This window comes from Corvus hawaiiensis, chromosome 5, assembly GCF_020740725.1.
Source record: "Corvus hawaiiensis isolate bCorHaw1 chromosome 5, bCorHaw1.pri.cur, whole genome shotgun sequence".
NCBI lineage: Eukaryota > Metazoa > Chordata > Aves > Passeriformes > Corvidae > Corvus > Corvus hawaiiensis.
The window spans coordinates 59820686-60067396 of NC_063217.1; the positions used below are offsets into that span (position 1 = coordinate 59820686).

At 42.0% G+C, this 246711-nt stretch overlaps 5 protein-coding genes across 12 annotated transcripts; 3 read left to right on the forward strand and 2 right to left on the reverse strand.

Moving 5' to 3' along the window:
• The first annotated feature begins 15726 nt into the window (after positions 1 to 15726).
• LSM6 (LSM6 homolog, U6 small nuclear RNA and mRNA degradation associated) lies at positions 15727 to 21709 on the forward strand. 2 transcript variants are annotated; one of them, XM_048303334.1, is made up of 4 exons: positions 15727 to 15796; positions 16727 to 16836; positions 19930 to 20043; positions 21534 to 21709. In XM_048303334.1, exons 2-4 carry the CDS (start codon positions 16743 to 16745, stop codon positions 21566 to 21568), a joined length of 243 nt encoding a protein of 80 aa, XP_048159291.1. In that variant the 5' UTR covers positions 15727 to 15796; positions 16727 to 16742; the 3' UTR covers positions 21569 to 21709. The 2 variants fall into 2 exon arrangements, with proteins under 2 accessions (XP_048159291.1, XP_048159290.1); XM_048303333.1 differs by lacking the exon at positions 15727 to 15796 and adding an exon at positions 16070 to 16194.
• Positions 21710 to 29121: 7412 nt separating this feature from the next.
• On the forward strand, positions 29122 to 39249 carry REELD1 (reeler domain containing 1). The gene is made up of 7 exons (XM_048303324.1): positions 29122 to 29145; positions 30341 to 30561; positions 31355 to 31577; positions 33203 to 33354; positions 34066 to 34360; positions 35015 to 35078; positions 37161 to 39249. Exons 2-7 carry the CDS (start codon positions 30342 to 30344, stop codon positions 37752 to 37754), a joined length of 1548 nt encoding a protein of 515 aa, XP_048159281.1. The 5' UTR covers positions 29122 to 29145; position 30341; the 3' UTR covers positions 37755 to 39249.
• Positions 39250 to 45337: 6088 nt separating this feature from the next.
• On the reverse strand, positions 45338 to 55051 carry LOC125325832 (acrosin-like). Of its 2 annotated transcripts, XM_048303326.1 has the most exons (6): positions 53567 to 55051; positions 47906 to 53128; positions 47453 to 47659; positions 46851 to 47116; positions 46467 to 46612; positions 45338 to 45999 (listed from the first exon to the last, which is right to left on the reverse strand). In XM_048303326.1, exons 2-6 carry the CDS (start codon positions 47974 to 47976, stop codon positions 45532 to 45534), a joined length of 1158 nt encoding a protein of 385 aa, XP_048159283.1. In that variant the 5' UTR covers positions 47977 to 53128; positions 53567 to 55051; the 3' UTR covers positions 45338 to 45531. The 2 variants fall into 2 exon arrangements, with proteins under 2 accessions (XP_048159283.1, XP_048159282.1); XM_048303325.1 differs by lacking the exon at positions 53567 to 55051 and having other exon boundaries at positions 47453 to 47998.
• A 1092-nt stretch (positions 55052 to 56143) lies between these two features.
• Positions 56144 to 198832, reverse strand: SLC10A7 (solute carrier family 10 member 7). 6 transcript variants are annotated; one of them, XM_048303328.1, is made up of 12 exons: positions 198496 to 198747; positions 195042 to 195124; positions 190878 to 191014; positions 186632 to 186707; positions 152142 to 152180; positions 106401 to 106436; positions 94339 to 94422; positions 83267 to 83432; positions 80312 to 80363; positions 78721 to 78794; positions 61976 to 62150; positions 56144 to 58741 (listed from the first exon to the last, which is right to left on the reverse strand). In XM_048303328.1, the coding sequence occupies exons 1-11, from the start codon at positions 198593 to 198595 to the stop codon at positions 61978 to 61980; spliced, it is 1020 nt and encodes a 339-aa protein (XP_048159285.1). In that variant the 5' UTR covers positions 198596 to 198747; the 3' UTR covers positions 56144 to 58741; positions 61976 to 61977. The 6 variants fall into 6 exon arrangements, 5 of the variants coding, with proteins under 5 accessions (XP_048159285.1, XP_048159284.1, XP_048159287.1 ...); XM_048303327.1 differs by having other exon boundaries at positions 62005 to 62150; positions 198496 to 198741; XM_048303330.1 differs by lacking the exon at positions 198496 to 198747 and adding an exon at positions 197437 to 197552 and having other exon boundaries at positions 62005 to 62150.
• A 27960-nt stretch (positions 198833 to 226792) lies between these two features.
• On the forward strand, positions 226793 to 228867 carry POU4F2 (POU class 4 homeobox 2). Its single transcript, XM_048305277.1, has 2 exons — positions 226793 to 227367; positions 227831 to 228867. The coding sequence occupies exons 1-2, from the start codon at positions 227062 to 227064 to the stop codon at positions 228770 to 228772; spliced, it is 1248 nt and encodes a 415-aa protein (XP_048161234.1). The 5' UTR covers positions 226793 to 227061; the 3' UTR covers positions 228773 to 228867.
• Positions 228868 to 246711: the final 17844 nt, after the last annotated feature.

Genomic DNA, 246711 nt, shown 5'->3' on the forward strand with positions numbered 1-246711 from the left:
TCATTTACAAATCTCCATGGTTTGCCCAGGATATTTTTTTCCAGGAAACCCAAATGCTACAAAGTTTAGCAGCCTGTAAGACTTGTAGTAGTAGTAGTCCATTTGTTACCTTCTCAAAAAACCCCTGCAGGGTGTGTAACCTTCTTAAATTCCCTGGCTGTTTTTCATTTTCATTTCATTTTTTTCATTTCATTTACAAATGGAGAAACTGAGAAGGGTTTTGCCATAGACAATATTATAAAGTGTTCAACAATATTATAAAGTGTGAGTGACATAAATAAGTGGTTCCCAAACAGAGGTGCACATACAAGAAGCTGTATAGAAATAAATTCTGGGTGGTAGATGATGTAAATTTGCCACTGGCAATGAATGGACTTTGATGATTGTTCTGAAGTGGGGTACACATAAGACAGACCACTGGGATGAAGGAAGAAATTCTTTATGTGTGTACTATTGATAAATAAATTATTAAAAATTATTTAATCTATTTCATTTTCAACTCATCCTTTTTTAAAAGTTTCTATTTTGTGCATGTTTTATAATATATAGAATTTATTAGCACAGCAGTACATGTATATAATTTATATATAAATAACTGATTGTACATAGAGTGGGGGTGCATTTTTTTGCTGATAGGGGTACATGAGAAAGTTTGGAGACCAGCATTTAAGGATCAGCCCCTGACTGACCAAAGTGGGACTTCCATTATATGACAATTCTGCTCTAAAAGGTTGACAAATGTCTCTTGGGACTTCTTGCAAAGATCAGTGAAACAAACTGAAGCCTTTTGTAAAAACTTCAAGTGGATTTGGATCAGGCCTGTAAGAATTACAGCTGCAGAGGTAAGAGGAGGTATCTGTCACTCCTGAATCCTGTTCCTACAGTGCTGCTGGCATTGCTCTCCACAAAGTATTGTATAAACACAAAAGAAAGAAAAAGTGCTTATGTGTAATTCTGCATAGCAAAGGAGTGGTTTTGTGATGAATAAAGTACTGATATGGGGCAAGATAAACATTTCTTGGATCACAGTAAAGGTTACAGTTAGCAAAACAAATTTAGCTGTCAGCTCTGTACTTTTTCTAGCATTACACAACACAATCATAACACTTGACACTGCTGTTATAAAATAACTGAATGCACAGCCCACTAGTTTTGACAAACAATTGCATTCTATCATCCTAATAAAGGCAGCCATCTTATTCCTTAGCCCATGACTTGTCCACTCAGAGCACAGCATTGCTGCTAACAAGAGGTGCTTCGTGGTGTGAGCCCTCTCCTGGCATGGATTTCCTTTATTATTGGCGGCTCTGTCTGGGTGGCATTGATCAGCACCAGCTTCTCACTGACCTTGGGCCCACAGCCTGGACAGGAGGTGTTCTCATCCTTGATGCCAATCACTCTGTCCCTCAGGCAGCTCAAAGGCATGTTCTTTTCTCAAATCTGAATGATTAAGAAGGGCACCTGAAATACAGCTATTGCTGCCGCTGCATTCTAGAAATGTGGCAATGTAATGCAACACTTTTATGCACCAGAAATGATTCTATCACTAGGAAAAAAGGTGGGTGTATTTATTCAAATGTCTAAAATCAATCATCAGCTACCCGGAATAGATCATGTCTGAAAAGCTACTGCATATCCTCCTCAGTTTCAGTAGTGACTTCACTGGAGGTCTGTCTCATGCCTAAGTGAATGGGAGGGTCAGAATGAAGAAATTTACAGCATCAGCATATTTTTCTTGCTGTGAACCTCCCTCCACTAACTGAAACTTCTTTCCAGTTCTCTCAGGTGACTTTTGGGCTCCATATGGATCTACTGCAGCCCTCTCCATTGTACCATATGCAAAAAGATGACTGACACTTCGAGGACATTTTTAATTTAATAAAACACATGGTTATTAACGATACTTAAATATAGAGAATATCATTGAAATTGCATTAGCTCTAGAAAAATGCACAAATATAAAACCAGGGCAACATTTAACATGGACACACTACTAGCCCATTTTTGTTAGTATATCAATAGGACATTGACTGATGGGTCTGCACTGGACTGTTCTCCAGGCACTGCCACACTTGTGCTGTGGCTGGTGCAGTAATTTCAATCTATACACAAGGGAGGGACTCAAATGATTTCAGAGGGTGCAGAGGGGCTCATTCATTAGTCTGGCCTCATAAAAACTTACTCTACTGCAAACATCGAACTGGCTACACCTATTTTAATGCAATTAAAAGACTGCATAAATCAATGTCACAACAAGCATTCCCCTTTAGACATCCACTAATGATCTTAGCTCTTAGGAGAGAGCTTTGCTTTCCTTTCCTGAGTGTCAGGTCACTACATCTGGTTGGCCTTCCATAGGCAGCAGAAGTCAGATCCTGGATAGCCAAGTGGTTACAGGTACTTTCTGGCATCACCAAGCCATTGTAGCCTCGGAAGCTGTTCAGCAGACATGCTTCTCTCCACGCTCCTGGCAGAGCAAGTGTGGTGCTTTTGGCTTGGGGGGCTTAATTTTTTTCACAGTTAGCTGATATCTATGTTTTGGGTTCGTGCTGGAAACACTGCTGATAATACAGGGATGTTTTTGTTACTACTGAGCAGGGCTTACACAGAGCCGAGGCCTTTTCTGCCTCTCACCCCACCCCAGCAGCGAGGGGGCTGGGGGTGCACAAGGAGCTCGGAGGGGCCACAGCCAGGACAGCCAACCCTGACTGACCCAAGGGATATCTCATAACACATGGAGTCATGCTCAGCATGTAAAACTGGGGAAGAAAGAATCAGGGGGTGATGTTCAGAGTGATGGAGTTTGTCTTCCCAAGTCCCCAATACACAGGATGGAGCCTGGATTTCCTGGGCATAGCCAAATACCTGCCTGTCCTTGGGAACTGGTGGATGAATTTCATGTTTGGCTTTGCTTGCACCTGTGGCTTTTGCTTTACCTATTAAACTGCTTTCATCTCAACCCACGAATTTTCTCACTCTTACCCTTCCAATTCTCTCCCCCATCACACCAGGAGGGAGGGAGTGAGTGGGGTTGAGTTTCTGGCTTGGGTAGCACCACAACAGCAGGCACTGCTGACGGACCTGCATTTCACTGCCTCAAAGATCACTGCTATTGTTAGTGTAGCAAAGAGGCCCTGGCCCTGTCTCCAAGCCCTTTATAATGACAATACATGTCCCATTATGCACTTTTTATAAAACAGGAGTCACAAAGTGCTTAGGTGGCTTATCCAGGATCCAAAGCAGCATCAAAGTGTTAATTCTTATGTAACTCTTGGGGAAAGCAGCATATTTGACTGAATCATGATGCCTCCCAACCATAAATTCTGATACTTGGATTTAGCACTTCCAGATCTATGAGCTGTTTGGTCCCTGACTAACGACTAATGAAAGAAACTACTTTTATCCTCCAAAACTTGAAGAGAAATAGGGTATATTTCAAGCTTATTTTATGAGTGACCCCATTGTGGAACACATAAAAAGGTGGTGGTTCCCAGGAAACTTTTCATTATAAGCCTAACTAGGTAATTTTCTGGAGAAATGCATATGATATTAAAAATAGGAACTCCAAGGAAACAGAGACTGGCAGAATCACACCATGCAGAAGAGGGCTAGGTTAAAGTCACACATCCCCATCCACAACCAAGAGCCCCCCTACAAAGCCCCATGGGCTGCACATTAGGTAGGGCAAGGCTGCTGAGGCTCTGGAAGGAGGTCTGTCACACACAGACAGGTGGATCCCAAAGCAGAGATCACTCCAGGTTCATCCCTTCCCCCTTCACCAACAGCATCCCGATCTGCCATTCACAGAGGTGAACAAGGGGAACAGCACAAAGCCCACTGGACACCTTCATAACGTTTATGTTTCTCTGAACATGGTTTCTATCATTATTTTATAGTCTGGAGCATGTCAACAGGAGATAAAGAGGAAAGATGACTGAGGAATTAAATTATCTGTAGTGCTGAGCAAGCCCTTTCCAGCCCACTGTGGTTTGAATTTTTCACCTGATATGATATGGCAGAAGAGGTTATGTTACACTTCAGCTCAAGATACACCTGCCTGGGAAGGCCTAACACCCCTGATTAAAGGGGACACTGCTTGACCCAGCACCGAGGTTAATACCAAAGTGTTCCCCTGGAGCCAGGACTGTGGGCCCTCGTTACCATCACCCTCTGGATGTTTCTCTGAACACCGGCACCCCACTTGATAAACAGAATCAGTCTGTTTCAGACCTCAGAGGCAAGCAGCTAGAATTTGAGATAGCTATCCTTTGATAGGCAAGGAGGGCAATTTTTATTTTTTTCTTGTGCACGTTCGGTGTCGGCAGAACTTAAATCAATCTTCCTGTGATGCCAATAGTTCACAGATAGAGCTGCAGTGCTTTAAGGAAATAGGTTATCTTTTCCCACTGTGAGCTGCTAGTTCTGAGGAGTGTTTGATACAAGTCTGAAGGAACTGCTCAATCTGAATTTGAAAGGACCATTAACCAGGAAAAATTAACAACATACTTAGAAATGACTAAGCTCGGCTGGCCAGTTTTCTAGCTATGACCTTTAATTCTCCATAAAGAGAAGGTGCTTAAAAAAAATCAGACATTCTCACCAATCTGGTTAATTAAACAGAACAGCAAATGATCCCATGTGTGGTAGGAATCCAAAAACAGTTTGGGTAGAAGAAAAAAATTGCAGTTATAACCCAGTCTTATTTAAAGAAAAGAATAAATATTTAAGCATATGGTATAATATTTCATGAACCTGCGAGAGTAGTGTAAATATGTAATTGCACTAATCATATATAAATATTGCACTAGACATTATAAATAAAAATAAACTGAGAACGAAATAACTTTTTTCCCTAAAAAATGTTATCAGAATACTCAGCATATTCATACATATATTTAGGAAGGGAGTGTAAGCAGGCTAACCAAGTCTTGTAACTTGTAAGCCACATTAAGTTACTTGTATCAGACTCAAACTGATTAGTGCAGATTATCTGGGCACATGTGACTGTCCTGGTTGAGCAAGGATGTTGTCTGACTGTGCAGCCCGAGAAAAAATGAAACCATAGGCACTGCCAAGTCAAGATGTCAGCACTGGATTCTCTTGGTAGCTTACTGTCTCCAGAGGTGAAATTTGGAAATGAAATGTTCAAAAAAATAAAGCTTTGGTACAGGCAAACTATGGAGTTTATGTCGGAAATAAGTGGCTGCCAGCCTGTTGATCCTATTGATTAATTACAGGCTCAGGTATAAATTGAGTGCCCCTTTCCCTTAATGTCTTAAGAAGGATAACAGGAATACAGTATGAAAAGTGATTAAAATTGGCCTATTTCCAGTCATTGCCCTTAAACCTGACAGAATGAAAAGATAGGATCTGGACGTCCTGTCACAAATTTGAAATCTCTAAGTTATTATATCAGTCAGCTGTGTTCTCTAGCAGCAAACCATAGCTAGTGTTCATAGAAGTTGTGTTTGTAGAAGTTAATTTCTTTTAAGATTATTTAAGAGATCTCATGATAACTTTCCAAACTTCACACAGGACATGATCTAGTCCTGAACCGTAAAAAATAAGTCCTGCTTCTGACTGCACCCTCACACTGCCATGGCACCCTGCTGCTAATACTTACAGTGCTAAATCTAAGTTTAGGCTTGAAGAATTAGATCATACTTCCTTTTCCCTTTCATCACACTAGAAGGTCTGTCCACCTTACCTAAGTACTTGGTTAAATATCCCCTGGCTGTTCAGCAGGAGCCCTTATGTTCTCTTCCATCAGCAGGAAATTATGAGCTCCTGGTTCAATATGCAATTATTTAAAAACTGTATTATCATAGCACCTAATGGTCCCAGTCATGGACCATCACCCTCTTGCACTTGGCACTGGACAAGCATGTGCAGAGGCAAAGTACATTCCCCAGATAATTTTCAACTCAGTTATGAATAAAGATAAAATGGAGGGATACATCATGGAAAGCACAAACAAACAAGATTGGTTGATGTAATACAGTAGATTGAAAAATGTTGCTTTGATGGGGCTCTTCTTTCACATTTCAGTCTTCCAAGAATCATTTAAATTAGCTAAAATCCCTTGATTTCTTCCCTAATAATACTTTCCCAGGTGACCATATGCCACAGGGATGCTGCATGATCACAAATGGGAAAAATACCAAAGATCATAAGGGGAATGAGTCATGAAGCACCAAGACATGTTCTAAAAATATTTACAAATCCTTAGTTAGAAGAAAAAAAAAAAAAAGGCTGCTGCAAATAGCACTCCTTGGACAACAGGAATCTTTGTATGGACAAACAGCACATGTACCAGAACAAATGGACAGCTTTTCATGTGAGACCAATTTTCAAAGAGCTTATGAATGTCTCTCTCCTGAATTTCTTCTTTGATTTTTACTTAAACTATCCTGAGTCTTACATATGGAGAAGGAACAAGCTTAATCGGGGCAACTGTAAGCCTTTCATCAATTCAATTATCCGGTAAAGGGCTCACTTGTTGAACTCAGCCATAAAATGTTAGAGTCGCAGCGCTGCTCCTGTCTATCAGCTTGTGTTCCTGAATTCTTTGTACCCTTAGGGATGTTTTATCTTTTGAGAAATGTGACAGTCTGCCTTTGGAGACTGGCCTCGGCACAGCTCCATAACCAATATATTGACAGATAGAAGGTAGTGTGGAAAGCGAAGCAGTTCACGACTTGTGTCTGTCAAGCTGCTTTCCTCTGCAGACACGGGACCTTTAAAAGTTATTACAGGACCTTTCAAACCATTACCTTACATTAATGACATCAGATTTATTTTTTCAGGGATCTATGGATCTACAGCAGTACCACATTTTCTCTCATTTCCCAGTATTTTTACTTTTTGGGAAATAGGATTAAAATATTATCATAACGCTAAGCATACACAGGGCTTATCTTATTTGCTGTTGGAAGGACAGGCTTAAAATAGAAGGAGAATTCACTGATACTGCCAATATTTCTGACATTTTCTACTGAAATGTGACTTGATTATTTCTATATGTAAACTTGAATCTGCAGTTTCTCTTCCCTCCATTTTGAAGAGGGAGGAAGGGAGACCACTGTTTCAAAGCAAATGATAACCAATCACATCACCTCTAAGAATATACTAATCTATAAAAATTAATTCAGAAGAACACAGGACTGGCTGTGGAATATTACAGGCATCCTCATTTCTGATTTTGCAGGACACTAAGATATGCAGCCGTATTGACATCAGTGCTTCATTTTGGAGATAACACTATACAAATTGTTCAATGCTGTGATTTCCTCCTTGTTTTGCTCTCCCTGACTATCACTGTTTCTGTGCCCCAGCACCCTGGTTAGGAGAACATGAGTCAGAGTCTCCTGAAAACCATTTTCATTTAAAATCAGGATTTCTGCAAAGATAATAGAAAATTACGTAATTACTTCTTATGTTTTTCTTTTCCTCCTTATTGCAATCCCTTCAAGATCGAACTGCCAAAATACCAAAGGACATAATATCCAGTTGATTTTCTGAAACTTTAGTTTAGAGGAAGCAACTCTCTTGAAGACATAGCTATATCTATATATACGACAACGTATTTTAATTTCCTGTCTTTAACCGAAGTCACCAGCCTAATGCTAACACAATGTACTTATTGGACCTTGAGATTTTTTGCTATTTTATGGCCTTTTAATCTTATGTTCTTGCATATGATGTTTAAGAATGGTGCATCTTCAGGACGACATGATAAAAGCTTTCAGTCAGGAGCTGGGAGCGCATTTAAGAAATGCACATTTTAAATCAGCCTTTAAAATCAGTGGCAAATATTTCCTAGACAAAGTAGTAAATTCTCTGGTCTAATGTAGAATGAAACAGGTTTTGGTACTGGGTTCCTGTCCTTTCTCTCAATGAAATAATCATGTGTCCAGGTAATGGTGGACTATATTGCTGTCAATATCACTTTCACGTTATTAGGTTCAATCAATGCTGGATAAAAGGAAAAAGGGTGGTCAACAGGCAATCTGGCTTTCAGTTTAACACTCCCTTGAGGATTTTCATTATCCTTTCCTTTTCTGTTCTCAAGGTTAGCTCTAGCTAGACTATTTGTAGCTTCAGCTTCCTGGAGATAATGCACATCCACAATAGCCTTGGTCCTCCAACGTCAGAGTGCCCTTCCACCTAAGTAAGCAGAATCCCGTCTTTTTTCTATTATTTGTGACCTTTTCCTGGGTTAAAAGGTGACTCCTGAAGCAGACAGGTTTCACTTCTTATGGTGATTGCAGTGCAAAAAGCACGCTTCTACCTTGTTAGAAGTGACATCACTGTACATTAAAGACATCATATCTCCTTTCATATTAAAATGCCTGTCAGTTCTGCTGCTTGCAGGCTGTAAATCTGCCACAGTATCCCGTGCTTGGGAGCTTTCATTATGAAAATATGGAAGATAAGCACTCCACTTTACTGTCAAAAGGAAAAAGTAGTCTGGTAGTAATGAGGTTACTTTAAAAATAAATACACGATTCCTTAAACATAGATTACTTGATGTGGGGCAGCTTTTGAAAGCAATATTTTTTATTTTAATTCCTAAAAAAATTCAAGCTTAAAATATAGTATGAGTAAAGCTTGCATACACAGTCCTGTAGAATTTATTAATGCATAGATTTTGCACTTGCTCATGCAGTAAGTCATTAGATTTTCCTTTGACTTTGGCCCTCCAGCCTTGAGAGAAATGACATACTAGAATTTAACCTGTTTTTCATCTTTATATCATATAGATACAAAAAGACTTGTATGTTCTGCAAGACAGTGACAACACTCAGCTGTTGTTCATTTGACTGTAGAAAATATAGACAGTAGATAAATACCTCCTAAACAGCAAAGAAAAATAGAAATAATTATTGATCATTTTCTCTCATGACATCATTAGGATCTTAGTAATACCTTCCCTATTACATAGTTTTAATCCATTGATCTGAAAGCACTTTATATGTATCATTCTTTTCGTTTTACAGAGGAGAAGGTTAGACAGAGAGGTGAGAAGACCTGTCTCAACACTTGAGAGCAGCTCAGCAGCAGAAGCCAGAACAGATCCTCCCTCCCTGGACTAACTTGTCCCACACTTGATTTGCTCATTTCCAACTGGAAATTTGCATTGTTTGCTTGTGTAACCCTGAGTTGTTTACACAGTGTGTGATTATTCATTTATTATTCATTATTCATCAATGGGGTAAAATTATCACAGGTATTTCTTTATTATTACAAAAAACAAATTAAAAATCTCCTTATCCATTTTGTGCAAAAACACTAACCCACTGTTATTCCCCATTTCCACCAGAATTCCCTCCAGCTGAGGAGATTTCAGCATGTGAGCATAGCATGTGTATTTTCACATTTCATCTTCCAAATGACATACTCCATTGTTGATACTCTGTTTGAGGAGCCAAAATGAGCAGTTTAAGAGTTATTTACGGGCAATGAAGCCTTTCACCTCCAAGGCATTGATTTTAATGTCCGAACCCTATACCCAGAGATAGGAATATATATTTAGGCTGTCCTGTGTGCATTATGTGAAATCGATTGGTAATGTCAGTCCCAAGTAGACAAGCGCACAGGTGAAAGCCATGGGGGAAAGACCCCAACAAAATAAAAACAGAAATAGGAAAAAAATAAGGAAATTATTTGGATGAGGAAGGCAAATGTGTAGGAAAAATGTAGTAACTGAGAAGGTGATATGGTTGGGATATGGTCTGATGAGGCAAGAACAGAGGATTGCACGCATGTCATAGAGGACACCAAGAACGTGTGTCACTCAATGGAGCTGGAAGCAAAATGAAATGAAAAAGCGTGTGAACGCAGTGTGCTTCTTCACCTTCCAGTTTCTGCTGAAAGCAGAGAGGATTTTCTTCCTCTTCTTTGTAGAATGAAGTCCTCTGCTGATGTAGAGCAGAACAGAGAGAAGTAATGAGAGCTGTAGTTCTTTAATGATCCAAGTCATAAGGATTTATAACCCGTTTTACAGCAATGTTGCCAACACTTTCCTGGCCACAAAAGCCTGCAAGGACTGAGTAGGCTCCTGTATCATCTGTCTTCTGCTCACGAGAGGCTTTTGAGCCTCTGCAGTTCCACAGTCACAAACCCTGTCTATGCAGAGTGCTTTCGTAGCATTCTCCACTGTTTCCAACAGCCAGGCAAGTCCAGCAGCAGCAGCAGCAGCAAGGGTGAGATTTCTAATGCCAGGTGGTCTGGATTGCTACAGGCACTTTATGCTACTGCCCTCTCAATTTTCCAGGTAGGATCAGGTGAGTGAGAAAAGATGGGTGTTGCTTTTTGCCCTAAAGCTCCTACAATTCCTAGGAGTGGTGGAGCTGCACTGATGGCACAGATGGCAGTTTTTGCCTGCAAGGCATAAACCAGACTGTGGAACAGTGAGTCAGTTGCCCTGCATCATTCCCCTCTCCTAGAAGATAACATTCCTCCAAACCTGTTATTGCAGATCTGGAAGAGTTAGTACCTAACCTTCAATATTGTTTTATATAATTTTTCCAGGAATGTATTTTTTCTTGTAAAAGCAGACAAGACTAAAGTATAGAGGAATATTTTCTGGCATGTGTGAACACCAGGGAATCAGATCTGAACATTGTGTTTGAGGTTATACTACCTCTGAAACTGCAGGCCCTGGGGACTGGGTAACAGGCAGTCACACCAGATTGACAGATCTATATTTATAGATAGAGTCTTTATTTTCACTAGTGTATCCATTGAATTTATAATAGAGTTAAAAAGACAAGAGTTGTATAATGTACTTTGTGAAAAATTAACTTTTGACTTAATATGGAACATTATGCTACTGTTCTATTCCTAACAAAACTGTTTATTTCATATATATACAACTTCTCATCCTCCCTTTTGATTTTACCCATTTTTGTTGTTATATTACAAAAGAATTGCATTCTATTTCATTCCCTTAACCTCAGAAATAATGTTTTTTTAGTCAATGGCCAAAAATTGGAGCCCATTGGAAAATACCAGCTCACAAATGCTCTAGGAGTGACCTAACATTGACATTAAATTGCATTTTATTTCTAAAGAAATTGAGCTCTTCTGTTAGCGAAGGCACACAGTGACAATAACATAACCCCTGTTATTTTAAATAATTAAGGTGGCTGAACACTCTTTAACCTTCATTTTTCACTGAAATTCAGGACAAGGTATGTATTGTTCTTACCACACTACAAATTAGATCTGACTCATGTTTGCTTCATATCCCCAACTCTGCATCAGAAGCATTTCTAGGGAGCTGGGAACTAACTTCGCAGATGATTTGCACCAGCAGGTCAATTTAAAGTGACCACCTCAACTTGTGTCTGTGCTTAAACTTGATATCAGAGTTTTCAACCTGAAGTACTGAATCAGCTTCATCGAATTGGCTGTGGAAAAGTTTACATTGAAATGTCATCAGGAATTGATACTCCACAAAGAAAAAATAAAGAATGCGTGTTTACACTAATGTAAATATTCTATAGAGTCTAAGCACAAAAGGCTTTGTTCCAACTCCATCATATTTTACAAAAAACTCTAGCTAAGTGGTGCAAAAAGGAATCAGGTGGGGCTTCCAGCCTTTACTTAATACAAAGCACAAGTCTGACATGATCTGTCACACTGTATTTTAACTGGACAGAAAGTAAGAGACACAAACAGGTGACAAAAGGTCATTGTGTCACTTAAGCCATACAGGAGGAGATGAACATCCCAAGGTGGTGGACACACTGTAAGAAGCTGAAGACAACAGAATTTTGTTAGGCTCTTGTATCTAAAATCTGTAGCACAAACCTAATACTTTTTTGAGTAAGGTTCCATTCAAAAATACATTAACTTTTTAATTGAGAACATGGCAGGATATCAGCGGTTCTGATGATCTTAGCACAGCATGGGAAATAATGCTGGATAACTAAGCATCCATTTACAGGGAAAATATCTTCAAAGTTTCACTGTATGGGCAAAGACAATCATTCAAATGCTGAAAGGCTTGAACTCTCTCATCCAAACGCATGCAAAGGGGAATATCCAACCTCTTAATGCTCATGAAAAAGCTGGTCCCTTGGGAAGCCAGGGAGTGCACTCCCAGGAACTCGGAGGGGGTTAAGTGAACTCTGAAGGCTTCTGAGGATATTCCATTTCTTTTTTACGGAACTGAAAGTATAGGAGACAGAGAGAAAGCCTCAGGCTGAGTTCTTACATTATTCTCCCCAGCTCCATTGAAGAGCTGCTGACAGTTCCCTGTTCACCAGGAAGTTTGCAGAGCAGGAAAAGGAGGAAGGTCCCAATACTTCCTTTCTTTCTCTTCCTTCTTCATGCAGCCTTCAATTCCTTAATGTCCTATTCCTCACACTGAGAACATCAGAAGACGACTTCTAAGAAGCACAGATAACAGGCAAAGAGCACAGCTCCAGAAGGAAAGTTTTGAGACCTCAGCTGTATTTTCAGTAACTTACAGAGGCATCCTTAGTACTGAGAAGTAATTGGAAAAACTTCTGCTGGCTTCAGTGAGAGCAGAGTTTTGCCTTCCACCTCTCAAACCCCAGAAATGCACTATTGTGTTTGCTTCAGGGCCCTCAGGAAACGATGCAATAGCAGTGCTAATCTTGAATCGCGGAGCTTCTCCACCTCAGCACTATTTCATGGAGGCTGATACCTCCTTCCAGCTCCCCATTCTCAGAGGCTCTGAACAAGAAAAGTTTCCCTGGATTTGGAACTTGAGCTTGGGCTCTTATTTTATAGAATAATTTTTTTAAATTATTTTTTCCTTTTTTTCTAACCTAAGAAGGCACCAAAGTTAATTGTTAAAATCATGTGGTATGCTCTGATTGGGGCCGGAATGGATTTGTCCTCTCTGACACAAGTTTTAGGTGAGGACTGTTTAAAGATTGTGGCTTTTATTCATCCGCTGGGTGTAGCTGGGGATTGTTCAGGCTGAATTCAAAATGTGCCACAGACATTCTTTTGTCATCTGGATTGTTGTTCATCTGCACTTATATAAACGATGTGCAATTCACAGGAGAAGGAGAAACTGGACACTCCTTCTGACCCATTCTGTGTTCTGTAGCCATCTCACTCTGAAAATTCTTTTATTTCAAGTATCTGGGAGAGAAAAACCTTCCTAACTTTGAAGTGGGTTTTATTGCATTGATAAGAGAAAGAGAGAGAGAGTGAGAGAGGGTGAAATCCCATTTCATTTTTAAAGTTAACGGTAAAGTTTTAATTAGGTCCTCTGAACAAGGATTCTGTGATGCTTTATGTTTAAGAGTTAGCAATAGTACAAGATCCACAGACTTCCATCTTAAAGTTCAGATGACAAAGGCCAACACACCTCTTTTCTTTGTAACTCTGTAACCATTTATGTTTGAGGTGAAGATGTTAATATGGAAATTTTGTGAGCTGGGAACGACTACAAACTCTATCATTGTAATTTATGACCTTTCATCTGAGGCCAAATGTAAAGGCAATTGCAATTGTTCTATATCTCAAGGCCAGCACATAGCAGATGTGTGAAATTTGGAGCGCTAGACATAAACTTTTATTACCAAATTATAAATAATTTCTATCACTTACAATGTTCACCTTTCAAGTTCATCTTGATTAAAATGCAAGGGCAGCATCTCACTGATTTCCATGAGTTATACAGCTGAAAAAGCTCTACCATGGTACACTAGGAAAAGATAAAGCAATGCAGCATTTAAAAAAATCTACTGAGAGCAAGGTATGCAACATTTTAGAACAAAATATGTTTTAATCTAGAGCACAAACAAACAAAAGATAATCATTAGTCAATGACACCTGAATTATATTTTCACTCTTGGAGATTTGGAATCCTTAAGGAGTCCATTTAAGGCTAATTTACCTCTGGGAACAGCACATGAGACTGCTTTGAGACCTGTGGCAAACCAAGGAAAATTACCCAAGATTTGGGTTCATGACTTGGTCTCAAACTATGGAAGAGGGGAGCTAAAAATATCGACTTTGCCAATCTCAATGCCCATGATTCAAATCCGATGTGTTTGTGAGGTTCACAGGCTGTGAAGCAGGAAAGTACAAGGATTTTCTTGACTGACAGCAGACAATCAAAGTATCCACACACATAGAAACTGTAATTAAGTATAAGCCTCAGCGAGCTAGAAAGCAGCCTATTGAGCAGAAGGCAAAACAGCTCATCAGTTTCTGATGGCTCAGAAAGAAAGAAATACAAGTTCTGAAGACAAACTCGTAAGAAATAAAACAAAGAGGAAGACTCACAAAACAAAGTGTCCCTGGTTGTATTTGCAAAATTGCCATGCAAATTTTCCAGCCCAGGCATGAAAGTTTTATTTGCCCAATCTTTATACTGGAGATTGATAACAATGAAAACAGGAATATTCCCTCATCAAAGCATTACTCACTGAAGCCAGGCAGCCAAATAAAACTTTGCAAGTCTGCTCCCTGGAGTAACTATTTTATGTTCCTTTTCTGCTTCAAGTACTAGATATAATCAAGCACAGTTGGATGCTCCTGATTAACATGACGGTTGCCTGGAAACACAGGCACAGTGTGGCCAAACTTCCCTGACCGAGCCTGTGCTTGAACTCTGGGACAGGCAGGTGAGTGAGGTCGGGTTTGCAGCCCTTGCCTCTTAAAGCCATTTAGTCTAAGCTTTGGAGAAAAAATTGTTACTGGACACGTGTTCAAAAAGAGAAGATAACTCTAGAAAGAAGCAAGAATACAAATCTGTCTTCTGAAAAGCCATGGTATATTTTCTTTGTATCATGAGAACTGAGAAGTTTGGAAAGATACTAAATCAATAATGGACGAATAAAAAAACCCAACAAAACAAAACAGTCCAGAAGCTTTCACAGATGATTAACTCCTGTCACAGTACTAAATCCTAAAAAAAAAAAAAAAAAAAAAAAAAGAGTATTTTCCAGACATCAGGAGATAGCTGGGAGAAAGCAGGAAAAACAAGTGAGATGACAGGGAGAAGTAGAAGAGTAGAAGGTGAATTCGGCTTCTCCTTGTGGCAAGTTATTCCCAGGTGACTTAAAAAAAAAAAAAATCTCTTAGGTTTCTATGTTCACCAATTCCTCTGCGAAATGAACTGAGCGGCACCTTCAGCACTTTCGTGTCTGCTCCTGGACAGGACACCTGCGAGGTGCTCACTGTGTCTCCAGTAAGTACAAGATTATTTGGGAATCAACAGGATCTCATTAGAGTAGAATACGATAATGTACTGGATCGTATCGGACATTAGGAGGAACTTCTTCACAGAAAGGGTGATTAGACATTGGGATGGGCTGCCCAGGGAGGTGGAGGAGTCACCTCCTGGAGGCATTTAACGAAAGACTGGATGTGGCACTCGGTGCCACGGTCTGGTTGACATGGGGGTGTTGACTAGCAGGTTGGACTCGATGATCTCTGAGGTCTTTCCCAACCTAACTGGTCCTGTGGGGTTTTTCCCCACAAGACATCTTTTTCCTGTAAGATTCTCTCCGTAAGAAACCGATGGGACGTTATATTGTGTGGAACTCTAAGCAAGACACAAAAAACCACCCCCATGTCCGTGAGGGACCGGGGCTCGTCTCCCGCGATCCCCCCGCAGCGCGGCCTCAGCGCCTCGGGGGAGCCTCCACAGGCAAGAGCAGCGCGCCCTCAGCCCCCGGCCCCGCCCCCCGCTCCGGCCCCTGCGCGGATTGTCCCGCCCGGCCGCCGTAGCGGGGCGGGGCCGCGGCGGGCGGGGAGCGCCGGGAAGGGGCGCGGGAAGCGCCGGGAGAGGCGGCGGGCGGTGAGTGTGGGGCCGGCCCGAGGCCGCGCCTGTGCCCTCCGTGGGGGCTTGCCATGGAGCCGCGGTCTCCGGCCGGGACCTCCCCCGGGGCGCTGGGGCCGGGCTGGAACACGAGGGTTCCAAACGGGGGGAGCGGCTCCAAGTGCGTGTGTGGTCCGGGAAAGGGACCCAGCCCTTGGGGCGCCAGCATCGCTGGTGGCAGTGGGTGTTGGTAGGGAAACAGTGAGGATCCCTGGATTCACGGCTGGAATTGCCCATTGCGCTTTGCCCCAGGAAGCAGCGAAATGAAGTTGGCACCGTACGGGTGTTTTCTGCCTTAGACTGAAGTCACAGAACAAAACGATGTTAAGAGCAGAAGTCAAGCGAACACTGACAGAGGGGGTCTTGCAGCAAACTGGGTGCGTGTGCTGCGTTTTTTAACCACAGCATCTTTTCTCTGTGGTTTAATCACAAGCCTTAACTTAGTGTGCTGTGTCATCTGAAGGCATCCTTTTAAATTTATGCTTTTCTTGTATTTGTGAGCTGAGATCAAAACTACTCTTCCTCTTCCCGCACAGACATGGATGGACTGCTCCCTCCGCCCCTAAAGACATGCAACACCTACTTATGGCTTAGCCCTCTAAAACCATTTTAGCAAAAGGTTTTAGGGACGATGAGGCCTTTGGCGCTGTTGAAATTTAACAGATGCACAGTGGGGCAAACAAGGATTTTTAGTTACACTTTAAGAAGTAATAAAAATGCCAAAGGGAAAGTTTATTGCAGTGACTATAGGAGCTCTGTCTCCCCATCTCAACCCTTAAGATTTTGCTTTTATCTCCTTCAGCATTTTCTCCTGCTGAAAGCGTGACAGATCAGGGGTCTGCCTGTCTGTACGGAGGATTTAAAACAATGTGGAAGCATGTCTCTTATCCTAATGTTTTCACTTCTCAGCTAACCTGAGATCAGGATGAGTCTACGGAAGCAAACCCCCAGTGACTTCCTAAAACAAATCATTGGAAGGCCAGTTGTTGTAAAATTAAATTCTGGAGTTGATTATCGAGGTAAGTTCTCCATCTGTCTCTCACAGTGAGTAAAGTAATTCATTGGGGAAACTGGAATAGATGCATTGATTTTGAAAAGAAAAACAGTGTGATCCAGAATCGTGGAGTGTGAGAACAGAGATCTCAGAATGGTGACAGTAAAGGAGAAAGTGATAAAAAGGGGGGTAACAGTGGATTTAGAGATTTAAACTACTGATCTAAATCATTAGTGTCCTTGGTCACAGATGACTAAACTGAATGATTTGGAGTTTCTAAACTGATACTGGGAAGATTGTTTGGAATTACAACTCCTGAAATGGCCAAGCTGCCCCCTTTAAGCACCTCATGTTGGAACTAGACTTTTCTTCACCTTTCTGTTCTCCATTTCCTAGTATAGATCTTGGGCTAGAAAAGCTTCAGAGTAAACCATGCTGTCAATCATAACAGAATTCTTACACGAGGGGTAAGAGCATTATTGACATTCTTGGTTAAACAACTGCCTAGACCTGTGTTGGATCAAAACTCACAGAGACAGGAAGAACTTTAGTGTAGCTTTTGCCAACTTCATTTTAACACAACCCATCAGTTTTACTCCTGATTTCTTCACCCTACCAGTATACCTATGTGGACTGTATGTAGGATTATAGATGTTTTTCAGTAGCAGATTAAACTTCTCTGTGCAGTGAAATGTCCTGGTCCTGCTCCCATTAAGATAACAGTATCAACCTATCCAATTTTTTTAGTAGTATCCAAACTCAATTAAAACTAATCATGTATTTTCTATTGTGCTCTATTAAGAGATTTTATTCTCTAATTACTTAAACATGATGGTTTTGCAACACATCCCTACTTCAGAGAGGTTTACTTCAACTGGCTTAGCTTAGCACTTGTGAGAGGAGACTTGTTTGTTCTGTGACAAGGAATCTATGCTATGACAGTTTTAATTTGTTTCTGTTCACTGGTGGAGTGTTCACTGGCACTTCCTGTTTCTCTTCAGTGTTACTCAGCTTACAAAATTTGCAGTCTCTCATTTCTTTGAGAACCACGTTGTCTGAGCACTTCAGGTGGGGTTGGTGGCTTAAAAAGTTCACTGCCTCTGTCAGTTCTTTAGTGCAGGAGAATGAAGAGAGCTCATTAAAGTCCATTAAAGCGAGTCATCATTTACCTGAGGGTACACACGAGGCAGGGCCAAACTGGATTTGGTTTTTTTGCTGTACTTCCTATTTCCTTTGAGACCATTGCTACCTTTCCCTTGGTAAGATCCATTTATAAATGCTGTAGATGAAATACTCAACTTTCCCCTCAGCAAAGCTAGTTTAATGTGCCTTCAGTCAAACACCACATTAATTGAACAAGAGTTCCTTGAACACCCGTATTTGTCATGGATTTTTCCCCCCTTCCCTTCCTTATTTCCCTGTGCACCCTTTAGATCTTGTGACAGAAAATCTGTGTAGTGTTTTCATTTGAATAATATGCACTTAGTTTTTTTTCTGCAGAAATGTGACCACCAGTTGTAAAAGCCAAACATTTACAAAACAGCATCTCAGACTATTGTTGCAGATCCGTCCAGATTCTCCCCCAGGCTGTGTTGCTGATTTTTTTGTTGCCTCCACCCTCTGAGGCCCCACACGCACCACCGTGGCCTCATGCAAGTGTTGATGTGTAACTGTGAAATGTTTTGAGTCGTTGCCAAGTGCTGCAAATATTCAAGGCAGGACGCCCTAGGAAATAATCAGGGATACATTAATGTATGATTTCTGTGTGTAAAGATGGGTATGTACATTAAAACATCTCTACATACAGATAAAACAGATAAATTGCTAGCCAGGATGGGCAGTGATCATATTTGATGCTATTAGTGGTGTAAGAGTAAACACAAAGAAAAGGAGGAAGAGAATGAAACAACCATGAATGCACTCTAGGAACAAGAGTTTGTAAATACTGCATTTATGGCCCACTGAGTGGTAGCTTGGGTAAATCCGCATGGTCCAATTCTAATTTTGGACAAACAGATTTTTGTTTTCTGTTGTGTGGATCCCTCAGGATTACTAGAGTGGAAAAGAATCCTGACTTTGGTTTGGGTTTTTTGGTGCATTTCATGACACTTTGTGAGCAGTTTTTCCTCTGTCTGTGGAAACAATAGAGAGAAAAACAGAAAGGAAAATAATAATCTTTAAACCATGACACATTGGCAGAAGAAGTTGAATTCCTGATTATTAACTGGAAGATCCTACAGTAACACTTCCGAAAAATGAGAATGTGTCCTGAGTTTTCTCCCTCTTCCTAAGTACAGCCAAAATACTATTATTTCAAGTTTGACTGCTAGATAAATAGCTAGGTGTTTTTCAAACAGAGGGAAAATTATTTAAGTAGTATTGTCTCTGCAAGGATGAAGTCAGGAAAACCCACAGGCAAGAGGAAGATAAAACAACTTGCAAAAGCTGTATTAATTGCGTGCTACTAAAATGCATGTTTTCCTGATCCAAAAAATAATCTAATATTACAAATGACATTTTTTTTTTCTTTATTGCATTATCTAAACGGTGTAATTTTATTTTTGTGGGAAGATTTCAGTGCCCTTTGTTGAAAAATACGTAGAATTTTGTTGACATCAAAACAGAGACTTGCAGCCAGTGTTCTTCTAGATCTGTAAGCATGAAGACAAATACGTGTATGGTGTCCTGTATTGAAAGGGTTGTTTTTCAGCTATATCCTTTACAAGTTTTGCTGATAACTCAGTTTACATAGCTTTGTCCTTAGGTTATCCAGTTACACTTAATATCACAGGTTCTTTTTGGTGGGTGCTTAAAACACAAGTGAGAAGAGACAACTTAAACATTCAAAGTGGAAATTGTCCATCTTTTGAAGTAATACCCTAATAACTTCTTTTTTTACTCCCACAACTCTTACACCAACTGATAACATTGCTACCAGAGTGCCTGGGATTCCTCTCTCCCAGCTGAATTCTTTAAAGATACCTCTCCAAGCTTGGATTTTTAGTTTGTTAAAAGATATAGGGTGGGTTTTTTTCCTGTACTGTTCAAACACAATGCATTTTTGTTTATTTTAAAGTAAGTTCAAGCTGATTCTCTTTTAAACTGCCACTGTTTTCAGGTGTCCTGGCTTGCCTGGATGGATATATGAACATAGCTCTGGAGCAGACTGAAGAATATGTAAATGGACAATTAAAGAACAAGTACGGGGATGCATTTATCCGAGGAAATAATGGTAATTCCTACTCCTTCTGTTGCTGCACATTAGCAAATTGTGTTTTGATATTCTGAATCTGACGGGTGGTTGAGGTGCAAGTCAGCTGCCTGTAAGCCTAAAACTAATATCCCGTCTTGGAAATCTTAACAGTATTTGCTTTTTACAGTTGCCAGGGTCTGTGCTTTTCTGCATTCCTGTGGTCCATTTTGCTTCTGAACTTGAAGTTCATTTAGAGAATCATGCTCTTTTCTAGCCTTCCTTGGAGCTTATTTTCTACTGTTTGACAGGCTTACTCTTTTGCACTTACTGCTTGCTTAGATGGCCTCTGCACCATAAGAGTTTGTGTTTTCTAGGCAAGCTACTGCATAAATTTATGCTACAGTGCAGCTATTACAGTGACACTAATATTTTCTGGTGAAGCAGTTTTCCAGAACTGAATGAATGCTGATCCTTAGTTCTGGAGGCTATTTTCATCTCTTGAGTAAAGATTTTACCACCAGTTAAGAAAATCACTCATGCTTTAATATCAAGCCTTTGAATAGCTGAGTGCAGTAGGTGGATTTTAGTGCACTTCAAGGACAATCCCAGGCTCCTGAAATGACTCCCTGGTATCAGGCTGTAATAGCAGGACATGCCAGGGAGAAGAGTATCTAAAAATAGAAAAGGTTCACAAGTCGGATGTGAAGAGACTTGAAGAGGAGGTAAATGAAGCAGAGTTTGACTGAGTTGCTTGGGAAGAAAATGGAGGGATGGAATAAAAAGACACAAGGACCAAATCCCATGTTAGAAAAAGAGTCAAAGAGGATGTGGTACCAGTGTAAAAGCATTTTAGGTGGAGAAATAATCCTTGAAACAAGGCCCACCCTTGCTTTTTGCAAGGTATTTGGATTTGTTATGCTAAGGACTGGAGTGACATTACAGCTGGAGGATCAATTAAGGAAATAATCTGTTATGAAAGTTAAATGGATGAGAGGCAGAAGGCTCAAGAACCGGCTGGACAGAGAACTGAAGACATCCCAGGTTTAGTAGCACAGTATCATGTTGTGAATGGATCTGTTCTGGGGATATCATCAGCCAAGCAGGAGGAGGATGTGTGTTCCTTCATAACTAATCATTAGTTTTGCCTTAAGTGCTTGCGATTTCCAGCTCTTATTGAAAGATCACAGCATTAGTGTCTGACACCTGTAATTCTGCTGCTGAGGAACTCTCTCATGCTCCCCTCAGTAATACTGCAGGGCACTACCTTTGTTCTCTGTTCAGCCTACATCTGCTGGAACATCGTTGGGCTATGAATAAAATAAATACTGAACCAAAGTAATACATAATGTTTAGATCTAATGGCATTTTTTGAAACCTGGAGTTAAAAGTTGCCTGGCTTTGTTTGTGCTGAATGGGATTTATTACAGCGTCGGTTTACAAGCCATGGAAATAAGATGTTTGAAATAAAAAGGCTTCTGTGTGTTATTTACCAGTGCCCTCTTCTGTGTGCCACTTTCTCTTTTCCACAGTGTTGTACATAAGCACCCAGAAGAGGAGGATGTGAAGATGCCAGAAGGAGGCTGTTTTTTTGTACTTGTGAACCTCTTTGAAGTGATGAGCCCTATTTGATTTGTAGTTCATAATCCGCAGGTGAAATACACAAGTGTTTAAATATTTTTTTTAAATAAATGTGAACGGGTGTAAACTGCCTGAATGTTTTTGTTTCAAAGCACTGCTTTGTTCCATGGTACAGAAAAAAAAAAATAAAAGAGAAGCATGTAATAGTACTGCAAGACTAATTTGAAGCAACAGCTCATTTAATTATGCTAACAGTTACAAAAATACGGATTGGAAGGTAAGCAGGCATGGAGTAATTGCAAATCAGAGCCCTTTATTATGGCAAAACAATAGGTTAACTGATGTTGGGAAGGGAAATGCTAATGGTTTGGTGACAATGACCTGTCCCCTTTGGAAAACACAGGGTCAGCTTTAAATGCCAGTCTAGTAAGAGTCGTCGGGTAAAAAGTTCAGCTGTCCAAAAAATCGTGAATTGTGGATTGAATCAAGAGATGTAACACTGACACTTCAACAGTTAGGGGTGGGGAAAGAATTGAATCAAATGGAAGAAAAGCCTTAAGGGTGTAAAGAAAGCTCTGTGCCAGCTGAGGAAGTCAGTCAGAGGTGAAGAGCTCTCAGTTGGTATGTCAGTACAGCCTAGTAGCTACTTCACCTCCTGCCTGTGTACCCCCCACCCTTCCTCTGCTTGGGGTGACCTTTTTCTTGTGCTTCTCTACCAGACACAATGGACTTTTTCAGTAAAAAGCCATTTTAACTAATACCTAAAGCTACTCCTGAAAACACACTAGGAATCTGAAAGCTTTTGTAAACATGCCACATGTGTCCTCTCCAGCCAGTTCCCTCTTTCTCCCATCCATTCCCCCCACAACCTGGTACCATCTCTATATTCTCTGTGTCTAGCCAGAAATGAGAACAAAAGCATTAGAGTATGGGGTATGCATTAGTGAGGGGGAGCCTCTGAGCAGACAACAGGGAGGGAAGTTGTTTGTGTGTATTTTGCAACAATGCTCCCAGATAATCAAAGCACAGTGAGTAAATCCAGCTCAGTTTTACATGGATACTTATTCCAATTTATAACGTGTGTTTTCTCCTTTCACATGCAGTCAGCCAAGAAAAAAACCCAAACCAACTCTGAACATTCAGATATTCTTTGCCTGAGTGTTTCTGCACTTAACATCCACACACTGAGAATGTTCTCTTGTTCTTTGTGACAAAGTTACAAGTTAGGGTAATGTACCTCATGGTGAGGTTATTGAGCCAATTTTTTAAAGCGAGCTTTCTGAAGCCTTGCTTTACTCTTTGGACAGTTTATAATGCCTCCAAGAACAAAAGTACTTCTAGTTGTGGATGGATTAACACAAGACAACTATGTGAATATAACATTATTTCGTTCTTCCCAAGTAGCAGTAGCTCTGATGCAAGCAGGGAATAGTAACATTCCAGTTATCAAAGGGAGAGAATGTGGTCTGCAAATTTTTAATTTTACTGTTTTTTGAGATGGAGAAATAATTCTAAATTATTTTGCAGTCAGTAGTTAACCTTTCCACAGTAAGCACTTCAGAAGCCATGACAGAACACACAAATAGAGTTGCTACTGTACAATATGCTTCAATAATTTATCATTTTGTGACAAGGGTTGAAAAAGGTCCAGGATATAAGACAAATCACCAGCTTGCTCTTCTGTAAGTGACTTTTTTTTAAAAATGAAGATGTACCTCCAAGTGGGGCATGCAGTTTTTCATTTGCCTTGTCATCTATATGTAGCTGGCAGGTTGCTGTCTGCTTTCAGTCCTGGAAACTGTCTGGATTTTGTTGTTTGGTTTTTTGTTTTTATTTTAATACAGGGTTAAATTTTTCTCCCTCTCCACACACCTACCCACGTATAGCAACACATTTTGCAGACTGATTTAATGTCAAGAATTTGCATTGTTAACTTTTTAACTGCAGTTCTGTTTCTATAGAACAGTTGTAATCTGCTACTTCTGGTGGTCTAATCACATACTAAACTCTCTATAAATATAAATACTATGTGGTTTACATGCCAAGGGGTTTTTTAATGTATTCTAGGTCATGAAGTCGCTATTACTATGTGAGGTGGACAGGAAGATTTGCCTTGAAGATCAGCTGTTGTAATTCATATTTAAATTTCAAAAGTAGCAAAAGAAATGAAGCATTTAATTCCCACAATCACTGACTTTCAGTTTATTTTACAAGATTTTACCCTCGAATTCATTTTTCGACCCCAATGTTTAAATCAAGTAAACATTAAACTTGATTTCAATTAGGCAGTCCAGTGTTCAAATGTAGCCTGGTTTTGGTTGGATAAAACACTCATATTGGATTTATTCTACTTATCTTTTAGATTTTGACTTGCACATATTGTGTAGGACAACATTACATTTGCAAGTAAATCCACAGCTTTCAGAATGTCACCTGGAATGCTATCCAGAGTTGCATGGCATTATATATGTACATCAACATCAAAGCAGAAAGGTTATGTTTCACAAAGTCTTGATGACCCAGCCTAATTTATAAACTCTTTATCCCACTGGGAGATACAAGTACACTCTTATAAACACAATACACCTTCATACACAAAGGACAGCAGGAGATACTAGCACTCGTATCCTCTATGTTACATCATTTACCACATCCTGATGCTCTTGCCCCAATACCTGTGTATAAAACAGTTTCACTTGGGGATCAAGCTCGTTGAGATCAGAATTGACAATGAAATATAAGTGCCTTGAACAACCTGCAAGCATTTGTCCACTTTTCTTGGAAGAATGTACCCAAAATTAAGTAATCCAAAACTAACAAACAAAAATTACTGAATTTCAAAGACTAAAGCTGCACTCAAGTTGATAGTACTTTTATGCAATGAGATCCCACCATAAAACCACAGCCATTCAACCACTACCCCACCCTCAGCTACACATTCAGTTCACAGACAGATTCTAGGAAGAGCAGTAACTATGAATTTGCTACCTGCCCACACCACATCCAGCACAAGTTCCTTGCACTTGAAAAGCCAAACTGAGCCACATCTCCTTAAACAAAAGCCTGGCTGGGAGCAGCAGCACAGCATACCTCACAAAAACTAGAGAAAGTCTGGAAGAAGGCAAGTACTCACTGCATGGTGAAGCAGCCAAAGCTAAAGCCTGCAGTGCCCTGGAGTTGCTCCTATATAAAGGGAGCAGGTCATGCTAGGAAGGTTTTGTTTTAAAGGTATATACCCTGACTACCACTCACTTTTACAATTACTTTCCACCTGGTTCCTAGTTCAGAGGGAATCTACTGCTAACCACTCTGAACATCATTCATTTGAGTTCTTTATATCTTTTTTGTGATGTTATGATGACAAAACAGCTACTCAAAACCTTTCTGAGTTGCCCATTAGTTCCTCAAGCTTTTTCACAGTTCTGAAAACCAGCTGTGCCCCACAGCTGTGTTGTTCCTGGGAGATAAGAAAGCATGAAAGTGTTTGCAAAGTGACAGCCTTGCAACGTATGACTGATGGTACCAGAGCAATGCCTGATCTTTAATACCCCGACTCACACCTGTGGCCAGCTCCAGCCCTATGTTGGTTTTGAAAACAAGCAGGCTGTGGAGTCAGCAGTTTCAAGTCTAGGATTCCTGTGCCAAACTGTTCTCCAAGGCCTGAAATCAGATGGGAGGGGGCATTTTCTGGGCTGCTGTATTGACCCTGAGCGAGGGACCCTCGGCCACAGGATTCCTCTGCCAGGTCATTGTGACGGAGCTCACAGGCAGCTCCCACTCGGTGCTGTGATCACACCACCTGCCTGGCCTTGCCTTTATCTAACAGAGCAGCAGCAAGAGATCATCCTTTAGAATAGAACTGGGTTTGTGTATGGAAATTATAAAATAGCTCAAGTGACAAAAACGGAGAGCAGCTCTCCATGGATGATTTGCATCTGTTCTGCTCAGCGCACTGTGGGAAAATCCATGTGGGTTCTGTCTGTTGCCACAGGAATGTGGGGAGCCCAGCATCTGAGGGCATGTTCATTCTACTTGCTGTCTGTACACTTCATAAAGCAATCATTAAGCTGTTTGTTGCTAAGCCTTATCTCTCTCCCTCTCTCTCTCTCTCTTTCTCTCCCCCCAACCCCTCCTCTAGAGCAGAACAGCTGCCCAGGTTGCAGCAGTTACCAAATAAAATAAAGGGTTATTTTGTTTTGAATTTGTGAGGGAAGGAGGCTCACACTGTATGTTGCATGCATGTGTCAGTTCATTCCCAGCAGTGACATTTTAGTCACTGTCACACTTCAGTAAGTGACAGAAGAACAGCAAGAATAGTCAACTGGATAAAAGGGAAAGGACCTGCCAGTACTTTTGCCAACCCTCTGCCTAACTAGCATCAGAAAAACATCCTGGTCTCCCCTAACACAGAGGCACAGGCAGGCATAGGTCACCCTGAGATGCCAGTTTGTAGAGCTTGTTCTCCATTCTCCGTGTGGACTACCATGGGTTTTTAACCACTCATCTCACAGCTGGCCACTGCTCTTTGTTTTAAAGATAACTTGAAATATTCTTAAATAAGGTGGTGCTGCCAGCTTTGCTGGTTTAATGATCACTTCCTTGTGGTCTGGGCTCAACTGTTGCCACCTTCAAGCTCTCTGCTTGATCAACCTGCCCACTCTTTCCTAAGCCCCCTCAAACTTTGTTCACAGGACTCAGGTGGCTGCCAGCTGACCAGGAGGGACTTCTAATTCATTAAAACCGTTATTATCCTGCAGCAGCAAAGTATTTCCCAGCCTGTCAATGAAGCAACCAGCTTGCTCTGGAGTGTCAGCTCTGTGTTTCTTACATCCATGCCCATATTACATACTGATCTCTACTGCACCTGCTCCACATCTGCTGTCCCTGTTGTGCCCCAGTGGTGTGGAGATGTAGAAGCAATCTGCAAGAAGGACAGAGTTTCTGCACCAAAGAGCCTGCAATGTTACTGGGTTTGTAATCCTTCTGTGCACTTCAGCAATCAAATTTCAAGTTATATGGTTTATATTCTACCTTAATTATCAAGGTATTATAGAGCATGCACAGTTTCCCCCAGTGCTATTTTAAATTCCTAACTGTAGTTTGTGGGGCTTTTTCTTCTAGAAATCCACTAACAAATGCTGCTGGGAAAACAATAGGCAGGGTGTAGGTTGTCTTACGTCCCCTTCTCCTTGCCAGCTCCCTACGGACACAGACATTTAGGACAGGCAAAAGGCAATCCTCTCTCCAGTTCCAGCAGTGCCTGTCTGGGCCCCCTGGTCAGAGCGATGCGCTGAGCCCAGCTGAGCTCGAGTGACTCCAGCAGGTCACAGCCCTGGCCAGAGAAAGCTGAGGCAATGCTGTCCTGGTGGGTGATGCAACCAAAGGCTCTGAGAGGGCTGTATTTCTTGCTGGAAACATCTGCCTGTCACTTGGCATTTGAATGAGCAGTTGGAGGCTGCTGGTAGATGCTTGTGTCACGGTAGTGACTGTGACAGGCTTTTTCCACCTCTGAGGAGGAGATGGTTGTGACATTTGCTTTGACTGTGGCTTTGAAGCCACTGAGTTCCTGTGCTTGAGAGCAGGCAGTGAGGATGAACGCTGTGTAAGGCTGTACTTCAGATCAGCCCAGCAATTAACACTGTCCAGGCAGTGCCATCTGACCCTTGCAGCTGAACCTGTGAACAGCAGCATGCCCTGCCCTGCCAGAGGCTGCTGCAGCCTTGGAAGTGAGGGTGGACAGTTCAACACTGCCCTACATCCTATGCTGTTATAGATGGGTTGGATCTGTTTGAGCCTCTTCTCCCCACAGCTTTGCATGGTGCTCCAGGGGAACACTGAACACTGCTGTTTCAGGGTCTGCACTTGGCTGCTTTTCCCTATTTTCCAGGTGAGAGTCAGTGGAGAAATGGTCCTCACTGGAGCTGGCATAATGGAATCATGTGCCCAATCCATGACAGCAGCTGGAGAAGACCATGCAATGCTGTAACACAATGCAAAGACCCACACCCACATGGAATACTGTTTTCAGACCTAGCCACCATGCTGGAATGGTTGCAACGTGTTTGGTGTTTCTCCTGCAGATTGCCAGAGGTCTGGAGCTGCTGCTTAATTACAAGCAAAGGATGCTTTATTTTAGGAATAAGTTAGGAAGGAAAACCGTAAGAGACTGGCTGATTTCAGGAAAGGATTAGTCATCAACACAGCATAAAGGTATTCTCTTTTGTATATGAAGGATGGGCAATTACATACTGGAACAGAATCAGTAATTCAAACTTGTCCTCCCTCCCCCTGAACTATGCTCTGCTTCCACTGAGAAAACTACAAGACTTTCATTATATCTTGAAATTCAGTGATTTTAAGGCCTCTTTCAAATGCAGAGGAGAGCAGGCTGATGAGAGCCCAGTACCACCAGTTTCCATACTTTCCAACCAGTTAAACAGCTGAGAGCTGGGCTGTCAGCAGCAGAACCTCAGCACCAGCCCAGCATCTTGTGTCTCTTCTGAAGGACAGGCTGTAGAGCAGGGCAGGCTGATGGGAACAGTGCTAATAAGTGAAGCATCTGCAAGCTTGCCCCCTGTTTTTTGGGGGTGCCCTAGGCAGAGGTCACCAGGATTGCCCACTCTGGACAGATTCCCACACTGGTCAGATCCCAAACAGGATTACAGATAAGGCACCACTGGCAGAAATGAGCCACTGGCAGGGAGCAGGGCGAGCCTAGTGACAGTGGCCAGGGTCATCAGAGAGCCCTGATCACCAGAACAGTCTGCAGTGACAAGGTGGATCTGAGAAGCTGGGAAACCCAGGGACCGACTGCCAGCACAGCTGCAGCAAAGCTCGGGCAAGGAGCAGGGCTGACAGCCAGGACGTGAATACAGCTCATGTGCTGGGGGACAGTCACACTTATCAGATGTTTGGTCCCCTGTGCCAGCTTCGGGGGATTTGTGGGGTGTTGATGGCTCCTTCTGGCAAGGCTGGCACATGTGATGAACCTTCCCAGCCTTTGTAGCAAAATTCTGCTTTTACTGACAAAATTAATCCCATGTAAGCATCAGAGATGGGCACACTGCTCAGGGGTCATGGAGGGAACTCATGTGACTTGGCATGGAAGGGGGGATGTATGTGTGGGGAGGGTAACAGGGAAGAAAAAGTCCCATCATCCTGCGCCTCTGCACAGGAGTTTCAGGGTGTCCCACACAAACCCCATGATTTGCTGTGGGTCTCCCCTCCCTTCTCCACTAGTTGCCTTTGTTTGCATTGAAGAAGCTTGGAGAGTTAGCGCGCACACACGCACGCACACACGCACACACACACGAAAAAAAAAGAGAGAGAGAAAGAGAAAAAAGAAAAGAAAAAAAAAGGTGTAGGATATGAAGAAAAAATCTAACATGATTAAAGCAGGATTTGGGCACTGGCAGAGAACTGCTGTGGGTGGTGGGTATTAGCAGTAACAGCTGCTGCACTTCCCATTAGAGGAGCAGGCGAGGAAGGTCCCTGAAAGGATGGGTCTCCGGCAGGCTGGCAGGGCAGTGGTGGCAGCGAGCCCGGCAGCGAACGCGTCCCAAGGTAAGCGCCGGCGGCACCGGCAGCCTGAGCCCGGGCAGCCCCAGGGAGCAGCGCTGCTCCCCTGCGGGGATGGGCACAGGAGGGCGGCTGGGGCTGGGATGGGAAACGGCACAGCCGGGGCAACACCCAAGGGAAAGGGCTGCTGCTCGGGGCCACTTCCATGAGCTCCTGCGAGAAATCTTATCCAGCAAGGGAGGTTTAGGTGTACCCAGAGGGGAGGCTGGCTCCATGAAGAGTAGGCATCCTGCCGCTGGTCTAGCAGGGCTGGGAGAGTTAGCAAAGGCTCCCATGACTCCCACGAGCATCTTCTGGCACACAACTGGTTGGAGTGGCAGGATGCTTGGCTGTGGAAGGTTAAACTGCATCCATCTGCTTGCTGCTTTAGGCTGGGCATGAACTGTTTCGCACACAGTGGCGCTTATATTAGTCAGCTGGCAAGTTTCAGAAGTGTTTGAGAGGGAGGTGTAAGCTAGACCTCCTCAGCCTCTGTTGCCTCTGAATTATTTACATTTACTCACTGACTAAGTGTAATGACATCTAAGGCAGGAAAGGCTGCATGTTGAAAAGAAGATGTTAGTGCTACATTAAAATCAGAAGCACCTGCCTTGCGATACCTACTGTAATAAATAGCACACACTCATCCTTCAGCTTCACTTTGAAAAGTGCATTTTGAAAAAGCAGAATGGCACAACACTCTGGTCAATCTGGAAATGTGTTTTGTGCTGTCACCGCAGGGACGCAGCTCTGTGACACCCAGCGCCGGGCACCAGCCCCACATGTGATGGGGCCTGCAGCAGCTCTGCAGGTCCAAGGGGCAGATGTTTCCCCCATTGATCAGGCTGTACATTTGGGCTGGGAGTGGTGGAGGGTGCTGAGTGTGGCTGTACAGAGCCTGCTTCTCCTCCTAAAACCCACAAGACTCTTTAGAGTAAATCTTTTCTGGCTGCTCCCTCCATGGGCAGCTTCACAAGAAATACATCCTCTTGTGGGGGGCTCTTCTCTCCCACAGCCTCAACAATTTACTTCAGAATGTGAATGCTGCGGATTCCCAAAGTGGCTCCAGGTGCCACAGAAATCACTTATTCCCTTTTGTATAAAGCCAGGGGGGAGGGTGACTCTGGAGATGAGATAAATCAATGGTACCATTCGGGAAGCCACTGCTTTGAAGTGAACTGCACGTTGTTTCCTGCTGTAGGATGGAGGATGGTGGGAGAGCCCACACTGCCATTGTTGGCTGGGCCTGCATGACACTGTGCTTGGTCTCCTACACGGCCGCCTTCTCGCAGGGCGCGAGCCTTTCCGCCTGCACCGACATGATGCCCAGGCACCTGAGGGTGCAGCTGCACAGCTCCAACAACAACTACGTCACTGTCCACACCAACGTGTCCTTCTACTTCCCAGGAGATAAGGTGCCAGGTAAGGAACAGCTTCTCATTCCTGCGTCTGAAAAATACATGGTAATTAATCTCAAGCAATGGAATTAATCTCTCTGAGTTCTGGGAAGAGGGATAACTGCTCTGAGTGAGCTACAACACCTCTCGTCATGAGGACATATTTACAGAGGAATTCTGTTTGCAGCACGGGTGCTTTGCATGGGATTCATTTATCTCAACTGTGTCTCAACCATACCAGAGCTCATTACATGCAATGGCACATGAGAAGCACCTCCAGTGGGTGAAGTCACCCTCCCAGCCCCTCTGCACCACTCAAAGGGGTCTGGGTGATTCACCTGACTCTTGGGCATGGTTGGCAGCATTCGCCATCCCTGGCATTGCTGCTCCTGAGGCAGATGCAGACAGAGCTGAGAGGCATCACTCCCCAGCTTGGCCACTTGCCTGTTCATCCCTGTGCAAAACAAAACCCCTCTGAGAGCAGAACATGAGCTTTTGCATACATACAGAGTGGTGTCCAAACCTCCTTCCTTAAAAATGGCTGTATGCTGCCAGATCCAATATGGTTAACAGCTGATCATCAAGGAGAGATGCGGGGGAAGACTCAAGCAAATCCTGTGTGCAATTACACACTGAAAAACCAAAGGTAAAAGTCTGGCCTTCTGTATCCAGCATGTCCAAGACAGACTGTGAGGACAGAGACAGTAAGGTGTTTTCAGTAGCGTTGCCCCAGGTTTTTTTTCTGGGAACTCCATTGCAGGCAATTCACTTCATAACAGCAAGACAAATGCCTTTGTGTCCCGTGTTTTGTCTTCCAGTGACAGTGAGAAGCACCCGGGATTACATGGGCTTTATGCTGCAAGCTCGCAAAGTGTCCAACAACGAAATTGCTGGCACATTCATCTTCCTGCCTCCTGGTTCAAAGCTGCTGACTTGTTTTGAAGATGGTGACACAGTCACCCACTCGGACAAGTCACTGAAGAGAAACCTGTCCTTCGTATGGAAAGCACCAGACCAACCCATTGGAGACATCAAGTTTTTGTAAGGACATGCTGGCTCCTAATCAGAATTTGTGTCTTCTCAGTAACAGGCTTGGCTTTATGGTTCCATCGTACTTGTCCAGCACAGTGCTTTATGTATCTTGAACCCAATACAGCTAAATACTTACCAAATGCTGCAGCAGTATCGCAGCTGGTACGTAAATCACCATTAATATCTGCTGGGTAGTGCTGCTTTTTATTTACACGGTCACTGTTTTCTCAGAATAGACACACTGGAAGATGACAGCTTAAGTATTTGAGGAAAGAGAAATATTAAGGCATAAAGTGAGAACTGTGACCATGTAGCCTGTCTTTGTAAATAACACAGCCCATAGGACTTCCCTGCCTATATGATAATCTCGTATCTCACTTCTTAAAAAAAAAAAAAAGGATAGTTTTACAAAAAGTTAAATGTAAACAGAATTACTCACAATAGAAAGAGAGTGAGCACCGTCAAAACTCGACATCTCTGTTTTGCACCAAAGTCCCAACCTGTCCAAGTAGTTTGGTTCTGATTTGGAATGAAATTAAACATCTTCTGACTGCCTTAGAGGAAGCACAGTGGCTTTTCATTGCAAAAGAGATTAAATTGTTATATTTCTACTTTACAAAACCACTTAGAAACTGCTTGGCCAGATCATTGGCTGCTTCCCAAAACCTAAGTGTCCTGTTGAGTACTGTGGCTTGAGCATCTCGTCATGATTCAAGAAAAATTCATTGAAAGAGAAATATTGCTGCTTGGTATTTCCAATTTTTGGCCATTGCTTTAGATCAGAAAATACCATTAAAGTTTAAAAAATTACTATTAAACTCACAAAACCCCCAAATAAACCCAAACAAATCCCAACAAGACCTAGTCCTAGCTACCCACTCTGATACTTCCTTCACACTCTGGCTTTTGACCCTCCAAGCTGGTATCTGACAGACTCTCCCTATTTACACTGTCACAGCATCTGGAAAAATGCCTTGTTAGGCTTAAAAATGCCTTGTAAGTGTCATCTGGCACAGGAAAACCCAGGTTGGTTTCCCCTTAGATAATTCGCAGAAGCAGCTGAGCAATCTGAGCTGAAATTCTCCCAAAATCTCCAGCTTAAATAAGGCTCTCTGGGTGAAGTTAAAGGTTGGCCAACACAGTTTTGGCACTTGACAAAAAGCAGAGGATTAGGCAGGCTCAAATATCAGAGGGCTGAGAAGAGAGACTTTTTCTTCCCCTTACCTATTCTGCTGTTTGTACAAGTTACATTGGTTTATTTTAATTAGTAAATACCACTCTTGTTTCCCTGCCTACAGAAGATTATAAACAGAGCTAGTCCAAGTTTTACAAATGTACTTCTATCAACATGATGAATGTAATACAGCTTTTGACTTTGTAAAAAAATTTATTTAAGTTCCCACACATTTTTTGGCTGATCTAAATTATGAATGGTGATTCTTCACCCTGAACCTTTCTTATGGGACGTGGTATCTTTTATTTGTAAGAGAAAACGTATGACAGACTAATCCTTTAAAATACTTTTGCGTTGGCTCTCTCTTCAGATTAAGGCAGTCTTTGTGATTAGCTAAACAGTCAGACGTTTTATTAGTGCTATCAAACCAGTAAATTCTTGCTTGATTATGTTTTAACAGCATCTCCATAGTCCAGTCATACTTTGTTTACTGGGCAAAGATTGAATCTGCTGTTGTGGCTCAGGGAGGACAAAACAAGACTCTTGCTGACGAGAAGCCTGACGTTGTAGCCTCCACACCCTCACAGGCACCAGCTGACCCTCACCCTACAGGTATGCAAGCAAAACCCTAGGTTTCTTACCAGCACCCCTGCAGAGTAGTTTTACAGCTTATTCTGGACAAATGTCCGACACAAGTGGCCCAAACAAGCTGAGGGGACCTGTTTAACTCCTCTGGCTGTCGAGGAGATCAGTGATGGCCATGGTGAGCTCATTGAAGTGAGGGCGTGGGTCAGCATTTGAGGTGATGGAGCCAGTTCCAAGGAGGGCACCAGAAAGTTAAACAGGGTTGCCAGATCTTAGGATTTCAACGCAAACCTTAAAATAATTTACCTAAAATCTCAGCTCTTGAAGAGAAGGAAGTGCAATTAGCAATGTTGCCTAAACAGAGGAACTTACTTGTCTCTAAATGTGACTATTGCCCTCCAGGTATATATTTAGTTGTATTTATGCAGCCTTTGGTCAGTAAGATGCTCCAAGAATTTACTTGTACCCAATTCAGATGTATTTCTAAGCATTTTTGGCATGGCACCAAGGCTGAGTTTTAATTATTTTACTTGACCACTACATAGGCAGAAAGCTTTGCTGCTTTAATTTCCATGTGGGTTCCCTTGTAAAAAAAAGTGACATGAAAATAAAAGAGTTACTGTTATGAACGTTCCTGGCAAACCTTGGCACCGAGCGGGATTTGAAATAAACAAACTGAAGACAATAGACTTCTGCTCCTCTCTCCCTGCTTTTTGTTTTGTCTCCCTGCTGGACAAGGTCCCACCTCTCCTGCAGCTGCCACTGGCTCCCCGCTGCCTGCCAGCCCCACTGGCATCGTGGCAACACCAGCACCGGAGCCAGGTTTTGGTGTGGGGTCGGACACTCATCCTGTTACTGAGCCAAAGCAGCCGGCCCAGACTTCGCGGGCTGTGTCCGGCATCCGGTCCAGAGGCATCCGGTCCAGAGGCTGGGGGCTGGAGCCATCCCTTCCCACCCAACGTGTTGGAATGGTGGATGCCTTGCAAGGTTCCCTCTCCCAGGACAATGCCTCCAGCTACAGCACCTTCAAAGGGTAAAAACTGCATGGTGGGAAAAGCTATTTCTCCAGTCCTTGTGGGGAAGGAAAATAGTATTAGTTTCCCTGCAGATGAACAAGGAAGATGTAGGAAAGTGTCTGTGTCTAGGGGGGAGGTGAGAGGGTGCTTTTTGCTGAGATTTTGAGAAATAATCCTTTGGATATTGCACACAACAGACAGTGACAGGGAGAAAATCCAAAACTCCTAAGAACCCAACACTGCATTGCTCAGCACAGTGGGGGACTGGCCAGGTGGTGGAAAAATGTGAAAAAACCTATTGACTGTTACAACATTTTTCTGAAAGTGCATACAAATATTCAGTGAAACAGTGAACTCAGCCGAACTATTTCTCCATCTGCAGGGAAAATGAAAAAAAAAGGATGCAAAGCAATTATGAAACTTGGGCTTGAGGATGTCTGCTCAGAAGTCTTAGAAGGTTTGGGCTGCATGAGCTTTCATGCAACATTTCATACTGTGGGTATGAAAATGATGGGGATAGGAATCAGTGATCAGGTGTAATTAAAAATACAGCTTGTTTGATCTGCATTGACTGCATGCATTCCAAAACTGCTCTAAGGAGCAGGACTTCTTGGTGGTGTGAGCCACAGGTGTCACTTGCTAACCCTGCCTTTCCTCTGTCCATATTTCAGAGCAGGAAGTATTACCAGTGCTGCCACCCCACACTTGTGTTTGATGTGTACAGGCAACAGGAAGGTAAGCACCAGGGGCGGGGAGGACACTTCCTCCAAGGACAGAAAGGTCTCAGAGGAGATGAGGGTAAAACCTCTCTACTGTGTCACAGCACCAAGCAGCCCATGTAGGTGTTGTAAGTGGCTACAACTACATTGAGACTCTTAAAAGTTTTAAATTTTTTACCTTAACTGGAAATTGGGGTTTATATCTCTTTCTAATTTAGCTTTTTTTTGAGCCCACTGCCTGGGTTTTTAAGAGGCCCACTATAAAAAAAATTGCTTTCCCATATGTAGACATGACTACAGGCTGCTGGAAATGTGTGCGTTTAGAGATATGGGTTAGAGAGTTAACGGGGTAAATCCACTATGCAGGTGATGAAGAGAAGAAAGATACAAGGAGAAAGAACTGGATCTGGTTTGCAGGATGCCAAAAGAGGAAAAGAAATAATCTCACACAAAATAAAAGCAAAAGGGGACATACAGCACAGAATGAGGCAGAAATATTTAGGAAGGGGCACAGGACAGAGAACAAGTAAAGGAGAGGTGTACCATGAGCACGTAGCATAGCCATGGAGAAAAGTGAAGAAATGGCAGTAGATGGAAACCAAAGGAAAGGAAGAGTTATTGCACAAAGCAAGGCCAGAAGAGCATAATGAAACAAAAATACCGAGAAATTAGGCAAGAATGGAGAGGAATATTAAAAGAAAGGAGAAATGAGTTGAAATAGAGCGAGGACTTGTGAGGCAGTTCCATTTTCTATCCCAAAGACCCAAATCCTGCAGTATATCCTGACAGTATGGCGTTTGCATTTTGAGGGCAAGTGATCCATACACATGCAATGCTAACTTTGCCAGCCAGCTACTCTACAGTTTGCAGTTCAGCCACTGGAAGTCTTCTATTTACTACTGTATTTTAATAGCACCTTCAGAAACCACCCCTTCCACAAAGGATGCTCTGACCCTCCACTACTTTGCTTCACAGTTTGCCAGGGCTCCTACCTCAGCTTTGTGCTCCTGTCACACTGTCTTCCCAGGAAGCTTTAGAAATCACTAATGATGGTAGAGGTTGAGAGTTTCTCTGGTGTAATTAATGGATGTGTGAAAAAGCCTGCTGGGCTGGACAGGCTGGAGAGGTGCCAGCTACTGAGGGCCAGATCCAAATCTCAGTGGAGCCAAATTAAAAACTCCAGTACATTTTGCAGGTTTTGGATGGGGGCTCAGGTGCATAGTGGGAATGGAAAAATTCACTGGGGGCCTCCTAAATTGCATGCTTGTTTCCCAGTTAGTCTTGGATGATACCTGCAGCAAAGCCTGGGCTGCAGAACTGGCATGGAGCAGCTGGCATTTTGTCACAGTTAAAATAAGGTGCATGGAACCAGACAGTCCCTAGAAACAGGCGTGGGCAGGAACTGTCACTCCCACTAAAATGGGTGGTTAAGCAACACGGAGAGCCAAGGCAGATTTCTAACTGGCTGTGTAAACTGAGAAAGCGAGACAGGCTTTGGCGGGGGGGTTTATAGGTTGTATGTGAATGCCCCAGAACTGCTGATGGCAAAGATCATCCCAAGTCTCCCATGTCCCTCCACTCCATAGCCTCAGAAGGGCAATACTGAATCCCAGTGGGTCCATGTGACCCTACACATGCAGCTTGGCTGAGAAAATCACACCTGCCCTTTCAGCACGACCCTGGAGCCACTCAAGGTGGGAACTGTTTATTAAGTGATTTCTTTTTGTGATAATGATGCCTATGAAAAATACCACAACAGGAACCGCAGACCTTTAGTTCAAGAAAGCTGTGACCTTCCTCTCCATCTGTGCCCTTCACCTTTGCCCCTCCAACCCACACTGCCTTTGCCCCTGGAACCAACTGGAGTGCCTTGTCCCTCCCATGGCAGTTCTGGTATGGATGGAGCAGGGTTGCATCTGCTTTGTTTTCTAAAAGCCACTGAGTAAACAGGGAATAGAGAAGAGTTAATCTAAAGCCAGAGGGAGACATGGGCATCAGAAAGAGAGTTGAAGTGTTCCATGAGGTAAGTAGTGAAAACTTAATCAGCCTCCTTTTCTCTTCCTTCACTGCACATTTTGGTGTGTTTTTGCTTTCAAAGGGCAGTACCGAGAGTGGGACCACCTTGAAAGCCTCCCTACGTGTGACAGGGTCTCCCTCTGCCCTGCACATACACACTCACCTGGGTGACACTGCTGCAACCACAGCCTGGTTGGGCGATGCCAACGCTGCCAGCAATTTGTCCTCGGCTTCAAGGCAAATAGCAGAAAGAGAGCTGGCACCGCAGCCAGAGGAGGCAGGGACCGGAGGGGAGGAGGACAAGGATGAGCAGGAGGCAGATGGGAATACCCTGCCATGGGTGACCAGACCAGCTCCTGAATCTGCTGTTCCTGGGAAAGGGGAAGGCCCTGGCAGAGGACCCCGACTCCTTGCAGCCCAACTTGGCATCCTCCTGGTCGGCACAGCCGCGCTGGGCCTGGCACTGGCAGCTGCCGTGCGCTGTGTCTGTGCCCAGCACTGCCACAAGCGGGCTGAGGTGTCCTTCAGCGAGCCCGACCCCGACGTCATCACCGTCACAGAAAATGGGGAGGTGATGCACTTCCGAAAGATCCGAGAGAACAGCTTCGTGCTGGTGCAAGCCGAGTACAACTGGGTCAGCCCCTCGAGCACTGGGAAGAAGACAATGGTGGTTTAGAGCCTCTGTGTGCTGCCATATAGGCAAACAAACCCAAAGCAGGCAGTTCAGACAGAGGTGTTAGGCAAAAGTATCCAAACTGCAGCTGCTGAGAAAACAGAAGCTGATAGATTGCTCAGTGTGTTACACTTACTGCAATTAATATTGTATATCTGCTCATTAGCTGTCACTGTGGCAATGACATATACTTTCTCTGTTGCCTTAAGGGTGTAGCCAGAAATAGAAATTCTTCCTCTCCACTGTGGTATTGACTCCTGTTTAATCTCAGAAAAAAAGTTTCTAGCGTTATATTTCTTTCTAGGAACTACAAACCCGTGATATAAACCTAACCATTCTCATTTAGGAGCTTATAAGTTTGACTCTGTGCACTTGGCATCCCTCAGATGACAAATATTTGCCACAAGATTTCAAGTTTCAATTTGAAAATAAAAAGCAATAACTCATTAGTGGAGAACATTGATCCCAAGAACGCTGAATTGATCCATGGGAGTGAAACACAGGATGGCAGACACCAGCTTTTGGGGGAGAAACATGCCTCCTCATCAGGTGCAAATGGAAGAAAATCTGTCCTGTCCATTTGCACCTGATGAGGAAGCTTGTTGAAACCTGACAGCCAACATTCATTTAGTCTTTTACTTTGAGTCAGCTCAGTGACACTGTGCAGAAACACGGACTGAGAAGTACCCTTCTCAGGTCACTTTGGAGATACCCTGCAAAGGCTGCATGGGAAGTTAACAGCATCCTTGTGTTCTGAGTTTGTGCAAACTTCTCTCTGACCATGTGGTTTTCTGCAGGAGGCCCCTAAAGCAATCCTTGGAAAAAAGCATGATCCTGGACACCTCCTAAGAAGGAGAGGTGACAACAGCAAGGGTAAAGTTTTATTTTACTGCAGCTTTAAAAGAGCCAGAAATAGACCTGATAATGATCCTCTTGAGATGTACATTTTAGAGCCTTTCAGAGAGCAGCAACTGACCCTTCTGGTGTCCTTTTCTAGGGTGGATCAGCTCAGAGCTGATCACTCCCAAGCCGTGTAGTGGGGGACAAACTTACATTTTGGTGATGCAGCCTAATTCACAGCCCAGAGCAATCCCCCTGAGCCAAGCAGATAATGATGGGACTCTGATGGTTCACCCAGCCAGCCTGGTGACCACCTCCCCTCTGTCAGGAGGGCCCTGTGGCCATCTCCAACTAGTTGCCCATCTCCATGCTGGATAGTCAGTCACAGCCCTGCTCTCAAATCCTCCCTTACCTCACCACTGACTTCAGAGGAGACAGGTGAGACATGAGTTCTCCTGCTCCAGCTCCAGCATGATGCACAGATGCACAATGCTAATAGTGCCTTCCATTAGCATTCAAAAAGAGCTGGTTTCTGCTGCACCATGATCAGTGACATTTGTGCTGCACACATGGACAAATTTCTGTCAACTTTACTTCTAGGCCCAGTAAGCCCTGGGCAAAATAAATGAGTAAGAAAAGAAGTGTACTCACAAATGCAGCTTGCAGAGATGAACTTGATGCTCTTGACCATTGCACTTTGAAGAGAAGGGCAACTGCACCATAGCCCCCTGCTGCAGAAAAAACAAGGGTAGTGCTGTAACTGAAAAGACAAAGTTTGGTTTAGGACTCAGAAGGATGCCAGGTGAATGGTTTTATATTCACTAAGTTGAGCTTATGCCCTACCTACTAGTAAGTCTCCAGGTTTTTAAGCACACATCTAGACATTTACAATGGCATTCCTCTCCTGTGTCATGTGCCTTAGAAAGAAATCATGTTTCTTTAACCCAGTGTAGCTGAACTGTGTAGTGACTAAAACAGACTGCATTCAAGTCATTGTTAATGCAGCCAAAAAAAAAATCCTAATTAACTGAGAAAATAGGTCAACAAACTCTTAAATATTTAAAGAACTATCACATATTATTTTAAAAAGTTTCTTATGATGGCATAGCTGTTTATGAATAAATTACAAATACCTATGGCCTCTTTCACTGTCTCTCTAGGTTTAATGTTACCAGACTGCTATGGTTATAAAACCAGAACCTTCCTCTCCTCAGATCTTTTCCCACAACCCAGCACTGCTTCTTACCAGGCTGACTGGAGCAATGGAGGTGTTTGATTGGGAGAGTGGCACTTCAACTCAATTCTGCCTTCTGCCAGACCCTGCCTTCTGCTAAATTCCTGTGCTCCAGTATTAATATTAGTAAGATCAGTAATGGTGAGCTCTGAGGGATACAGCTCCTCTGAATTAGTAATGAGTTTTGCTACTTTGCGGCTCTCTTGGCTGAGACCTAAAGTGCCTGTGTTTTTTTCTTGACTTCCGAATGATGTTCCGCTTGTTGTAGTTGCCATGACAGGAAGAATGGAGGTCTTATCTCTTCTTAAAGCTGTTAAAAACATGAGCACTGGTTAATTTATTAAAAGGCAAACCATTCAAACATCCCCATTCTTAACTGACTTGCCTTATACAGAAATTAGTCTGTGCTCATGCTTGGAACAGATTTCTGAGAAAAAAATGACAGAATTAGGAAAACAAAGGCACAAACCATTCCAATATTTACTGGAGACACAAGTGAAAAACTTGCCTTGCTTCCCTCTCTAGGTGCATGACTGGGCTGGTCTCAGACATTCTGCTGGAACTGGGGATCACAGTTCCTCTAGGGCAGCTCAGCCTGCAGTCACCTATGGCCCATGTCAGGCTGTCATCCTTCAGCAAAGTGATGTGGTTTGGGGTCAGAAGCACTGAAAGCAGCTAATGCACACCTATCATCCTGAGCCTATCTCCCCACCAGACAAAAAGGCATCGAACATAGTTTTGGCAGTGAAAATGTCTTTGCCTTAAAACCCAATGCCTTTGCAATGCTTGAGCTATCCTAACTCATGAAAAAAAAAATTTAGAAAAACCAAAATGTAACGTGGAGAGGTTGCACTAAGCAAGACAGTTCATCCAAAGCTTGGTTAAGTCATCATGGACATTTCCTGCATTGAATTGTCACTAGTAAGCAAAAAAGGCCAGACATGCACTGATTTGGTCAGCTCCAAAAAGGGTGACAAGACTCACAGGAGATGCCCTAGGGCCCTGTGGGCCCAGCAGTCATGGTCAGCAGGGATGTGCGAGCTCAGGCTCTCCCAGATCAGTGTGGGATGCGGCCCCAGGCATTGCAGAGATCTGGCTGGCTGGCTTGGCCGGACCTTTTGGCACAGTTTCTGCAACTACTCAAGACCACACAAACCAAGGAAGGCAGAGCAATAAGGTCAGGAACCCAGAGAGTAAAACATTCAGCAGATGCATGTGTTATTTATTCACTTAGATTTAAATAATAATTACAAATGCCTGTAAAAAAGAAAAGGAGATGCTCTAATGATTCCTGCCACATTCAGCTCCAAAAAAGACAGCTGCTTAGCAGCAAAAACAAATGACAAAGTAGCAGCCTGACCTGCAAAGCTGGTAAACAGCAAAACAGACCCCCACTCCTCCTGGCAAGCTGGACCCTTCCACTGCCCCTGCCAGGCTCTTAAGGCTCATTGTGTCTGGACAGCTCTGCAGGGCTCCCTTCCATCCTTTGCCTTCTCCTCTTTCCTGCCAGCTCGTCCAAGGCTATGAGAGGGCAGAGAAGGACTTGGGGAGTCACAACTTCCCCTGGGACCAGGAGCTGCTCAGAGATCTCTCCCAGCCCCTTCCTACCACCAAACCACTTCCCCTGCACAGGTCTCATCTCAGCAGCCCTCTTTCCTCATTAGTGTGTGTGTGACTCTCAATAAAACATTTTGCTACATGATGTATGAAGGACCGTGTCTCAAACCACATTTTACTGTATATTTAAGTGCATGTTTTGCTGATTTACTGCTGTTCTAAAGAATGTCTCCCTCCCCGAGCAGGGCAGGCCTGTAACAGATACATCAGCTCTGACTAATGATTATTAGTACATCCCAAGGTTATGTCCCACAATCAAATAACGTGTAGGAGGGAAGAGAGACTCCAGCTTACTCGGCTGAGGACAAAGATCACAGATAGTCTCTTTCAATCTTCAGATTGCAATATCCATTACAGATTGCCACCTTCTAATGTCAAAGTATAATTTGTTGTTGAGAAAATGTGTCGCTGTTCCAAAGGCGAGTCAAAGATCAGCCTGGCTGTATATCAGCGCATGTTGATGTACATTAAGAACTGACGGCCAGGTACCAAGGACATCGGGCGACTGGTGCAGAGGGAATGGCAGCAGACGTGACTTACTGATCCTTCCTGTGCAAACACACGGCCCGGAGTGGGAAAATATTTAACCCAGTCGAATTGAGGTGTCACCAGTAATTTCCAGTGTCTAAGGCAGCACCAACACGACGTGTCAGAGGCAGCGGCTGCCTGCAGCAGTCTTTGCCCGCGTGGCTCCGGGCAGGAAACGTGCAGTACTTGCGTTCCCGGGCAGATCCATGCAGGCCCACGCCGCTGGATCCATCCCCAGGTGCTCCCGGAGGGCAGCGCTGGCCGCTCCTCCCTCCCGCTGGCCGCCACCAGGGGGCAGCGTTGTCCCGGCGATGGCGGCCCCGCTCTCCCGGGCCGGTCCCGCCGCGGCGGGGAGCGCTCGGGTGGAGGGAGGGTTTGAAAACCTGTGCACTCATCAGTGAAATGTCAACTTATATCGTTTACACTCTGTCTTAATTATCAAGGTATTATAGAGCATGCACAGTTTCCCCCAGTGCTATTTTAAATTCCTAACTGTAGTTTGTGGGGCTTTTTCTTCTAGAAATCCACTAACAAATGCTGCTGGGAAAACAATAGGCAGGGTGTAGGTTGTCTTACGTCCCCTTCTCCTTGCCAGCTCCCTACGGACACAGACATTTAGGACAGGCAAAAGGCAATCCTCTCTCCAGTTCCAGCAGTGCCTGTCTGGGCCCCCTGGTCAGAGCGATGCGCTGAGCCCAGCTGAGCTCGAGTGACTCCAGCAGGTCACAGCCCTGGCCAGAGAAAGCTGAGGCAATGCTGTCCTGGTGGGTGATGCAACCAAAGGCTCTGAGAGGGCTGTATTTCTTGCTGGAAACATCTGCCTGTCACTTGGCATTTGAATGAGCAGTTGGAGGCTGCTGGTAGATGCTTGTGTCACGGTAGTGACTGTGACAGGCTTTTTCCATCTCTGAGGAGGAGATGGTTGTGACATTTGCTTTGAGTGCAACTTTAAAGTCACTGAGTTCCTGTGCTTGAGAAGAGTTTCTTCCTAATATCTATTCTAAACCTACCTTCACTTTAAAGCCATTCCTTCTTGTCCTATTACTACTTGCCCTTGTAAAAAAGTCCCTCTCCAGCTTTATTTTAGCCCCTCTCTTTGCAGCGGCTCCCAGAATTTCCTGCTGACAGCTCGCAGGAAAACACCCTGTGTGACATCACGGCTTCTTTGGGAAGTTCATCGCCACCCTGCTCTCTGCAGCTGCTTGCCAGCAGCTCCCTCCCAAAAAACACCTGGTAGAGCACATGGCTCCTGTAGACAGCATGCACGTGTCCAATCTGGTTACAGCTGTGGCAGGCGAGCAGTGCAGCACAAGCCAAATCTGCCAGAGGTACCCAAGCATTGCCACCCTTCCCGTACAAAGCACGAGGAACATGGATGCAGCACAGTCCATGCTGGCCACGTCAGCCACAGCAACACCCTCTGGGAGGCTCCCTGTCCTTGCTGTCTATGAGGCCTAGTGCTGTTCCAGGCCTACACTGACAAGGGCAGTTGTGGCACCTGGAATGCGAGGCCAAGGATGCACAGCAACTGGAAGCTGTAGATGGAGAAGGATGATCCTGCTTTCAGCCTGTCAGAGACTGAAATAGTTTGTGCCTCAAACATTGATATAAAGTTTCGCTCATTATAACAAAAACTGTATTAAGAAGCTACAACCAAAGAAGCCTCCCAGAAGATACCTGACTGGGACTTTGGACTGTGAGTTAAACCACTAAGACAAAGGAAAAACCCATTCTTTCATCATCTCAGGCCTAGGAAGAAACAAACAAGGCGAAGGAGAGGAATGCATCCACAAGAAAGCCAAACACAGCAGAGATTCTTCCCTGGCTGAGTTTGGGGTGGGGGAGACCACAGCACACAGAAGCCAGGTTTACACAGACTCCCCCACCCCAAAATGAAGATGTGGGAAGAGGTTTCACGTGTAACCTCTGGTCAGAGGCAGTGAACACCCATCCTCCCTTACACAAACTGGCCCAGTTGTGGAACCCCCAACCCCACAGGCTACATCCACAGGACATTCATGTGAGAGGCAGCTGAGGGGGTGTCATAATCCATCAAAGGCCCTCCAAAGCGCCCCCCAGAGTCATTCCTGAAGCTTTGCACCACAGGACTGCACGTGATACAACAAACCCAGAGTCTGTTGTGAATGACAATGGCAAACTCCCCCCCCTCCCCCGGGAGGTGCCTGGGTTTTCCTACCTAGCCTGAGCATATATTAACGCATCGGATTCTCTGCTTTTTGGTTTCACCAGCAAGAAGACCAGCTGGAGAGGATCAGTGGAACATCATTGGGATCCATGGAGTGGTGATGTTTTCCTTATTCTGTATTTGTCACACTCTATCCCCCCCACCTATTTTCTATCTCTTTCTTTTCTCTCTCTCTCCCTCTCTCTCTCATATTTACTATCAAATAAAACCCATACTATTGTCACTGGCATATGGTCTTGTTTGCACCTTACTTTGGGCAGGGGAATTTCTAAGAACCAGATCATGACACAGCCCCACCTGCCATTCTCCAGGAACTGGACATATGTCTCTACATTGCTCTACTGCATCAAACCCAGGGTGAAGAAGTCTCTTTCCCATCCTGTGGTGATTAGGTGCAGGGCTCAGTCACACAAGCAAACCAACAGTCATCTTGCATCTGTGAGACTGGCTCCTTGATCCTCCCTTCTCCCTATCTGCCAGGTTTATACATCCCCCTCATTTTCTTTGACTCTTCTCTTTCTCTGCCCTTTTCTCCTCCCTGCTATCTTTTCTCCCTGAATCCAAGGTTTGTCCCACCTGTGAAAAGACTTGGTGTTGCAGGTGCTGTTAACCAGCTCACTTTGGCCTTTCATAGTGTTACCGTGCAGTTTCCTGGGTCCTGCTGCTCCTACCAGGTTCTTCTCCCCAGAATGACCCCAACTCTTCCTTCAAACATCTCTGAAGTGTGGCCACCTCACACATCAATGTCCCTTTGCTACCTGTGAAATCTTGCTCTTCCTTAGGGCACTGTAGCTCCTGTCAGTTTCTCCCTGTCTTTATGAGAGTCAGCAATTTTGCTTGTCGTGCTCAGGAGTTTCCCAGGTCTGCTCTGTTAGCTAAGGCTTTTGCCAGGCCCTAGTCACCAGCTCGTGCGCCTCAATGCATTCCCTTCAAGGCGTCTGCATGTGGCATAATTTTCTCCTGTCCTCTTCCTAGCCTTGATGTGCCAGTCTTCTCCATCCTGTGGTGGCTCTGAGCACTCTCCTCTCTGACCAGGCACAGTTCCAGCCCTTTGAAGTGATTCCCTTTGTGCCCAAGTGGCCTAGCGCAGCCTCATTTTGCAGGTCCTGGGCAAGGAAGTTCTTGCCTTGCCCAGGAGATCAAACTGGGCTGAAAACATGGTTAACTGCAAACATAGGCAACTTTATTTCAGCAACTAAGTCAACGTTAGCATTTGCATACATGCAGAGGAGCAATGTGGGCAGGACAGAGCAGGTCTTTGGCATTGAGGCGGCCTTTGGATCAGCAGCCATTGCCTCAGCAGGAAAGAGTCGTGGTCCCATGCAGCCTGCACTGGATTCTGTCCATTCTCCTGCTCAACCTGTAATTCCCTTTAGGTTCTTCAGGAGCTCCTTGATCTGAGCGAAGAATTCCACCAGCAACTTGACTGGAAATGGGCACTTGTTAATCTCTTTCACTGGTGTTGGTATTGGACTTAGGTTTTGAGTGGGGGTTGGTTTTGGCCATGGCTTATGAGTGGGGAGTGCTGTTGGCCATGGCTTATGAGTGGGTGGTCGGGTTGGCCATGGCTTCTGAGTGGGCCATGGGGCATTTGTATGATGACTCCAGGGTTGCGAGGCGGTTGTATGACTCCATGCCCGAGAAGCCTCTACTTGTGGAAGCAGTTCCATCTGGACCAGAATCCAGTCATAGAAGTGCTGAACAGAGGTATATATTCCAGGCTGTTTTGCTCTGGCACAGCCTCTTCCCCAGCTGGTCACTCCGACGACCCAGAAGAAGTCAGCGTTGTTGTCTTTGCACATGAGAGGACCACCGCTGTCACCCTGCAGAGGAGCGAGAGGATTAAGGACTGGGTGGCCCCTGTCAGCACTGGGGCTGCCCTCCTCTCTCACAGCCCCTGCCAGAGCTGTATTCCCAGCAAAGCAAGGCTCAGCTCAGGTGCTGGAGCCTCCAGAAGCTTGGCTGGGAGTGGACTGGGGGCCTGTGAAGTCAGGCTCTCTCTCAGCTCTGCACAGGGATCCTGGATGTGCAGAGGACAGATGTTCCAGCATCATCATCTGGACCTCTGGGCTGCCATGAGCACTAGTAGGGCTTTCTGGGCAGAGTGCCAGGCCTCTGGGACAAGGGAGGCACTGGGCAATGCCCTGCAGCTGGGGAATGGGTGGGAAGCCCCAGCAATGGTGGGGAGCCAGGGCTGAGAGTGACTGGCCAGGGAAAGCAGGCACCAGGCTGTGCTGGGGCGCTGCTGCCCACGTTGCTGGGAGCTGAGTGACTCATCACATGCTCCTACCTGGCAGGTGTCGATGCCACCCTCCGGGTAGCCAGCACACAAGTTGTGGGTGTGGATGGCCCCTGCGTACCACTCGCTGCTGTTGCAGACCTGGACACTGATAAGGTGGACCTTGGCCTCCTGCAGGACATCGCTTGATTTTTGAGCTGTGAGCACAGAAAGAAATGAGGACACAGCAGCTCACTGCCACTTCTCCTGCCCTGTCTGGGGGTGATCCCCTTCCCTAGGGCTTGGCTTTGCCTCTGCAGAGGTGCTGGAATGCTCTGTCCCTGCTGTCTGCTTTTAGGGAGCGGGCAGCCTGACTCTGGCTTTGGCCTCTGCTGTCAGGAAGCCCGACCCATCTTCCCAGTGTGTCGAGCTTGCCCTCCATTTTTGGAAACTCACATCTTGCAGTGGTGGCACCCCAGCCAGCGACATAGCAGGTTTCCAGCTCTGCCACATTTAGCGTGGCGTTGGGCACACAGACCAGCTGGATGTAGGGGCTGCACAGGACAGGCTCGTTCAGTTCCAGCAGCGCGATGTCATTGCTCTGGTCAGAAGCACCGTATTCCTTGTGAACCAGCAGCCGCTTGATCAGGCGCACCTCGGCCCCAGGGCCCGGCTCAGTCAGCTGGGTGGCCCCGATCAGCAGGCGCATGGAACTGATGTTCCTGAAGGCACGTGGAGAGAGGGGTGAGAGGGAGCAGAGCCTGGAGCTCTGGCAGCGCAGCAGTGACCAGCCTTCTGCTTCTCAAGGCAGAAAGAAAAGCAGTACTATGGAGGTGGTGACTGCTCTAGCATGTCTTAGGCTCTGCCAGTGTCAGCTGGAGGCTGCTAGGAAGTAGCGGCATGTGCCCAGACTTCTCCTGAGCAATCTCTCAGCTGGGCTCTGCATTGCCCAGGCACTGGGCACACTGCAAAGAAATGAGATGGGAGCAGCATACGGTGCTGCTGACAGGGCACCTGCTGATGTTGTGGGGATATCCCTGTTCCCTGCTCCTCCTTACCTGGAGTCGGCAAAGCAGTGGGCTGCAGTGAGGACCCACTGTGTGCTGATGAGGGACCCTCCGCACAGATGCCCCGTGCCTGATACTGAGGGATCTTGGATGCTAACAAGCCAGGGCCAGGCCCCTGCCTTGGCACTTGTGCCACCCACGACGCGTGTCATGCCTTGCTCATCATCAGAAGTCAAAGGCCGGAGCCCACAGCTCCCTCTGCAAGCAGAAAGTAATTTCCATCCTGCTCCATGGCTTGCTGCTGCTCCAGCAGAAGCTCCCCACAAGGTGTGCAGGGACAGCAGGCCAAGGAAGGCCATGGCGTGTGTGTCTGTCCACAAGGAACTGAGGCTTCCCCCACAGGGTTCGGGAAGCTGTGGCCTGACAACGGAGGACAAGTGGGCCCTCTCCAGGGAACCCCTGAAATGTTGCCCAAGCTCCCTCCCAGAGCCCAGGGCTGCTTACTCGCAGGTGTTCCACATGCCCTGCACGGGCCTGCACGTGGCCAGCAGGACAAGGAGCCAGAGCAGCAGCATCACTGCCCGTGGCTCGTGTCAGCTGGGAGAGCGAGGCCTCTGTGCGCCAGCACAGCCACAGTGCCCGCAGCACCCACGGCACCCTCGGCCCCCGGGGCTGATGTCACAGAGTGGCCGGTTCCGTGTTCTGGGCACTGCGGCCTCTGGCACAGGGAGCAACATGGAACCATAGAATGGTTTGGGTCAGAAGGGACCTTAACAATCACGCAGTTCCAACCCCTGCCACAGGCAGGGACATCTCACACCAGAGCAGGCTGTTCAAAGCCCCATGCAACAGGGACTTGAACATTTCCAGGGATGGGGCGGCCACAGCTTCTCTAGGCAACCTGTGCCCATGCCTTACCATCCTCACAGTTGAGAATTTCTTCCTTATACCTATTCTAAACCTGCTCTCTTTCAGTTTGAAACCATTCCCTCTTGTTCTACCACTACTTGCTCTTATAAAAAAATCCCTCTCCAGCTTTTTTGTAGGCACCTCTGCTTGAGAGATGAGGGTGTGCAGGGTCTGGGGCACAGGAAAGTGCAGATGCATTTGACGGCAAGATGGACAGTTTTGCTTTCATTCTTTAAAATACGAAAATTTGACTGACTTTTCCTATCATGTAGTACCTAAGTAAAAGTCAGTTTGGTCATGTATGTGTGGTATTTTGGCCTGAACATCTTAAATGGAAGATACCTGTGTCCCTGCTCTCCAGGATGACTTCTCAGCTGCAGTCAGCACCCTCCTTGAAGGACTATAAATGCTAAGTACTGCCTACAAAGAACAAGGCATCGAGAAAACACTGATGAAAGCACATGGTATTAAGAAGCATTGATATATAACTGATAAAACCTAGTTTTGCTTCCCATGCCAGCCCATATATTCTGAAAACCGCCTGAAGAACCTTAACTAAACAAACAAAAAATATGTAATCAAAATGGCATCTAAATATTAACCTGTTGACTGATACAGATGTATACAATTAATATTAATACACGTATTATTCTAGTCCCATCGTGCCTTCTACCCCTTTTTCTGTTTTCAGACAGAGCAAGGAAAAGACACACACAAAGAAGAAAAAAATGAGAAACTTGAGAAAGAGTCAAAATCTGTATTCACAAACCAAATTAAATTTTTGGACACCTCAGTGTTTGAGCACTTCCTTTTCAATCTTATTAGACATGCCCAGTTTTCAAAGAGCACCTGTCCTCCCAGAGCGATGGTTACTGTGACGTGTCAGTGCTAGCTGAACATCTGCCATCACTTCCTATTTTGGGAAATGTAGGCCCCCATGAGTTTACACTTTTTGGATTGTCAATCTCTTTCAAGGAGTTGGCGAAAGGTTTGCATTTGCATTGGTTTTACTTGTCTGAGTCATTTTCCCATTCTTATGATAACCCTTTTTCTCAGTGAGAGGTTGAATTTCTGGTGTAGTAATATCCATCCACATAAAAATGAGGGCTCAATACATTTTAAAAGAGAGTAGTTTAATCATTGATGAAGGTACAATATTTTGAGTAAGTCTTAAAACCAGCAGAGGTCACACATGGGTTTCTTCCTTCCCCTTTTCCTCTTCCAACATTTTTTTTTTTTTTCTTTTTTTGCTTGTTTGTTTTCTGCTGCCTGTACAGCTGGATTTTTGATACTACAAGGCAGCTAAACTTCATGGGTGGAAGATACTGAAAAGTAACTGTTTGAACAGACCTAGTGATTCTAACACATATTTTCCTGTGAAAATTTATGCTGTGCCCAGAATATGAAATGATGCTGGTTTGCACAAGTTGGCAAAATTATAATGCATCATTTTAGTGACAAACAGGAGAAATTAAAAGTATGTGCATGTGCGGTTTTTTGTTGTTGTTTTTGAGGTTTTGGTTTGGTTTTTTGGTGGGTTTTTTTGGGGGGGGGGTTGTGTTTTTTGGTTTTTTTTTTTTTTAAGATGGATACAGCAGTCAACACATTCAGAGGAATCTCATACAATGTTAGTTGAGTAATGTCAGCCAGAACCACAACTTCTGCTGACATAAGGGTCATCTAGAAAGTTCTCTTACTAGTGAAGATGCTGAACAGCTGAATATCTGAATGGGATATATGTCTCATGCTGATTAGAAATTTACTAGAGAAATACAGACTTTGGATAAACTACATTGTTCCTATCTTCTCATTTCAGCCTGTAGTAGCATCCGGTGTGTGTGGGTATAAACACTGGTATCTAGGACAGATGTTAAGTAGATATTAGTATTTGTTAATTCATAGAGTTTTGTAGTAGCATGTCTTGCAATTAGTTGAGACATGTTTCAACTCTAAATCAATTCCCAAACAACAAAAAAAAATAAACGAGGGTACTTAAAAACTAGTTGGAAGTGGGTGATCAGACTCTTCCATTAATTAGGAAAAAATCAAAGAGACAATGGAAGCATGTACTGCAGAAGCACCAGTGACTGCACCAAATTAGCTCAAATCAACAAAAAGCTAATTAAGTAAACATAATAATTACCTACAATGTATTCTTAAAAGGTAAGAGGAGCACAAAGTATCTGCAACTTCCAGAACAGCGGGAACTGAAACAGTGGAAGATGCTGGAATACTCCAGGACCTGGTCCAGGCCCTGGCTGTGACACACAGACAGGCACATGGACACAGAGGGTGTCCAAGCTGAAGATGTTCAACTCCACTGTCAGCTTTGGCTTCTCAGGAGACTTGGGATGCTCCATAATACCGGGCAGGGATAAATAACTGAGCCATTCATTACCACAAACCAGTTACCTCCAGTCTCCAGGTGTGGTCGCGTTCCCCAGAAGCTAAGAATCCACACTTATCAAGAATCCATGCCCACCAGCTCTCTCATTTTCCAAACTGCAAAAAACCAAACAATAATAAGGCCCAGGACAACCATCAGTCCAAATTTTTCACTTCAAGTCAAAGAACTGATTTGACTTTTGATTTTTAAAGGACAACTATCATGGCTTTTAAGCAATAATCTGCAGAAGAGATAAATAGCACACTTAGGATCTGCATGATTTATTTGGCAAAGCCTATTAGTTCTTTCTGGAGCAAATTAATAATAATTCTCATCTGTTTGTCAGTGAGAATTTAATGTAGGCTGAAGAGTCATTAAGAGTTTTCTTCACATGGAAGTCTGTTCAAAACAGAACAAAAAAGATGAGTTTGAGAAAAACGCTTAATAAACTCTTCTTTAAATGAAAAGTACTCAAGACTTGACTGTTAATCAAAAGAACATTACTTACCTTACTCAGCATCTCTGCATCAGAATCTGGCAGCAAGTTTTAAAAAGGAACCCTTATCTCTTTTTTTACAGTCATAATTTATAACAGCTGAATTATTGGCTATAAATACTCTTTTCTTTCTGCTAATATAGTATGCTTCTGGGATTGTTCAGAGCTAATATTTTTTTACTAAGAGAATAGACTCCCAAACTGAGGCTTCTGTAAAAAAAAAAAAAAATTAAAACACGTTTAAAGTAGTAGCTATTCTAAGAATATCAGTGTGCCATCTTAACAGACGAAATTTTATTTTCACTAGCATTAAAAAATATTGAAATTTCTCACTAAATTTTTTTAAACATAGGAAGCTGCTTCTTGCAATACACTGGAGCATATTTATGCATATACCAAGATTCATATTCAATTTAAATATAAAAATTCAAAAGGAATGAGTTAGCAGAGTGAGTTTGCTGTTGAAAGTGGAGAGTTAGATTAGCAAAATACATTCCTAAAAATATGTGAAGTATCAAATTAGAGAACATAGACGATAATGGTTTAATATACATCATGATACACGTGGAGGAGTTCTTCTACAGGTACTATGCATCTTACTTTAAAACAACAACAAAAAAACCCTACCAAAAAATCTTCTGAAAAACTAATACCAGCAAGATTTGAATTTTGTTGGGTTTTTTTGAAAATGCCCTGATAGATACTTAAAATGAAATGATTTGGGACATTGATATGTGATATTGTAGCTATGTAGAGCTCTTTATGCCTTTTACAATCAGAGAGGTTATGTTAGTGTTTTGTGTCACAAACAGGCACTACCTGATCCCAAACATGATAAAGGTTGGGCTCCACTGACTGCAGCGCTTCTGTTCTGTTCCCTGACTCACACAAAATCTCCTGTATCACAATTCCCCTATGGTCTTACACCTGGAGAGGCCAGAGGGAGGGGAGTTTGTGAGCACAGGATGGCACAGTACTGTGGGATTTGGCTCCGGCTCCAGCAGAGATCCACGCGCAACGCTCACAGCCAGCCGAGCTGGAAAGATACAGGCTTCTCACATTAACACTCTGTGAGCTGCAGCAAACAGAGTTACTGTATTAGCTGGCTCAAATTGTGTCATACTCTTATTTTTAGCATGCTATTATGCCTCTGGGATATATTTTATTTATCAGGGAATTGGACCTAAACAGATATTGTAGCTGTTTTCTAAAAAAGGGCTTTATGCAACTCGCTGTGAGCTACCTGAAAGACTGTATGTTTTGGGGAAGGGGTAGAGTGAATGTGTGAGGCAAATATAGTAGTCCTGAGCCACTTCTGGGAAATTACAGTTAATTTTTCAGACAGAGACCTAAAATAGATCAAAAAAGGTTTTTTTTGTAATTTTTATGAAGAAAAATAAAGGTTCTTCCAACATTTCTCTAATTTGAAGCAATATTATGAACAGAACAAGTGAGATTTTGCTGGAAAACTTGGCAAAATGTATCAACAGCAGTATGGGATTGCCCAGAGGACTGACAGTGACTCTAATGGATCCAGCAGTGAGCTTCAGGGTCTGCATCATGTGGGTGTTCCCTTCCAGGGGAGCTGCAAGTCCTAACAAAGAACACAAGAACTGTAATTTACATGGGTTAAGTTGCTCAGTCCCAGCACAAAAAGCTGAGTTCTGCTTCCCCAAGCATCATCTTGGAAAGCTGCCCTGGTTTCTTGGCTAAAAGACAGGGTCTCTAAGAGAGCTTGGAGAGCAGATGAGAGCATCATCTTGGTGATGACACCAGGTTCAGTTAGGGACATCTAACTAGGAGAAGTTAAAATTTAAAAGAAGGGGAAAAAGACATTTTATCACTTACTTCATCAAGCAGTGTTGACAAGAAGTGGCAAAACTACACAGAGAAGGCACCAGGAAATAAAACAATTTTGTGACATCTTGGGTATGGGCTGTGCAGCAGACAAAGGAGAGAAACAGGGAAAGACTGCAGTCACAATGCTAAGGAACAGAGGGAGCACAGAACTGCAAAAGCTTTTGTCAATAGAATTCATACCCAATTATTGTCACAGCACTCTCAAATTTTATTTCCTGCATTCCTCCTGGCAGAAGGCCAGTTCTCACATGACCTCCATAATTTTTTTAATCCTATCAATGAAATTGTCTTTCCTTCAAGGAAGCTCATTTTCTTTCCTTTCAAGACAGCTGATTTCCCTTAGAAGTTGGAATCGTTTCACAAGAAAACTGACCATGAATAGCAAGTTTTCTCTTACAGGGATGAACCAGCACCAGCATGCTAACATCTGCAACTCTTTGATTTTGTGACTATTATACTAGAGGTAGCCCACCCACACAGGCTGCCACCCAGAGGCTTTTTAACCTTTTCTTACCCAGCTGACAAATGGTTGTGCCAGGTGGCAGTTTTGAACACAGGCAAAGAGCAAATGAGATGCACCAGCACGGGATCCTTAGGAGATGCACGGCCTCTTCCGTGGGCTGCAGCTGCTGGGTATGGGTTGTCCCTGGAGCACGGATCACAATCAGTTCCTAATCTCACACCTGCTTCTGGTTGGGGCTAGCAACACAGTCAAAGTTTATCTGAACCTACCAGGCAGCCTAAGAATTCACAGGTTATTTTGTTACTTAACCAACCCAGGTGTTCCTATCAGCTCAGCAGGGCTCTTTTCTGCATAAGAATTCCAAAAGCCTTTGATTTACCTGCCCTCCCTGCCCCTGACTATGGTCAGAAGGCTAGGTGGCAGGGAGCAAAGTCTGATTCAGCAGCAGCAGCAGCTATTGCTCATTTTCTTGTCAGTCTATAGGTCACTGGCTGGCAGAAATCTCTGTGGAAATGCATCTAAAAATATTTTGAAAACTTGGCCTCCACTGATGAGAAAATTAAGTGGTGACTCACACTCCCATCAGCTCCAGACTTGATTACTGCAATTTGATGGACTGAGAAGCTGATGTTCCACCGAGACTGCAAGTTGCTTAGGGGAGCAGCTGAGAGGCCTCATTGGCATTTGTTGTTTCCAACACATCTCTCTTGTCCTTTTAATCACTAATAAATTTAATTTCACTTCTCACTGAAGATCTCACTCTCCACCTTTCTGGCAAGAGGAACAATCCAGAGGCTGTTTTCATGATCTCTGCTGCAGCTCTAGATGCCAGCATGAAGCAGACCTGCCTGGAGCAATGCCTCCAACCTGCATTTCCCAGCATTGCTTTCCCTAGTCCTGCACAGCTTGTCCGTGGAAGTCCAGAAGATTCCTTACCGTCCCACAGGGTGCTGCCTGCTGAATGAGAATTTTACAGGAACAGGACATACCAGCTTGGAGGAATTTAAGTCCAAATGCCTCCTTGTAGAAGCCACAGTCTAATGATCACAAGTGATAATGTGGTTGAATCAAGAAAATGGCAAAGAGGAGACCATGTCCTCTCCTGACATTGTTCTGACGGGATGCTGTAAGTTTTGGTCTGGGGACTGGGGCTACCCCACAGAAATAGGGACAAAAGAGATTTGGTTTGTAAAATGCTGGAAAGGGCAGGCCATCAAATCTGAAGTAAAATACTCTTCATTTACTCTCATCATGTGCTACATTATCCCTGAGCTTTGTTAGAACAATGGCAGGGCTATTCAAACAGCTTCCCTGGGGAGACTGCTCTGCAGCTTAACAACCTTGCTCTGGAGATGTGCAAGTGTAACCAAGGGCAGAATTTAGTCTCTTGTCTATTTAACGTGTTTGCGAGGGACTGCCTGTGTTCCTGGCACTTCATAATAACAGTAATATAAATGCATTTGGATTATAACCAAATGGAGGATCTATGATTTAGCCCTTTATTGTGTTGTAATTCCCAAATGCATCAGCATCTATTTAAGTGCAAAACAGTCTACAGTTTACAAAGCTGCGATTGTCTGCTGTAAGGGTTCTGTATGAGATTATGATTCAATACAAAACACAATTCAGTGTCTGAAATTTCATTTTTAATGGTAGAATAACATCAAAAAAAGTAGTTCTTTCTCCATATGCAGTCTTGCAAAAAAATGTATCCCAGGGACTTGGCCCTTTCTAGTCATTTCTACATATATAACTGCTCATCTCTTATGCACATATGCACTCGCACATAAATCAATGTGCTTGCAGACAGACCATATTTCATCTTGCCTTCTAACCTCCCGCTGTCAAGATATTTCCACAGAAAAATGTACACAAATAAAACTAACAGCTCCTTTTTCCCTGACTGCCAGAGTAATGTAGGGGACTACTTCTGTAAAACCAAAATCCTTCTGCTCTGTGAACAAGCACAACTGTGCAGCTTCTGCTGAGATTGCCTTTCTACCACATAACCTGTTCACACTAACTAGTGGATCAATGAGAAAAAACACAATCACATCTTTGATTTTAATGGCATTAAAAATTATTTATCTTGATAAGTTACTGGAGTCATCAAAAGCTTTTCAATTTAGTGCACAAAAAGGGAAGTAAAATGTTTGAGTAACTCAACACAAAGTGCTAACATTCCCCCTGACCTCTGAAGTGCTGTTTTATTGTTTGGGTGGTTTTTTTTCCTCTACTATCATTAAATGGGATTATAGAGATGCAGAAATGATCTAGAGAATCTTAATGTTGTAACATGGGCGAAGTTCTCATTTGCCATCAGTTTGGCCTGATTATGTTTAATATCTATTAAATTTAAAGACAAGAAGTTGAAAAGATTCGGAACTGTTTTAACCCTTTACTGAAAAACTGTTTGGGTTCCATGAATTAATTTTCATTTGATGACAATTAGCAGTATTCTGAGGACTTTCTTTCCTCAAGTTCATAAGGTATCTCCAGACAGTTAATGGACTTTTTTTAAAAAACAAGCAGTTTAAAAGCTCACTCACAAAAGAATAAAACAGATAACAGAGGCAAAAATTTGACCAAGAGGATAAATAATTTTATCTTGTTTTCCCTTTAACAAAATTGAACTCAAACCCACTGTGTTTATTAAAGACATAGAAAAAGTCATAAAACAAACATCTTAACAGTCTTCAAACATAACAGAATTGATGTACACAATTAAGTTTCATTAAGTATGGATTTAAAATATGTATTTCAGTTTAGCTTGATATTCCCTTTAGACCAACACCTCCAACACTCATACATGATATTTAAGCTGCCCCAAAGCAATCAACAAGGACTTTGTAAAGACTCTAACAAAACTACATGGTAAAACAGTTTGGAATATTCTTAAATGTGGGAAAAAAAAACCCCAAAAAACAAAGGATGTTTTCAATGGAATCTAAGCTAGTTGTTGGAAGTACTGAAAGGCAGAGATTCAGTACACAGAGGTAGCTCAGTAAGGGTACTTGCAGTGTTCTGACTATTTAGCATTGACACAACCCACAGTCAGCTACTGTCTGCTTGAACTCTTCCCGTGTACTTTAAAAAGGGAACACTCCTTTTGGGCCTGTTGTCTTGCCATTCAAAACCAACAGAAAGAGTCATCAATTTCAGTGGGATTGGGATTAACTCTTTATATACGCTGGAAATTCAGGTTTATGGAAGCAGAACAAAAAGAAACTGTCCTGAGTTTGGAAGCAGTCCCCTGCTGCAAGCAGGGCTTTTAAGCCCAGAGGATTTTTTTCCCACATGGAACCAGTTACTACCTAGAATGTGTAAGGAAGCGGAAATTTGAATTTGGCCCAAGAACTCTCCAGTTCCTCACAGGCTGGCCTGTTGATGGATCTGCCTGTGCTATCTGGGGATGCACTGATCAAACTGTGAGCTCACTGCCCACTGCCCAGTAGGAGGAGAGCAGAGCCCTGGGGACACGAGCAGTGGACAGTGTCCCTCAGCCCTCTTGCCTGCTCAGCGGGGAGAGCTTGACTGCCCTCCACGGAAGGAAAGAATTCAGCATGTGCCACCTCCTGTACCTTTGCCCCATGATCCTTTTATTGGTGATGCCAGTACTGAACAGGATGATGCTGTCAGCTCCCCGTAGTTTCTCATACAGATGGCAGCAGGAAGTGGCCATCAGGTAAAGCACCGAGGATTGGTACCAGATTACTTTTTTCCTGTTGTTCACAGGGCTGGAACTAACAGACTAGGTAAACCAAGCACATTTTATTTTCACTAAGGCAAAAGGATATGAATTTCACATGCCTATGGTCACACAAAAAGATCTTCAGTTTGTGTAAAGGCTTTTAGCCTTATTAGAGCTCCAATAATTCACATTTGCTGAAGACTTGCTCCGAGGTGTTTGCACTCAGCTGCACCTTTAGCTGCAATGTTAACCATGACACACATGGAAGCTCTGCATTTATATTGATCCCACACTGACCTATTTCTTTCCTTACTCAATATTTTAATGCACAATTGCCAGCACAGTTTTTGCAGATGGGCACACCCCCTGGTCTGGACTAGAGCATGTTTCTGAAATCTTCATCTCCCAGACAAGATGCAGTGCTGGCTGCATGTTTAAATATATGCCCGCATTCCTTTCTCTTCAATGCTTAGAAATAGTATTTTGTATTCTTTTTTTACATAAGTTTATTAGAAAGAGTAATATTATTTTTTAAAAAGTTGTGACTGATTGTCAAACAAGCTAAGATAGTGTTTCTGTTACTATTCATTACCAAGGCAGCAATAGAGAAAACGTAGCTTGGCTTACTACAATAAAGGCTCTGTTTCAATATTAGCATCCTAAATTCTCTGTGCAGGTTTCCGTGCATTGCACAGGGGGAAGGAAAAGAAAAGAAAGAAAAACAAAAATTTGTGTTCTTCAAGGGTAAATTGTAAAAAGATCTCCTAGCTGCAAACACAAATACTTCACTCATAACCCAAGCACCAGACCATTTCTTTGAAGAAGCTTATGAGGCATTTAAGATATACAATGGCACAATATCATACAATGGAATTGAAAGAATTTTCTTGGGAAACCATTAACTTTGAAGGAATGTCTAGACAACTGTGTCAACAAATGCAAATAATTCATGCTTTTCAGCTTCTATCCATTGGATGGCCCCATGCTGAGTATACACAAACTCAGAAGAAAAAGGCATGTCACAGTCATATGACTAGGGAGTGTAACAGAGTCACACAGAAATTCAAGTCAATCTCAGAAAAAACCTTCAGAAAGCTCTTCCCCAGGGTAAGCCAGCAGTGGGATAGGCTTCTGGTCATTTTAGCTAGTTTAGAACAGTGACTTGCAGCTGGTACACCCTGGCTTCAAAGCAAGGGCAACGGAAGAACCAGCTGTCAGTCATGACCATTCACTCAGTTAGAAAAATAAACTAAAGGACTCCAAAATACTGTACAACCTCTTGCAGTAACCAACAAAGTGGCTTCTGAAAACAATCCTTTTGCCAAAAATGCATCTGTAAGGCACTTAACAGGTATCTTTTAATATATATATATATATATAAAAATAAAATATGCACTGAAGCAACATTCACAAAACCCACTTGTGTCAATTGTCCGTGTGTACAGTATAGTACATATATACATTCACTGTGACACAGGCCATCTCCACAATTATACCTTCACGGGTGCTTTGGGCTGCCTGGTTAACTTCAGTGCCTGTGAACAGGAAACAAAACAGTCAGTTTTTTATACCCTTAAAAGACAAGCAACAGCACAAGGTAAGATTCTCATTTAGAAGGGGCAACAAAACATCATGTGTACTTCTAAGAGGCTGAGAGAGGAATCAGCGTGCAGCTGACAGGCTGTGGGTTCTGAGATGATGCTTTTGTCTCTGATAGCCCATCACAACCTCCACTTACACAGAGAGCCTTAACAGAGAAACCACAAGGACTATGGCTACAGTGCCAGTGAAGGAAGCAGAGACGGGTCTCAGATGCATTTTAGAAAGCAGCTATTTGGACCCCACTCAAACCACTTGTGGCACAGATAGAAGAGCTTCTGACCCACTTAAGGAACGACAGTGAAAAAAATTTGTGCCAACACCTTTGTGTCCCCTGGCTTCCTTCCACATGGCTCAAAGCCTGCTCAGAGGATAAGCACTGCTGCAGTGGTGGATGTCATGCACCTCTGATATTTATACCTTCCTTTCTGACAAAAGGGAAGGATAAGCCAAAATCCATCAGTCCAGAGGTGATCGTATGCCAGGGGACACCTGACATCTTTGTAGCTCTACTGTTGCTGAGGAAGAAAGAAACCCCACGACTTTTTTGACAGCAGGGTTCAGGTCTGTGCTCCTCTCAGCGGCCAATTATGGTCGCTGAGTTATTTATTCAGTGTGTGACAGAAGTTCAACTCATGCTTCCAGTCTGGCAGGAAGCAGGCTCTCTAAGTAAGGAGAGAAATGCAATAGGCTTAGAAGGTGGTAGGTTTTCAGCTGCTCCTGTACATCAGTGTGGTCACTGGGAAGGATGCTGGCTGTTGGTGTGCTCTGCAGCAAAAAAAGCTCTGTGCCTTCTTATGTGGGACAAATTGGCCCAGGTGAGAGGGAAATTACAGAAATTAGCCAATTCCTGAAATGGAACTTCCATTTTTCTGAAGTTTTTTGGGTGAAGAGCCCTGACAGACTGGCATTTGTCTGACTTCTCGTTTCCAGCAGGTTGGCTAAACAAGCAATTTTCAGTCTGAGAGATGCCTGATGGGGCTTCTTATTGTAGATATTAACCTTTAATATTGTACATTTAAAGCTTGTAAGCACTGCTTGAAAATCACTCCAGCACAAGTGTAAACCCTTAAAAAAACCCCAAACCTTTAAAAATAAATGGGCTATACTACCCTCAGAAACACCAGCATTTAACTATTGTTAAATCCAGTCCTTTGAGATTAGTCTTTTGGATATTATTCAGCAAGAGACTTTGGAGAGAGAGACATCATTCCACACTTTGTTTGGGGAGACAATTCTTTAACTTTGTAGTTTGGCAGATTCTGCTGCCATATTTACAAAGTAGAAATACCTTAGTGTAGATGAACCTCTAAATATTTAAATTCAATTTCATACAACCCGATCACATGTACTATCATAATTAAGTAAGAATGTCACTGCAGTTGAGTACTGTGACTGGATAACCGCCTCCCCCTGCAAGAGAGATGCCAAAATGAAGCCAAGGTGTTTGTAGAAAATAAACATCAAGGGTGATGATGACATGTTTATTTTCAAAGCGGGAGACCATTATCCAGTCACAACATTCACTTCTATTATACTTATTGCAACTGTACCAGACCCAACCTCATTGATTTTTTTCAAAGAGTAATTAAATAACATTTGTGAATAATACAGAAGACCAACTGAAGAAACTGCTGCAACAGAAGAACAATCCCCCGAAGTGGTTCTACAGTGGCATTACAGTCTGATTAGCACAGGAGGTTTATTTGATGCTTAATGAATAAGAAACTAGTGCTGGTGAACTGTAAATCTCTCCAGTACTGGTTGACTGTTCTGATGCTCTGTTTAAAGGCTGTTTTAACTTTCAGCAGCTGACAGCAGCCCCTAAAGGCCATTACTGTCCTGAGAATCAGGGAGGTCTAGATGAGCTCCAGCCCCACTCTTGAGATGCTGAGGAGATGTCAGCATTGCAGGGATCATTCTATCACCAGCAGCATTAACTTTAGGCTGTCTTTCTGCAGGAATAGCATGGAATTTTCTTTATGCCACCCATAAAGTCTCCTGATAATTTCTGATTAAAAGAAAAACCCTGACTTTCAGAGTGATGGCTAATTGCCACTGGATTCTCAGATTTTCATTTTCACATACTCAGACCAGTATAAATTAACAAGGTCTGATTTCTAAACACAGTTCCTGAAAACTGAGAGTTTTCATGCTTTTTATAGTTCAGGTAACACATGAAAATCACTGATTTGGGGAATTTGATCATTCAAGATAGCAAGGTTACTTTAGTGGTGTGAAGCTGTAAAATGACAGCCATTGGATTTTGCTGAAAATTGGAAATATGAGCGTTATCCATAAAATTTCTCCACTGATAAGCAGAGAATGCAGGTTGCTGATGGAGCTGGGCTTCCCACAGTAGGTCCCAACCATCACCGAAAGTGGCTGCCAAAGGTTGCTTCAGTTGCTGCAGCTTCTTGATCATTATTATCTTAGACCATTAAAAGACAGCATTAAAGTCGATTTCATGGACTAGCTTTTTGCAGAGTGGTTACTCTGAGAACCTGATGAAACCCACTGCAATTACTTCACATAGATCACAAAATGGCTGTCAGAGGTCAATACCTTCAATCTGTACTGAAATAAGCATAATTTGAATCAGCGGTGCTGATTCCAAACCCTCTAGGTTATAGTCTATAATCCTACAAGTTATCCCATGCCTAATTTTGCATGAAATGTGATGCCCCAGAGTGTTGTAGACTTCTTGTTATTGTAAAGGGTGACCCAAGTAGGGCAGGGGGGTGGGGAAGTTTTCATCCTGCTTCAATCCACTTCAGAAAGTGTCCTTATTTTACCTCATTTCCCCAGCTCCCATGCCAGCCAACACATCTTTGTCACTTCTCCATAAAGGAGATCCAAAGCTGTGATCATTAGCCAGCTAATGGATGGAGACATTCTTATGGGGCATATTCTGAATTCATAATTTGAATGAGTTTGTAATTTAAATTAACTGTAGAGGTCTATCTTCAAGCTTTGAACTTTTTCAGAGTCTTCTCAGCCCACTTTTCAAGGGGGATAAAGTTCTACGCTTCTAATTCGATACTGCTGTGACTATCATTTTTATAGATGAAGCAACAAAATAGAAAACTCCCTACCACAGGATCACCAAGAAGGAACCCCAGGACTTCAGGACATGGGTTTAGATATTTTTCCCCTCACAGCACACTTACCATTATAAATCAAATCCAGCAATTCGTACCTTTTGCCTAGAAACCATCCAGGATTTTATCGTTGGTACCAACAGACTGCCAAGAAGGATCTGAGCAGGATGATAGATGAGCAAAGGGACGGAAATTAAGGACAGGTGCTCATAACCCGCAAATACTATCTTCAGCATGGGAATCCCTGCAGGCAGAAAAACAGGAGACAGACTCTCACCTCAGACTTTGAGCTCCAGATAAAGCAAAGCACTTTATGTTGCATTGACATTTCACAAAACAAACAAACAAAAAAAACAAAAACAAAAACAAATTCCCAAAAATCCCAAAATGAAGACTCAAATGTTTTATATATTAAAAAATCCAACCCAAAGGAGCAAGAACGTGAATACAAAAAATACATGGCAGAGAAAGTTCTGTGACAGAAAGGGAGGAGTAGGGAATGCCATAAAAGATCTTTTCTAATTATGCTAATATTACAGTAAATAAAAACTGCTGCTGAAGACTTGATATACAATACATTCTGCTGCAGCATGACTGTTCAGTTGCTGAGCACAGTTCTGTACTGCATATTTACTACTTCCTCTCACTGGGCTGTTTTGTATTTGCGTGATTGTCCTCCATCCAACCTGTCCAACTCCTGCTTGTAACCTTTGCAACCTTTGTTTGGTCTGTTTTCCACTGGAGGAGGGTCATGTTTTCCTTGTACATTCCCTCCAATTGGTGAGCTTCCAAACAAGAGCCTTCCCTGCTTTGACCGATCCATGAGACAGAAAAGGTTTAATCTGCTGGGTGAGCAATATGAAGTGATCCTGCCCACACAGCAGCTGGAGTACAGAAGTTGCTAGATGCTGGAAGAAGTGAGTGCTAAGACCTAGAGATGGGCCATTTTTCCTAAGAGCTGGAATTTGCACTCAGCAGTGCTAATTCTATCAGACATCTCCATGCACAATCTTCTCGCTTGAGGACGTGATATGTAAAATTAAATTTCATTCCCTTTTGCAGAAATGAAACCAATTATGCCTACTTTGAACATACTACTGTTCAAAATTATCTGTTTAAATCTTGGAACTTTGATACCATGTTCCACAAAGTGCAGGTGTGGGCAAAACCTGCAAACCAGCTCTGTCTTGCCTGACCAGATATTTGCATCGATGCCAACAAGAGCAGCTGCGATTCCTCAGGAGCCTCCTGAGAATGCACCTTATTTTCTCCCTCATCTTAAACAGATTCTAGGAATCTTTTGCTGGCATCAACCTTGCAGGGAAGCAGACTACATACAGTTTTCACACAGCTCATCCAAGTGTCTCATAGAATCACAGAGTGGTTTGGGTTGGAAGGGGCCTTAAACACTATCCTGTTCCACCCCCCTGCCACAGGGACATCTTCCACCAGATCAGCTTGCTCCAATCCCCATCCAACCCAGCTCTGCCTTGTCTCCTCTCTCAGCAATGACAAAACACTGAGCTTTGTGCCACATACCCTCCATTTCCACAGGAGGAGATGTTTCAGAACAGCCAAAGCAGTCATATTTATGTAAACTTTTCTTCATATATTGGATAAACTCCCATTATCAACACCATTTCAGGTTTCCCTTAATAAAGCTGACTCCTCCCTATGTCAGCAAACAGCTTATTTGTTAAATATTACCACTTCACCAGTGTCCCACCATTACTGACACGTGTCTAGGCTTGCTGAAATCTTCATGGTGTTTCCACAGCACCATTTCTTGTAATTATTATTACTAGCTTCATCACATTACACCACTAAAAACCTCATGCTTATGCTACTAGCATTTACCTATGTGTATATTTCCAGGGATAGATTAAATCAAATAAATAAAGGCTTGCATACTTTATTTCAGTATTATAATTACCTTCAAAACAACATCATGGACCTATCACACAACTGCTTATTATTAACACTAATTTCTGGGGCTTGGGAATAAATGGCATTTAGATAGAAATTAATGGGCATTTGCATTATGTTAAGGTATGTAATTTACCTCAAATGCCCATCATACTGTTTTTGTAAACAGATAAAGGTTTTATTGCCTGTTTCCAAGTTTCAACTTGACCCTTGTGGGTCCTTTTCTATTTTCTAATCACAGAAAAACACCCCAGAGTCCCAAGATGAACATGCTATATTCTGTTTGTAAGACAGTACCTGGTGTTTTGGTAGTGCAATTTCATCCACAGATCCAAAAACATTTTAGAAAGCTGAAGAGGGCTCCTACAGAGAATCAGAAACACTACAATGACTAGCCTAAGATCACACAGAAACTAATGCCAGAGACGTGAACAGAATGGATCCAAAGTGACTGAGACATGCTTTAGATAAGTGTACATTTTCTGAAAGAAAAGATAAGAAATTCCAGCCTAAAAGGTAAATCCTCTAGAGGAAAACTATTTCCGTAAGCTAGGAAAAGAAGATTAAAGTTGTCAAATATAAATACAAAATACTATAATTAGCGTGACAATATAATTAGATCACTGGGTGGAAAGAGGTTCTTAATTCACAGCTTGTTTAAATACATGTCACAACAATATGTTCCTGGAAGTTACTAATGTGCAATTAAAGTTTCTGTTATTTACCAGGAAATGCTAACTGGTGAAAAGAAGAAATAATAATCATTTTTGCATGTAAGGACTAGTCTAATGGAAAAAAAAACCAAACCCAGCCTTGTTGCCTTTTTATGCACTTTCTGATCTTTATAATTCCAATTTTGCCAGCTGCAACTCTCTCAGAAAATATTTCGTGACAGAGATCCCCATACTGTAGTCACAAATGCTTGTATCAGTACCATTACCACAAAGCTAAACTAAACAGCAGAAGTTTTATTTATTTTTAAAAACACCATCTAAACTTTTTAGTAGCAATATGTAGTAGCTGCAAGCATCAGTATGACTGCTACTGTTTTCCACACATATAAAACCCATGCAAGTATCTAATGAGGAGAAACATGCTCTAATTGTTACTTTTACCTCTTTTAAAATGAAACACAAAAATAACTATGTTTTCCTCATATCTATATTTATAGATATATATAGATATATATAGACATAAATAAAAACACACTTGGGAAAAAGCCAAACGCTGAAGGCTCATGCCACAAACACCCATTTGTGCTGCTGTGGTTTATGGAGTTACAGGCTTCCTGGTTCAACTCTCTGCCAAAGACCCTCACTCATATCATGAGACCTCAATAACAAAGTTCTCTTCTCTGCTTTGGTGCCAACTTGGCGGTTTAACAAGCACCCCATCCTCCTCTAAAGAAGTGGGATGAGAAAGCAGCACCCCACATGACCAGGACTACTGGGAGCTACAGCGGAAGGGAGAAGGAACAAAGATCTTCCTACAGGTACCCCTTTCAAACAAGATCATTGGTATTCCCAGCTTTCTACCCCAAATTTCCCTCATCCCCTTTGTTTGGGTATGTTTCTCCCACCAGTGCTCCCCCATGTTCCCATCTTTCTCCTCGCTCTTCGGCCCTGGTATTCAGACGCTCTTTTTCTGTTTCTATTTTCTTCCTTCCTCCACTCCCATGCTTCCAGCCTCCTAGGGTTTGCTTCCCAAGACCTTTGATTTTGCAGACGTGTAAATTTGGGGTACTTCCACTAAAATCACTCAGCTCCAGTAAGGGCAGGGGCATCAACATCACAGTCCCACTGCAGCCAAGAGAAGAAGACAGGCCTGTGACAGGGAGCACATTTTGGTTTTCTCCCATTTTTGTATCCTCACTCAGCTCTTTTTTTTTCCACATTAAGCACTTCGCAAACCTGAGGAAAGCAAAGAAAACACTGCTTATCCATGACATTCAACAACAGCAAGGAAGAGAGAAAGGACTGCTCTTACAGTCCAGTATAGGAAAGCCCTCTTTGCTCTCCATTGCTCCAGGGTATTCCAGTTTGGCTCCAAGGCTGTAGGTTATCAGCTGTGGCCAAAGGCCACTGTTTCTCTAATAACCTGCTCAACTGAAAGCTACTTAATCCTTCCCCCAGTTAGCATCCAGTATAGCCTCCCACATCCTCCCCTTTCCCCTTCGCTACTTTCACATTTCCTAAAAGGCCCATGAAAATATTAATGCTGCGCTTCACTACATTTAGTTAACTGTAAAATAATAATAATAAAAAACCCTAAAAGATTTGAAGGTATTTTTAAGATAATTTAAATATAGGACTCTTTTCATCTAGCTATCACTGCAGTAATATAAATGAAGGAAATTAATTTTAATGCTCCAAGGTACTGATTCTGTGTCACTGTCACTGACAGGATCCAACTAGACTTTATGAGATGGCACTTGACTTTATGGAAGTGAGCACTATGCACGCATTTACAATTTTACAGGGACTTTAAGCTGTCATGCTGAAAAATGTTTATAAAACATTAATCAAAAAATGCCTCTTTAATACAATGCATTGTCTGAAAGATGTTAGAAGGCACATATTGTAAATGGATTCTTTTTCTGACTGAAGTAATTTCTACCAAAAGCCTTTCCCCACTGCTATACAAGTACACAGTGTGGAGAGATAAAGAGCACTTTCTCAGCACATTACTACCTGATCCAAACACTTGGGAAATCACTAATGTACAGCATGCCATATTTCCATGTCACACATGACACATTTGTCTAAAATTACCCAACAGAGTTTGACATTGCAGCATATTCCTTAGCAGAGCTTTCAACTGACATCTGCCAAGTAAGAACTTCAAGTAGGAGCTTTCTTCTTCTAACAAGCAAGTAAGAGTTTTCTTTTATCCTATACCCATGATGGAAGTGATAAAACAATAAGTACTGAAAAATCAGGGGTTTTTTTCTATTTTAATATGTTTATTTTATGCTTGCTGGATGTGTAAGCTCCCCTTAAAGCACTGTTTCATCATTTGCTGTTTTCTATCACATTGCAATGGGTTCAGAGAACTTAATAGAACATTTTTATTACCACCAGAACACAGGCCATTATCTCTCACATGCAAAGCAGAATTATTGCTAGTGCTCTACTAGCATACTTCATTGTATAGGTTTTTTCTCTTCAATGACTTCATAACAAACAACTTATCCTAAACCTTTAATGCTTACGTTACTTAAACATGCTCCACATCACAAAACACTGCAGCATTTCTTCTCAGGAGCAGAGATTTGGGGCAGAACAAAGAGGTCATCCTAGGGCTATGGAACCATTAAGCATTCAGGAATCAGAATGCCAAAGAACCCTCACAAAGAGGCAGTGGAAATACTTGGAAGTAAAGCTTTAGCCTCTGAATTTTTACCTCTCTCTTGTACTTGTCAATGCATTTCAGAAGTCTCAATTGCCATAATCTTCAAGTGTAATACACAAAATGAATCAAGTGTATGATGGTAGCTTCTCTGACGCTCTCTATGCTACTCTCCTTCTGAAGGATCCTCTCAGGGATTGATGTGAAAGGAACATTATTGGTCAAATAGCTATTTCTTTTTTCATCTGAGAAAAGGCCTGTAAAGAGGGGCACATACTGCACTGAACCTCTCCCAAGCTGCCAGAGCAGGGCAGTTCTGAATTTATGCCAAATGAGCACTTGAAATTTTACTGCCAAGTTTCAGAATAGCTCTGCATGGAGACCAGTGACTGCATGGTGGGAAGGGGTGGTGAGATTCAGGCAGAGCCCAATTTAGAGGATTAGAAAAGAGTTGTTCATGAGGAGAGCTGCCACAACAGCAAGATATTGCTCATCTCACTTGAAAACTTTCTTAAGGGTTTCCCTCTTTCTTTCCAGGCAAATCATTGCTGTGGTTAGTTTTGAGGAGACAAAAGGTTACACACTATGCCTGTCCTCAGTGAGGCCGAACCAAGGATAGATGTTTCTTGCCCTCGTTCAGACTGTGTTATGACATACTGGGATCATGACAGAAGAAGATGCTTTTGAAAAGTAACTGGATTCGTTTTTCTACATCCATGCCCTCTCCAAAGCATGCCCTGAATTCAAGTTAAATGCTTTTCCCTCAGGACCAGTTTCTTTCAGGTATGGGAATAGCTAAAGGATACCTGACAACCTATAAGAATACAAATATTTGTTTGCTACTGTCTATTCTCATTCCAGCCAAAGAAAGCAGCTTCCAATGTAATATGAGATCACATTATATTGCAGGGAGAATTGTGCCCTTTTGCCCACATACATGCTGTATGAAGAAGACTCATGCTTAAAATGTTCTCAGGGAAAAAAAAAAAGACAATTTCTTTTTCAGTATGTTTTCATATTTCAGGTCAGTGACAAGTGTAATGGAAAGCAAAAACCAGGCTCATGGAATGGTAAAAGCAAACATCTGAGGGGGAGATTACACAAGGGACTGTGGGATGTTAAGAGACTCTGGAAGAACTGCAGGAGAAAACTGCAAAATGAAGGCTGTCCTAGCTCAGTTTGGAGGTCTTTGTGGACACTAATGTTCATAAACATTTCCATGTTTTTCCTTCTCTTTGGAAAGGAACAATTCCCTTGCATTACATTAAATTACTTACCTCTTTGCAGCACTAGAATTACTGGCAAGGTTCTGCCCTTAATCAGTGATGTGGCCACGTACTGGCCATACAGTTCTGCTGGGATGCAAGAATTTACACTATAAAAGACTGGACTGGTCTAATATTTATGTAAAGAAGGAGGAGGAAGAGGAAGAGAAATTAATGAGAAAGAGGGTATTCCTTTTGCTAGAACTCTAACAAGAATTAAAAAAAGGAAGAAAACCTAATATGCTTTGAATGCTTTTGCTAACTCTTTTTTCTTCAGGTAACTGGCCCACTATACTCACACAGAAATCAGTAATTCAAGTGCAATATAAGTACAGTAACCAGAGAACAGCACATCTTGATACTATCAAAGTTCTAAGGAAATAAAACTGCAAAAGCTGGGAGGAAGAGAAAGAAAGTACAGTTTGTCTGTTTCTGGGGTTTCAACAGGTGCATTCAGTTTGGAAGTGATGTTTAAAGAACAACACAGGCAATCTTACCAGCTGCTAACAATGAAACATTTAACACCAACAACTGAAGACTGGTGCCTGAGACTCCAGAACACCTCCACCTGGCTGACAATATGGTGGTAGGAATTAGTTAACAGAGAATTTAGGAATGATTTGAACAACCGTAAGTCATTTTTCATATGTGACTTACCCTTAATTTGGTACCACAATGTGGACATAACAACGTTGTAAGCCCATACTCACACTTCAGTGCTTTTTTTATTGCTTGGGTATCAGCTCACTCCTCATACACATACCCTACTCAAAGCACAGACAGCAAGTGGATAATGAATTACAAATTTGCTATCAATAACTAAGCTACAAAATTAAAATGAACAGAATTTAAACACTTTTAAAAGGTTCAGTAGGTGAAACCTACTAATGAAAGGAATTCTGGACAAAGAGTCGGACAAGTGTCCTAAAACCATGAAGTTGAGATTTGATTAATTTGATTATTTTCTTGAACATTATTGCCCTTCCACATACAACTGAGGCTAAGATTTCACAGTATTCAAGTTTTGATTACATAGATTTATTTACACGTATTACTTAAAAAGCCATGAAAAGCACATCTTAGAGTTGTTCTTATTATATTTGTAAACACAGGCAGGAAAGGATTATGCTCCAACCTGTTTCATACTATCTTTTAATCAGATTTTTTTAAAAAACTTTTTCCCACCTGTAACCTTGATGCAAAGGAAAACATAATACACAAATTCATTATAAAGAGTAAACCAAGAAAGCCCTTCTTTTCATAAAGGAAATAATCATAATTTTTTCCTTTCTTCATCTAATTTCTGGCTAAGAAAATAATATACGAGGCCAGAAACCTTACTGCTCCATTTGGGAAGGTATTTTGAGAAAACAGCTCCCTACACCTTGAAATCCTATGGGATACTATTTCCAGCTATAAAACTGTGGATAGGATTATGTGCTTGCAGTGTTTATGGTAGCTTTAGAGGTGGATCCCTCTTCCAGACTCCCAAACTGTGCTGCAATAGGGGACTTCTAAATTTTGCTGCTGCTGTTGATTTTTCACATCTTTGCACCCACTGCTTTAGAAGTGTCTGGAGTCAGCAGCTCAGAGTGGCTGCCAGAAGGTGCACTGAGAGCAGCAAATGTAGATGCAACTCTCTCAGGGACACTCAACATCATCTTCAATACTCACCAGCTTCAGTGTGGGTGACACTTGTAGCCTCTGCCAGCTTGAGGTAAAAAAAAAAAAATCTTGAGTCATGTCCAAACATGGATCAAAGGTAACCTGTCAGCTGTTTGCTGAATATAATGCAGTCTCTTAAAGTAGATTAATTAACTTTAACTGTTTTTGGTGGGGAGGGAGAACTCCTGTGTCATTATCATTTTACAGATGGGGATGTGTGTTTACTTTTTTTACTTCATTATAAAGAGGTATGAGCTTGCTGTCATTAAAAACCTGCAATCTGGTTTTTAGTGTCTGATCCAATTACGTGTGCTTCTGGAAAGACACACAACCAAATAAATAATTGGAGAGGTGCAACTCTGAAATGACAATTGTTATTCATCGATCTCTTTCTGCAAGTCGAGATTGAGAGATGTAAACTTCAAGTGAATGAGATCTCCTGGGTGAGATTCTTCAGTTCAAACACAGTAAACAACTGTTGTCCTCTGATGCACATTTTAGTACTGCTGCAGGCAAACTTTCTAAATATTAATAAAAAACCTATACAGATGAAAAGGAAGCCCTAGGAGCTGGTACAGAATTTCTTGCCACATTCTAGGTCTAATCAAAGAAACATATGTTTCAGGTCAGAAAGGAAAGGAGATTCCCTAATTTGCTCTAGTATTTCCCCTTCTGGAATCACAGAGCGGTCAAAATTGACTAAATTGAAACAGATTAAATGTACTAGATGGTGATACTTGCAGTTAAAAAAAAAAAAAAAAAAAGGGAGAGCCAGGTATTCTGTGCCCAAAAGCCACCATAACTCACTGGATTATGCCATTTCCTACTGTCAGACTGGCCTGCCAGCATATTTCCCTCTGCAAAGTTCAGCCTCAGGGATGCTCTCAGGTCTGAAGGAGGCAAGCAGGGGGTGCATGGCCAGTCACATATGAGTAACAAGGAAAAATAAGAGAGATGCTCTGGCACAGATGATGCCAGTGACCACAGCCTACCCAAAACTGTCAGTTTGACTTCCTGTGAAGATAGTGCCCCCATGTGAGGGGTGGCCTAAGTACGACAGAAATGCTTTCATGTGCAAGATGGCATCTCACCTTGGGGAGATTGGTGTGTGCAAGCAGGAAACACTCACCCTATCCCCAGTTACAGAAATCTTCTGTCTATATTTCAGTTTGCTAATATTCTGATAGATATAAACACATCTACATAAAACATTATATTATATCATATTATATATATCCATATATACATGGTTTTGCAGCTGTACTGGAAATAGGTAACAGCATTTCCCAGGCATTCTTTGGGGTCTACTGAGAAAGAAGACATGACAGTTACTTGGTGATAATCTGACTGATAATACTGGTTAGTAAGAATCAAATGTTGGCTCTAGAAGACTGCCAAGCTAGGAAATGTGATCCACCTGCCTAAAAAAGGAAGATGCTAACACGAGAAAAGTGCAGCAGATCAAGATGCTTCTGCTCTCCTCACTGTCATCTCATGTAACACAAATTCCTTGGTTCTTATTTTCCAGAGACAGAGAGGAGAATCACAGAGCTGAGGAAAAAGCCCAGTCACCTGCTGTTCCTTCCAAGCTGTCATGGGTTAGCAAGCATAGTCCCAGAAGTGATGTTCTTGCTGAGGGGTGCTTACAGCTTCCTCTGGGACCTGATAGAACCTATCAGCTGGCCAGTTTGAATATGGACAATTCTTTAAGCCATTTAAAATTGTGACCGCCTCTGTGATACACACTTAAGAAAAGACAAACCCCCAACCCCCCCGCCCCCACAGCTGTCTCGTTTCTGGTGCTGGGACAGGTGGCTGCGGGCCCCGTACGGGGGCCAGCGGGCCCGGCCCAGGCTGAGCCGGGCCACGGCCATCCTGGAGCCGATGGGCCCTGCTCCACCCGCAGAACCGCCCCCCCCCCCCCCCCAGCCCTGCTATGGGCAGACGGAGCAGCTCGGCTCCCCCTCTCCAGCGAAGCCAAGATTCAGCTGAAGCTGCAGGGCTGTCTGGCAGAGGTCATGTGACCAACAGGGATAAGGCACATTCCAGCTGCAAGGCCTAGGTGAGATTAACCCTTTTAGTGCTGTGAAGAGCTGAAAACCTGAGGGAAGAGAAAGAGGAGATGCTTAAAGCTGAAATTCTGTTGTAAAGCTATGATGTATCAGAGTACCCGTTGTAATTTCATGAAGGCATGGGGAGTGGAGCGTTCAACTCATACTTGTGAGCAAAAGCACCTGCGCTGAGATAGGCAGATGCTGACGCAGCTGTAATTTCATGAGAAGTTTGAACAGGGAGAGATGGAAGCAATGAGGACTTTTGCTCCAAATGGAAAAGGAGAAAACCTCAGTTCCTAGAGACGCTCCCAGAGATAGTCCTAGAGCGGAAGATGAGGAAGACCCTTTGCTCCCAGGGAAGGAGAAGGGCCTCTGTTCTTAGAGATTAAATGCTCCCTGAGATGGGTGAAGAGAACTTTTGTTTCTGAACGGCTCAACCTTAAATTTATACCCCAGTAATTCGAGAGTGGACCCTCGAAAGCAGTTGTGGGAAAAGCTGCAAGTCGAGGGAAGGGACTCACATGCGAGCAGAGAACCAACCCAGGCGGCTGTCTCGTTGTGATAATGTTTTCATAGCATGGGCAAGAGAGACTCCTCTTCCTAAATGGACTGAACAAGGTTATTATGGAAGTGACAAACAGACTGAACATCTCAAGGGTTGTATTTTTACATTGTCAGAGGGAGAAGGGAGAAAGGTGGGGGGAGGAGAAGAGTTCTGAAGGTGTGGTATGAGTTTTTTTTCTTCTTTTAGGTTTGCTAATAAACTTCTTTATCTTCTTTCAAGTTTGGTGCCTGCTTTGCGTTTCTCCTAATTCTTACCTCACAGAAGGTAAATAGTAATGAGTATTTTGGACCAAACCACTACACAAGCAAATGCTGGGCAAAGACGGAAGTGATGAGAAAAACATTTCATTTTGGCTGAAAGAATAGCTGTATCAAAACTTAAAAAAGGTTCTAGCAGTCACTAAGCCCACTCCTGAGGGATCTCAGAAGCAGAAATGGGAGAGTTCCTAACTCTCTGGGCAGTAGTGAGGGGTCCAGACACAGCCTTTAGAAGACACTCATTCTTTGAAGCATCCTCCTCCCAACAGCTTCCCTTCTTCCCTGAGGGACAGCACCCACCAGTTCTAGGCAGAGGAGTAGCCAGATCCTTTTTACCTACATCGTCCTATCGGACACCTGGGGAAGGAATGAGACTAAAAGCCTGTAAAAGATACATATGCAAATTCAAGCACTACCAACACCAAGAAGTATGACGGGATGTAGTAACGTCTCCTGTCCCACACTCACGGGAAAATTTTGAAGGTAAAAAACAGCATCAAAAGTCTTACTCTTGAAAACTTTCAGAGCGCAATTAACCAGGATTATTTCCTGTATCTTTACGTGAAAGGCAGAGTACCTTGATGAATAACTGCCTTAGAGGAAAGTTCTCTGCCAGGAGCAGAGAAAAACCACCACACTCCAAAAATACCCGGGAATAGCCTGAATACTCGCTTAGGGCAACACACATGATTTTGCCATCTTACCTTCCTATTACAGAATGATTAAGAGATGCCTCCTTTTTAAAATCATCCACCTTTTATCTCAGCACAGTTAGAATATTTTAGCATTTTTCTGTTTAAAGGAGAAAGGTGATTATCACCACACAATAAAAAGAGTCTGCAATGGATTACTCCAGCATTTCAATATATTATTTATCATGAAAAATCTCATAAGGTGGTGTCTGTAGCAAGCATGTGCAAACTATAGATACCTGGGAGCAGACTGGAGCTATATGTGAGCACGATGCACTCTGTCCCACTCTGCAGCTGGGAAGCTGGGGGAAGGCATGGGCTGATTAATCCACAGCCTGGATGATCCCCGCTCAAGCAATTGTCTCCAAATCTACTTGTGCACTACATCAGGCTTTTAAGAATTGTTCAGGTACAGACCATTGGTTCTGCACTCAAGCAGTAAGAAGCTGAGTATTTAAAAAATAAATTTGAATTAAGTAAAAACAAAAGAAAGTTGGTGTTTTGGCTTTTATTTCTAGAATGAACTCTACCTTGCCTGAAAGTATTTCGTAGGCTAGAAGCTTTGACTGTATTACTTGAAGGGCTTCGTGGTTAAAGAACTGCTACATTGCAGAATCCAAATGAGGAAAAATAAGCTCTCCGTCACAAACAAACCCTGATTTTATTATTAGGTAGGGTATTTTTGCTGTTTTGTTTTACCAATCTGCTGTTCATCATACCTCCAGTATTAATATTTGCCCCTGTAGTAGCCAAAATAGGTAACATTACTTTTATTTTTGCTGATAAAATAATTTTACATAGTAAATGCCAAGAAATAAAGCAAATAAATATTTTTTGACAATCCTGAATTTTCCTTTCAGAGTTGTAACTTCTAGCTAGCAATTCATTTTCTGAAGAAAATAAAATAATGTTCTGTATTTGGCTGCAACTTTTGTGTAAGTGCAAGCAACAACTGCAGTATTTTTTTAAATGAGCCACAGTGATAGCTTTGCACTTCCTTGAGGCCTCTTCTCTTCTCACTGAATGAACTCCAGGGAATGGCATCATGTCGGGCTTTCCAGATGGATTATGTGAAGCCATAGCTCAATGTCATTTTCAATAGCAAGGCTCATAATTAAAGGTCAAATAGTCACTTCATCTGCAATCAATCAATAGAAGAAGTACTAATACTAAGTACTAATCAATCAATGGCAAATGCACTAATAAAAGCCATGCATCAAATGTCTGCATATGTGTGTGCTCACATGTACCATGCATATATGTGAGCAGGGAAAAGGAGAGAAAGAGAACAAAGTGGGGGTGAAAATGCCAGAGGCCATTGTGAATACTATATTTATCTTGGCTCCTTGCAAGTTTATATCCTGTTTCACTCATTAGGTGAAATGCAAATAAACATTGGTTTTTCTGCATGTGTGATGTCCTGTACTCAAAACCCTGCCGAAGCACCCACCTCTTCACAGAGGTAACGGCTTGTGCTCCTACAGAACACAAAGGCACCTATCCTCTGTAATTTGTCCTTACACAAACACGCCCTGCACTCTGATCTTTGAGACAAAAAGTGTGTCAACTGTTCTGTCTACAAAATAAAACCCAGCATATGGGAACAGCACTCATCTCCGTGCAGAGCAAGCACTTATTCATGGATGCAACAGTGGAAGTGGCAGTTGGCCTCATGAGCATGCACTGCATGGGAATTAGCTGGTTTCATAATATGGTGTGGGAGAAAGTGACTTACAAAAGTCTTCTCATGCCTCTCCTATTACCACTTCTAAAGCTTTAAAGCTGTCAGCTCTTCTCCCACTTTAGTCGGTGCCATTCTCAGCTCCCCAGGGAATGGGCCAGACGTACCTATTTGGAGTTTCACCTGCCAAGCTGAGAGAAATCAGTTTCAAAGCGAAAGAACAAGTGTTGGGGGGTCATTTATACACTACCACTGGAATCTTGAAGACAAACAAAGCAGAGCTCCACAATGGATGTGAAATGAGAGCATGAGCCATGTTTGTGCTTTCAGGCATTGCAGTGACAGGAGGAGAAGGAAAAGCTCTCTCCACCGTAAGCGAGCAGAAGATCTCTTGTTGCATAGTTTATAGTAAACACCCATAGACAAATAGAAATGTGCCAGAACAGCAAAAGAGTAAGGGTCAAAATGCCTGTGTTTGTCTTGTTTCTGCTAAGATCAGGGTGGACAGGGAAATATTTAAGTGTCATTCAGAAACAGCTAATCCTTAAAAACAGATTAGATCTACTCTGCTCCCACCTTCAGTGAAGGAAAAAAAATGCTTCCTGCTCTGGTTAACATTTCTGTTTACATCATCAGCTCAGGGGCACGCTTCTCATCACACCCTGGCTTTGTAAAACCCAATACTCCTTATTTTCACACAGATTTGTTTTTATACAGTTCTACCTTATCTGGTACTAACACCAAACAGAATAAAATATCAATGGTCTCAAACCCAGTCATCTGGAATCTGATACACAGCAGGCACACCTGGACACACATGGAGTAGAGGTGCACACAAGCACAGCAGGCACCTCAGGCTTACCAAGGACAGGCTCCCAGGGAACTGCCAAAAGGAGCATTTCCCCATCCCTCTCCCAGGATGACTGGAAAGCAGTCTGTCCCAAAGCCGACAAACAGAACAGTCCATAGCTGAGAAACCTGTTTCATTTCATTTCATATTTATGGCTGGGGAGAAGCTGCAGGAGTCCTTGAAGTAAAGGTGGCCAAAGTATTTTTGCTGGGGTACTCGGGCAAAGAAAGCTGCAGAATACAAAAGGTGGCTTGTGAGGCTATGCTAATACAAGCAGTAACTTGGAATTGGGAAAATGTGAACTAAAAGGTCAAGGGACCTAGGAACTTTAAACTGAGTTCTTCTGAAAAAGAAAATAAAATAAAAAAATTGAGAGTGTAGTAGCAGAAGAAAAGTGAACTGACTCAGCTGTGTGCACAGTGTCAGGTCAAGACAGGTTGCATAAGGATGCTCAGTAGAGTGAGTAAAAGAAATGAATAGTTCTCATTTTTTGGGGGGTGATGGCAAGCCCCTTTTAGGACTTAAATATTTAAAAAGGCTTTGTGCTTATTTTCTTAGTGTCATGGCAAGCTAGCAGAAATATTCAACAGAGCATATATAAAACTACTCTCACTGGGGACAGAAGGGGAAACTTGCACATTTGTGCTGCTAAACACATCCAGCTTCTCCAGCTTTTCTTCTGTAGTATCACAGTTGTGCCCTAAGTTCATACACCCCTCCAAACAGCAAGCACAGCCAGTGTGTTATGACTTATGTGTGCAGTTGCTTTTTACAAATACAAGTGTAACTCTCCTGAATACAAGCTCATTTATTAGTTCGAGCTCAGCTTCATAGAACATTTGGCTGGAAAAGACCAATGTCATTTAATCTATGTTCTGCTCCAAGGCAGGATCAACTCCAGCTATTCAATTCCCATCTGAGGCTTGTCTACAATGATAGGAGATTGAAGACATCAATAGGCGACATATTCCAAAGCTAAACTGTTTTACACTAGACAGGTTTCCCTGATTGTTAGCTTAAATCATCACCACTGTAACCAAGTCCTTCCCTTTACAAAGTCCACTGTGACAGAGTTACTTTCTTCCTTCTTTGCATCAACCTTTTATGAATTTGAAGACCACTACAGTATTTCAGTTATCTTCTCTCAACAATCCCAATTGCTTCAAACTGCCTCTGGGGTCACATTTTTGAGGTCTATGATCATTCATGGCACTCTTCTCTGATGTCTTTCCAGTTAGTCCACATAATTTTTGAATTGTGGAGCCCAAAACATTGTGCCAATTTCAAAAGCCGTAACACTCTGAAGCCATACAACTTTTGCTACTTCTCTGCAACCCACAGGACCCTGTGCAAAAGGAAGGTAGGTTAGTTTAGTATGCTGTGTATTTGACAAAGCTATGGGGCTGTCACTCACTGTTCTTCCCACACTGTTAAATTAATTTATTTAATGACTTGGTTCAGTAGCTTTCTACAAAATGAAATTAAACTCAGTGATCTATAATTCCTTGTCCCCCTCCTCATTTCCACTGTAAAAAGAGACATTACGTTTGACTCTTCCTTGTCTTCAGGAACTCCTCCACTTCCCACAGACTTTCAAAGGCGCTTGTAACAGTTCTGCAGCACAGGCCTGGCTGAAGCAAAGAACCCTGAGGTGCGTTTCGCTCTATGAAACTGACTTGGAAAACATCTCACTTAAGTCCCAACTTGTTCTTCCCCTGTTTCAGGCTAAGCTCTTACATTTATATTGACACTAGCTGTGTTCCTCTTTCACAGATACACTCTTGAAAAGAGTCAGATATTCAGTCATATATGCTTTACCAAACATCTGTTTTTATAGTCTGAGAACAGTCCAGCTGTGTCCTTGACTGAACATAATGGAGGGACTAGCAGCAAGTGGCTGTAAGCATTTCTGATTTAACAGTATTTTGTGCACATCCATCAGAATATCTTATTATCACTATGGGGTTGTAAGTGACAAATCTCTCTATGATGTTTGGATAAATTAATTCCAAGAAATAAAGCTATCCAAAGATTCTGCACATACATTTTGCTTATGTTAAGCAAAAGAGTATTGTCTATTTGTGATTTCTGAATACACTACAACCTTTGATTTTCACTTGTACATTCCAGCATTTAGATGCAAGATTTTTCTGTCAAACTGGGCAGATACACCTTGCAATCTCTTCAGAAAGAAACATGAAATTTTATCAGCACAGAATTAGGCAACAGAACAGAAACAAAAATACAGCTTTCCACAAATCAGGTGGTCTTACTCTACAGTCACTAAAATATCAGCTGAGATGATTGTGTTCTCTGCCCTGTAGAAAGGATTTATTTCATCTGTGCAAGAATATTATCCTACTATTAGTATCATACTGGTAGCAGTACTTGTCACACTAAAACCAAAACCATTTAAGCAGAAAACCCAGCAACTAAACCAATATTTTTTTTCAACACAGCAAGGTATGAATGTTACTGTTGTTTTGCTCACAAGCTTATCTCCTGACTTACCCAGGGTGAGGGATTTGTGTGTGGAACAGAAAATGATAGCCACTGTGTCTGCTGGTGTGAAAGTAGAGTTATTCCTAGAAAACAAAAGAGTTTTCATAACCTCTGATAGCAAAAACCTTCTTAAAACAGCATCTATCAAATACAATACTTTGAGGATCCATATACACGTGCACATCACTTTGATCAGTGTAGTGATAGAAATAATTCTACCCATAAATGAACAGTAGTGTTTGATTTATTTTCTTTTAGCAGAATTGTTTCTCTGTTGTGTCAAGCTCTCTAATGAATACACATCCATGTGAAGGATAGGAATTTTGAAGACATGGTGTGTAGGACACAACTTTATTCCAGCCAAGGTTACTTTTTCAAACGTGCAAAAATATCACAGCAGTGGCCACTTGCCTCCGCAAAAAAAGAGAGAATGACCTATCATTTCTTTTCCTAGTATGGAATAGTAAAAAAAAATGCTCAGTTTGGGCAACATATTGAGTCTACACTAAGGAGTTAGCTTCTACTTCAGAGCAAAACTGCATCTAAGGGCTTACACACTGGGACTAAGGCCAGGAGGGGTGGGAAAATGACATATATAGAGAGAGAGATATGACTGGCCAATGGATCACTCTTTAGTCCAAATTAGGAGTAATTTTATGAGATTCTAAATATTCACCATACTGAGTTGGTGATTGCTTAAGGCATTTTAGATTTCACAGCTGGGGCATATCTTCCCCCCCACGTTAGGCCTAGCAGTTCAGAAGTTATTATAAAATGCCTTTTAAGGCCAGGATATGATTTTGTCACAGAGAAATTTTCTTCTGCACTAAAAGAAGCCTAAGTAGCTCTAAGACACTGTACCCTTCTTTGTGATTCTCCCTTATGGATATTGTATAATTTATATGAAGCATTTGTCTGGAGCCTGTTGTATTGTGGCACTCCCCATTCAGCAGAGTGCTGCTAAAACAAATACTCCAGTAAGCCTAAGTGAGAGGACAACTGTGGCTACTCCAACCAGCTCCAGTGAGGCCCTGACTCACTGGCTAACACCATTCTCACTACTTTTTGAGAAGTGAACATACAACTGTCCTTCCTGGTTGATATTTTAAAAAAGAAAAAAAAAAAGCTCTACCAAACATTAGTTCAGGACAACTGTCTTTTAAAAATCACCATATAAATGTAGCAAATTAGACATATATAGGGAAGAGTGAATTGCCAGCCCAGCAAATGTATCTTGAGATGCAAAAAGTCAAACTGAGTTCTCTCTCTCATATGTCATCAGGATGTCTGCAGGGCAAATTATACCTTCAGTGACATCTGTGCAAATCCATTTTTTTTCAGTGGATGAGGTATAGCAGTGATTGATTGAGATTTAACAACTCCATAATTAACACACAAGAAAGGACAGAATTCAGGTCCTGCTCTCTTAGCCTATGAAACTCTAACAGAGAAAATGCAGTAAGGACAATATGAAATACCAAAATGAGGTCACCCCTATTCAGAAACCTGCCTTTACACATTTGCATAAACTTTATCACCCAAACTAAAGATACCACACAAAAGAAATATTCAAAGGTTGTCATTCAGCACATTCAATTACCTTGTGGAGAAGAGGAAAGTCAAAAACATGAAGCTCATCTGAACAGAAAATACTGGAAGAGAAACAAGCTAAAATTAGATCACAATTGCAATTGCTGTGCATATGCCTTTTGTCCCCATATTACAAGTCAGAAACTAGGCTGGACCAAGTCTATCCAGAGAAATCCACTGACAGACAAGCTGGACTGCCTGGAAGAACAACACAGATCATTATATCCAGAGAAGCCAGAATTAATGTTATGGCTGCACAAGTCCTTCCTGGGATAACTCCTCTGAATCAAGTATTTCTTGACACGATGAATGGCAGGAAATAGTGCATATGCTGCGCAAGTTTTGCTTATTGGGTTGACAACATAAAATCTGTCAGACATGCTCTGGTTGCTGGGCATTTAGACTTTCTATTTTACAGGAGAAAGCACAGTGTACAAGCATGATCCAAATAAACATTCTCAACCCTGGGTATATTAATCATGGTCATTCATGGGGAGAGCAAGAGAAGATCATCATAGATGTTTGAAATCTCTCTGAGACGAAGGCTAATTCCTGGGCTGGGCAGTGTGTGTCAGACATTTCCTTCAAGCTCAGTCAGCTCTGCAAGCGTGGGTAGTTGTGAGCATCCCGAGGGGAGCTCTCCTCTCTGCCAGTTCTGCTGACACCCCCAGGGGCTCTGGGGGGCACAGAGCCCACACTTGTGCTGCAGAGATGTGGGGAGAAGCCTGTGGCTTCCCCCTGAGTAGCTGCAGAGACCAAGCATCATCCCAGAGTACAGGAACTCCCCACAAGGCTGGAGGAGAGACCCTGTGACCTCCACAGACCTTTTCTGAGTTTGTGGGTTATGAGGAAAGGTTTTACTTGCAGCAGAATCTGGGGTGGGTCCTCTCCCTAGTCCTTGCAAAACTTCTGAATGCAATAAGGCTGGCATGCCCCATAGGGCAGTGCAAGTCAAGACAATAAATTTGATTTTGACCCCAGTTTACAACTGGGAAACATGGCAGGGATATTAGCTATTACCAGCGACATTTTCTATTCTCTTACATACATTTCCTAGAATGTATAAATGTCACCTCAGCATGCACTTAATTCCTCCTTCATGAACTAAGGGAGCAATCCATTGTTCCCGAATTACAATTTTTCTTCAACTAAGTATGTTAATTTAATATGCACAGAAAAAAACCAATCCCTTATTACACATAATTCTGTAAAGCAATAAACATGTGTTGCTACCAATTATTCCTTGTGAATATTTTGCCGTGGCTAGAATATTAGCATAAAAATTACATAAAAACATTAATCAGCAGAATAACAAACTCAGTTTCATCTCAAACTCCTCGTGCTAATTTCACTTCCTGGTGTAACACAACACCTGCATCCAGCCAACACATCCAATGGTGATATGATACAGAAACTTTTTCTAGAAAACAATGTGCATACCCCATCTCCAAAACTTCCTTGGTTTTTGGTTTTACAAATATTCCAGAAAAAACCCTAATTGTTACCAATTGTCTAGTATGTTCCAAGCAGTTCCAATGGCTATATTAATGTTCTTACTAAGAAATTCTAGTTACGCACACTGGCAATGAAAATCTATGTATGATTTTCAGTGTATTGCACAGCAAATGGTACATTTCATTCCACATGGCACAAGCACAGAGTTGTATTGAAGAGAAATAAAGGCCAAGCAAGGCAACAGAAGCAAACACTACATCAACTGTTCTAGGAAAAATGTATCTTTTGAACTAAAAAAGAATATATTTTTTTTAAAGTAGTGGTCAGCCCAGTTACATAAAATTACCTCATTCTGAGTTTCTCTGCGTGTTAAGTCAGACCTGAAAATCTCTGTATCATTCTTTTTTGCTGACAACTCTGCACTGATTTAAGTGCAAGGTCCCTCTCTGGTGCCAGCGCAAAGAAGTATTTATTCCATTTTAAATAAAAGCTCCATATCAATGCTTCCTACTTCTTTGCTTTCAGAATAAAGCATTTATATGGTACCACTTATAATTCCATTATTATTTTACACAGGTATAGTGTTTCATAATCCAAAAAAAAAGCCACAAATAGGACAGAATTAAGATCTGATACACAAAGGGCAGGGGCAAATTTCCTAGTGACTTTAGTAGAGGTCAGATTTGTAGAAGATACATTATTTTTATTAGACAGAAGCATATGCAGACACACACCTCAAAGTAGGTGATGGACTGATCTCTTGAACTCTAACAGTTTTAGAGTACGAGATGTGATTTATACTGAAGTATACTGTAGTTACCTCTCCTCCATGCAAATTGAAACTCCTGTCTGTGGACAGTCTGAAGCAAGATGGGAATTCCCTGCTGGGAGAGGAGACAGTGCCTGTACAGCACTGCCTTTCCCTGGGAGGGAATGATCTGCAAGTGTGTTTCCAGCTGATGGCAAGGATACCAGCAGCCTATTCTCACGTGGATGTTATTTAAGGCTGAATGACTTGAGTGCTCCTAAAACAAGCTCTAACAAAATGTGTTCATCCACAGAAACAGATCAACACATTCAAACTCCCAACTAGTTTCTAGGTTTATAATATGCTAAAGAAGAATAATTTAAAAATTGTAACAGTGCTTCTGAGTAAGAGCTCAACCCCAAATCTTTCCTTGCTGTTTGGAATGTGACACCTGTGCATTTATGGCTGTTTAATAACAAAGAAGCCAAAACCAGAATGCCAATAAATGCTTGTAAAGTAATACTGTGCCCGTTTGGAAAAGGAAGACCACATACAGGCACACCTAAATAACAGGGTTCATCCTCTCTCAGTGCTTACTCAACCACCTAAAAGCATCCAGCCCCTAACAAGTCTGGTAATATGGTTTACTAGATGCTTTAGAAGCTCTAGCCTCATGCCAGTATCCCCACAGCTCCCTCACTACATGTAGCTCGTTACAGACCTAAAACACAAAAGCAGGAGTCACTTCAGGGCTGAACTTACTTATGAACACGATTATAATCAAGCTAAATTTATCCAGGTCGATATTTGGATTGGCGAAAGTATCACAGAATGTTGTGTAGATGATCATCAGGAGCACACAGCTGCTGATAGCACCAAATGGAGGCTTCTTCCTTTCAAGCCAGTCCTTGATGTATCTTCGGACAATCTGAAACACAGAAACCAACAGGTTGCCTCTTTTCAAAGATGCAGGGAGCCAAGTTGGGCATCACAAAGTGAATCTGACAGTGGAAAGACACAAAGAGAAGAGAGTCATTTGGATGACGGCCACAGTGGATTTCAAAGCTTCCCTGGCACACAACTCTTCTTCTGGGGAATTTAACATTTGTAGTGCAACTTCCACTGGGTGTCCATAATGAGAGTATATTTTCAAGTACATTCAAATCCATCCTTAATCATGCCAAATGTTCTTTGCTAGCTGTCACTGAGACGTGCCCATTAAGCCTCCCCAAAGTTTATCTCCTCTGCTGATACTAATGGATGTATGTAATTATCACAGTCCCCTTTGCATCAACAGACAATTCCAAGTGCAACTTTGGGAATCTTAAAAATCTGACATCTTCAGGAATTTCATGATGGTAGATAATCGAAAGTGATCCATGGAACATTTTAATATTTAAATAGCTAGCGATGCACCAGAAGTTTTTAATTAAATTATAACTCAAGCTTGAAAAGCAAAAGTGCATGTGTTGTGGGAGTTTAAATAATTCAAACTCTGAATATCTGGAGTTTTTGTAAATCCAAAGACAAATGCCATTTGCACGCTTGTAGAATACCAGAATTAACACATGAAAACAAGGAAACCTACTGTACCTAGCAGAACTTTTGCACTTTCAGGAAACAGAATATGAAGCTGTTTTTCAAGAATTTTTTAGAAACTACTATAAATTTTAAAGCAACCTCAACTTTCAAATTATGCTGAATACCACAGCACTAAGCCTCAGCAGATACAATGCATCTATTTTAGCCCTGCCTGGGGAGTCGCTTGTAGTTTTTCTGTTTACTTTATATGGTTTGAAAAAACTTTTTAAAGCTTTTACCGTACAGCTGCAACTCATGTTAATTTTTCAGCAATCACATTATCTTGCCTAATTTCTCCTGAGGCCTCCTGATGTTCTCTGTTACCACGCTCTTTTGGAAATCACAGCCTGGGATCCTGAAGCACTTCTGCCAGAGGGCTCCAAAGCTGTCTCGTGACCTTCCCTTAGTGGTACCATTAACAACATCACCACCATTGATTTAATAACACAGGAAGTCTTAGAGGTATTCAAGGTTAATATCAGGGCATCATCACCGATGTTGCCATAGGACCCTTTCACACAACAAATGCCAAAGCCATGGGATCAAGTTGCTCTCAGTTTTCCTCACGGCTCTGTTTTCCTCACTGCTTTCCCAGCTTGTTTGCAAGTCTCTCAGCAGGGAAGTCCTGGAAGCAGCTATCCCAGTCACCACAGCAAAGAGACTCCATCAGGGCACACACTAAAAGTTCGGCACGTGGGCTTCATGCCAAGCTAAGCAGGCTGAAGATCAGCACTCACTTCCCAGCACTTCTGGGCTTCCTGCTGATGAAAAATAACAGATTTGCAGGAAAATATCTAAGGGAGAAGATGCTCAATGCTCAGGTGAAAACACTGAACTTTAAAATGTCACACTTGCCAGATGTGTAAGAGAGAAAATAACAAAAAATAAGGCCAGACTTCTGACAGAGCCTTCACTGGAGCTCCTTCAGCCACTGGGTAGGAATAAGACACTGCATTGATGAAGGAGACACAAGAAAGTGAAGTGGAGAGAGCAGTATGAAAGAAATCTAACAGGAAGTTCAGATTAGTCTAATGCTGAGCAAATTTGGGACTCTAATTATCAGAACCAAAAAAGCAAAGTCTTTCACTTCTAAAGTGAGTGGGTTTTTTTAAGAAAGTTAAAAAAAAATTCTATTATCCCTTAAATTGTCACATTGGGGAAAAAGAAAAACTACTTAAGGCCACCTATTAATTTATGGTCCTTCCAGAAGATTTATACTGAAAGTAACGAGATGTTGAAAAAGAAAAGTGATGGTTCATTACTCCACGGTACAACTTCTAGTAGAAGTATTTAACACAAAAACTATAACCCTGAGCCTGTTCAGGGTCTAATTATAACAGACATGACAACAACAACATTATACACATATTTATCCTTGACTGACATAAAAGAGAAATAAAAAACATCTAGAAAATGAAACTGCAAGTATTTCCTCAGAATCTTCAATTGAGTGATACCTTCTTGAAATATCTACCTCTACCTAGTCTGGAATTTTTGTGAATCAACAACCATAAATACCAGTAGAGCTTCTTGCTGTACATTGCATTTTTTAAAAAATTACATAGTCAGACCCTGAAGAACCAAATTGTGGCTTCAGGAAATCATCTAATCAACCCAGTGTCATACTAAATATGCACAAAACACAGACAAAATACATTTTCTCTAACACAGAATCCCATACATTTTGATCTTATCACAAGGTTCAACATGATCTGCAATTTCAGAGGTCAATTCATCCTATAATCACTGATTTAAGGTAACCTAAATTCTTGTATAACTTGAGGGGAGAAATATAACCCTACAGAAGCTCATGTCAGCTGATTCACTTTGACTGAAAAACAATCCATTTGTTATTCATGCCTGGCAGAGTTGCTTCAGGACAAGGATGCTTTGAAAGCCTTTTAATTCTTAACCCAATTCTATAACTTTTCAGGGTAAACAGAGAACTACAAAAAAGAATTGTGAATATTTATAGTGAAATAATGATAAATGCCATAAATACAATAAAGACAACACACATTCAGAGCCTGGGCTGAGATACTACAGCTACATTTGTCTGGAAATGCAGCGAAAGCTAGCACAGTCATTTTTCAATGTTAATATGAACCACTGGCATCCAAAATAGATGTAACACACTGATGGAAAGAGCAAAAAGGGCATATATTGGATTTGTGTGGCAAGGTTTGGTAGCAGGGGAGGCAACAGGGGTGGCTTCTGGGAGAAGAAGCCAAAAGGTTCCCCTATGACCAATGGAGCCAGTGCCAGCTGGCTTCTAGCCCTTCAAGGCTGATCTCACCAGTCATGGTGGTAGTGATGAACTGTAAAGATTTTTGTGCAGGTTCAAATGCCAGCCCCAAAGAGAAGGGAAAGGCTGACCCAGAGGTTGCACATGAAAGAACATGAAGGTGAATCCTTCCCTCAAACTGCAGTTTAGTGGAGAAAACAGCGGGAGAGAAGCAAAACTTTGTAGTAGGTGATATTTTATAAATAATCTACATGATGAAAGACGCTAATAAACTCACAGAAAAGTTAGACAATAAAAGCACATAAACATGTCCAGCGGGCAACCACCTCCTGAAGACTACATTTTGGCAACCTCCAAAGATTTTGGAAAGGCATCACTTCAAATTTGCTTCAAAACACAGTTGCAGGCTCAAACTTTCCTCTTGCCCAGCATTTAATTTTTAACAACAAAGAAATGTAATTACACTTGAATTAACAGTAGTGTCCCCATTTCAATTTAGTTCTTCTACCAGAATAGTTATATCCACAGTATTTTTCCTACAGACTGCTCCGTATCCTGCCTTAACCTCCTTGTCTAAACACCAGCCTCCCTAAGCAAACGGGCTCGCTGCTCACATGCTTGTTTCCCTTAACATCCCTGGCCAAAGAAACACGATCTGCCATTCCAGGAAAGCAGGTAAATAATGCTCATCTGTTATTAGATCATACCTGAAAATAGCACAAGGTGTACTACAGAAAAAACAATTCCCTTCTCTAAGTGTACCTCCAAAGCAGTCACACTGTATGCCCAGAGAAATCTGTCAGTAAAGTATAGCTCTAGACTCTTTCCACCTGTCTGCTCAAGTGCTGGACGTACAAGATAAAAAATGCAATAAACAATGTAATTCATTAACGTTCATTATTAATTGAACTAAATAGGGCAAGGAGCTCCTCCCCCATACCTTATATGGAAGGGAATAATTTCTGACATTTGTCATATAATAAATCTCCTAAAAATTATCTAGATCTTTAACTTGTTTATTAAACCCAAGAAATGGAAAAAAACCCAAAACCCAACCCAAACAAACCCCAAGGAAATGGATAGGAAGCCACCTTTTCTGTTTCCATTATACACAAGAGTGTCTCTTGTTATTTATGCCACTATGTAAAATAGATTTTTCCTGATTCTACCAACTCTTTCAGACTGAATTCCTCTTTAACAGAAGCTACAGTGGTTTTACTGCCCTTCTGCTCCTTTTGTTTATTGTGTATTAGTATGTTCTTCTAAATACCTGGGAAAAACACCCAGGGCTTTACCATATCAAAGAAACACAAGTCACTTTTTCCTTGTGTTGAAACACATGAGTAAACAAGCTGAAACTATGCTGGATTATCACCACACCTAAATGCAGCAGTTACATTACTTGTCTTCTAAGGTAAGATTCCTAATGCATTCTTAATTAATATTATAATTACTTATAGCAACAGACTTACACAATGAAGTCTAAAATACAAAATTTTCTTTTGAAAATTTGAATCAGGCTAGATATTTTCAACAGTCCAGTAACTTTTCCATATCACTTCTTTTATAGTGATGGCAAACCAAGAAAGACAATTGCATGGAATATTGGAAACTACACCAGTGAAGCCTGTAAGACATGAAAGGTGAGAAAATTAGGAAGAAACTCAACTAGCATGACAGCAGCTGTGAAAACCAGTATAAAGAATCAGATCCTGGAATGGAAGACAGACTAATTGGGTTGTAGGAATAAAATAAGATGCTAAAATGGAATATCCTTCACAGGTTTCTATAGAACAGCCACCCTCCATCTTACAAGGTCTGCATTGCAGTTCAAATGCAGACACTTCTACAAGGCAGAACTTGTACCACGTCAGCCAGACCCTGCTCTGATAATTTTAGAGGGATCGTACCTGTGGGAAGGCATGAATTCCCACCTGTTCCTGAATACTGCTGTAAAGTTCCAAACTTTGTGATGGTTCATCTACTTTCCTAGGACATCAGCAAATGTCAAATCTATCCTTATGCTACAGAGTGTGCAATCTAACGTTTCTTTCCTGAAGACGGGGTGGAAAAAAGCCATTTCTGCAACCTGAGTGAAAAAAAACCCCAACCTTTTCTCCAAGCGTCTTGTTTTCTTCCCTCAGCTTACCAAACTCCCCTAAAAGCTATCTGACTCCATTATGTCAGTCAGTTTACTCCCAAGAGGTAGTTCCTGACACATGCACACCTTTAAAGCAAGGTTTATAAAAACCACATGAGGTCATTTTCAAAATTAACTTGCACAGTTGGGGGTAATTTACAACTGTTGCTTTAAAGCCTTATAAACAGGTGCAACACGGTAAAAATGTGAAGGGTGCCTGCAGCAGCACTACATTTCCTTCATTTTTTGTATTCTATGGGAACTAGGCTCGGTTCCCTGTTTGAGTCAGGTGTTAGAAGGGATTGAACTGTGCTCTGAAGGTTTTTTATCTGCTTTTTTAGTCCTCTGCAAGATGCTCCTAGGAGAGCTCATCTCCCAGGGTACCCGTCCTCTCTGCAGCTCCCTCCTGGACTTCGAAGAGAATTAGGGCTACTTCTGTGTGGATTTAATTTACAAGAACAGAAAGATTTGACACTGTTCCCATTTTTTTTTTTATAACAGTTCTGTTAATTTTTGTTTCTCCACCTTAGTTAAATAGTACCTTCTACTCCCTATCAGCTGCCACCTACCTTCCCCTTTCCATTTCTCATTCTTTAAAAATAAACACCTTGCTAGGCTTTTTAGTTTCAATTTCACTTACAACTTGTATTGCAACATAGCACCCTTTTAGACTTGTGTTTATAAGCACACCTTCCAAATGTTGATAGGGTTCCTCTGGAACATTTTGGGCAATGATGCAGAAGGCACTTAAAATCCTTTACTTGTAGGACATCAAGATTTTTTTGTGTGTGACTAGATTCAGTGAGGATTTCTGTACAACTGGTTTCATTTTATAGATTTGGGAAGAAGAACTACACAGAATCATAACATTAATTTTAGCTTTAGTTAAGGTCTGTTTAATGTGAAGTGCCCACTTTACGCTGGCTGACAAATTACCAATGGGGCAACTAGAGAATGCATGAATGATAATATACAGACAAGCTTTTTATTATTTATTCATAGAATACAGTGGGTTTTGGTGTGCTGCTTTGAAAAATGTTCAAACTAGTAGAATATAATGAAAGCGCAGTGAAAATTCTATTTCATTAACATTTAATCATAAATCGCTCTTTAATATAAAACATAAAATAAAAGTCTGTCATAAGCACTTAGGTGTAGGGAATGGAGAAAGTCTGCAAAAAAGGGGAAAGGAAACATTGCAGTGGGTTTCACTGTTCCTGTTATCTGTCACTTCAGAAGAAAAAAATAAGCAAAGAAACAACAGTCTCCAGCTAAATCACACAACTGGTCATGAAGAAACTGCTTGGGTATTTCTCGAAACCTTACATTTTGATGGCTAAAAGTATTACCAATATCTATGGACAGGGGAACAATGATTGTAGCAAAATCACAACAGCTCAAAAGCAGCAATCTTACCCAGGACTCTGCTACGCAGATTAAAAATAATGAGAACTTCAAGCTGCCAGAGCACATTCAAAAATCTTTTCCATGAGATATCTATTACCATGTTTATCATATAACAAGTATTCTCAAATTCCCCTTTGAGGTATACAAGAGTGATGCACAAATAACAAGCTCTTACCCACTACAGATCTTCAAGGCTTATAGAAAATTAGATCTTTATAAAATACTATAGATTATGTCCCTTTTCGAGACCTCTTGTCAGAGGGGTCTTATCCATTACTCTACAAATACAAATGCAATATTATACTATCGATACTGATTTGAGTAACATCAGACTGTCAATTAGCAAAACACATCTGTAGACACTGAGGACACAGGCTACAACATTTTCTAGGTTCAGACAACCTGCACATTTCTGACAAAAGAACAGAGCGATTCTCCTTATTGGAGACTATCTATCAATCACTGCTGTCTGTGAGACTCAGTGCCTTTCTTGTAACATATCTTCTTCCTCCTTTAGCAGTTCTTTCTTTCCCTAAAGAATGGGCCACCACCTGAGCAGAGCCTGTACCTGCAGCCCTTTACACATTTCACTGTCAGCAGCTAGAAGAGCATGTTTGACTCCTGTCAATAGTAGTCCTGAAATGCTAAAAAAATTGTTCAAAAACCAGTAGAAAATAAGCATCAATTACACTATTGTGACTTCTTTCTCCCAGCCATCATTAAAAATTCTGACAAGCCAGCCAAGCAACCAAAACTCTTCATATGTTTTGCCATAAAGCAAACAAAAAACCCCAAACAAAACAAATCTAAAAGCACCTTCTCATCTGCTCTGCTTATATCCCAGGGGCTGCTCAAACAGCCATCTCTGCAGCCTGCTCAGGAAATGAGCATTTAGGCAACACAGGTTTTCCCAGAGGCAAGATTTTTTTAAAGGAAAATAAAGCCCTTAGAGAACATTTCCTTTAAGCAGCCTCCTCTGTTTTACACTGAAGTGGTTTGAGCATAAAGCCCCTGTTGATCACAGACGAGTTAGGAAGGCTGAGGAGAGGCAACCCTCCAAGCAAGCAGGTTTCAAGCTTGGGTTTTTTTTTCTCCCCGATCAAGCTCTCTGCTACCAGGTAACCTTACCAGGCATTCTTCCACTGACTTTTCTGCTGAACAGTATGGCTGCATGTGGTAAGGAACTGATGTTGTGAGCATGAAATGATAAATTAGAATTAATTGCTGAGGGCATCATTCAGGAATTGTGGTCCATTATCTCCTAACGCATCTGGAACCCCAGAGTGAGCGACCTGCTATTCAGAAACACATCCTTGTGCCACATGTCAGGCAACAGTTCAGTAATGAGTCAGTGGTGGTCTGTGAACAAAGGCCAAAACTTCCCATTTAATTGGAACAGATGAAGGGCAAGGAGACCTATCGCTGGATCTCTTGGTATCAGTTCTTTTCTTGCTTATTGTTTTCCCTGACTCCTGCCCATTACTTTTGGATATCCACCTTCAGAAATGGCTTCTATTCTTATCTGGGCAGGTTGGTTTGCCTTTGTACAGCTCTATCTAATCAAGACAATCAATGTAAACTACTGGCATTTCTGATCCATAGCTTTCATTAGCATTTTTGCTCTCCCATATCCTCTGAACAGATACAGTGAAGTCAGTAACTTCAGAAACAAAGTCTTTATGCTTAGAGCTTACAGCTACTTCTGTTGAACATTCACTTCACTGCTTCAAACACTTTCAAAGAAGGATCATCCTATTTCTTGTTGGAAGTGTATTTATAAAAAACCAAACTACTGGCACTGGGTTACACAAGCTTTAAGATTCTCTGTGGTGATGCAATACCTTTATTGTATTTTTATGTAAGTTTTCTGTACCCCAGTGGTTCATCCCTACCTTCCCCACTCCTATTCCCAGTTGGTTTGCCCCAGACCCAAGCCGCTCCCCCGGTGCTCCCTACATGGTTGTTCTCCTCCCCTTGTTCTAGCTCTTTCCCTATCAATCATCCAAACCCCTCCTGTTGTTCCCGAAGGTCCAGTGTCCATCATCTGAAACCTCCCAATTTACCCTTATATGGTCCCCATCAATCCCCCGAGACCCTACCCCTCTAGATACCTCCCCCTTTGGAAATCCCCTAAACCTCGATGCCCCATTGGGGCATGTGATCCCTTTCCCTCCTCCGCTTGAGGCTATTGGCCCAAGGAAATGTCTATCCTCGTCCATATCCCCCCCTTAGAGATTTCTATTGGTCCCCAGTTAAGCCATCCCCATTGTAACACCTCCCTTTATAAGAGGTTCCCTGGAGCTGCTGGAGGCTTGTCTCCTGGGAGTTGCCTCCAATAAAGTGGGATTATCCCGTGTGGCAAGCCTCCTTGCTACTTTTTATCCTCTCTCTCGTCGGGACTGCTGACAGCCACTGTGCCTGGAGCTTCAGCTCCCCTGGGCAGAGCTGAACTCCTGAGGAGCAGCTTTAAAGCCGAGAGCCTCCAGCTGCTCCCCACTCCTGTCGCATACGGCAGGAGCTAGCCTGGGCAGTGGTCAGTGGCGGCCATTGCGACAGTTTTCTATTTTTTCTTTCAGTCCTTACCAGAACTCCTAAATCCCATCTCAGTTAAGTCTCACCACAATTCTGATTTCCACCTTGTGATCACACAGAGCACTTATTTCATATGCCTACTGCTCAATTCATGATACTCAGCCTTATTACTTCTTACAGCTGAAAGAACACCCAACTCCACCAATGAGCTCACACATCAATTTCTTGTCACATCTTTCTAAATTAACTTTTCATTATATATACAGATGAAAGTCCTCTTGAAATTTGGCCATCACTTTGTCCAGCAATCTACCATCATCTTTGGGCTTATCACATTGCAGTACAGATGCTGATATTCCATGGCTGTAGGACACTTCAATGCTAAATCTGCTGCCATGCATCTGTTTCCCAGAAATTTCTACCTAAAGCTTCCAACTAACAGCTTCCAATTTTTGGACCTTTCAGAAGAGGATTCAAGCACTTTTGCTTGTCTGCTTTTTGTGGACACCTAATTTTGATGAGGTAAGAATGCACTACACAGGTAGGTTAATCAGCAACCCTTCGTCCTAATTAATAAGGAAGCTCTTTGGCATTTAATTCAAAGCATGAGAGCAGTTCCACACCCTTCAGGATCACAGAGGTAATGTCCATTTTCCACATGATATGGTTGCAGAGAGGTTACACAGGTGCTGATGCTGATGGCTACTGTCATGCTTATCATGCTCATCTAGTCTTCAATGTGTGTTTTTAATCAAAAGAAACTTCACTAGGAATTTGTTAATTTACAGTACATGCCAATTTTGAAATGTGCAATTATAGTTTGATACAAGACTGATTGAATGTCCTATGTAGCACAGGCAATGACAGATATTCTTAACCTTGTCCAGGGTGCTCCTTTATAGCCTCTGCTCTCATTTGCCTGTATTTTAACCATGCCTTCCATTTCAGAGTCTGCTTTAGGCTGACAAAATCCAGAAAGTTCCAGCTGAACCCAGAGTTCAAGTGGATGATACAATGAGCTTCAAATCCCACTGATATTCCCTCTGTGCATTCTGAATGCCTGAGAACAACAAATACTTACAAGTAAGTAAGAAGTAGAATTAAGGTGTTTTAGTGCCCAAGAACAGTGACAACAGTTCTGACGCTATTGCAATTTCCCACCATGACATGGGAGGAAAAAATAACTGAAGTTAACATGTGTGAACAGGCACTACAGAGACAAGGATCATAGAAAACCTTATATATGCAATTAGTATTTTTACATTCCGTGGAAATTTTCATCATATGCCATGAAAAATAGGGCTTTATGTAAACATATGAACAGTAAGTATAAAATTAAATATTGAACAACTGCTCATTTCAACAACAAGTATCTTTCACCCAGTGTAATATGATAGAGGAGTCATGCAGAAATACTTTGTGCAACTAAACCCCTTATTGCAAAGCGTAAGCAAAATAGTTCAAGGAGCCTTAATTTTATGATTTCTTAACTTATGACCAATAAGCCTTTATATGTTTATTAATGCTGAGATGTTTTTATTCCTGTAATTATTAGTAGATACTAGGGAGGACTTCCTTCACCCCCCAGGCAAAGGGCATGTGACAAAAGGACTGTGTAGTATTCTCAAAGCTTATTTGTATGGGGCTGGAATTTCTCACAGCCTGGGCTGCCATTTTTGCCACTTTTTTGTTCATGAGCTCCCTCCTTGCTCTGCAGCAGCATATGTTTGTGGTAGTGAGGGACAAATGCTCAATCTCAACAAAGATCAATGTGGCTCCAGGGAGCACTGTAGCATCTTTTCCCTGATATTAGACTTCACTATCCTGAGGCTATTCCTATGTGGCAGCTTATCAGGTTGCCAGTCTGTCTTTAAGATAGCTCTCTTTATCTTGTTTTTTTAAATAAGAATGTATATTTAAAAGACATACCTGTCCAATAATAAGAGGGACTACAACAGTCATAAACAGCTGCGAGAATATGGATGTAAAAGGCACAGAGGAGGATGATCCAAGCTACAAAATAAAGATATACCATTAACACTGCACTTTTTCTTAGTATCTGCAAATTTCATACACAGATATCACACGTTAATATGCATTTTATTTTACACATAAAAACTGTATGTGCACTGGAAGGAGCTGCACACATGTTTAATAGTTAAGTCACAATAAAGCATTCATGTTCCACAAAACAGAACTAAACCAATCTCTGATTATTTTATAACCTAGGGTAATATTTCCATCAATATTCATTTAATTGAAAACCTGCTACACATATACACCAAGTAAATCATATAAGCATTTGTAGGATGATAGTCTAAAAAGACAAGGAGTGAATCTTCCTAATTAAGCAGCTTGACTTACTTTACCACTTACACAAACATCAAGCATCAAAAGTCAGTGTAGTTATTTCAATAAATAAATGAAAATAATAAAATAGTGAAGACAACATTCACATGTTTTATTTCAATGCTGTTAAAAAAGAGATCTACTGGAAGAATGTAACTATTCTTTCATTAAGACAACTGAACTGACAGGCTTAGTCTCCAAATTGGTGATCTCTCTAACTACAACGTAAATGCTAAAAGTATTTTCTTTTAAGATGCAGAAAATAGGAACACACACACCCACAAAAGTCAGTGGGATTTTTGGAACCTGCTTCAGAATGTTTAGGAAAATAGACAGTATTTTTTGCATTCTGATGGGACTTGTTTTAGGCTAGGTCATTGGAAAGGTTCATTTAATGTAATTTAACACCTCTTTAACAGCAATAGAACATGCATTAAGAAATATATACTAAGAAGACCGAATAGCATTGTCAGAGCTCTCATAGACAACCACTTGCTTCACGATGAGGTAAAGGACACAGCATTGAGGTTTTCACAGACCCACTCTATTTTATATTTTGCATTTCACTTTAGAGATTCTCAGGATGACGAGAGAATTCAGAATCTTTTCAGCACCATCTAAATGATGCTGATTTCCTACAACGTTCTTAAATACATGGTTCTCATAGATTATACTCAGATTGGATTATACTTTTCTCACTTACCTCCCTTTCCGAGCTACCTGCATGACAGACAAGGTGATCGTGCAACCTAGTAACTTTCTATAAGTCTGCCTTGAAATATCAACATATGGCCATACAAATGGGTTTGGCATAAAACAAGATTCTTCATAAATTCAAAGAACACAAAAATCAGAAATTTCATATGCTGAAGTATTATACTTTATGCAGAAACCTACAGCTGCACTGCTTTTTTGTACATGAACATTTGTATATGTACTGCGTGGGAAATCAGCGAACACGCCTGTGGGTGATGTCTCTGGGCAAATGGAGATTTTGGTGCAGGCAAATGGCATCAGATTTCATATGTCCCTTTCTGAATACACTCTTTCTGGGTGGAGAGTCTCAGGAGGAACGTACAGGATCTGGCTGTTTCCTATGTACTACCTTAACTGGCAATATCAGCTAAGACTCAGTCTGACCACTTAATAAATTACAGCATCTTGTCACCATCACCTCCAACTTCAAGAATGTGGGCACAGAAAATGCGTGGAGGGGACCTGAGGATGATGTCACTGCTGAGAATTGTGGTCTGCACGTTGGGTGCGAGTGAGAGCACTGAGATTATGGAGCCTAAATCTCCCACGGAGTCAAGAGGGAGAAGTAACAGCTTGCATAGGGAGATTCAGATCACCCACATGAGTACCCAAAGTCTGGCAGTGCAGCCAGATCCCCAAGGGCCACAGGGCTCTCTGAGTGTTTCCCTACAGAAAGCACAGAACTCCATCATCCCACTCATGATCTCCTTGTTGTTTTAATTCTTGTAATGAGCTTCTGAAATTTTAAAAGCTTCTTAGTTTTTCAAACTGTATTTGGACTTACTGTTATGTGCTGAGGAGCTAAAAGCATTACTTACTGTATACTCCAGGAAGCGTTTTGCAAGTGAAAGTGAAGATTTTTAAACTTTAAAATCGGCCTGGGCCACAGAGGAGTGAATCTAAGCAAGCAGTCTGCATGCCAGGACACTTGCGTAGCTTCACAGAACTTTGGCAGTGACTCCTGTGCTTTTCTATAAAAATGTTGATTGGACTTTGCTCACGACTTCCAAGTTTTATGCTCAGTGGATGCATAATCAGTTTCTAAGTCAGGAATGAAAAACTATTCAACAGCATAATATGCTGCTGGAAAAGGCATAGTCTTGCCAGATTTTTAAAATGTTACTTCAAATGTAGCGTTTTCAAACTGTGATGGATTTTTGAGCACTTTGTGTATATATAAGGATATGTTCTGCTTTGGATGTGGGGTTTTTGGTATTTGTTTTGTTGTGTTTTTTACATAATTACAAACTGCATTAAAGGTACTGATATTACTCTTCAAACAGTCTTCTAAACTTTGACTCCTTCTGTATATTTTGACAATAACTTCAGTGGGCTGGTTTTTTTCAAAATCTATCTGTTAGATTATGTCTATCAACTCTTACCTTAACCTTAAATATACTTCCTGAGAAGGACACAGAAGAGAAAATATAGGCTGAGGAGAAGGTATGAACTTCACAATTACACAGAAGAAAAAGACATTTTAACCCAGACTCTGGACATACAGTGGCTAATCATGAGGAGTCAAAATTACTGAAGAACCCACAGCTAATGGAAGCATAATCTGACCAGGGTCTTCTTAACATCTGTAGCATGAAAACTCATCAGACTCAGAACCCTAAGTGTCCCACGGACTCTCACACATTGCCTGGGTTCCAGAGTTGCTTTGAACACATCCTTTGGATATGTCTGCCACATCCGTTTTGAGAAAGAGGAGTGAGAATTGAGGAACAGAGGAAACAGAAATCTTGATGATATAATGTTAATCAAACCTTCCTACACACAAAATGCAAATATTCTGTCTGAATGAATAAATAGGATTTCAATCCTTTAGGATTTTTTAGTTGGATCAAGCTAAATTCTGTGCTCCATTAGCTGTCATTAGTTTTTTTTTAAAACTAACTACCTAGATGATTTGCATTGCACAGAAATTAGTATTATGCTAAAATGGCTGATTATCGTTGGCTGCCCTCCTTGTTATAATCACCTCCATGCCTAAAAATGAACCTTTCTTCAATGGCAAACAGAAGTACTGTAAGAACTGGCATAAAAACATCACGAAATCAAACTGCTGATTTATGGCTGAAAAAACCCCACACCTGCCTGATTGGAATGATGTATGGAAGATAAAATGCACCACTTAATGAAAAAGGAATCACAGATTTTCATACCACCATATTATCTATGCTTATTTAGGAACATTTTTTAAAGTTTGATATTGTGAAGAGATTGTTACACACTATTCTGGATAGCAGCATTTCAGTTAAAGGTTTAGTAATAAGTCAGCCCTGCTTTAATAGACTCACTATTCAAAAAGAGACCCTAAAAATTCCTGCTTGGGGAAAGACATTTTTCACTTAAATAATCAGAGTGATTTCAGCAGGGCAACTCAGATAAGCAGAAAGAGAATTCCAGGCAACTCTTCCCAAACAATTCTGTCACCATGCAGTACTTCAAATCTGACCTGCAGCATTCTTGCTAATTTAGTCCTAGACCTTTCTTCTCAAGAGACCGCCTGTTTTAAAAAACCACGACAAGTTATTTAGTGGGTTTCTTTATGAGTTTGTGGTAGAAACACTGGCTTATCCTTAATTAAAAGGCTATATTTAACTGGATATGGTAAAAAAACCAAAGAGCAAAACCCAAGCTTCCTTGCATAAAACCAAGACAATTCCATCTCCCAGCCTAGACTGTCTCCACAAGCCAGACGCTCCATTCTTATTTTTCTGGCTGACCAGGCAGGTATGACAGTGGGTGTTCCCACGTCTACACCGCCAGGGACTCAGAAGAAACACATCCTCCCAGTCCCCCCAAATAACAGCCCAGTGGCACATGTGCTGGACACATTGTGTCCACTTTGGAGCAGGCTATCCTTTGGGGGTGGCTTTTACTCTCCCAGTGCTCTCCTGCAATTAATGCTTCCTCAGGTTGTGTCTTTGTGCTCTTCACACACCGTCAACCAGCTTCAGCCTCAGCAGTGGTTGAGCACAGAGGAGGAAGTGAGGCAGCGGTGAAAAGAGGGCAGAACTGATGGGGAGGGGCACTACTGGCTGCTCTCTTACATGAGATACTCAATTTTAAGCTTTTCCACATTCTGGGGGAAACATCTGGCTACTCTGACACTCTACTCTATTTAAATTTTGCATTCAATGCTGTATTGTCACTGCTTCTGGTTCCTCTCATTCAGCCCAGATCCAGCTGCCTCAGAGGCCTGTCTAGACCACCCCATAACCTAATCCCTTTACATCCTGTTGTGGATGGCAGGCCCATCACTAAAAGGACACAGAAAGCAACGCACTTTTGGAAAAGATGTGGATGGGATCCAGTTTAGTGATGAAGGGCAACGAACAAGAAGTATTTCCAGCTGAACGAAGTCCTCCCTTGCTTTGGACTCTTTCCAGAGCCCTTATCCTGACCCAGTCATTGCAGCATGTTACAGTACAGCAGAAGAATAACCACGTGTCCCTCCGTAACCCAGGTATGTGGCAAATGGAAATGCTTTGCTGGGAACACTCTGCCATGGGCAGTAATGATGCTGGTGCTCTGGGACATAGGGAGCAGTTGGAAGAGCGCTGATACACTCCTGTGAGTTTCACAGTGCCCAGCTCCAGATTTCAGGTAGGAGGTCGAAAGAGGTCATTCCTACATAACATCTAAACAGAGCTGACAGGTCACGGGGGTGTCCTTCCCACCCCCCTGCTTTACAGGCACTCACATGCAGAGCCTTCAGACGTCTCAGTAAGGCAGAGAAGCTGTGCAAGAGATGCCAGCTCCCAGCCACTGACCAACAGTCATTGACTGGTACTGAAATAATCTACCTTGAATGGGTAGAAGGGAAGGGGAGGAATATCACTGAGAATGGAGTTTCTATAGAACACATTTTAATTTTAAAAGAAAGCTTTTAATTATACCTGTCAAAAACTGCAAATTGTCTCTTCCCTCAGAAAGGGGCAAATGTACAAAAGAGATTGCATCCAGTGCTTTGGCAGTCACGTATTTTAACAGAGATCTTTCATTGTTATTCTTAAAAATTAAACTTAAGTCCCCAGTTCTGCTAAATAACAAGATATATTTTGCAAATTCTTGCATATTCTATATGCTTGTGTGGCTGTGGGAACTGATTTGGCACAAATAAAAAAGTATCTAGTTGTCTACATATACCCTCCAGTTCCATTGGCAAATAAAAAAAAAAAATCTTAAGTTTTATATTCGGAAGTATGGAAAAAGAAAAGCTGACAATCTTGACTTTTTTTTTTTTATTATTTCCTGGCTTGGGCAATGAGACTGTATATTTTGAGTTTCCCCTGTTAAAGTGATCACAGATGCCTAATCCCTTTTGGGTTCCCCTATAACACATTAAATACCAAACCAATCCAAACATACCTGTGGATTTTACAGCCTTTTATAGAGCTGTAAAAATAACCATAGGTATTCTTCATCCGAAATACACCAGAGCTACTCTTCCACTTAACTGTGGTGCAATGATCTGAAGGGTTAATGTACAGAAACAAGATCAAGTTTACAACCCAGAAACACCTAAATGGGAATTAGATTAATACCCTTGGAGAGCTGGGACTGAAGGACTAGCATCCAAAAATCCTGCTGCAAAAAAGGGGGTGGCTAAGTGGAAAGACATAGATTAGTCAATACAGAGTAATTAAGAACCACGAATATTATTTATCCATGGAAAATAAAACTGTGATGTACCAGAAGAAATAAATCAGTCGAGGTAGGGGATACTGGAGACATTGCACAAGGCCTGGATAAGCCTTTGGTGAAGCAAATTGCACAACTGTGCAGGATTTGTATTAACCTCAGCTGAAGAAGGAATTAAAACTGGAGCAGGTGCACAAAACACCTCAGATTAAGGGATTTGTTTTATGAATTTAAAGATTAGAAATGCATGGCTTGTTTAGCCTTGCTGACTGAAGGCTGGCAAAGAGAAGGTCTGAGCCAGGGTGATAAATTTTATAGAAGTGCTATTCAGATGTATAACACTGGCAACAAAGACAAATGGATTAAACATCCTTAACCAGTACTTACTGGAAATTAGTTTTCTATTCATCAGAGACACGAGTTTCTAATATTGCAAGGGTGGAGGGAGAGCAAAAATCCTTACTTTTAGGCTGGATCATGCTCAGTTTCAAGGTGAATTTCACAGCATGGAAAAGAGGTGGATTGGGTGAGTCAGGATGGGAGCCTCCTGGTAGCCAGAATCTACGATCCTATGATTAAGATGTGTGATTAACTTCTGCCCATGTTGAAGCAGGTTGTGCACTTGAAAGGCTCCCCTAGTTTTATATAGATGAAAATCTCAAGAGCAATAACATGTAGAAAAGCACCTAGAAAAATCTACAGTATTTTGTGTGTGTGTCAGGAACAAGGAGGGTCCCTATTATTCTCTGTTACTTATTCCAATTTAATAACAAAGCCATAAAAGGTGAATGTGAAAAAAAGCAATAAAATTACTAAGTAAATTTTTCATAGCAGTTCTTCTTTAGAACTTCATTAGGAAGTTCTAGTTAATTGTAAAGAGCTTGGATCAGATCAGAGAATTTTGTTTTCCCAGTGATTAAAGAAGAAAGGAAACGGTGAGGTAAATAACCAGGTAGAAATAATGATGCACTTTAAATCTTCTACATGAACGAGTTGATCTGTTAACAGCTAATGCACTCTGCTGCTCCCCCTCTCTTCCCCCCCACCGTAATCAGCCTTTTGTCACATACCAGTGAAATCCATTAGCTGCAACTTCCTTATCAACTTCCAAGGCTTTCCAGCTACTAAGATATTTGCATATTTAACGATTCATTTGACTGGTATCAACTCTCACTCACCAAGTGCTTGAGAAGGAAAACAAGGCACAGTGTGTAGAAATCCTGTTTAAAAACAAAAAAGTACCGGCAGCTCCTTTCAATAAACAGATTTATGTGAATTAATGGGATTGGAGTAGACTTGGCAAAAATCTGAGAAGTATCAACAACTTTTGGACCCATATTTTAATTTAAAGATTGTGAGTACAGGGGAAAGCTCTTCAGTATTTAAATCAACTTCTAATTTCACTCACTTTTTTTCACTTTTTTCTGCAGTACTTGCACCAAATTTCCTTCACTTGTCTACTCCTGAATTCTCTCAGCAGTGTTACTTTCTAGTACTTATGACATCACCACTACAATGCCAACATAAAAATAAATATGCAGAAATCAGGAACAGGAGCAAGCTGATAAAGCCTTGGGAAGATTCTGTTTTGACACAAATGTCATGGTAGTCTTATTGGTAAAAGAGCTAACGGGGGAGTAATGCCTGACAGTCACACAGAGGGGTTGCCAAGTGTGTCTTTATATACACATGAATTTTGTATTGGGTCTTTAACACTCTGCATTAACTGCTTTGCAGGCATGCTTCTGAAGAACGGGAAGTACATAAAAATGTAAAATACTGACTTATCTCTTAACAGTTTTTGATGGCTTTCAATAGATTCACACACTTAAGACTTTTGTTACTTTGACAGCTAAACTGGCTGTGTTTTCAGCAACTGAAGACACCACATCTGTCAGGCACTGAGTGTCTCACCACCAAGGGGAACACCAAGAAAGTGGCAAAGCTGGGATACTATGCCATAACAACCACAGCATCACATTTGGCTCCAACAGGTGGGCAGATGACTGAGAGCTTGTATTTTGATACCTATTACAATCAACAAAATCCCAAGCTTGTGTGGCTGGGTAGACTTGCCATTCCATGTGCTCAGCCAACTTTTAGGACAGATGGGGCAACTCTCTCCCAGTGTGGCTGGGAAGCAACAGAGCCACTTTCACCCACGTAAGGCAACTCTGCATCACCCTCTTAGTACAACATCTATGTTCATGCTGTTTTCACAGTAAATCCGAGACATGACCTTGCTTGAGGCATCAGCCTGGCCTCCATCCCATGCAATACAAAGGCATGTGAAATCCCTCAGTGGAAATAAACCTGCATTCATACATATTCCTTTTTTCCATTACTAAATTTACAATCTAAGGGGATAGAAGTGAGGTGATACAGCTACAATTGTTGCAGAGTTCAGTGCTCCTGAAATTCTGTATTTCAAACAAGGTGTCATAAAAAGGTGTTGACATCTTGAGGTTGTCATATTACAGCACTATTATCTTCACAGTGTGACAACACCTTTGTTTTAACTGTCTTTTAGTAATGTAAATAGGCCAAATTGCAGCATATTTAAGAATTCAAATCATAAACTGTTATTAGGAATCATGTAATGTAACAAATACTGAAGGAAATAACTAAACAACACACAGAACAAGTTGTGATAAGTAAAGATGGACAAGTGCTTTACTTCCTCAGTTATTTAATGATAGCAATATAGCTATTTTCAAAAGCAAAATTTAGTCTACACCATTTCTAGTTGATGGGGTTTTTTTCCTCCTCAAATGCCTTTGAGAAAACAAAACTTATTTCTCTGCTTTAAAATTTTTCATGATCAATCTGTTACCTCTGGCTTCAGCTAAGTGTGCAAAGCGACAAGAGGGAGATGGACAGCCTCACTCTCTGAATGATTTGGTACACAGACGCCTGATCATTATTAATGAAGCACTGCAGAATGCTGCAAAGAAATATCAAACAGCATAACCTCCTGCTAACTTGAAACTGATTTAACTTTGTTTCAACACTCCTGCTCACCACATATATGAACTCCAATTATATACAGTTATGGGACATTGCCCATTCGTAACATCTTTGCTGGGAATGTGACATATTAACTGTTAATAACAAGGGTTAACATGAGGATGATGATACTGCTGATGAACATATCTGGGAAGAAAGATTCAATAGCCTCTTACTAGGCAAAATGTTAATCAGAGGTATCTGTGACAAAGTCAGATATTCTTTATAAAATTTAGCTAAGCATCCTCATACAGTCCAGCAATTACATGCACAGTATTGAAGGCTTCATTATACTAATCCAAACCTCTTATAATGTTACTTTTGAGTAAGCTTTACACCAGAAGTTTCATTCCAGAAATACACTTTTCAGAAATGTAACTGTAGTCCTGTTCAACACTGTTCATTTAAGATGATAAATTCTTTGCATTAAATACACTGTTTATTATAGCTTCAACATGCTTTTATCAATGTTGTTTAGACAATTTATATTTACATTACTGGGCAGTTATGAACAAAAAGGCAGTTCAGAACATTTTATTCTCTGGTGCACACAGGGCAAAATATAAACAATAACTGCTACCTCAGGTTAAGCTATATAACAAAAACAAGCTAATAGACAACAATGTATTTTATTTCTGGCAGCACTAAAGGTATTTTATGCACTGTACACAGGGAGGCTAACAAATATGATCACTAATGCAATATAGCATTCAGACTAGCATAGCACAACTGTGTGGAAGAGTTAATGCTCGTGAGTACCAGACTCAGGAACTAAAATTCATTGATGACATTGACTTGAAAGATCCATGAATAGCATTTGGAAGGCCAGCTCAGTTAATTTTGAGGTAAACGGAAGTTTTATTTTGAAACTTGAAAATTCTACCCTGCAATAATTAAGCATTAAGGGTAAGTTGCATGACTAAACTGATGAATGGTTTAGAGAAGATAGCCAGCAATTTTCTAGTCAGTGTTTCTCACTCCACAGCAACTCCACAATACCACATGAAATGATGAAGCTGCAGGTTGTAAGCAAGCATAGAGAAACACGTGAACTGTGTGCTTGAATCCAGTATGTGTTCACCAGGCCAGACGCATAAAGGAAACTCAGAGGAAAACTAGAGAGGTTCACAAGGAAAAAAGGTTTCAGCAGTCCAAACTACAGACTGTCAGGACATGGGAACTCAGGGTGTGCACATTTAGCTGTCCTAAATACCTATCACCGGATAAACTGAACCTTCAGAGAAGGCAAGCCTCATCTTAGCAAAGTGTGCTGCTGGGCTGACCAGAATGCTGCTCTTCATGTGTGAAACCCTCAACAAAGACTTCAAGAAGTTTCAAATATTTACATACCACAAGAGTAGTCCTCAAGTTTTGGGCTTTGTGACAAATACCCACAGTTTTTGTAACTCCCCTCATCCCCAGACTAGTTTGCTTATCACACTTGATGAAAAAGCAATTATTGTGCGTATCTTCCTCAAGAAAAGCAAGCCCAAGTCATGCTACAAAACACCCAAAAATTAATGTGCATTTTACACACTTCTCATACAAATGTGTCCAGGGCTGGTAGGAAGAACAGAGACATGATTTGCCTTCTTACACACATGAAGTTTTACCACTTCTTCTGAGAAGGAACAGTGAACACTGTAATTTATGGGGCAGAATATCTTGTTATCTGTCTATAAAGATGCCAAAGGAAAGATCTTTACCTTGCTTGAAAAGATATGCAGATATTTCCTTAACATTTCATTTTCTGCACAAAATATCCCTTTTGACTATTCAGAGCATCAAACTCAGTGAGGTAAAGCAGAGTGAAAGCTACCAGTGAGCAACTGTAAAAAGAGCTGAAGTTTCAGTCACTTAGAAACAAAGGCACAGGTCTAAATGAATTCCTGTGGAAGAAACACATTCCATACAAGAGGGAAGAGGACTGGAAAACAGTAAGGCAGGCCATCCTGAATCAACATATTCAGTACAAAAATAACAAAACACCCATCTTTTTTTTAAGAAAAGTTATCTTTTTCAACCTACAATAAGTGTGTGGTCCCAGGTGTGTCAAGAAAGCTTTGCTGGTGTGTATCACTCTATACAATACAGTCAAAGCAGTTTGTGTGTAAACACAGCTACATCAATGAACTACAATTTGTTCTAGTAAAAGAAATATCTTCCCACACAGTTATTCTGAAGCAGTAGTTGATGTTACAGCCACTCTCAGAGTACTATTTATCCCAGTTTATACTGCTATATTAGTATACAGTCCGTATGTTGCTTAAGCATCCCTGCTATAAAACAGTGCATCCCTTGCATGCCACTAATAAATTGTTTCAGACCAACTTCCCACTTCCCCCCTTTCCAGTGTGCTGCTTACATACAAAGCCATCAGTAAGACAAACATAAAAGAAAAGGTATGCCTTCCCTGAAATCCTTTAAGTGCTTCAGCCTATATTCCCTGCTCTTCACAAAGCCACAGCCCTCAGCAACATGCACATCACACCAGCTATGCCAGCAAATCCTCAAGCTCCAAGACTTCCTGTCTGACAAGGGACTTACTAAAGCACCACCACCCACCTGCAAAAGCCTCTCCATTGTATGCTGACTAAATATCCATGCCTTTATAAAACATGAAGATAAAGCTTGGTCTTCTCCTTTTCCTTCTACCATGAACTGTAAGAATCCAAGGCCCTCACTGAAGACTAACAATTGGAATAGAAATCTTGAACTAACAGGAATGAAGCAGCATCACATTTAGTGAGGCACAGGGGCTCCAGTAATCTGTCTTGCTAACCTCTACCACAAAAATACCCATGGGCTTAGTTGCCCAAAAGCAAGGCTCTGTTTATCTGAATAGTGCTTTTGCAATTATTCTCATCCATTTCAGATCAGTACAATCCTGTCCAGCTCCTGCAAGTGAAAGCTCTCCAAGAGCTCTCCTAACCGAGTTATCACCCTACCTGATAAGTGTTTTTCTTTTACCCAGCCTGACTAACAGCATATCATTTTGCACTTCTGTAAGACAACAGCTTTTGGTCATCTTAGAATGAAGTGTAGGTTGTGTTTGCATTCACACTTTGATGGCCTTCCTGGGAAGCAGCTGATTTCAAATACTGACCAGAAAAATCTTCTTCATTATTTATGCATTGTGAAAATCACCCAAACTTGCATCTTAAATATAACATCCAGTAGGTGCAAGATTACCCAGTAAGAAGATATTTTAATATCATGATACTTACAAAAAGCAAAAGTAGAAGTGGAGTTATAACAATGCCCTGGAACAAACAAACAAAAACAGTCTGTTAGGGAGGCAGAATAATCTTTACTTTCTTACCTAAGTACATGGAAATACATAAATATCCTTTAACATCATAGAAATTAAATAACAAGCTCAACTTTGCTCTTCACTATGTCCTTCAACATTTGTACAGCTATCATTTTATAAACTACACTCAGCACAAAGTACCTTGTTTTACCTTTTTGCACCTAAACCCTTCTGTTCTAAAAGATCTGATACACAGAAATATGGATCATTTATTTAAAAAAATACATATTAAAGCTCTCCCCTCAGTGTGCTGTATCTTAACTTCACTAAGCAGCTCCTCCTTAGGGGGAGACGTGTGATCAAGTCCCATGCCACCCAGTCCCAGGTCCTCTTCTGAGCATAAGCTGCATCAACTGTGATGAATTAGGTGTCGTGACTGTGTAATGTAAGCAGATATTCCCCAAGGAAATGAGCTGAGATCTCAAAACTCATTTCACTTGATTAGACTTCATGTCTCACTGGTAGAAGGCAAGTCTTTCATCTAATTTAATCACACAGGACCACCTCGGCTTTCCACATCCCCCAGGCAGATGCAAGCAAAAAGATTTGTTGTCTTCACTGACAAGGAACAGGTTTAAAGCTGATGATTGGACAAAACCGAGGATTTTAAGTTTCATGAAAGCAAATCTTAGAATGAGTTGTTTGGGTTGGGAGTTAACATGACATGCATCACTTTCAGAGCTGCAAATAGCAATTCCCCATCATCCTTCCATCTGACTTCAATATTTTATTATTGCTCAATAAAATGATTCTATCATTTAATGCATGCTAATTCATAGAGCTTGCTCAGAACTTCTCTAGGCCAAGACTGTTCTTCATCCAGATAGGTCACAAGAATAGCTAGTTTTTCAGCTATTCACAAACTTTATTTGTAAAGGAAAAGTGTCCAAAATGTGCTCACATTTATCTAAAAGGGTGCTTATTTTATGTTTTATTTAGCTGTAAGTGAGAAACAATTGAACAAAAAAACCCAGTTGTCCCCTACTTTTCACCTAACTTTGAGTAACATGGCTTTACTTCAGTCTTTTGAAAGTGAATATAGAGAAAAAATTTAAACAACTAGTTTTGTATTTGCTTTCTGCATCCACAAAAATCACAGATCCAGACAATCAGCCACAGAGAGTTCCTATTGTGCTCCTAAAACAAAATGCAACAAATAAATGCCACAAATTATAGCAGATGAGAAGGATCAAGGAGGTAACAGTTAAGCTGTGCAACTTGAAGGCTCTGCAGAATTTAAAAACATATTTCAAAATAAATAATACATGCCATATCTGACTGCCCCACAGCCTAGCTATCCATAATAATTTATCTTTTTGCAAATGTCACAATTGAGATAGATCATAAAAGACTAAAATGAGAAGTAGAAGCAGTGAGAATTGCTTCAGGGAGTCACTCAGTATTTACAGGAGGTCTAGACCAAAATGCAGATAACAGATATGAAGAAATATAAGTGTTCAAGTACAGCAGCTGGAGAGGAAGAAACAGAAGTTGAGGAAGGGAGGAGGCACCAAGGGCTGAACTGACACTTGCACACAGCAGAATCTATGAGGAAGAACTGACTGCAAGATCTGTGTAATGTAGGTACAACACAGTCACTTTATCAGAGTGACCCAACTCCAGCTTTTAGGGACTACTGCTAAGCGGACATGAGCCAGACTTTGCCCTTCTTCCCCTATCCCCATTGACAACTACACTGTACACCTCAAATACTACCAAACATTACCAAGTGCCTGAGTATTCCCCTGGCCTCCTGCAACTTTGGGATGGTAGAACACCAGTGCAGCAGGGTTCTACCTTCGGGCCTTTGCACGAGTGAAGAGGAGCGTGGATGGAGCAGGACGTGATGCTCCAAAAGCATCCTATACTCCCAACTAAGCATTGAGTGTAGGGAGAAGAGAGCACACTGGCAGCTTGAGAACACAGCCAGCTCTCCTCTGAATCTGAAGGAACGCATTGATTCAGCACCATTAGTCACTTCTTATGCACTTCATGCCTTGGAGTGGTTTTATATGTTACAAAAAAAAAAAAAAAAAGAAGCCAAGGTAAAAAACCAAACCAAACCAAAGCAACCTTCCTCTTTATCTTGCTGATAAATCAAGATGGTGTCCTTCCTCCTTAGGATGGGAGTTGTGACTTGCTACTTATTTACTTTAGAAGCTTGCTGATACTAACACAATGGGCAACAGCCACTGCTAATTCAAAGCATGTGAGCATGTGTCACAAAGGGCAACGGCACCTCTGTGACAGTAACACTTCTTGTAATTCTGTAAGTGGAGAGGAAGAAAATCCTCCTATACACCATAAACAGATTCCTGACTGAACGTGCTGCAAATCTAGCATTCAAAAGGTCAATTCTAGCAATTTGTTACTAAATTTTGCTATTAAACCGGGTGATCTTAGTAATCAGAAGAGGGTTTCCTGTTGCCTCACCGCAGAAAGGATTTACAACGTTGAACTTTCCCATTTGCAACTCATAGGCAATTCCCTGGGAAGCTAAACAATTACCTGACAGAACAGACTGTTCATCTTAAAAAATAGATGTTGTTGCTGAATCAGAGTAATTTGATGTTAATGTTTTATTTTGATATGGAGTGCCAGTTTGAAAAACCACAGGGATTACATTAAAACCAAAGGGTTTTTTTCTTCAGTCAGTAGTGCTGTGGTGGCTGTGATGGTTTACAGGTGCAAGCAAGGCAAGATTTATTCAGGGAAGGAACCTCTGTTACCCAGCCAACTGATGGACTTCGGGGATATAAAGCCCATTTATATGTTACCTGAAAACACTGATGTGCTTTTATATGCTAAAGCCCTTCTCTTCAGGTTCCTGCCCCAGATTTGAGGAAGGGCTTACCTGACCATGGTGTATCTGTCTAACAAAAGGCATTACCTTTCCCTGCACACAGCACCTTGCTTCGACACATTACCTCTTCATTAGGAACATGCTCCTCAATGTGCTCATGAGCATTATGGGATGCATTTCAATTCATACCCACTAAAGAATAATAAATAGAGCACTTCAAGTCTAAAGCCTACAGACAGAAAATGCAGGAGACAATTTACATTTTGAAGATAAAACCCAAAGTCTGATTCACTAAGAATAAAGAAAATGTGGCAGAAAACAGTTACTCCAGAGCCCAGCTTGTGCTCCAGCAGAGGCTTCACAAAGATGAGAATATTCTGACACTGGCAGTGTGGCTGCTTTCTAAGACTGCAACTGGCTGAGAAGCACAAAGGAAGCTAAAAATTAAAATAAAGATGACCATTTCTAAGTCCATTGGACACCGAGACCATCGGAGAGGAAAAAGGAACTAAATTTGACAACGCTTTTCCCTGCCTTGCTTTCCAGGCAAGTGCTGTCAAATACATACTGTATGGAGATAAACAGATTGTAGATTAGCACTTCCAGCAAAAGCTGAGCATCTGCCCTTGAGAATGCAAGGTCATTACACAGTTTTAGCATCTTCAAAGTTCGGGTGGAGTGTTAAGCTTCCCGACTGCTGCCCACAATGGAGTCAAAGTTGTAAAGTGACTGCTGTTTGCTATCTGCAGAAAAACTTTCAAGAAATCCATTTACACCTCTGATGTGAAAGACTGACTGAATATATTTCAACGATTTTAGTGGAAAGGGCAGAAAAAAATGTCAGCCTGACATGAGACACTGATACAACATAGGAGTCTGAAGAGTCAGATACCTGGAAACATCTCTCTACAGTAAAGATCATGAAACTGATTTTATGTAAGAGATTTTCAATACAGATTGTGTGGGATAGCATGTACATAAATATACATATTAGCAGCAAGGATGTACTTGGAGACCCATTTAATTGTTATTTGCTTTGATTAGATAAAGTTGCTAAGAGGTTTTCTACAGGTTTCATCCAGTACAGCATTGCTGTAGAGCAGGTATTAAGAGGTGTTTATTCTCTGAAAGAATATATAAAATCAATACATGGAATTGGCTGCCAAATCAGACAGGGAGGGGAAGTCACATAATGAATTTGAAACTATGGTGGCAAATCATTAAGAATGAAATTATGCAAATAGGAGGAGAAAGGTGGGCACAGATCCAGAGGGACACATGGTAGAAGACAAGTAGGGATTATTGTAATGAGGCATGAAATACATGTGAACTTTCCTTCGTTTCCTTTACCCACAAATTTCCCGTGCAATTTTTCATCATTCTTACAGGTCATCAGTACGACACGCATGTGGCAATCGCTAGTGAGAAAAACCTTAACCAAAGTCACGTCTGATTTGTATTAACAACCAGGGCTAGAAAGAAAAAAAAGCGTTTTGTAATCAAGGTTCTGAACAAATATGTATTTTCTGAAATCAATTACCTACTCGTGCTTAATGCTACAGATTTCTTGAATGCTTCATCAGAGCAGGACACAAAAGAAGCAGAAGTGTAAGCAGTGTTATGTAAAAACTTACTGGGCAGCATTTCCATGCTACTGATAGGGTAAGGTCAGAGAAAAAAACCTTGTGAACACTGGACCATTTCATCAGAAGACAAGCATAAATGAGAACAAAGTTAGTCTTCATCTGTGTACGGCAGTATTTCTCATATTACTTTATTTCAAGAGTTGCTGGCACTTTTTGGAAAAGAAAGATCAACCAAAAAAAGGATTAGCTCAGTTGGTTGGAGTATGGAGTTAACAATGCCAATAAACCCCAGCCTGCACATCCCACCTCACCATCAAACAAACAAATAAACAGAACTGTAGTTTTTATGACTACAATATGAGAGAGAAACTGTATGTCAAAATATGTATTATTTCTGTTTCTTATGTCTTTTGTTTCCTTGATTTTGTGCTTGGAAGTGGCTTTTCAATTTTTTTTTCTTTGTTTTATTTTTAACAAGTTTGCAGACAACTTTATAATGTTTTACATTTTAAAAAGAGAACCCTGCCTCTAGAAAAGTGCTTCTAGGTCTGCATTAGGCATGTTTGTGAGCAACAGGACAGCTAGCACCCAAGTTCTGACAGAATACAGATGTTCTCCAAAAACAAAAATCACAAAACAAAGAAAGTAGGCACTCCATAAAATTCAAAATCTGATTGTTCAGTGTTTTCACTAACATGACAGAGATTGTAAAGACCATGGCAGCACTCAGAGCCAACTCTCAGTCTATTCAAATGAAGGAGAACAAGACTGCCACTATCCTCACCCCTCAGACTGGTCACAGCTCCACAGTTCCACTTCACAGCATCACCCCTGAGTAAACACATTGTTTATTACCTTTGATACCACATTATTCATCATTGTGAATAAACTGATTTAAAGTGTACTCCCATGTCAGACTGCTTGGCAGTAATTGTAACTTCAGACATCATATAGAGAATGATTCCTTCTACTGATACACGGCTTTCACATACCAAAATCTTCAGAAATTAGCTGCCTTCTCCCTTTTTCCATCTGCCCCCATGTAGTTTTAAAACTATGCAGAACCTCTTGACAGACACCACAGATCAAGATAAAGCCCCCTATGCTAAATATATATACTTGGTTCCAAACCAGAAGGGCAAAAGCCATTAAAAGTCAAGTTGGGACCAGGCAAGGTCTTGCATTCAGTAGGCACTGAATGCAGAGGGGGCATAACAGAAAAGGGCCTGATAACATGGGTGCAGAGGCAACTGTGAATTTTACATATCTCAGTTTTTAAGTACTAAACCATTTGAACACAAAGATTTCAAATCTGTAACTGAAGTGCCTTAGTGCCTTAGTATTTGGATGCAGTGTCTGCAGAAGCCTCCTTGAGACAACCTTTATATGGGATTTTTAAACAGCTTTTAATATTTTGTAAGCATGGCTATACAAACTATATTGTTCATTTGACTTACTTAAAGATGGCAGTAGAAATGACAGATTTCTGTTGACTGAGATGCTGAAACTGATTTCCACAATAAAGCATGTTCCCCCCCTGTTTCTAACACCATGCCCATGTAAATGACATAAATGTTTGGTTTTATCTCTCGCAATCTCAGAGATTAAATTAGACCTTTCTCATATTCTTGTAATTTCAGTCATTTCCCCAAGATGCAACTTGTGTCCCTGTGTTGCTCCCCCATGGACATCGCAGAAGCTCCTGGTGTCACATATTTACCTGTCTTTTGTTTTCCGATTCAATTATTTTCAAAATTATTTCAAGTGTAAAACTCCTACTGCACATCCCTCTTCTGTCAGCTACTCTAATGACATTGTTGGTTCTGAGAAGGCTTGTGCAACTGCAATTATTCAAAATAAAATATGTAATTTAGCTCTTTATGCCCTGTTTTTTATGAAATTACTGTTCTGAAAGCTGGGGAGAACAAAGGCTTATGAATTGATGCTTTTCAGGATGCTAAATACACCCATTCTCCCCATAATAAATAATGGTAACATCTGAAAAGATACTGAAAGGAGTATGAAGTTAAGTTCACACATTTTTGTTAAATCATAAACATTGTACCACACCAAGATAACAAACTACAATACAAAATCAAAAATGCAATTCTAAGTAACCCTAACTCAACTATAATTATAAACAAACACCACAACAATAGCTGTAACTTATGCAATTAGGCCAATATTGGATTTTAATAACAAAACTGTGAAATTAGAAGCACTATGTTAAAATGGCTTTTGATTTATCAGAAGGGGCAAAATAAACCAGATTTCATATCAACTATGAGACTGTGCAGAGGGCTTTGTGAGTTGTTCCAGACATTGTACCACCTTTGTTCTGTTGTATTTATCGTGGGAATGGACATTAATTTGAAAAAAAAAAAAGAAGGATGAGGCGATATTAAAAGGCTTACCAACATCAGATAACAGTAGAAATCAAAAGCATTTCCACTAGTTATTAATAATTAGTCTTTGCAGATGTTCCTTTTGCCTACATTTTATACAAGCACGAAAAAATGCAATCAAAAGGAATGCGAGCAGCCAGAGTTCAACAAAAACAGATCAGAAGAACAAGAAATACAGTGATCTGAACTACCAGCAATAACACTACCACACTTGTCACAGATGAAGTGTAAAGAACAGAACCAAAAGGAGAGAGCATTCTTTTCAGTAAAGTTGAGGGGCAAGTTTCTGGTATCAGATTGAGAGTTAAGCCAAGAATAAGAAGAGTATTTTAGAAAGGTAAAACTACGTATAAGCCCAGTTTGCCCGGCTTTCCCAGCAGAGGGCATCTTCAACACATTAGAAATTTGCTTCTTACACAGCAACAGAATAGTTCACAGCAGTAAGGACCCTGAAGTTTTAAAGCAGCTATGAAAACTTCTTGGTGCTTTGCAGGTGATACGGGAGTAACATCTGGAATGACGTACAAAACACAACACAGTCTCAGTCAGAGTTGGAAATGACCACTTCCACCAAACGACCTGAAACCATCAGTTAGATGGGAGCTGGCTGGCAGGACGTGGAGTAGCTCCCACAACAGGTGGGATCCCAGGTGCTGCTTCTGGCCATACTTCCCACCCGCTGCAACCTCTCTGCAGCAGCTCTGCATGTGACCAGGGAGATTCCAGTGGGCCTTTGTTCACGTATCTGGAACAGGATCAAGCCATATCCACCAAACTTGTAATACCTTCCTGCAACTTCTTCTTGCCTCTCTCTTTCGCAACACATTCAATTCAGCTGTCTTGTTGCCATCTACAGTGCGTTCTAGGATACTGTTGCGCTTGCAGGAGCTACATTTTCCTCTTCCCATTTCCTCTTCACTTGCTTTTGCTGACCATCACTCCTGGCCCCAAGACCTTCTTCCTCTCCTTTACCTTCCACCTCAATGCAGCCTTTTGAAACTTCCTCCTATGCAAATATTTTTCATAATTCCAGCTCATTAAACACTGTCTGTTCCTATTCAAATCAATTTCTCATGGGGTATCAGCAGAGAACAAGATCACTATGGCTCTGCATGTCAGGATAGGAGTTTATACACTGGCATTAAGTGGGCCTTTGCTAGAGGACACAAAAGTGAGAAAGGAACTTTTCAATCATCCACACCCTTACTCTTTTCAGAGTGGCCCCCTTGTCTTTGCAAAAATCCCTTGGACACAATCCTGTAATTTCTACAACTGCAAGCAGGTTCCACACCATATGAGCATGACCTCAGTGGGACTGAGGAGGAAGGGCCCAGAGATTGTAGGATTAGGATGTCTGTAGGGATAAGCACAGCCCTTCCTTGAAAAAGGGTTTAAAGTATAGTAAGGACATAATAAACCTAATTACATGTGTTGAGGGATAAATTAGTGAAAGGTATTTTAGTGAAGTCTTAAGGATGCACCACAATTTCTCCTTTGTTTTGTACACAGAAAGACGAAATGCAGGAGCAGTAACAAACATGTTTCACAAGAAAAGTTAATTTTCAACCCAATTTTTAAGTCTGTTTTCTTGAAGAAGAAAGTTACAAATAATCTAAATTTCCCCTATATTGCGATCTATGCCGAGTCAGAGGCAAATCCTAATTTAAATTACTAAGAAACCATTCCCAGCAAAGCATGCCAGCCTCAGCACCTCTGCTCCCACAAAGCCATGTGGCACTAGGACAAGATGGCACTAGATGGTGCTGTGGGACCTTCCAAGGAAAACAATCTCATGAACCAGAAGTTACTGTATTGTTCAATTAGCAAGAGAGTTGATTCTGTATTTTGAGACACATTGAAGAGTCCTAAGTCCCAACAAAAGAAACCAGACCCGCAGAAATGGAAGGAACACATGAAGTAAACCTTCTGCTTTGACTGACACTGCTTTTTGGAGTAGCTAAGTGCCATGCTTCCACTGGAAGGTTTCTTGCCTCTCCTTCCCAAAGGAAAAGGATGCAGTTTTTATGCTCTACACCAGCCTTACTTTAAAGGGTTCTACATGTAAAACTGAATTGAAACAGTCCCAAGTCATAGCTCCAACAGGCAAGATCCCCACAAGACTTTTCTATCATTTTTTGGGATTGGACCTCACCACCCTTTAACAGATACCATTTTATTCCGATCAATGTTCAAAAAATTATTTTGACACAATAATCTTTGAATTAAATAAACTTTGAATGAATTAATCTGTGCGTTTACTTTTCCTGTCATGATGATCAGTTGTGTGAAAAAAACCAGAAGCATAAAGGAATGATTACAGAAACCTCAGAGAAAATCTATGGCAAATTCTAGAGAAATGAGCAGTAACAAGCAGTTATCAAAATTGATTCTACTTATTTCTTTCTATAGCTTTCCATGTAATTGAAAACTATTAAGTAGAACAGGTTCTGTATAAAGACACTACCAACATATAAAGCAAAGCACGTTTTGTTAACATAAACACTATGTTTAAATAAACTCTGATCTCCTTCATTCTTCTTCAAGCCAAAAACCTCAAACAGTGCAAATATAAACACTGTAAAACTCCTCCTTGATATCTGCAAGAAAATAAAAACTTTATGTAATGGGCAGGAGTGTTGTGCCAGTAAAAACCTGTAAGGATTAATTATGCATCAGTAGTAGTAAAACACTTTCTTAGCATTGCAAAGGTCTCTTGGTGACCTGCTATTCAGAAATACCATCTAAAACGTATCACTAAAGTGCTGGCAGAATTCTCCCACTTTCCCAAAATGTGGGTTTTATCTGTGGTATTCATGAAATGAGATACTATCACCCCCACCCCAAATCAAACCAACAGCATAGTTTGTCTGTAATTATTGTTATAAATTAGACTGGTTACATTGGCTTTATCAGAAAAATTTCTCATCAGCCAAAGTGCTACCTGCACTTTGTAAGGTGAGAAATGCCCTTCAAATCCCTCAGGATCCTTCAAGATCATTCCCAAGTCCACTGGAAAGTTAAGCTATTAACCATTAGTTTGAGAGCAAGCGAGCTCATACATTCTTTTTTTTTTTTATCTTTAGTCTAAGTACCCTGAATTGTTTTAGTAAAATGTATGACAAAGCTCATTCAGTCTGTTTCCATTATTATTCTCAGGTAGGATTTCCACTCAGCATTGAGCATTTCTAAATCCAAACCCAACCCAAAAGCACACAAGCCCATGCACACACAGAAACCCCCCAAGCCCAGCCCCCAATATGGTAATCTATATTGCCTGTGTTCTGTGCTGCCTGCCTGGCCCCAAGTTCATCAATAATGAATAGAAATGTACAGCTACAGCAGTACCCTGTGTCATGGGCTTGTCAGGGATTTTTGAAAAGGAACAAAAACACAGGTTTGCCATTTGATTGTGTCGTCTTCTGCAAATGCAGAAAGGGCAAAGCAAAGTGGTATTTAAGGAGGGGTAATATGATTAATACCTTTTTGTATGAAATGAACAGTTTCTTCAACCACACAGATTAGAAAATGATTTGCTTGCAGTGCAACCGGTATTCTCCTAGGCCTGAGAATTCAGCAATAATGTTCATTCTGAGCACAGGGAGGAGAGGTTTTTTCTATTTTAAGATAATGAATACATACTCAAGAGGAGTCAAATACTACAGTTTACATAGAGGGAGAAAAAAAGGATTTGTTTTCCTAGGAAGCCAGCAAGTTCAGTGTCAAATAAATGTTCTTGAAGAAGAAACTTAATGCATGCAAACACATATACACAGTCAGTGAAAGCAATAACATTAAAAAATATGCAGATCTTTATAAATGGGCTAGAAGACAACATTAAGAAAAAAAAAGGTGGTACTTGTATTTATTATTTCTTTTCAAATGTTCCCAAATACATTTCTACAGACATTACGACTGTTGTCTTACAGGAGTGATTATCTCACATTTTACAAACAGAATACACCAGCTGGTACACTACCAATCCACCCCCTGGGGAGGGTGGGTGGCAGACTACAAGATGTCTACAGGACACACAAAAACTAAACTGATTGAAAACCCAGTAGTAAACCCAAATCTTTCTTGCTTTCTACACCTTCATAAATTTCAGATAAAGTCCTGCATTAATATATTTAATTAATAAAAACGTTAACTTCCACAGTATCTTCTGTAGTAGATGAGCACATACTCTCCACTTTGGAAGACTCAACTGAAGATGCACCCTTGTCTTCAAAAAACCTTCAACTAGACAATTTGCGATAATTTATATAAGAAATTAAATTATATAAACATGAACTTCCAACCTGGCATCAAAAGCAAGACATCTCAATTCAGATTATGTTGCCAGGCCTTCTTTTCTAGAAGCCAGTAACAAGCAAAAGCACAGGGTTTAAACACAACTGAGGAAAATCTTCAGAAAGCAGCAATCAATAATACAATTTAACCAGCCTACTCTGCGTTCTGACCTAACGTTATCTTGTGAAAACTGTTTTTAATGGTTAGAGTAGGATATTATAGTATTCAGCTGAGCTCAAGTGTGCATAAATCACTGAACGTTCATGAGTTGAATATGTTATTAATGACTGTGAACAAGGAAAAAGGATCATAAACCACCTTTCTGTGGCAGTAAAATAACTGCCTCAAAATCATAAGTACACATTCTAGTACAGTAAGGTTAAAAAACTTCAAACCACAGAAATCTGATTCTGTTTAAACAAACTGATTAAATTGAGATCATTTACATACAAAAGAAACTTTATCCTATTTAAAGAATTCCATAATTATTTCTTACCAAAAAAAGTTGCTTCCCAGTTCAAACTCCAAATATGCTTCAGCTTGACTACACTGATTATCTGTTATTTTGCAAATTCTACACAGTCAGTAAAAAGTTCTTTTCTCCTATTGACATCTTTTTGTGGTTATGCAAGTGCTCAGATACCCCCCCTCCAGCCTAGTGCCCAAACACAGGGTTGGCAGCACAAAACTTCTGCCTTGTTTTGAATATCCCCACGGAGCAGACAATCTACTTAGCACACATTTTAATGTGCTGAACATGCACATCTGCAACAAGAAAATGCAGGGGGGGTTCTCATATGTGGTAGAATGGGCCAGAATCTCATTCTGGTTATCAATGCCATATGACCCTTGGAGTATCTGTGATTTTCTTTTTTTTTTCATCCATCTGCTCCAAACATGTTCATTTTTTATGTATTACTCACTAGATACAGCTCTCATGTTCAAGACGAAAGGCCAATGCATTTGTTCAGTATCACACTATTGCTCAAGTGACAGTGAAAAGGTAAAAAAGTCAGGCAGAGGCATCATAAAGAACTGCTTTACAAAAACACAACAACAACAAAACAAACAAACAAACAAACAAACCGGAAAAGAAAAAAAAAAGGGAGGAGGGCAGCAAACAAAACTTGGCTTTGTACTTCAATTTCCTGTATGGGTTGTACCACTCCAGCTTGCCATCAGAAGGAGGCTGCTTTTCCCCTGTCTGATATGAATACTGGTTGTGCATTTAAATCATCTGCCCTGAAATGTGGGTCTTTGATTCAGTAACATAGCAGAATATTTCCAGAGGGGGAAAATTGTTTCTGAAAACAAAATAGTCCTAGTCTAGCAGAGACTGTCTAGGCAGGGAAGGGAGCTGGTGTGTGAGACTGGAACCAAAGGAAGAGAAAATATTTCCCTCACAGCCCCCACAGCAAAGGCTTTTTTTGATTTCAGCTCTTAAGAGCTCAAATGGCAAGACAATGTTAACTTGGAAGGTGTTTCTATTTTACAGGAGGTAAAACAAGAGGACAACTAAAAGATGTTATCCAAGATTTCTACCTTCCTCTTCTTAGAGCAAGAATCTTCTGTCTACTTTGTCCTCAGGGAACCACAGCTCCAGAGGTGGCTCCTTTGTGACTCCTTCTCAGGCTTTGCTCCAGCTCTTCCCAAAGAACCACTGCCAAGGCTGGAAGTTCACAGTATGGGATTAGACTAATTGTGCACTTAAATTTACAAAAGCCCCAGTCCTCTGGATCCAGAATAATTCTCATTCTACAAGTAGAATATGTTCCTTTTAAAACTGGAATTCTTCGTAATTACTCAGATGACATCCCACACACATTCACAGAGCCTCATCAGCTGAAGGGACAAAACATTCCCTAAGGCCTTTGATTTTTACTGGGGGTTTCTAGGATTTTCTAACCAACAAGAGTTTTGGTTTTGCCTATTTTGTGTGCCTAACACTTTTCATAAACTGTTTCACCTGGTGGGTGGCAGACAGGACTTCTCCACAGAAGCTGTAGAATACTGAACTGAATCACCTTCTATCCATCCCTGCCCTGAACATGGGAATTGCAGGGAAAGTAGCAAGATTTAACTTATTCTAAGATTATCTGACATGATTTTCAAAGCAGTTCTCAGATGCACTGTTTGCCTCATTGATCTAAGATAATTCAGTGATATGCAACCTAATAATGAGCATTACACCTCATTGCAATCTACCACTGTGAAACCACAAAACCAACTCATCACCCAGCTCAGTGTTACCTGTTAATAACTAATAGTTACCCATTACAGAGCAGTTTCAATACTGATAACATGGGAGGGTCAAACAGCTGCATCCTGGTGTTAAATACTGGTTCTGCTTGAAAATGAGATGTACACCTCCTGTCTGCCCAGGTCTGAAAAGTCTGTTTCTTCAGAGAGCAGATCCATACCCACCAGTTTATTCACTACCAGTTTATTATCAGCCCTTTTAAAATGTAATTTGCATGTGAAAAAGACACAATTTCACAGATTTTTTTTTCCTGAAGTCTTACTGTATACTCTCACACAGGTGACAAAGCCAAAAAAATAACTGTTTTGGTTATTTTCAATTACACGCAACCATTTCTTTTCCAAATCAGTTTCAGGCAATGCAAATGCACATAATACAGGTTGGCACAACACCCCAATGGGCAAATCAAGGCCCTATTACTAAAAGGCCACAATGCTATCATCCCTCTCATTTCTGGATCAAACAAAAAGGACATCAGCCTACCTCATACACAGAGCAAAAATAACCATCCTGTAAGGCTAAAAGTAATAATAACTTGGGATGGTCGTTCCCAAGCTGCAAGCTATCTAAAGACATACCTTTTTTTTTTTAACCACACTGTTTTACTGAGAAGGTACACTAAGAAAAGAGTTGAAAGATTGCTTGCCAGATACCTACTAGAGCTTTACACACACACACACAAGATAAAACTGCTGAGTTATTTTTTATATATCTTATGTAAGAGGGGTTTTTAAATGTAAATATTATACTTAAATTAGCATTTCTGGTTTGCCTACAATCAAAAGCCTCCAACATCACAAATCATGACAACGAGGTGGCCTAGCAACTAGACAGACAGACACAGGAAGTTCAGTCAGTCAGTAATAAAAAGCTTTGGCTGTCTGGCTTCAGGGAGAAGAAAATTGCTTGGATGATCACTTCAGTACTCTACTAGGTGATGCACTATTTTATTCTTTCTGATAGCTGCAGTTTAAAAGAACTCAAGACAGGAAAATGTACATGTAAAGGCTGAGCAAAGATGTGGACTGAAGCTTTATTTTGTTTTGTTTCAGATTCACACTTTTGATAGAGTCTAGGGAGCCAGAGAGAGAAGAAAGGAAACTGTCCCCAGCGCCTGACAGTAACAAAAGTGAAAACAGCTGCTTAAGTTACACGCTGCCTGCAGAGTAGGCTCTAGGAGCAAGGGGCTCTGCTGGGGGGGCACAGCCCTTGCAGTGTTAGCAGGTGTCACTGCAGTGTACTTGCCAGCAAACAAAACATACTTATCAAGTCACAGTCATAATTTAATTGCTTATCACGATTCACAGAAAATACACTGTCACTCCACTCACCAGCAAATCTACACCTAAATTTACTCTGTGGTAAATTTATAGTGTTGCTCATGATGCTGCTGAGCATCTACAGCTCCCCCCAAAGAAAGGAAGCATTCTGCCCCTAGCAGGAAGGTTTGTTTTAAAAAAGAGGTGTTGTCAGAGCTGAGGATTGTTTCTCCATCCTTCTTCACTCTAATTACATCTAGGCTGTACCATTGCTGAACTCTATGCTAATTAAAAGCTTTAAATTCTTCTGTCAACGTGACTGACTTTTCCCTTCCCTAGTCTACTTGAGGCTCATTCCTTTCTGTTCCTTTCCTTTCTTTTTCACCTCTCCTCAAAATCTTCTCCAAAAAAATTAAAAGTATAACCCTTCAAGGAGCTGACTTCCAAGAGTACCTAACATTTAAGCCTATACCCAGCAGGACACAGAGGCTCTCTGCATTTTTTTGTCATATGTAAGTTTTCTCAATAACTCTTACTTAATGATGAGACCAAGAAACACCTTCTAACTCCATTACTAGTATCAACATTGGAAAAACTCCCAACATCAGCTTATCTTCAGTCCCTCACAGCTACTGGCAACTTGCTCAGACAGTTGGTAAATAAATCTGATTTGGTCATTTATCCAGCAAGCAGAGAGTCTCAAGATGAACATTTCCAATTTGACATGTAATTGCTGTATTAAATACCATAAGAGTACATTGCTCAGAAGTTGATGGCCCATCCACAGAATTCTTATAATTAGCAGCAATAACCATTCTGGATAAGTGACTATTCTCTTCCAAGGGTAATAGCATCTGCTTACATAAAGAGGTATTTTTAGCACATTCTCAAGGTCTTCTTTCTTCTGCCCTGCTGTCCAAGCTCTAATCAGGTACGCACAGCACCTACAGTGGTCCTGCATACTCCAGGTAATTAGCCTTTCCACTAATCAGAGAGCATCTCTCATTGCTGCAAACATACTGGACACTGATTGTTCCTTAACCCTCAGGTTTCCTTTGCTCATTTCTCAAAGAACTGACTCAACACTGGGTACCTTGAACTACTCTTTCAATGCACACCATTTAGTGCTTTCCAAATGAAATAATTTCTGAGCATTTTGCTGGAAGCTGAATTTAAAGACATGAATTATCGATGTTTCAGCTAAAATGTATCCCTGGTCTTTCCCTTTCCCTTTCCTCCTAATAGTTAAGAAAATAAAAGCTCACAATATGTTTCTTTGTGACCACCTTCACCCGCCTTTCTGCTTGAAAAATTGATCACCTCAGATAAAAACTAATTTACACCTGTGATTTATTAAGACAAGAAACTCGTGTTTAGAAGGAAAAAGGCTGCAGTAAGTGTCTATGCTCTGACAAATGGCAAAAAATACAGCTGATTTAACAAATGAGTGCTCAGTCAATGATGCACTGAGGCACATGACAAAGGGAAGTCAAAATCCATTACATTCAAGAACCTCCTTTAAATTCCACTTCAGTGCACTGACCCTGTTGCTCAATGCTAAAGACTTTACAAGGTTTTCGGAAACATTTAGAGAAGCTTTTGTTTTGGCATTCACTCAGCTGCACCTCACAATTAACACTGCCAGACTCCTCTCTAATCAATTATTCATTAAGATTGCTAGCATATCTTTTGAGCACCTTAACTCCGCATCGGAAGTGTGCGAGGGATGATACATCCATGTGTACTTTGCAGAATAAAAGGCAGACTCTAAGCAGGTTTTAACGTTAAATGAGAACAAGGCTAAAAGAAGCGAAATCAACACTTTTAGTCAAAGTCGAGCTTCAGGCGAGCTGCAGGCAGTGCACAGCGTGAGAGAATTTGGCTCCAGAAAGTGCCCATGTGTTGACAGCTGAATAAGAGTTTGAAAGCTTAATGGTAAGAAATGTTCCGTCAGTGGTAATGTTACACTTTACTTACTCAGTTAACTACTCATCTTCTCCAGGCCTGACAGCTGATGACACAAACCCCACTCAATTCAAGTTTTATGAGTTGTTATACAAACATATTTATCGTGGTTCCCATGGCTAGTATTTTTACCAGTCAAACAAAAAAAAAAGCAGGAAATAATTTTCAGGAAATAACTATCAAATTCAATTGTGCTGAGAAATTAAGAATGGAAAAAAGTCTGAAAAGCTGCTCAAATGATAAAAAAAATACAAATTAATTTGAGCCTATTTCTACAACTATATTATAAGCAAAGTAAGTAATTGTCAATTTATATTATGGTAGAACCTACTCTATTAAACACAATGTGTTGGTGGGGAAGATATTTGACCTCTTAACATAATTTAAGCATGTAGGTTAGGAAGGTTTTGTATTTAAAACCCATAAGAGATCTAACTTGGGCTCTGAAGTTAGAAGGTGTAAATGGTTCTCCCCACAGCACACAGAAAAACCCTACTATCACAGAATCTTTTAGATTGGAAAAGACCTTCAAGATCCCACTGTCAAGTTGATGTTATGAAGTTTTCAGTCTTTGTTTGTATCCACCTGTTCTACCTGGGTCAGAATGAACAGCCAAATAGGACAGTTCGTAAGATGAACCTAGAGTTACCTAGAATTTTTGCATTTTCTAAATATCATGGCATGAGTAAAGTTGAAAAAAAAAAAAAAAAAAAAAGGAAATAACATTACCAAAGACAAGCAGATGGTAGAGGCATAACTGTTCAAGTGCTCACAGCGCTACCAGAGCAGAATTGAGTTTTCTGAAACTGAAGTAGTAGTTGATAAAATCTCACAATCTCTCCAAGTGTGAGCAAATCTGTAGCTGCCAAATCACATGTCAGTAAAATTCCAGATGTGCCTAATACTCCTCTCTTCTGCAGGCCCACAGCTGCTGCCATCTTGACTGAGAACAGCAGCTCTGTGTTTACTTCCTACACAGAGTGATAAGCACTTGTCCCATCAGGTCATTTACCAAAGACTGGATATCACATTCCAGAACCTGATCGTACATTACAGAAACAATAAAAAAACCCAACTCCGTCAGCAGCTGGAAGCAAGAGCCAGGCAAAGCCTTTGAACATCTGCAACAGATCCAAGCACTTAAAAATGAAGTGAAATAATGATCATCATGACTACACCTTGCTCCTTAGATTATCGAATGACTTAGATGCATAACTCCCACCAAATGAATTTCTTGAAGCTACCCAATTCACTAAAGACAGATAGGGGTCCCTAGAAATGTTTAAAAGAAACTAAAAAACTAAAAATAGAATTAAGAGCTTAGAAGCAAAAGTCCCCTTGAAATCAAATTAGGTACTTTGAAAAGTTTTACCTATCATGACTTTATAAAGCATACAAAAAGCTACTCATGTGTACTTCAAAAGACAACTGTACTCCTGAGATAATATTATCACACATACTGTAAATATCTGCAAAAAGTCTCAGTGTATCAAGAAGTATAATTGAAATCTTGACAGCAAAAGAACTTAGTGTTACAGCATTACTGTACCCAAGCCAGCGACAAAGAGATTCAAATTGTCCTTGGAAGAAGTCTACCAAAAGGTATGGATTCACTGTACAAAATACCAGCTTTCAACATGTCTTTTGTTCCTGTTACACTTCCAGTGATTTCATAGAACTTGGTTACTCAGAAATCATTGTTTCAAGCAGAAATAAAATATTATATCTCCCAGCAAATAGGCTGATGTTTCAACTGAAGTACAGTCTAAACCCTTCAATGATTTCTTTTACTATCCTGATTTGTTCTTTTTGATCAGAGGTAGCACTTGCATATGTTATCTCTGCTTTTCAAAGAGAAAATAATCATTTAGATTCATATGTAAATTCCATGTTCCTTCATGGATCTTCCCAGCAATGCATGACAGACTGTACAGCATTATCATTGAAAATAAAGTATCATAAAGGAAAAAAAAAAAGAGAACAAGACAGAAAAAACCCTAAAAGCATTACCAATTCTCTATTTAGCATCAGAGGCCTGAACACGAACTACAGCTCTGCAATGTAAAGCTCCCAACTGAGAGCCCTTTTGGACAGTTGGGTGTCAAATTTCTGCTGTAACACAGAGGTCTGTTTCAATGATCAGTTTGGCAAATGCTCATTGTGGAGCTCCCCATCATTTGTAAAAGAGATCAAATGGTCCCACTCAACACCCCCACCCTGTTTATCACTGTGTATGGAACCCTGTCCTCAGGGTGTATATGAACAATGTTTAAAAGGTAGCAATATGCACAGCTGATCAGACCAGCAGCTGATCAGTATTTAATCACCAAATCCAATAAGGAAACAAATGAGGCAGAGCACAGGGGTGGAAAACAAAGGTAGGTGGAAAATGTTAAATGAGCCACCAATTTATGGAAGATAAAAATACTCTCAGAAACAATTTACAAAACAATTTTCTTTTTACACATTTAATAAACATTCTGTCACAGTAAACGAAATCTCAGAAGCTGGAAGTTTAAAAAAAAAAAAAAATCAATTAAAATGAAGTCACAGGGAATGGTGGGGAATTGTTCCTGGCAGTTATTTGATATAGTATGGTTAATATTTCTAGTCAGGCAAATTAACAGTTTTGCTGCTGTAGACTTGCACTCACACAATACATAACCTCTGAGGGTTTGTTCTAAAAATTACAGAAATATATGCATAAATACTGTTATATAACTACATTTGAAATGTACAGTAGCAGTTATTTACAGACTCTAATACAGAAGAATTCTACACTGCTAAAATCAGCTGAAAAGAATGCATCTTTAAAAAAAAGTAGAAAATACACAATTCATTCCACGGGGTCCCATTTCACTTGTAAAAAATATTTTGAAAGCTCTTAAATAAAAATCTGTTTCTCTAGCCAACTGTATCAATAGATAAGCTTTTCTTTAATACCATTCTACTGTATAATTTGTACTGTGCCACACTATATTGATTGGAGAAAATTCCAGCAAGGCAGTGTCAGTTTCTGTTTCTACAGGGAAACCACTGAGCTGAACAGCGAGGCTCCTAAGGTCAAATCAGGATGCAACTTGTGTGTTGCTCCCTTAAAATTATATAGGGCTAATGAGGAAAACAATGGGAGGTTTACAGACACAGTATAAATACTACTTTTTCTCTTCACTATCCTGTTAATGTAATTATGTAATTGGATAACCATGTAAATTAAGGTTTTTACTTTTCATTCCTTGCAAAATTTAAATTTGCAAGCAGAAGCTGTGTTTTCATCATATGCTTCAAAATCATTTGCCATCTCTACTTTGCTGCCAAATGTGGCCCCAGAAAGAAGTTCATTTAGCTTCCAGCTTATCTTGAGATTCTGCTTAGGAGAAGCTGCTGTTCCTTGGCTTCTGTAGCTCATGTTTGCATTAGAGATTTACCCACCTGCACTTCAGGTGCAGGGAGGGGGAGAGAAAGCAGCTTGTCTTTATCACAGTGCTCTTTGCAAACACATTCCATTTCACATGGGTAGTGAAAGTACGGAGAGGCAACTTGATGCAACCTTGCCTTGTTCAGAGGAATGAAAAGGGAAAGAAACAAAAGTGTTTCACATTGGAGTTCACATTCTTTTATGTCTGAGCTGTACAAGCTGAATAACTTACCCTCAGCTGTGACAGAGTATCTGCCTGCAGACACCAGAAGCAGAATACAGAGTACCTCTAAAGGTGTTTGGACACCTGTGTGAATTAGCAAGGAAAGGGAGCTTCTGTCCTGCCCAATCCAGAAAAGAAGACTCCCCCTGTGCTGAACCTGGGCCCCTGGAGCTACAGCTCTCTGATGCTTGGACAACCCTTCATCCCAGCTCTCAACCTGACTGCATACATGGTAACTCTGGATCAAAACACTGCTGGTGTCATCCTACAGGCTTTGCCCATATTTCCTGAGCCTGGCACTCCCTATCAGTGACATTCTTCCCTTATCCTGCAAAGATCTCAGAATTACACACAGGTTTGTAATACAGAACTCAGAGCCAGCCAATGAAAAGCTTCCATACCTTCAGGCTTGCAAGGTCTAACATAAAGTCATGAAAATTGAGCTGAAAATACAATGATACAAAGGAAATATATCAATAAAAACAGTTGTGTTTGAACTAAAGAATGTGCAGACTAAACAAACTTTATGTTGGCCTGAGGCATTTCCCCACCCCTACAGATCATACAAGATATTTATACGAGTCCTGTTAGCATGCACATGCTCAAAATAGTGAGCACAGAAAGAAAGGATCAGCAGTGGTTTTTATAAGCACTGTGCTTAATTATATCTTACTATTTTAGTGGCTACTGGATTAAAAAAACCCAAAACAAAGCTATTATCTCAGCTTGCTCAGTGCATCAGAAAGACTAAATGAGCATGAAACTGCGAAGCATCTCCCACCCCAACACAGCATGAAGAATATCAGAAGTAAATTAAAATTAAAAGAAGAGCATTCTATTAAAATAGATCTCTCAACTAGTTAACTTTGATTTAAAAGAGCTGAATTATTTAGCAGAGAACAATGTACACTTGCTAACCTTTCATACCACGTTAACAGTTGGCAGTGCATTTTTCTTTGATGTTTGTTGTGGTCACATTCGAAGAGCCTGTTCAGTTATTCTTTGTTACATTTGTATTCCCCTCTGCTATCAACAGCTACATTGAAATACCAAAAGAAATCCCCCACATATTTTTAACCTTATGAGATAAGCCTGTCAGTGCACACAAGCATCATGTGACTTTTTTTTGAAGTTGTAACTGCAATTACATACTTTTGACTGCTGGCAGATACTGTTTTGCACAGAAGTTTTGTTTGCAAAATCAAGCTATAAGCTGAAATTATCAGAAGGGATATATTCAAAAGAACAGAAGCAAAAAGCAGAGTAAGGACAGGTTACATACAGAAGGCTTTGCTCAGAGAGTTTCCATCTGCTCCTTACCCAAAAGCCAAAACTTCAGACAGGTCTCCTGAAGTGAACAATCTCAGTGAATGACAAGCAAGCAGCAAACAAATGCAAGTTTTCCTGATGCCCATCTCTATTGAGCTATTATAGCTGTGTGTTTATCCTGCTGGTAGTATTGTTTATTTCCAAAGATCTGCACTCAAAGAGTTACCTGTTTTCCACTTGGGGTTTGAGACACTGAGATACCTATGCCCCACTAGTTCAGTACAATGCCCCAAGTCATAGCAGGTAAGCACTCTGGGAGAAATGGCAGAATCTTCCAGTGAAATCTAATGGAAGAACCCTTATTCCAGACACCTCTTTCCTTAAAACTATTCTTTTACAACGGGTGCATGTATAAGGGGTTGATGAGAAAACAGGACAAGCTCACAGAGGATAAACCTGTTGAAATTCATTACATATACAGAAATTATAAGTAGTTTAGGAAATACAGAGCTGGAGAGTGTGAGAACTTCAGGAAAAGGTGACATATAAGAATAACCTGAACTTTAAACACAGTGTTGCTTAACTATCTGCTCTTGGCCACTAATAGAGAAGGAATATTCAATCAGTTCCAGTACAGCAGGTTTTGTTTGCTGCAATACAGTTGCAGCCATCCACGTATAAACTTGTTTTCATCCAAGGAATATCCTCTTTGTTTCCCTCCAGGCTCACAATACAACTGAGCAGCCACGGAATCTCTCCCTGTTGTTTTATTACCTACAGACTAGGAGAATTACAGAAATTAAGAAGACAGATTAATTACACTGTACAATTTAATTAAGTCTTTGAAGAATAATGGATGCGGCAGAAAGCTCCCTAATAGCCTGATAGATAGAACTATGAAAGAACAGCGAGTTCAAAAAACAGGCTAAGATGCCAAAATGGCACAAAATTTCCCTTTCCACTGAAGTTCTCAGAATCTAGACATAAACACCTCCACAGCACAAGGCTCAGTGAACACATCTGCAGCTACACCCTCCAGGACTGCTGGGTCAATGCGTATTATCCGAGAGATGCCATCTCTGTTAACAATTAGGGCCTCGGCACGGAGCATCCGCCTCTTGCGCAGCCAAGAACCACAGCGGGCACGGAGTGAACATTCCCAGGCTACAGAGGGAACAAAGCCTACCCCTGCACTGTGTCCTAATGAATCAGGATGTACTGCTGGTGGCTGAGGGATGTAAAATGCCCAAGCGCTAGGAGAATAGCCCCAAGCTCTTCCCAAATTATGCGCTCCGGTATTACAGGCCTGCTAGCAAAATGTATCGGATTCTCCTGCAACACGATAGTTATTCTTTTGGACAAAGAGGACAGATAAAAATAAATTGTAGAACAAAATCTGATACCCAGTGGAATAATAAGGTGTTCAATGGGGAAAGGTTTTCAGGGACTGCAAAATTCTGCAGAATTTTAGACGGCCAGGACGGACACAGGCACAATAAATGCAAATGCATTCACTCTCATAAAGAGTGGAAAAATTGGAAAAAGAAAATTCACTAATATAAACATAAAATCTTGTTCCAAGTGGCATGAAAAGCTAACCATCCAGTTAATGGGTACATGCAAGACAAAAACCACGAACTGACACAAGTTTCGAAATTGGCATTGTGAATGAGACATGATAAAAAGTGCATTTTGAAACTGTATGACCATCAACAGTCAACAAGATACAAAAAACTCGATCATATGCGTGTTTAAATTGTTTATCCCCATCCTGGAATGTGTTTAGTCTCAAAATTAAGGAGAATAATAACTTGTTGGCATGTTGGTTTTTTTTTAAAAATCTGATCAACCCCAAGTACGACTTATGTTATCAATTAGTTCCACATTAAGGCATCTGGATTAGGTGAAATTCTGCAGATGGAGGTATTTATCATACTGGCATCAATGCATTCCCATCTAAAACCAGGATTTCACTGATCATACACTTGCAATCCTTTAAAAGGAAAACTGTGAAGAGCTCTCTAGTAGCCATCTGTCCTTCTTATGCCAATACAATGTAGACAATTATAGCAGTATTCCTTTCAACCTCTTGAATAAAGTACATTAAAAAGTTTTGATCAAATCCTCTTTATGCAATATATGTCACATTCAGTGAATACAAATTGATGACCTTACCCTTTGCCCTGGCAAACTCTCTTTGTCTTTCCTAGATGAAATGGCATATTTGAACACAGTATTTTCTTAAATGTTGCCCTGACTGCATATGGAGAGAACACAGGCAGCTAAATGTTAATCAAACAAATTAATGAGGTTTCTTAAATGCTCTTCTTGTACACAATTTTAACACTCTCTCACCCACCTCAAATCTTACCTGTATAATGAAATGCCACACAGGAATATTATCCAAGTACATTTAAAAAAATGGCACAAGCTCAAATTATTTAACAGTACCATGAAAAATAAATCTTCCTTTTTGCATCAAAGCACCAACAGATTATCTTTGAAGGGAATACTATAAACTCCTTCTAAAAAAGCTCGAGCACAAATTATGTTTAGTAACTTCCATAGCTATGGACAATTCATTAGGCTGCTGTGACTGAAATGGGCTAAAGAGCACCTCTCCTTTTTGTTCAGTTTAGCATGCAAATGGTTGTCAAACTGCCAGAGTAGCTGGTTGCACTGATTTTTCTACACTGCCAGTTCATCAGTCTCCTATTTCATCTGTATGCAACTTTCATACACACATACAGGAGAAACAAAAACTGAAAAAAACCAGTTAAGTCCTTACCTACAAATTATCAGGGAAGACTCAGCACTAGAGTAGAGTTATTTACGTTATTTGTTTTACAATAGCAGTAGATGGTTAGGTGGCCCGATGTGCAGTGAACTGTATGTATTTATCAGGCAGTCTCTTCTTCCAAAAGTCTATAGCCTGGCTTATGAGACACACATTAAAAAATCCCAGAGGACAGAAAAGGAAGCCAAGAGACAGATAGATATATGATGGGGTTTGTCTGGTTTCGTTGGTGCCCCCTCCCCCTGCTTTTTTTTCAGTCTGGGTTTTTAATAAAGATCCCTAAAGAGTCACAGAAGTTACAAGTGAAGGCACACAGTGAACAAGCACACCTGTCTGTTCTTGGGCTCCAGAACAGAATGGATTAAGTAGATATTTATAGACAGAGTTCAAGGAATTGAGATAGAGCTTTGTAAAGTGCACACCCAGAGCATTCCAAGCATTTAACACGAAACCATGTGTAACAGGCTGGCAAAGACAACAGATTAAAAGGAAGCATTAAATACAAAGTGTTACTGTCGTGCTGACTGCCATTGCTTGATCATCAGGAAGGCAGGAGGTGGCATTTGATAAAGGTGCCTACTGGAAGGAGAAACAAAGAACAGTCCATCTGTGCCACATGTATGCCACAGTTCATATTAGCAATGAAAAATACAGAAAAGATTGTTCTTTTTTATTTATCTTTTTTATGTTAGCGGATAAGAAGACCTGTCTGTAAATAAATAAGGACTGATGATTCCTTCACTTTGCTTCATTGAGCAGATAAGATAGAACAGAGGTCCTCTCTGGAGCAGTGTACCCCACACTCAACTGATACATCACTGGTATCCACAAAGGGCATTTGTCCTCTAATTTCTTACACAAAAAGCAGAAGAGTCCAGGCTCCATCTGATTTGGGTACTCTAGCAGGCTTTTCTTTGGATTCTTTCTTGTAATATCCTTACCTTTCAGAAGCATTACCAAGTCTTAACTTTGCTATCAAACTGTGTGACATATCTCACAAATATTCAAAAACGAAACTGAAAGCCCTTACACAGCTAAAAATAAAAGGCAACATTGACTATATATTAAGTACTATTTATACCTCCGTTTGGTTTCATCTAAACTCTTAACTTCAGCATTTGAAAAGTAAGTGATTTCATGTAACCTTATCTTAAAAATATTTGTGGTTGTTCCATTCAAGCAAAAGGAGTTTGAAAGCAGTAAACATTTCTCCAGCTGGAAGGTACTCATCCTATTTATGAAAAGACAGAATACTGTGTACATGATTTGTTACTTGGACTGGGAAGGGAACCCAGCAGAACCATGAGAAGGACATTATCAAAAAGATTGTGTAAGAATAAGTGTATGAACTTACAGCATCCCCACTTTTTTAACCGTAAGAGTGGAATGAAATACAGACTCATTTAGTTTGGAAAAGACCACTAAGTTAATGAAGTTCAACCATAAACCCAGCACAGCCAAGTCCACCACTAAACCTCCTTTCTCAGTGCCACATCTACATGTCTGTTAAATGCCTCCAGGGATGGTGACTCCAGCACTTTCCTGGGCAGCCCGTTCTAATACCCAACCACCCTTTCCAAGAAGAACTTTCTCCTAATATCCATCTAAACCTCCCCTGGTGCAACTTGAGGCCATTTCTTCTCATCCTATTGCTTGTTACTTGGCAGAAGAGACTGACCCCCACCTGGCTATAACCTCCTTTCAGGTAGTTGTAGAGACATAAGGTCGATATGAGAGCAATATGAAAGACGCTTGATTGGTTTTTTTTCTGGCTATAGCTTGGAGCACTTCAATACTTGACAAGATAAACTTCAAAATACACTACCAAAAAAACCCCTGAAGAACAATTCCACCAAAAAAAGCAACAGCTCCTTCTAATCCTTCTGTTTTGTAGCAAAACATTACTTAAAGAAACCTTGCACTTTGGCACCAGACCAGTCCTTTCCATTGATTTTCATCAGGGCAGAATTCCATCTTTTAAGTTTACACAAGGCACAGCTTCACTTCAATCTCCTCTAGCAAAAATTCCCATCTTTAGCCTTCTCTCCTTTGGCCAGAGTTAACCATCTTCTCTTCTTCAGTCACACATGAGACCATTTCTAAAATGGATCACACACGTGATCGAGTGGAGGAAATAAACCCCTGGTTTTGTTTTAAAACTCAGCTCATTTCACTGTTCTGGTCTGAAACACGGCTCAAGAAACCAACATGTTGGCACCTTTTTTTTGCAGCATGAGAGGAGCAGAAAGCAGGGTTGTCACCTCTTAAACTGACCTTGTCACCAGGGAAGTCTGTGAGGAATTGCACCTCACATTAGAAAAGAAGAAAAAAAAAGAAAAAATATCCCATTTTGCTGGATCACACTTTCCTTTTGAAAATGCTGCAAAAAAAAACCTCCAAAAGTGTCTGTAAAAACTCTGAGAGTTGCTGGACAAGAACATTTGTCATTCTGAGCACCCTGCTACTGTCTACCAAAAGATCCTCAGAACCAGGTTCACTAGAAGCGCATCAATAATCACATTTAGGAAAACGTACTCTTTATTTGAAATATGTACTATAATCCCCCACAACTGCAGCATTTAAAGCACATTTCTTGCTCTAATCTAAGCACTAGAGCAAGCAAAGGAAGAAGTTTAATGATCTTCAACATTTCCAGGCATCAGCAGTGAACTGTGACCCAGATCTGCCAAATGCCCATTTGGAGCCATGTTAGAACCCATGCTCCTGCCACATTTTTCTCTCCAAAAAAGGTTAGTTCCAAACCTTTTAATATATAATAACATTTCTTTCAAAAGGTCAAGTTTGCTTTTTGACTTGCTTGACGGTTTTTTACTTTTGTAGTTCCACTCACCTAAACAATCTATAGTAATCAATGCATTTCTAATGATCCCAAATACTTCTCGAAGTGACTCTGGTTTGACTATCCAAAGCATTCCATGAAATATGCCCCCCCACACCCATTTCATCACTGTTCAGGGCTGTACAAAATAACACATGCACCACTCAAACCTCCTGCAGGACCCCAGAGAAAGAACTTACTGTGGCATGCACCATAGAACCAACAATATCTAACAGTCTCCAGTTACACTGACAAGCAAAGGGTAGGCCCTCAAACCTGCTCACCAACTTGATTCCTGAAAAAGCTACTGCATCTTTGTTAGACAAAACCAAATTTTTATCCCTCCACTTATGGACTTCTTTCAAAGTGTTTCTTTCTGGTCACACAGAAAATCCCTGCCTACTTTTCACGCTCAGTTTTGTTCTTTCAAACACATTTTCAGTGTTCCTTAAGAAGAAAAACATCTACTAAAGGAAAAAAAATAATTCAAGCAATATAAGCTTCGAAAGTATATTTTCTCCCAAATACTATGTTGTCATATACAGTAATTCTAGTGGTTCTGTAGTCCTTGTGATACAATTTTTTGCCTGTCCATTAGGGATGACAGTGAAGAGAGCTTCCATTCACAATCCACTGCTACACCACCTTCTGCCAACACAGAAACCTCCCCGTGCTACCAAGGGCTGACACCAAGTGGATGGTGTGGCCACAGAGCAAAGAAGATACACCAGAGTAACTCCTCTCCAGTAAACACTAATTGTGGCATGGACTTTGAGTTACTTAGATGTGGAAGGCTTGGGAAGAGAATACTGGAACTGAAGAGACCGCTTCATTTGCAGTATATAAAGAGTCTTGAGAACCAGTCAGTTTTGAAAGGGCTGGCTCTTTTTAAGCAAGAGAAGTCAAACAATGCCAAAAAATAAGCCCACTGAGCCAAGAAGGCAGGAAAAATATCTTGGAACAAATGCAAGATTCCCAGAAGCAGTGACGGAAGAACAAAGGAACTGGAGTCTGTGGTTTTACTGAGGGTAAATCTCCTGTGAAAAATAAACTCTTTTTCTGAAGTCTGTGATTCTTTGCTTTCCTGACAAGTTGTTCCTGCAAAGGGTAATTAAAAAATCAAAGCCTCAACTCATCACTAAGTAAGAGGGGGAGAGGTAGGGCAGTGAGATAAACTAAAAATAATCAGCATAGAGAACAGGTCAGCTAAGCCTCGGACAAAATCCTTGTTCTCTGAGGCTGCATTTCCACTTTTGAAACCAGAAGCTAAGCTTGATTGCAGAAATACAAGTCTGTTCAGAAACTCAGTTCTGTCCCTTTCCCATTTTTGTGTGAAGTTCTTGCAATTTCAACTAACTGTGAGTTTTACCAGGAAACAGAAAGTGAGAGATGCCACTTTTCACAGACAGCTCTTGAGTTGCTGTGCCTCCCAGCACTTTCCCTTGTGAGTGCCATTTTCCCTGGCACCTGTCTTGTGTATTGCTGTTCTCTGGACTAAGATCCTGGTTCCATGGCCCAGGTTTCCTCTACTCAAGAGGATCAAGCATAGCCTAGTGTCCAAGTCCCTTAACTGAGATGCCTTCTGCTAGGAAGCAAAACTAGTCACAGTCCACATCCATGGGGGTATGGAGGCCTGTGGGATTCAGAGACTGGATTCTGCCTGCCATGGTGATTGCAACCCAGACCTGCTCCATTTCTGTCCTAGGCACAGCCCAACCAGCCCATACAGCAAAACACAGGGCATATCACATGCCAGCCACACAAATATTTATGAACTGATGCCAGAACACAGGGATTACCTAAGTGCTTCTCTTCAGTATGAACAAGTTCCAGAAGCTGCCATTCTCTTTTCCATCTAATCTTTTACTTCTGTTCCCACATCCTGGAATACCATCTTCTCACTAAGACAGTTGCCTGATAAACTACATTACTGCCATGGTCAGGATTTAAAAACAGAGCAAAGCACAAGAACGTCATGCAAACATGGAAAGGCAGATTTTAATATACAGACCAGGTCTGTCTCCCAGCCCCCGTCCCACTCCTAGTTGTGTTACAACAACTCTTACTTTTGCTTTCCTGGAATTACAAGAAGGCTTCACTTCCCATATCAAAACAAAACTGCCAGCAGCAGCATCCCAAGCGAAGAAAGGTATCCCTAAACCACCTAAAAACTAGCAAAAGAAAGGGGGAAAAAAAAAAGTCTTTAAAAAACTGTCTCTTCCGCACAACTGTTAAACTGATCTTTCAATTATTGATATTTTGCTATCTTGCCTTCTCAAGTGGCCACTAAACTGGAAGCTGCCCAAATCTTTATTTGTATTTCAAGACAACAGTCAATGAGAAGTCTCACAGCCTTACTTTAAAAAAGTGAGCAGGCCCCTTGCAAAGCAAGTTTGCAATCTGGGACTGCAAGTGGAATCACTGTTTTTCAATAGTGATTTCAATAGTGAAGAATAATTTAATCTAATTCAAATCAGGAACAAAGATAAAACCTACTCCTATTTAAAATCAACAGCCTCATATTAAAATGCCATTTATACCAGTATATTAAGAGAAAAATGACACTTTTGTAAATGGGCTTGCTCAACATGGCAGTGAAATATTCAACGTGAAGTACTTTTATCTCGTTACATAAAACAAACGCAACTTGTATAATACCACCGCAAATACTAAATTGTTATGAAAAAGAACATGTGAATGTGCCTATATGAATTCAGAAATAAAAAAGAGTGAAAAATTATATCTGCTGAAGTGAAATTAACTGAACAGAAATTCTCTGTGGCAATACTTCAGCAGCTTCACCGAGTCAGCCTATCAGTTGTGAAGGCTGGGGGATGGAAGGAGAGATATTGCATAAAGTGAAAATACAAGTCTTCTCTTACAAAAGTCAATACATCATCTTAACTTAGAAAAAAATGGTCCCTAAACATCCGTAACTACAATCAGTAATTGTCATTAAAAGCTCTCATTATATAGAGTAGGTGTAATTAGAGCATCTTGCCCGCACAGGGTGCAGCACACAGAGAATGCTGGAAGGATTCATAAATTAGTGCCAAATCAGTCTCATTCCCAGCTACCACACAATCGGCTGTAAACCAGAAAAATTGTATTTACACACATTAAGGCAAAGCCCACTGGCCTCTACAAAATTAGCCTAAACATGAAATGCAGTTATTTGAGGGACTCCCTATTTCATTATGTGTCTCAGGAATAAAGGATAAAGTTTGCCATCAATAATGCTGAACATATCTGCTGAACCCCGCAGATTCCAGGGCATTAATAATTTAAACTCTTATGGGAATTTTGTCATGGTGGAGATAGGACTTGTCTGCAAACGGAGCTCAGGGGATGTTCAATATGATCTATTCTAGTATACACACACAATTGCTACATTTATCATGATGCAGAGGAAAATGGTTCCTTCTTAAGGACTTCAGGAATGTTTCTTCTGTAATTTACACAACAAAAACTCCAAGCATTTCTAATAATAATAAAAAAAAAAATCCCAGCTTCTATAAAGATATTGTTGTAAGAATTACACTGAAAGGCTTCTTTTCTCCCCCCTCTATCACTTGTGCATGTACAGTGCTGTTTTCAACACATTATAAAACAGGATGGGAAGAAAGGAATCCAGCTCCTGAGAGTAATGTTGTCTATGCAAGATGCTACTGCCAGCACAGATAGTGCATGAGATTACAGCCTAAGAAATAAAGCTGTATGACTCAAATATTTATACTGGTGCAAAGCTAATAGCTCTGTATGTAACACAGTCAGCTATGTGCACAACTACTGGGTGCCAGAGCAAAAATCCCCTTTTGCACATGTCAGTGAAAAGCATGGAAAGAACACACCCCTTTGAAGTGCTCATGGTATTTGTGTAATATTAATTATAATTACAATTATAATTGCAAGAGTAAATTCGGGCATTCCTGCAAGTAGCTAATCTAAGGTAATTCTAGGTATGGGCACATTCACACTGTAACAACTGGATTTGTGTTCCAGTATAGCATAGCCATTTGCCACACTTTTGTTCTAGAATCAAAGTAAGCTCAAAAAAGCTTCAAAATTAGATAAGAAAAACCTTCCTTTCACAAGCAAGCCCTAATTCTTAGACTACAATTTGCAGAAAAAACTTAAAAAACATTTCTGTCCACATGCTTTTAATGTGCCCACATTGTATCTCTTCACTATGCCAGGCATGCATAACCTGATGTGTACCACAGTTCCTGAGTGGCAGAAGGACAAATGTTCCCCTACAAAGCTCAGGCACTAGAAGCTAGTGCAGGAAAACACCTCAAAATAATTGCTAAATTTGCTAAATTTGCTATATTTCTATTGAAGTAATATGAATATATAGGTGATCAGAAAGAATCTTAATGGCACAAGGAATGCCTCAGCGTCTCAGTCCAGCTGATTAGCTCTTCGCCATGATTTAAGACAGTCCCTGTAAAATCTGGAAGACAGCATCCAAATCCTCTACAAGATTATTGCCTGATTGCCCATGAAAACTGAGCTCTGAGTTCAGTTCAAAAATTTATCATGTAATGTCATAAACCAATTATTTTTCTATTGGGATATTTGTAAACAGAATCAGTCTGGAAAATGTAATTGAAAAGTTTTTCACTGTAGCAGCTTTTACTTGATGCTAACACCCTGAAGAGCTATGTTCCCATCTCAGCATAAACAAGTTATGCTAGTACTGGCTCTCAAATTGTTATTTGGACGAGGCTTCCTGTGTTTCTGATAAAAAAGGAAGAAACCATGGGAGCAAGAACAACAGATAGGCAGAGGATGTGGGGCAGTGGTGCAGAGGGAATAAATCTGCAGGACATTTGAGGTGCATGCACCCTCCTGCTGAAACAGGAGCCACCCCAGGTAGGGGCTGCCTCAGGACAACCCCAGTCCAGCCTGAGCCAGAACTTGCTGTTCTTCCTTCTGCATGGAAGCCAGCACAATCCAGGCCCTCCCCAGAGATCTGCCCATCCTCTCTTGCTTATCCAGTGGGTCATCTTAATTTAGTCCTCCTGCTCTCCAGGGCTCTCCTGTCCCAAAATCCTGCTTTGTCACAAACCTCTTTTTAATCTGCTTGGACGTTTCAGTGCTTGACCGAGCTCTGATGTCTGATGGATCACCCCCTTGCTAGTTCTCCAAAGAGAAAGAAAATTCTTACTCTGACAGGGCTTTAAGAAATCCATGACCCAAGTATGTTACCAAAACCTTAACTGGACAGCCTAGGGACAGCAAGTACCCCTGCAGAAAAACATACACCTGTAAGTCCTAATGTGTATCTCACTATTCCAGGGTGTTTGAACAGCTTTATGAAACAGATTGATAAAATCGTAGTGGTTTTTTTCTATCAGCCATGGCCCTTTACTGCTCCTATAGGAAAGCACAGTAATTATTTGGAAGAGGCTGTAGAGGGTTTTTAACAGCTTATAAAATAATACCAACAGCAAATAAAACAAATTATACCTCCTCCCACATATTATAGACTCTATCATTTTCTGTGTATTATTTGATAACACTGGCTTGGGATGTTCTCAATACAAGTTCAGCTGGCACTGGACTGTGCAGTTGTCTGAATTAGCATAACAATTTTAATCCCAAGAGTTAAGAGAAATCAGATTGAAAAATAAAAAAGGATCCAGCATAATGCTTTGTAAGCATTTATGGTGCAATAATTATGCCACAGCTTGATGTAGTAGGACTCCCATAACATATTTTTCCAAATGCCATTGGAGTGACATATCCCATTTCGACAGACTTTTATGAATGAGGGGAGGAACAGCCCTCCACTAACTGCTTCTGCTACTGAGATGATAGTAATGACGAAATTCTATTTTAGTTCTCTGACTTGAATACATATACACACTGACTGGATTTTGAAACTGCAAGACAAAATAGCAGATGGGCCAGCTTTGCTGGGAAACCCACACTGTAATTAGGAAGGGAAGGGGGAAGAGGAAAAAAGAAAAAGCATGCAGCAAACCCATATTTACACTTTTATTAACTGAGTGACTAAACCAGGCAGTAAGGCAGTACTCTATAAATATTAGGCTTCATCTAGATTTTATTATTTTGCAAGCTGTTTGTGTTACAGTGATGCTCTTAGCTTGTATTTTAACTACCTACTAAAAATATGAAAAGCAATAGTAATAAATATATTTTATACATGAGTTCATGTAACAGTTCTTTGTTGGGGACACTACAGAGTCTATAAAATGAATCTGTAGTCTTTTGCTCTGCATTAATTGGCCTGCAAAGTAAGGAAGATGGATAGAAGCTGTTTCTCAAAGTCAATGACCACAAAAACCCTGACCAAAATGCTATACACGAGTTAAGGCTACAGTAAAATTGACACTGTTGTTTTGCCAAATGCTTCATTGTAGTGCATTATCTGTGTTACAAATGCACCAAGTGGCCTTTCTAGGGACTGTATACAACTTCATATGATTTTGCACCCCATTGTAGGGAACTCGATTCTGTAGCAGATCATAATGTACAATGATCACCACTGAAGGAACAAAAGCATGTGTCTCTAAGCACCAGTTATCAGAAATAAGAAACTAAGCTATGTCTATGGAAAACAGTGCAACCTCTGGGATTTATTTCTTCTTATGAAAAAAAAAATAAACTAGATGCATGTAAAATACTTAGAACCATTTGTAGCCTTTTCAAATTTCTAAATACTGGTTTGCCAGCTGCATGCTATTTCCCAGGATGCACTGGACAGACACTTGAATATCTGTTTCGCTTATTAAAACCAACCTTTCACAACAATATACAGAACATTTACAGACCATGGACTAGTTCCTCCAGTCAGAGCAGAACTGCTGCCAATACAAATACCATGCCCCATGAGCTGATGGACAAAACAGTATTGTCTATGCAAAAAAACCCCAAACCAAAACAAAATTAAAGGAGCAGTTCTTGCACAACAGCATACTTTCAGCACCAGCAGATCCAGGAACTACTTAAGAAATAAATCCTGCAAAAGCTCTCCTTCCCTCGCAATCATTTGAGGTGATGGAGGACAGCACCATGTCCCTGTTGCTGTCCCCCCTGCTAGCCAGATATTGGGCTATTGTGGGGATCCCACCACACTCTTCTAACAGCAGTCCAGAGTGAGAACGACACTGACTGTCCATCGTGCTGAGCAAGAGCCTCAGTACTGCTCCTTACTTTAAGAGACTCTGTCTTCCAATCCACTTCCTATTTTAATTTGTCCAAGAATTAGACCTCTTACAGATTGATTACTAGCTCCAGGCACCTGATAAGTCATGGCAAAATTAAATTCACAGTCTAGTACAGTTTATTAGCAGGTTACTGAGCTGTTAGAAGAAAACACCCTCACTACTCCTCTCCCAATGCCTTCCTCCCATGCTTCACACCACCCACACAAGAAGGCACCTGTACATCATGGAGCATAATGTCTACACAAAGCCTGTGAAGTCCAAAAAAGACTGACCTGCAAATTAACACCTTATGTCACTTTGTGTGGAAGGACCAGATTCAGATTTCCCAGTGTCTGCAGATTTGTACAGCAACACTACTAACTTTCAGTCTCCTTCCTTTATAGAAATTGCATTTACCCACAACTTTGTATTTGCACTGCATGTGCCTGTAAAACACCTAACTGGCAAATAAACCTACACTGTGCATTTATCTACCTGCATTACGTATTCTCTTTCCAAGCAAAACTCACACAAGGCTGCAAATTCTGTCAGCTGGTCATCACGTAATATTAAAAAGATTACAGGGGAAAAAAATAAATCATAAATGCACAAGGACCTTCTCCCTAAACTGCTGCACTATCTCACACAATAAAATCAATAATTTAACTAGCTGAAACTTCACATGTGCAGGGCACTGCAAGTAGACCAGTGGCATTTTCACTTCAAATTTATATAGTCTTTAGTCAGTGTACTTAATCTGCATTTCTAACACCTGCTTCAGTTGGCTGTGAAGTGCAATGTTATCTATAAAATTTTCTTTCATCTTTGTACTGTCCATCTAACAAAAAAATTTTATGATGGTGGATAATTATTTGACTTTTAAAAGGATATGAAACTTTTCACATGTTTTTTGATCACTGCTTGAAAGACATGCTCATATATTTGACATTTCATTTTATTAAAAGGTTTGAGTTTTTCAAAAACCCTGGCTTTCCCATTATTCATGTTATCTAATCCTATGTAATATAGTTCTACTTCAAATAGTTAACATTTGCTTTCCATATAGTAGTAAAAATGTGGTTAAGAAAGCAGACCACAATTAAGCAATGAGGTCCGACAAGGTGTGCATTTTCAGGCTACCAGTGCTTTCCTCAAATGCACCAGGAGGAAGAAGCCAGAATGACTTTTCCACTCAGGTGGGCACCATTGCTGGCACTGTATCTACCACAGTACAAGGTGATGTGGAAAGAATATGAAGAGGGGGTGAAACCATGTGCAGCTTTCATCTAGTGGATTTATGTCAGGAAAAAAGCTGTTCCCAGTCATGTACAGTCTCAGCCAAGTTAACCACTAGAAGAATAAAGGTATCCAAGGAAAGTGTCCCATCTTGAGCTTTTAGTACACTGGTTGAAAGAATATGAAAATCCCTTCTGCATATATTAACATACAAAATTATCTATTTGACATGGTCACCTAACTCAGATACAAGTGAAAATAATTCTTTTTATTGGGAAGTAAAAAATGGCAAGTTTTCAAACATTCCACCCCTTGTACAGCACACTGGGTTTATCATAGATAAAGTCAGATGATTGTCCAGTCTGATCTTCCACCAGCTCTCAGGGAAAAGACATCACATACCCTTCCCTGCAACAAGTTACGCTGAAGTGACCAAGGAGGTACCATCAGAAAATAATTGAGAAAATGAATTTTGTCATACAAGCTTTTTTAGGAAGAAGTAGAAACAACAACTAAACAATTTACTTACCATTATATGAAAGTAATCAGGAGTAGATGGGTGGAGAATTGGAATGAAGGTGGAAGAAATAAGATGCTGGGAAGTGCATTTGCTCATATTTCATGCCAGAAAAGTGATAAACTGTATAAGCAAGCCTGCATCTCAAGGGATTACCTCCAAGATGGTTTGGATTTTGCTGGGGTGCTGTTTTGGAGTGCTTTTGTTGTTGGACATAGTTGCTTATTTTTTGTTTTTTCATGACATTAAAATGAAAACTCTAAGCCTGAATAGACAGAACAGTGTTAAAAGAAGCCAAGTAATGACTGATCATAAGTTAAAACAGTTCCCTCCCTCCTTCATAATCACTGGTCTTTTCCAGTGTGTGCCATTAAGGATAAAAGCTGAGAGCTGTTTTGATACCTGGAAAGAAGATAAGGCAAAATAATAATGAAGGGGGCCTTTCTGCAACAACACAAGTACAGCTATTAAAAAAAAACCAGAATTCATGAACTACTCCTGTCTCATACTGAAGGGTCATGATAGTTTCCCAAAACTGGCTTTAAAAAGGGCAACAACAAATAACAAACACAGATTTCCAAAGGAAACTCCAGTTTTATAACCATGCCTTACTTGCTAGTTGAGCTAAAGACTTTGTGAGAGCTTTTGACCTAACCTCTGGCACCTCCACTAAGACAGTATTTGTCACCCTGACAGCAAGGGGAATGATTTCCAGGCCCTCAACTTAGAGTAATAATGACATCCCTCTTGTTTTCACCCCTAGAGACGGTGGACTGCTGAGTTTTGAACAGGCTCTGTTCAGTCAGATAGAGAAGAACCACAGGAAAAAAATCCAGGCAGAGATTTAACCTGTTCTGGGCCAAAAATCACACAGCTTAATAAATTAATGTGTTTAGAATATTTTTACTCCCACAAAGAGGCAAGTAAAGGTGAAAGAAGGCTTGTATAGAACTTGTATAGAATGCAGCACTGGTATTGCTGTTTATATTACATGCTAGAACTCAACTCTGTCTAGCTACTGAATCCACAGATGGACAGAGAAGGAAAAAGAGCTCCACGCTCCCTGACGGATTAGTGTAGGTGACTGCTCAGCACACCAGCTTGTGTTTTACAGCACACATACACAGATGCTGGGTGAAACACCTCCTTGCAGCAGCACTAGTTCAAAGTGCTAATCAGGCACAAGACAGGGGCTTAAATACCCCTGTTCCCAAGGAAGTGATGATTTCTCTCCACTCTCTCTCACCCCACACACACTTTTCCTATGCAGGTGACTAAAAGCTGCAGCACAGAGGAAAGAACATTGCTCCATTTCAATCAGAAACTAAAACTTTGGGGGAGAACATTAACAGCAGATTCTAAAAACATTTTCATTTCCTTTTGATGAATTTTTTAAAAGTAAGGGAGAAAATTACATATTTTGTGCATTTCCAAATCTGTCTGCAGGGAACATTTACCCTTAAATCAGGCCAAATGACTACATGTTTGTGTACAACCACAGCCCTAGAGGAATGCAGAGGCATGCTTCTTCTACTATTAAAAGATACTACAGAGAGGGCAAAATGAAAACCAAATTCTCTTTCACAATGCCTTCTCAATTTTTCCTTGATGCACCAACCTACCTAGCATAGAGAACCAATAAATTCAAACATTTGGTTCCTACAGACACAAGTAAATTTTTGCAAGAATTTTATACCTCTTGCTTTACAAATAAACTGTTCAAAGTTTTGTAGGTGTACATTTTCATCTTTTTAAAAAAAGCACATGTTTATCCAAGTAGTTGTCAGAAACAAATAAAGCAGCTTTTCAATGCAAACATTTTTTTAAAACTAATTTTAAGTGATGTGACACTGTTCCATGATACAAAGTCCAGTGACTTAACAAGAAGTCAAGCACCTTGATCTTACTTTATAATAGAACAGGTGATATTTCTTTCTGTTAATTTCACTTTCTTTATTTTGGAGTGAAAAAACAGGAAACTATTCTAAAACAGAAGACAAAAAACCATCACAAACTAAAACCAGGACCTTTCAACATTATGATATGCACACAATTACACCCTGGGACAATTGTTTGTTTTTATTTGTGGTTTTTGGTTTGGTTTTATTTCAGGTTCTGACCAATAACCACAGTAAGCAAAACCAGGGGAAAAAAGCCCAAAAGAAACATATTCTTTTGACAAAAATGCTGTTTTTACACTACAGAGGACAAGGACAAATCTTGTTAATTATGACATAAGTAATCTTAGACAAACTGATTTTATGCTAGAACTGTGTATCAGCACAGATTTGCTTTACATACTAATCCAACAAACCACCTGATTATAGAATATTAAACAAATACATTTCTTTGTCTAGATGTTCTCCAAATGATAGTTACCAAAGACAGACACTTTTGATTCAGTAATTCATTAGCTTACACTTGAAATGGAATCAAGCTTTTTATAAATTTCCAGTATGCAGTCTCCATTAACAAGAGAGATGACTTCACCACAGTCACAGAGGCACTTTAATTTCCAGTTTCCCCACACTATATGATCAGAAGTAAAAGACCAGATCACAAAGTTTAAGGTACTTTGAATGCCCAGTCTTGGGTTGCAAAACTTCCTTCCCTTCTACGTTGCAATTCCTAAGTGACAACTGGACTGGAAGAACAAAGCTGCTTCAACTCTCACGCTACCTTTCCTGAGTTCTGCCTCTGAATTTTTTCCAGCAAGATCCACTTTTACTGCTTGTTTTACTAACTCAAGAAATGCCAGTGGCACATATATCCTCAGCTCTCTCTTTTCCTAAGAGCCTGCTAATCCATGGAAACAGTAAAGAGCGGGGCAGGATTCAATCTACTGTCTCAAAAGCCATCACCAAGTACCATGCCAAGCAAGCGCACTAGATGGGGTTGCTGACCAAAAAAAGAAGGTGCAAGAAAAAAATCCTACCTGTTTGCTGTCATATAAGGAAGTGGAAAAAGCAGAATATCCAAATATATTTATCTTCAGAAAGGCAGCAGTTAATTATCTTTTGGCCACAAAGATAATACAAAGAGATGTATTTAATGGCCTACTTATCGCTATCTTTAAACAAACTTTTTTTGGCAGAACTGACTGCTTGAGTCCCATAAGACCATGCAAGATGAATTAAATGATCAGTAGCAAAAGCTAATGGGAAAACTAAGAAAGCCCTGAGACCAGCTACAGCCCTCATAAGTTCTACGCATTTGACAGCTAATGGTTTCATTTTTTGTTATTATGTAGATTTCAAGGCATTTTCCTCTTGGCCACTGTAAAAAAAAATACAGGGACTAATCATTGGCCATCTAGAGGACATTTTTTTTTAGACCTTGACTGCACAATTTCTCTCCTCTTGGTTACTGTTACCTACCCTCCTTCTCTGTAACATTTCAAAGATAACCAACAGCAGTGCTGTTATTTGTTAACTGGTTCTCTGTGCTACCAGGATCTGCAAATCCCTACTGACTTAATTGGTCTTTTCAGACCAACTGTGTCATCAGTGACACCACACAGTGGGTGTTACAATACTCAGATTTCCAGTTATCCCTCTACCCGATTTCTCTCAATCCCTTGGGAGCAAGATCCCGTTTATTCTCTTTGAGTATTGCACCTTTATACGTACTCCTTTTTTTTTGTTGATTAAAGGAGTTCAGCAGTAGTCATAGACAGGCAGGTTTTTTTTTTTATTATTTTGTAAAAAATTCTACATCTCATTCTAGCTGATGCCCACTCTGTCCAAAGTTTGGCTTTGGGAGGGGAAGAGAAGATCAATAAAGGAATACTGGGATGGGTGAACATGCCTAGCAATCCCTCAAAATAATCATGTGTGTCAAGGCTCTTTTTTTAAGCCCATGCTAAGGGGTCTTTTTCACAGGGAGCTTTGTTATTCTGCCTTGCTTGTGCCAAAATAGTACAAACTAACTCAAATTTAGGTATTAAACTGAGCATGCTATACACTGGAACTTTACATAGTAAGAGTGAAGGCCTACATGCTTTGAAAAGTCACTCGGCAAACTTGGAAACGATGCCCAAGCTTACTTTGAGATTTCAGCTCCAGCTAGCAGAAATCAAAATAAGGATGTTAAATAACAACAAGAGATCCCAGCATCAGCCATGAAATAAGTTACAGTAAGGCAACCTAAGTGGCTCCCAAGATTATTTAAATTCCATGGAATATAAACTCTTCCTGCTTGGTTCATAATGTCTGGCCCAAACACTTGCTGTGCTGAGGTCTGCTATCCCCTCCCACTCATGCAAAAAACAATCCTTCAAGAATGAAGTGCCTTCCCAAGTGCCTGATTAAGAGGGAGAACTTGCTCAGGACTTGGAGAGTTACCCTGATCAAATTCGGAGCACAGACCAGCAGCACCACTGTACTGCTCACAGAGGAAGAGGAGACCACTTCCAAGAGTGTGGTTGCTCACCATAAAGCAGCTCCACTTTGAAATTAAACAAGACTGAATCCAGAATTCAGCACCTGTTGTGAACAGACTTCCTGGCAAGATTTCCTTGTAAACAGCTAGCACAGTAAAAAGGGAATCCCAGATGACTGCTCTGCCCCTTTTCATACTGCAAAGACACAATTAAGAGGGAACAAAGGGGTATACAAACATTTGCCTGATTTTAGAAAAATATTTACAATGTTTGTACTAGAAATACTTAAGTCAGATAAGGATATTTGTCCTAGAAATAACTAAGATTAAAAAAGTGGTAATAAAAAAAGCCCCAAATAAACCTAAATCATTCAACATCCATTAAGGTAAAATAAAGCAAATAAATTCAGCCAATTGGTTATTTCCATATGGTTGGATTTCTTTAAATAGTAATGAAATCATTGCTAAAAAATCCATTGTTATTAAAATAAAAAAGTTGGCTCAGCCTACCAAAATTAGATTTGTAAGTTGCTGGTCATTCTCATAATTAAATCTGTGTCACAGATTTGCAAGAAAAATGGACACTATGACTAATGCATTTACTTGCAGCACTAGTGCTGTCAGGCTGTGTAAATCATTATGCCTGCTAAAGCAGACTAGATAAGAATTCCATACATTTTCATTAACCAACTAAGCTGGGTGTATATGTGAGAAGCTAACGTTATTCTCTGCTAGCTTTAGCTTGAATTTGGAAGACAATGTAAATAAAAACACTAGCCTTGATTTGATGAGCAACGTGGCTGCTCCAAAAATTATTTGAGCTTTTTGAACGACATGACCCAGCTCTGTCCCCTCTGAGAGATGGTCAGATAAAAGAACAAACCCATACATACTTAGTTTGGACAAAGGACATTAATGCAACAATGGGCATCTGAAATGTGCCTTATTGCATCTATTATGTTGCAACAGAGAAAGAAAAGCTAATCCAAGACAGCGCTGGAAGAAGTCTTAACCAAAGCTTTGCTGTTTTCTCAGGAGCACAATGGTCACCAGAGCAGAGTCCCCTGAATCCTCTCTTTTCCTCTTGATTCCCTGTCACCACAGACCTTCAGATCTTGGTTACAGTTCTTTGTTTAAGGTGAAGCTGATGGCTGCTGCTTTCACACTAACTGTTCATAACCCCAAGGCACTGAAAAATCAGCCTACACTGACTCACACCACAGGCTGGATATTCTCATGGGTTTCCCAGCCCATGGTCTCAAGCAGAAAGGAGATTAATGAGAGGTAGAAAGATTAGACAAGCCTGGTGTAGTCTAGTAGTGCAGAGCATTTTGTGAGGACATGGTGCTCTGGAAGTCCGTCTCCCACGCTGTCACTGCAAACTGAGTGCAGCTCTCAGCCAAGCCTGTCTCCAGTGCAGGAACAGCCTCAGTTACAGGTATGCCCTGGTGGACAAAGCCAAAGGAGCTGAATGGCTCAGGCAAACACCATGAACAACCATCAGCACATGTTTTGCAGTCTCCTGCCTATTGCTCTGTGATTTGGATATTTGCAAGTATTTCTCTTCTTTTAGAAGGAGAACAGAAATGCTTAGGAAGCATGGCAATGCATACAACATTAAGAATGTCAGTAGACCTATACTTATCATCCTAGGCAATTTCTTTAGCCTTTAGGTGCAAAAGTATCCTCTGCTACAAGTGGAAGCAACTAAGACTGTGCTTTATCTCAGCATCTTGGCATATGCATGCAACCTTGTGATAACCAACCACCCTGTATCAGTAAAATGCTATCAGATTACATTAAAACCCCATTAAGAGGAAAAACTGAAATCACTTCTTATGTTCCACAATTATTGTAAACCAAACTGCTTAAACGAGGGGAGGAGATAATGATATTAACTACCCAACTCAGAGCAATCCTCTGTGGTATGAGTCTAAATATTCTCTTGGCTGAAATTTATGTAAATTGAATTCATCTATCGTTAGTTATTACTAACCTAGCTATATAAAAACACTTTTCTGTAACAATTATTTTTTTCAAACACTGTGTTTTAATTAGATCTGGGACGTTATTAACTAAGTCAATAAAATAATGTAAATATGTACAGTATCATTCCATGCATTGCTTTGTCTGCATGTTTATAGGAATATGGGTTTTGGTGGAGTTGAAAAAGAATTACTTCGTGGCTGGCTGACAGTTTTTGTAAATCTCTTTACCAGTGAAAACACTCCCAGGTCCTTAATCTAAGTGCATTTCTGCTCATCAAGATATTTTTGGCATTTCTACACTTTGTGCATCACAAGATGTTCCCTTTTATCTGAATAAGCTCATCTCAGTATCATTCTAATACTATACTGAGTATTTTCCTGCAGACATTTTGTTCCACAACTTACTTTCATTTAACTTCTCAAGCATTATTTCTTAGTCTTAAGGGGGGGAAAAAAAAAGGGTGGGCGCAGGAAGGAGAGTAAACAGCACTGCACATCTTTCAGCCCTTCTAAATCACACAGGCACTGGCCCACAGGGCATAGTCTGAAAAGAGAAAACACTGTCCTGGCTTTGTCAGAGCTACACAGCAAGTGCCACAACCTGCCCATGTGCTGTATGTGGTAAAACAAGGAACATATGAAAAATTTCAGCCTTGTCGAGGTCAGAGCCTTCCCAATTATCTCCAGGACACGTGTAACTATAAAGGTTTTGTCACAAAGGTATATAACTCCATCTAAGCCTGTCCACATACAGCTCATCACTAGACACTCCGAAGAGAAATACGGAAGTGATTTAGGTTCATCATGAATTGAAGATACAGGACATAGTTTCTCCACCCGTAGCCAAATCCGTAAGTTAGGCACCAATATAAACTGATGGATTCCCAAAACCACCACCAGGACCTTCCATTATCTTCTCAGAAACAGACCAATTATTTTTACATTTTATAGAACAGTCTTGACTTCAAACGAGTGTATATATATATATATATATGTGTATATATATATGTATATATATATATATACACACACACATTATATACACATGTATTTATTGCTTTGCCAGTTTTTCAACAGCAAACTTTCTTTGTAAGTGACCACACACATGCCAGTGCTCCACATCTGGAGCCACTCAATTCAAGGTCATGTAGACCTACACCCCTGTGAACCTACTCGAAAACAACTCTGCCTACTAACTACTGTCCCTGGCCTACTACCACATTTCAGTCACAAGGTTTATCCTATCAACTTCATAACTGGAAAGGTTTCTAAGAGCAAAGCACTCAGTAAACATATTTGTGATTTGTTTTCTGTCATACACATATATTCCCCACATAATCATGCTTTCGAAGTAGAATTACCACAACAAGTGTTTAAATGTGTGGATATATTTGTAATTTAATAGTAACCAGTGTCTTTACTGTCTTATTCTAAAATAATCAGTAATTAGAAAAAATCAGCTATGGCTTCATTTTAGCTGATCCTCAATATTTTTGAAAAGTCTTTCCAGGGAATTTTTTTAATAATGTTTACTGCAATCCTGCTCCAACATTTCCAAAAAGACCTGAAGGGAACAAAAAGTGAAATGAGGTAATTACATGTAAGCAGAACTTTCCAATGATCATGAACTAAGATCAAAACCAAAATTAGGCGTATTACATGAAGACAAAAAATAACTCAGCTTCTTCAGCTCAGATTTCTTCAAAGAGCTGCAAACAGCTACTAGAAATTGAAAATAAGTCTCTGTCGCTTTACTAAGAGCCAGCATTGTAGTCAGATGCAGTGGAGCCTAAACTCTTATTTGAAGCCAGAAGACATCTCCGAATGTCAGCTGAACTGAGCCTTTGGGTATTCTCAGAAACCTCTTGAACTAAAAGCTGGAGACAGCAAAGAAACCAGGAGCTTGTGCCAAACAACAGGAGAAAATATCACGCACACAGAGACTTTAGAGTTTTTCCAGCACTTCCACAGTTTGAGGCAGGCCCATGGAAGGAGGACATGACAGGTGACAAAAAGGACAAGTACTTGGGAACTGATATTTTAAATACAAGTGGTCATCTCTACCCCAAAAAACTTACATCCACCCTCCTAACTTTAACCTAGTCCCTCAAAAAAGCAGCAGCACAACACAACTTCAAAATGCCATGTGACTTTACCTCTTGGTAGTAGAGCTTTATGTACTTAAAACTCCTAAACACCAGCTTTTCATACAAAAAAAAAAAAAAAACAAAAAAACAAAACAAAAAAAAAAAACCAAAAAAAAAACACAACAAGAAACCAAACCATGAATAAAAAGTGAGTTATTTTGTACTCGCAGTTTTGATTTTAATTTCCTAATTTGAATTCTTTTGTCATTCATTCATTTTACACATCACAGTCCTTCTGGGGACAGAAGACTGGAATCACACACACATACTTCCAAACATGCATAAACTTTAGTAAGAACAAATTCAATTATTAGCTGCCTAAATAAATAAAACAATCAGTCACAGTAGTTTGCCAACATACAAAATAATTTTTTACTTAATATTCATTAGTATTTCTCTAAACAACACATCAGTAAAAGAAATCTATTCTTCCTTTCTTCATAAATATATTTAGTGTTCTTTACAGTGTCCTTTCCAAATGTTTTTAGACCATCAGGACCACAAATACTGCTTTTGCTTTTTAAAGAAACAGTTATATTTCCAGCTGGATTGATTGCTTTCCCATATCTAGCTATTTTAGTGTGTTCTTCAGAGACATCGAGTGGCTCCACTGACAGTAAAATATGCCAAACAAATGACAAGTCACTGAGTAAATTAGCATCTACTCTCTGATCAGCTGGGTCATGTTTTCTTTGCAAAATCCATGGCCTCTTGATAGAAAATAATGAGTATTTGATGGGCCTTATTAGAAGAATCAATATATTGATGCCCATGTCTGAAACATCTGCATAATAATAGATTCTGTTAACCCATTAAGGAGAAAATTAAGATGTGTTTACACATTATTAATTTACCACGAGCAGAGACAATTTGTTCACTACCTTTATTCACTACCTTTCTCAAGAGTTTAACAAAAAGAAAAGAAATTGCAGTATCTGTATTTAAGGGAATAGTGACATAAACTGAAAGATGATTCAAATTTTTCCATCTGAATGGCAAAATTCCACCAAAAATAATGTGAAAAAAAACCAAACACACCAGTGATACTGTTAAAAATGAGACTATTAAAGCACTTGCTATGAATACTGTGTTACTTACCAAAAAACTTCCAAAAGCAGAATTAAATATAGCAGCTGCCTAGAGAGAAAAAAAAGGATAAATATCACCAATGGTAAAATAGCTCCAATGCAAGAATAAAATGTTCTTCCCCCACCCAACAAGCTATTAGATTCTCCAAAGACACACATACACAGAGACCATTAGCCAGTTAGCCACTGCTTTAAAAATTGCCAGTCGCCTGTAACTTATGAAGACTGATGGATTCTGGTTTATGCATTCATAAATAACGTGCTGAAATGGACAAAAGCAGGAGGAGACGAAAACCCTTGCCGATAGACTGAAGAGGAATATCCACAAGAACTAAGAATATTACACAGAAGCTTGGTCTCACTGTTCGTGCTCTAAGTTGCCAAGAACATTTTTATATACTGACCTATTAACTAAAATAAACAATCTGATGTAACTAAAATGCTGCATTTTCATACACTTTTAACAATTTTAATGAAATAGTGATCTGGTAAATAAACTACTTTAATAGCTCATCGTAATAAAGTATTGACAGAGAGTATTTCCTGTAGTTTGACCAACAAATTTAAAATAGGAATAACAAAAATCCCAACCAAAAAAAACCCCACAATGACCCCATACTTCTGAGGCCAAAATGTCATTACTTTTCACTCCATAGTCTTTTAAAATAAGAAAATAAACAATTTTGATAATGACTTTAGAAGTGTTTGTGCTTACCTAAATATCCAGGAAATATAAGGTAGCAGTATTATTTCTTAATACGAACTCATTAAATTCCAGGAAGTTAAAACTTGAGTCTTGCATAGCTTTCCCCAATTACCAAGAAAGAACAGAAACTCTTGTATGGCAGCCAGTCTGATGAAAAGCCACACAGCAAAGGTAAGAGGAAAGGGAGGAGGGAAATCTACCATTTATGTGCCGATTTAGAGTCAAATTAAACACCCTGGACACTTCCAGCCACAGATTAATAACAAGAGGCTGCTAGTGAGTTGAGCAAGTTTGAATAAAGTCCAAAATCAGGGTAGGAGCAGTAGCTGAACCTGCCTTCTGCTCCATAAGAGGATGCAATGAAAATGAATGGGTAATGAGATCCTTGGCTCTAGAGAGCTTAGCTTTCTTATTCAAGTTCATAATTAATTCAAAGCTTTGATAATTTCATTAGATTCCTCCTCTGCTGGCCCTATCAATAAAAGATGGCACTGGACCACAGCTCCTCAGTGGCCCAAATACAGAAACAAATGCAGACTGGGAAACCTTTGCTGACTTGCTTACTAACAGGGACAATGGCATATGGCACTCCATGTTGTGGAGGGAGCATCTGAATAGATACAGCTAAATAAAACATTATAGTTGACAGTTGTAAACTACAGTAACATATTTTAACACCTCTTTCTCATCAGCATTTCTTTTTTGAACATTAAAAAAAAAAAAAAAGAGGCACAAGTCCAAACAGCTTCTCTTGCCAGAGATCATAGCTGAAAGGAAGCATGAGTAGTATCAACAATTCTTCAACAAGTGTGAATTAAATCAGGATTTTTTACTTGTATTTGAAGCTGTGCAACTGATACTTTCATGTAGCAAGGCAAAGACACATTACACGCATCCAGAGAAACCTAGAGCATGGCCACCCATCCTGATTTGGGGATCATCTAGAGATATGGCATTATTTTACTTAAAAGAGGCTGCAATTCCACTTCCAGGAGAAATTCTGTACCTGGAAAGGTGTTAAGGAGAGATACTAGATGGTGATATTTTGGCCATTAACAAACTTCTTTTATTCATTCCTAATCCATCTGGAAGATTTCTGGATTTTTAAAATATTCTCAAGTATATAACAGGGACTAAGACAACAATCTTGGACAATATTTATTCTTCAATTATTTAGCCAGACATGTGCAAAAGTCATATTTCACACCCAGTTCATGGGTACACTAGTTTCCAGTTTTTAAATCCCTTTCTCTGGAGTGTCAGAAATTATCCATAGCAGATGATGAAACACTCATTACAGGCAAAAGAAGAGGGGGAAAAAAAAAATCAGGAAGATTGCAAATTAAAGTACAATCATCCAGATTATTTGCCTCAGTGAGGGAGGACTTACATATGTCAATTACTCTACCTGCAGTTTTCTTGGTAAACATTTCCCCTGCAAAATAAACTTACAAGTAATTTCTTCTCATACTTACAAATCTGGGGCTTATATTTGCAATTCTGGTTCAGTTTAAACAAACTGGCAGTAAACTGAATCAACTGCTCCAATTTGTAATTAAACATACCTAGTAGCATGACCCGGTAGAATTTAAACACTTTCATGCTTCCAACTCCCTTCTATCAAAGGGATACATACCTCACAGGGCATTGTCAAAATTAATTCATTCCTTAAAAAGCACTCTGAAATCCTTAGAGGGATGATACAAATAAACATTAGTGCTGACACACGATACAGCCAGGCTCTTCATTTTCTATTTGAAACATTTATTAGTCACTATTACTGCATCACTCTTTTTTAGAGTTTGCTCTTTTTGTGCTGCAACAGATATCAGAATATCCGTGGTCAGCTTAAATGAAACAATAAAGCATGAAAACATTTAGATGTCTTTATCATACTCCAAGTTCAGATTTGCATGTGTTTGCAAACCATACATTGCATTTATGGTTAGCACGAGGGGAGAGCTCTCTATGCAATCCCTAGTAAAGTCCTTTCAAAAGGTAAGTGCATAGCCATGTATTGAAATGTAAGGTCAGACCACATTCAAAGGTACTAACAACTAGACAAATGTTCCAAGTTTGTATCAACTCAGAGACATGACTGAAAGTCACTGCCAAGACTCTTAACAGGGCAAGTACAGAAGAGCACGGACAGCATCACTTGAGTTAACAACTGTACATATTAGCTCTACTAAACAACCAATTCACTTATTATTAGGCAGGTACAATTTCAGTCAGCTCTATATGGCACTGGGCTCGAGGGAATGCTCTTGTGGTCTACATTTCCAGGGAGAATTCCAAATGAGAAGTGATTGGGCCACCTCCGAAGGACACCTGTCTGGCAGCACTTGGCAGAAACCTTCCTCTTCTCATACCCCAGTCTAGCACAAAGCTTCAGCCCTCCATCTCTCACCTTTTATCCTGGAATAGATGTATGGAAAACACTGCTAAGATTTCTACAGTGACAGCAACAAGATCCAAGACAGTCCTCCTGGCAACAAAGGCTAGTAAAAGACAAAGCCTAGAAGAAAAAGGCAAAGCTAAGCTACAACCAAGGGGCTGAGCATTTCCCCCCAGGTGTGAACCAAAATGGGCAAGTACTTCTATTTGTGGCAAGTATCCACAGCATTCAAAAGCACATGTGACTGGGCAGCAGACCAAACAAGTGTGTTTAGAATTCACAGAACACATTCTGAACTTTTTTCATTGCTTTTTTTTGGTACCAAACTAAACTACCTTGGAATTTATTAGACTAGATATTGTTTTGATAATAATGGAGCCAAACTATGTTAAATAACAGGAAAAAATACCCCAGCCACATTTGGAACACCTAGGTCAAACACCAGCATTTTATCATTATCGGCACAATTTCAAAGAAATTGTTACACGCAGCTAAACTGGGACTTCACTCCAGAGTACAGGCAAACAGCAGTGCCTCACAGCTTTGTATGTGCATCATAAAAAAAGGAAGAGATTTTCTCACCAGTGTGTGTATATTGCTTCAATACTAACACATTTGATTCTCAAGTGTCATTTGGCAGCCTTTAGGGAGACAACCTTCCTAGATGTACTTAAGCCTATGCTTACCCCCAGGCACCCCACAGCAGGGAAAGCACATGCTATGGACACCAGGGCCTGTCTGGCCCCAAGTCATCCCTGCTCTGAGAAAAGGACATTCCAGGGTCAAGGCCACAGATGCGGAGTAATGAAATCAAATAGTCAGAACATCCTGGAAGGAAGCAGCCTGGGCATCATATAGAGCTGTTCCATGTCTGTCTGCAATTCCTTGCAGTTAAAACCTTAGCTCTAGTGGGATGTACCACACACTAGTGGGATATATAGCTCAAGCATCAGGAATAAGACTAATTATCCTGTTTAACACACAAGGCACAATGAGGAAGAAAGAAAAGCCCAGAAAAGTAGAAAAGAACTGGGGAGAGACAAGGACTCTCACAGGTCTAGTGCAGGATTATGCAGCAGACGACAGCGAACACGATATGGTAGTGTAACATTTTACAGCATCCATATTGTTATTGCAAAACTTAATACAATTATGCCTCCTATTTGACAGGAGAAGAAAGGAAAAAAAAAAGAGAGAGGGAGACTGAAGAAAGTGATGGCAATGGTTTGACCAAATAGGACAGAACAGGAAATTTTATCTACCCAAAGAGATCAGTGTAGTTCGAGAAGGTGGAATAAGGCAGCACGTCAGAAGTAACTTGAATGAGTTGGCAGAGTCCCTTTAAACAACTCCTTCAATCTCCTATTTAAAAATAAAATCTCATGTGAGTGTTACCACAGCTCATGTCTTAACTGCTGGTTCTAATAACAAGATGTTACATCTCTGTAGAAAGCTATTTGCCACAGCACCGTTACTGCAAACAGAATATAAATATACCTAATAAGGTTTAATCTGTGTTACTGTTCATAACTATTCATCTGAGTTCAGACAGGAAAAAAAAAAAAAATATATATATACTCAAGTTCCTGGTTTCCAGCACTAAATTGAATCAGGTGTCCTCTTCTCTTAAGAAAATTAAGTTGCTTTTGTGCAAGAGTGTTTTAATGAGAACAGAGCCTGCCGACATTGATAAATGGGAATGACACCAGAGAGAGCATGTAAGCAGGACAATATGTGCATGTTACAGTCTTACAGGCTATTTTTCACTGACTATCCTGAATGACTTCGCTGTTTCTTAAGGGGCCTATTAATCTCAAATTTAGTTATTACACAACGTTTATTTGAACATATATTCTGTGGATGATGACAGTTAATAAAGGAAATCTTTTACAAGCTGTATTTTTACATATTGTTCCAACTGCAGCTCCCAGTCATTCTACTGTATTGATGGAATAACCTAGTTATGATGCAGGTTTAAAAAAGGCACATATATTCAGATTCCTTTCTAAGCATATGGGGAGTCTTAAATAACTGTTAAAATGCATATAAAAATCCTGCTACAGCATGGCAAAAATGAAAGAGGCAGTGTTAACTGCTCAACAAAATCTCCAGCTGCCCAGTTGCCCCCTCCAAGGCAAAGCATGTGCCTTTTTAACACTGCAGCACCATCTCTGGGAAACAAATAGGGTCTAGATTTGACTCTGATGTATGTACACTCCATACAGAATTCAACTGAAGCTGGAGTATGCATCTTACACATGAATCTGGCCCATGTGCTGTATATGTGACAGGCCACCACAACAGTTGCATTACATTTACAACAAAACAAAAACCACACAAAATCAACAACCAACCAAACACACGAAAAATGAAAAAACACAAAAGCCCCACAAAACAAAACAGCCACAACCCCCAGACTTAGATACCAACTAAATTTTGAGTCCTAAGAAATCTTATAAAAAAAGTGAGCTCATGTTCAAAATGTCTCTTATAAAAATACCAAATTACTTTAATTATATTAGTTGAGTAGAAATGTACATAACCTTACACTCTTGTAGGAAAAAAAAAAAAATCCAGAGGCACACAAATACACACACACACACACAAACTACACCCACCAACCAAGAAACCTCCAGTACACCAACAAAAATACCCCACCACCGTATGGAAGGGATTATGTATTTATCCACTGCCATGTCTCCTGTGGTCCAACACAATTTGTTGACTGGGAAAAAGATAGCAAAGATATCACCTAATTCCCAGCCTGCCTCTAGAGCTGTGCTGACAATATGAAAACATTGCTTTGTTTCAACTGTGTTCAACAACCATCAGTTCTATGGAAACTACACTGAAAAGGCACCAGAAAATGAAAACAAAATAACTAATCTGTTGTTTGTTTGCATTTCAGCAGGGGAACATCATCCAGAGAATGATGCTCTCTAAAACACCGTGCTGAGCCCTCTGTTCCAGGCTGCCAGGGGTTGCCACCACTTGAGTAGAAGTTGGTGCTGCTTCAGGCAGGCACATCATTCTGCCACAAGCAGGGCACAGAAACAAGCTGAGGCCTCTGCTGGCAGAAGAGTTATTGCCTCTCACCTCTTACTAGCAAAGTTGTTTCTGTTGAAAATCAGTCTTTCATTCCCCAATTTTTGTAGTTTCTCATAGTCATCACCACCTTTTGGTAAATAATATTTACAAATACAAAAACATCTGTTAAAAGGAAAGCTTTTTGGACACACTTATTTAGTTTAGGTGGTGCTTCCCATTGAAGGATTTCTTTGTTTCACCAATAATTTCGGCAATACCGAGGCAGATAAAGAAAACTATCCTGCTCGCTTTCCTCTTGTTAGAAATGCTAACTTGTCTCTACTGAGAGCAACTGGGATGACTCAAGGGAGTTCTGGAGTGTCAGCACGGTATTTCTCACTCAGAAGCAGGAGAAGAGAGAAACTAAAAACCAGGAAAGTATATTCATTGAAGTGTTTTTTGGTTTTTTTTTCCAGAGAGTAAAACCAGAATGTAAACATTTGTAAACAATTCAAATGGAAAATATTAATCATTTAGGTCTCAGGAACATTTATGTGTCACTCTTCAAATTTCTACCAATACTAATATATAGATTAATAACAGGAAATCCATGTTTAGCAAAGGTTGGAAAGTAACACTACTGTATGGCTGGCTCATTTTATTTGAGATTACTTGTATAACTGAGCTGAATGAAAATAAAGACTTTTGTCATCAGTATCAGAAAGATTACATGAAAGAAGCCAGGAGGAAAGAACCTCTGTCAGGAGTTGGAATGTCCATTCTCACATTGAAAGAACCAAGATTGGTCTCCTCAGAAGAGATAAGGTGCTTCATGGAACAGCACACAGTGCCTGACTAGCCCACACCATCAGCTGTACAATGCTGTCACTTTGTTCATAATTTCTTTGCTTTATCCTAAATGGCACACATCTACCCACTCCAGATGCTCCTGTGGCTGTGTGGCAAACAAAACTCGTGTGATAGTCACAAAAAAGGCAGAAAAAAAAAAGCCTATCCAGGCCATATTCAGAAACAGAAATGTAGGCAACACACAACTTTTGCAAACCCTTGTCTATTCCTTCAGGTTGCTAAGGTTAAGGGAATCTTCCTCTTTCTATCAACTGTGATCTTCTTCCTTTTGACAGAGACAGTCACCAATACTCTCATCTCGTCCTTGTGTGGCAGTCCTTGGCCAGTCATACCCCAAAGCCCAGGAGTACCCTGAAGCTGTAGTTTAATTTTCCCATCCTCCTGTCAGCTGCAGCACAAAACACAAAATCACTCTCACAAGACACACTGCCTTCCACTGTTGGGTCCCACGTCACACACCCCAACGGGGCACTGACCTGAACACCTACAGTGGACTTCTGAATACCAACATGAATAAACAGAGGCAGTTTCTCTTTTTTTCCTCCTCTACTTAAACATTGCAAATGCAAACATTAAGATGACTGCCCAGTGCCAGTGTAAACATTGGCACAAGCAGTGATTTAGAGCTGACAGGCTCATTACAACACAGGCTTTCTCATACCAAGCACACATGTGCATAAACACCATGCTCCAGCATCTGACTTACTCCTCCACAAAGTTCATGTGGCTCTGACACACCAGAAAGCTCTGAGCTCCTGGAAAGGTATCTAGCCAAACTTTTTGTATGTATTTTTCCCCAAATGGAAAGCCTATTTCCATCATTTTCCTGATCAGGCAAAAACAAGGTAACTTCTCCCTTGTACCTACATACTGTAAAGTGTACGCCTTAGCTGCCATACATGTGGCCTGTGAAACATGGTTAGAGGGCAAAAGTTAAGAATTTACCCAGTCACTGACACTTTGGTATCAAAACTACCCACAAGCCTTATGCACATCAAGCATTTCTCAGAGACTCCAGGTTTGTTACCTTAGCAGTGAAGATGCTGGGTCTCACACCAGAACAAACAGATTGCTGAACAATGATTCAATAAAAGAGGCTCAGCTGGACAGTGGTAAAGAAGTACTGCCAACTTGTTCCTCTCTTATGGTCAAACAGTCAAACACTTCATAATTGTAAGAGACTTTCTCTCTAAAAAAAAAAAAAAAAATTACTGTGGAAGGTATCCTCAAAAGGATACAGAGCAATAACAACCTCCCAAACACACTTTTATTTAAGTTCACATTTTCTGAGATCTTAAACTGTGATAAAAACACTTAAAGGTCTTGTCCCCTGATTCTCCTGGAGACACATCATCCATAACATGATTAGAGGTCTAGTTAAACAATGCATCCCACAACTCCAAAGAGTATTACTTCCCTGTTGAAGTGAAATGAAAGCACAAGGCCACTTTTTAAAAGGTGCCCTTTGCATTAACTGTAAGGCTGTGCCTGCACCAGTATTTTTCTATAAATATCCCACTATCATATTGCTTTCTGGGCAGTCAGTAGCAGAACCAGACATTTTAACTGCTATGCCTTCAAAACCAGCTCAGAATAGCATTGTTATAAAAGTCCCTGGCACTACTACCACTGGCAACAGCTTCACTATTAGTTGTGCAATGCCAGGAGACGGGAAATGTAACACTAGTGCAAGGAGGGCCATAGCATGGGGAGGCTGGCTGAAATAGCAGCTTTGTAAAATATAAATTAAGTGTAGCCCTCTGCACAGACCCATAAACCCTGAGCTCTGGAGCTCATGTCAGAATTTGTCATCTCATCAACAAATGTCCCTATCTCAAAGAGGCACAATTTATTTTTTCTTAACCTAGCCCAAAGGTTAGGCTTTACTATAAGCCCGTATCATATGGTACTGGAAATTCCCTTCTTATGAGCCCAGCCAAAGCTCTGCACCCAGCAATATTGTGGCAGAGGTAGAGAGAGAAGAAAAAGAAAAGTTGCATACAATAAGCAAGAGGCCAACATAACAGCCACTGCATGAAGGTTAAAAAGGAAGTCTCAATGCATGCAACTTCATTCTTTGAAATGCTGCTCAGCTACTTTCATCCTCTATATATTAGCAATTCATATAACTACAACTTACACATGCACAGAGTGAGAAAGTGCCTAAATGTGCGTCTTTATATATTACATATCCCCAAAATATGCCCAAGGAATTCAGCAGTGGATTAATAACAACTGAAGGTCCAAGCTACTTTTGTCTGAAAACAAATTCACTACAACATTGGTATTTACCACCACCCTTCTTCTGAACCATGCCCAAAACATCTTTAAATTCTACTCAGTTGGTTGCCCCCATTTTTCAAGCAGACTGCAGCATCCTGTAATCCAAAGGGGGTAAAAGGGGCTTGTCTTCCATACAGTGCAAGGACTGATACTCAAATGCCAATCAAGTCTCAGTCAGGAACTCGGTTTCAGAACTACTTGACAAGCAGCAGGAGTACATCATGAACTACAGAAATGCTGAAACCGTTCTTAAGAATTTTCCTTCATATATGTATATATTTATTATGTAAACATATATACAAAATACATAGCAACTCATTAGCAAGTAAATTAAAGATATTTTTATTACTTCCTTGAAGTAATTTACTTGACTCTCTAATGGGTCATACAGGCTACTATATAACCACTACTTCTCTGAAGAAACGGTGGAGAGAAAACACTAAAACCTATGGGTTTCATGTACAGAATTCTACTCATGCTCTGTGGAGAGCAGAGGATCACCAAAAACTGTGATGGCTGTGAGTTTGTTTTACTGCAAAAAGTCACAAACTTGTCAATCATGTTGAACATGCACACAGCATTCACTGAATATACAGAGTTGGCTGAAGACTGGAATTTCCAGCATAAGGGATATTTAAACATGTGCTTTAAACATAAGTTCCCCTCATTTCAAGAATCCCTTCTTTTCACCCTATGTTTGAATATTTTTTTTTTTTTTTTTTTTTTTTTTAAATTTTGTTATTTTGCTGCTTTCAGCTAAATTTCTCCCACGCCTAGTGGAAGATGGCTTCTGTGACTGTTGCCACACAAAGCTCTTTGGCTGATCCACAATGCAGCACTGTTATCAAATTCTTATGATTCACCTGAGAAGACACAGCCAGGGAGATCACTTAACCATGAGAAATGGAAACTTGCAACACCTAAGTTACACTGAAAAATAGGGACTAAGTGAAAATGATTTGTTTGCAAATCTGACCGAGGTTAACCTGGCCTGAAACAAAATATTGACAAAATATTTACAAACATATCTTCCTGAAAGAAACAGGAAACATTTCTGTAAAGTCTAAATTGCATAAACAGGGGGAAGAAAAAAAAAAAAAAAGAATGGAAACATTCCCAATTTGAGATAGTTTGTAGCCCAAGTTCTATATTCCCAAAGCTGTTACTCAAGACCTATGTGCAGATAGAATGTGAAAGAAAAATAAAAATGCAATTCTTGAAAAATACACTCCTTCAACAAGAAAGCAATTATTTTACATCAATGCTCCTATTTTTCAGCATTTTGTGCTGAAAACTATCTTCTCACATTAACTGATAAGCTGTACAGACAGGTACAACACATTCTTATTTGCCCACAAAGAAATCCAAGGAGAACTTGATAAAGAAATCAATAATTTTGTGTTAACTACAAAAGCTCCAGCAGGACACAGATAATGTTACTACCTGTTCTGTGATGGTTATTCATGGGCACCCAGTGAGGCAAGGGCTACAGAAATTCTCTGTTGTGCCCAGAACATCCTGTATCTGCACTAAGTTTGCAGAAGCAATCTAGATCCAGAGTTCTTTTTCACCACACAGTACTTCAGTACCGTAAGATGCCCTATTATGCATAAGTGGGCAACACTGTGCAAGAAGAACATTCACAACTGCCAGGTCAGAAGTGTGAGAGCTGCCACCTTTGCTGCACAGCAGGAGGTACCCATGCCAAAATAGACACATCTTCTTAAGAGCAAGGCAGAGCAGCAATACACGTGAACATAAAGATAAGAAGTAGAATTGGGATATCCAGATGCGTGAAGAGTAGAAAAAAAATCACCTTATACACTAGAAGCAATCAGGAATCACATCTTTGACAAACACCAAGTACCAGCTACATGAGCAGCACCTCATCTATCAAGGAACTTTTATCTGACACACTAGCTGCATTTTGTAAAAATAGCTTTCACTTTCAAAAGTTCAATTTCAACAACAGCAATTTCTTCGACTAGTCTGTGATCAGCACTTTGGGATGTAAAACAGACAAATAAGGATGTTAGAAATCCCATCTGGCTGGTATTTTGAGTCACGTTTTGCCACTGATAGACACTTGATAAAAGGCAGAGAAAGACTCGGCATATCAGGTCATATCATCATAAGGAAAAAAAAACCCAACTAAATAAACACCAAGCCCCTGCACATCTGTCTATGGAATAGATTTTCATCTCTCACATGCATTAATTCTAAAACCCAGTCACTGTTTAGTCAGTCATACTGCAGGAAAGACCTCAGAAAGGTATCTCAACATCGTCACCATCTTGTTGAATCAAAGTTCAATTTGCTCTAACACCATAACAAATGTATTCCTGTAATCTGTATCTATATCCTACTCTCGAAGTATCAACAAAATTCAAAGTGATATACTTATCTACAATACATAAAAGAATCATATCACCACTATAAGCTGCAGTGTAGCAATATAGTGGGGCAAAGCATGAAACAGTAATCAAAGTCCTGAAAAATACACCATTGTCAGCACTGTACACTGGTATCAGTGTATTATAGCACCTCAGTTTCAAATAAATCAACCTAAGTGCCTGCTTTGGTAAGCACTTCGAATTCACTGTACATCAGCATTGGGGGGGGTAATGCACAAAGAAACAAATCAGGAAATGTGACTTGTAAATAACAATTCAATTAGCAGATTTATATTACTCATTTCCTAATAAACTTTCTACCCACACCTACATTCAAACCCTCCTACAGCCTTCCCCCCTTCATTTACATATCTGTGCAGGCCTGCTCTTTTTTCTTGCGAGCCCCTTTGCCCTTTCAATCATGAAGTATATTACTCCACTGTCAGAGCAAAGCAGTTCCTAACAACAGGGAGCCCAGCTGGGATAGGAAGAGGGCAGCAGGCTCAGGCATTAACATAATAATCCAACTGTGTTCCCCCAGGCCCTTAGGGCACACAGCACATTAGGCAGCCCTCCTGTGACGCCCGGGCGGAGGCTGCCGGATCACCTGCCCATCAACCTGTGGCAGTCGCCCCCACCTCGGCAGATCCAGCTCCTGCGAAGCCCCCATCCCAATTACCTTCCCACAAAAGACACATGTCCATTTTCCACGCCTGCTCAACGTGACTGCTGCACACCCTTATTTACTCCATTCGAATGCACCTTGCCGTGCCATTTCCAGCAGGCTCACTCCTGCCTTTAGACTTCTGGAAGCTCTAGGGACTGGAACAGGACCTACTGCTGCTGCCAGCAGGATCCAGACCTTGAAACAAGAATTCAGATACAAAGCACTGCTCTCTAGATGCAACTTTCAGCCCTACCTATCCTCTGGATTTTTCCCTGAAAGAAAGAGCAGGAAGAACCAAAGAGGCAGACACCCGCCTTTGCTATTTCTGTGCCATGCCATCCAAGGAAACCAGTTTCAGGTGGGCTCGCTTGCTCTTGCTGGGGCTTGGAATGCTGGAGGATTTTCAGCAGTAAAGTTATTTCACAATCTTCGGTACAAGGCCTGCCACTTCACCGGACACAGCTACTGAGTAAGGAACAGAGCCCATGACAAGATTTCAGGGTACAAACACACATATTAGATATTTCCAAGAATCACTATAATGCTGATTTCAGATACAAGACCTATGAAACCAACCATTTTAAAGAAGGCTTAGAATTGTACTACTCTTTCCAACTAACATTTCTTAACACCTAAAAAATATTCCCACAGTTCAAATGCTTTGGTTAGCAAACTACAACTCAGAATGTTAATTTGCATGTACCCTCTATTAAGTTCTTTAAAAAAATATACACTTATTATGCAGTGTATTTCAATGCAATTCTGTAACAAACCCTTTATTTACAGTTTATATGCTGCTTGTACAAAGTACTTAACAAAAAGAAAAATAAACACACTTGCCAGTAAAAAACCAGTATTTTCTTCATATTATACAAGACAATCTCAGACACTACTAGAGAAAAGCTTTTGGTTCTAATATAACTTTTATTCTCATTAAAACATACATATTCTCAAATTACCCTTAACAATGAAAGGCACAACAGAAATGTAATACAGTCTTGTTAAAATAACGTTTTGCAGACTGTGCAAAGCCCAATTTACTTGATCACTTGTGAAGCAAAATTTCCCTAACCTCATTAATTTTCATTAATCTAGCCTCCTCAAAGAAGGAAATATTCAGAAGCAAATGTGCATTTTATTTTAAGTGCTTGGTTGTTATATTATCAATACAAAGAAGCGTTAAGCATAGTAATCCATGTCGCAGTAGCCTGTCAGAGAAAGACCATGGAAAACAACATTAGCTATATAATTTAAATATTTTAGAAAGCAATCCTTAGGCAAGCTCTGCCTATTACTACTCCTCGAATACATAACAGTAACAAAAAGTATACATTATGAAAACCATGTCACATTTTAAAAACATTTGCTTACAAGCAATTAATTTTCCCAACAAAGACATTCTTTTCTGCCATCACAGTCATAACTTGTTACCAGCACGGTCCTCTGAGCTGGGAAGGGGGCACAGTTAAAACAGCCCTTTGCCTTGAATTTATGCTGGGTCACAGGGTCACCAATAAAACACCAGGATAACCTAGGGGTTTGTTAAGTACTTTATATAGTCAGGAGACTTCTTATACAGCCACAAGCTCATCTATTACTATGACTTGATTTAGATTTTTAGGATCTGCAATTTAAAGAGGAAGAGCTTTGTCAACCAGCTTCTGATCCTTCTGTCATCTCTTCTGCCACACAAACCAATTCCCAACATTGTTGGCATAAAACTGAACAGCACTTGGAACATTAACTACAGCTTTTCTCCTTCAACACCTCTAATCATAGACGACTTGGTCATCCAAAAACCACGAAAAGAAGCTGACATTTTTAATTACAAGAGATCATAAGAACACTCATAGCTTTCTGGAGTTTGTTCTAATTAATTTCCTTTCTTCTGCACATTAGAAATCAAAAGCTCCACAAACTAAAGTAACAGTAAGTTCTTGACATGCTGGAAAACCAGATATTCTACAGCAAGAATTCTCTGCCAAGAATTTGAATATAATCAAGTCACCAGGCAGCTTTTGTTGTTGGTGGCAAACCCTTCATGATTACACACGTGTTGCCATGTTCAGACACATTGCAAAAAGCTGCCATGTTAGTTAATATTCCTCGTTTTTCCTATGAATTCCAGTGTTGTAAATGGAACATGAGACTGGAAATAAACTTGTGAATGGAAACAAAGATTTTCCTGTTTATCTCATTACGTGATCTTTAGATCACATCCATGCCTCAATTATGTCAATATGAGATTTTTTATTTGATTTTACACAGCCCAAGGTCGTAATGGCTCAGGTATGTAAAAAGGTAAGCTGTGGTTTAAGTTTCTCATACAGCTTGGGTTGTGATGGGCTGTTTAAAACAGTAAACAGCCCTGAAACCACTAAATGTAACAATTGCAGTAGGGAGCAAAATATATACAGATACATTTCATTTGACATCACTACAAAACACCCACATACTTCCTTGAAGTAACAAACTACTAGGTCCATGAGGACGTTGCATTTTAATTTCCTGCATAACTTGCCCTTCAATTCAACCAGAATTTTCTTTTCTTTTACAACAGTCACTCTTCCTGACTGCTTCTAGAGCCCTTCCTCTTTCATAGTTCCTATGGATTTATTCTTAAATACCAGACAGGAGCACATTAGTGACACAGACAACTGTTTTCATCCCTACGTAGCTGTGCCAGCAGGACATCCCTGTCATCCCTCGATGCCCCATAGCCCTAACTAGAGAACACTGTTCCCACAGATTTCTAGGGGGCTGTGTCTTTACTTCCTATATTTTTTGCTTCACAAAAGTTATTTCAAATTCATAAAGACTCTCTGGTAATAGAAACACCCAGAATGAAGCAGTATTCATTAATATGCAATATAACACCTTCATGTACTCAGATTTATTCAACTTGTTGTGGTGGGTTGACCTCGGCTGGATGCCAGAGTCCCACCAAAGCCACTTTATCACTCTGCTCCTCAGCAGGACAGGGGAGAGAAAAATATAACACAACACTGGTGGATTGATATCAGGACAGGGGGAGATCACTCACCCATTTACTGTCCCAGGCAAAACAGACCTGACTTAGGGGGAAAAAAAATTATTACCAATCAAATCAGAGCAAGATAACGAGAAATAAAATCAAATTTTAAAAACACTTTCCCCTCACCCTTTCCTTCTTTCCAGCCTTAACGTTACTCCCAAATCCACTACCTTGTTCCCACCAAAGATGCAGGGTGATAAGAAACAGGGCGTACAGTCAGTTCATCACAAGCTGCCTCTGCCTCCTCACACTCTTCCCGTGCTTTGGCATGGGGTTCCTCCCACAGAAGACCATCTTCCATGAACTTATCCAACATGAGTCCTTCTCACAGGCTGCAGTTCTTCACAAACTGCTCCAGCATGGGTCCCCTTCCATGGGTGCAGTCCTTCAGGAACAGGCTGCTCCAGCACGGGTCCCTCATGAGGTCACAAGTCCTGCCAGCAAACCCGCTCCAGCATGGGCTCTACGCTCCATGGATCTGAAAGTCTTGCCAGGAGCCTGCTCCAGTGCAGGCTTCCCCCAGAATCACGTCCTCCTTCAGGCATCCACCTGCTCCAGTGTGGGCTTCTCCAGGGGCTGCAGGTGCTCTGCTCTACCATGGTCCTCCCTGGGCTGCAGGGGCACAGCTGCCTCACCATGGTCTGCCCCATGGGCTGCAGGGGAATGTCTGCTCCAGCACCTGGAGCACCTCCTGCCCCTCCTTCTGCACTGGCCTGGGTGTCTGCAGGGCTGCTCCTCTCACACATTCTCACTCCTCTCTTCTGGCTGTTGTTGTGCAGCAACTTTTCCCCCTTTTTAAATACATTATCCCAGAGGCTCTACCACCACTGCTGATGGGCTTGGGCTTGGCCAGCAGCACTGACATTGGCTCCATCAGACATAGGAGAAGCTTCCAGCAGCTTCTCACAGAATACACATCTGTAGCACCCTGGCTTTGCCACACAAACCCAGTACACTTGCATAAGGTATTTACCCTATTTCTGAGTCTACTCAAGCACCTGCATTGGTCTAAAGCCTGTTTTTTCTGAAAATCTTAATAAAGAACTGTTTTATAGGTCCTTCTGACATTTTGTAGTACAGAAATGTGCTATATGAACAAGAAAGTGGGGGACAATCAACTTGAAGAAGATATCAGTAATTTCACCAGTTCTAAACGCCAAGTATTTGTTTAATAACAACTAGTGTCTCGTAACTTCACCTCTCAACAAAAGCGCCACTGGCATCTGTCAGGGAGCAGTAATTCTGCATTGCTTTTCTCTGCTCCTGCACTGCATTTGAATCTCCCACATCACCTCAGATCCAGTCACTTTTTTACTTAAACTGGTGAGGTGGCACTAGCGATCAAAATATATGAATTTTACCAGCCTGAAAATACAGGGAGAGGGCTGTGCTTCTACTTCTATAAACTCATCTAGTATTGCTGACTGTGTCACATTCTTGCTTGTCAGCAGTAGTGGAATGGCTTCCAAGAGCTCTAGGCAGATAACAAAAGAGAATGAAGTGAAAGGAATTCTGTTTCAGATATGTTGCAAATCCATCTAGTAGGGCTCTCCCAAAACCTCACCTAGGGATTCCACACCTTCCTGGGAAGCACCTTCCTACCTGTGTGAGGTAACTCAAAGGAAGGTCATACTGGCTGCCCTTTGCAGACACAACTTCATGGACACTTGGATTTTACCTATTCCAGTTCTGACTGTGACCTTCAACAGAGCAGTGCAGACAAACAAAACGCCTCCCAAAGGAAAAATGGAGAAGGAAAAGTAAGAAAAAAGCAACCCACAAGGATTGTGCACAACAAAACTGAAACATTATGAAGACCTGATTTCTTTATGTTAGGATAGCCAGGCAGAATCTTTTGAGCAGTAGGTGGCTGCCAAGCACTCACAGTGCTTGTGTCTGGATTATGGTACATGAATGGCAACAAATGATCCAAAATCCAGGGTGCCAACATCCTTAGGAAAACAGCTACTGCCTGCAAACCACTCCTATGCAGCTCCCCCTTCCCTTGCACCTCTGAGAAGCACAGTACCTGTCTCTATCCTACTCATATTATGAACCTCATCGGAATTTTCAGATGATGATCAGCTATACCTGCTGATAGCTGCAAGTTAAATAACCCTGGCTCACCACAAAGCTCTGCCCTCACATTTCTTTAGACAGTGATTTGTTTTAAACAAAGCTTTGGGTGTGCAGCTGAAAATGGAAAGGGGACAATGGAGCAGCAGTCATGGCTGTGTTAGAAGATGCAGACAGCATCTTGTCACATCACCTGTGACAAACGTGAAACTGCAAAAAAACCACAATACACTTTCAGGCAGGTCAGTTTTTGGGGTTTCTTGCTCAAATAAAAGGTTTTGAAGTGAGACTGTCAAGACTGAAACAGAAAAATCAATTCAATCCTTTAAAGCACTCCAGGGATCTTTTCTTCACTTACTGCTCATTCAAAAATGCCTGTTAGACTTGTTAAACACATGCAATATAGACACTGAACCACACACAAACTTACTGTGACCAGAAACTCACACTCAAACATGCACAGACAGTATTTATCACACATAACATTGTATCATGTTAAAGACAGTGAAATTCAGAGACCAGAACAACAGGTATCTCTAATAACTATATATTATTATTCGAAAGTTAGGGAAAATTGTTCAGTCTTCAATTCTACAACAGCAGAGAATGTTATTACTCAGTAAAATAGATATGCCACTCACTATTTTCACCTGAGGATAGAAAAAGAAAAGCACAGAAGGCCGCAATCAGGTTTTTCTCCCTCTTTTCTCTCTCTCCAGGAGCCACTCATTGCTAAGCACTACCAGAATTCAGAGTCAGCACTTAGAGTCTCAATTTGTTATTTCAGAATGTATAATACAAACAAGTGCTGATCACTAAAAATATTAATTAGCATTTAATTAGAAATACCAATAAGGGGGAAAGCAATGATATGCAGACATCCCGTCCCTGGAATTAGATACTAATTCATTTTAGATTATTAGGAAGCAATAAACTAAAATCACTACCCTGACAGGTTAACTATCATTACTGACACAGTTCTGGATAGGAATGACTCCAGCCCAAAGGATGGCACAGTAAACAATGAGAAATCATGCTAACTTCTGACATTTACAAACAACCATGATAAAAAAGATCTGAATGAGTTACCTAAATTTGGTATTATGAGAGTATTTAATTTACTTTTCTTTTCTTTTTAACTAACATGTAACAGTATCAAAAAGAACAAATAGTTCTTACAGACAGGACTGTACTGGCAAGAAAATTTAACCAACAAAAGGGTTAATTAGGGATACAAATTTTCTCAGACTGTTAATAATGGGAATGACACATAGTATGTGCCCATAAGTAATTCTCAGGTATCTTTGATCTTCAGCCCCCAGCGATTACTGTTGCCTACCATACCCTGGCCTCTGGGACTCTCTCAGAACCAGACATCTGGCTACTTTGTTGTTTTAGACTAATCTCATCCCAGGAGAGCTCAAAAAATGACACCAGGCAAGGAGGGTCCTGGCAAGGGAAAAAACATTACAGTATCAGCAGATTTTTTGAGTGGACCAGAGTATCAAAATTGTCTTCAAATTTCTGTAGGGATCCCAGGGCTTCTCTGCTCTCCAGCACCATTTTCACACAGAACACCAGAATGCACATGATCCTGCTTTAAGGAACTGTTAATCTCTTTGGAGAAGCTAATGAATGATAATCCAAGCAAGAACATGTGACAAAGGCAAATAGAGGGAAAAAAAAAAAAAATCCTGTAAGGAATGGGTGGATTTAATGAAGATTTTATTGAAAGACCAACACATGCTGCATGATCAAACAATGTTTTTCAAAGCCTATTAAAAAATACTCCAACACCTCAAACACTATTTTTGAGTCATTCACAGGTTTTAGCTGCCAGCACTGTTATCCCTGAAGAATGACCTCTGACAACTGCAACAGATCCAGCTGAGTGCCCGACTGGCTGCTCCAGGCTGAGACACTGAGCAGCTCACGATGCATGGAGCCCACAGGGGTCAAATCGGCAGCAAACATGGACAAAGGAAGGTTTAACTCCAAGGCCAGGCTCTCTCACCATCAGAGGCTACATGGGTTTTGCCACAACCTCTAGTCCAGACTCCTAACCTGCCCAAATTGCTGTAGGTCACATCAGATGTGCCACTGGCAGCTGGACAAGAGCTGTTGCAGGCAGCCCCGCAAAGGGCTCTTTTCCTATTCCTACAGCAGAGCTCCTGCATCCCAGGTGTTCCCAGTGTTCACTTACTGCCTGCACTCAGCAACGCAAGGAACCAGGGCACTTAGACCTAGACTAAATAGAAATCTCACATGTGGTTTTCTGAGAGCAATTAAACATGCCCATACTGGGAACATTATCGGAGCCATGTGTGTCCAATAAGCATCACTTCTAAAATCCAGGGGTAGCACGTAACAACGGCAAGAATTCACTTCTGTATGGGTGTCCTTTTGTTTCAAATCAGCCACCACACCTTTTTTTCCCCTTCCATTGGCAAGAGCAAGCTAAAAAGAATGGATATGAAATAAAGTCAGATTCTAATGCTTTTCTAAAGGCAGGCCCATATGATTTAACTTTGCCTCATTTCAGGGTATTTTCAAAGTGCTCAGAACAAAGCTATGGAAAAACCTCTGAATAACCTGTCATATCACACCAGCTCCCAAAGAAAACCTTTAGCAAGTGCTACAGACAGAAGCAGTTTGAAAATCATGTGCTAAACTTTACCGGTGCTCCTGCTGTTACGGAGCATCCTACTCTCTTTATTTCCACATTTCTCACACCACAGCTATCCTGCTTCCTTCCAGCCACAACATTCCCCTCTCAGTGGGACAAACAACACTAAAAAGTTACCCCAAAGTATTTCAGCAGTTTCCTAACGCACTCTAACAGTTGGACCAATAAGAAAAGAACCTGTGCACCACTGGCTTTAGTTGCATCATATCAACAGTCAATAAACTCCTGAAAAATTCAGCATACTTGTGAGATACGCAGAAAAATGCTAAGCTATTTCTTTCTGAATATGAACTAAGCAAATTCTCCTCTGTTTGTATGGTATGTTGTTAGAGTGAATGTGGATTAGTCCAAATAATTAAATTTTAAAATACTGGCAGCACCAGGACAACATAAACTGGTTTTTATGCTCTATGTAACATGTGTTCAACAAATGTTTGTCCTAAAAGCTTTGCTCTGATATCAGCCTGTTAGAGTTTAATTGATGACTTCTGTGACTGCTGCAGCTTGCAGGTAGCTACAATGCTTTACACAACAGAAACAAGAAGTCATCATAAAACATTCCATACCATCACAGTAAAAACTTGTATTGTACTTATTAATACATTGCCTACTGCAGAACAATCCAGACTGCAGTGTAACAAGAAAAGTACTGTAAGGCAGAACAGGTCAAACTAATGCATTTAAAAAAGCATGTGGTCTTATTGGTGAGTCAGCATCAATAAAGTAACAAAAAATAAAGTGCAGGCTAGGCAGAATTTTAATTTTGGTATTTTATGCACTGTAGATGCCTAATACCGTCTGTCTTCACCAGCCATAGAATTTGAGAGGTGCATCCCACACTTGCCTTTCCTTCCACTCCTTTTAAACCAACGACAAGCAATACTCCACAAAAGAACACAATATCTACTTCATGCAAACACACAGGAAAAGGCAGTCAAAAAGCAAAGAAATCTCACATGAATCCTACATATCAAATGCAGTAAAATACAAACTATAAACTATATACATGTTCTAATGAACATTTCTCACAGTGCCTAAAGGCACATTTTTGTAAGATTGTGTTAAATACTGCAGTTACAGCCTACGCATAGGTACTAGAGACTTATTTGCAAAGCCATATCCCATCACCAGGACTCCAACAGCAAATAAGCAAATGCTTCAGAACATAAATGCTCCTCTGTTTACTCTAAGTATTGGTTTATGTTCTGTGGGTATCCAAACATTGGTAGCTAATGCTACCTGGCACTATCTACTACAAAATTACAGCTCCTCAATGAGGTTTTCTAATAGTGAATAAAGCTCCCCACAGCCCTTCTCCAAAAGCTCAACAGCTGGAAGCAGGAAGCACTGTAGCATGACAGGAATGCCAAGATGTCCGTACAAAAGCAAATCAAATATGGAAACAAACTCCAGAGAAAAAAGGCCTTCAAACAAAACCCATGTTAACACTTTTCCTAATTTGGAAATAGAATGGAATAGTACCCATTTTTCTGTCATTACAGTGGAACAGAGAGAGGAAAAGCCATTCTGGACATTAGTAAAACCACCATGAACAAGAACTCCTCCAAGAACCTAGTTAGTCTACACCAAAAAAAGTTCAATGAGCAGTATTTTAAATGGCATATAGTTCAAGCATTGATCTCACCACAGAACCATTAATCCCCCCCAAGTACTAAATCCTAACTAGGATTCAATCTACATATATGAAAGGCTGTATATACAACTGCTGCATGTTCTTTCCTCTTTCCCAGTCTAGGGCATTTTACATTATAGCTCTATAGTTCACTGCTGACTACATGTATACTGTGCAGTTCTTCATGGTTTAGGTGCTTTATTTCTGTGTTTCATTTCTGTCTGTACGAACAAACCCAGGAGAAAACATCCATAAACCACGGTGATTAAATTCTCCTGGGTTTTGGAAGCTGCCTTTGCCTCCAATGAAAGCTAGAGGGAATAGGCTTCTGAATGTACGTGGAAGAACTACACATTTCCTTCACTGAGCAAAGCTCTGCTTCTTATCTTGTAATTAAGCAGTTTGTCAGCTAATAAAATGACTTCATACTCCTCTAATACCTGCATAAGGAGATAGCAGAGAGAAAGCTTAGTGATGTTTCCTGATGAACATGCTTCCTAGAGATAAGTACAATTGCTCTAACTTCAAGATAAGGACATAAACTTAACCCATAAATAAAGCTCTATCTTTAGAAGCATTTACAGCATGAACAATACTGATACTTGTTTTTACTTCTCTATTTTAAATTTACAGGCAGTTTCAGTTATTTGAAATTAAGACCATATTTTTTAAAAGAGTAAAAGTATTTAACATGAAAATACAGTGGACAAAAATGCAGTTCTCTACTTATTTATGTATCTACTTGGCATTTGTGGCAGCTGCACACTTTTGCATAAGGACACCACACCAATTACTGCCCCTGGAATCCACCTACTAGAAATCACATAGATAAAATTTTCCTTTGTGACTCTCACCTACACTGATTCAGTCCATTGCTTTGATTTCAACAGAATAATATCTGATTTATTCTAGGATAAAGGAGAAGAATCATGCCCAAGTTTCCAGGTACCTTTACTAGCAGCACAGGTGTTCTTTTGCCGGCAGCAGCTGGCATGTGCTAATTAGAAGGAAAACCCAATTCAACTATTTCTAGTTTTGTAAAAATATCTAAGAAATGAGATGGCTCAGAATAAAATCTCAGCATATTACAATATGTTCCACGGGGGGAAATAACCTGACAAAATGAAATTTTCCATTGCCTTGCATCAAACAATTTAGAAGGAAATTGAAGCCTGAAAGACAAGAAATCTCTTCAAAATCTGCTTGTATGGCAGATCTGCATTAGGCTGCAGAAAATTATTAGAGTATGAAAAGACACTCTTGCCACCCACTACTCAGAAACCAAACAAAAACATCCACAAGCTGATAAAGAAACCATGAATATAGCCTGCTGGAAGTGTTGCTAAATGAGCCATCCACCTCACAAAATACTGTGTGATAAGTTAGCATGACAAGTGATTCGTCTGAGTATAAAAGCCTCTCACAAGTTGGAAGCACTGACTTCTATGAGGACCAGACAGTCAGGGAAACAGAAGACTGCTACAGATTTACACTGTGGTTTTATACTAGTAGGGAAGATGACACACAGCATGCTGCAACTGGCTGATGGTTTGGAAGAGGAGGGAAATTAGTATCAGTGTGATCACTTGGAGATATGGCAGAATGCTGCTTACACAATGGGCACGAGGACTTATATTATGCAAAAATACCAGAGGGGGGAAGAACTGGGAGGGTGGTAAGCATAACTGTGCTGCTAAGACAATGAGGAAAATTTTACACATTCTGAAGACAAACATACACATCTGAATCCTGATCACAGAGAGAGCAGAGCTGTCAGACTCACAAAGTACCTCGGTTATAAAGTATCCTTATGTTCTAGGATTTCACATTTACATAAAACAAAGTTACACAAAACTACTGCATAGGCTACTGTTTTAAATTTGTATACATATAAAAATTGTTACCTATAAAACCGAGCTAATTTAATGGAATACTTCAAATTTCAAGAAAATGGAATAAAAATGCTGAAGAATCAACTAAAACAAAGAAATCAAGGTTACAAGGTAGGTATTTTGTTTTATTTGCAGAAGCTGAGACAAAACTCTGAGTTTTATCTACTGGGAGTTTTCAGGAAGGTTTGAAAACCCAAATGTAGCAACTGAGACATTTGTTACTCAAGGGGTCATGACAGCAGACCCCTTATGAAGCAGAGATGCCCCGGAGTGACTTGTTTGCAGAAGGGATTTGAGCACAGCACTGTACAATAGTGAGTATTTTTCTGTGTATTTCATACCTACAAATACCATCCACTGTTCTTGATCTGAGTTCCTCAGATCACAAATTGCAGAGAACCAAGCCATGCAGAAGTTATTGGCACGGGTGCTGCAAACAGCAGAAACGTCTCAGTATCAATAGGTCAGAGACATTTGTGACTATGCTTAGAAACAGAAATGCCTCACAACTGCACAAAAAAGGTGACGCTGCTTGTTGAGAAGAAAAGGTATAAGAGAGGCCATCGACTAAATTATTAAAATATACACCTTAGAGGACATAACCTACACAGAAAGTCTCACTCAATACCAATATTCCAGGCCATTTGGATAATGAAAGTACAGCAAGTGTTTTTGAGATAACATATGACATTAACAGTACAGAAAAAATATTATAGGATATATTTTCTAAATTGCTTGACCACATCGTTTTAAAACAGAAGCATAAAGCACATGCATAGATCCGAACTGAGATTTTATGTCCAATATTAATGCTGCCATTTCTTGAATTACAGGTAACCTATCAACCCAGTTTATGCTTCCTCTTTTTAAAGGACTTTTAAGTAATCTCACGCATTGATTATATGAAAGGTTTCCAAAAAACACACTTGATTTGAAGCAAAATACTTTGCTCACGTAGAATACAACCTGATAGCCACTCTTAGAGCTGACTTGCTGTAGTTCCAGTTACAAAACCTTACTGCTGTAGAATTAGGTTATATTTCCAAAGAAATTAAAGTAACACTTGCCAAAAATATGTACATGCTTGTCATTTGCAGTTGTAACTTGAGGAACAAATGCACCTTTTAACAAATACCTCTTCCGAAGTAGATGGAAGGATTTAAGAAAACAAAACAGCTAAACCTTTAAATTTAACCCAAAGTGAAATTGCATGAAAAGAGGACTAAGCGGACTTCCAAATAAAACTGCAACAGCCAAAACTTTCCTGTAAGTGCAACAACCTTCGAGACAGCAAAAGCACAAATGCAAACTGATTAATTTTTGGTGATGTTTGTTTAATACTCTGCTTTTAAATGCAGCACATCACTGGCAGATTTCACCACTTCTGCAAGCAAACAGGCCAAGCACTGTAAACTCTGTAAGCAAGCGAGTGCTGCTACAGGCAGGGATATTTGCAAAACCAGTCCCAAGGCACAGGCACAGAGGTTCAGACTCTACTCTTGGGCAGGTTTCTATTGCTCATTAGTACCACTGTAATGCACATACATATGCAAAGTTTAGCAAAATAAAACAGTGTGTTGAATAAACAGACAAATGAATACCCATTTCCACTGACAGGATAAAATCCACATCTCTAAAAACTTCAGTTCTACTTATGCCTTTCTGCCCTGCTTCCCTTCAACATTTGTTCTTTCTGGCTTATGTGAACTATCAGCAAACAAGGACAGAGATCACATCACTGCATGCACACATGCTCTAATGAATTTATTAAGATCATTCAGCTTTATTAAATTATCTTCCTATAGAAGGATTATTATTACTATAACTAAGGTAGCCTGTGTGCAATGAGAGCCTGACACACCTGAAAATCTAGGATATTTTTCAAAAAGTCTTTACAATATAATTAAGAAAAAATCTCCATATGCAAAGGTTGAAATAAAGCCACAACAGTAGCAATAAGTACAACCATTCTGATCCTCAGTATCCGGATTACAGGCTGTAAACTCAATAATGTGAAAACCTCGGTGAATGTTTCATGCCCCAGTATTATGTCTCAGAAATAACTTTTCAGACTCCATTATGTCCGCCATGAACTTGATCTTTCACCTCTAGTGAAAATCCTCTTACAACTATAATTCTAAAGTTAATGATGAGAGATTTCATTTGCTTTCCAAGCACAGATAAAACCTTTTTGAAATACACTCTCACTGCCATGACCTTGGTCTATGACTTAAGAGTTCACCACATGTAATAATTTACTTTGTCCCATGGGGCTCATTGAGATTTCCTTTTAAAAGGTTTTGGATATGCAGTTGGAGCTGGAGCACTCACACAGTATGCCTCAAGTATACATCCCCATATACATTACAGACATTTTGCAACAATATCATTGAACAAAATGAATTTAGAACATTACAAAATATAACAAAAAAAAAAGTCTAACTAAGCAAAGTCATCCACACACTAGAAATTCAACATTTTGGGAATCCTGTTGCAATAATCCACAATATCTGCTAGAACAGGGAGTTTCAAAATTTCACGGAAGTAACGCACATAAATTGGCAAACTAATTCAGGAAATACACTGTTGCTCTCAATTTACCAGCTCGAACACAGTTCAGTGCAAGCCCAGTAATATTCTCTTTAGCTCATGTGCCACATAATTACCAGAATTACTGCATTAGACTACCTAGTTAGCATGTGGCTGCTGACTTCTTAGATGATAAGCAGTGCTTCTTTGCTTGCTTAGGCAGTTCTTACTAAACATCCCTTTAGTATTGAAAACAAATAGATGAAGTCAGACCTATTGTACATACCCACCACAATTAAAGGCAAGTTTTTTGTTCCCTTGAATCTCGGGGAAAGTTCCTCCTGGTGCCAACTCCCTGGAGATGCATGCAAGGCCCTGAGGCAGGGCAGGATGCAGAGGCAGACAGCACAGACCTGGGGAGGTCAGGCTGAGGGTGCTGAGGGGACCCACAAATGCCAGAGAAGCAAACAGCCTGGAAACGCAGCTTGTATAGGGGGTATATAGTACGAGGTAGTGGATGGGCTGGCAGAGATTTTGTTTAACAGCTAAACTTCTTCTCCCCCATCACACAGATAATTTATTGGTGCTGTTGTGATTTCAGGGCACTCCTTCACCAGTCTCCTGCCCCTCAAAACTTCCATCTTCTCATAGGGGCTTCCCATGTGAGCCCAAGAGTTTAAGCTTCTGCACCAGCTATTCCAAGTGCTGCTGTATCCCCTCCCTCTGCTAATTTAGAAGTGGCAGCAAACTACTTGATTTCAAACAGGAAAGGACATACTCACAAGGCAACACGTGCAAAAATCCTGGCTGAGCAGGAAAGCACCCGAGCATGGGGTCCGTGTGCCTGAAAAAGGATTCCCAGGAAACACGTGGCTTTACTTCAACATGTCCAGAAACAGTTTATCAGCAGCTTGCTCTTTTCAGACTTCATCATGGGGCAAATATTTTCCAGAAACTGGAGCCTAAAAAATGCTTTGGAATCAGTAGGAATTTTCTGCCCTACTGCTCTCCAATTTTGCCACACGCTCTAACTAACAAATGAACAAGAAGTCAGTTTAACAGGAAAGTAGAAATGGAAAACACTTCTAAAATATCCTAGCTTCACCTATGAAATAATTTTAAATAAATTTGGGCTTATTTAGTTGTATATAAAGTAACCTAGGAATTTGTTCTGTCTTCACACAAATGAGGTTTTCCTCATACAACATAAAACACATTTTCTTACCACATATTGAATAAATTGACAAACAATTTAGAAGACAAAAACCTTCATTACGCTCTTTCATAATCATGAAAAAAAGGACAATAAATCTAATTTCCTTGAAAAGAAACGAAATTCTTTTGAGAATAATAATTCTAACTGAAAATCCTGGTTCATGTTTTACAGCTTCGATTTCCCCAAATCAGGACTTAATACTGCACACCCAAAAAGAGAGCTAAAGAAATTATGGAAATGTTTGATTCGCAAGCCTGATTGCTTTCTTTCCTATATATTCTTATTAGCTACTAAGCAAAAATATTCATGCCAGCTAAAAAAGTGCTTGGATAGAAAAAAATTTTTTTCCACCTGAAATACCCTGAGGCTTTGATTTTAACACAAAAAGGACAAAATTAAGAAAGGAGAAACAACGTAATGTTATTTCTTTACAAGACAGCATTCAGAACTTGAACAACAATGCTCTCCTTGACTAAATCCACTAAACGGCATTTTTTGTTCTCAATAGATTTGTTTAATTTTGATGTATCTGCAGTGAGCTGTAAGGCAACAGGTGAGGGATAGTGGAACCAGAGCCCAGCACATCCCTGGGTTTCAGTGCCAGTAAACAACTGCACTGCTTTGCCAAAAGAAAGGTTCTCATTAGAAAACCACCCTTACACTGTGAATGCAGGTGCTCAATGGAATCTAGAATGCAAAAAGCACTCCACTGAAAACAAGTCACTTGTAACTTTCTGAATAATCTTTGCAGTTTTCACTGCCCTCCAAAACAGCCTTTATTTTCAAAGGCTGAGTTAGGGAGAGTGGGTAACACTTTCCTTGCTAGCAAAATACCTGCCCTCTCTCAAACAGGCGGAAAAATTAAACAGCAAAGGGTACAGAGCCCGCATTTTAGAGCACTAGACCCCACTCTCTTCAATACTTCAATGTAAGTATTTCTGAATTGTCCACAGTTAAAAATGCTTGCTTGGCATACACAATGCATTTCATACAGCACTCACTACTAAATGAAGGAAGCTCTTGCACAGTGTAACTTCACACTGAATTAACCTGCAGACCAAGACAAATTCAAAACCACCTTTCTTTAAAAGGCCACTTTTATCAAGCGTGAGAGCAAGACTCTGCTTCTGTCCTGGCTTCTTTATGCCACAAACAGCTTTCAGGGTCAGTGACTGTGCCATAGCAGACAAAAACTGGCTTCCCAGACAAGCACTGCAGAACAGCAACAGCAAAGCCTCTAAAAACACTCTTCTTACAAAGTTAGATCTAGGACAGTTGTGCAAACACAGCTGTAAAAACACAAGGCTGTGATGATTCCAGGTAGCTTCCAGCCACAGCCCAATTTAGTACAATTTAAACAGGCTATTTTACAGCTTTCTAGATTATGGCAGAACTGCTACAAGCACCCCAGATTTGGGAAGGCTGAATATGCACAAGACTGCAAGTTCTGTTTTATCCATCTTAACTGCACAACTTTATGTACTCTAAGAGAGTCTTGCACTTCCCTACTCTCTTGCACTCCCAGGAGCGTAGGAGATGGGCTTTTTCCACTGGACACCTTATGAGCCCTGTGAAAGACACTCAGTTAGAAGCAACCAGAGAAAAAAATTATATCTTACCACAAGTCTAACTCAACCACTGACACCTTGGGTTAGTAAATTAGCTGCTTTTCAAATGTGCTGGAGAATCTGAAACTTTGTACAAAGTAAAGAGTTTGGAGCTGAAGTGCTTGACTGGGGATTTCACACACCTCATGCTAGCCTGCATTTGCTCCACTGAATTAAGAGTAGAGCTGAATGCCTTTGAAAATCCCCTCCAATCTCAACAGTTTGACCAGTGGGTTTGTATTACAACTACTAATGATAAACAAAAGGAGATCAGTGAGGGAAGGAAAAACACCCAAAGACTCCCAATTGCTTTGGGTTATAGAAGACATGAAGAACTCTAGAGATATCTAATGGAGCTGCATGACTGGGATAGATTACAGTGATGAAATTCATATTTTAAGTAATAATTTGGGCTATTCCTATGCACTGATGGATACAAAATGCACACACCACTCAGGGAAGGAAAAAACCCTATGTATCAATAAATAGTTCAATAAAAACCATCTGCTCCAAGCACAGCAACAATAAAAGAAAAGTAAACTCTTAGGATACATAAAAAATTAGACTGTAATACTGGAATAGAGTGGGTGAGTTTAACAGCACAACAGCTCCCATGTACATACAAGGCTTATGCTGACACAGTTAGTTCTTTATATTTGTACATGTGAAGTACAGACATCTTGCCTAAATTTGTCCTCCGACACCCATACACTTCCCAGAGACTTCAGTGTAGTATCTAATGGTAGAATTAGTTATATTTTCATTTAGAATTGCTTAATCTGTGTAGGCAGACAACATTTCCTACTTACGAAAGGGAAGAAAACCCTTATACTTCTTTTCCTTTTATGGTATCACATTTAAAAACAATAGAATTCAATTAATTACCCTTCCATAAACAAAACATGGATATGGTTATTCATATAAAAATGAATATTTTAAGTGCAATCTGGTAATTAAATTTTAGACAACACTACTGACTTCTATTTAGAGAGGAAGAACTATATTATAGAAGACAACTAAACATCAGGACACATTTAGTTTATTTGAAGATCTTAAACAATTTTGTTTCATAATGTTCATGTGTTACCTTCCAAGAGTAAACACTCATGGTACACTGGTGCATCAGTCAGTGTATGAATCATAAACCATTAGAGCTTGTACTTCTTTTTATTCATTTTATTTTGTTTTCTAAAAGGTTAATGTACATGTATATCCAGTTCAAAGAACTTCAGATATTTTTAGAGAAATCAATATCTTTCCTGAGACTTTACAGTAGTGTTAGAGTTCACTTTTCCTGTATTTCTACTAAAAAAAAAAGGCCAAAAAATACAGAGACAAACAAAGGAATTTTCCAGTCTTCATTTCTCAGAAACTATTCATATGCTATGTTTTTCAAAATGTCATTTAAAACTATTGTATATAATTTGTTGGGTAGATGTTGCTATTCTCCCTTGATTCTTTCCCAGAAAGGCTTGATGTGGACTTTGCAAATTTTACATCTGCTTCAAAAAACAAATCTAAAAATCAATAATAGAACTACTTCTTTAGTTTATACCTTATTTCATTAACACCTCTCTAGCTTTCTTCATTGTAGCCTGTTTTATATTTCAAAATCTTGTCTTGCATATGCAACACATTGTTTTACAAAAGGGCATAGCAGAGCCACATTAAAGTTGCAAAAAAAAATAAAGGAGCATGTTGATTAAGAGGTTCTGTACAAGCTATAACTCAACAGAACAATAACAAAAAAACCCTCAGTGGTTGTGTGGTGTATGAGCGAGCAAAATAGCCAAAGTATTCCTCAATAAAATGAGCTGTCTGCCACGATTTATCTGTACAATTCCATCACAGTTCTTGCCTGTTATGTTACACTTTTCAAAAGTATGTCATTAAGCTGCCATAAAAGTCATCACAAATTGCTTCTTCTCCCAAACTGATAATAGACTTATAGATCTAATTTTCAATCTCTTTTCTTCATTACTTTGATTCTTAAGGAGAGTATGACATTTGCTGTCTGAATATTTTGTAGTAATATTTGGCATCTCTACAGCACTTCTGTCTGAGTATCTCTGAGCTTTTAATAGGTTTGTCTTCACAGTGCCTTGAAATGATGACATATTTATTTGTCTCTATTGCCGACTTTTAAAGAAATTGTTTTTATAATTTCACTGAAAAACTACAAGACTTGTTGGAAAAAAAAATGACACAACAAAGCCTTCTGTGCTGTCAAGCTATGCCATTAAAATCCTGACCCTTCACAGTACAAGAGCAAAGAACAAATGTGAGGCCTTCTGGTTTTCATTCCAATTTTTTTAACTTCATGGACTGTCCTCTACACAAATCATGAGACTGATTGACAGAAACAACTAAGTAATTGAGAAAATATCAACAAAGTAAAAATTAGATTTTGATTCTTATGGTGACCCCTCATCATTTTCACCAGTCAACATATGAACCTTTTTTTTGTTCATATAGGGCTTCATATGCATCAAACTGAATTCAGTACTTGAAACTGGCTTTGCTAATGAACTAAGTGTATTTGTGACACAAGCTAGGAATAGGCTGGTTTAGAAAGTTGCTTGCAGGGTTAATGAAAATAACATAGGAAAAGATCACAAGAGGAATGAAGGAAAATCAGGATAAAGGAAAAACAGAGAGAAGAAAGAAAGTCTCCCTTTTTTTATCTCACAACCAAATTTTCCAATTAATATGCAGCAAAACCCAGCACCCAAGTAGCCTATAATGATGCAGATCACCTTCTAAGCACTTGACCAAATACTTAATTACCCTGTCCCAGACCAATAAAATATAAATCTTACATCAGGTTTTTTCAGCACTGCTCTTCAAACACTTCACAAAGGTGCTATTATGCATCACAGCTAACCCCTGAGATGCAGTAACTCACTCTGTTTTACCCAAAAGGTTAATGACAGAGCTAAAAATAGAGACCACGTTTCCCCAGCTCCAAATGTACTACTTCTACCATGACATAGTGCCTGATTTTCTTTGAGAATAACCCAAGTCCAAACTGACATTCAACAGCCATTTCTACTTAGACAAAGAAACCTAAACCCCTCTATACTGTAAGAACACAGGCAACCACCACAGCTCTTAAGTGCTGTGTTTCGAGACGTCCAAAAAGGTCTTCAGAGCACTTATTGAGGGTGTGCCTGTACTCTGCAGCAGCAGGACACTTCTCAGACTAATTAGTTCATGTGGAGCTTCCTTGCTATATTCCTTCTGAGCAAGCTAATTTATCTTCATATTACATTATGCAGTGTAGATACATCCTCAGACAAATCAATTTCTCTAAGTAAGGGATACACACTTGTCAAGGCAAAAGCAGTTTAAGAAGCATTATTATGAACAAATGCTCTCACAGTATAACCACTTATATTTCCAGTTGACTCCCAGGTTTAAATTCTTCGTATATCAGAGTGGATTCAAACTGAAACAGGAAAAAATGCGGTGTTCTGCTTATATCAGAAAAAGAAATAAATCAATAACAGCTTAGGTGAAGTTTGGCAAGGAGAGGTGCAAGACTGTTTTCATCCCTCATCCTAGCATAAGGGATGTGATTTTCTGATCTTCAGAAGAAAAATTAGTCTGAATTACAAAGAAACATCAAATTCCAAAAATATGCTTGCATTGGAAACATGCTCAAGTTTGGCAACAACTTTGCCACAGGCTTTGTCTACACTGAGCATGTTTAAAGAGAGTTTCTCCTCTACATGCTCTCTTAGAGCATGACTGAGAACTCTCAATTCCCAAGACCCAACTCTTGATTCACCCTCTCTGCTGTCAGCAACTATCTGTAAAACTCACTACAAGGTATGCATTTTTACATTCTTCCAACACCATTTTGGCACAGAAGAATCAGAGTTTCAAGCTTATCCTGTAAGTGATTTATTCAATCATGTAATAGAAAGCAACCATTTTTCAGCTGGTATAAAATGCACGCACCCTCATCACCCCAGAAGGACACTCCCATAAAAAAGTGCATTCTACTGGTCAAGAAACTGAAGCACCTCTCTCCCTCCTGCACACTGTATTATACTGCTTTCAACTAACCAATCTTACTGTAGTTTATTCTAGAGGTCTAAGGATAGTACATACAGTGCTAACACTGAATGAGCATTCACTCAATACCTCATTTAATCCTGTTTGCTACGTGACATCTTTGTGTAATTTACAGCATCTACATGTACAACCATAACTGGAAAAACCTCTCATTTCTTTGTTGATCACTATTAGGTACTTGAATTATTTCCTTAAGAAACTACTCCCCAGCACCTCCATCAGACAACTTTATGGTTCTTTTTTCAAGGTAGCAAACTGGCAGACAGTGATGTGCATCAAGATTGCCCATACTTAGAGATGGTTGACTTGAAATACTTTGGGTCTCTCTTCAGAGGATAGAGCAATTAAACAGCACTTTGTCAGTACAAAGTACAACTTCAATCTATTTCAGTGCTATCGTGTGTTTTCAAAGCTGACATTAATCGGTCCCAAGAGCCTGAACTCAGAAAATGAGAAGTTCACAACTAATGGCCATATTTAAAACATGTGGTTGAAGTGAACCACCCAACCTCACACAGGAGTTCTATGGCTGAATTAAGATTTGCCTTTAACCCTTCAGAATAGCATCCCAACAGCCTCGGGTGTAAATTCCACCTGTAAATGTTAATTCCCTCCCTTCCACACCTACCAGGTCTCCTCCACCTTCAGCAGTTATGAGGAAGCAAATCTAAAGGAAACAAGCTCATTAATTAGCACAGCTGGATTAATTTCCTAAATGCCATTCACCTTGAAAACAGAAGTGCTTTGTGGATGAAGAGTCTGAAATCACATCAGCATGTGCCATCTTAAGGCAAAAATTTATCATGACCAAACTGAGTTTATACCAACAACTTCTATTCCAGCATTTCCCATCTGTTGAGAATTTTGCATGGCATCACCGTCAGAGAACTCCACATTCCCTGAATTTTTGTTACATGCAGTCTCAAATAACAATATAAGATTTCAATCCATGTTTCTATCACCATCTCCCTTGCTAGATTTGCAGCTTGAAACCTGAGAAATTCCCACTACAGGACCTCTTCATACTGAGCACATCCAAACAATCTCTGCAAGAGCTTCACTGCAAATCTGTTGGTCTATGCAATAGAGCATCCTATGCAATAGGAACATTACAGGGTTAGGAATTACAGTACAGCAACCAGCAGAAATCTCCCAACACTAATTTCTATCAGAAACCTTTCTATCACCTCAGAAAAGTGAGTTTCTTTCAGTTTCAGCAATGCCAGCAGATAACATATCACTATTTTCCTTGTTTGACACCAACACAACACCCAAGCTTTAATTCCAGAATTTTTTACAAACCACAATAGCATCACATTTCTGTGCGTGCTTTGCCACTTGCGTGCATCACAAATAAATATTTGTTTGAATGCCTGTTTAAAAAAGACAAAATGAAAACTCACCTCATTTCCACCAACAGCTTTGGTTAAAATTACAGCAGAAGACACAGGAGGCGGCATGCAGCCCACTGTCTGCAAGCTGAAAGCAACAAAAAGAATGTTACATTCCTTAGATGAGACAAACACTAAGCAACCTACAACCTTAAAATACCAAATAGCTGAGTAGAAAGTCATATCACTGTGCAAAGCAATCAGTTTGCAACCAGTTACAGCCCTGCACTAGGATGGGCACTCCTGCTGGCAGCATTTCTGTGCCATCTCTCACCAATCACCACAGTGAAGAGCCATGTCACCATTTAAAAAGTACAAATTAACCTCTCTGTCACTCCACTTCCCCATCTGTAGTACTGTTGCTCTCATTCACAAAGGTCTCCATACATCTACCACAGATTTCCTGATAAAATCACCTGACTGCCATTAAATCATCAACAGCTTTCTCTTACACTTTAGAAATTCAACATACCCTATTATTGTCATTTTTTGGCATTGTTTGTGCAGCAAAGTTATTGATGTGTACACAAATGCTGTTGCAAAGTAGTCCACAAAACCACACAACAATAGAATACAATTAAATTTGGGGCTAAGTAAAATAGGGCTTCTGAAGAAAAACTGTGTTAACTTGGAAGGAACAGTAATGCATGGAATAGAATAGTTTGCAAAATCCCCAAAAGTGTGGAATCTACATATGATTTCAAGTATTGGAGCTTGAGATTCTAGTTCAGAATAATCAATTACTAGTGGTGAACTACTTTGCATTTGCAACCATGTCAGTCGAACCCCTGAGAAAGGCAGTGTCAAAAAGCTGTAGCAAACAAAAGTATTAAATCCAGGCAACAGGGAGTATTACAGTGCAATTGATATTCTGCAAATATAAAAGAAGCTAAAGAGAAGAAACAGGTAAGTGACAATGACAGTATTCACTTTATCAGCTACAGACACTGTGGGAGAGGAAAGAGGCAACCAATGTAAGCATTATATAACTCCAACCACAAGGTGCCAAGCACTACCTTGGAAGCACACAGTACCTTCAGCTTACAGGGAAATAAGCTATGAGAGAGGCAGCAGAGAGTTGTCAGCACACAGCAGAATAAGCTCATATTGAAAAGAAAACAAATACAGGAAAAAGAAACGGTGCAGGAAAGTTTGGAAACATATATGAAAATATACAGCAGACAAACAAACACATGGCAATTCTGATGTCCATCCCCTACACTGTGATACAGTTATCTCTCTTCTATGTGGCAGCCAGCTCCTTGAACTTCTCACCTGCTCTAATAAGGGGTGGATTAAGTTCAAAGTTATCCAGAGAGGTACAAAATGTGTGCAAGGGCATTCATCTCAGCTGGCAGGGTTTTCCATACTATAAGGGAAAGATTTAATCATACAATCTCCATTAACCCTCTCAAACTGAAAATAACACACTTGGAATTAAAAATAAAAATCCCTATCAAGCAATATTAATCTAAAAAAACCTAGTACACACTAAATGGAAATACTTTTGAGTGTATTGAACATGCACCTGTAAAGTTTATTTTTTTTGTTTTGCGTCAAGTACACAATTCTACCGATATACAAACAGATTCTGTTGGCTCTCAAGGCCAACAGACTACTACAGATAACAACCAACAACTGAAATATTCCACTGTATCAGGCCATGCTATGAGTGCTAACATCAGGGGTCCAAACACTTGCTGTTCTGCTGATAACACTACAGACAACTGAGTAGTGGAGTCGGGAGTCACATGTTTTAGATGTGAAATCTCCAAAGCCGTATCTTACACCCAATCTTTGCATCTCATGCTTTACCACCTGTGCTGTAAATGCTATATGCTAAAAGTGGAGAAGAGGTGAATCTGTGCATACATTAATAACCTGCTTCATGCTCCTTTTCAAACAGATGTTGGCAATGCAAAACCCAGTCAGCTAACAAAAAAAGTAACTTATAAGATTCTTGGGAGGATGTCAGTTTCTCCTCTATTTTAAAGATTTCAAAATAATTGCAAAGCAAGAAACCTCCTAATATCATCCCAGACAGAGAGGAGGGAAAGAAAAAAAAACCCACTTAGCTGTAGAAATACAGGTGAAAAGCTGGTACCATCTGAATCTGCCTCTCAAGTAACACTTACAGCAAAACACCATTAGAGAGGACAGGAGAATCTACCATGCATTCTGATGCAAGATGTAAAAGGCACTGTGGGCTGTGCCCTCCAGGAATAACCTTGTGCAGGGAGCAGTGGAGAGCTGCAGTGCCCAGGGGAGCCACGCTGCCAAAGGGTGCTGCATGCCCTTGAGAGCATATGCCTGTTTTTCCAGGCCTTTTCGAGGGCTGTTATCCAGCCACCACTACAAACTGTGCTAAATGTGTGATAAGGAAGTAACGTTGCCAAAACCTGTCTTGCTCCCTCCCTGTTTTCCTTATAGACTTTAGTGTTTCTAAGGGAATAAAAGCTACAGCTGCAGGGCATTAGGATGAACTTTTGGTTACAGAGAGCTGCCACAGCACAGTCCCTCACATCAGCTCCTCACACACACACAGGGACCTGCTTTGAAATGTGTTATCCTAGAATTAGGACAGAGCTCAGTATCTTCTGCACCTGCTTCACACTGAAGGTACAGCTCCCAGTGCAGTGCCTGCTGCTCTGAGCATGTCCTGAACAGCACTATTTATCAAGAAAGCACTCTTAAAAAAAACCCCAACCAAGCTACCTTAATTAAACTCCTCAATCTGATCATTCTTCCAATGAGACCTCACTACAACAGAGTTACTGCACTAAAAGATAAAACAGCCAAATCAGAAGCAGTACTCAAGGAACAAGTGCTTGAAAGGCAGCTTGAAGCAAACAGAAGTATAGCAGCTCACTAGTAAGACACAGACACACTTCCATGACAAATGAGCCTGGTTTAGGCTCCACATTTAGAGAGATAAATGCCCAAGTGTTTCTTTTCTTTGCAAAAATACACACATCTTTAGTTTTACACACAGTTTTACACGTGTGCATGCATATACATACAATTACATTTGTGCATGCAACAGATCATGTCCCTTAAATACTAAGAACCAAAGTGGCATAAGACTCATGGGAAAAAAGGAATGAGAAGTGCTTCATGGAACCAAAAACCCCATGAAAGTCTCTTTCACCTTGCACTTCAGAAACTGAAAATCCATGGATTAGGAAGGAATTTTGGCTATTGTGGAAAATCGCACATCTGTTCTAGCTGAGAAAAAACTTCACAATTATTTTACTTTAAAGAATACCCTTTAATAGAAATAGCTAAATGCAAAGGACCATCATATGGCAATCTTGTTATTTCCCTGCCTTACTGACACTGTTAAGCAAAAGAATGTTAACTTTTAATTCATGTTGTCTCAATTTCACCTTTTCACTATCATTTGGACCACTTCACACTTGATGGAACACCAGGAGAAGCCTCTTACAAACAAAATGAAATGCTCTTTTAGATTTAGGCCTTGTAAAAACATAAACATGAGCAGCTTTTTCATTAAACTTTTAAGACAAGGAACTCCCCAAGCAATGTTTCACCAAGCAGTAAGAAAAAATGGGGATTCTTTTGGTAGTTTTCTGAAATAATTGATTTTTGCATTCAAACATTCCAGTATATCTGCATGGCACTAAGTATTGACCTCCCATTCCTAAAAAACCTTTTAATTTTTTATTTTACATCTATCACTGGTACACCACCAATGAAGCTTTGCACATTGGCAGTGTACACCCAAGATTTAAAAGATGCTGTTTTCATGGTAACTTAGTTTCTGCTCATCACACGGTTCTTGTTCTACAAAAACTTTACTCTTTTTTTCCCCCATAATTTAGGAGGAAGCAGATACTGAACCCATGCAAGAAATTCTCGATACAGACTATTTAGAACCAGAAAACATGTGTGGCATACACAATATTTATTCACTGATTTATGCTTTTTCTTCAGCATTCCTTTTCTTTCCTCCCCACCTTCCCTGAGACCCAACACATCACTTCAGCTGCATGTTGTGAAAGAGAAAGCTAACCTGTTGCAACCTCCCTACACGTGAGACTGTCCAGACTTTCTAAAAATGAGACCAGCTTCCTGAAGGGATAATCCTGTGCATGTACTTTGTTTTCAACAGCAAAGTGCTGAAGCACAAAAAACAACCAGCAAAATCTGCAAATACAACAAAACACCAGTTGCAGGATAAGCAGCCCTTTAAGACGACAGCTACAAATATATTCCGCTCCATTATGCTTAAACATACCCTTTTAAAAGCCATTCATTTATAGGTGTGATTGATAATAGCTGAAGAAAGACCCATATTGCTGTTGGGAAGAACACAAGTGTAAAAATCTGGACAAAAAGGTGTAGTTTCACATGCATCAAAGCACTTGTCAGCTCCTGCAAAAGAAAAAGAAGAGAGGAAGTTGCAGTCATAACAGCTGAAATAAGATCACATTTGTGCTTTTAAAACTAGGACCACCATTATAATACAAAAGAAGTGCATGTCAAAAAGGCACCTTTAGGGATCATCTGATCTCCTCTTTAATAATGAAGTACATCCAGACAACATAAAAGCTGTCTGCTCCTGGGCATTGTTCCAAAAGAAGTGTCCACCACTTCAATAATAGTATAGCTCTCAGAACAGCAGCTTTTCAGCAGGCAGCCTTAGCACTTTGCCACTGCCTCAAAACCTGTGTTAACTGCACTGACAGCTGTTTACTTTACTGACCCTTGATATCAAAAGGCATGAAAACCTGTAGTGAGCACAAGATTTCAAGTTTCTCTGTCTAAAGAGATCCACAAACTGTGATTCTCATGTATACGGTTAAAAAAAAAAAAAAAAAAAAAAGGAATTTATGGATGTTTATATTACCAAGCATTCATTTGTGGTGTTGGTTTTTCTTTTAAGGAAAAAAAACCAAACATAAAAAGCAAAGTAATCTGTAGCAGACTTTGATTATTTATTGTAGCAACAGATAGGAAATTTATAGGAAAAAAAAAGTTAGGCTGATTAAGAATAGCAAAGAAAGAATACCAAGACCATAGCTAGCTGAAAACAGTTAAGCCATAAATTTCAGAGAAATGAAGTGTAAAACACCACTGGAGACTCAGAAAACATTTAATTTTAAATACTGTAAGAGAACTCCAGAGAGGTGATCAAGTATCCTTACAGAAAAAAACCTCTTCAGCTAGCTCTGTATCTCTGTTTTTGCCTTTTCAGGCATTTCAAGGACCTTTTACAGAGGTTTTTGAGTACAAGGAAAGAGCCTTATACACTTCAGCTCATTTCAAATCTCACAGACTGAGAATAAAAATTCCTCTTCCTTTTTCTCACAGTAACTCACACTCTTTTCAAGTAAACAATGCAAAAGAACTGATGACACTCTCATTTAAAACCTAATTTGCTAGGATTCTCCAGCTGACACTCCAGATGCATTAAACATATATATATATCACTATATCACACATACAGAAGTGCCCTTTTAATTTCATATTTTTACAATTGGAAAATGCCTCAAAACCAGACAGTTTTTAGAGGACTCTGTGATACTTCCAAAAGTAAAACCCAAGACAAAAAGAAAGCCTCATTGTAACTTCCAGGGGGCAAGGAAGGTGATACAACACAGCCAACCTACTGCATGGAGGAATGATGTATTACTGGAACAAGTCTTTGCAGATCTAATCTATCAGTTTTGAAAATGCCTCTAGTGATTGTCTTTGAGAATAGTTAGACTTATTTAGAATAGTCATTATTATAATAGTATGCCTTAGACTGTATGATCACAGAACAAATGCTGAGGCAAACAGCTTTCACCCTCTTAAACAGTCTACAGGGGCTTGTCCCAAAATACATCTGCCACCTCAAAAAAGTTGCTGGAAGCTGCTTGGTACAACTCTTTCTGCACACCAGACAGAACCTTGTCTTTCCCAGTATTTCAGAGCCTTTAGGAAGCTTATCCCAGCCTCTCCCTGATCAATGTGGGTCCCTGTTGCCATCCAGCCACGCTTCCAATAGTCATAGCTGGACCCCTCTGAGCAAATACCCACACAGAGCCAACAGTGTTTTCAGTGGCTTGCCAAATTCCTCGTAGAAATGGATAACACAAGTATGTGATTTAATTTCTGGGGCCCTTCGGGAGGTATTTGCTTTAAAAGAGCAAGGTATCCAGTCACTGAAAACTGAAATAGTATTATATTAAGGTGGAATCAAATGTTCTTGTCAGAGAACACAGAGTATTTCTACAAATGTAAGAGGACCCTGGTCACCTCTGGTTCTGAAAGTGTAACAAGGCCATGCCCAGACAGGCTCTCCTTGAATGTTGCCAATTATTTTGTAAATTACTTTCTGAAAACATCAGCAAAATTTTTTGAGCATGCACTTTCACAGCAGATTAAACCACAAGTGTAGCCTTAAAAGAACATCAGTTATTTCGAATTTTGTCAGATTTATCAGAAGACCTCTGTTAACACTTACACAACTTTTCATCCTGTCATACAGTATACCAAACACTACTTTCCATCTAAGTAATAAATTATCTAAGGTAGAACAGCTGATACACAGGTCAAGAACAAATAAAGCCAAAAGCAGAAACCCTTTACTTTGCAACCCAATAAAAAGGCATATTGAGTAATAATACCAACTTCAGGTTATGCCTTAAACAACTAAAACATGCCTCAAAGTATTTTAATAAAAACATGACCCGGCCACCTAACACATATAAGGATTGTTTTTAATATACACTTCAGAAAGTAATAGCACAAAGTACAGAGTGAGAAGTTATTTTCTTCCTTTATCTTCTACCCCCATGGCAGAAATTCAGGAAAAGCCCAGCTTCTTCATGAAACATAAAGCTGGATAACAGCACCAGCCCTAACTGCTGCTCCCAAAACAACCTGAGATCAGCTACCTGGATATAAACTTCAGCTCCTATAAAAGCTTCATTTACATCAATATATTGCTTTTAGTACCACAGATGAAAATAAGTTATGCAAGTTCTAAGTGAGACATGACACATTGCCCAGAAAACTGTCAGTCGCATCACCTGAACTGGAAGGAGTTAGATGTACACTAGCACTGAGAATCTAATCAAGACTTTGATAACGCTACTGATTTCTCTCACAGCTGCTTTACAAATCCCAGGTTTCAAGGATACAAACTAGTGACAGGGAAAGAAATTCTACTTTTTTTTCCCTGCATGCAAAGATTGCTAAGCCTGAAAGAAGAAAATCCCACTCTATTAATACTACTCAGGGCTGTGTTTTGGGTTCTCTTCTCTGTGGAAGAGAGTGCCTCTCCACAGCCTATTTCCACTAGGATTAATTACCATCCCAGGCAAACAAAGGATTCTTCCTGCATCCCCATAAGACCATAAGGCTGCTACAGAACTGACTAAAGTTACCCAGTTCATTTACACAGTGTCCTGGCAGAACTAGAGGTCCTAGTGCCAGGACACAGCAAAGGAGAGGGCAGCCATCAACTCAAACACCACCTCCACTGGAAACTTTACCGCTATAAGCAGGATACAGGTGTAGAAACTTCTTTTTTTGTAGAATGCACACTGCTCACTCAAATCCCAGTTCACCAGGAGATAACTGGACAAAATTGTGATGATTCTTTCAGGCATTAGTACCGTGCAAGTTACGAATAGCATGCCCCGTTAGCCAACAGCATAAAGGAATCAGAAAACTAGACTAGCAGAGACATGCAGTGTTTCATTTCAGCTCTGGCTGCTCCTTCTCTTCTTGGCACACAGCCATCATTTCCTTTCTCCAAGACTCCTTTACATACCCCTTCATCTCTTCTGAATCCCAGACTGTTCCTCTTTGAATAATGTGTGACACAAAATTTTAAACAAATCTCAGTGCCTGGGATATGCACTAGAGAGCAAGCACCTCAAATCCAGCTGTCCACAATGAAATCCTATGGGAAAAGATTGCCAAGACTTTGCACCTGTATATTGGCATTTTATCTGCATATGAACCCTTTTGTGCTGATCCTAGCTGCTGTCCTGGCCCTACCCAACAAGGTAAGTTAAAGCCACCAGGTCTTTGTTTCCATCAATCCAGCAGTGAACAGCTGCATCTCACCCTGATTTGGGTTTGGGACACAATCACAGTGTAGATCCAGTCTCCAAATTGTGCTCATCACTCCAATTTAGTTAAAGCTGTGCAGAGACAAACAACCCACCCTCTGTGGATGGGTGACATTTATTCACACTCTCCTTCTCACCATCTTCATTACTTTGTGAAGCACCTTCTGAAATCAAGGAGGGTTATTCCGTGAATGTCTAACATTTATCTTCTCTTGTTAGCCATCCTCCTAGCACCACCACCACCCCCATTCCAATTACATTCAAATCTGATCAAAAGGAACACAAAACTTTTTAAAGCACAACAGGAATGAAGCAATGAGAAATTACAGTACCTCGGTTTTTAAGGAGAGTCCACTGTTAAAGAATATAGCTGAAACGGCAATGTAAGTTATGGTAATTTCTGGTTTCAAGGGTCCTAAAAAATACAGACATAGAGAACAAAGTGAACTACAGTCAAAGAGATAATGATACACATATAATATATCAGAGTAAATGAGAATACTTAAAAAAATACATGGAAAAAGTCTAAGCAGTAATGTCTCTCAAAAAAAGAATGGTGTTTCTATTAAATTAAGAAAGCATGCTATCCATTTTTAAATAAAAGTAAACCAGTGAGTGCAGAGGGAGTTATGTCATCATATAAATTTGATTTCCATGATTAGAAGCCACTGGGAACTCACAGGTAAATTCTGAAAATTTGAAAATGGGGAGTTTTTCACAGTTCTGCCATCAAAATATCACTACAGCATCAGCAAACTCAAACCATACAATCAAATAAAAATATTAGCTGGTAGCTTCACAGGGCCATTGATATCACTCACACAGCTACCTCTCAGTTCTTGCTCTACAACACACACACCTGTCTGCCTGCACAGAGGAACCCAAATCATACCTTGCAATGATTTCCTCAGGGCAATACAATTCTGTGTTATTCCCCTCACAACAGAAACCGGTTCAAAATGGTTCATTCCAGCCCTACTATAACACATTTCAGACACTGCTGAATTGAGATCGGCAAGGGCAGATGCCTACACCTCCAAGGGTTCCTCTCTATTAAAGGCTTACATTTGTATATATTTATATATTTTTTTCAGGGAGATTAAAATACAGTATTTTTTATGCTCCTATAAAAATGATGAATTCTCTTAATACACTTTGCCTTCGGAGGCCACCAGGCATAAAATGTATGTGCTCATTTTTTCATGAGCATGCAACCAGATATTATGTTAGAAAGAAAATATTAGCAGGCTACTTAAGACCAAAGTAATATCCTCACTCTCCAAGTGACCCTAAGTTGTCATGAGCAAAACTGCAACAGCAAACAAGCCAGCCTTGCCTCGACACTCCAGAAGAGAGGAACCTTTCTGCTCCCTCGGATGAATGATACATTGATGGTCACACTGGAGTAAGGTCAATGATCCTTAAATCAGAGGGATTTGATTGTACAAGTCAAATTTGCAGCTCAAGTCATTTCAATCCAAATCCTACTCTCAGAGAGAACTCTGTTGATGAGACACTAAAACTGTGTGTGCCAAATACAAAAAAAAAAACAAAACCAAACCAAACTACATACATGAAGTGTAAGGTAAAAATAAGACAGGAAATGCAAGAGTTACAGTTGCAACAAAGCACATGACTAGTTGCAAAATTATGGCATGTTAACTGAATAGATGGGAGAAAAAAACCCAGAAAGATTATATAAATACATACAGCTATACAGAAAACTGTATTTTATAGACACAATTACCTATTTTTTTGTAATCATTTAGAAGATTAGAGTATCTATGTTCATGCACATACACACTAAGCAGACATGCAGTGGGTTAGTCTGGCTAAAATATGGGTTCTTCCAGGACACAGTTTTTTCCGGTTTAGGGTTTTTCACTGGGCTACCTGAACTCCTTCTCACAGGAGAAACCTCTACCACCAGAGCAACCACACACTCGTGGAGCACAGGGAACTCTGGTCACAACAGATCCCCTTCATCTCTGGTTATTTCCTGGTCAGAGAAATTCTTTTTACAAAGGAACTAAATGGGCTCATTTATCAAATAGGAAAACACACAAAAAGGGCTTGGCTTATGTCGTGAAGGTGACAACAACACAAATCTTTGTTATTTATGGCACAATGTTCCACGGGTATGGATGCTGGACCATCCATACCATTCGCTAAGGCCCTGCAAATTGCCATGCACAGCTTTATCAGCTGGAAGATGACAAACTAAGGTTTTTTCATGTTGACACTTCCCACCTCTCACCTCTTCATGCTTTTAAGAAGAAATGTTTTTCTTCCTCAGAGCACTGAGATCACACAGTTTCAGAGGAGGGGATACCACTATGGGGAACACGTGCTCACTAGTTTCAATCAATGCTTCCAAGATTTTTCAAGCAAGTTGTCCCAGGAACAATACTGTGTCGAAGCCTGACATCTCTTTGCAGCAGAATTAAATGAAATGCTCCATCACAGTGCTTCCATGCAGGAAGTGAGCCGAGAAAAAATCATCTCCTATTCTAGTTAAAAGGATCTCCCACACGGCTGCCAACAATTAGCACGGCAGTCAAAGCAGAAAGGGACAAAACACCTGATACTATCAATTTCAAGTCGTCTCTAAGGTCTGCCAAAAACACAGCACGGATCCTGCAAGAAGCTCCGCGTGGGTCCTATTCACCTATGCAGAACAGCACACAGATGTTAGAAGGGATCCTTGCACAGCAGGAATTTGCCTACCCTGAACTCCATGAAGTACCAGAGCCTTAGTTGCCACAGCAAGTGTTCAGAGTCATATTTTTTTTTTAATCACTTTCTTTTTTTCCCAGAACCTAAGAGGTGGGAAAAGCTTGGCTCCTCAGTGAGAAGCTGTCTATTCTCAAACTCCAACTCTGTTAAGAAGAAAAAAAAAAGGAATTAAAAGAAAAAAACAACTGTGCCTATAAAAGCATAGATAGATTCTTCCTCCTCTCACATAATGTGGAACTGCTATAGTAATTCTATTGAAGTGTTCTACATTCCTTTCCTTAAGCCATAGGAAAGGAACAATTAGGAAGAAGAAATACAAAATTTAATTTGTTCTTCAAAACTGTGAACATCTGGAGCTGAAGTTCCAATGGAAACTAACCAGAAGACACTTCCAGCGTTTATACTTAAAGATACATTGTTTATGTTTAAATAACAGTGGATATTTCATCAGCCCTTGTTCCGGGAAACATACAAGCCCTCCCTGCTTAGCAAGGGCAGATCTGCTTTGCCCCCTAAGCATTTGATACCACTTTGCACAGGATCAGTTTCCCTGTCTTCCCCCACCTTTATGAGGAAGTAAGTGGGAACAACAACAAGACCAAAAAAAAAAACCCCAAAACTTTAAAATACAAGTGTTCTACTATAAAGTGAAAGAAAAGGTCTGGCCGAAACACAGCACCTGAGAGTTTACCACAATACACCTCCGGGGAAGCTCCCAGATGGCAGAAATCCATACCCTGCTCTGCCAGGACTTCATGCCCAGAGCTCTGGAAGTTATGACTTAGTTGAACAGGAGCACATTCAGAGCCAGTCACCACTCGGCTTCCATCACTCCTAATCCCAAAAGAGCAGAACGCTCTTCCAGCCACTGGTACAGTGCCGAGCAAAGACGCACAGGAACACACCCGGGAGCAATTCCCGGGTGCCTGAGGAGGAGCGACTGGAAGCAGGCGGAGAAGGAGGGCAGGGACCCGGCACGGGGGGGGACGGGAGCTGGCAAAGTGCCGGGGGCTCCCGCTGCCCCCACCGGGGCACAGCGCCCGCACTCACCGCCTTTGACGCCGACGCCGGGCTCCAGCCGCGCCACGGCGATGACCAGCACGATGCCGAGGATGAACCACTCCTTCCGCAGCCGCTCCAGCAGCCCCATGGCGCTGCCCGCCGCTCCCCGCTGCCCGGATCGGCTCCGCCAGCGCCACTCGCTCCGGTTCGGCCGGGCTGGTCCGGCGCCGCTCGGCTGCTCCGGGCTGCTGTGGGCGCGGGGCGGGGCGCGGCCCCACCGCCCGCCGGCAGGGCCAGCCGGATCCGCTGACAGGAAAAGTCTCACCCACCGCCGCCATCGCTACCACGCATCTCCTAATAGGCGCGCAGCTCCGCGCTGCCGCCCGCCCGCCCGCACGGCTACGCGTAACTCCGGCCCCCCGCTGGCTCCGGCCGCCCCCGCCCCGCATCCCTGCGCCGAGGCGGACACCGCGGGTGGCGGTGGCGGGAACGGGACGGCGCCGTGGCTGCCGTCGCCGGCCGGGTCGGGGAGGGCGCGGGCACGGAGCCGGTGCCGGCGGGCGGGCGCGGGGCTGGACGGGCGCGGCGCAGCAGGGCGGGCGCGGCGGTGCGCGCTGTTTTGGTACATTACAACGCCCGCGTGACGGCCGGCGTTTGACGCGCGGGAGGGCGGGCGCGAGCCGGGAAGCGCCGGGGCGGGAGGCGGGATCCGGGATCTCTCCGTGAGGGCGGGCGCGGGTCGTTGGTGGCCGGGCGAACACCGACAGCCGGGCTCCCCGCAGCCCTGGTCGCGGGAGCGAGGAGCAGCGGGCGGGCGGGGGCCGCCGCCGCGTCACGCACCTCTTACCGGCGTGCGCGCACGCCCGCCCGCCCGGGCGCTGCGCCGCCGCCTCCAGGGGCACGTGGATCGGGATCGCCCTGGAGTTCCCACAGAGCGCCTGCCTGTCCGTTCTGGGCAGACCCAAAGGCAGGTACCGACAGCATCGCCCGCGGTGTGTCCCGGGCCAGCCACTTCCCAGCGGCGGGCCGTTCCCTGGTTTCCCTCAGTGCTAAAAACACTTCCACTAAAACAGCATCGTAAAACCTCATCCTGTTGCTCGACCCACGTTTGCCATTCCCTGTTCCCCTCTTGTGGCGCTTCCCCGATGGATTAATCAGCCCAGCCCCTGCCCGGCCACCGCGCTCCAAGTCGCATTAACAAGGAGAGGATAAAGCAGGAGACGCGCTGTCTCTCAGCGGCTCCCACCGGTGCTGCCGCGGCTGCCCCGTCCCGCAGGGCTCTCGCACACACGGCTGCTCTGTTGCGTGATTCCTAAACAGTTAGGGAAGTTCATCCTGCACAGCCTCTGCGGATGTATTCAGGCTTCAAGGAATAGCCCTGCCACAGGCTTTCTGCTATCAAGGAAATAAACGTTTACAGCTGAAAGCTCAGCTGCGATCTCCAAGAGCGGTATATCCCTGCGTGTTCTGGGAGGTTCACTTGCGTAAACATGGACGAAATTTTTGGATATGGGAGGGAACGTGCATTGTCCCATCCGCAAACAGATCCAAACTGTGCGGTTTAAAATGATTATGCATTTCACTGCTTTACTAAAGTTTACTGGAGTACGTGTTGATCCTCGCTCTCTTCTCAGGTGGGAGAGACAGATTGCAAAACCTCACTGCATTTGCCCAGCGCAGCCACTGCGGGTTGGCTGTTTTGGGAGAAAATAAATGCATAATGTGTTCATCTGGAGCAAGCTGTGATTATAACGAGCGTAGGATTTGATTAGTTGGAGGATTTGATTGCTGTGCAGGAGAGATAAATCAGATGAAGATGTACAGTTAATGTTTGTCATATAAACTATATTAAATCTCTCTGTGGGTACTCACTCACAAGTGGCCCTAGTTCCAGGACATCTGCACCATTCATGGATCAGAGCATGCATATCTTTTTGTATGTGGCTCTGAAAGCACACCAGCAAGAGCACAGGCCCTCTGATCTGAACACAGCAGGAGAGCAGGCAGATGTCCATGGTTTCCCAGGTGGTTTTGTTGTGAATTTGTACACAGCCCTGGAGCTCCTAGCAGAGATGGGAAGTAGACTTTTCACCCAGTTCCTAGGGGTTCCAGCCAGGCTGATGTGTTATGAGATGCAGAGGCCTCACACTGCACCAGCAGGTCTAGAAGGCAGGAGCAGATTCAGCACAATTCAGGAAAAAACATAATGAATAATCTGTTTAGGCCAAAAGTTAAGTTAGAAGTTTCATAGAGAATGAAATTGCTGCAGTGTCAATTCCTGAAGAAGCTGCAGAGGGATGGAAAGAAGGGCAGGTATGGAGGATGCTCAGTCTGGCAATAAAATTCAGTCCTGCAATAAAGACAGCAGTCTCACCATGCTTTTGCATCACAGTTTTTACGTGGTAGTAATCCTGCCCCTCATTCTTTGCAAGTGGATACTAATCATAAAATTTTAATTTTGCTTACTGTTCAAGTTAATTCTAGTTAATTTTGCCAACAAGTTTCAGATATTTACTCACAGCAGATGTAATGGGCAAGTTAGAAACCTCAGTTTCAGTCCTAGGCTCGGGAAGATGCTTCTCAATTTCCCCTCCAAAGGGTCACTTCCTGTGCACAGTCCCAAGCCTGTTTCTCCTTGTCTAAAGAAGGATGAGATACCTCACTGGGTATTACATTTAGAACACTTAAGAAATATATATATATATAAAACCACAAACAAACAAGAAAACCCCACAAAATCAAATGGTCATCAGACATAACAGACCTTCCATCTATACTCAAAATAAAAAGATAAGCTTTAATGAGGCTCTGTTGCTTCAAGTGGATGCTTTGCTTTTAAATTTTTTCCAAAAGATCTGAAGTTTGTAATAAATATCTTTTGCCAAGTGAATTACAAAATACACAAGTTCACAAGGCCCTCTTCTTCTGTAATCTTTAAAATCATATGCAGATATTCTAAGCTGTGTGTCAACAGACTTCTACAAAGACATTTTTGCTGTTTTATTTTTTTTAAAGCTGCCCTGCTATTACTGTGATAAGCTTGTATGTCTTTTAGATTAAATAGATGAAGCTGTTCCTGCTTTTAAATAAGAGAGCACTCTCTAAGCCCTGTCCTGTCCCACTAGAGTGGAACAGAAAGGAAGAAAGCACTACATGTGAATTGTATAATTGGCATGGCACTCGCACACCCTAAATCTGTCTGCAAGACAGCATCACTATTGCTATCAGGGACTTTATCATCTGTATTGAGGCATTTGGTCACTATTAGAGAGGGACAATCCAGTGTCTGTCCTGTCACCCAAAACTGTCTCCTGCAACATTTCACATTCCTCCTCATGTTCCCATACAGATAATACATATATTCTAATTAAACACCAGGACTCAAACAGATCTGGAATGGTCTGGCACATGTGTATGTGTATTCTCTGTTACATTGTACAAAAACATTTTGGCGTGTATTTAGCTGTGGCTTAGACCTAGTACAGGAACAAGAATTTAGCTTGTCTTTGATTTCACATGACCAAATTTTCATTTTTGTTCAACTGCAAACATACCTTGGGGCTTGCAGATGCTTTCCTGCCTCCAAAGGCCCTTGTGCTTCCTTCTGCATAATACAAAAGCTTTGTGACACGTGTAGCTACGTGGCACCAAGCCTTTGTTGGTTTCAGCAGGTAGCCTGCTGAAACCAACAGGACTGTTCATGTGAGCAGGGACTGGTTTTCATGTCTGCAAAGATGCAGGAGTGGACTGGACATTTCTGGGCTTCACATTTTGGACAACCAGCCTGATCAGTAACTGATGCCGAGATGCCGGCTCCCCTTTGTGCCATGTGGAGCCTATTCCTTTTGTGTGCCCAGCCTCTGATCTGCACTATGTACCTCACTGCCTAATAACTGCACAGTTATTTTAGGGAATGTGCGAGGATTTTTATGCTCCTGAGTAGCAGATGTCATCTGATTATGCGTTTAGACAGGAGAGGTTTTAATATAAAGGAGAGGGGATCACCAGATAAAGCGAGCTTAAACGAGAGGAAGAGATAGTATTAAATAATTTAGCTTGAAAAGAACAAAGATATTCAGAATGAACAAGATAAAGAGAGGTGTTAATTATAAATAGGAAAGTTGAGGAGAAAAAGTGGAAATATATGGGAGGCGGTTTACAACACATTTATATTTCTCACAAGCACTTAGTGGCATGATCTCAGATTTTCTCAGGCTCTTGAAGAGATTGCTGTACTGATCCCATTAGCTGGATTTCCTTGTGGAAGAGGAATTTACAAGTCTTTATTCTGTCTTGGCCTAGGTGCTTATGCTGCTTTAGGCATCTGCAAGGGGTCTTTTGGTTGTTGCTATTGAATATTATTGAATACCTATAAACACTTAGGTATTGCCAGTTGCAGGACTTACTACCCTTATCATAATGCAGTAGCAGGAATTATGTACAAGTTCAATTTAGAACAGCACTTAAAGGGACTTAAACACACATAAGTATGGTTTTCTAAATAGAAGCTATAAGATGATGAAAGATTTTGTGAATCTTTGGGTTTATTATTATGGTCTGATCTTTTTTTTCCCCAGAGACCTTAATGCGTAATACTTTTTTTGTTTTTAACTTGTGATAAAAGGTCCTCTTACATATTTAGTTATTCAACAAATAAGCAATTTTTCTTTTACTTAAGAGCTCAGTTTGAAATTTTCATGAGATAATCTCAGGCATTAGGAAGAAAATCTAAAAGATAACAAGTGGGGGTTTTGCTGATCCCATTCCTAGAACCTGCTTGTCCTTACACAGAAACAGAACCTGGTTTACTGATGCTCCACTCATGATATTCTCTTGACTTTTCCTCCTAGACTACCAAGAGACTTTACAGATTGAGAGAAATTTTCATGTTTATCACTTTTTCACAGAAATATGGTTTCCCAGTAGACAGCAAGGCTATAATGTATTCAGAAGGTTGCATTTAAAAAAATAAAAAAGGAAAAGAAAAGCTATTGGCATAATAAAGCTGTGCTCTTGATACAGATTATGGGCTTCTTCAACTGCAATTCAAAAATATAAAACAAAAAAACTATTTTTCTAAACCATGGAAAGCTGTACATATTTAAACCTGAAAAATGATAGCAAGAACAGGAAATAGCTTCCCTAGACAATTTCCCAATGAACAGCTGGATTTAACCTATTAAATAAAATACTTCAGAGATAACATGGGGATACCTTTATATCTTTTTCTCCTTATGCTTACAAAAATAACCTTCTAATATTATAATCATGGTACCAAAATACCTACAACATGAGAAGTTTCACTTCAAAAATCTGTGCTGTACTTTTATAGCAGAGAAGCAGGAGATTTATTCTTGGGTGTGGATGCACAGATGTGCAGATGCAAAAGTTTTACAATGCTTTTAGAGTAATTAACCACTCATAATGGGAAGAGCATGCAAATCACAGAAAGCAGAAAGAGGAGAGCAGTCACCCCAGCCCCTCTAGCTCTGAAATCAGGAACCTGTCACAAAGGTCGAGTTTGGAAGGAGCAGCCATCTGGGAAATCAGGTGCTAGAAGTTTCTAGGAGGTTTGTCTCAAGGTTGTTGAAAGCTGGCTTTTAGGAGCTTCAGCTTTATCTTCTAGAAGAAGGGATTGTCCAAAAGGAAGGGCAGCCCGTGCTCCAAACTTTGTATTCTCTTAGCTGGACAGAAGGTAGAGCCTTATTTCTCTTGTGTCTATTAAATTAAATTTTAATATTAATTAAGAGTTTAAAGATTCAAAGAAACAGGGCCAATTCACCAGCTTCCCTGAGGGAGAATGCCAGAGAAGGCTTTGCACTTCCTGAGATTTGTCAGTTTGACTTCATCATAATAATGGCACCTCTTGTTACACCTCTTGGACCTTTGCAGGTCATTACTGTGTCCTGTCTTCACCACAGACCAGGACCCAGCACTCCTTCAGTCTGGAGAAAAGCAAAATGCATTCCACAGGAATCTCAAAGACACATAACTTGACAGTGCCATCATTTACCCACATTGAAGTAAATTCCACAGTATTTGCAAATATATTCATTTGATCCCAGCCTATCTGGCCTTGATTTAAAACAGACTAGGAAGTGATGTCACAAGAATGTAAGTTCTTCTAAGTGCTGCATATGTCAGTCCTGAGAGGAACACATTCTTACGCATCTTCTCCTAGAGAGGCATGAGAGCACATTAATAGATGGGGTATGGTATGTCTGATGTTGACCAGGTTCACATGTAAGTGAAAAAATGTCAAATGAGAAAGCAGATGAGGAAAAAAAAAGAAGAAGCGGGGCCAAGAAGGGAGATAAGTTATAGGGAAATATGCTAAATAATTAGGAAAAATGTAACCAGAGAGGAAGAAATCATTTAAAAGCTATCTAATAACAAATCAGATATTATATCTGTCAATACATAAAAAATGAATTTGCTGACAACTCTTCATCCCACAGTCTGCAGCATTAATAAGTTATGAAGTATGAAAAAACTGGGACGCTTTGTGCCTAAAACGGTATCACACGAGGAAAAGGGAATAAAGCTGAACTAAAACAAAGGACACGATTGTGTTTTGCTGGCAAATAATGACATAAATGGAAAACAAAACCACAGAAAAAAACACAGCCTCCCCAACCATCAAATAGAAGGAAAATCTGACTGCCTGGGTTTTTTGGCAGTTAATCAGATACAAATCATGAAGTCAGCACTATCTGATGGAAGTTTTGGATGCAGTTGTTATTCCAGAAGTGTCCAGCCCAAACTGCTTATTTAAACAAAGAGAAGGAGATGGCAGGGGAGCAGAGGATTAAAGTGACTGAGATAGGAGTTTTGGGATCCAAACTATCTCAAGGTAAACAGAAACCATGAAGGACAGAGCCTGAAGGGGAAGTCATTTCTATCCAAGCCTGCTGCTCTCCTTGCACTGTGAATTCATTTCCCTTACTGCTGCCTCACTAACCAGGAGGCAAGACTTTTGCACCTCTGTCATATCCAGGGCTCAAACATCCACCACTTGCTTTTTTGGCACAGCCAACACAGCTGCTAAACCTCCTCATCCTCCCTTCTCTCGTGTTCAGCCTCTGCCCCACGCCTTTACCAGGACATTGCTGAATAGGTCTACTCCTGGGATGCTCTGCCTTCTTTCCTGTTCCCAGGGAAAACAGAGTTATTCTTTTGTGAAATTGATATATTCCTACAACATAATCAGGGCTTGACAAAGACTTCCAAGCAGCACTGTTCCCTGCCTGACATCTATCCAGCTTATGCTGCACCAGTCATCCTTGGGCGATTTTGTATTGTTCATTTCACAGGTCTCATCCAATCTCCCCCATTCCCTTCCATGTAAGTGGCTTTAATGCCGCAGCCTAGAGCTGCAGTAAGCGAGGGAAGGAACTAATTTATTTTTTTAGTAGGTACAAGTCAGTCAGCAAGCGCAGTAGGGAAGTTAGAGCAGAGATGGGGAGGATCATCTGGTTGGGGTTTTTTTCAGCAGAACCTAAAGAGGCTGTGTGAGGTAGGGCCTTATATTTCCTTTAGAGGATGTGCATTAAGCAGAGCTCTACCCTGATCCCTTTAGGAAGTGGGAGAGTTACGATGGTGCCTTTTCCCTGAGAGCATTTCTAAGCTTTCCTCACAGGAAGCTTTCCTTGTGGTGCATTCTTAAGTAGATCAAATGTAAAGGAAAATCCCAATTCAGAATTAATTGGCATACATTTTTTCAGGAGCTGGAGGGATTTTGAATTTCTTCCTTCTAGATGAACTTACAACACTCCTGCAATCCTGCATTTGAAGTTGTACCTGTCTGTGGTAGGAGGCAATCACAAGACCTGCAGCAAGGCACATCACCCTGATTTTACCTCTCAACCCTGTTACTCAGAGGCTTTCCAGTGTGGTGTCTGTAGCTCACATTTAACTCCAGCTTGTTCTTGCAGTCTTTGCTTCTGTAGGTGCTGTTCTCACTCTGGAGACAGTGGCATAGGAAGGAAGCCATGCTTGGAAATTAACCATTTCCAGCATCCCTGCACAGCCAGAATCAGCAGCTGAAGCAGATGCTTGGTGGGGAAATAAGGCTCTTTTTTAAAGTGGGTCCAGAGTAATAGTTGGCTTAAAAATGCTTAGTACCATTAGCTCCAGGATCATCCACACCATGTGCTTGCTGTCTGTCATTTTGTGAAAGAAAGCAGAGGTGTTTCTGCCATGACCACTGTCCCCTTGCATCATGCTTCTGCTGTGGGAAAATGGCTTTCCTCTAAACATGCCCAACCCACTGGCACATCCAATACTGCCTAAGCAGCACCACTCTCCATCCAGACAGGTATTCCCTCTTCACCTCCCGTCCAGCAGCTCTCTGGGTGCACAGCAAGCTCCATCTGAGTCACGCAATAATAATCATTGCTTATATACAAGATCCCTTGTGTACTGTATATTAATGTCTGGCTGGTAATTTAATGGCACCTCTAGGCATAAACAAAAGTTTATTAAAACAGTAAGTAAAATGTTCCTGAAGACTGGCCTGCATTTTTAATTTTCTATTCAGCATTCCAAAGTACAGAGCCAGCCTTCTTATGCAAAAGGAAAGCTACAGAGTTAACACCAAGTCATTTTGCACAAGTCAGACATAGCACAGTCTGAAGCAATAGGATGCTTCATTTATTCTCACAAGGCCCTTTTTTCTGGTCATCTTTAGCAATGATGGCCAAACAGAAATTTGAATTGATTATTAGGAAAGGTGTACAACTCCAAAAAGCAGCAGCATATTGATTACTGCTCACTTTACTTGTCACTTCTCATCTAGGAAGCCACACAGTTAGCTAAAGCCATAAATCCCAGTCAGTAGTTACAGTGTCCACCATGGCTAAGACTGAGTCATGCTCTGAAGCTTAGGCACATAAAAGTGATGCCATTCCTCCCTTGTTTTCATTCATGAGATGCATTTTTTACAAGTGATTTATTGCTCTGAAGACTACCAGGTTTCTTTTCTCATAACCTAATTTCTTCAGCTCAGTAAAATGTGTATGTGCTAGCTAATACATAAATTACTACACATTTACAGTGGGCATGTAGTTGGACACATTTTTTAGACAACATTTAAGCAGAAACTTGAACTGATTTTCACATTTTAGATTAAAGTTATAGAGACATGAAGAATTCCAGAAGAAAATTTTTCCATTGAGAAAATTCACTGTGGAGATGCTGGAGTGAGCAGCTGTGCTTTTAGCAAGTCTTATTTCAAATCCCAGCCACACTTCCAGACTGCAGTGACATTCCCCCTTCACTCCTCCACTGTAATTTAGCATACACTAAGGATCATGAAGCATTTCTCAGCTCCCAGGGCACATCGCTGCCTATCTCCACATTGAAACACAACCCCATGGTGCTCAACTGGCCTCTTGGTTTTCACAGAAAGACAACAGGAGCATTCAGACTGAACAGAAGGTGCAAACACATGCTCCAACAGGTCCCATCCACAGGACTTTGGGAGCCTGAAGAAAATACAGCTGTTCCCAAGCTCTTTCCTTGGAACCTCAGTATTTTTGTCATAACCTAGAATATTTATCTACCTGCCACCCTCTACAGCCACCTGAAAGGAAGTTGTAGGCAGGCAGGGGTCAATCTCTTCTCCCAAGTGACAAGCAATAGGACAAGAGGAAATGGCCTCAGGTTGTGTCAGGGGCGGTTGAGATTGGATAGCGGGAAAAATTTCTTCACCAAAAGTGTTGTTGAGCACTGGAACAGGCAGCTCAGGGAAGTGGGGGTCACCATCCCTGGAGGTATTTAAAAGACATGTAGATGTGGCACTCAGGGACATGGTTTAGTGGTGCACGGGGCAGTGCTGGGGGAACAGTTGGACTTGATGATCTTAGAGATCTTTTCCAGCCTATGATCGAGGGACTCAAGCAGCTGAGAAATCACTTACAAACAGCACCAGCAAGAATTAGCAGGGAGGAGAAAGGCTACAACTATCTTGGAAGAAAATGCCCAGAACAAATCCTTTAATGCCTGTACAGAATAAAAACTTGGCTTGTAAACGACAAAAGCATTCATTGCACATCAGCGGCTTTTTTCATGTGTCATTCTTCAGCTTTTTAATTTTTAAAACATGTTTTTCTTATATTTAAGAGACAATCTAATATAAACAGATTCATTATTGACCCATTAGCCTTAACCTGCAGAGACTGGTGTTCTCTATTTATAGCAACATTTTAGCTTTAAAAAAAACCACAGACCCTTGTTCAAGATTAGATATTAAAGCTTTGAGCATTCATCAGCAAGCACAGGAACCCAAGTCTTGCACAGAAATCTCAGGGGGATTTTTTGTCTATCAGTATTTGGTGGCACTGCTCATGTGAGAAAAAGCAAAAGATAAGGGTCAGGCAACAATGCCAGAATAACTGTGATGTACAGTTTGTGGTATTTCATATTTCCAATTACAACATCAGGGCTGATCTGTTACCTTTCATAAAATGCTGCCACAAAATATTCAGACATAATGCAAACAAGAGCTTGCATGATCTGTCCCAGAACTTAAAATTAGGCAAATTAACACTGCCTTTGCAGCCTTCAGACTCAACCTGGCAGTAAGCCCCTGAAATGCTCACGGAGGTCAAGGGGTCTTCCACATGGGATGGCAATTCTTATTCAAACCATTCCCCCATATAAGACATTCAGTGCAAGTCTCTCTTTTCTGTGTCTTATTTTCTAGAGAAGAGTATGACTATTTAGGATCCTCACCATTAAAGGCAAGAATTCATTCCCATTTTAGCATTTTAAATCTCCACTGTTGTGATTCAATAAATTCTTAATATCATGCTGTCTATGCCCGGTCCACCTTTTATCTCCCCTGCAGAACAGCTGTGAAGATACAAGAGATGAAATTTTAGCCCCAGTTCAACAGAGCACTCACACACATATTTCAGGTGCTGCAGCTGGTGAACAGGCTGATTTACTTAAATGTTCTGCTGAGTTAGAGACCTGTGACCTTATATCATATGCAACTTTAAATTGAGTTAATGGCAGTTATATATATGCACCGACATAAACCGCTGGCTTTTTCATTCCAGGAATAGAAGAGAAAAAGGAAAATGTTGGTCAGAGTCTGGAAGCTTTGCATATTCATACTTTTTGCAGTTGTTAAGTGTTTGAAAATTCAGGTAATGAGCATACAATACTCAGGCTGCCTTTGTATTGCTTGGGGGTTTGCTATTCCAGTAATATCTCTACAGAAACCATTCTATCAAGACAGGGTTTTTTTGCCCTCAAATTGAATTAGCACTTGTACATTGAAGTTTTCAACATCACCCATAAGATTTTTCAACTTGTCAAAAGAATCTGCATGGTCTCTAACCATGAATAAAAATGATTTCAGGTATCATCTTTATTTCAAGTTTTATTTCCTGGGATTAATCTAATTGATTGTGCTGGTGGCTTGTTGAACAGCTGCTGAAATAAACAGACTATTTGTCTTTCTGTGTAAACATATGGGTACCTGGTTTAATTAAAGTTTGTACCAGTGTTGAGGGGGAAAAAAACCCACCACCTACAAAAAGATACCCTGTTTTCCAAACGGACACCATAGACCTGAAATTGCAAGAACTCTCTTGATTAATTTTCCTCTTGCTGATTTTAATAAATCTTTTACCATATAGACAAAAAATAAAGTCCAGTAGACCATATATAACGTCATTTTTTAAATATATATCCAGATGCTCACACAAGGCATGGATGATTTTCTCCTCTATAAGTAGGGGTAACCCCATAAATGTTTACTTCAATGTAATGCTCTTTTTTTTGCTTAGCAGAGCTAACCTGGTTTTGCATCTTTGATTACAATCCCGTTAATCCTTTTTATGGCTTCATAACAGACCAGGGTCTAAACCAAATTCTGTAGGTAAAATACAGTGAAATTCACCCCCCTTTGGCTCTAACACACATTTTCACTTTCCCCAGATATCTCTAGTGAAGGAAATAGCACTGCCAGCAGGAAATAAAAGGAATAAATGGTTCCAAATAATTCTTCTTAAACTCTTCTGTAAAAATTATTGAGTTGCTTGAAGATCCTTAGGCATCTTGATTTTCTTAGCTTTTCTCATATACATAATCAAAAAATTATGGGCTGGCATGGAGATGGTATAAGCATAAGTAGGTGGAGCCTCTAGCACCAGGGTGGAATTGGGCAAAAAGAACTGCTTCTGTAATAAGATTCTGGCAAATAATCGGTACACACAGGATCAGTTATTAATAGCCTTTTTATGCATAGATAAGCACCACTCTTAGCTGCGTGCATGTGCACAAATGAAATATTAATAAGCAGCACACGGTTGTGTCCAAACAGAAGGAAATCTGCACAGATAAGACTTAGAATCATAGAATTACTAAATTATTTAGGTTGGAAAATACCTTTAGGATGAAAGTCTAACCATCAACCCAGCACTGCCAGGTCCATCACTAAACCATGTCCCTAAGTGTCACATCTACCCATCTTTTAAATACCTCCAGGGATGGTGACTCCACCATTTCCCTGGGCAGCCTGTTCCAATGCCTGACAACACTTTCAGTGAAGAAATATTTTCTAATATCAAACCTAAACCTCCCCTGGTGCAACCTGAAGCCATTGTCTCTGGTCCAGTCACTTGTTACCTGGGAGAAGAAACCAACCTCTACCCAGCTACAACCTTCTATCAGGGAGTGTAGAGAGTGATAAGGTCTCCCCTGAGCCTCCTCTTCCATAGGCTAAACACCCCCAGCTCCCTCAGCCGTTCCTCAGACCTGTGCTCCAGCCCCTTCCCCAGCTCCATTGCCCTTCTCTGGACTCTCTCCAGCACCTCAGTGTCTTTCTTGCACTGAGGGGCCCAGAACGGGACACAGCGCTCGAGGTGCAGCCTCACCAGTGCCCAGTACAGGGGCACAGTCACTGCCCTGGTCCCGCTGGCCACACTATTGCTGATGCAGGCCAGGTGCCATTGGCCTTCTTGGCCCCCTGGGCACAGCTGGCTCATGTGCAGTCACTGTTGACCAGCAGATCATCTTGTCATAGAAGGAAATCAGGTTCCATTACAGGAGATTACCAACAACCATCCCAAGCTTGAAATAAAAAAATATTCACTTTGTCCTACAGTTTCCAGCTCCACCATTGTTTCTAAAAACAAAGCCCACGTCCTAGAGGCTGCAAAGACATAGTCTACCCACACACAGTCAGCCAAACTTCATTCCAGTCTCTAAGTTCAAGCTTTGCTCCTTAGGAGGAATGCAGAGGAAATCAGGATAGCAACACACAGTCTCTCTGCTGTGCTCTGTCACGTACTAGATATAGAGAGTAAACCTAAGATGAGCTTTTTAATGACACATGACAAGTGGACTACTTCAAGTAAATAGAATCTGGCATTAGTAAACATATCACTAAACAGCTAAAAATTTCAGAAAGACAGCAAAAATTTCAGAAGAGGCACAACCACGGTTGCTGAAAGAAGTTATTCATTTAATGGCAAAAGTAAGCTATTCCCATTTTCTCAGATCAGTATATAATTTGGGGGGCTGTCTGTCTTGGGATAGCCTATTTTTACCCTTAACGAAGGAACATAAAAATTCTAATCAGTTTTCAAATCTCAGGAGTCCAAAGAGAATTTGCATATCTGCATAAAGAAGGACCTGGTACAGAAGAATAAAACAGGAATCTTTTGGATTACACAGGCTCAGGTGGGATGCTGCTGTGGTCAGTTCCCCAACAGGATTTAGCACAGTTGGAAAGACCTACCTTCTTTCAACCCCTCCTCTGGAATGATGCCAGCTGTAATTATACATTATAATGAGCGAGAATCTTGAATTCACAGTAGAGCAGTGAAGTTGTTTCTTCTCACCTTCAGTAATGTATTTCTGCCCTCCTTCTTCATCTTTGCTGTGTTGTTTTGTAGTTTATGCCAAGCAAGTCTCATTCTTCTCATTACAGACAAAAATCTCTGCTTGTTGAAGTGCTGAGAGAGCTAATTCTTGTTGTTCTCACTTGTTACAGAAAACCTCCTGCCAAAGGAACCGTTTGGCTTAAAATATTGTAAACAACCTCTCCTCCTTTACCCGCCACCACAGCTTGCTTTTAAGAAGTCTGTTTTCGTAAACAGTGCATCTCATCTGCTCAAAACAGCATAACTGGGAGTTGCCATATCAAATACATTTAGAGAAGATGGCAGCAAAGGAATACCTTGACAGACTAATGATGACCTCCTGCAAGTCAGGCACTTAAAAGGCTCGTTTTCCTGGTTAGCATATTAAAAAGTAATGGCTGAGTGGCACTGCTTCCACTCACCTGTCAAGGGTAATACCTGCCCTGTGGGCTACTGTGGAAATAACACCCAAGCTCACCACAAAGGTGGCTACCAAATAAGTCAGTCTGACAGGGGGATATGAAATACACAAGTTAATATCAGCTTCCAGCAGACACCACAAGAGACTGAAGCTAGAAAAAAAATATGGACCTGCTTTTTCCTTTGCATGCTTTGCCTTGGTAATGCCCATGGATTTCTGCAGCATTTCTTCCAGGTTAAAAGCAGGGTGGGAAGGATGAGCTTTGTTAAGGAGAAAAGCTGTCTTTGTATCTATCTGGGTATTTCACCTGGTGCCTAAGCACTAGTCTCTTAAAATACAAATGCACACAAGCATTAAAGTTATTTAAAAAAATAACTGTAGTCATTATCTAAACAGGTCTGTGTACTCCTAATGTAAGTAGAAGGGGCAGGAAATGCCTCATGTCCATGACTTAGAAATTCACTGACCTATGGTCTTGCACTTAGATACTTCCACTCAGCCCAAACATTGGAACTGGAGGCAAAAATGAAGTTCACGCTTTGAATTTGATTTATTCCTCGAGACTTCAAAGCTGGGCAGAAATTCTTGGTAGAAAGGGTGAAGAGTGAAATCTTGATTCTATTCAGGTTAATAGAGCAAGTGCTCTAAACAACTGAAGCTTATCCTGGCTTTAGTTTCCAAATTCAAAGTCCCAACCTCGTGGAAGTCCCATTAGCATTTCTGAACGTATCAGAGACCGACACACTTCTGCTGAAATAACCTTTGTGTCTGAGTGCATGATTGCTCATAGGGGTCCCACACACCCCAGCAGGTGCTGGGTGATGTTGGGTGAATTAAATTAATTCTTCCTTGGACAAAACTCACGCTAAAGCCCACTGAGCTCCTCCAGGTGGAATGAGCAAAGCCACATGCAAGGAGCTGGGGCTGTTCCCCAGAGACAGGGATTAGTGTTTGAAAATGGGAGAGCAGAAGGAATTGCTCTAAAAAGCAAATTGTTTTTCCACATAAACAGGAAAAAAACCCAAACAACAGAATAAACAGCAAACTTAAACCAATTGGGATGATTAAACCAGTTTTGGGCTCAGCATGTAAGACACTTGCAATGCCATCGGCTTCCAGATAGGTATTTTTCATTAGGCTTTGTGCTTGTTGTTTGCTAATAAGAACAAACTTTTTGTCACCTTTGAGTGGGATACATAGGTATCACAGATTCTTAGAATGGTTTGAGTTGGAAGGGGACCTTGAAGATCATCTGGTCCCAACCCCCCTGCCATGGGCAGCGATGTGTATGGCAGGATGTGTCCTAGAGGTTGTTTGTTTGTTTGTGTTTCCCTCCCCTCACCCCCCCACTGGAGAGTTTTGAGAAGTTTCCTTCTTTGTTTTCTATTTTACCTGCTGTATTACCCTCCAGCTTCTGAAGTTGCATGGGTTACTATTTATTAATCATTTTGCTTTATTAAGATGCAGTTCAGGTTTTCACCTACGTTGTATGTTTTGCAAACATGAAATAAGGATCTAAAAATTCAAAAGACTCGAGAGTATAAAGAACTTTTCAGACACCTGCTTTCTGAAGAAGCCTCAGCAGATAGAGCAGTTCAGCAGTGCAGAGCTGTTACCTGTGACCTAAAATAGCTTCTAATGCAGCAAATTATTTTAGATATCAACATTGTTATGCTGGAATAAATGTAGAGCTCTTTCTACATTTTTGTCATGTTCTGATAAAATCCCAGGTCTGACAGGATATCTTGACGAAAGAGTCCACATGAAATATGTTGCTAATTATTTATACAGCTCTTCAAAGGCTCAGTGCTGCTACTTGTACTTCTTACTACTCGTACCTACCCAGGCCCTAAAGCTGTTTTTCAATCACTGAACTGAAACCCCTTGGAGTAACAAGTTTGTAATAGAGGTTCATAAACCTGGCAGTGATTAACAGCACAGGTTAATCAAATGGGTGTAGAACAGGCTTTTCCTCCCTTTTTCTTTAAAGGAAACTGGCCCCAAGTGTTTTTCCCTTTTTGCTACGTGGAAATAAATTTGCAATTAACTTTTACTTATTGGTGTCGTAGTGGCCTCTGAAGACCCGAGCCAGAAGCCAGCACTGTTGTGCTTCCCAGCACATAAATGTGTGCCAGAGGACAGCAGTAACTCTGAAGAGCTGACAACTCAGCACCATCCCACAGCTGAGCTCCAGGGGCCAGGAATGGGCAGAGCCCAGCTCGGCCAGGACCCACTCCTGCCTGGAAAAGAGCAGGCAGCCTCATGCTCATCTGTCACCCTGGTTACTAAAGCCACTTGATGATTTAAAATAATTAAGAGGAATTGTCCTCCACTGGCATCGGTTGGTCAGCTTCTTATGAAAATCAAAATGACCAAGTCCACCTACTGCTGAATCTCCTGCATTCAATCCACTCCAAGACCAGCAGGACATAAGACTCCAGCATGCCCTGCACACAGGGAATCAGTATCCAACTTCAGCTGTTTGCAATTGGACTCTCACTGAACATGCTAGAGTAACAACAGGAGAGGTGAGTTTGGGGTGGTTACCAGGCTGGATGGCAGCTGGGCCTAGAAGCCTGAACTTCCAAAAACTTGAGCCAGTAAGAAACTTCAAACAGAAAACAGCTGTCAGGGGCTGGTTTCTAAACCCTGAGCACATTGTTTATCAGTCAGCAGCCACAGCATTTTTGTATAGGATTTTTTGGAGTATGGTCATGAAATAAATGGAATTAAAATCTTGATTCAATTCAATTCCAATTGAGAGAAATAAAAGGAAATTCCTGCACTGCATTAGCTAAGTGTAAAGATGAAAAAACCCTTTTGAATTAGTACTGAAATGTATGAGATTTGCTTCACCTCACTAAGTCAGTGGGGTTTTTACTCAATGTTAATTGCTTCTAAAAATTGCAGACTCCAACCACCCACAGTCTGGGTGTGTGACAGACTGAGCATGAACACCCAACACCTTCTCTCAAGACCCTCCCTTGCAGTTATGCAAACCCCAGACCTCCCCCGCTACCAGCTGAGTTTATGATAACAAAACCACCACATTAATCCAGAGCAAACTCATCTTCCTGTTTGACAGCTCACCTTCCCCACGAGGTCCTGGCAGTTCCCAGGAGCAGCATGCACCCCTCATCTCTTGCCTTCTGGGACCTCTCCTTTCTCCCAGGCTGTCAATGCTCGGGACTGGAGCATCCAGGTGCCCTATGGGGGCTACGTTAAGCAGTGCAATGACTGCCATGGGGTTACTCTGCTCCCTTACCTCATCTCAGCCACTCACCAGGATGGATTTTTTAAATTCCTGCTTAGATTTTCATGTTTCTAGAGCCCTCCCCTATTTCACTTTGTTTTGGTGATGGGCATGGGATTTTTGTATCAGCAAGTCAGAAGAGCGATTGAGACCTGAGGTAGAAGGTAGTAAGCATCAGTCCCCAGTCCTTGGGTGTGTTTGTTCCACACCTTGGACCAGTCCTGAAGGAAGATTTTCCTTCTGCACAGTCAAGGATCCACAAAAAGTTTGAAAACCCCATCCCCTACAGCACTAACCTTCACCACAGCAGAGGAGCAAAACCCCGAAGAAGCAGTGGTTTACTTTTTCCCCTCTAGCACCAAGTACTCTCTGTCCTCTACCACTTTTCCTGTGAAACACAGACCTTTCTAAATAACAAAAGCTACCCTCAGAAAGCATCTGTTTCCTGCTCACATCTTGCTCTGCCATCACCTGTGATCCCACTGTCCTCTACCTGCTTTAAAATGCTGTTCTCATTTTTCATGACAGATTACAGCAATCAGGAGCAGATTAAAAAAAAAAAGTTATTTGCACAGAAGCATAAACTATTGGTAGACTTCAAGCAAGTTCTGAACAGCAATATTTTAGGAATCTAAATGAGACACAGATAACCAAACTTGTTGCTCTTTCAGGTAAAGGCCAAATTTATGTCCTGTACAAAACTGTTGGGGGTGATTTATCTAGAAGAGGATGTTCCCTCTTCCTTGCTGCTACTTAGACAAACTCTCAAAGAGGGGGAAGAAAGGAGTTGGCAAGAACATCACAAAACATGAAATAATTTCTTTGTTAACTTATAGTTGGTGTTGTTTTTACTACCGGAAAGGGTTCAAAAACTGATGTTATAGCCCTGACCTGAGCAATGCTATAACCTGAAATCTTAATATTCGGACAGGTGCCAGTATAGAATTTAAGGTCCAATTCATACATACATTTACTAACAAACTAGGAAAGTGCTAACTTACAACAGAATTTCTGCTTGCATAAAATAGAGGGATGATGATTTCAAGAGGTAACTGTGTGTGTGCACTAAAGGACTAAGTTTTTGTAGTCTCTGGTTTGCCAGCAATTTCTTTAACTGGAAAACTAAACAAAAAAAATAACAAGCAAACCTCCCCAACAAAATAAGACTGCAAATTCCACTTAGAAGTTCCTTAGTTTTAGTACTACTAGTACAGCCTGTCTCTCCTCTAGGTTCAGCTCAAACTCTGATTTGATGGCTGGTCTTTGACTTGGCAGGGGCTTTGCCCACTAAAAGTGCACCAGTCCTGCTTTCATTTTTCATTTCCATGGCTTTTGCTCTGCAGATGCCAGTGGCACTTTAAAAGCACAAAGTCCCTGAGTTCAAGAAAAACCAGCCACTGTTCACACAAATGCAGAGATCTGTTTTCCATTTTACATGGAACAGCTCAATTTATGAAAAAGAAAGCTGATTATTGCAATGAAATCTCGCCTTACAACAGATGAGGCCGTACCACACAAACTCAAATAGTGAATTGCAGCCTGTTTTGAAGCCAGATTTAACATTGGACTGCCTCTTTAAAATAGGCAGTCTTGCCAAAGAGCAGCACATCTCAGCTCTCAGAAGAAAGCTACCCAGCTATTCCCAGGTCTGGCTGAATTTTTAAAGAACACTGAAATGTTTGGAGCATTCACACGTGTTAATGCAGCAAAGATGCTTCCAATTCACTCAGTTTTTTCTGGCTTAAAGTGGAATAAATAAAAGCAAAATCTAGTCATGTACCTTTGCTGAATTAATGTTTCTTCCCTCCCTCTTTAACCAGCTTGGCTTCTTTATACACAGATGGTGGTCTTGGTTAGGGTCAAGGTTGACACAGCAGCTCCTTCTGTTCCCTGACCCATTGTCACCACCTCTCACACCACTATAATGAATGTGTAAAATCATTGTCAAAATGTTACCAAAAAGATAAATTGTGCAGGTACAGAAGAAAGTCTGCTATCCCCTCCAACATCATCCATTTTTATTACGCCACATTATAAATTACATTTTTCATCATGTATCTTAGGCATGGAAAATAAATGCACTAACCCTCTAAAAATAAGATTCCTCACTAAAACCCTCTACAGAAGATACCACTCCAGAGCACACATTTACAGCTACATCATAAATCTTTGGTAAAAATGGGATTTATAAAAGCTGTGCTGACACAGCTTATCTACAAGATTGTGAAAACGACAGCCGTGTGTAGAGTGCTCACCCTGCTAAAACACAGCTGTATGAATATTGAACACCAAACCCCACACAAGCCTTCTGACCTCTGCAGCAGCTCCCAAACCAGCCCTGCCTGTGTCCCTTCCCAAGCCAGGGTCCCACTCACAGCTGGAGCACAATTGTGAATCAAATAGAGCAAAACTCTTTTCATCACTTCCTTTCCCTCACTTGCCTGCAGGAAGATATTCTCTCTACCTACCTGTTCTGGGTTTGTCTCCCCACCACATTTTAGTATCGAAAGCAGCTGGGCCTTGCTAATTGATTAACTTCTGTGGCTTTGGCCTCCTGACAAGTAACCCTTACTTGTCAGGTTGCTGAACTTGTCTGGTCCTCTGGTTCATTTTTAAGTATTCTGAGCAATTGATGAGCAGAGATTGAGCCACCTTCTTTCTCACTCGACATGTGCCCTGCAACCTACTGTGACATGCCATGAAACATCCTTCTGGGGACACAGAAGGGTATGAGATGGTAGAGAGATATGAAGTAAGAGCTAAACCACATTTCATTCCAGCATAGACCTCTGGCATACTCTTGCAGCAGCTGAGTCACAACAGTCTGCTGGCCACTTGGAGCAGGATTTGCTTCTGGCTATGGTTGAGGACAGGAATTTTCCCAGTTCCCTAGAAACAGGCAGTAGGGCCAAGCAGCAAGAAGATGCCAACACCAGGGCACCCAGCCAAATTCTCTGGAAGCACTTCCAGGAGTCACCCTTCTCAGAGCAAACTTTCAGGGCTCCCCAGGGCCTGACCCCGGGTTTATCCATGGGAACACAGAGGAGCTCTGGCTGTCGCTGGCCACCACGGCACTAAAGTATCACTGGGACCACGGCGGGAGAAAGAGAAGGGCCGAGGGAATCATGGTCCTGAGCTCACTTCTCCAGCACCTGGGCTGCCTCGACCTCCTGGGAAAAAAAAACAAAACAAGCCCCTCAAAAAAACCCAAACTTTCTACTCACTACCACAGACTGCATTTTAATTTCCTGGTTGCCCCTGCTGTATTTATATGGATGGGGGGCGGGGTGGTGCACCCCAGCCCATCCCACCGTTCCGCTCCTCTTCCTTTCCCTTCCCTCCCCTCCCGACTCTGCCGTGGAAATCCTCGCAGGACCCCGCCCTTCAGCAGCGCAGGGCCCGACTCCAAGCAGGGCACTCCCGAGTGCATCCCTGCTCACTAAAAGACATTGCACAGCTGTCAGCACTCACAGCAGACTGGTTCAAATGGTTGTAAAAGCCTCTTCAGATCCCACCTCCTTATTTGAAAATGTGCACAAACACTATTAAAAATCATATCAAGCTAATAAAAACAAAAGCAAAATCATGCCCTTAAATAAACTCCTAATTATCCATGCCAAGCAAACAGAAAAAAAAAACCACCACAAAAAGGGCAAAAACCTCCTCGCCATTTTGGCCTACTTTGGGCTAGAGTGTCTGGACCCAGCAGGAACATTTTCAGAGGCAGGCGAGCGCACTGGGAGCCCAGGTCACTGGGAAAGACAGGGATGCTGGGACCTGTTAGGAAGTGTTTCCTCGTCTCATGAGTGTACAGCAACAAATTCACTTACCCAAGGAAACACGCTGGCCTAAACAAGGAAAGAAAAATGCATTTTACTCAAGAAAGTTCACCATGTCAGGGCACCTACTAGGCAACAGAACTGCTAAGGGATTAACAAGTAAAAATATGATTTGATTCTGCATTTCCTATATATACACAGCAACAGACACAGAGTCAGACACATGCAGCTTGATGATTTGAAAGGTTTCAAATGACAGCTTCTTTGGGTTGTCCCAGGTCTCCCCTGTCAAAACAAACAGTAAAGAAGTTTAGCATGAATTTAGTTCACCCCAATTCAGCGAAATATTTAAAGCAGGATGTGTGGATAGAAGTCCTTGTGAGTAAATTCCTCTACAGAAGTTTGTGTTACATGCTATAGACTGAGTTGTCTGCATTTTAAACTCTGCTTCAGATTGGCTGTATATACATCTGTCAATTATTAATCTCCTGCATTTTTTTTTTTCTGGGCATCACTTCTTTTCTTTCTTCAATTTTTCTTTACCTTCACAGTTCCATTTTCTGAGCTGTCTTCTTTCCTGCATGTCTGTGTGTTTGCCGTTCTTAACACAGAACCATTTAATAAGCTTTGATGTTCCTGGCAAAACTCCCATTGATCGTCTTGATTGCCTTTGTAAGAGATTTCACTGGAATTCAATGGCTGTCTCAGGACTGGGAAAGATACGTGATAACACAGTCCTAACCCGCTGCTTCCAACAGGAAATGTTGATGCAAGCTGGAGATGCGTTTCACAACTTGATTTCATTATATTAACAGTCTTCAAAACGTACAGTATTTCATTTATAAAAAGGGATAGGAGCACAGGTGGATGCCTGCCCATGCTCTGTGTGGGAAGGGAACGGCTTTGATGTGTGCCTGGAGGTTGTACAAAAGGTGGAAAGCATTTCTGCTGAATTTTAACCAATAAAAAAGGAAGAGGATTTGTGATTAGCTTTGAATAGAACTTAACCAAGTGTCTGTGCCCACAGGTAAGGTGGACAGCCCCCAACATTATCATTGGTGTTACGCACAGATACATCTACTGGGAATTAAAGCCTGGTTTTCCAGGGCTAGGTGAGCTCAGCATGCCGGGCCTTGCAGGGACCGATGCTCCAGCACACACATTTCCAGGAGATGCTGGGCCTAGTGCGCCTTCCCCATCAGTCAGGTTCCAGTCCCACCATGCTCTGATTGTGTGGACATAGAATCAAAGGAAGAAAACAGTAATTCCCAGACATTTTCCACCACCTATTCATGGAGCAGGGTGGGTCCATGCCAGACCTCACCAAAACTACAGAGACTGTGAAAGCACAATCCATGGCATGGCACACACCAAATACCACAGGTGTACATTACGCACCTCTCACCCGGGGCCACAGGACCCTGTCTCCCTAAATAAGTATTTTAACACACTATTTAATGGCTCTGGGGTACAACACCGACTCAGTGACACAACTGTGCCTGCTCAGAAACACGAGGTTTTCATCACTTTTTCAAATGCACGTCAACTGTCATAGTTTTTTCTTCCTGGCTGAAAGGAGAAGGCTGCCTGGTGAATCCTGGGGACATGTCAAGAGATCAGCCAACACCTTGCATGGCAGAAGGGGGAGAAAAAGAACTCAGATTTACCTTGAAAACCCTGCAGAAGTAGACGGAAGACACTGAAAAGTTACAAGAGCTAAGAGCTCCGAGCTGAGGACGTGCGCATGCTGGTGATCAAATTAAAAATTACAATATTTTCCCTAAGTTAGAGCAACTCCTGAAAGATATCTGAAGTGCAAGCACCATCTTTTGTTGCACCAAGTGCCTGGCACCAGCCTGCAGGCACCAGGCTGAGCACACGCGTCCTCATTGCTCCAGTTAAATGGCATACGGAGGGAGAGAGGAATTTCGTGCTTAATTAGGGAATGTGTTTGGAATATGATTTGTGATAATACATCTATAACAAGGGGAATTAATGAAAATAATTAATGAAGGCTAATCCGAGATACCAGATCAGCAAGAGTAGGGTCCCAAGGACATTCACACTGTGATTTATACTTTTTTTTTTTAATGATCCATGAGATCTTAATGTTTTCAATGCAAGTAGGAGTTGAGGATGTGGTTAGGGAGGGCTCCCACCTGTGAGAGTATTTGCAAGGAGGGTTCCTGTGTTCCTGAGAGAGTTAGATCTGAATTTATTTGCTTTGTATTATCCAGTGTTTCTTTTCCTTTAGAAGCCACTTTATGTCTGAATTCCCCTCTTCACAATTTTATTTTGATCTCTAAGGAAGAGCAGTGAAGTTTGTTGCACATCCAGCTGCTCTAATTTTGCAGTGTTTGGACAGCAGGTGTATCTCAAAAAAAACCCCCCAAAACCAAATCCAAACAAGCAGAAATACAGGCAAAATCACAGCCTTTCAGGACACTCACGACCCTTGAGCTATAAAGCACACAATGGAAACTTGGATTAAAATGAAGGTATTCAAAATAACTTTTATGCAGCGCCATGGCAAGCCAAGCAGGTGATTGCTGTGCTGCTACCAGATAGATGGCACAGAATAGGGGGCAGGACAGTCACCATTGCCTCTGGTGTTAGCCAAGGCTATGGATGAAAAAGGCCTTTCCTGAGGTCTCCAGGGCTGGCAGAGCCTTGGGAGAGCCTGAGGAGGTGTGGGAGCATTCTTGGTGCCCCACTGCCATACTGGGCCCACCTCAAACAGCAGCTCCAACAAAGAAGAGAGGTTGAAATCCATGCCAAAATGACTGCCAAAAAGCCCTGTACAAAGCCAGGGCCTGCCTCCACCTCCACCCTCCCTCTTGGAAAAGCAGTTTTGGGATAGCATCCTGGGTGCTGTGGGGAACGTGCAGTGTTTGTGAGCAGAGGAGAGGCAGTGCGAGCTGGACGGCTCCTGCTTAGCAGTCGGCTCACATCGTTCTCCCACGAAGAATATTCAGCTTTCTTTGTCTAAAATGTTGAGTGGTTATGAATAGTAAGGATAGACTATCTGTAATTATTTTTAAATTATTAATGGTTTTGTTAGATCCCTTCACTTCTACATTAGGTTTCTGTTAATGTAAGTTAAATCAAAATGTACTTCAGTTTCCAGGCAGCTCCCAAATGTATTTTTCATTCTTTCATAACATTACTTCAAGTTCTCGATGAGGTGTCTATGATAAAGTTTGCTCCTGAGCCGGCAGACTTCCAGTCCTAATGAATTCAGTGAAAGGCTCACCAGGCAGGGCTCTCATCAGCCGGGCCGGATGGCGAATGAGGAGGCCGTGGCTGCATTGCCCGTCAGGGTCCCACCCCCAGCTTCTAGGTGTCATACCCTATCCATGACAAGGAGCATGAGATCCACGGGGGGAACACCAATGACAGAGGGAAATTTGTCAGAATAACCGAGTTACTTTATTGGTGCTTCCCATCGCGCTTAGGAGATTCAGCTTGTTATGCCAGGCACTCCTGATCAGAAAATATCTGCGGAGTGCCTGGCTCAGGGGACAGACCCTGCAGGAGGGGAGGAAAGGTTCCCGCTTGCCACCCTGCCCCAGGAGATGCTCTCGGCTGGGGAAAAAGAGAGGGACAGAAACACGGTTTTCTCCCTTCTCGGAGAAAGAGCAGGCCGGGCAGGGTCCGAGGGTCCGGCGGTCTGCGAGGCCGGGCCCTCACCCCCCGCCCGCCCGGCGCCCCGCTCCTGCCGAGGGGGCGGCGCTGGGGAGAGGAGCGTGCGGAGTTAAACGCGTGCATTCAACACAAACGCCACGAAAAATGCCTGGATAAATTATGCAGAGGGATTTCTGGATTTCTTTCAAGTAATTAAGTTTCGATTTCTTGCATTTATTTTAGTGCCAGGAAGCACGAGGCGCCACGGACGGCAAAACTCTTCATTGATCGTTCCGGGCTTGAAGTTTGACTTCGTGACTTGACTCGGCTCGCGGCGGCGGCGCGGCCGCGGATTTGGAGCGGGGGAGGAGATTTGGGAGAGGGGGAGCAGGGGCCGGTGCGGGCGGCGATGCCGGGCTGGAGGCACAGAGGGGGCCGGGGATGCCGAGGCATCGCTGGCGTGCGGGGATGCCCCAAGCGGGGTGTCCCGGGCCGGTGCATCTGTCCGCACCCCCGGAGCCCCCGCGGCTGCGGGGCCGGGTCGCCCCCCGTGCCCGGATCCCCGAGGCAGCATCCCGGAGGCGGCGGGGGCCGGGAGCCGTGTGGGGCACCGGGCGGCAGGGCCGGGGCTGGCGCTGCCCTACCCTCAAAACAAAGGTAGAGTTTGCTCAAAGTGTAGCCCGCATCTTAATGGATTAAAAATTCATAGGGCGCATTAGGTTCGGTAAAATATGAATGCGCGTCTTTAAATTTTAATCGTAAATCAGAACATAGATACATGAGAGGCGACAGTGATTTCTCCCCAGATGTCTGCGTGGGTCAGGGTGTGGGCGTGGGTAAGTTGGAGGGGGGGCTCTCCTTTTATTTAGGCAGCCCAGCGGTGCGCAGAGCCGGCTGCGGGGCCCGCGGGGCCGCTGAGGTGCCGGGGGGGCGGCGGAGGCTCCGCGCCTGCTGCGGCACCCCCGGAGCCCCTCCCGACTCCGGGCGGGGGTGCAGATGGGCAGCGCGGGGGCTCTACGAAAAAAACCCAACACCCAAACACAAACAAATAAACCCAAAAAATCACCAAGAAAAGGGGGGAAGGGGGAAGGCAGGATGTGCTGGGTGGAGGAGCCTCGGGCAAGGCGCTGCCGGCAGCGGGCACAGCAGCAGCGCGGCGCTGCGCGGGGCCGGAGCCGCGGCGAGTCCCTGAAGCGCGGGGAGCCACCGCGGGGACCCCCGGGGTCACCCCCGGGCCCGGCACCGAGGAAAGTTGGCCCAGCTATGCGGCCGCGCCGCTCCGCGTCCCGGTAGCGGCCGTTCGGAGCGGCGATGAGTGCTCAGCGTTTTGGAGATCGGTTGTCAGTTGCTATTAAAATCAAGATTAATTCATATTAACGATATGCGTTCTCAATTCTCCCGTGTGACAGCATACATTAGAACAACTATTGCGAGTAATTAAACTCAGTGCGGGAGGGGTTAAATGTATAGCGGGGGGGGCGGGGGGGGGCCCTTCTCGCATTTCTCTCTGCCAAAGTTGAGCCAGAGAGCCGGGCGGGCAGAGCCCCTTCCCCGGCTCCACGCACCCGGCAGGCTGGCTGCCCTCGGACCTCCCCGTGCCAACGAGGTATTTTCTTCTTCTTCTTCTTTTCCTTTTTTTTTTTTCCCTTTATTTTTTTCCCCTTTCCCCGGAAAGCGGGAGCTTTCCCTCGTTCTCCCGCACACCTCCCGGCACGCCCGCGCCGAGGCGCGCAGGGCTGCGGCCGCTGCTGGGGAGGCGGAGGCGGGGGCGCAGGAGCGGCCGGGCGCGCTGCGGGGACCCCGGCGGAGGGAGGCGGGGGACAGCGGCCTCCCTGCCAGCCCTGCTCGCCACGGGCGGGCCGCGCCCCGCGTGGGCTCTGCCCGCGATCGCCTCAAAACGCGCAAAATATTATTGATAGCTCTTTCTTGGGCGTTGGAGATGCTTGATGCTTTAGACTAATTAGACAAGCCAAAAGCCTTTTGAAGATTAAGCAAATTGGACAACCCTTGTTAATTAGAACATAATTTAAAGTTTGAAATTATATCACTCATGAAGTAGCCTAATTAGTATGACGATATGTTAATAGCCTACCGAGACACGAAGCGCGGAGGTTTGGCATGAACTCCTTAAAGGCTTGCAAGAAAATCCTCTTTCCTATGTTGTCATTAATAAAAGATTTCTATAGACTTCAGCCTTTCAACGGTGACATACAATTTATAGTACACACAATGCATTAGCCCATAGTGCTGCTCAATTTTTTTACTATTATGAAAACTAATAAATTCGTCAAGCTGAATTAAGCATACAAATCAGATGAGGCATAACAGATTACATATTGAAGCGCCGTGTCTCCCGAGCCTAAATGAAATTTCAATCTAATAATTCCTTCCTGGCCCGGCCATAATTTGTTTAGAGATGTTGTTCTACTTCTTTCCAAGCGCTATTCACACCATAATTAAATGATACTCAAGCTTTTAACTTTGATTTATTTCATTTCTCTGAGCTGGCGACAGTGAGAGCTGATACAATGTAATTTTTTTTATTTCCCTTAAAATTACCAAGTCTGCTGTTTAGGTGAGAAATTAAACACCTAAGCACTTATTTTAACCTTTCTGCTGCAAAGTGAAATTCATGGAAATAAACCCGACCACCTCCAGGAAAACTGACTTTCCCCGATTTCTTTTCTCTCTTTCAATTTTTTTTTTTTTTCCTTTTCTTTCCTTCTTTTCCTATTAGACAGGCGTAGGAAATTGGCGGGATAGCGGTGCGCTTTTGCAGGAGGATCCCTCCGGCTCCCCGCCGATGGGGGACGCCGGCGGGGGTAGCCCCCGGCCGCCGCTCCCGGCCTTTCCCTGTGCTGTCTCCGCGCAGCGCCTGGCGCACCCCCCGCCCCTGCCGCCCCCCGGAGCGGTGCCGGAGCAGCGGCGGGACACTCTGGCTGTAGGACCGTGGTGAGCCCGGACGGGACTTTTCCCCCCTCTTTTTTTAAAATTATTTTTTCTTTTAATGGAGGGTAGATTTGAGGCGGTGGGGTGGTCGCTTCCCCCTCCTTTCGATTTTTTTCTTTTTTTTTTTTTTTTTGCCTTTTTGGCTTTTTCCCTCCCCTTTCCGGGAGGCGACGGGGCGCGGCGCGGCGGTGAGTGTGGGAGCACGCGTGGGCGTGGGAGCGGCGGGGGGCGGGCAGGGAGCGGCGGAGGAGGGGGCCGGGGCCGAGGAGGCAGGCGCGGAGGGCCCTTCCCGAGGAGTTGGGCTGTAGTGACAGGCGAGAGGGGAGGGGAGGGAGGGGAGAGAGTAAAACCCACCGGCGCGGCGGCGGGGAGGGCACTTCGCGAGAGGCGAGGGCCGGCGCCGGAGCGGAGGCGGCGGCGGACAGCGGCGAGCGCCCGGGCGGAGGGCGGGCAGGCGGGCGGGAGGCATCCCGCGCATCCCCCGCGCATTCCCGGCTCGCCGGAGCCGCCTCTCCCTCTCGTCCCCGGCGGGGCTCGGGCAGCCGGCTGGGGGGCGAGTGGGAATTTTTTTTTTTTTTTTTTAATTTTTCGGGGGGTGGGGGCGCGGGGCTCCTGTGGCTTTTCCGGGGGGTTTGGGCCCCCGGCCCCGCGCCCCTGCCCTCCTCCGGCGGCCGGCTGCCGGCGGGCCGGGCCGCGGCGGCGGCGAGCACCATGATGATGTCTCTGAGCAGCAAGCAGCCTTTCGGCCTCCCCCACGGCGGCGGCAGCGGCGGCGGCCTCCACGAAACCAAGTACTCGGCCCTGCACACCGCCTCGCCCTGTCCCTCCGCCGGCGCCGCCGCCCCCGCCGCCAGCTCCCCCAGCAGCACCGGCACCGGCGGCTCCGCCGGACGCGGCTCCGGCTCCGGCTCTGGCCCCGGCGGCAGCGGCGGCTCCGGCTCCAGCTCGGGCTCCGGCCCCGGCGGCAGCGGCGGCGGCGCGGAGGCGATGCGGCGGGCCTGCCTGCCCGCCCCTCCGGTAGGTGCCCGCCGCCCGCCGCCCCGCTTTAAGGGGAGCCCCTCGGTGGCCCCCCGGATCCGCCTGATGATTTTTTCATGGCCGTGCAGCAAATCACCCGGCGCCGCCGGGCGCTCGCCCAACTTATGCATGCGGCGGCTCTTGCCGCTCGTATTAATTTTTATGACCTGGGATGCTGCGTGCGGCTGGTGCGTGTGTCCGTCCGTCCGTCCGTTCGCTCGCTCGCCCGCCCGCCCGCCCGCCCGCCGCGGCTCCTCTGTGCGAACGGCTGTGCGCCGCGCCCGCTCCCTCGCCCCGCTCGCTCCCTCTTCTCCTCTCCTCTCCTCCCCCCCCCACCCCACCCCCCTCCCTTCTCCAGGATTTCTCTTTTAACATGCTGGGAAGGTTTTAGTGGCACGGCGGAGTGCGCGGGGAGGCGAATTCCCTGCTGAGCGTTATGTGTGCCTTCTATTTGCAATTGCAGAGCAATATATTCGGCGGTCTGGACGAGAGCCTGCTGGCCCGCGCCGAAGCCCTGGCAGCGGTGGACATCGTCTCCCCGAGCAAGAGCCACCACCACCACCCGCCGCACCACAGCCCCTTCAAGCCGGACGCCACGTACCACACCATGAACACCATCCCCTGCACCTCGGCCGCCTCCTCCTCCTCCGTGCCCATCTCCCACCCGTCCGCCCTGTCGGGCACCCACCACCACCATCACCACCACCACCACCACCACCACCAGCCTCACCAGGCGCTGGAGGGGGAACTCTTGGAGCACCTGACGCCGGGACTGGCGCTGGGGGCCATGGCGGCCCCCGACGGCGCCGTGGTCTCCACGCCGGGCCACGCTCCGCACATGGCCGGCATGAACCCCATGCACCCGGCGGCGCTGGGCATGGCCCACGCCCACGGGCTGCCGGCCCACATGGGCTGCATGAGCGACGTGGACGCCGACCCCCGCGACTTGGAGGCCTTTGCCGAGCGCTTCAAGCAGCGCCGCATCAAGCTGGGGGTGACCCAGGCCGACGTGGGCTCGGCGCTGGCCAACCTGAAGATCCCGGGGGTGGGCTCCCTCAGCCAGAGCACCATCTGCCGCTTCGAGTCCCTCACCCTCTCCCACAACAACATGATCGCCCTCAAACCCATCCTGCAGGCGTGGCTGGAGGAGGCCGAGAAGTCCCACCGCGAGAAACTGGCCAAGCCCGAGCTCTTCAGCGGCGCGGAGAAGAAGCGCAAGCGGACCTCCATCGCCGCCCCCGAGAAGCGCTCGCTGGAGGCCTATTTCGCCCTGCAGCCCCGGCCCTCCTCCGAGAAGATCGCCGCCATCGCCGAGAAGCTGGACCTCAAGAAGAACGTGGTCCGCGTCTGGTTCTGCAACCAGCGCCAGAAGCAGAAGCGCATGAAGTACTCGGCGGGCATCTGAGCCGGCCGCGAGCAGCACCGACAGCATCAGCGCCATCGTCACCGACAAAAAATTCAGTAAACGAGAAGAACGACAAAAAGGAAAGGAGGAAAACAACCCCAAACAACCCCAGCCCACCCCGCCGCCCGCCCCGCGCCCAACTTTTGGGGGGAACTTCCCCGCGGAGCCGCGCCCGGACCCGCCCCGGCAAGTACCGCTGGTTTTTATTCCTAACAGACCTCGCCCGGGTGGCAGCGGGGTGGCCACGATGTCATGGCTTTCTCGGGACCCAAACTTGAATCTAGAGTTGAGGCTTCGCACCGCGAGAGACGTCTCAAAAGTATTTTGATTTAAATAATAATAATAATAATAATAATGATTAAAAAAAAAAAACAGATGGCAGGTTTTTCTGCATTTACACTGCGTATTATAAATATATAAATATATATATATTTTTACTGTGGTTATTATCCTTTTCCTTCTCTGAAGTTATAACGCTTAGGGAAAGAGCTGATCCTGCTGTGTTCACTGGTCTTCAAAAGCTATTATTAGATTACTGCCAAACAACCCCTTGTAAATTATTAATTTATCTCTCTAGCAACTTCATTTTGTGCTCATTCTAATTAATTACACCTCTTTAATCTAAGTCTTGATAAAAGTAAAAAAAAAATTGTTAGTGAGAATCAAATATTTTGTGTTGGTAGGATTTATGAACGTGAGCTTTTCTTCTTCTGAATGTCCCTTTTGGCCATTTGTAAATTGTCACCTGAACCTAAGGTATTTCTCTGGCGAGTATTCTTATTCGTACGGCGTCGGCACCCTATAGTAGATGTCCTACATTATTTGTGTAGCCTGATTCACTGTCCGAGGTATTTGTTTACCGCGTTACATATTTAATGGGGATTCCCATAATGTCCCCACCACACGCTGCTCCCGAAGTGAGAAAGGACGTGGCCGCGTAGGTGACAGCGCTTGGGGGGTGGGGGTGGGGTGGGGATTGTCGCTTCGGGTTTCTTGCCAGCACAATATCCGTCTTTCTCGGTTTCAAAGGTGTATCGCGACGGTATTCAGACCGGCTCGGTTATTTATCTATCCGATATTGTTTATTTATTTATTTATTTATTTGGTCGGTTATTTATTACCTTTAATTGCAACACTTTCCCACGGAGGAAAGTCCCTTTTTGGAAGTCTGTTTGTAGAAAAGCCAAATTAAAATTTGTAGGGAAGGGGAGCGAGCGAGCGAGCGAGGCTGCACTGCTTGTAAATTCACAACCGGTTTGGTACATTTCTTTTTGGAACAACAACAATAAACTGAGGGTACTCGGTTGGGTACCTGTATGTATTGTAAATATTTCATTGGCGTTGACGCACATATAGATATATTCTTACAGATTTCGCTGTATCGCTGTTCTATCCGAGACTGTTTGAAGTCTTAAGTTCTGTACATGACCCGATTTCGTTGGTTTTTGTTTGGTTTTTTAATTTTGTTGTTTTGTTTTGTTAATAGGAGGTTTATTTATTCTAGTAATGTACTAAGTTATTTTTAAATGTTGTTAAATCGTCTTTCATTAAAAAAAAAAAGAAAACAGGATTTTAACGTTTTATTGGCAAAGCGCGTTTGCTGCTTCTTGTTTTTCCAGCGCCAGCCTCTGCCCGAGCTCCGTGCCCGCTCCGGACAGGGGGGAGCGGCCCTGGTCGGGGAGCGGCCCGGGGAGCGCCGGGGCTGCGGCTGCAGCACCAGGGACAGCTCCGCGCCTGCGGCTCCGCGTCTGCGCGGCCGCGTCTGCGCGTGGGAAGGGGGGACATGGGGCTGTGCAGGGTCCCCGCCGAGCCCCTGCTCCCCGAGCCGCTCTGTCCCCCCGCCCCGGCGCGGGGGAGCCGGGGGTGCCACGCAGGCAAACGCGTGAAGATAAACCCCAAATTTGAAAAGGGAAAAGTAATTTCCCCGCGCGGTGCTCACAAAAGCCGGGGGAAAAATCCGACGGCAGCGGGCGAGGTGGGGGGGAGGGAGATCATACACGAACCGCTATTAAATATTCATATTTCCGCCCAGCCACCAGCTCCGGCTGTAGCTTCAAAGCCGCCCGGGCACGCCAAGGGTGCCGGCGGCTCCGCGGGCGCGGAGGCAGGGCCTGGTGTCCCGAGGTCCGGCGGGCACAGGCGCCGTGTCCTCGCCGGTGTCCACACCCCCGCCCTCCCCACGGCCCCCGCTAGCCCTTGTCGCTGTCGCTACCGTCGTGGCCCCCGCAGCGCCACGGCTCAGCCCCGCGGGCGCGCAGGGCGGGTTGCCTGCTCCTCCATCCGCGCCCGGGGCTGGCAGCTTTTTGGGAGGGGGTGGCGCTGTCCCGCGCACCCTGCGCGCCCCGCCGAGACCCCCCCCGCGCGGGAAGTGCCTCCCTGCCCCCTCCCCCGTGGGCTGGGCTGCCGCGCAACCTCCCCGGGCGCGGGGCTCGTTCTGAGAAGTGAGACAGGGCAGGAGGAAGCAGGGAAGCGGCGGGTCAGGGGGCCAGGGTGAGGCGGCCCGGCGGGGGCAGGGCCCGGGCGCACCCCGAAAGCAGCAGAGAGCCCCCCCAGACCGGCAGCAGGCGAAGGCAGCGAGCGGCGAACAGCCCCTGAACCGCCGCTGCGCCCTCTTAAATGAGCCATTCACTTAAAGGCTATTACGGGCGAATTAATAAATTACACAGCGAATTATTAAATCCAGATAATTACAAGGAATAAGTAAGTAATCATTAGTTATCTCAGCTAATTACTGTGGGTCAGAGCGAGCGAGAATGTGAAATCCTCCTCGGGAATTGAAATTAACTTTGCACAGTGAGTCTCTCTGCTTGACATCCCCAGTCTGTAGGCACATGGCAGCTCCCCTGTGAGCTCGGCTTTCTATTTAACTTGGAGAGAATGGAAATAAAATTAAGTGGCGATGTGATAATAGGAAGCTGCTTAGAAAGCAAACGCGGTGGGTTTTATTTTTTACCTTTTACTGCCTGGAGATAGATCGCTCTCTAGTTTGCCAAATTAAAAACCTGGGGCAATTAACCGACTTCTCCCACTACCTGCCGGTCCCGCACTTGCAGATGATCAACAAACGAAAAGGCAGGGAAGAGCCGGCGGGCTGTGGGGTGTGTGGGGGTGCAGAGGAGCCTGGGATCCGGGAGAAGCGGGGCGGGCGCCAGGGCAGCCCCTCCGCTGCCCGGGCCGAGCAGGGCTGAGGCACCGGCGCGCTTTGTTTTGGGAGACAATAAGCTGACGAGCTCTAATGAGGGTCCTCGTCTCTTCCGCTGATCTTTCGCCAGATCCTCCAGGAGCCCCCCCTCTCCCCCAACACCCATCTACAGCATCACTTCCCGGCTTTCCTTCACGTGCATCTTTTGTAAACAGCAGATCTACAGGCGGAGATGCTCACGCTGCTCTCGCCGGGCTCTGCCCGCATTAAAACAACAACAACAACAACAAAAACAACTGCTGTGCGTGCACGGCGAGGAAAAATATCTCGGCTTCTTTGCCTTTATCAATTGCAATTAGGTGGACAGTCTTCCCCCTCTTTCCTTGCTCCAGTCTGGGATGATAATTAAAATTTAATGAAGCCTGGGAGTAGCAGAGCTCTGTCTGGGGACTGTGGAATAGAATATTTTAACTGTACATTTACACCAAGTGTCTGGCTTCAAAGACGTGACTGCTTTTAATCTCGAATTAGAAAACCACAGACCTGAAATTAAATATTAGCCACCCTCGGCTCCCCTTCCTTCCCGCCGCACTGTCACGCCTGTGTTTGCCTGCCTTGCCCCACGACACGCACACACCCGCGTCTCGGGTCTCCAATTACCCTCGCGTTAATAATAAATGGCTTTGCCAGGGTGCGGGTTTTCCCCTTTCTTTTCCTTTTTTTTTTTTTTTTTAATAGGGTTAATGCAATATTAATTGCTCGTAGATGCTATAAGAATGCGCCGCGTTTTTCCAGGAACAAATCGATGGAACGGGGCGGCGAGCGCAGAGCAGGAGGCGCAGCCCCGGGGCCGCCCGGGTGAGTACAGCCGCTGGCGGGGCCCTCCGCGCCCGCGCAACTCCCGCGCCCCTTCCCGCCCCGGCCCGCTGCCCCGCTGGGGATGGGGGTGGGTCGTCCTTTTCCTCCCCAAATCCTCTCTCCGGGGAAACCCCAGCAGCGCCCACTCCCGGGACAGCCCGGCTGGTTTGTGATCCCGGAGCGGTGACCGGGGCGGGGAGGATGGGAGACAGCGTTCCCCTCCCTCCTTCATGGTTGTTGTTATTTTGGCAGGTGAGACCCCCAAGCCCTCCCGGAGGAGGGAGCCCGGCGGCGCAGGACGGGAACCTGCCCCGCGGCTGCGGCTCGGCGCGCCTCGCAAAGGTAAAGGAGGGGCTTGGAGGGAAGACGAGGATACCCCGCAAGTCAGCGAGGCGGGGGGTGGGGGATAGAAAAAGCATCACAGCCTCCACCAGCCAAAAAATCCCCAGGCAGCCGGGACCCGCTTCCCGGGGCGGGGGCGTTGCTGACCTGCTGACACGGCTCCTCCGTGCGGGAGCATCCCGGAGGCCGGGCAGGGCCGGGGGTGGGCGGGCAGGAGCCGCGGCCGCTGCGCGGGGTAGGTCACGCCTTCCCTGGCCCGGGGTCGGGCCCTCCGCTGGCACTTGTTGACAGAAAAAAAAAAAAAATTAAAAGCAAGAAATAGAAAAAAAAACCAACCTAAACGAGCAAACCAACCCCAAACCTGCCCCCAAACTGGCCACGACCCCCGAACGAAAACAACGGAGGGAAAAAAGAGGCGCTCCAGCGCGCCGGGCGGCAGCTGGGACACCCCGGGAGCGTCTGTGTGCGTGCGGGATCCGGCTCCGCAGATGGGCCCCCGCCCCTGCCCAGCCCTCCGCGGGGTGCAGCGCTGCTCAGCCGGGCGGGCTGAGGCCCCCGCGGGCGCTGGGCACTGTCCCCCGCAGCGGCACAGCCGCCCACTGCCCCCGCCACCAGCCCCAGCAGGACGAGCCTTCGGCCTCCTCCTCCTCCTCCCCCGGCCCGGGAAACCCGGGAGCCCTGGGGCGTGCGGAGCGGTGCCGCTGTGCGGGGATGGCGGTGCGGGCGCGGCGCCCCGCGGAGTTTGCGCGGCGGTGGGGCCGGGGGCTGCGCGCCCCGTCGGGCTGCGGCATCGCTCGGCGGCGCGGCGGGGCTGGGCTGGGCTCGCCTCCCCGTTTATACAGAACAGGATCATTTACATAAAGTCCTTAAGGCAAATAACTGTTGGGGCTCTAATTTATATCTGATCGAAAATTAGCCGTCATTATGCGCTCCATTAGCAGCGTCTTTAATGTGCTTCTAAGCACCATTTGTCAAGCGGCTTGTTAATATCCTTCAAGTCTTTAAAGTTGAGAGCTCATTAAAGAGTGCGCTCTGTTATTGATGTAATTTAGATGAGTTTGGAGGAGCGAGTGCGCCGCGGACAACCTGGACGAGCGGGGAGAGGCTGGGGCTCCCCCCGGGGCTGGGGGAGCAGCACCCCCGGCGCGGTGGCCCCTCACGGTCGCCCCTCACGGCGGCGCCGGGCCCGGCCCGGGGCCCGCTCCGCTCCGCGGCGGGGCCGGGGGGAGCCTCTCCGGGCCGAGGCGGAGCAAACCCGGCTAATGATGTGCAGACGTGACTCCGCCGCCTTTCCCCCACTCCATCGGAAGAGCATAAAGGCCAATAAATTACCTCCGCTGCTTATCTGAAAATCCATCTATCCTGTCGCTTTTTTTTTTTTCCCTCCGCTGGAGGAGATCGCGTTTGTGCAACACGCCGAAGCCGCCCCTCGAGGGCGGGCTGTGGGGCAGCGCCCTCCGGCCCCCCCGGGAGGCTTCGGAGCCCGGCTCGGCCCCTCCCCGCCCCAAATCCTGCCGAAACCAGCTGCTTGTGGGGGCAGCCCCGGCTGAGCTCTGTGTCCCCCCCTCCCCCGGGCAGTGCGGAGCCGAGCGGGGGCTGGCGGGGAGGGTCCTCCCCTGCGCCGCCGTCCCCGGGCTTCCCCCGGGCGAAAGCAATAAAGCGGGTAATTAGACTGCTAAAGACGGATGTAAATAACGGGGAGGAGGCGGCAGTGACAGGCGTGCGACGGGGCCGCTGCCCCCCGGGGATGAGAAAAGGAACCCGCAGTGCTCCCCTCCAGGCTCTGTGAGGGGTGCCCGATGCCCCAGCGGCCGGAGGGCCCCGGCAATTCAGGAGGGAACTCACCACCCATCAGAGGGGCCCCGTGGCCCCCGGAACCCCCACAGCGTGCAGGGCGAGGGCCAGGGCAGAGGGGATGCGGTGGGGGAACTGCTGCAAGTATCAGCAGCCTTTCAAACCCCGCTGCAGCCCGGCAAACCCCCTGCAGGGGCTTTAAGTGGCCTTTCACGCAGGCTTCTGTCAAAGAAGTGTTTCTGTGACCCCACAGTCCCAGGGACCCACGGACACGGAATTTTTCCCAGAAGCGTGATGTATAAGCAGCCACACGTGTGATCCAGCCCTGCTCAGCTCTCGGGCAGTGAGCCCGGGGGTGCTCCCCCTCGGTGCAGGGTGGGGTGATCCAACCCTGGCCCTCAGGTGACAGATGGCTGATCCTGACGAGCTGGACACATCTTCTGCTCTTTGCATGCTCTAGCACGGTGTCCTAGTCCTAGATCCTGGAGATGACCTGTCCTAGAGCCACCACCTCCATACTGGTCCCCAAAGCTCTCTGGGCAGAGGAGGAGAAAAGTACCCTCAAGGCAGCAAGCAAAAACACCACCCTGGGTGGGCAAAAGCATGAGGCACAAAGAACCACCAGGCGGCCCGAGGGTGACGTGATGAGCTGTCTTTGCAGATGTGATTGTCACCAGGAGCACACAGGAGCTGCAGCACAGCAGCACATTGCCCTGAGCTGGCTGGCCTGGGTTTGCTTTGTCCATCTGTGTGTGGCATTTGGGGACAAAGTCCTCTCAGGGTGTGTGTGGGCACATGTGGGTGGCCTGCTGGATTTGAGGAAGGCTCGTTGCGTGTGGGAAGTCCTTTCTTACCCATCTTTTCACTCACTCACAGCTTTTCTCTTGCCTGTGGCACCACATTATTTTGAAGGGAAGACCACGGAAGTAGGCAGGATAAACTTTGAGAACACATATTTTTTTTTTAGGGAGGACAATTACAGGGAGATAGCTTTGTCTGTATTGAACAAAGCTATTAAAAACCAGGGTGTCAAACATGGACTTGCCCATGCCAGATGGGGAGGGAAACCCATGGAAGAGTCTCATGTTATGACCATGCCAACATTTTATGGCAGCAGTGGTTGCAGCTTTCACAAAAGTGAAAAGCAGTTCAGTTTCTTGCCACATTTTGTGGGCAGAACTTGTGGATGTGCAGCAGTGAATGAACCATGTCCTATTCCCACTCCCAGACACTCTTGTGGGGGGGCTTCTGGCAGTGACAGGTATGGCAATGCCCACTGGGCAGCAGCAGGAGCCCCCTGGGCCAAAGAAGGGTTTGATGAGGAGGGCTTGTGCAAACCTCGGCATAATAAAAGCCTCCACCCCACAGGTACAAACACACACACAGACACAGTGGATGTCGTGTAAAAAAAGGCAAAAGGTGTCACCTTTTGAAATAGTTTTTACATCCTGAGTTGTTGAATTTCTTTCCTGATTGCTCTTCACTTCAGAAATACAGATTCTTTAAGAATACAGTCTTAAAATGCAGTGTCTTTAAAAATTACTGTGAATGGACACATCTGGTGCTTGATATTAACCCTCCCGAATTTCTTGCACCTAAATACATTACACAAAGGTGCCCACAAAACTTTCCTAGTGGCCCTTCCTCATGGAGAAGGGGCGCCAGTCCCTGGGGGAGGCCCAGTTAGATACCCTTGCTGATGGCTGCAGCTCACCTGTGATGGGGGAAGTGTCTCCCTGCTCCCTGCTTCCCTCCTACCTGGCTGCACCTTAAACCACTCTTCCTTTCAGCCTCCACCGCCAGGCAGACACGACGGGGATGTCAGCAGTGGGCTGGGGGTGGTGGAGCGGTGATGGGTCTGATCCCTGTCTCTGTGCCTGGGTTATTCCCCTGTCTGCTCAGGAAGGCTGGGGAAACACCTCCCACAGCCAGGGCATTCAGAGAGGGGTGGCAGCCCAGACGGCACCTTTGCTGCTGGCCCTGCTGGGGACACTCTTAACAGCCAGGGGCAGGGCTTGCAGCACCTGCACTACAACAAGTGTCTCACTACCCTCCCAGGTCAGCCGAGGGCATGGGATCCTTGGAGGCCACCTAGTTCAGCCTCTCTGGAGCCTGAGATGCTGAAGTCAGCATCTCCTGGCTGTGCCTGCACCAGGGAACGAAGCAGGGCAGGGCACGAGCCTGGCCACAGGCAGGTCTGCCTCCCCTGTGCTGGCTGGAGCTGATGGACACCCTCCCAAGCAATGCTTGGCCATGGGCTGGGGACAGTGTCTGCTCCAAACAGGCTGTTCAGTGGTGTCCACGCTGTTTTGAGGGGGCAGGGGAATAGAGGAAGGGAATCAGCCATCACGCAGCGCTGCTTGGCCCCAGGCTGGAGAAGGGCTCCCAGCTGGTTCTGCAGACTGGCAGGGATGCAGCCACCAGAGACCACCCACCACTTACCTAAAGCTCTCTCTCTTCTGTAGAGCCTCTTCCCTGACGGGGAGGTCGGGCTGTGTTTGGCCCGGATATGAAGACCAGACCCTCTCCCCCCAACCTGCTGAGCTGCTGTGTCCCCCCAACCCAGGCAGCAGCACTTTCAACTCGTGGAATAGTCTGGATTAGAGCCAGACAGCTGATGGGCTCTTGCCCACACCCAGGTTTGCCAGGCATTGGCACCAGGACTCGCTGAAATTCTGACCTCGCCAAAGACCCTATTGCCTGTCCTTTGGATGATCCCAGAGCAGCCCTGCATCCTGGTGGCCCCACATGGGTGCTGATGAGCAGGGACAGGGCAGGTGCGGGATGGAGCCAAGGGGCTGCTCTCCCAGGCAGCCCATGGGGATGGAGCACAAGGCAGCCCTGGGAAGGTGTGGAGAGGGTTTTCCTTCTTTGAGGCAGCTGTTAAAATGCTTTCATTTAATCAGCCACAGAGCGCACGGCTCAGTTAAACAGCTGGCACCTGGGCTGATGCGTGGGGATGTGTAATTCTGATTCCTACCTTTCTGTTTCAAAGCTGTGTCGTTTTGAGCACTTTGATCCAGAGACTAAACTTATTGTGGCATATTTATGTATATGACATTTTCCTTCGCTCCTTTATTTATTTATTTCTGCGAAACACAGCACTGACAAGGTTTCCTAGTGCTGAGGCGGAGGTGCTTTCTGAAGGAAAACACATGGTCCAGACTCCAGCGTGTGCTGCAAGAGTCCTGTTTTATACATGTCAAGGCTCCAACAGCAGGAGCAGTGGCAAAGTGCGGAAGAGCTCATGCAGGAAAAGGAAAAACCAGGCTGGGGGTGAGTGACAGTGCTGCATTCCAATGGACCAACTGTTCTTTGGTTCTATGAGGATGCTTTCTTCCCAGAGTTTTACAATTCTTTCAGGGCCATTATGGCAATTCAGTGCTTTTACCCCTCCCTGATAGTAGCATACTGATCCCCAAAACATTCCCAGGAAGCAGGGATGTGCCGCTATCCAACCTTACAGCAGAGGAAAACAGAGAAGTTTGGGACGAGGAACTGGAAAGAAGTTTCCCAAGTCCTAAGAGGGCTCTTAGAACTGGGACAAACCCTGCCTCATCTGACAACCTCCAAAAAAACGGAACCAGTACTACCCTTGAATTTCTCACTCCCAGGACACTGGCAGTATGAGATGCTCCATGAAATACCATTCCCCTTGAAGCAGTGGTTTTAATTCCCCAGCAGTGGCACTGCAGTTTTCTTAAAGCTCAGCCTCAGGTGTACTGCAAGGGGGAGGTGAAAGCTGACTTCCCTGAATTTGGGCCTTTGGGTTGGGTTCTCTGGTGTCAAATAAGGCACAAACTCCGGCTGACATTAGAAGATGGAGCATTAATAAATCCTCTTGCCTGGGGCTTTCAGTACATGTGTGATTTTCTGCCTTTTCCCTTGCGTGGGACACACATGGGGTCTGTCACCTCTGTCGGCTGCACAAAACCTGTGGGGATATATCCACAGCTAAACCCCTTCCCCATCTGTTCCATTGGCTTGAAGTGGGCTTAAAACACTTTTTAAACTGGTTTGAGGCTGGGGAGGTACAAACAGAGGCATGAACAGACAGGGACAGCCATGTGGAGTGTGGTCCCCTGGGAAAAGAAGGGGGAACCAGGAAGCCAGGTACCATCCATGACTGAGCTACATGAGGAAGAGATGCTCCTTGTGTGGACATTTCAGCACCTGGGGCACCTCCTTCACCCTTTCCTGCCTCCCAGACAGCTTCTGTTCCAACAATCCTCATCCTGCCAATGCAGCAGCAGCCCCAGCTCTGATGGCTGAGGCTGGCATTTATTATGTGGATCCTCCTGTCTATGGACACATGTGAACACCAACAGCCCTGTTACCCACGTGGAAACGGGAAACCTCCTTTCGGCAGAAACATTTTAAACATCCTCAGCAACTGTTATAGAAGGTCTTGGGCTTCACCTTAAGAGAGCCCTGACTGATGTTAAAATTTAACTGGGAAAACCCAAAAGGCTAAATTTAAAAAAAAAGTTACTGCTTGAAAAGCAATGGAGGAATTGCTGGGGCAATTCCTTCACTTCTCATCTTTAGAAAAGACTCTCTGACTCATGTACCTCCAAGCTGAATCCCTGGGAAGTGCTGACACCAACTCTCCCTTCACCCCTCCAGATCACTTTTCCCTTCTTTGCCCCTATGGGTGTTTGTGAGCTGAGTCTGCTTGCCCAGAGGAAATCAGCAGGTGGCTGGGCTGCTTCACTGGCTTTTGTGCCAGATCACAGTGAGATCTCAACCAGGTGCATGTTTTAGGCATGACAGTCTTTGAACTGTCCCTGACTGAAGAGAGAAAAATCAGAAGCTTTTATCGCATAAAGGTACCTGTACATCCGAAGGAGGAAAACCACCCACAATTACAGGAGAAATATAACACTGAATGTAGTTCATTTTCAGTCCAGGCTTTCTAGGAAGAAGATGTTGCTCCACCTTTTCTCTCACTTCAAAATTGCAAGCCTTGCCTTGATCTGGGAAAGCACTGTGCTCAGATTACGGGCAAATACGATAAACCAACATCTCAGAACATGTGTAGTTCTTTATTTTGAGGTACCTGTAGGCACTTTCGGCTGGCATTTCATCACACCTCAATCTTTTTTCTACAGAGGCAGAATCACCCTGATACACTGTAAAACAACATTGCTTGCTACCTTACACCCTAGGCAGTGAGCTGTAACTAAGATGCACACATGCAACCTGATATTTCTTGTGCCAAACACCTCTGCAAAGCCAGCTGCATGACAGCGTCACATATATAAGTCATTGTATTGCCCTGCTGACACCCCCTGGTTAGAAGTACCCCTGAAAATCCTCTTGGAGTACAAAAGTGCCAGAAGAATAATAATTGTAATTACAAATCTTAACTAAATACACAGTATTTATGTGGCCCTTTCAATATTACATTTCCGTGGCAAGTTTTTCCATTGTGTGTCGTTCAGTCATGTTGGGACAATTTGTTAAATAATGTAGAAGCACTTCATCATGGAACAACATTTGAGGTGATTTACAGTTCCATCTTTTAGCAGCACACCTGTAAATCGCTATAAATAATGCTACCCCCTATTAAGGAGACATCAGGGTGCTTCCAGACAGAGGGAATTAATGGGGAGGCAGTTGTGGATGATCCTGGGTAGAAAGCACTGCCAGTTTGGGTTGTTCCAAAACACAGACCTGCACAGCCCACAGCCAGGCCTGCCGGGGAATTTGTGGGATGTCCAATCAAGTTGCAGAATGGCAGAGTTTGGAAGGCATTTAGCAGCAGGCTGGTGTCCAGAGATCAGTGACATTCCAGGCTTAAGTACCTTTGTTTCTCTTGCAGCTCTAATGGAATTTTGACAGGTAAGATGTTTGCAGTGAAGCTTAATTTGAAAGAGCTCATCTTTACTTCTCATCTGTATCAAGTCTTCATTCAGCAGCAAGGATAAAACGAAGGAAGGCTATGAAGCATTGGAATTGTGGAGACAGAGGGGAGACTTTGAATAAAGGTGAAGAAGATAAAAAATGAGTCTAAGGAAAAGTGGGGAAGAGGATACAGTAGGATCAAAAATCTCAGATTTACTGTAATTAGTATTTGTGTGTCAACTCAAAGCCTTTCTGCTGGGGAGTGAGATTCTTAGTTCTGCTATGAATATCCACCTACCTGAAAAAAGAGTTGGGTTTTTTTTTAATGATGCAATGCTGTATGTGGAAAATGGTGAGAAAAGAGGATCAAGCTCCTAACCAAGGACTGGCCATGGCAAACCAGACAAGATCATAGAAAGTACTTACCCCAGATGAGTGATCATCATGCAGGGAGGCAAAAAACCAGCTGAAGATGGCAGGACCACTTTAAATCAGGAAATAAACCTTTTCAGCTCATAGCACTGTTATGAACACTTGCATTTCAAAGGTGTTGAAGATGATTTCCAGGTAGAAATTCAAAAGGCCCCAGTACAGAGATCAGGAAGAAAAGGTATGATGACCCATAATTTGGGGCTGCCACATGCAGATTTTTACTTCAGCTTGCAATACCTGTGAAGACATTGAAGCCTTTGCTTCAGAAGTCAAGAGCTGACCTGTCCTTCCGTTACAGGAGAGCTGTCACAGGAAGGAGCTTTAGCACACACCTGGAATGGTCTTCAAAGGTTCAGAAACCAGAGGAAAAAGTAAAAGAGCTTCCTCTTGTCTTCCTTAAGCACAGCTCTGACCTACACCTGAGACGAGACTGAACCAAACTTACTCTGTTTTAGAGGTAGAAAAGCCTCTTCCTGGCTCTCTTAGTCAACACCATGACAGGCTCGTGAGTCTGGGTTTGGTTTCACAGACTCTTTCAGCTGATGAAGACCACTATATATTTCCAGCACCTTTTTCCTTTGAAAAAATAGTTAACTTCAGTCTCACAGTCCTGAAGATATTTTGCTCTTGTCTGATATTAAGAAGCGCACAACAGGGACTGCAGAAATGAATCACAGCATCTGATGGTGAGATTAAACCCAGCAGCTTTCAGGGGAAAGTGCATTATCTCACTGATGGAAATACCCCAACTCCCTACAGTGGGACGTGGGATGTGGGAGAAACAGAGAGGGTGACTAAGGCAAGCATACTTCTTGCAAATATATTAGTTTAGGTTTTTTAATCTTTTACTTTCCTCATCTTTACAGCTTGTTTTTTTACTTACTTTGTATAAACTACCAAGTTTTGTGTCACAGATAGTTTCAGAAAGTAATTTTCTAGGCAGGTTCCACTATCCTGAATTTTCTAGTCAGGAAGAAGGAGGAAAAAACCGTAAACATGACTTACATAGTGACTCCACCCAGGAACACTGATTAAACATCACCTGCTCCGAGGTGGTTTGGTGTGTGTGTGGAAGTGCAGTCTTCAGCAGGTGTTTATTTGTTTCTGCCAAAAGCACAACAGAACCTGAATGTATTGGTGATGTTGTCCTCCAAGAACAAAGGTTTGTAGAGGCAAAGTAAAAGCAAAAGCCCTAATTAATCTAAATTTTCTAATATCACAGAGCTCCTCTGAGAGTATCAGGGCTCAGCAGATATGAAAGCTCATTGCAATTTAGAATGTAAAAGTTAAAGGGGTTGCTGTGAGAGAGAAGCAACCAGGAGATGGAAAGCAGGTAATCCTGAACTTCCCTTATCATAAATAAATTTTGGGTTAATCTGTACTGCCAGCTTGGCATGAGCCGTCTGCCCAAAAAGCAGCCAGCAATGCCAAGGAAACCTTTTTCCGGGTATTTGTGTGGAAATTTCCTCAGCCGAGTGATGCTGAGGAGCCGGGAGGCGGACAACACTTATGAAAGCAAACAGCAGAGAATAACAGTGACCACCAGGCTTCAAGGAGGGCTCTCTCAAGATGTTTTGCACTGCTGTGGTTAAGTCCAGATTTAAGTCACTACAATTGTAAACTGTGAACTTGTGGCCAGATGGGACAATGTTTTCTGACAGTCCAGGAAGACCAGGAGCAATGTTGTCAGGATTAGAACAGCTCAGTGCAGGAGGCAGCAGCTTGTCAAAGCTGATTTTCTTCTGTGTATGGATAAGTATGTCCCAAATCAGGGGCTGGATGTGCCAGTCACAAAAGCTGCCTCCCAGAGACAAGGGTTACCTCTCATCCATCTGTCTGGTGTCGGAGATCTCCATCCTAGCTGGGTTTGGAGCTGAGTGGGAGCCGGAGCTACTGCTACTCCGAGACACTCCTCTTAGGATGCTCAAGTTCCCAGACCCTGGCTTGTCCACGTGCTACTGAAAATCTGTTGTCCACTGGTTTTCTGTGCCACATGTCCCATGCTGCAGGAGACCAAGCTGCAGAACTGAGCAGGAAAATGAGCAGCTGCTGGGACCACTTGAAAACAAATCCCCCTGGGATTCTCCTCAGCTCCTGGAGACTCCAGGCCTGTGTCAAATGAAGACTCACACATGGAAATACCCATTAACACGAGTTATCTTCAAAGACAACACACACATTCTACCTACTTGCAAGCATTTGTGTGGCAAATATGAAGGTATTATGAAGTTATGTTGTCAAACAAGACACAGGTTTGTTAAAAAAAGAAAAAGAACGAAGTCCTCATTCTCTTCTTTGTAGGAGCCGTGTTCAGAAATACCTGCCTGAATCTCAGGACAAAGTCCCTGATGTACACCACTGCTGAAGGCTGAGGAGTTCTCACCTCATGTGTAACAGCTGAACCTCACAGAACTACTCAAGGCTTTAACCTATTTCTTGCATTTTTACATGTATGTTATTGCTTCTTCCAGTTACAATCTACTTTTTCCTAGCAGGAAATGAAAGTGTATCTTTAGTAATACCTATCATCAATCTTATTTATTCCATATCTCTAAGTAATTATATATAGAGTATTTCTTAGTCTATATTTGGACGGCCTATTTAGAGATGAATGGATTCCTTCCAAAATAGCAATGACCTTTCTGTGACTCAAACATTAATTTTCTAAATGGCATCACAGGTGAAATACCTTATACATCATCATAATTAACAAGAGATACCCTATTAACTCAGAATAAAAACATGCTTTTCATAATTATAAACAGAATCCTTTCTGAGATACAACCTTCCTCTCTGCTACGAGTTGTTAGTCAATACCATTGGATACATCCACAGTGAAACTTACTAAAACCCCACCCAAAAACCACCTTAGTTGTCAGCCTAACATGTCCTAGGCACACACAAAATGTAGATTTTAGAGACATTACACTTCAGAACTATCCAGAGATTCATCTGCTATAATATGTTTGACAAGTCTCTTGTTTGAAATGGACAACTGGCATTATAGGCTAAATTGATCTGCCTGCTTTTCTAACTTTGTTAAAGTCAACTCTGCCTGTGATTTCTCAGCGCACAGAAAAATTTGTAAACTGCAATTCATAATCTCTCATGAGTCCTCCTTTCTGGCTGCAAATGAAGGGTCAGGAGATCAGGTGCTTTCTGGTAAAACTTGGAGGAAGGATTGCAAGGATAAAGAACGAGGCAGGGTGGAGAATAATTGTGTTCCATAAGAGGAGCTCCTTAAATTAAAGCACCTCTCACGTGAAGAGATAAAGGACAGAAGTTCCATTACACCAATGTGAGCTCTGATCCCTGCAGATCTTACAAGCAGGACTGTGTCTGATGAGATCAGCAAAGGGAAGTGATGTTGGGAGGGCATTGGTGATTCAGAGAGTGGTGATTTGTCTTCTGCAGTAGCACTGGGTCGATACCTCAGCCAAGTACAGCGAGCACTGTGCTTTCAGCTGGAGCCTGTGAGGTGTTACAGCAAGGCTGCCGTGACCTGTGGAGCTCTGACTGCTTCTAACAGCGGAGAGGTTTATTCCAGGATCTTGTCCAAACAGTAACGTATGGAACAACATCCTGCCTAACCTCCTAACGCCCCATTAATTTGAAGAGGGAAGCAGAGCCTTCATTTTCCCACTGAAAAAGTCTGCAAGGGGCAGAAAAACGCCTGCATTCTGCCAGACTGAGAGTTACTCATCAGACAAATTGTTACTGGGATGGGAGACAGGTATATTTAGCTCAATAAACATAATTTGCTCCCAAAGCTTCCTGACTTTCAAGAACAGAACTCACATTTACATTGCTATAAGATGATAAATTTCCCCTTATTTTTATTAAAAGCTGTATGATGAAAAAGTGTTAAAAAGTATGGGAGAGTTAATGCTCTAGGGGATTAATTCATGACCGTTTTTCACAAGCAAACAAGAATTATCATGTAGTAACAAGTGCAGATTGGCAAAAAATAGTGAAAACCATGGATGCTATTTAACATAACTACACAATAACTTTTGAGACACATGAACAGAATGTTCACTTCCTGCAGAAATGTACACGGGATTAAAGGCCCTTAAGAATTTAGAAACCTGCCCTTGACAAATTGATAATTGTCTTTTCTAGACTATTGGTGTCATTTATGTTATTTTATGTACTTTTTTTTACTACAAAGGCCAAATCCAAATACGTAATTTCTTTCAACAATATTTTGATAAAAGAAATTTCAAATATCTAAAATTAGTAGTCATGCTATACTTACAAAGATTAGAAGAGCTTGTAGATAAACAGGATTTAAGACATTATTTGCAAAATTGTGCCAGTTTTAGAATGTTTTTCTTATTTCATATTAACACTATTAAAATATAAGGGGTAAACCTAAAGGGTAAACAATACAGATGTTGTTTATATTTAATTCATAGTCCTGTTTCTCTTTCTGGTTTCCATAAAATGTTTGCCTCTTTTTAGCACTCAGCAAAGAGATTTGTTGCCTTTGTGTGTGCATAATTGCATGTGGGAATATTTCTATACAACTTCTCAGCCTTGCAAAAGCCTTCTAAATTAACATTGTTATAATAAGCATGGTGTTCAGACAATAAAGACCTATAAACAAAAGAATAAAATTATTGAGCTATTTGTATTTAAATTGCATGTACACAGCATTTTGGATCAAAAATAGTCTGATAAGAGCTGGTTAATGATACATTCTTACTATTCTTTAACAGGGAGAAACCCTATTGTCAGATGTCAACCAAATACTCAGACTACAATCCTGAAGAAAACCATGAATTGAGTTATTACTATGGCAAAAGCTAATGCTTGCTCAAACACCATCATAAAACCTGATTATAGTTCTAATGGACCTCGCTACAAACTCTGAGTCTGGAAACCTCCATTTAAAGAAAGGAATGGTTGGCTATTGCGAGTGATAAAGCTTTGTTTGTTTAGTTTAAAAGAAGGGGTTTTCTAATATGTGAAATTATGCATCATCAATTTTCCTAAATACAATTTGAAGGTTCCAAATCCTATTTTTATGTCTATTTTGCAAAGTGTTAACTTCCATCTTCTGTCCTCTAACTCTGCCTTGAGCCAACAGTGGTGGCAGCAGGTTCTGAGGACTCTGAGGTGTCTGAGGACTGTGAAGACCACAGGTGTCAGTGGGTCATGTGGGGAACCCATTGTCAGGAGTTTCATCAGCTCAAAATGGGACACAATTCTCTACACAGAGTCTAAAAACAGTGCTTCAGATTATTAATCAGAAAGAACCTAAGCAGAATTTTAGTTTACCTGCTGATGTAAGCGCAGAGTCACCGAATGAGTCAGGTTGGGACGGACCACAGGGGGTCATCTGGTCCCATCTTCAGGCAGGGTTATCCCACAGCACATGGCACTGGATTGCATCCAGATGGATTTTAAACAAACCTAGTCATGTTTTGAGTCCAATCTGTGTTATAGATTGGATCAAAATTGCACCATAGTGTGTCACCCAGGCTGGATCTATTCTATTTCAGCTACTGGTGAACCCCAA

What these genes read in the sequence shown, in the direction of transcription:
- LSM6 (XM_048303334.1), top strand. Translation starts at nt 16,743, where the DNA reads ATGAGTCTACGGAAGCAAACCCCCAGTGACTTCCTAAAACAAATCATT. An exon ending in TTCTGGAGTTGATTATCGAG is followed by an intron (nt 16,837 to 19,929) that starts GTAAGTTCTCCA and finishes CACTGTTTTCAG; the next exon opens with GTGTCCTGGCTTGCCTGGAT. An exon ending in ATTTATCCGAGGAAATAATG is followed by an intron (nt 20,044 to 21,533) that starts GTAATTCCTACT and finishes TCTTTTCCACAG; the next exon opens with TGTTGTACATAAGCACCCAG.
- REELD1 (XM_048303324.1), top strand. Translation starts at nt 30,342, where the DNA reads ATGGAGGATGGTGGGAGAGCCCACACTGCCATTGTTGGCTGGGCCTGC. An exon ending in CCCAGGAGATAAGGTGCCAG is followed by an intron (nt 30,562 to 31,354) that starts GTAAGGAACAGC and finishes TTTGTCTTCCAG; the next exon opens with TGACAGTGAGAAGCACCCGG. An exon ending in TGTGTACAGGCAACAGGAAG is followed by an intron (nt 35,079 to 37,160) that starts GTAAGCACCAGG and finishes TTGCTTTCAAAG; the next exon opens with GGCAGTACCGAGAGTGGGAC.
- LOC125325832 (XM_048303325.1), bottom strand. Translation starts at nt 47,760, where the DNA reads ATGGCCTTCCTTGGCCTGCTGTCCCTGCACACCTTGTGGGGAGCTTCT. An exon ending in CACTGCTTTGCCGACTCCAG is followed by an intron (nt 47,117 to 47,452) that starts GTAAGGAGGAGC and finishes ACGTGCCTTCAG; the next exon opens with GAACATCAGTTCCATGCGCC. An exon ending in GGGTGCCACCACTGCAAGAT is followed by an intron (nt 46,613 to 46,850) that starts GTGAGTTTCCAA and finishes CTGTGCTCACAG; the next exon opens with CTCAAAAATCAAGCGATGTC.
- SLC10A7 (XM_048303327.1), bottom strand. Translation starts at nt 198,595, where the DNA reads ATGGGGCTGCTGGAGCGGCTGCGGAAGGAGTGGTTCATCCTCGGCATC. An exon ending in CACTTCTACTTTTGCTTTTT is followed by an intron (nt 94,423 to 106,400) that starts GTAAGTATCATG and finishes TTTATTTTGTAG; the next exon opens with CTTGGATCATCCTCCTCTGT. An exon ending in GATTATAATCGTGTTCATAA is followed by an intron (nt 80,364 to 83,266) that starts GTAAGTTCAGCC and finishes TTTCTCTTCCAG; the next exon opens with TATTTTCTGTTCAGATGAGC.
- POU4F2 (XM_048305277.1), top strand. Translation starts at nt 227,062, where the DNA reads ATGATGATGTCTCTGAGCAGCAAGCAGCCTTTCGGCCTCCCCCACGGC. An exon ending in CCTGCCTGCCCGCCCCTCCG is followed by an intron (nt 227,368 to 227,830) that starts GTAGGTGCCCGC and finishes TTGCAATTGCAG; the next exon opens with AGCAATATATTCGGCGGTCT.